At 41.7% G+C, this 288,358-nt stretch overlaps 3 protein-coding genes and 1 long non-coding RNA gene across 14 annotated transcripts in view; 1 reads left to right on the top strand and 3 right to left on the bottom strand.

Annotated features, from left to right (window-relative positions):
• PRKCH (protein kinase C eta) overlaps positions 1-77,276 on the bottom strand; it is a 157,227-nt gene extending 79,951 nt beyond the window's left edge. Inside the window, exons 1-7 of the mRNA XM_034769164.1 lie at positions 76,591-77,276; positions 45,139-45,202; positions 8,962-9,112; positions 7,887-7,921; positions 6,569-6,657; positions 3,279-3,408; positions 1,780-1,907 (exon numbers count right to left, since the gene is read on the bottom strand). Of these exons, the coding sequence (XP_034625055.1) occupies positions 1,780-1,907; positions 3,279-3,408; positions 6,569-6,657; positions 7,887-7,921; positions 8,962-9,112; positions 45,139-45,202; positions 76,591-76,953 (960 nt within the window). The 5' untranslated portion in view covers positions 76,954-77,276. The remainder of the gene's footprint in view (positions 1-1,779; positions 1,908-3,278; positions 3,409-6,568; positions 6,658-7,886; positions 7,922-8,961; positions 9,113-45,138; positions 45,203-76,590) is intronic.
• A 22,540-nt stretch (positions 77,277-99,816) lies between these two features.
• LOC117876070 lies at positions 99,817-134,236 on the bottom strand. Its single transcript, XR_004645418.1, has 3 exons — positions 134,085-134,236; positions 112,227-112,382; positions 99,817-99,872 (listed from the first exon to the last, which is right to left on the bottom strand). It is a non-coding gene; the product is annotated as an uncharacterized LOC117876070 (long non-coding RNA).
• A 29,548-nt stretch (positions 134,237-163,784) lies between these two features.
• On the bottom strand, positions 163,785-275,379 carry SLC38A6 (solute carrier family 38 member 6). 8 transcript variants are annotated; one of them, XR_004645391.1, is made up of 18 exons: positions 275,138-275,379; positions 272,611-272,741; positions 271,479-271,552; positions 267,177-267,229; positions 260,700-260,739; positions 240,942-241,020; positions 235,006-235,088; positions 234,477-234,535; positions 231,983-232,048; positions 231,668-231,721; positions 230,698-230,777; positions 229,620-229,720; positions 224,457-224,581; positions 223,415-223,559; positions 223,186-223,280; positions 221,627-221,832; positions 215,082-215,207; positions 208,626-209,302 (listed from the first exon to the last, which is right to left on the bottom strand). XR_004645391.1 is itself a non-coding variant. In XM_034767534.1 (16 exons), exons 1-16 carry the CDS (start codon positions 275,288-275,290, stop codon positions 221,752-221,754), a joined length of 1,419 nt encoding a protein of 472 aa, XP_034623425.1. In that variant the 5' UTR covers positions 275,291-275,379; the 3' UTR covers positions 216,354-221,751. The 8 variants fall into 8 exon arrangements, 4 of the variants coding, with proteins under 4 accessions (XP_034623425.1, XP_034623426.1, XP_034623427.1 ...); XR_004645392.1 differs by having other exon boundaries at positions 208,626-209,298; XR_004645393.1 differs by lacking the exons at positions 208,626-209,302; positions 215,082-215,207 and adding an exon at positions 163,785-165,387.
• A 47-nt stretch (positions 275,380-275,426) lies between these two features.
• Positions 275,427-285,758, top strand: TRMT5 (tRNA methyltransferase 5). Of its 4 annotated transcripts, none has more exons than XM_034769651.1 (5): positions 275,427-275,507; positions 278,082-278,734; positions 279,697-279,821; positions 284,283-284,937; positions 285,473-285,758. In XM_034769651.1, the coding sequence occupies exons 1-5, from the start codon at positions 275,503-275,505 to the stop codon at positions 285,553-285,555; spliced, it is 1,521 nt and encodes a 506-aa protein (XP_034625542.1). In that variant the 5' UTR covers positions 275,427-275,502; the 3' UTR covers positions 285,556-285,758. The 4 variants fall into 4 exon arrangements, with proteins under 4 accessions (XP_034625542.1, XP_034625541.1, XP_034625540.1 ...); XM_034769650.1 differs by having other exon boundaries at positions 275,433-275,474; XM_034769652.1 differs by lacking the exon at positions 275,427-275,507 and adding an exon at positions 276,286-276,799.
• The last annotated feature ends 2,600 nt before the right edge of the window (positions 285,759-288,358 follow it).

Raw genomic sequence — 288,358 nt, 5'->3', positions numbered from 1 at the left:
TTTCTTACCTTGGTTCTACATGAAGACAAAGTTGGTTTTATGCCTTATGCCATTATACATGCGTTAACTTCCTCTAGCTATATATTGAAATTTGTCATGTCTGATTATTTATTTTGTCACTTTTTATTTTTTTTAATTTATTATTTTACCTTTTTATGTATTTTTTGAGAAATATTAGTCATCATAAAATTGAAACAACCCATTATAAGTTGATATGTTACCAAGGCCCTACCAGATCGTCCAAAAAAATTACCATGGAGGTGAAACAGTTTAAGTAGAATATTACTGAAAAACTTTAAAGCTGATTTATTATCACAAAAGACAAGTCACATCAGGTTTGTCTTTCTTGCTCTTCTTGACGTAAACACATTTCTGATGCTATCATAAGTTGGGCTCTTTGCAAGATCACACACTGTTAGCATCACTAAGGCCAATGTACGCGTACTTGGCTCATGATGGATCAGAGGCGGTTTCTAAATCAGGGCTGACTTGTTTGAGTGCTCTCCTTCGGAAACTGAAGTCACTATGGAGATGAAAATCCTTAGAGCAACACAGGTCTGTGGGAAAACACTCTGCAGTTCTTTTTCATAAATCTTGTTTAATTTAACTGTAGTCACTTTTCCAAATATCTCGTTCTTAAAAAGATGAATTTCCTCTTCTATTAAATCTGTCAAGTAGCCTTTTGATAGTTCTTGAGCTTTTGTGATATTGGAATTGGCATAATTTATAGTTGGGTTCCAAATAAATGAAAACATGCTGTTGATTTTTGAAGCAGGTTCAGATCTTCTTGTATTTGTGTGGATAAGCGTGTCTACAGCAACATAAAAAATTTCAACCCTGAACTCAGTTTCTTGCTTTTCATGGTCGTACGAGGTGGTCCTTTCTTCACCATGGCGTGTTTTCCTCTTTCTGCTTCTTTTCTTCTTGAAATCTTGTTCAAGGCCCAGGTCCACTGCTACAAGTTTTGATTAGTCAAGAATCAGAGGCCAAGATTCTCCAAGGTGCTCCAGTCCCCTTAGGAGTGATTTCGTCAGCCTTGATTCTTCATCTAGTGTAAGCTCAGAGTCTTGAAGTAAACTCCGTAAAATGCCAATGGCTTGTTGAGTTTTAAACCAGAAAGTAGCCAGTAAAACAAATTTGAAAGACTTTAACCATTTAGACAAACATTCCACTTCGCTGCATAAGTCCATGGGCAAGTTAGGCATGTGTGTACTGTTTGCAGGACAGGGGCATTATACCCCTGGAAAGTTCTCACTATTATATGGCCTCTCAGCTGAAGGGACAGGATCTGCTTTCCATATACTCCAATAAATAATAATATCTAGTTCTTATATAGCACTTCCCATCCATAGATGTCAAAGCACTGTACGAAAAAGGTGAGCACCATGACGTCCATTTTATAGATGGCTAAATCGAGACAGAGGGAGGTGCAGAGACTTGCCCAAGATCAGCCAGAAAAGCAGTAGCAGAGCTGGGAATAGAACCCAGGTTTCCTGAGTCCCTGTGTAGTGCTCTATTCTCTAGGCAACACTGGATTTTGCCACATTTTACATTGATCTAACAGGAAGAAACACACATCGAAACCTCTGCAATATAAGCTTGGAAACTGAACATACATTTTCCAGATGAGGTGTTTGCTGAATGTCACAGAACGAAAGGCAATTGGTCCAGTGCACCCCGCAATGCCCTTCATTCTAACCAAAGCCCTAACCAACTTCTCTTGTGCTTGTACAAATGACACGGCTGCAAACTCTGATAAAGGAAAGAGAAAAGTCTCACCGAATTTGGAGAAATATTTCCTGGCTGCAGGCCCATGCATGCCAAGGTTTTGGCCAGTTCTGCTGCATTCACCCCACAGTTGGGTGCCACATTGGCTTGGCACCTAATATGTACATTCATTTTACACACTGAGGGAATGAAAAATAAAATCAAATGAACAATTGGAACAACGCTGAGAGAAAGGCACAGAATGTTACTGCTGAAAAATAACATGGACTAAAGGATTTCACTCCTGAAAATCTACATCATTGCCCTGATCCTGCGCTACTGAAGCCAAGGAGACTTTTGCCAAAGGGACTTGCAATGGAGGCAGGATTGGGGCTCCTATGAGAGAACAAGGCTATGAACAACAAGTGACAGTACACCAAACTACCCAGTATGATGCAACATGGTCAGAGATCCATTTGTGTACATGTATGAGCGTGGTGGGTATTAGGGGTATATGCAGTACTTTCAAGCTATGTCCACAGGTACAAATTAGCTCTAGAATGCCATGGAACTTAGTCTCTAAGGTGCCACAAGTACTCCTGTTCTTTTTATGGAACTTAGTGACACACTTCAACACCCAAAAAAGCTGGGTGAATAACTGATGTTTTAGTTTGCTGTGCAAACTGAAAATTTTAACAACATTAACAACGGACCAAAAAGTTGAAAAAAAAAATGTTTTGGGTTCAAAATATTTCATTTCGTTTTTGAACTTTTAAAAATGTTTTTTTTTAATAAATTGAGGCAAATTTCTAAATTAAGTCATTTCAAATTTAAAAAATCCAAGCGTTTTGCTTCAAAAATATTGAAGCTGAATTATTTTATTATTTTTATTTTTTTAAGGTTTATTTCAACCAAAACTATTCAGCTAATTTGAGATAAAACTGCAAAATGTTTTGGTCAATTTGAATCTGCATTTTTTTGGCCAAAAAAGGTCTAACATTTTTTGCCCAACTCTAGTTTACAACGATCTAGTTTCACATCCATATCATTCAGCAGAAAATTAAACTCACACAGACACAGAACGCTGGGGGAAATGAAGGCAAATGGAGATAGAGCATGTGTTACTTAAATGGCTTGACAATAACCGTCATCAAACAAAAACTAAATGCCAGAAAAGCTTTTGCAGTCAATTAATTGTGTGACAAAGAGCCATGTTAATCAACAAATATGGATGACTTTTCCCCGCTAATGTTTTTTGCGCTACCTTGTTAGTATTCACTGCTTAAGCAAAGGCTCTCAGGTAAATAGCAACAGCAATGCTGGAAGTAGTAATATCCATGAGCATTTTCAGCTATGTGAGTGAAAGAAAACTGAACAGAAATGCAAATTAGAATCCACTCTGCAGCCTGGAAAAACATCACTTTTGTATCCATGGACTAGAGAGGAATGTAATATTCTTCCAACAGCTTAAGCTAAAATATACAGGAAATTGTCCCCTCAGCTCTTTGATTTTCCACACATCCATAGACGTTTTCCTAAGAAAGCCTGAAGAAAGAATAAGGCTTGCTTACTTTTACACTGCAGTCCTTGTCGCATTATCCCCCACAGCAAAGAACCACAATGATCGCAGAAGGTTGGTACTTTGTAGTTGTGGATTCTGAACTTGTGAGGAATGTTGATTCCAAATCTTTGTTCAGAAACCTGAGAAGGAAACAAAAAGATAAACACAGGGTAGAAAAATCAGTACAGAGAGATAATTTTATTAATAAAAAGTACATTAATGTAAGAGCAGGGGGTTGGACTAGATGACCTCCTGAGGTCTCTTCCAACCCTAATCTTCTATGATTAGGAACAACTGCAGAATTATTTTAAAAAATCCCAGTTCTGAAAGTGTCATCTCTGCTCTCCACTGCAGTGTAATTTACCGAATGGTAATGCTGCATTTGACTGAGCTCTAATCAGCAATCCACCCGCTCTGGCAGATTTTTTGACATGCCTTGTAAGTAGAACAAAGTAGATTTTACAAAGGATTCATTAGCTAATTTCAAATTCTTACAATGAACTTGGAATGATTAAATCTAGATGGGACTTGTATTTGCCTCATCACAAACCTAACTATGAAACCATTTAAGTACTGAATACAAATTAGTGCTAACTATAGGAGTTTGTTACTAACTAATCAGCATTAAAATGTTTAATTTATGTGTCACATGCAAAAATACAATTCTTTAAAAATGGTGAATCGCTGTATCATTTTTAGTACATGGCATCGGTTTTCCCAGGCCTTCCAAAATTCCTCATTCTCTTTTTCCCCCCACTTCTTATCAATGTTTATTTCCATTTTGGATCCTGATTTATCTCCACTTCTCTCCCCCCCACACACACACATCTGGGGTTATCCCTCTTTCCCAGTGTGAACTATTTAGATCACAAATGCAGAATCAGAAAACTACTGGACAATGGACAACTATTGAACAAATGGACCCTATTTTATTTTGTGCCTCAACATTTCAGCCCTGGTAGATTGTAAGGTGAATCCATATCTTAAGTAATTAAAAATATAGGTGCTAATGGAACAACAGGTTTCAAGTCAATTATACTTCTTGAACTTTCTTTCTCTCTTTTTAAGAACTTAGGTCTTTTTTCGTTAAAGTGATTAATTGCCATCTTGAGAGAGTCGGTATTTGACTGACGTTTTAGGATTCGTGAAGAGACATTTTAAAGTTTAGCTCAACGGTTCTGGTAAGAAATAGTGAGCAATGGCATCTGTTCGCATGTTCTAGAAAGAACATTATTGGTTACAATACACCTTTTGTGGTGTAGATTTACTCCATGACTAGTAATATTCCTCATGGATCTTGGTCCTGGATGGATACTATAGAAACGCAGGACATAGGATGGGAAGTGATCATCTGGGTCAGAGTCCAGTCGCCTGCCGTCACAGGCAACCCTGTCATATAATCCCATTCATAAATTTATCAAGCTCCACCTTAAAATTAGTTAGGTTGTTTGTCTTTACTACTCCTATTCAGAGGATTGTTCCAGAGCCTCCCTCTTCTGATGGTTTGGAACCTTTTTCTAGTTTCCAGCCTAACTTTACCCCTGGACAGTTTATACCCATTTGTTCTTGTCCCAACATCGTCCTTTAGGTGAAACAGCTCTTCTCCCTCCCTGGTGTTTATGCCCTGATGTATTTATAAAGCGCAATCATATCCCTTCCCAGGCTTCATGTCGCTAGGTTAAACACACCAAGCTATTTTATTCTTCTCTTGAAAGAAAGATAGGGTCTATGAGGGGAGGGATAGCTCAGTGGTTTGAGCATTGGCCTGCTAAACCCAGGGTTGTGAGTTCAATCCTTGAGGGAGCCACTTGGATGATCTGGGGCAAAATAAGTACTTGGTCCTGCTAGTGAAGGCAGGGGGCTGGACTCGATGACCTTTCAAGGTCCCTTCCAGTTCTAGGAGATGGAATTATTATTAATTATTATTATTATATAATTCCCCTAGCAGCCCTTCTCTGAACTTCTTCTGGTTTTATCATGGACTGGGACATAGGCGGTCTGAACCAGTGGTGAGGGCCGGGGCATGGCCTAGTGGGTAGAGCTGAAGCTCGGCCTAGTGGTTGGAGCCAGGAACAGGAACCGGGAGTCAGAGCCAGGAGCCGAACAAGGGCACAGGGCTGGCAGACTGGAACTGGACAGGAACATGGCATGAACAGGTCTGGAGCGAGGCTGGAAACAAGCAGGTGATTGCAGCTGTGGGTGTAAATGTTCAGCAGCATGCGATCTGCTGCTGAGCTTAAATGCAGACCTGTAAGCTCCTTGCAGCCAATCGGGGGGCCAGCCAATCAGGGGATGCTGCCACAACCCAAGATGAGCCGGCTAGCACTAGGCTCAGCTGAGGGAAATTGGGCCTAGCTTGACAGTTTTGAATTAATCTTTCTTGGACATGGGTAACCAGAATTGTACCTAGTATTCCAGATGAAGTCTTACCAGCACTTTGTACAATGGCAGAAATACTTCCCAATTTCTAGGGGAAATACCTCACCTGATACATTCTAAATATTATCAGGCTCTAGGAATGAGCCATACAATTCACCAAACAGTCACATCCTTACCTAAAAGTGTGCCAAACAGAGCAAAAACTATGGAAGAAGGAAGAATTAATAATAATAAAAGATCAAGAGGTGATTTGATTATGGTGTACAAGTTCTTTCTTTGGGGGGAGAGGGGGAGAACAGCTATTAAGGGGCTCTTTAATCACGCAAAGAAAAGTGTAACGAGGAGTCCAAGCCAGAAAAATTCAAACTAGAAATAAGACAATTATTTAAAAGTGAGGGTGATTAATCATTGGAACAAACTGCCAAGGGGAGTGGTAGATTCTCCAGCTCTGAAAGTCTTCAGATCAAGACTGGATGCAAACAAAATAGGCTTTAGTCAAACACAAATTATTGGGCTCAACAGAAGATGAAATTCTATGGCTTCTGTTATGCAGTAGGTTATACCATATGATCTAAATGGTCACTTCTGGCCTTAAAAAAATCTATAAAAAGAAGAACAGGAGTACTTGTGGCACCTTAGAGACTAACAAATTTATTAGATGCATCCGAAGAAGTGGGCTGTAGTCCACGAAAGCTTATGCTCTAATAAATTTGTTAGTCTCTAAAGTGCCACAAGTACTCCTGTTCTTCTTTTTGCGGATACAGACTAACACGGCTGCTACTCTGAAAAAAATCTATGAATGTGTGAATGGAGATAAGAAGCCAAAGAAGAATAAATTCCATTATTTTGCAACCACTACCACCCATACAAACCTGAAGATTCATCAAGTCCTATAATCCAAGTAACCAACTGTGACTTTACCTTGGTGTCTGTCTTGTTAATATTGTTTTGGCACGTGCAGGCTGTAACAATTAGATGATGGCAACGCTTGTGTACAACACAGGTGCATACTAGGAAACAAAAGAAGCATATTGAACTTTATCAAAAAAACTAAAAATGTATCAAACAATAAACTGGGCTCTGCTACAGTCCATTTAAATCATCAGCAGATAATGGAACGATAGAAGAAATGTACATCCTAGCTGAGATTTTCAAAGCTGCCTAAAGGATTTGGAGATCCAGTTTCCATTAATTTTAACAGAAATTGGATTCCCAAATCCTCTAAGAAGCTTCGAAAATCTCAGCCTATATAAATATCAGGAGATACATTCAGAAACGTCAGTGCAATCCAAACATGACTAACAATGAACTAAATCAATATGATCAATGAAATCTTCCAATGAAGACTATTACATGGGATGCAAACAAAGGCCATAGAGGACATTGCTTTGATAAATTTAAGACCCCAGACACAGTCCAAGGCAGTGCCTCCAAGAAGGCCAAATGTAACTCACTGGTGAGAACCCCCAGCACCTTACACGAGCTGGCACTCGCAAGGGCCTAGCAGTATGTGAACCCTTTCTTTTTGTTGAGCGTAGGCAGAAGACATTTGGTTTATCTGCAGTTCAGGTCCATGGGAACACACTGGCGTCCCAGCACGACCCGTAAGAGCCAAGTTTCATTATTAGACTTACAAAAAGACCATTCCTGCAGAAAGCCAACTTAGTCATATTGCATAGCACTCTAGTGCAAAGGCACAGGGAAAGGGAGAGGCCAAGACAAACTGATGAGAATTCATTAAACAAGAAAAAAATACTGTAAAAATCAATTCAGCATATTACTTGGCATTAGGCAAAAATAGTAGGTCAAACCACAGAGTTTCCCGTTGAAATAATTTCTCTAATGTCAATTGGTTTTAACTGCATCGTTAAAGGAATTATTGCAGGGAAAAGCCATCCACCCAGGGCCTGCAGACTGCATGGCTAATGAAGGCTGGGCACTATGTTGAGATGACACAGGTCCCAAACTGACAGTGAGCTACAAGGGGCTCTACTGACTTCAGTGGGGCTCAATGAAGTGGCAGGAGTCCACCCCCATGGAGCACAGGATTGGGGCCATAGCGTGAGGATGCTCCTGCGTGCATATGTATGAGCGTGCTCTCATGCAGCCAGCCTGCTAGCTGCTAATTCACACCTTCTTTGTTGGCTCAAATGTGCAGACGGCATGGCCCTGCTGGAAGGAGATGCAGCTCAGTGATGGAATATTCTATAATATACGGTATATGGATATAACACTTTACCTTGGCACTGGTATCCCTGCTTCCCAAATACTCCCCTGTTCAAAACAAAACATGGAACGTGATTCACAATCACAAACCAAAACAGTTTGACAGTAGTTTCATGAGGGCAGAACTGAAATAGAGCCCAAGCATTCTAATTTCCAAAGCAAACAGCCAGTGGTGACAAGAAGACAGAGAGCTGGCTATGATTCAGTACATGCAACAAAGGGACAAGGAAGCCTACCCTGTGAGCCGAAGCCTATCAAAATACATCTTTCTTTCCACATTAATCTCTCACTGTATTTCCTTAGGTATTCTACATTACTCTAAACAAAACAATTATTAGATGGACCAGATTACATGAGTTCCATAATTACCTCCGAAGGCCCTATGTTCCACATGGAACAGAGAGACATAACAGAGTGGGAGATAATTACCTCTCCCTCTGCCCATGCTCCTCTCAACCATTTCAGTTTAATGGATTGTTACCCCCTACTCTTTCGACCCATTTTAGCTCCACATCTATTAACCTGCTCTTTATGCCTTGAATGGTTTTCGTCTCCTCATCCACCCAGCTCTCTCTCGCTCCTCCTTCAAACCCACTTCTGCAAACAGCCCTTCCTGCTTTCTTCTCACCATCAATAATTCCCACAGCATCAATTGAACTGCTGTACAGGGTCTTGTATAACCATTTGTCTTGTGTAACTCAGGCTGTAAGCTCTGCTCCTTAATAGACATTTGTAAAGCACCATGTAACTAATTCAGTATTGCTTGCTGGATGGGGGCATACCTGCTAGAAGGAGTGTAAAGGTATGGTTATGGGCTTGTCTACACGGTCACTTAGCACGTGGTAAGCTGGGGTGTAAATCTACACTGCACTAGCTTGCTGTGTACAAACTCACAGCATGGACCCTGCACTAAAAGTTCCGTAGTGCACTTTGACCTACTGCTGCAGTAGTGGGGTTCACTTGGAGACTTAGTGTGCATCAGACTAGTGCGCTGTACAGTCACAACCTACGATGACGTGCACTCTCCATGTGCACAAACCCTCAGGGGAAGGAAAGGCCCAGGTGGCTGTTTTTTAAGTTATTCTTACCAGATAAACTCCTTGCAATGGGAGCAGTATGTTGGTTGTCGCAAATACGTAGCCATAAATTTGTGCCCGTTGACTTGATGTACTCTTCTTCGCATAGCCCTCTGGCGTTTCCGAGTAAAATTTTTAAAAATTCTCTCTCTGTGGAGGGTTCCTATACAGAAAAAAATACAACATAAAAATTAAATTTATGTTTATCTAAAGAACGGGGAGAATAATTATTATTGTATATAATGCTTTTGATCTATATATCTCAGAGCACTTTACAAGGTTATCAATCAATATAACCCCAATTTAAAGACAGGGAAACTGCAGAGAGAGAAATTATTTGTGCCAGGTCACAGAACAAGACAATGGCAAAGAGAGGAATTGAACCCTCATCTCCAGAGTCCCAGTCCAGCATCCTATCCACTAGATCATAATTGTCACTTGCTCAATGAATGCTATTTATCTCACCTTTGGTACTCTCATGCTACATCTAAGCATCACTCTTTGGGGGATTTTTTCCTTTAAGTATTAAACAAAACATAAAGGCCTATATTTTTAGAAGCGATCGGTGGTTTTAGGGGACTCAACTTTCTGGTGCCCATCTGGCGGTCTCTTAAAGGAGCCTGGTTTATCAGAGGCTTGGCATTTAGCACTTTCTGAAAATAAGGCCCTTTTAAATTATCTCAGTTTGTGCACACAAACTGAATTACCCCAAATCATTAGTCAATTTAAAAAAAATTGGACTAATTTAGCCATATAAAAATATCTTCCTGCAAAGTTAAAGTTATGCAAAACATGAACTAAGTCATTTCTAAAGCACAGAACTACTGTCTATATCAATAAAGCCATTCACACATATTAACGGATATCTAACATAAAATCATAGTGATCTTGCATTTTCCTGTATACAGAGCATTTTTCAGCCAGAACGACCCCAGCACTGACCAGGTTTGACCTTGCTTAGCTTCTCAGATCAAAGGCAGTAAACATTTGCATCAGATAAAAGACATGAACATTGCAATGAACAGGCCAGTGTAGGTGTACTGCTGCCCTCTACTGGATGGAATCAGAGCTGATTAACTGTGTATCGCGTGACATGTACTGTAGAATGCTAATGGAGAGTCTCCTCTAGTGAAAGTGCTCAGGGCCCAGGCCTTGGGATAGGAGATTAAAGGTTCTATTCAAGTTGATGCCAGGAAGTTCTGTGTGCCATGGTGTTCAGCACAGTCACAACTCAGGAGACTGTAGAGTTGCAGACTCTTTCTCCGATTAGCTTATCATCGACGCCACTTCCCCAAATCATATCTGAAAGTGTTGCTACTAGTACCAGAGGTGATGCATGGGGATAGGGTATGCGGGGTCACGTGCCCTACTCTTCTCCCCCACACCCCCAATTTGCTGCTTGACTTATATTGAGCATGCTCAGTAACACCTGCTGAAGCCGCTGCCCTCACTCTGCCCCCCCCGCACTATTGGCAGGTATGGGTCATCTCTGTCTACTACTGTAATAACCACCACATTTACCTCCTAAGAATGGCCTGACAGAATGTACCCATGTCCACACACTACACGCTACTGTTATTATCTTTGAGGTATATCTCATAAGGTATCATTCAAAAAATCGTAATTTGCTGGGCAATATTGTGATAAAATGTGTGTGGCAATACTGTATGTGAAGTTATAAGATTTCCCCGTATGATGTTATTAACACATTTCAAACATGTGGCAAACTGGTCTGCCTGCACGTAAGCAGTAAACACAGTTATCAAGCAGGAAGGGAGACAAAGGAAGTTCAAACTGGTGGCAAAACCAGCAGGAAACATCCTTACATATAGATACTCTGTCTCCTGAATCTCAGCTAGAAATGTTTTCCAAGTGGGGGACTGACACTGTTAAAAGGAGGAATAAACACCCCAAGGCACCCTATCCCCCCCTGCCTTCCTCCGTCAATTCACTGCTTGAGAAGGGACAAAGGGAGCAGCCATTAAACAGAAAAGGGGTCCTGGCCTAAGAAGTTGGGCTAGTCAGACTATTGAAAGCATGTGGTGAGAAAACTTTGCTTTGAATTTAACACAGTTTGTTAAGTTAGGCCCTAGTTGTGTTTTCTCTTTATTTTTCTTGTAACCATTTCTGACTTTTATGCCTCATTACTTGGATTCACTTAAAATCTCTCTCTTTGTATTAATAAACTTGTTTTACTGTTTTATCTAATCCAGTGTGTCTAAACTGAAGTGTGTAAAGAATTATTTGAAATAATAAGTTGGCATATTATTATCTTAAAGAAATAACAGACTTAACACACTTGTATCATCCAGGAGAGGGTGGGCAGTACAGGACATATACTTCTGAGGGAAATCTAAGACTGGGAGTGAGTTGGGGTCACTCTGTACTATAAACAAGGCTGGTAAGAGCCAAAGCGTGGCTGACTGGCTGCAGCACACATACAGACACAGAGCTGGGAGTGACTTGCATGCTGAAGGCCATTGTGAGCAGTCCAGGCGGGAGGCTACAACAGCAAAGCAGTATGAAGGGCACTTCAGGTTAGAGGGCAGGGGCGAGACAGATCCCCGTTAGTCGGGATTGTATCCTGGGTATGTCACAAACAGGTTAAAACATTTTCCCTTTTTTCAACCAGCTCTGCCCATTAAACATTTTTTTTAAATAACAAAAAATGCTGCCAACTTGATCAAGACTTGAGAGGAAAGAGTTAAACGTCGCAAGCATATTTCATGGTCCTTTCTGCAGGAACCGAGATAAAGAAAGTCGTGCTATCAGTGCTGCAGTCAACCATTTCAAAGGGACCCCAACCATATGATACACTCCAGTCTCTTTGAATTCTTGCTGTATAGCTTAAGAAGGAAAACTATCAGTAAAGCTCAGATTTTTTTTCTGCTGGATACGTCAGTCTTTTATACACATGCTTCCTGTCACTTGCACAAACTGGAAATTTCACACCTGATGACATAACTAGGACACTGAAGACTGCTTGCGTTTCAAGATAGCTTGAATTTATTTTTAAGATGAAAACACACCATAAATTGGGATCTGCCCATTAGACAAAGCAGGGATGTGGTATGTATGATCCAAGAACTTAAAAGAAACTTGCTTTCTTTATAGCCAGTCTTCTAGCTAACGTAAAGGCTATTGCTCAGAAAGACATAAGGAAATCATCTCAAAACATGCTTAACTCCTATTGAAGTCAATGGGGCTCAACACAGGAATTGTCTCACTGAATGGGACCCATGGTCCGTCTAATCCAGTATCCTTTCCCCAACAGTGACCAATATCAGATGTTTCAGAGGAAGCCGTAAGTACCCTGCAGCAGGCAGAGGTAGGATAATCTGCCTCTGACATTAAGTCTCACTTTGATTTCTAACAACTGGTTTAAGACCTGAAGCACAAGGTTTACTATCCCTTCCAAATGTTTTATCATTATTAATCCGGATGACTCTGGATATTCTTGATCTCCATACAAGTCTCCAATCCCCTTCTGAATTCTCCTAAATCCTTGGCCTCAGTGACTTCTTGTGGTAATGAATTCCACAGTTTAATTATACATTGTGTGAAAAAATATATTTTTATAATTTTTTAGTTTGTCATTTTCTAATTTAGTTGACTATACCCTTGTTCTTGTATTAACCACATGCTTAAGCGCTTTCCTCAAGCGCAGCGCCCCTCCCCCCCCAAAAAAAAAAACAGCAAGGAAAGTATCCTGCATCAGAGTTTCAGGACTGATAATGCAACTCCTGGGCATTGAAAGTGAATTGAAGAGAAAAGACTAATGTTTTTAAGTGTCCCTGTTTATTCAATGTATAGTTAAATGGACTAAAGAATAATTTCAATGTACAGCTTGCTTTGCGTGAGTTGTTCCACTGGGAAATCCAGCAGATCCTGCCCTTCACATTTTGTCACTCATGTTTGCCAGAACTTAAGAGAATGTGTCTTTAATTTATCATGTGTATTTCCTAATTTCCTTTTGGCTCTCCTCAGGGATCTGCACAGAGAAAATGCTCCCCTGTGCCATCCCAATTTGTAAGCATCTGATGTGTATCGACACACAATCAAGTTCTTTGCAAAAAGAAACATAACTATTTAGAAGTCAAACTCATTAATCCCATTTACTGGGATTCAGCTGTGCATTCATGAGCTTTGCCTGGTTATTTTGGAGAGGCTGCACTTTGGAATCATCTATCTAAGTCAGGCAAGTTAAGCTCTTCTTTGTTTTCCTACAAAACATCATCCCACTTGCTGGTGCTAAAGTTTCAACACCTACTCACAGCATCGACTATATTTTCAAAGCATTTCATGGGCGTGATTAAATCCTGTATGGCATTTTGATGCTTTGAACAGCTCTTCAAACCGCACTAAGGGGCTTTTCTGTGGTTACCGGTTCATAACTGCTTTAGCTCAGAACCAGTACACTCATGAATCTATGAGCTATTCCTTTATGCCGTTTGGGCCCTTTGATCCTAGGAACAGGTAATTTGTAGACAAGGTCACCTCGCCAGGGCGACCCTACTCAGGTCTGGAGGTGCTCATTTCATTCCCCTCCTCCCATTTCCTAGGAAACCCACTCAACAAACAGTTCGTTCTGGTCTTAGCCCACTGTTTCAGAGAGTTCTCTGAAGCTCATAATAGTTCCTTAGCTTTGTATTAGTCATGTCATCTAGATAAATTACATACAATCCCACCATAACACAAACACTTGCATTTTTCATACAATGAGCTCCTCAGATACTTACTTCAACAAGGTTTGTCCAAGATATTGAGGAAATTGCCATATTTGTTACACTCAGCCGCTCTTAAATCTGGCCCAAATTTATTTAAAAAAAATGTTTGAATACACTAATTTTCCCTTCCAGTTCAAAGTACCTCCTTCCCCACAACCAACTTCCATCAAGATGGCAAAATCCCAGCAAATAGCCACTGTGTCTGCCGATGTATCCATCCTTCCAGAGACTGTACATGGAAGGAATAAGAGAGCATAAGAATCTTTCTTGGTTGACACAGGGGGCTGATGTAGTAGCCCCACTTGTCTATAATTACAAATAAAAAGTAATTTATAGTAATATCTAGAAAAACTCACACTGTATTCTGGCCAGTTTCCCATAGAATCTCTCCTCCCACACCCACCCACTTCCCCATTTAACGTTTTACAAAACAAAGCAAAAAAGTCACAATTTGAAAAACTCCAGATTACTTTAGGACTTATAAACTTTTAAAAAAACCCAACCTCTGGTAATGCAACTAGCAGTACGGTCCAAATTCTGCCATAATATACACGCAAGCAACTCCCCAATGAAGTCAAAGGGAGTGGCCAGTACTGTGCTGATGGCTAAATTCAGCCCTCTATAATAACAGGGTGCTTACTGTGCTTGATTATTTGTAAAACTAACTACAGAGATGAATACTAAGGATACTTCCCCTTTCCCTCTCTCCAGACATGCCCAGCACACATTCACCTCAGTGGAAATGATGCATGCTGAGGAGCAGAGAATAAATATACCACTAAGTCATTTGAGGATATTTGTATGTAACGGCATGCTATTCACCCTATCAGCAGTGTAATGATACTGGAGTACCTGCCATATTAGATTAAGTGATTCCAAAATTCTTTGCAATGGAGATTTTTCTTTCTTTCCACTGCATATATTTTTAGGTGAATAAGCTTTAAGGAGTCAAGAAAATTCCATAGCTTCAAAATAGAGATCATCTCCCCCCTCCCCCGAATAAAGCACATATTCAAATTGGTATTTTTATTCCAACAAAATCATTTATTCATACTGTTCAGAATGTTACTACGTATTGCTTCCTCCACCCAATGTTCTTTGCTATGGCTCAACTCCCCCTCTTAATAAAACAAGAAAACTTAATTAATTCTGTCTCTGCTGAAAAGGCAAATGAGTGAGTTGACTGATCAGCATTTGCAGAATTTATTTGCTTACTCAGAGTGTTTGCTTCAGTTCAATCCTTATCTTGATTTTATAACTGCACCAATAAAAGAAAAAACCACAGAGCCGTTGTTCTAAGTGTTATGCTGCAAAATCATTTGCCTCAAAGGAGATGTGGGATGAAATAGACAAAGATTGCCAGATCTCATTGACCAGAAATCAATCTCACTGTTACTGTACCTACTGATATTACCATGCTGTTTTACAAAGCCCTATGGTGACAACTTGATGCACGAAAATTCCTTCAGTGTTATATTGTTCTTCCCCTCACACTCACTCAGCTGAATTCTAAACTAAACAAAAAATAAGCGGATTTGATCAAGTGAATAGTCTTAAATAATAATGCCAATGGAATCAAGTTTAGTCCCAGGATAAGATTCTCCTCCTGCTAGATAAACACGGAGGCACTTATTGAAAATAAACAGAGGCAAAATCAAGGTGTTGAGTAGGAAAACACTGATGCTGTGACAAAACTTTCCTACAAAGACTTAATATCTTTTAAACCAAAAGAGTGCTGCAGATATTATCCTTCAGTTTGATGAACACAAAGGTCTGAAGACCCATTAGTTAAGACATTATAAACCCAATATAAGCAATGGAGAAGGCAGAATTCTACAACGACAGGAGGATGTGAAAGTATGATCTAAAATGTCACTTCCATTGCTGACTGATCTGATTCTATGATTATTACTGCTGGGGAGTGGAAGTTTCTCATTTCATGACTAGTGTAACGTTGCATTCTGGATTAGCCGAAAGGCTACTTCTACGTGCACTTAAGCCAACTCGAGAATGTTTCTATCTTTATGATTCAGGGTCTTCTTAAATACTCAACATTTATGAATAAACTGGTTTCAGATTGACAGAAGCTGAAAGTTTATTTTTTTAACAAACAATTATAAGGTTACACTTATGACACTAAGCTGGGGGAGAGGTAGATAAGCTGTGATAGGATACAGAGTGACCAAGACAAATTGGAGGATTGGGTCAAAAGAAATCTGACGAGGTTCAACAAGGACAAGTGCAGAGTCCTGCACTTAGGAAGGAAGAATCCCATGCAGCGCTACAGGCTGGGACCGATTGGCTAAGCAGCAGTGGGATTACAGTGGACGAGAAGCTGGATATGAGTCAGCAGTGTGCCCTTGTTGCCAAGAAGGCCAACAGCATATTGGGCTGAATTAGTAGAAGCATTGCCAGCAGATCGAGGGAAATGATTATTCCCTTCTATTCGGCACTGGAGTATTGCGTCCAGTTTTGGTCCCCCCCACTACAGAAGGGATGTGGACAAATTGGAGAGAGTCCAGCGGAGGGCAACAAAAATGATTAGGGGGCTGGGACACATGACTTATGAGGAGAGGCTGAGGGAACTGGACTTGTTTAGTCTGCTGAAGAGAAGAGTGAGGGGGGATTTGATAGCAGCCTTCAACTACCTGAAGGGGGGTGCCAAAGAGGATAGAGCTAGGCTGTTCTCAGTGGTGGCAGATGACAGAACAAGAAGCAATGGTCTCAAATTGCAGTGGGGGAGGTCTAGGTTGGATATTAGGAAACACTATTTCCCTAGGAAGGTGGTGAAGCACTGGAATGGGTTACCTAGGGAGGTGGTGGAATCTCCATCCTTAGAGGTTTTTAAGGCCCGGCTTGACAAAGCCCTGGCTGGGATGATTTAGTTGGTGTTGGTCCTGCTTTGATCAGGGGATTGGACTAGATGACCTCCTAGGTATCGTCCAACCCTGATATTCTATGATTCTAAGGTTTGGGGAGTCAAAAATTGAATTTGCTGACAGTTTTTTCCACTAGGAACACTATCACACTTTAGTTCACACTTTTGCTACGTCAGCACCAAAGGATTTTTATCTGATGATTAACAAATTCAAAAAAGAAGATCACCTTTTTCTTTTCATTTGAAGCTTTTTTATACCCAGATCTTAAACCCTGCTGAATTCACCCCATTGCTATTTTCCAATGTATATATTCAGTGCTGCCAAAATAAATTCATTCCAGTAATTACATTTGCTCGTAATCTTCAATTGCTACTTATGTTTAATCTTCTCTACTACCTACTTTTGGCATCTAGTAACAGGGAAGGACAGGAAATGGGTGATTTCCATGGGTGCTCCTACCTACAACAAAATTTAATGGCAATAGAGCAGATATTTTAAAGTATCTTATGTTTATGCCATAATTGTTCATTAAAGAAAGACTGATTCATCTGACTAGTGCAAGCAAGTCTCTCATAAGGGAAGAGCTAAAGGTTTCCAACCAATTAGGCTTCCATTTCTGCTTCAAAAACCACCTCTTGAACACTAACCTGTCTGCAGCCTACATTTGGCAGCGATCATGTTTTGTCAATCATGAAAATTATGGTATGTTTACCCCGTTTTCTATCTGACCTGTCCATTTCTTTCAACCTTCCACTTCCTAGAGATGTTCAGTGTTGAATGTTAAAAGATAGAAAGAAAAAGTTAGTTAGTTTCTCTTGACTAGATGGGAATGTGGTGTGACAGATATTGCAGCCCCAGGCAGTATCTTTGGGGATCACTGTATTAAATTTATGAATGGTTTATATATGATTGTGCTCTACTCCATGTGTTCTTTTCTACCACAGCTCCTCCAGGAACTAAAAAACATTGGTGTGTGTGTGTGTGTGGGGGGGGGGTGATTAAGGTGAGTCACCAAGACTAAACAACTCTAGAGAGATACCACCCCCTGGAGAGGTTTGCATAAACTGGTTCAAACTGAGTTCCCGGAAACTCACATGAAGAAACAGCTTGGTTTAAGAAGGCTGAGTTTGAACGGACACATGAGCCAGCAAATGAACATGAACTTTATGGCTTCCTTGAACCAATCTACAGAAGGGCTGGTAGGACTTCAGCCTATTAGGGCCTCATAGAACTAATGGGTGTTTCATGGTATGTTTAATGTGAATTTAAATTGTGTGTGTGTGTGTGGGGGGGGGGTGTTAAACATTTTTTCCTCTGTAACGCTTTTACCTTAAGAATAAATGTGCTTGCTTAGAACTGGGTGGTAACTTGTAACTCCTGGCAAGACACTGTTCATAGCCCTGGAACAGAAAGCAACGCGCAGATGCTGGCTATTAGACAGACTGGTTTGCTGGGGATATTGCAGTGTACAGAAGGGACCAGTGCAGCCTTAAAACCCCAGTCAGGTGGAGTGGGACAAGAGTGCCTTCCCTGAGACAGGTGACAGCTGGAGATCTAAGACCTGACTGGGTACTCCTCAAGAGAGCCACACAGGGAGAATACAGTGCACTTACCCTGAAACTGTGACATGTAGTACTTCATGATTTTCTAATAATTCATTATGATTGTTGAGCTACTGATGCTGTCATTTCTTTCCTGACTCTGATATGCTACTTTTTAATTTTTTTCTACATTTTTTATCACCCTTTAGTTTCTTTGTGAAGAAATATGCCTGGTTTAGTTCCCACAAGGGGCGCATTACAAAGCACTGACTTAACCATCTTAACTCAAGGAGAACCTTACATTTGATCCAGCCATTGTTCTCCCATTAAAGTCAGGGGAAGGACCAGATATAATGATATCAGTACACGTATTAGGACTTCAGCCAGCAAACCCACTTTAAAAAGAGAAGTGTGTCCTTTAAGGGTTTTTTCCCTCCCCTCCAGTGTTGTCTGGAGGAATGAGCACAAAGGATGAAATTCTGACTCCAGTGGAGAGAATGGGGGCTTTGCCATTGACTTCAATGGTGCCAGTATTTCACCCAAGGTTAGAAGTCACATCCGCAGCTCTAATCCTTGCTCTGTCACTGACTCGTGCAGCTTAGGGCAAATCATTGTTCCTTTCGGTCTCAGTTTACCCATCTACAAAATGAGGACTAAATGCATTCCCACCTACCTCACAAAGGAGTTTTGAGGATTAATTTGTTAATATTTGAACAGTGCTTTGAACACAGAAAGCATGATATAAACACTGTCAGCCTCTTAGTAAACCATTTGCAGCTCACTTGTGCATTGTAAAGGATTATTACCAGCCGTAGAAATTCACTAAATAAGGCAATCCATCTACGATCTGCGTATGAGCGAAAGACCAAGCAGAACTCTACACACAAGGCAAGGCATTCAGCCTCCTTGAATTTCCTCTTTCCGCTGTTAAAGAAAGCAGACAAGCTGCGCTTCATTTCTATTTATATATTTTTGCCACATGAGGGAAAGAAGTTAATTTATGAGTAATGCCATCTAAGCCTCACCCTCAGACAAGTGGTAGGATGCAGGCTGAACTACTGGTAGTACTTTAATATGACAACAGTCAAAAATGATAACAGGAACTACCTGATTAATTTAGCTGACTGTGTTGTCAGCACCAGGCTGTAACACCTACCTTCCCACTGGAAACTTGTTTTCAAAGGTCCAATCATTACTTTACCTTTTGGATTATTATTACTCTTCTCTCAACTGTATTCCTGAGACTCTAGGGCCTTGGATACTATAAGATGCATAGAACCTCCTGGAAAATGCGGAGTGCCTTCTATTCTACCTACCTACAGTATATGGCCTCCATCACCAGAACAGCTGAGTGCCTCCTACCATTGATGTATTTATCTCACAATGCCCTATTGAGGGACGGAAGGATTATAATTCCCATTTTAGAGATAGGAAATTGAGGCACAAAGGGAAGGTATTTGCCCAAGGTCACAGAAGTCCGTGACGAAGCTCGGAACTGCACTCCGCTCTTTTGAGTCTCACACTGAAGCCTTAACCTTAAGACCCTCCTCCCTCCGATTCAGCACCCTGCAGGAGGCGCACACAGTGCAGGATCAGAGAGGCTGGATGATTTAGACAGCACACTGGGGATTGCGAATTTGGAGATCTGGGCTCTATTTTCCTGCGGTGTGACCTTTGGCAAATTACTAAACTTTCTGTGCCTCAGTTTGGGGATAACGATAGCCACCTTTCCTGGGTAAAGAACTTTGAGTTGTACAGATAAAAAGCATTAGGTACTGTTATTAGTTCCTGAATCAAGAGACAGTAAACAGCTGATTTCTCCCCCCTTCCCCCCAAATTAAAATCCTTACCATCTCCTTGTGCTTAGGCAAGAGGACCCCCTACTGTAAAACATCATGTTAGTTCTTCTTGTCTATTCAACTAAAGAGAATTTTTGAGACATAATTTATTAGGGGATGAAACCATTTAAATAGATTTATTTATTAAAAACAGGTAAATAAAATTAACAAAGCTGCTTTGATGTGTCTGGTGATTTATTCATGTGCCAGAAGCCTTCCTGCTCCATAGATTTCAAAGCTTTCATATATTATATGACTGGAGATTATAAAGTGTTGGTGAAACGACAACTTTTATAGACAAAGGCTGGCTAGAACCTGCAAAGGCTGGCAGTAGTGGGGTGAAATTTGGGGGAATTTACATCCTGTGGAAATGGCAGGGAGATCCTGAACTTCCCCTGATGCCTCAGAGCCGGTGTCTTATTGTAGCAACCAGCAAATCACATTTGGTCAGTAGTTCTGTAACAGGGATTGCAATGTGCAGTGCTTATTTAGGCCTTGCCTACACAGGAAAGTTTTACTTAAGTCCGTTTTTAAACCAATATAATGAAACTGGTGCAAACCCCTGAATGGACACGCTTCTTTCAGTCTAAAAGTGGCTTATTTTGGTTTATTTGATCAGCTTAAGCTGAATCAAAAAAAGGCACCTTTATGCCAAAATAAGAGTGTCCACACAAGGTTTTGCACTGCTTGAACTAATTCTATCTAAATTCATACTTCATGCTAAACTGGTGCAGCTTTCCTGTGTACACAAGGACTTAACATCCATCTCAAAGATACAGTATGTGGAAAATACTCTTCAAGTTGACAGAGAGTAAATGCAGAAAAGAAAATATATTAGGAATGGTCAGAAAACCTAAAGAGAATCCTACTTTTTTTTAAAAAGGGCTAAATGTATTAATAAACCTAATGATCATTTGAATTTCAAGCAACTTTCATCCAAAAGGAGCCAATGTACTTTAGCGATTCTGTGACTAGTGATCATTTTACTTACCACTACAATGCAGCCACCTCTAGTGTGGTCCACAGCACACCTTCTTCACTAGCAGCACTACAGCTTTTAGGAAGGAAAGTAAATTATAACTGAAAGTATAATTGGAATTTAGAAGGGGAGAAATTAGGAGAGTTGGACTTTGGCCAAAATAGTTAACAACTTTCCACTTCCACAGTTATGAGTGCCTCAAATAGATCTTTCATCTGACAGACAGCTTCACAGTCCCTTCTAACACATTGCTGGCACATTAGTTTAGTATTAACTCAGGCCTGGTCTATACCTAAAACTTAGGTCAAACTAGCTACATCACTCAGGGGCGTGAAAAATTCACAGCCCGGAAAGACGTAGTTAAGCCAACCTACACCATGGTATAGACACTGCTAGTCTGATGGAAGAATTCTTCTGTCGACTTAGCTACCGCCTCTCGAAGGATTAACTACAGCAACAGAAAAAACCCTTCCATCATTGTAATAAGTGTCTATACTACGGCACCACAGGCACAGTTGCAGTACCATAGCTGTGCCGCTGTAGTGTCTGTACTGTAGACGTATCCTCAGAGGGATGACTAACATCAACACATTTATTACAACACCTGAATTATCCTGGTTTGCCAGTCACCCAATCCTTGAATGGGCCCAACTCTACTTAGCTGACAACATCATAGCCCCAAGTGGAATAGCTGCATACCTAACATTGATTATATATGTTTGTTCCTTCCTCTTCCGAGATTTCCACATGAGAGCTTGCTAAATATTTCTGTAATTGCAACTGCCCTAAAAGCAGGTCATTAACAAGTTTATTCCCTTACACAGACTCCTACATATAAAGGAGAGAACAACAACACAGACATGTGCATAAGATAAATATTTCTCCAGAAACTCATATACAAAACAACTGCTATGGTGAAGACTTTTGGTAAACAGCTGTCGTCTCTCACACTGGGAGGCTAACCTTCACTTTGGAAATATAACAATGAGATAACTTCTCTTCAAGTCTTTAGGCTAGCAGTAGCATTGGCTTCATAGGTAGCCCTAATCTGACTAGAAGTGTGAAAGAGCTTACACAATGGCATATACTTTGTCACTGTTTTGCTAATGTAGCTGGAGGCAACTTTTCACTTTCAAAAGGGCAGATTCCCAAGATGGCTGTATTCCAGGAAGGTTGATCAATGTTTGGAAAACATAGCTGCCACAGACAATCCCTGATGCAGCTAACAAATGACTATATCTGGTCAAAATTTTTCAACATGGAAATTTTCCCACTGAAAAATGGGGTTCTGTCAAATCTAAAATTTCAAAACAAAACAAGATTGTTTTTTTGAAAAGTGAAATAAAATGTTTGATTTGAATAAAAACAAAGAGTGTTTTGTTTCAGATTTTTTAAAAGAAATGCTAACAAAAATTTCAAATGAAAAATTTTTGTTCAAACTTTTTTATGGGAAAACGTAAATTGACATAATTACCTAGATTTTTAAGGCACTGGACTTTGCATATCATTCTGATACAAATTAGCACTATACAAAAATCAGCATAGGCCATATTAAACGGATTGAAAACTGGTTAACTGACAGATTAAAAAAAAGTATTTGTAACTGTAATTCCTCTAACAAACCTTAGTTGACTCATATTCCCAACCTCCCTTTTTTGGGTGAGGCTATCGAGAAGGTGCTGCTGTAGCACCTCCCTTTGTATATTCATGACCAGATGTCCTTACTCCAGGCATTACGGTTGTAGAGATGGGGACAATATGGAGATGAAGCTGCTACTAATGGTTGATAATTTCCTTCCAGAGATGAAGAGGGGCGAGTGCCCTTGCTTATTTTATCAACTCCACATGGCCTTTGATTCCACTGACGATGAGGCTTTGTTGATTTGTGGGAACTTGCAGGAGTGGATGCAGGCCTTCCATTGGGTGTGTTCCTCCCTCTCCAAGTGGTGTCAAAGAGCGGTAATACATACTTATTCTTCCTCTCCAAGGGCTCTCCCATTTCACCCCTCCTGTTGAATTCGTGTGTGTGCATTTGGTTTTTCTTCCCTAAATGTAGCACTTTACATTTGTCTTTGTTGAATTTCATTTTGTTGTCTATAGCCCAGTTATTCAATGTATCAAGATCCCTTTGAATTGTAGTTCTGTTCTCCAAAGTGTTTGCAACCTCCCCTAGCTTTGTCTCATCCACAACTTTGATCAGTATGCTCTCTATTCTGACATCCAGATCAATAATTAATATGTTCCCTGTGGAATCTTACTTGAAATCTCCTTCCATTCTGACGTCATTACATTAATAGTTACTCTCTGCGGTTGTTCAACCAATTATGTATCCACTTAATGGTAGTTCTATCACACCTGCATTTCTCCAGTTACTTATCAGAATGTCATGTGGGACTGTGTCAAAAACCTGCTAAAGTCCAGATATATTATGTCCACTGTATTCCCCCATCCACCAAACCAGTTACCTTGTCAAAGAAGGAAATCAAGCTACTTTGGCATGACTTGTTTTAATAAATCCATGCTGGCTGCTGGTGACCGCCCCTTCATCTTCCAGGTATCTGAAAGTTGAATGTTTTATACATTGCTCTAGTAGTTTCCTAGGTATCAAGGTCATGCTGACTGGTCTATAGTTGCCCAGCTCCTCCTTTTTCCCCTTTTTAAAGATGGGCACTATGTTAGCCCTTTTCCAGTGCAGAGGTGGTTTGAGGGCATAGAAATGTACAAGGCAGTATTTATGTGTGCTGGACATTTTCCTGTGCAGCTAAGCAGTATGGCAGAACAGGGTTTGATTGATGCACACTTAGATTTCAGAGGAATCCTCCAGAGAGATCTCTAGGAAACGTTCCTGGAGGCATTTATCAATCCTTTGCCAAAGGTTCCTTGGCAGAGTTGCTTTGTTCCTTCCCTCATTGAAGGAAACTTTCCCGCGCCGTTCTGCAACCACTTGTGCAGGGACCAAAGCAGCACACAGGCGAGCAGCATAGGAAGCACCCTGGCTTCCTTACTTCCTCTCAGGAGTGAGTTATCTGCTACAATGACTCCCGCCTGTTTCAGGAAAGTGGCTTTCCTCATCTGAAAATTCTGTAGCCACTGCTCATCATCCCAGACCCTGCATGATGATGCGATCCCACCATTCAGTGCTAGTTTCCAGAGCCCAAAAGTGATGGTCCACCATGTGCAGCTGTTCCGTGATTGCCAAAAATAATCTAATGTTCTATAATCTAATAATAGGCAATGTGAATCCTGTTGAGTTAGGAACTTCACGATTAACTTCACTGCCATCTGTGATGTGTTAATGACAGTTAGCAGAGCAGTGAAGAGCAGTGCGGGATCCATCCTTTCACACAGAGATGGTGGGGCAAACAGCAAACAATGGCGTTGAAAAATGCTGCAAATCGAAGTTGGAAGTACATGGAATGCTGAGACGGAAAACAATGTATCATGGGATGTTGAGACTGGACCCGTAATGCACTGGGATCCATTCGGCCTTCCCACAAGACCTAGCGGCAGATGGTGGCGAGCTGAACTGTGGGATAACTGCCCAAAGTGCACTGCTCTCACGGTCAATGATAGTGTCTCAAGTGCGGATGCACTCTGCCAACAGAGGGAGCGTAATGTGAACATGCAATATCGATTTTCTTATAGCACTTTTTGATTGTTGACGAAATTTTTGCCGACAAAAACTCTGTAGTGTAGACAACGCATCACTCTCTGTAATCCTTTTACTCCTCTGAACCACACCTAGGTCACAACCATGTTTAAACTGTGCTTAACTACATTACAGAAATTATTACCTAATGCACAAACGGACTTATTCCCAATTCTTGTTAGTGACAACCTCGGGACTAAAGAAGTGAATAGCTTTTTTGTGGTAAACTACTACATAAAGGGTGGATATTAATATCCCTAATAATTGGACAATACTCAGTGGAGAATCGATATAGAGTAGGTTTAGAAATATAATATTGTGCAGGGGGAAAAAAACTAGTCATCTTTAAATCTGTATTGCAACTGTAGAATGATTTATGATTTGCTCAGTACCATAGCCAATAAATTATAATATGCGATTTCCTGCAGTGTTATACCTTCTTATTTTATACCTAAAAGAAGAATTTCTGGATTTCCACTATCTCCAGTCTACCCAGCGGGCAATTACATAAGAACGGCCATACTGGGTCAGACCAGCGGCTCATCTAGCACAGTATCCAGTCTTCCGACAGTGGCCAATGCCAGGTGCTTCAGAAGGAATGAACAGAACAGGGCAATTTATCGAGTGATCTATCCTGTGTCATCTAGTACTAGTTTCTGTCAGTCAGAGGTTTAGGGACATCCAAAGCATAAAGTTGTGTCCCTGACCATCTTTGCGAATAGTCACTGATTAACCTATTCTCCGTGATTTTATCTAATTTGTTTTAGAACCTAGTTATACTTTTGGCTTTCACAACATCCCCTAGCAATGAGTTCTACAGGTTGACTGTGTGTTGTATGAAGAAGTATTTCTTTATGTTTGTTTTAAACTTGCTGCCTATTTCTTTCATTCAGTGATCCCTAGTTCTGCTGTTATGTGAAAGAGTCGAAGAAGTGGGCTGTAGTCCACGAAAGCTTATGCTCTAATAAATTTGTTAGTCTCTAAGGTGCCACAAGTACTCCTGTTCTTCTTTTAACATTTCCTTATTCACTTTCTCCACACCAGTCATGATTTTATAGACCTCTATCATATCCAGGCTTCATCATCTCTTTTCTAAACTGAATAGTCCCAGTCTATCTAATCACTATTTGTATGGGTGCTGTTTCATATCCGTAATCATTTTTGTTGCCCTTATCTGTACTTTTTCCAATTCTAATCATGGGAATATTGGGGGGGGGGCAGGGAGGTGCTGCACCCCCAAACTGCAAGCCTCGTGCAGGTGTGGAATTTGCCCCCCTCATGGTCCCATTGGCTTGAGTGGAGCTGCCCCCCGCCTCCAAATATAGAAGTCAAATTACACCTATAATTCTAATATATCCTTTTTGAGATAGAACAACCAGAACTGAATGCAGTATTTAACGTGTGATCGTACCATGGATTTATATACCATAGTGGCATGATGTTATTTTTTGTCTTAACACTTTTCTGATGGGTCCTAACACTGTTAGCTTTTTTGACTGCCACTGCACACTGAGTGGATGTTTTCAGAGAACTATGCATGAAGACTCTTTCTTAAGTGGCAACAGCTAATTGAGAGCCCATCATTTTGTACATAATGTTTTCCCATGTGCATTACTTAGCATTTATCAACAATGAATTTCATCTGCCATTTTGTTGCCCAGTCACCCAAGTTTTGAGAGATCCCTTTGTAACTCTTCACAGTCAACTTTGGACTTAACTATCTTGAGTAAGTATGTAAAGTCTGCAAACTTTGCTACCTCACTGTTTACCCCCTTTTCCAGATCATTTATGAATATGTTAAACAGCAGTGGTCCATGTTGAGCTCCTTGGGGGACCCTTTTATCTACCTCTCTCCACTGTGAAAACTGACTATTTATTCTTACCCTTTGTTTCCTGTCTTTGAACTAGTTACTTATCCATGAGAGGATCTTCCCTCTTATCCCATGATTGCCTATTTTGCTTCAGAGACGTTGGTGATGAACATTGTCAAAGGTTTTCTGAAAATCTAAATACACTACACATCCACTGTTCACCCTTGTCTGTATGTTTGTTGACCCCTCAAAGAATTCTAACAGATTGGTGAGGCAAAACTTCCCTTTATAAAAAAACAGGTTGACTCCTCTCCAGCATATTGTGTTCATCTATGTATCTGATAATTCTGTTCTTTACTACAGTTTCAAACAATTTGCCTTGTACTAGGAGTTATGCTTACTGGTCCATAATTGCCAGGATTGCTTCTGGACCCTTTTTTAAAAAATCGGCATTACATGAGCTATCCTCCAGTCATCTGATACAAAGGCCGATTTAAACGATAACTGTGGTATGATAATGTAACCTATCAGTTCTGCAATTTCATATTTGCGTTCCTTCAGAACACTTGGATGAATATCAGCTGGTCCTCGTGACTTATTACTTTTTAATTTATCAATTTGTTCTAAAACCTCTTCTACTGATATCTCAATCTGGGACATTTCCTGAGATTTGTCACCTAAATACAATGGCTCAAAGAAGCAGTCATTAATGATATCAAGAAATGTTCTCTCTGCATCCCATCCTGAGGTGACATGTTCCCAATCAATACGGGGATAGTTGAAGTCTCCCACTATTATTGGGTTTTCTATTTTTGTAGCCTCCCTATTTTCCCTAAGCCTTTTACAGTCACCAGCAGCATCCTGGTCAGGTGGTCAGTAATATATTCCTAGTGCTACACTCTTATTATTCAAGCACGGAATTTCTATCCATAGAGATTCTATGGTACTATTTGATTCATTTAAGATTTATACTAAATCTGACTCTATGCTTTCTTTCACATACCCCCACCAGTGTGACCTACTCTGTCATTCCTATATATTTTGTACTCTGGTATTGATAAAATATCATCATTCCACCAAGTTTCTGTGATGCCTATTATTTCAAGATCTTCATTTAATACCCAGCATTCAATTTCACCCATCTAGTACTTAGACTTCTTGCATTTGTATACAAGCACTTATGAAATCTGTGCTTGTCTGCCTTCATATGATGTACCTGAGATTGGGACTTTTTAGTTTGACCACCAGCTCCTCCCCAGAACTGCACTAGTCTGTCTAGATGTCTTGAGAGGACCACAACCTTTGCACCCAGCAGGCAATACGCCAGGCGATTCTTCCAGTCATCACAGACCCAACTATCTATATTTTAGACAACTGAAAACCCCCTTACGATTACCTGTTTCTTCCTAATAACAGGGGTCCCCCTCCCTGGCGAGGTAGCCTCAGTACCATGTACACCTCTACCCCAATATAACGCTGTCCTCGGGAACCAAAAAATCTTACCGTGTTATAGGTGAAACTGTGTTATATCGAACTTGCTTTGATCTGCCGGAGTGCGCAGCCCCACCCCCCCTGGAGCACTGCATTCGCGTTATATCCGAATTCGTGTTATATCGGGTCACGTTATATCAGGATAGAGGTGTAGTTTGATCTGTATGAAGTGCTACATGAAGAACTGAACACAAAAATTAGCATGTAACTTGTTACACCTGATGGTATTAATTAATGATTGCATCCTGGATTTGTGTTTAAGCTTCTCAGGCATTATGAAATATGTGAGGCAAGAAAGTTGCATGCTACCGTTTCCCATTCAAAAGAATTGCATGTTTATTTAACTAACAAAAGAAAGCCAATAGGAAAAAATATTTTAGTCACATGACTAAGACAACACTGATTTTATTACTTATTTGTAAATGAATAGCAAAGGTAGCATAGGATATAGAAAAGAGAACAGGCCTGGAAGACAAAATCCTGAGTTCTAATCCCAATTCTAACACTAATTCACTGTGGACCTTTAGTGAAACTGATTTGGACACAGCAAAATCTGAAGTGAACCTTGACAATAAACTTGAACCAAGCTCCTAATTTATTTATTTATTTTGAAGCTCAGAAAAGTCCAGTGTAGGTGGCACACCCCCCCACATTATATTTTTACAACAGTGTTGCACTTCTTGGTTCCAGCTAAAGCAAAAGTACTGAAATAGCATGAGAAAGTCTGCTCTGGAGTTATTTCTAGCCCAGTTAAAAACAATGAATATGAGAAATATCACAAGACAATCTGATTTTGTAAAATTTAGAGCTCCATTTCTACTCCACAGAGGTTTGGAAAAGGCTTCATACATCACTGAATACCTACCAGAGCCTCCTAACATTTTAAGGTTCACCTGTCACTAACACCAAGAGCAGAATGATATTCCTCTTCTATTTTCAATTTAAAAAATAGCTACAAATATATATAAATTGTCTTTTCCTTTGAAAGGAAATCATTGAGAGAGCAGTCACCACTTCTATTACAGAGCTCTGATTTGGTGCATGTTTCTTTCAATTTCTGCTTAAGACTTCCACCAATAGAGCCAGAAAGCATTTAGCTAGAAGAGGGTTCACCAAAAAGGTATAAGATTGATTCATGATCTGAAAAAACACCTTCTATTGAGAGACTAAAGGAGATCAAACTTTTTAGTTTATCAAAGAGAAGATTAAGACTCTAAACTTAAGAGGCAAACTTATTCACACAGATATACACACATCTGATACTAGACGTCTCTTGAATCTAGCTGACAAAGACATAACAAGGTCCAGTGGCTAGAAATTGGTCAGAAAACTAAAAAAAAAAAAGAAGAAGATGATGCAAATTTTTAACAGTAAGGGTAACAAACCATTGGAAGAGGTGTCCAAGGGATATCACAAATTTTCTATCACTTGGAGTCTATAAGTCAAGATTTAATGTCTTTCTAAACTTTATGCTCTATTTCAATCACAAGTTCTTGGGTTCAGTTCAGGAATCTCTATGTGAAATTCTACAGACTAACACGGTGCTACTCTGAAATCTACAGCCTGTATTAATCATAGTTTTTGAAGTCAGATGGGACTATTAGATCATCTAGTCTGACTCCTGTACATCACAGACCACTAAAATTTCATCTAACTATCCCTACACGGACCCTAATAACTTGTGTTTGACTGAAGCATATCTTCCTGGAAGGCATCCAGTCTTGAAGGGATCAAGAGATAGGAAATCCACCACTTCCCCTGGTAGTTTGTTCCACTGATTTATCACTCACTATTAAAAATGTGTGCCTCATTTCTAATATGAATTTGTCTGGCTTTAACTTCCAGCCATTGGTTCTTTTATGCCTTTCTCCACTTGATTAAACAGCTCTTTAGTACCCGATATTTTCTCCCCATGAAGATACTTACTGTAATCAAGCCACACCTCAGTCTTCTCTTTGATAAACTAAACAGATTGAGCTCTTTAAGTCTCCCAATTTAAGGCACTGGTTCTCAACCTATTCACTATTGTGGGCCACATATGCAGCTCTCTATGTGTTATGTGGGCTGCATCCACACACTATATATACTACCTGTATGGCCCCGAGGATGTCATATGGGCTGCAGCTGATTGGGCCGCAAACAGCCCACGGGTTGAGAACCATGCTCTAGGCATTTTCTCCAAACTTCAAATCATAGCGGTAGCTTTTCTTTGCACTCTCTCCAAATTTTCAACAATGTTCTAAAATGTGGACACCAGAACTGTACGCAGTATTGATCTCATCAATGCCATATACACAGATACAATCACCTTTCTACTCCTACTTAGTAAACTGCAAATACACCAAGAACTCTATTTTCTTTAGCCAGGCACTCAGATACCACAGAATATGTTCTGAGGACAAAGACCAGGATACACAACTTAACAGGCTTAAAACCGCCTTCAGAAAGCAAGGACACTCCACCAGAGAACTAGACTGCATCATGGAAAGGGACACCCAAATATCCCAAGAGAACTTGCTTCAATAGCTCAGTGGTTTGAGCATTGGCCTGCTAAATCCAGGGTTGAGAGTTCAATCCTTGAGGGCGTCATTTAGGGATCTGGGGCAAAAATCTGTTTGGGGATTAGTCCTGCTTTGAGCAGGGGGCTGGACTAGATGACCTCCTGAGGTCCCTTCCAATCCTGATATTCTGTGATTCTATGAATACAGAAATAAAGCCCCCTTCTGACTGCACATCCCTAGTTGTCACCTACCACTCCACACTGGAACTTATACAGGGTATCATCAAACAATTACAACTCATACGCGATGGGGAACCCATCCTGAAAGAAATCCCCCTTCTGGCCTTCAAACAATCCCACAACACTATTCAACACTATGTCTCCACCTCACTCCCGTTTATCCCCTTAAAGGCTGAGAAAATAACGTGCCTGCTTTAACCATCAATCTGAACTTTTCCAAGCAAGCTGGGGAACTCAGTATTTCCACACACATTATCAAAGGACAAGCAGCCTGAACGCAGACTAGCTGTTGCTAGTTTCTTTCCCCAGCTGAATACTGAGGGAAGGCACACTCTATTTTTGCATTCTTCTCTAAAAATCACTCTCCATACTAGATGAGCCTATTAGGTCTTAAGCACAAGCTGTCCAGCAAATACTCATCCTCTGTATCTTTGCTTTGCACTGCCAACAACAGAGTTTGCAAGCTATCAAGATCACAGAGTTTGACAGATTCAGACCCTTGTCCCTTTGGATATAGTTTGTCAATCCACTTTGTTGTGGTATAACACTAACTTTAAAGCAATGTTGTCTTCAAGGGGAACGAAGTTGAGTAAGCCACCAGCACCCGGACAAGACAACATGTTAAAATGAAGTGAAAAACTCTGTTCCTCATTATGGCCAGAAATTCCGAGATCTTGGAACAGATGGTGATCTTGTATATTATATATCTAATCTTCCAAAATCATACAACACAGCTAGCTAAGGATATAATTTATCCCTGATGTTATTTGCTAAATTTATATAAGATCCTCAAGGTTTGGGTATGCACATGTCTGGCAGATATCATCTGTGTCCCATGTTTATTTTTTTAAATATAACATGACTAGCGTTGAATTACATCCGAAGATCTTTCTGCGTGCTAGGATTATTCCAATAATTACTCAACTTAAGTGGATTATTTCCAGGAAGGAAGAAAGAATGTCCTGTGGTTAAGGCCAAGGACTGGATCTCAGGAGACCAGTATTTATTTTGTGTCAGACTCCCTGTGTAATATTGGGTCAATCACAATCTCTTGAGCTAAGCTCCCCATGTATAAAATAGGAAAGTTTTAGCTGGTCATATACTTTCCTGACAAAACGGTTTTTGATGGAAATTTGGAGATTTGGTGAAATGTCTGCTTTTCTGCAGAGAACTTCCATTTTCATCAAAAAACAAACTGTGCAAAACAAAACAGTTTGGCTTTTGGAATGAAGTGTTTTAATATTCAGATTTCTGACTAAATATTTTTCTTTTGTCAAAATTTCCCAGTTTTTTTAAAAAGAAAAAAAATCCTTCCCTGTCTCCACCCTTTATCTTCCTCTTCTGGGCAGGGGCTCTCTCTCACTAAGGGCTTGTCTCCACTTATCATGGATCGACGCTGTGGCGATCGATCCACAGGGGGTTGATTTAGCAGGTCTAGTGAAGACCCACTAAATCAAGCGCTGCTCTCTCTCCCATCGACTCTGGTACTCCACCAGAATGAGAGGCATAAGGTAAGTCAATGGGAAAGTTTCTCCCGTCGACCTAGCGTGGTGTAGACACTGCAGTAAGTTGACCTAAGGTACATCAACCCCAGCTACATATTCACGTAGCTGGAGTTGCGTAACTTAGGTCGACTTAGCCCCGTGGTGTAGACCTACCCTAAGTGTTGTACAGTGCTCAGCACAATGGTCCCTGCTGAGGCCGCTTGGTGCTCCTGTAATGCTAATGAATAATCACTGTGAAAATAATCACTGTGACGGGGACCACAGAGTGCACATCCCTCTGTCTCGTGGTATCATACAGCACCTCGGACACTCCTCAGGAAGCTTTCATGCTCCTCCGTGATAGAGATTTTCTCCAATTCGTTTCCTTTGGCACTATTGCCTTTTAAATTCCCTCTTCTGGCCTGATCCTCAGAGCCACTGAGCTCCCTTACTTCACATTATAGTCTTGATTGAATTTGAACAGCACAACCCCAATGGAGTTCAGTGGGTGTGGGATCAGGCCTTAATAGGTGTTGCAGGGGCTCAGTGCTTTCTGGGATCAGGCTCTTTATGTTCTGCATTTTCCTTAACCTGAATCCAAATCTTCCTGAAATCTGTGGGACCAGGATCTTCCCCAGTCTTAATTTTGGGACCTAGCCCATCCCTGTTACTTGGCCCCTGCTTTGGCGAATGAACAGTTTGGCCTTCAGAACCAGGCTTCCTATATATATATAGATATACCAGAAAGCTGGGGTATCTGCTGAGCTTGAAAGTCTTTCGAGCTGTGCAAGCGTCTTGTGCCTTGTCAAGGGAACAATAGAGGTGGGATTTCTACAGCTCTCAGCACTGCCCTTCTCTGCTCCCATGGAAGTCAATGGACCTTTGAGACATCAGTGGGAGCAGAGCTGAGTGCATTTGAAAATCCGGCCCTACAAATGCAGATGTTCTTGTACAGTGTAAAGTGACCATTCAGCAGGGCCTAATGAATTCCCTTGGTAACTACTTAGATCATTTATTTTTCCAGATCCATCCTCTCATGGTAATAAAACTTCTCCTTGCTGCTCTACATCATGTGTGGCCTCAGGCTAGTCACTTAATCCCTCCATGATTCTGTTCCCTACCTGTGAAATGAAGACAACAATACTTCTTTTCTCCCACTCTATGTCTTTTTGGATTATAAACTCTTTGGGACAGAGACGGTCTTTTAGTAAGTGCATGTACACTGCCTAACACATGCCTCTGGATGCTTTTGTCTGGGCAGTAACTTTTAAGTTAAACCGGCCCATTTAACCACCCATCAATTCATCAGCATATGTTATAAGCTATATCTGGTTGCCGGGAACTAGAAGTTTTCTGCTCCTATTTCCATTTGGTTTTTACTGACTTCTCAAAACAAATGACTCATCTGACTTCTTAAACCGCTTGAAAACCAGGTTATTACATTTACAGGGTGGGGTGGGGGAGAGGGAATCAAAAGATCAGCACTAGTCTCTCTCACTCATCATTCTTTTTTCTTATGGAAGAATCTAACAAGGCATCTGTGTTCCAAATTTTTTTCCTGGGGCGGGGGGGGGGAGGGGAGGGAGAGGGCAGTACCGCTTTATAGGAAGGATAGTGTCCTGACAGTGTTAGAACTCAGTTTGATTTTGACTGTATGGCATAAGACTAAATCATGCTTTAACCAGAATACAGAACCATGCTGCAGTCTTAGTCTTCGATTTTCTATGCTATGGAAACCTATCATGGTGCCTGATGCAACTACATTATGACAATATTTGACATGCTCGCAGTGAACTGGACCGTTGTTTAATTGTGTTCTCAAATCATGTCACGCCCTTGGGCTCTACTAAGATGGTATAAAAAACATTGTTTGGTCAGTTCAAACCAAATTCTGCCTGGGGCTGAGCCGCTCGGCTCCCATTGACTTTAATGGGACATACAGGCATTCAGTACTTCTGGGGCACTTCTTCTTGTAAGATCAGATTCCTCTACTGCAAGACCAAATCTGTTTTAACAGTGCCAGTGCTACTGTCTTGTGTGGACTTCCCAATAGAAGGTGGCATTTCATAATGTAAACAGGACCCCCTGTAAAGTTACACTATTACTTACTATATGTATTGCAATAGCACATTCCACTAAGCACTCTACACACATAACAAAAAGACAGTTCCTGTCCCAAACAGTTTACAGTCCAAATATAGGACGAGACACCTTGATGTTTAGCAGACAGAAGTTGCAACTAATGAGGGGTGACATTTTAAATGTTCAGAAGTTGGTTGAGATACACATCCAAAAGTTCAGGGCGATCAGTCTATTGGAGCCACGAGAACGGGCTGGAAATAATTTCAAGCCTAAAAAAAAAATTCCATGTGATTTCTGCGTGAAAGTTTAGGGAGTCAGGAGCTGATGCCAGGGAGGAGAAATCTTATCAATGCTTGTGCATGTCCATATTATTATTATTATTTGTAACATTGTAGAGCCAGGAGCCCCAGTCATGGGCCAGAATGCCATTGTGCTAGGCCCTGTACAAACAAAGAACAAAAAAAAGATTATCCCTGCCCCAAGGGGCTTACAATAAAAGGGTATGTCTACACTACGGAGACTACTTTGGCATATCTGTAGTGTAGCCAGTAATTATAGCCGGCATAACCCAATAGCGTAGACACAGCTTACTCCAACAGAAGGGATTTTTCTGTCAGTGTAGGAACCGCACCTCCCCAATGACGCAAGCTAGCCTTCTTCCATCCACATAGCTGCATCTACATTGGCAATTAGGTTAGCATTGCTGGTTTTTTCACACCTCTGACCAACATAGCAATGCTGATATAACTTTTCAGTTTGGACCAGACCAGTGTAAGGACAATAGACAACAAATAGATGGATACAGGAAGATGGGGGAGTTCACAAGGAAACAATGAGACAATAGCAGTCAACATAATAGGCAGTGGTCTCAACACTGTCTCTAGCTGTCAGGTGAATGTTTCGATGACTCAATAAAGCAGTGTAACTAAATATTTCCTGTCTTGAAACCTCTATGGGTGCCTATCGAGAGGAGGGGAAGGAGGGGGCAGGGGAAAAGACGACAATTTTTAAATTATTATTATAAAAGAAAAACACTTGAGAATAAAAAAAGTTTTTAAAGAAACTAAAAAGATACTACCTACTCAAAAAAGGATACGTTACTATCCAAAATACACCATCTGCCTAAGATTGAGAGTTACAAATTGCAGAGGTTTTTCTGGTTTAGAGGCAGGTTCTGGTCTCCTGGCTGCAGCAGCACCTATCTTCATTAAATATTCAGGAACGGGTGCCAAATCTGCACTATCAAATGTACTTGTCTACTGAATATTCTCTTTGTTCTATTTCTAGCCTATAGCTTGAATTTGTCTTTTTTCTTTCCTGGCTCTTCAAAACAAAGGACTGTCAATACAAGAAAGGATGGGGGAACCCAGAATGGAATTTTATGATAGAACTATAATTTTGAGTGGCAATTTAGAAAAAAATAGGCAAGTTCAAGAGAGTCCAAAGCACTAAAATGGAAAGGATTATTATATTCTGTTAGGTTTGCATTATTAAGTCAACTCAATAGAATGAATTCATAGTATTGGTTTCAAGTAACCTTGGTCAAAATGGAAAAGAATAAGAAGCAAGATAGTGAGATAACACAGCACCTGTCTCCTGGTATTCCCCCATCTGTCTGGATCCATCTGTTGTCTCTGGTTTTATATTTAGATTGCAAGCTCTTTGGTGCAGAGACTTTTTGTTCATTGTGCTACGTGCTGTACAAACGCAGGAGTTATGGTCCGTGACTAGGGCCTCTAGGCATTATGGTAATACAAATAAATAATAAATAATAATAATAAGTGTATATTTTGTAAGCATAATGCCACACCTTATGTGCAAAGTAGCCTGCCAGTGGACTGAGTTAGCCTTGTGTTACTGGAGTTCCAATGGAGATGAGTTTCATGCCATCTCTCAGCTACATACTCTGTGCTCATTCTGGCCCTACCTCAGCAAAGCACTTAAGCACATGCATAACTATAAGTCCATGAGCAGTCTCACTGATTTCTGGGAGTGTGATTGGATAACTTAGTATTGAGAGTCATTAATACATACTACATGTAGGTCTTTCTACTGTGTAAAAATTATTGGTTTCCCCTTTTACAACCAAAGTCAGTATTCAGTAGAATAAGGGATGAGAACAGGAAATGGATGGCAGGTCTTAATTTATAGTTCATCTCTATTCATTCTGAATCATGGCTGATTCACAGAATACCTGCAGAGGGCACTGGCAGAGCTGAAAAACCACTTATGTAAATTGCGTAAATTGCACAAACTCTTTGTATCACTCATCTTATCAGAAGAAGAGTGTCACATTTCACACAAACCCAGAAAGGAATCTGAGTGAAGCGCCATAAAAAGCACAATATCAAACAACTGCTGGGGACTATAAAGAGTGATGAGAGAGTATGGAACTATACCAGTAATGTCTCATGGATATACAACATATTTGTTTGTGGTAGCATGCAGGATGTGCCAGGTGCTTTACAGACACTGAAGAAGGGACAGTCCATTCCCTGGAGAGCTCACAGTATAAGTACAGACAGACCAAAAGCAGACAGAGGTGAGGAGAAGGGGGAAATAATTAGGGAATTTTATACAGTTAGATTTATTGTAGGCAGCACAGAGTGTTTCAGAGGGACTTAAAGCAGAAGTAGATTTTTAAAAGAGATTTAAAATCTAGTCAGGGTCAGAAATTTATGGATGATCTAAGAGTGATCACACAGTGCCTAGGGAGCTGTATCAAAAAAGACACACAGGTGATTGCCTTTAAATCAATATTCAGATGGGTCTTCTCCAGTCATAAGACACTGCTGAGAGGGAGCCATTTTCTCATGACAAGGTACCTGCTCCATCTAAGTCCTGTGTACAAAGTGTCCCTATGTCATGCTACTCAAGAAAAGGGCTCCACAAGGTATGCTTCATGTTCATGTATTGGAGACTGAATGGGCATTAATTGGCTTCTAGCAGAAGCCATCCACTATTAAGTAGCGGGGAGAAAACAACCAAAAAACGAAGTACTAAAAGGCCATTCAAAAAACAATGTAATAAAAAAATATGTTAAATGGAAGAGCACTGATGACCAATATTTTCAAAAGTAACTAGTGATCTTGGGTATTCGCCTTTAAAAGGAGCAGATTTTCAGAAAGTGCTGAGCACAACCCTTTGGAAAATCAAGGCTCTTTGAGATGTCTCAAGTTGGACGCTCAAAATCACTAGTCTCGCCTGAAAATCTTGACCTGTATCTACATGAAAAAATGAAAAAGGACTGTGAAATAGATAAATAAATAAAAAAAGGTGGGTGTTTGTTCCCACCACAATAGAGTATTAATTGCAGCAACAAACTGCAGTTAATTGCTTTGTGCAATGTTCGCAGCACTAGCAGGAACTCGGTCAGTAGCATGTGTGTGTCAAGCATGTGATGATCACAGTCTGAGGTAGAGAGGTTAATTATTTCTGTCTTGGTGGGTTCACACAGGAAATATAAGCTGAATAGGAGGGGAGTCTGTACAGAACAATAAGCAGAGAGAGCAAAACCATTTTTGTCAAGTCCTGTTTTGCAATGAGCACATTTACTCAATGCAGCTAGAAAACAGAGACACCAGGGCTAAATTATCCTCAGTCCCTTTTTCTCTCTTCCTATGGCACCATTTCCCCCTCCTAACAAAAATGATGTGTACTTTTAACCTGAGTAACAGGCATATTTCCATGTCTCAGAACAGCAAGCCAGCAGTGGAAGAAAGATGAGCCATCCTCATAGGAGTTTCCGTTTGAGGAAGTAAGGAGGTCTTCAGAGAAAAACAAGGATGCCATTCAGTTAAATGAATATTCAATAGCATCCACTTGGAGCTGACTGAAGAATATCCTTCCACCAAGTCCTCACTAAATAATATCAATGGGCTGTCCAGTGAAGGAAATAGGATCTGAGAAGAAAGTAGTAAACACTAGGGCTAAAAGAGGGTCATTAATATAGGGAGGGATTTATCCACACACCACTGTGAGGTAGGTGTCACAGGTTCAGGATAACTGAGCATGTATTCTCCCTCCATAGTCTCTCGAGGGCATCCACTTAAGGTTTCTAGCTCCCAGCCATCACCTCTCTTAGGCAGAGATCCATGTCTCTCTTCCTGCTGACTGGGGTTTTAGGGCTGTGCAGCTGCCTGCCCTACACCGTGATATCCCCAGCAAGCCAGTCTGACTAAAGGCCGGCCCCTGTGCCTTGCTTTCTCTCCAAGGGCTATGAACAGTGTATTGCCAGCAGTTACAAGTTATCACCCAGCTCTTTCTAAGCAAGCACCTTTATTCTTAAAGGGAAAGCATTACAGAGAATACTTGTAAAAAACAATAAATGTTCCTATACATATTAAAATAAACCTTACCACAGATCACCCATCAGTCTTATGGTGCCCTTTCCAACCCTTCTCCAAGGATCAGGGCCTTTGGAGAGAAAGTCCTGCCTGTTTGCTGGAAGAAGGCCCTTAGTCAGTTTAAATGCAGCCCTTTTAGCCAAAAGTCCTTTCTTTGTTGGGGTCTCTGGGAAATCCAGTTTGAACCAGTATATCAAGCCTCCCCCGGGGTGGTACCTCTCTGGAGGGGTTTACAACCTGAGCGATTCACCCTAATCACTCCCCGACTTCTTTTAGTTCCTGGTGGCACTGTGGTAACCCTCTTCCCCCAAGGTTGCATAAAGTCACTGGCCCATAGCGATATATGAACCACTCATGCACTTAATACAATATGGTCCCCAAAGATATTATATTGCATGCAGTTTCAATATCTCTCACAGTAGGGAAGTACTGTTGTCCCCATTTTGCAGGTGGGGAGCTGAGGTACAGACACTAAGAGACATGCTAAAGAGGTCACACAAGAAGTTTGTGGTGATGTAGGGAATTAAACCTGCATGTCTCAAGACCCAGGCTTGCACACTAGTCACTGGACCACTTTGCCTCTTGTGCTCCCCCTTCCCAAGGAAGCTAATACAATACAGTTTCCTTAGGGCAGAAATGATATCATCCAGAATTCCATGGTAGTTATCGTAAGCAATTGGCCAGCCAAATCCTGCACAGTTCACTGGTGCAGTAGAAACAACCACCAGCAAATCATAATTTACATCAGTGCTCTCAACCTGGGCAGGAAATAATGGGGGGTGGGAAAATGTGGACGACATTTTCCCACCCCCCATTATTTCCTGCCCAAGTTGAGAACATTGATGTAAATTATTATTTTATATATATGTATAAAATAAATAAAAAAGAGAGAGAACAAAAATAGTTTGAATCTTCCCTATTATTTGTTGGGTGATGTTATTTACTGATTTTTGAAGATCAAACATTTTTAAATGCTCTTTTAGAAATGAACCACTGTCCCCTCGAATTCCAGATTTTCTCTCTCTCTCACACACACACACACCCCATAATGTAGGCCTGAGACCTGATCAACCCCATATTAAACCAGCCTTGGGTGAAACTTGGAGTTCACCACTAAAATTGAAAAAAGGAATGTTCTGCTACTGATAAAGCACCCTCACCTCAAAAATGTCCCTAACGAGAACTATACCCACCAAGGTTGTAAAGACGCTGGGAAATTCGGGAGGATACACGAAGAGACTCAACAAATGGTAAAATAAGCTCTGACCTGTGCTTTATGCTGACCATGTGTACACATAAAGGTCACAATAAAGTTATATTTTGGGCATGAAAAATAAAATGTACAGAACTTGGGCAGGAAGGAGGACACATAGATGCCAGTGCGTAATTGGTTAACATTTTTGTTATTTAGAACTGTGGAATAATGTGATAGGTTTAGTAAATTGAAGGAGGGAGCTAGTTTTACCTACATAATGTAAATAAAAAACAATGCTCTTTGGGAACCATTTCCAGACTGCAGTTCAACATCAAACTGCTGGAACTCTGACCCCTCTGCACAACCGTGACATGCAGAGGCATCACTGAGAACCCCAGATGAATGAATCCTGACTGGCCATTGGGTGAAATCTGTCTGTATATTGGGAGTGGTGAGCATAAAAGATTTGCTTGGTATATGTATTCTGTGTGTGTTGCTAATAAATAGATGTTTAGAGCACAATTGGGTAAGGCTCTTTCACTGGGCAAAGGTTCCGCAGACCCATAGAGCCCTGAGCCCCAAGGAAAAGGGCGGATACTTAAACTGACCAGGTTTCTTCCTGAGCCCCGTGGTTAAGGATGGGTGCCTTACACCCTGAGCCCTCAGAAAGGAAAGGGTGGGGGGGCCTAAATTGATTGGGTCATGCCTTAAACCCTCGGTAGGGTGTAGGCGGGGTGCCCGAATACCAGGTCACGCCTTGAGCCCTTGGAAGGATATAGGAGGGGTGCTCGAAATCGAGCGGGTAACAACAACAACTCAGGCCTAGGGCACATTCAAATTTTACACTTAAACAAAAGGGCATGTCTTGACTAGGATTTAAAGATGTGATGTGATGTTATCACACCTTTAAATACTAATCTAGACAAGGCCGAAGAGTTGCTTCCCTTATGTTTCATTACTTAACTAAGCTCCACAAACAAAAGACCATGGAACTGCACAGATTCACCAGGTACTTCCATTCTCCCATGCTACATCCCACTCTACTGGCCTTCCTGCCCAGTCACTCTATCTGGCTACAGCTCTTGGCAGTACCTCATCATGGCTTCTCTGTCCTCCTCATTCACATCCCACGCCATCTGACTCCTCCTGCTAAGTCCCAAGGCTCCAGAGAGATCAAGCCTTGACAGTGAAAGTCCCAATCTGACATACTTGATAAGGTCTGTTGGCCTGGGCTCACTTCTGGTAAGCTATAAAATTTGCCAGAGAGAGAGAAACTAGCTCCATAGTGGAGCTGCTAGCTCCACTTCACTGCTAGCTCCACTTCACATGGCAACTTTGGACACAACTCTTTCCCTCTCCCTCACCCCTGTTACCTACAGAGTTGCATCCAAAGCTGGGTAAGCAGGCAGCCTCTTTATCTGGTGAACACCAGTGATTCATGGCTTCTGGGTCATGGACTTTAGCATTGGGACTCATGGTGCTCAGGCTCGCTACAGCCTAGAAATACGTCCCAGGGAACATTGGCAAAGTTGCTGGTCTCCCTGCTCCTCACTTAACTCCAACCTCAGCTAAAAGAAGGCCTTGCCTGTACTAGAGAATTTCACCAGTTTAACTAGAGTGATTCAAACCCTATTTTAGTTAAACTGGGGCAATGTTATGGTACAGACATGCTGGCACTGGTCAGTTTACCTTGTCTTATTTGCTACATGTAAACAGATGAAGTCGGAGTTAAGGTTGTTTGACTAACTAACTGGATGTGGGGTGAGAATTTTTATGCAATGCAGAAAACGAACACGTGTGTGTGTGTGTGTGTGTGTGCGCGCGCGCGCTCAGCGGCTGGCGGAGGTATCGCAAGCCGGTGGGCTACCTCACTGGGTCACTCACCAAAAAACACTCTCCAGCCATGGGATTGCAGTCCCTTTTTCTTAGTTCTTCAAACTAAAGCTATTTGACACAAGTTCAACATTGCAATAATGTCCTTTCCCTTGACCCGAAGTCTTCTAAAGAGGCCCCATCTATTCCCTACAAAGTTACTCTCTGTGGGCCATCTGGCTGGGTGTCAAGGCAAGCCGCCTCCTCCTTCCTAGCCTTCTCCCTGCAGGATTACTCTCTGCAGGCCCTCCTGCAGCTGGGAGGCAGCTGATACGTCATGGGCAGGGCTGGGTCCAACTCCTTTAAAGGGCCAGTCAGCCTCTGACAGGGATATGGAAATTTTTAAATCACTGATTGAAAGTTTTCTCTGTCACCTGTGACTTGATAGACTCCTAGCAGACAGGCATCTGCATCACAGCACTTAGCCATGGCACTCTCGTTAGCAGACTCAGAGGTGAAACGACTGACAGCGGAGTAACATATTCAAAAGCGATCAAGTGATTTAGAACCTAAGTCCCATATTTAAAAGTGACTCAGGATTCAAAATGCCTATGTGGCTTTGGAAAATGAGACTTAAATGCTTTTGAAAATTTTACCCCGGACACTTGGCGCAATGCTGGAGCTCTATAAACAATGAATAACTGGGCAGGAGGACAAAGCTATCTCCCTCACCCCTGGAGGCGGTCTCTTCAGGTGAAGGCTGGGACACACTGAAGGGATGGTACTGAGACACAAAGGAAAGCTTGCACTGCTACTTGTGCTGTAGCTCTTTGATGCGTGATCTTCCATCACTTGTCACAAGTGATGAATTCACTTATAAATAATTCATTGCAGGAGATGATACCTCATTAAAGTCAAATCCACTAAGAGAAGATTATCAACAGTGGGTCAGGTTCACAGCCTGGATCCTTGGCTTCCACAGGGAGAAGCCAGGCTGTGAGGCCCTCAAGGCCCACCCACAGTGAGGGTGCAAGCTGTGAGCAACTCCCACTCCTATCAGGGGCTGGAGCCGCCTGGCACAGCCCCAAAGTGGGAAGAGGCGGCTAGGTTTGAGGTGGGACCAGAGCACCCTGGTGATGTGCAGAATCAGCACATCCTCTGAGCAGCTTCTGTGTTTAAATTTCCCTTCCCTGGCAAAGAATGGTAGTGCTGCCACCTCATTCCTAATCCTGGGAGTGAATTCCCACTCTGGAACAGCTAGGAGCAGGGGGGAATCTGAATCAAGCACAATAAACATAATGAGATAACTTCATAGGTGACATAGACCAAGGTCTGGAATAACACATGGCTTAGGGCAGGTCTTCACTATGGCGGGGGGGAGGTCGATTTAAGATACGCAAATTCAGCTACGCGAATAGCGTAGCTGAATTCGACGTATTGGAGCCGACTTACCCCGCTGTGAGGACGGCGGCAAAATCGACCTCCGCGGCTCCCCGTCGACAGCGCTTACTCCTACCTCCCCTGGTGGAGTAAGCGCGTCGATTCGGGGATCAATTGTCGCGTCCCGACGAGACGCGATAATTCGATCCCCGAGAGATCGATTTCTACCCACTGATTCAGGCGGGTAGCGTAGACCTAGCCTTAGTGAACAGGGACACCAGAAAAAAGCTGAATGCAAATTATGCCACTGAGAAGTAGTATGTGGATTTTCAAACCAAAAGCAGGACCAAAACCAGCAGATCTTTGTGTGACTGCGAATGTACGAACAGTAGGAGAAAAGCAGAGTTTGAATAAAGAAACAGTATATAGCACCTGTGCCAGATACTGAAAGACTATTCTAGCAAAATTATGAGTCCCACTCCAGCTTCCATTGAAGTTAATGGGATTCCTTCCATTGACTTTAATGGGAACTGGATGGGACCCAGGGTCAGCAGCTATGCATCCTTTGGAGTCCTACAAAGTGCAGAGTCACAGAGCATCCAGAACAGTGGGACCATCTAAATAGAATAATAGAATATCATGGTTGGAAGGGGCCTCAGGAGGTCATCTAGTCCAACCCCCTGCTCAAAGCAGGACCAATCCCCAACTAAATCATCCCAGCCAGGGCTTTGTCAAGCCGGGCCTTAAAAACCTCCAAGGAAGGAGACTCCACTACCTCCCTAGGTAACGCATTCCAGTGCTTCACCACCCTCCTCGTAAAAAAGTTTTTCCTAATATCCAACCTAAACCTCCCCCACTGCAATACCAACATTAAGCTGAGCATTCCTCTCAAAACAGCTCCTAATCCTTTTCACTGGGAAGAGTCTTCCAGATACAGAACACACAAGGATCTTCCAGCATCTCCTCACCGCCTACACCCATGTCTGTCTTCCCTAAAGCTAACCATTCTCCCTGTTAGTTTAGGAAGGCCTAAGAGCTTCACATCCCAACCCAGGTGTCTGCTCTCCTGTGAATAGCTGCCCCTGCCTCTGGACTAGGATTGCCAACCCTCCGGGATTGACCTGGAGTCTCCAGAAATTAAAGATTTTAATTAAAGATTAGCTTATGTTAATCGAAGAAACCTCCAGGAATACGTCCAACTAAAATTGACAACCCTACTCTGGACAGGTGACTGTTTACAATCCTTTTGAGCACTGGGAAAACAAGTCTTGTAACGTGGTTGGCACCCGGAAGTAGAATCTTTCCAGCTAATAGCTCAGACATTGTCTGTCAAGGACCCCCAACATGTTTAGCGGGAGGTTATTTGGAGCTATTATGTTGCCTTCCAAACAGCCCTGCTGCTAAACTAAACCAATGTATGCACATAGTAAACATCCCAATAATCCAATATAGCCACACATTTACTATCCCATAACCAGCTCACATACAAAATTAATAAATTATTACAGATCAGCCCCATATCCTTCACATTTCCACCCTATTGAAGTCAATGCGACTTAAGCACACGTGTCTGCTGGAAAGAAGCTGTTTTGTCTTTTCCAAGCAGGCATTCCAGATTTCACGGCTTACTGTAGCAAAGCAGTCATCTGTGCTCACATAACAATTAAAGCATGCTCAGGTATGTATCAGAACAAACAACTGGAAAGTTGAAAACATTTCACAAAAGGGGTAGTCAGAGAAGGGAAAGAACAAATGAAGAATATTTTTTCAAGGCAACTTTTGCACTGAGAGGCTTATAGATGTCCGGTATTATGTGTCTTTCTTGACACATTGTGAAGTAGATGGGTGAAATTATGGAATGAAGATTACCAGGAAGAAATTTACATATTTGGCACACCCAGTCAAAGGTACTCACATAGAAATTTCAAGTGAATGAAACAATCAGTTTGACGGACAACCTGGGAGAAATGAACCAGATCAGGCACGAATCAGCTCACTTGGTCCAAGAGCACAATGATAAAGGCCCATGTTGTATACAAAATAAGCAGTCCAGAAGAGTTTCTTCAAAACTACCCTTGTTACTCATAAAATCTTCATGTAAATCTCACATACCGCTGCACACTGAAGAATACTATCATCCACAATATTTACAGTACGCTAGCGAACGGCAGCTTCAACTTAAGCAATGATGGATTTTAAAACATGTTTGAAAACAAGCCAAAATACTTCTCTTACCTTCAGTGAAGCTGCCTGTAAGAGTGATTACCACAAACACTTTTCCCTCTGGCTCCAGATCAACCTGAAAAAGATTGGGGGGCAGGGAGAGAAATTATGTTTCAGAATAAAGTCTTCTCTTCGCATGTTAAATTAATCCAATACTTAACGAACATTTAAAGTTGTGTAAGTTATGCTCCTTTAGACCTGATTTTCAGAAATATAGAGCACCCTCAACTCCAATTGCTCACCACCTCTGTGGGGGGAAAAAATCAAGTTCTTAATTCTTTAACAATCCAGTGTGTTGAACAGTCTCATTCTTGCATTAAAATATGTGGGTGAAATAATCAATAGAATCTATATTATTATAATTTGTCAGGCATGTGTAGTGGTAATAAGCCCCTAGGTTATCTGGACAGAATGGAACCTGTAAGGTATATCACCGTTAGTCTGGTGAATTAAAAATGTTTGTTCATTTAGTCCCCTATTATCTCATATTGTGCTTGTTTTAGAGTCACTGGAAAAACATCAGTGCTGTGTATAACATAAGCCCCGGTCTGTGCCTGATCCACAGAAGTTAGGAGTCTCTTACCCCAGCCAGCCAGGGCATGCTGTCCTTTAACTCAAGCTATAGATGGCCACATGAAATAGTTCTGGAGGTCCCAGGTTCAATCTCTGATGATGACCAAGTTGAAGCCCATTACCTTCCAGTTGAAGGAGCCAAGGAATTTTTATTTTGAAACATTTCTTGAAAGTTCACCTCATTTATTGCAGCCTTGCAAAGAATTACTGAAGTTCAAGTCAGCCTGCCACATGGTGTCTATAAAAGCATCTTGCTAATTTTATCCTTGCTAATTTAAAGACAAGCTTCACACCACATGTGTATTGATAATCTTTGCAGAAGAAAAATTCTGAAAATAGAGCTCCCAGGAGGAATGACTAAACACGATAAATTTCCATCTGTCTTTGTGCTGGTCTTAACTTGTTTTAGATGGGAAAAAAATGATTTAACAAGCCACTAAAGCCACCGTTAGATAACAAAGTTTAACACTTACGACAGACATGTTTTAAATACACCTTGCTGTGCAAAAGTAGGTGGGACTGATATACTGTCTAGTAGAACAATGTGTTTTCAGGGGTTGGGTCAATAAAATCCCACAGGATTTTAAAAGTACCCCCAAACTCACCACTTCTGCTCCAAGTAGGGTGACCAGTAGGGTGACCAGATGTCCCGATTTTATAGAGACAGTCCCGATATTTGGGGCTTTTTCTTATATAGCCTCCTACTACTCCCCACCCCCTGTCCTGAGTTTTTCACACTTGCTGTCTGGTCACCCTAGCTCCAAGTGCCAAATGTATATTTTCCAACTTTGCTTTCCTTCACTAACATAAACAAAATGTACACCAGCCAATAAAGAAATTCTGCACAAAATCTTCCCCCTGGAGTAAGGAAGGAAGGAAGACAGAAAGAGAACCAAGACGTGACACATCACTTGAGGCACGCTTGGAAAGTGCTCAGATACCATAGTGATGGTCATGCTGTAATAGCCTGAATAGAAGACTGAATCATAGAATATCAGGGTTGGAAGGGACCTCAGGAGGTCATCTAGTCCAACCCCCTGCTCAAAGCAGGACCAATTCCCAACTAAATCATCCCAGCCAGGGCTTTGTCAAGCCAGACCTTAAAAACCTCCAAGGAAGGAGATTCCAACACCTCCCTAGGTAACCCATTCCAGTGCTTCACCACCCTCCTAGTGAAAAAGTTTTTCCTAATATCCAACCTAGATCTCCACCACTGCAACTTGAGACCATTTCTCCTTGTTCTGTCAATAGTATGGTTGTTCTCAAACTGGGGTTTGAGGACCATTGGTGGGTGGTCTGGAGGACAATTGCTAGCGGTTCACAGAACTCTGGATGATCGTGTGGTGCTAGGTATTACTACTTATTTCCTGCTGCTGAACTGCAATAAAATGCAGTTTAAAAATAGGTTCAACTTGCATTTAACAGTTGCTGTAGGCACTATATAAGTACTGCATGATCATGAATGGTAGGAGAGGTGGTCCACACAATTGTAAATGGGAGGAGATGTGTTTGACAAGTCAGTCTCTCTACTGAGTTGTGTTGCTAATATTAATGAGTACTGAGTTGTGTTGCTAATATTAATGAGTACTGTCTGTTAGCACTATCCAAGAAATGGTGCAGCACCACTACTAGGGAGGCTAATTATAGCTGAACTAAGAAAAGCAAGGAGCAAATGATATTCTGGAAGGGACAGTAAAATGCACCATTCTCACACCTCTCTCATTCCACAGATCTTGGCACCAGTATAGAGAAATACTTTAAAAAAAATTTTAAATTCTCATTCAGAAGTACGAGCAGGTGAATACGAGACACCACAAAGGAGGAAAAGAGCAAAGTAAGGGTGAAAGAAAAGATGGGAGCTAGCATACAACGGTTATTTATACAGCCCAATAGCGGTTCATTGTGCTTTACAGACAAGAAGAATGACAGGTACATGCCTACATGGAATAAAAGACAAGGAAACTCATTGTTTCCTGACAATAGTTTAACCAGAGTTGCTTGGGAATTTTCTACTGAAAAGTTTTTTGGATGGAAAATGTGTCAATTATGCTGAATCCCACCCCACCCCACACCCTCAATTGGGAAAATCTAAGCTAAATGTGTCGTTTTGAGTCGACATTAATCGATGCATCTGCCTTAGCTGCCACTGTGTCTCATATGCCCCCATTCTCTCTTATGAGATCAGCGCCCTGGCCAGACTACACCTCCCATGATGTCACGTCCCCTGTGGACCTAAATTCCAATCTGACTGGGTTTCTATGCACTCCTTCAACTGTCCTAAATTGTTCTTTTAAAATAAATAAAACTGAGTTATGGGCCTTTGGGAACAGACAGGTCAAGCTTCTGTGGATAAATTATTCATTTTATCTTGAATATGAGCTAAGTAGGTCTTCAAATGTAAAATCAAAAATATAAAATCTGTCACTATGCATTGTTTTTCTGCTAATTTCATTAGGTGAAGATGCCTCAGGCTTTCACTTCCACATCCAAGAAGAGGAACATTCCCTGTTTCTCTTCTTGAAATTTAATAGTAGAACACAGGACAAATGCTACAGGCCTTAGTCTTTCCGCTGGAGTTCTGCCCAAGTACAGACTGCAGGATTTAGCCATATATATATATTTGATCAACCTTACATAGTTATCTTGATACAGAACAAAAGCACCAAACATGGAGCTTGGAACAGCTTCTGCATGGGCTTTTTGTGGTTTTGCACTCCACTTTAAATATGGTTTGTGCGTCCAAGGTACTACGCAGCTTTAGGAGATTGGCGCTATCACTCATTCTAAAGATACAGCAGGAGACTGTCTACCACATCGAAGAGCCCCAAACTTCTCCCCATTCTAAGGTTGAAGGATATTCAAATCCAGTAAAAGGATTTTGCAGCCATGGTCATAGAGTGTCCCGGTTTCTCCCCCTGCCTCCCTCCCCCGCCCCCCAAGAGCCCCGAACAGGGCTGTAATTGAGACTCTCTCATGGCACATCCTGGTGGGTTCTGGAAATATATAATGTTCATCCCCTTATATAGTTCTTAAATTATTTTTGCAGTAGCACCACAAGACCCCAATCCAGAGAGCCAGGCACTGTATACCAGAGATATGCTATAGTTCAACCCCACGCCATGGGGCTAGATGCAGGAATTGCTGGGTGAAATCTGTGGCCTGTATTATGCAGGAGGTCAGACTAGATGATCCTAATAGTCTCTGCTGGCCTTAAAATATAGGGACTTCAGGTTTCATTCAAGAAATTGTTACAGTGAAATGAAACGATTAAACACGTCAGATTGTCTATAATAGTTTGGATTTTTGACCCGCAATGCTGTCTTTTAAAGGTGACCTTTGACAAGAGTGTGAAAAATCCCATATAACATTCATCATTTGAACCAAATCAGAGGTACATGGAAAGAGGTGAAAACAAACTATAAACTTTAACCAGGGGAAATAATAGAGGAAAATGAAGTGTTAACATCCATCTCCAGCCCGATACTCCCAGGAGTCTGCATGAAACCTGACATGGACAGACAAGCTGCCCTGTCCTAGCAGTTCAAATCTCATTGGATACTCTTGCTTGAGTCCTAGAACTGAGCTCTCGAGGATGAGGCATTGTCGGGAGAAGACTAATGCCTATGGAATCTGCTTGCTGAGGCTCCAATCCAGAAAGGCACATAATTAATTTTAAATACATGAACAGCCACACTGAAGTCATCCCATTTAAGTCAATCGGTCTATTCACATGCTCAACTCTGTGCACAAGTAAGGCTTTCGCTACTGTCTCACATTGCTTTCTCATAAACAAACTACATAATTATAGCCTAGATGAACCTACTATAAGGTGGGTGCACAACTGGTTGGAAAACTGTATTCAGAGCATAGTTATCCATGGTTCACAGTCAAGCTGGAACTGCATATCGAGTGGGACACTATAAAAATCTGTCCTGGGTCTGGTTCTTTTCAGTATCTTCATAAATGATTTGGATAATGGCAAAGAGAGTACACTTATACATTTTGTGGACAATACCAAGCTAGGAGGTGTAGCAAGTGCTTTGGAGGATAGGATTAGAATTCAGAATGATCTTGACAAAGTGGAAAAATAGTATGAAATAAATAGGATGGAATTCAATAAGGACAAATGACAAGTACTACACTAAGGAAAGAATAATCAATTGCACAAATTCAAAATGAGAAAGGAAGGAGTACTGCAGAAAAAGATCTGGGGATTATAGTGGATCACAAACTAAATATGAGTCAACAATGAAATACTGCTGCAAAAAAAGTGAACATTATTCTGGGATATATTAGCAGGAGTGTTATAACCCAGACATGAGAACTAATTCTTCCACTATACACAGAACTTATAAGGCCTCCAGTTCTGGGCATCACATTTCAGGAAAGATGTGGACAAACATAAGAAAGTCCAGAAGACAGCAACAAAAATGATTAGAGGTCTAGAAAACATGACCTACTGAAGAAACTGTGTTTGTTTATTCTGAAGAAAAGAAGACCGAGGGGAGGCATGATAACAGTTTTCAAGTACACATTATTATTAAGAGGAGCACAGGATAGGAAATATTGGGTTTAAATTTCAGCAAGGGAGATTTAGGTTAGACATTAAGAAAAACTTCCTAACTGTAAGAGTAGATTAGCACTGAAACAAATTACCTAGGCAGGATGTGGAATCTCCGTCATCGGAGGACTTTAAGAACAGATTAAACAAACACCTGTCAGGGATGGTCTAAATAATACTGAGTCATGTCTCAGTGCAGGGGACTGGACTAGATGATATGTTGTGGTCCCTTCCAGTCCTACATTTCTATGATTCCATACGTAAATGCCTTCCTTGATGTAGGCCCTAGAGCTGAAATCTGGTAATTTTCAGTACATGGTAAAAGGCGTTCCCTAAAAACTGTACGAGTAAGTTTTACTACTTTAACTATATTCAGCATGGATGCAATTATACCAGTATAAAAGTACTTATAATGTTATCGCTTATTTCAGTTCGGGAAGCAAAGTAAACTATATCAGTATAAGACACCTTTATACTGGTATAACTGCACCCACCATAGGACTTATAGTGGTATAACTATATCAGTTAAAAAAAATCATACCCCTTACCAATGTAATTTTACCTATAGAACTATTCTAATGTAAACCAGGCTCTCATTTAATTCATCATCATCACAGCTTGATGCAAGGCATGTACACAATATGAACAAAAGGCAATGTAGAAACTGCACTTTGCCTCGCCTCCTGGAACCCATAAAGGGTTTCAATAAAATGGGGGAAGAGTTTAGGGAATATAAAATTATCACACCCTGGGAATGTAGTTAGAGAAACTTCCCTTTCTAGTGTTTCCAGTCCCTTGTCTTGAGTAAAAATGCTCACATACGAGAGACACAAATTTTAATTCATCTAAAAAAATCCCCACAACATAAGGAATGTGCATGGTAGCGATATTTTTGAAGATGATTTTGAATCACATGTCCCCTGGCCTATAAGAGGATAAGGAAGCATTGCTCAAGAAGGATTTTCAAGGGTGCTTTACATTTATGACACCATGCTGTGATGAAGGCAGGAAATCATTGCATTCAGATTCCTGTGAGCTCCCATACAAACAAGAGTGTTGGAGGCTACACCTAGAATATTTTACAGCCTGATATTACAGATATTATGAAGGCAAGGGTAAACTGAGAGGCACAAGCAGTTTACGTAACATATTCTGAGCAGTATACAACATTCTACTGGACTTCCCCCCCCTCCCACCCCCCATCACTTTATTTACCAGACCCAGGAATGTGCCTTTTTCATCCAACAGAAGTTCTGGTAGAATTTTGTCAGTCACTAAAGAACTATACACATACATTGTTTATGTGTATTTTTTTAGTATAAGACTTTTTCACGGTGTTCTATTATTAAGTAATAGGACTTAAGCACTTCAAAAGGGAGCAGCTAATATGGGACAGTCTCTCAAGCCACGGAAGGTGTCACCACATCCAGCAAATGCTTGGTTACAGAGCATATCAGGCCAGGACTATGTGCAGACAAGACTCCCATAACTTCAATACCAGTTGTAATGACTGGATCCTAAGTCTATAACTACAATACCCGCGCTGATATAAAGGCAAATGTCATCCATACACCAAGTTTGCTTCTCGTGTTCTCTTTCTTTTCATTGCAAAGTTAACTGTAGCTGCTTAAATTGTATTTTTATGGAAGAGGAGGAAACAGAAGTTACAGTTTTATCACTTTAGAAATTATTAAAAGTGAGAGCAGATCAGATTAATCAGATTCTTTTGGGAAGGTGGAGTTGATACAGATCTCTCTCCACAAGTGATTTCCAGGAAGCACAGAGAAGCACAACAATATAATCAGGGGGCTGGATGAAATGCATATGGAGAACCCTGTATAATTTTTCCAAGAGATGAGCAAGAGATATTTGGAGTGAGGAGCATTATTTAGGGTGAAACAAGAGGGTATAGGTAGGAGAAGTGAGAGAGAGCATTCAGACTGAATAGCAGAGAAATTTCACTGACAGCAAGATCATTGGGCTACAGAATAGTTTCCATAGAGAAGTGGTGGGACAATGCTTGGAACATTTAAAATTAGAGTGGAAAATGGACAACAGGGAATAATCCTGCATTGGCTCAACTACAAAAATAAAGAGTCTTAATTTTCTCATTCCATTTATACTGATTTCGTATGCTCATCTGTGTGCCTCACAACATTAAGTATACAATACAAACCAAACTCATGGCATGCAATATGACTGCCTGCGTGATAACATCATATTATTTACTCATGTGCATAACATAATACTTGCTCACATAATACTAAATAGTAAACCCACCTGGCCACATTGTAATCTTCAATCCACTCCTTCCGCAAATTGTTGTGGGCGGGGGAGAGGGAGATTTTTTTTTTTATTTTGCAGAGTGCCCAGGAAGTTAACAAACCTGGACTCTAACAGACTGGTAGGGCGGTGAATGCCCATCAGCCTATTATTAGTTGACTTACCGGACTTTTCCATCTCTAGTATCTATAATGGAGATTAAAAAGCCTATGCCACTTTACAAAAGGAGGAAGGGATAATGACAGGTGACCTGGCCAAATTACCCCTGTATGAAAATAGCTGCAGTACAGTACTTCGGCCCTAATTAAAAATGCACTAAAGCACCTGTTCTAACTTGGTAGAACTTAAAGTTGAACATGTGCTTGAATGCTTTGCTGAATCATAGCCTTGAAGGTACTGCGTGTGCTGCTGTTGAGAACCCTAAGGCCTGTCTTGTTTAACTATGGTGTCACCTCACTCCCATAATAGAATATACTGCTTTGATAGTAAAAGCACTATAAAAAACTAAATAGGGCTTTATACTCTATTCTGTAAGCAGAGCTACTCACACAAGGCCCAATCTTGAAAGGGTGCTAAGTGCCCTTAATTCCAAATGACTTCAGTGGGAGATAAAGATGTTCAGCACCCTACAGGATCAGGCCCCAAATTACTATTTTACACACTACCTCCAGGTGAAGTTGGAGACTGGCATCACACAGATCCATATTAAAATCTTTATACTGAAAATCAGACAGAAGTTATTAACGCCTCTCCTCCTAAGTCTGAGTTTAGAAGTCAATGAATACAAGGAAGCAGAGAGACCGAAACGAAGGATTCTTCAGTCATAGACCTTCATGTACATAATAGAAACTAGTCAAGTATGAATCATCAGAGGTAGAGGCTCGGAAAACAATCTCCAAGGAGGAAAACCTCTCAGGCAACACATCAACACCCACTAAACCTGAAGAGCAGGTACTGCCAGTCAGCTTCCAAGACAGAGCTTGGCATTCTTCCATGAATATTTCACCATGTCTGAGAAAAGAAGGAAGAGGAGAAAACCTAGAGGGAGGCCTTAATTTCCATTATCTCCCTGCCAGTTTCTGTCTAAATCTGAGAACAGTGTGAGTAAACCCAACCTCTAGAATACAAAGGAGAAATGTTCAATAGTCTTTACGCCATGAATACGAATTCCTGCAGAAATGAGATTCAATGAACAGGGACAACTCCCTACCCTAGCACAGTGTTTCCCAAATGGTGGGTCTTTCCCAGGAAGGTTTTAGGCGGGTTGCAGGCCTGGTGCGAAGAGGAGACCAAGGGAAGGGACAGGAGGAGGGCTGGAGTGCAAGTTCACCCAGTACTCACTCCGCAGCAGTTGCTCCTGTCTCACGGGGCTGGGCCCAGCTCCTCGCTCAGGGTGTTGCGACCTGGTGCACAGGGTCACAGCGCCATTCAGATTTGGCCTGGCTGTCCCTCCATCATGACACATCTAGATTACTCATTCTTTTTTCCATCATGCATTTCATGGATTGACACAGCTGCATGCACCATGAAGCATCTGAGATTGACTTCTCTGGACTGTCATATGGCAGGCATGGCATTTCTAATGTCAAAGTACTTCAGTAAGCCGAAACTGTTTATTTGCCAGAAAAAGGGTATGTAATTAGCAGTTATGCCAACAGGCCTACAAAAATGGATTAACTTGCTGCTTTCCCCTTCCACAAACGGTAGTGTAACCCGCTGATAAGGCCTTTCTTTTTCGGTTTTTATTTGTTTTGAGCTGGGTTGTTGTTTTTTATTAATTTCTGGGAGTTTATTTAAAAGTTTTAAAAACAAGGGGGGGGGGGGAATCAATAAAAAACAAAACTAAAAAGCACCAGGCAAGGGGGTGCGGCGCCTGCTACTTTATGGGGACGGGTAACTGACCATTTTGCAGGTGAAGAAGCCTTCTGCACCCTGCAGCAACTGGGCAGCCTTGGCTGCCAGGACACAGCTCCATGCCCGTCTCACTCTCCCACTGCAGAGAGGAAGCAAATGGGACCACGCTGAAGAGCCAAGGTCAGAAGAGGAGGGAAGACTACAGCCTGAGAGTACTGACACACACCCCCTCTTGGACAGAGACCCCTTTGGACTCTGCTGGCCATTCAGCACAGCCTTGTCTGCTTCCCCTGCAAAAAATTCTTGGGCCCCAAAAAAGCCAAAATGTGGGTGAAAAAAAATTGGTAAAACCCAAATATTGGCTTTAAAAAAAAATAGGGAGGGGATTTTTCATGGTAAAAAAATTATTAGATGCCGATAGCAAAGAACCTTAGCCATTGGTCAGTATGTGTTACGTTCTCCCTCTGTGCCCAGTCTACAGAGAATGTGTCTGTTCTAACCCCAGCTAAAAAGCCAGAACTCTTCAGCTCAGACTGTAGCTACTCGTGCTTTCAGCTCTGGAGGTCTCTGGTTCAGTCCCCAGAGTGATGACAAAACTGTGGCCCTCATAAAAGGACATCATGAAAACAGGTTTCAAAAAATGTTTACCTCATTCTGAGTTTAGTTACAGTCAAAGCTTGCCATGGATATAGAATATCTTAAAGTAACCACTTCACTGCCATCTGCATAGCATTGTAAAGTTAATGGAATTCCCCCCCCCCATTCATATTGGTGGGAATTTAGTCTTTTTAATAACACCTATAACCAGTTATTCCAGCCACTGTTCTAATATCTTATCTTCATTCTGATGTATGTTCCAGGATGGGTGCTTAAAGCATTATTTCTTTTTTAGTAATGTTACAAAATTACAGGCTATAGGCCAACTATGAATAGGATCATTAAAACAATCAAACATAGCTAACCCCAATCACTAACCTGAAGTCTTTAGTCAGTTTTACTCAAGAAAAAGCTTACTGACTTCAATGGGACCTTTGTCCAAGTAAGGTTTTATGATTTCTGGTAAAATCATTCCATTCACACGAAACACTTGTTGATAAACCTACTTGATGGGACACACAAACCAAAAAACTTTGAGGATGGTATTTTCAAAAGTATTGCCTTAATTCTACTCCCATTTAAATCAATGGGAGTTTCACCACTAACTTCAGTCGGAGTGGGTTAAGCCAATGCTGACTGCTTTTGCAAATCCACACCTCTAATGCACTGCAAACCCCAGAATAAAGAACCTTGTTTATAATTCCTTGTGACTGGTCTTTTACTTCTGTAGTAGAATGCCCTATTGTGGTTTAATAGAAGAATCTGGTTTAGGTACTCTGCAAATATAAACTACACAGGGAGTGTACATGAAAAAAAAATCAATATCTATTGTCCCTTTCTTTGGGGACTATTGTCCACTTATTCCTGAATTGATTAAATAAAAATAGAAAAACTAATCAAAACCCAAACTACAGTCTTACTGTAGAGCTATCGTGCACATATATTCTTATTACCATACCATCTAAGTACCTCAAAGTCTTTAACATATTTATCCTCACAACACCCATTTTAGGTAGGGAAATGCCATTTTACAAATGGGGAACTGAGGTAGAAAGACAGGCTAAGTGACTTGCCCAAGAGCACACAGGAGTTTGTTGCATAACAGGGACTTGCACCCAGGTCTCATGAGCCCTCAGCTAGTGCCCTAGCCCCTGAACCATCTTTTGTCACCAAGGATGAGATTGTTTTGGGGAGATCACCTTTCCATATCTGGAGCATGCTAGATGTGAATCACTGGGTGGAAAAAAAAAAAAAGGCCAAGAAGAAATGCAACAAGGGTCCAGACTTTCACAAGCGCTCAGCACCCACAAACAGGGCCAAATTTTCAAAGGAGTGCAGCATGTTGGGTGCAGGCTGCCCAAAAGCATCATACTGGGAGCTGCAGGAAGAGGAGCTTTGAAAATCTGGCCCTTATTTAGGTGCATAAAGGGAAGCAGAGCTCTTTTAAAAATCTGGTCCTGGATCACTTAGCTCTCTCAAGTTAATAGCGTTTTTCTGATTTCATGGTAAGGGCATGTCGGTGAGAAGTGTTAGATGGCCACGCACACTTGCTGCTGTCTTGTCATCAATAACCTTTTAAGCACTATGCAGGGTGGGAGTTTTACCACAGAATTCTGTGCGACTGCCTGGGCTCAGTCACGCTAGTGAGTGCGACTTCCTGCCCTATGTGGCTACTGCATTCAGGCAGCACAACATTATACCGCTGTGGGAAACATTTCTTATTCAACTGGGGAAAGAGCAATGTTCAGTGTTCAGCTGATAGAACATTTAGCTCTCCCTCACACTTTATATGTGACAGAAGACGGCAGACGAGCCTAACATACTATTGCCTCAAATTATCCCCTGCCATGGAAAATCCCACAGGAGGGGGCTCTGAGAGAAGAGGGCTGCACATAATGGGGACTTTAACCATCTTTGCACTTGTAACTGTGAAGACATCATCTGGTTGAAAGTTATTCTAACATTCTGTTGCCCCTTTTTTGACCCAGGTGATTAGTCAAAGTACAGGGTTTTAGGGATAGTCCAGCTGGAAGTAGAAATTGATGGAGTCTGACATTTTCTTTGATGCAATCTTGTGTATTTACAAGAATATGCTAAGTCTTGTGTCTCAATGCAGAAGGAACCAAGAATTTGCTCTTCAGCTTCTTCCAGGGTCACACTATGCTTACAGGCTTCTGCTCGCCCCTTCCTCTCACTCTGTTCTTGTCTGTTCTCAGTTTTTGTACGAGCACTCTTCCCACAAGCACTCACACATATATATACACATATGCCCCACCTAAAACAATACTCAGCCCAAAGTTCTTGGGCAGGTTCACATATCCCTTTTATCTTAACTATAAGCATAAGCCCCTATGTTAATTGAAGGGTGAGTTCACACCAGTCAATCTCAATGAGGTTTTAACTCAACCTATAACAAGGTTTCACCAAGCTCATAACAATACATCAGCCATCAATGGCTCCCAGGGGCCATTATAGCAACCAGGTGCAGAGAGAGCCCAATCATACTCCCAAACTTCTTACATTACACTACAGCTGGAGGGTGGCATATCATGTGCTATTGTGGCTCTAAATCATTGCAGGGGAAATCTTCAGTGGACAGAATGGCTGGGATAAGGCTTCTTTGCATTTCTGGTGAATCAGATCATGGGAATTTGGTGACTGTGCAGGGAAATGGAGCTAAATCTGCACACAACTTTTCACATTAGAACTCATTTTGTTATGAGAGAAGGCGCATCAAATGCCACTGTGCGTAATCCACCATTGGACATGTGGTTATCTCCTGCTCTTTTCAAATAGGGATCATGGGATCATTAAACCTTCCAAATGAGTGAAAATTGAGAAAGCCACAGGACCACGGAATTGAAGTTTTGCAAATACAGGGCTCCATTTTCAGACATTCATGCAGACTGTTACCACAAAGAAACCCCAAAACATCCCATAACTGTTGCCATGTGTATGTGATTACCCAGTTTGCATGTGCAATCACAGTAAATGTGCGTGCAAAACAACTGCACACGCCATTGAACACACACATGTCTGAAAGTAGGCCCAGAGTATTTGTTCTCATGACAGACCTTCCAGGGGCTTTGACAAAGGAAGACTCAATTTGATTTCTCCTGCAGACAGTGGTGTTTAGTCAAGAAACTCTGCTGGCTAATTGTTTAGTAAAGGAAGGGAGACTCAACTCTTAACAAGAGAAAGACATGAATATCCAATGGCTTGTGCAGCTGTTGAAACCTCAACCCTCTTCATTAAAAAGACATACACCTGCTTGCTCACTCTCTTCACCCTTCCCCCCGCCCCCCAAGAGGTTTGGAATGTATCTCAATTAACTCAGTATACGGTGGCAAAAAAACCAGGGAATTGCTACATTCGCTATTTCCAATAAAAAACTAAATAAATTAAAGAAATAATTAAAAGAAAATACAGACAACTGGCATGTGGGCAGACTTTCCAGAACAGAAACAATTGAAATACCACAAGAAAAAAAGTACGTTTGTGGTGTTTCTCAGTACTAAAACAGCACGACAAAGCCTGTGCCCGACTCTCTTGTGGAAGGAAGTGCATGGGTTTGTGGATGAATTTTGGGTTTAGGGCAACCCAGAATTCTCAGACACTGCTCATCCCAAATAAAGGCCTACTTTCCTCCAGGGTCCCCATTGGAGGTGTGACCCTTTGACTTTCTGTCTGGGAAGAAACAGAAAGCTTGTTCATTTGGCTCCAGAGGAAACTCCAGAAATAAATGGAGAAAGAGGGACACAACTGCTAGGAGGAGCAGCAGCAGTAACAGGGTTCTTGGCCTTGAGGCACTCTCCTTTGCTTGAACTGAGTTTTAATAGCACATCTGAGCAAGCCTAGGAGTCATTCACAACTTTAAAGCTTACATTGAGCAACAAGGACTGTATTAAGATCTAAGGGTCTTCTGTACAAGACATTGCTTCTATAGTGTTGGACATCTTGTAGCTGCTAGCCACACGGCCACCGCCATTGCTACCCATGGATTTATAGCAATGAAAGACTGGAGAAATAAGACCTTGATGTCTACATCTTTACCGCTGGTGAATGTAACTCATGTGATTATGGAGTCCTAGGATATTTGCAGATGTTTACATCTTGAATAAAACTAACATTTCTATTGTGATCCTACTTAATTTCCTTGGGTACTTAGTACGGCTTTGTTCTTGGATACAAAATTCTGGAAGACTATTATGGTAATGATTACAGGATTATGGTATAATCTTATATTTGTTGGGATTTCTTTTTATACAAATCTCTGTTAACTCTCAGAAATAGACTCTATGGCGGTTTCTAATCAGCCATTGCATTTAATTCACTTTGGTCTATTGCTGCCATTCCATTTTTGCCCAGTAGTTTTTCTTCTGTTGGGAAAATAAACATTCACTAAATACAGTAACAAACATGTAAGCCTACTGAATTCCCCAGATTTGGTCACCCAAATTGTTCATGCCACAGGGAGAAAGATGAAAGGTCTCCCTTTAAGCTAATGAGGTGATACTCCAATAATGTTTAAGAGACCTGACTGGCTTTTGCCAAGCCCAGCATCATCATCTTAATTATAGCAAAAATTAAGGTTACCATGGTATATCACAGTTTACTGAAAAAGTGAAATTATTTAGTGTTTCGTACCTACAGTGATGGGCACAGAAAAAAAACCCAAGACAGACATATCTCTAAGCACTTTTATCTTGCAGGAAGGAAACTAGGGGCTACATGACGTGGAAACTAAAATGCAACATTTTAAAACAGTGCAAAAAGTACTGCTGCTCTGTTTAAAAAAGTATCTGGTGGATTTAATTTCCCCAAATATTAGCAGAATATTTAAGGAAAGGGTACAGGCAGTTACTACATGAACTACCAGTACTATATTCCAAATTGTATTTCTTGGATGGCAACTATTCAGTTTGTATATGTGCAGAGACCATGAATTTCAGCTATGATTATCACTTGCCTAGGCTATGCTTCCAGACCCAGTGTGTTATAACAAAATCTACCTCCGATATTGTGCTTTTCAGCCACAGTTCTCAAAGTGCAGCACAAAGGATGCAAATCTCACTATCCCAATTTTACAGATAGGGAAACTGAAACAAAGAGATTTTCTTAAGGTCACCCAGGAGGCAGGCTGGTAGCAGACAGCGGAACATAACCTAGGTCTCTTGAGACCCAAGACAGTACCCTATCTGACAAGACATAATGCCTTACAATTGCAAGGGCTTGCAATATCAATGAATACAATACACTTTTTGATTCCATAGAATCCCCCAAAGCCTGTGAGGCAAAATTGCTCTTTCCTCCTGGAAGAAAAAGCAAACCTCTCTCTTCCTAATCATTACAAAATACTGCTCTAGTTGCATTATCTGAAAATCTGTCATTGTTGCAATCCTCTGGGAAGAGGGTCCGATTTTGTGTACAAATTAATAGTTCGCTTATTATAGTTTTGGCAAAAGCGTGGGTTTCACGTTTCACATGATGGAGGAGAGGCATATAGGCCTATGTAGTCAGAAACTGTCTACAACGTTGCATATGCAATTCAGACCTGCAGCTGCACCCATTTAAAAGCCTAACTACATTATTAAAACCTCCCCTCAGCTAGCTAGGTATCTAAAAGGGAGCAATCAATTGCTATCTTTATCAGATGTTGGATTAACGTCTAGCTGACAATACGGGCTATGACGACATGGAGAGGTCTAATCATTTGTGCTTATGTGATTCTTGGCAGGTCATGGATTAATTACATTCTTTCTCTACTGCCAATTTTCTGGATTTGACTATATTACGGGATAGTCTGTATTTTGACTCCTCGTCCTTATAAAGTTGCACTATGATATCTCCTTGATAGCCCTCAAGAACATATTGTTAAAGCTGTAGCAACTTTTGGCCATCTCGCCTTTTAGACAAGGTGTTTCCAAAGATGGAGTACCAAGGAGTGTACTCCCCCAGCATTCCTGGGGGTATTATGTTTGCTCCTAGTCTATAGATCTAATGCCTACAGATGTTGCCACTCATTTGGGTGTCCTAATCACATTAGGTGTGGCTCTAGGAGACACAGTTAAGACTTTATTCAGTAACCAGAATGTAGGATAGGATTCAATATTCAATTGACAACATCCATGAGCTCCATTGTGCCATGTTTGGAAATATGATATTTCTATTCTACTCAATTTCTGTCCTACTTTCTTTATTTTTAAAAAGTTAAATCAGTGAAGTAGTTGTAAGAGAGTGACACCTAAAAAAGATATTAAACTGATAAGAACAGATACTACACTTGACCAGAGCTCGGAGAGCCGGGATATGCTCCATATTTCTACAGCAAAGATTAGTTTTAAAACATTCCTGGAACTTCAAAACTTAAGTTGTACAATAAGAAACTACTGTCAAAGCCCTCAGGCAATTTTTAGTACCCTCAACTCTGGGATCATGGTTATGTAGTCAAGGAAAAACAACAAAAGAGATGATCTCATTGTGCCTTTGCAAACTTATAGTCACAGTTACCACTCTAGTGGCTGTGTTCAGAGGGGAAGGGGCTAAAGAGGGCCTCCAGACTTCTGCAGGTCTGCTAGTGTACGTGAGCCTGATGTTCAACCTCCATTTGCAAAATGAGATAAGTCTGGTGTTAGTAATGAAAGCCCCTAACCATAGGGCATATGTCTACACTGCAATTAAAAATCTGCTGCTGGCCCATGCCAACTGACTAGGGCTTGTGGGGTTCGGGCTAAGAGGCTGTTTAATTGCGATGTAGATGTTCAGACTCGGGCTGGAGCTCGGGCTCTGGGACACAGAAATGGGAGGGACCCCATAACTTTGCATGTATAATTGGGATGTTTTCCAATATGCATTGCTTTGCATTTCTCAACATTGAATTTCACCTGCCATTTTGTTGCCCTGTCACCTAGTTTTGTGAGATCCCTTTGTAAGTCCAAAGCAGACTGCGAAGAGTTAACATACACTGAGGCTACTGAAGGACATACGGTTATTATTGCTAATCACATTCCTATGTGAACCCAGGCATTGCCAAACTGTGGAGTGGCCTGCAAAGTTCCAAGTGCAGCAGCCAATGCTCTCCTCTTTAATATGAAACTTTTGTCTGGGAACACAAGTTGCAGCATGCAAAGCTCCACCTTGATCCCAGTGGAAGATGGGTAGCGTTCATTGCCACGCCTCCATACTTCAGAGGAGAACTGTCATATGCTCTGCTTAACACCACTGGTGCCTGCTGTATTGTCACAGCAGCCCACAGTCTGTCTTGGTGTCAATACTTTATTTGATAAAAACACACACTTTTAACCCATAGCCTCCTAAACATTAGCTAGTAGAATAAGTGTAAATTCCACCCTGGAAGGAACGCTTCCCCATCTGGATGTCACTGCCATCATGTCCTTTACACTGTAATTCTGTCTCTTTCCTGCGGAGTGGACACAGCTCTTTCAGAGGTGCAATCTCCTACTCTGGGGTTCTCATGCCATGATTTTTTAAAAACCTCTAAATGCCAATTTAGAGTTATAGCCATAGAGACTTCATTACTAGAGGAGAGAAGTCTCTAGAGGACATTTTCATAAATCTTCTTTTAAAGGAAGGTGTTTGAATAACTTCATTGCTTTAAGATGCACTGAGTGCTGTAACATACAGCTTATAAACAAGATTAGATCTAGCTCTGTAAGTGGCATGTCAGATCATCCTGTTAATGACACGGGAAAAATAAATGCAAATGATATGGCTCCTTTGGCATCTGACAGATGATATAGCCATATGAAAGTCCTTAAGAACAGAAATTAAACACAAAGTACCACACAACTCCTACTATGTATAACATTTACTGAGCTATAGATAAGATTATAGAAATCAAGGGCCAAACCCTCAGCTGCTGTAACGAGGAATAACTTCATTGACTCTGAGCTATGCTGAATGACCGCAGCTCAGAACCAGGTCCTCACTCTGACTTAACTGACACTTCATGATGTAAAGATTCCTCTTACAGTAGAATAGTGCTTGAAAGGTTTTGGGGATGATCGTCTACCATGAATATTTTCAGCCACCTAATTAACAATCTTTTTGCAATAAAAAAGGTCTGAACAACTAATAACTGACTGGAAAATTCATAGCAAGAGATGGAAAGATCTGGTCCATTTGCAAGTGTCAGAACACCTACACTCCATGACTGCGGTGCAGCAGCAAGCCACAACAGGGTCTATTGTAAAGAGTGCAGTTCCTGTGGAAACTGTTGCTACATATTGTAAAGAGACGACCTGCCTGAAATACGGAGTGATATGGTTGTTGGTTAAAACTCTGCAAGTGCTCGCTAATTTACTGGCTAAAAAAAAAAGAATGCGTTTTTTGTCCTGTCTGTGATAGTCTATAGTTAAGCATCAGCTTTGGTTATTCTTTTCAATAACTGAAAAGATAAAATAGGCTGAACTATTTTTGCAGACATTTTTTCTGAACACAGTAAAATTTTGTTTTTTACATGCTCTGGTTGATGCTGACAGCTGTCTAGATCATGTATTAATGAGCCACGTGGTTTATAGTGGGGAGGTACTTATTTTATTGGGGCAGATTTTAGGTCATCAAAAGAATCTTTTGAATCGTTCTCCCCATAGCCTGTATACAGAACCCTGCATCAAAGGTTCTGTATAAAAAGCCAAGTTCAGTACCAGTCTTTCCTCCCCTAACATTGCTGCTCAAGGCAGTAGCAGCTGCTTCAGAGCCTGTTATTTAAGTGAGATGAGACATTGCTTGAAAAACAAGGTGCACAACAAATCTATTATTGATGCAACTCATTTTGTAGTAAGAGAACTAAGGTTACTTTTTTAAAGTACCAAAGTATATACTCATCTCCTCTATTGCTTACACAAATACACCCCTACGTGACAAAGGGAAATGCCAGAGTTACAGCAAATGCCAGAAACCCATTATGATCACTCACAAAAAAACAGCTATAACACGGCCTCCTGTGAAATAGCTTAACTGAATTTGGGGAGGGAGGCACCAGAAAGACACAAATTGACTTTTTTTCTTGATGAATGGAAGAAAAAAATTAAGTGGGTGGCCTGATCTTAGGGACAGAATTATGACAAATTCAGAACTAAGACCTCGATACAGCAAAGCACTTAAGTACATGGATAGTCCAAGTGACTTCAGTGAGACTACTCATGTTTAAAGTTACACATATGCTTAAGAGCCTTTCTAGATCAGGGCCTAAATGGTCAAAATTGTAGTAAGTCCCCCCCCCAATAGTTCTGATGTTGAAAACACTTGTGCACTGTTGATATTTTGGGCCAGTAGAAATACTTTCACACTGTATATTTCTCCACTGGTCTGGTCTAACCCAGGAAAATGAGTGGTGTGGGAAAACAGGTTAAGGTTTTGAACACCTCTTAGCACTTACCTTAGAGACAAAGACAGTGATATTTAAAAATGTATTCATAGAGGTTATAGACTAGTTAACCCTGGGGGGAACCTCCGATGGACTGTGATCAGCTAACACATTAAACCTTGTACTATGCTACATGCAGGTTCATATCTGAGAACACGTTAATATTAGTTATGTTAGCTAACATGCCTTAAAGCACATTTTCCTAGTCTAGACCTAGGCCATTTTGTAAACTTTCAACCAAATGATAAGTGTAAACAACTTCTGAGGGTCCAATCCTGAGTTACACAAGGGATTGAAAAATGTTTTGGAAGCGTGAGCAATGTAGTCTGAACTTCCACACTGTGCCTGAAGTTGCTAGAAACACCATTAGAAGAGTGTTTGAAAAGCTCCTGTTCAAATAAGACAGACAGTGAATATGTTCTGGAGAGACAACATTCTGTCTATAGCACAGAGAGCATGTAAGGCATGAACTCTTGTTAGATTTCACACATCAGAACACTGTAAACAAGTTTCTTCTGCTAATCCAACAAGATAACGTGCTCTAAAGATAAAGACATAAATTAAATGGGCCCAGTCCTTCAAAAAGACACCAATGCTGCAGTATCTGCACTGGCTTCCTATAGGTCTCCAGGCAGGGCCGGCGCAACCCATTAGGCGACCTAGGCGGTCACCTAGGGTGCTACAGTTTGGGGGGCAGCAACCGTGGCGGTATTTCAGAGGCAGGACCTTCCGCCGCCTCTGTGGGGGGCGGCATTTTGGGGCGGGACCTTCTACCGCCTAGGGCAGCAGAAAAGCTGGCTCCAGGTAGAGTTTAAGGTGTTGGCCATGACCTCAAGGGCCCTAAATCTCCCCTCCACAAGCCTTGCTGACACCCTCCTTTCTTGATTACCGTGGACAACACCACTATCCTGCCTGTCACTCCTGCCTCTAAGCATCTTTGACTCAGAACTCTCACTAGGTCCTCACATCCAGGTTCCGTCCAAATCTTGCCAATTCTTTCTGCCTAAAATCTTTAAGATACTCCCTTTCCTATCCATCCACACTACTAAAACTCTCATCCAGGCTCTCACTGTCTTACATCTCAATTTCTGCAACCTCTTTCTCTGCCCTTGACATATGCAATCTTGCCCAGCTCACATCCATTCAGAAAGCTACTGCTACGATCATTTTTCTAGTCTGTCACTGTAGTCCCATCACTCCTCATTTTACATTCCTTCACTGGCTCCCCCATCTCTAGTCCAAACATAAGCTACTTGTCTTCACAGCTCATCCCCCGCTTCCTATCCTCTCTCATTCTGTATCAAAAGGTCAGCTCCCACCTCCAACTGGCCAATGATGTCAGCCTCCATCACTCATTTACCTCTCCTATGCTGCCCTTCATGGTTGGGAAGAGCTTCCGGAAACCATCTGCAAAGCAACCTCATTATCTTTCTTCACAACCCCTCCTTAAAACTCTCCTTTGATGTCACACCTACAAAAAACTTAACAGCAGTTATGCTGCTGGGGTGTGGCGAGACCACTGCCAATCACCAATATTATCTCATTGTTTCCTGCTACTCCCCCATACATCTCTGTATTCATCTGTTGTCTTTGGTCTTATACTTCAATTGTAAGCTCCTGGGGGAAGGTACATCTTTTTGTTCTGTGTTTGTGCAGTGCCCTGCACCATGGGATCCTGGTCCCTGACTAGGGCTGCTAGGACGGGTCGGCAACCTTTCAGAAGTGGTGTGACAAGTCTTCATTTATTCACTCTGATTTAAGGTTTCGCGTGCCCATAATACATTTTAATATTTTTAGAAGGTCTCTTTCTATAAGTCTACAATATATAACTAAACTATTGTTGTATGCAAAGTAAATAAGGTTTTTAAAATGTTTAAGAAACTTCATTTAAAATTAAATTAAAATGCAGAATCCCCCGGACCGTTGGCCAGGACCCGGGCAATGTGAGTGCCACTGAAAATCAGCTCGCGTGCCACCTTTGGCACGCGTGCCCTAGGTTGCCTACCCCTGTGCTATGATAATACAAATAATGTCATCATCATCCTTGGACCTGCCTATCAGAGAGATCACTTTTCTCACTATGACATACCGGGCAAAGATACAGACAGCTAATAAAGGAGAAAAATCAGCTGGCTGGGTGTTCTCTGGGATGGCCCTAGGACACTAGAACTTGCTTTCTCCTTGGGATGAAACAGCCTGACTTGATGATCTTCCAGGCATGCTCCAAGGTTTGGAGGAAAGATGAAGGCATGTTCCTGCGCAGGATGAGGGGAGAGAGAGTGCTTTTGGTTTATTTTGGTTTTACATTTATTGGCTGGCTGAAATAATTTTTTGTCTCCTGCCAATTATTTGATGCTGTGGGCTGAACTGATTTTATTTGTTATTATTTATTGCTGCTGGGAGTAATTATAAATGTAATTATCTCTAGGGTGCTCAGTGCTTCTGCACTGGGTTTTTCACTATTGTTAAAACTACATTATTAATAAAGTGATGAACGAGCACCTAGACGTGATTCCAGTCCTGCAAACTAATCTGCGCACACAGATCCAAAGCCTGGATAACGTCATCGGGACTCCACAGGGATGTGGGGTTCTGCCTGCCAGATCAGGCTTGCAGGATCAGGACCTTGGTAGGGTCTACATTCATGTTTTACATACAACAGCTTTCACAGCCACAAGAAACTGCTCCTTCTATCTGGACAACACAGCAAAGCAGAAGTAGCCCCATTGAGGTCAATGGCTTCACTTGGATGTAAAGCTGGTGTGAGTCAAATTAGAAGCAAGTGTCAGGATTTCTGTTCCGAAATCACATCCCACAGATGACATGCGTCCAGCTAAAAACAAAAACTTTTTACAGACTGACATTTCACAATGAAGGGCGAAAGGCGGCGGAAGACATTCATTAGGATGGCCTTAAAAATAGATGCCAGAAAGAAGGGAAATTGATGCCAGAAAGAATGCAGAGAGCCTGACTTCTCTCTCAGCAGTTTTACACCACTAACTGTGTTAGTGTTACTCCTTATTTACATGGGGGATTGGATCAGAATCAGGCTGGAAATTAGGTTTCCAATCATCAGAAGAGGGAGGTTCTGGAACAGCCTGAATAGTGGGGGCAAACAACCTAACTGGTGTTCAGATGCAGCTTGATCCATTCATGAATGGGATTATATGACGGGGTTACCTGTGACAGCAAGGGACTGGACTTGATGACCCAAAAGGTCCTTTCCAGTCCTGTGTATGAGAGAGACATTTCACATTCTTTCCTGAAGAATGAAAAATAAGAAACTACTTAAATGGACTGTGACTCAGTAAGGCCACCTGTTCTTATCGCTCATGGCAATGAATGCCCTTGATGCTTGGGAAGAATGTCCCATCAAAATTCATAGAGTCACTGCCTTCTCCTCTCCCCAGGGCCTCCTTAAATATCTACCTCTGCCATGATGCCTACAAACCACCACTGGCAGCCACTTGCAACTACTTTGTCCACTGAGACAACTAATTTGTCCAGATATACCCAGACCCTCTCTACTGTTCCACCATCCACCCATGTGTCTGCTTATCCACCTATTGCAAACTGTCATAGCCCTAGACCAGGGGTAGGCAATCCATGGTACGCGTGCCGTAGGCGGCACACAAGCTGATTTTCAGCAGCACTCACACTGTCCGGGTCGTGGCCACCGGTCCAGGGGGCTCTGCATTTTAATTTAATTTTAAATGAAGTTTCTTAAACATTTTAAAAACCTTATTTACTTTACATACAACAATAGTTTAGTTATATATTATAGACTTATAGAAAGAGACCTTCTAAAAACGTTAAAGTGTATTACTGGCACATGAAACCTTAAATTAGAGTGAATAAATGAAGACTCGGCATACCACTTCTGAAAGGTTGTCGACCCCTGCCCTAGACTGTAAACTCTCTGGGTCACAGAATGTCTTTATTTTATTCACAGGTACATCAGCTAGCACAAAGGAGTGCTGACTGAAGCCTTTATAGGTTCTATCACTATGTAAAAGAGCAGCAACGATCATTTTCTTTTTCGTGAAATTTCTATACTGGCAAAAGCCCTAGTGTGGCTGCAGTTATGCCAGCAAAAGCACTTTAATGTCAATATAAGCTACGTCTACACTAGGAGAGTTTGCTGGGATACCTCTATCACAAACCTTTTCTAGTGTAAACCTTGCCTTAAAAATAAACCAGGATGTTTTTATTTGATCTTTGAATTTTTGACTAGTCTAAAGACTCTGCAGCCTGGAGCATGGTAATTATTGTTGGTAACCCACCACTTCAGATGTCTCCTTGATATTAAAAACTAAGATTTCACGCTAGTCAGAGGCAGCCTCGTTTAAAGGCTTATGATTATGAGCCATAATTGTTTGCTCGTAGGTCCCGGAATTTCCAAATGGGCTGAGATTTTGTGGACAGAGAAGCGTGGTGTTTGGTATGGAACCATTTACAGGAATACTTAGTGACTGATTTTATTTGATATCTCTTCCGCTTGTCCTTTTCCATGGTTACACAAAAGCTCTGGGGATTTCTTGATTGTATTAGCGAAGCACAACAACTCACTCAAGCATAAAACATGTATACTGTGCAAGGAGGAAGACAACTGAATTTCATTCATTCAGCTTAGTAAGGAGATACACTATAAACTGGTAGGTTTTCCAACCGTTCAATAGTCCAAGCCCCTTGGTGGCCCATTATTCCTGTAGCTCAAAATAAGTCAAAACCAAATTGTTTCTCAGAAATCACTCAAAATCAAAAACCCGGATCACGCTGGCTAAAACACAGCCTTACAAAAAAGCCTTTGTGGTATAGGGTTAATATAAATGCAAATGCACAGAGGCCCCATCAGATTAGACTACAAGAGTCCTACAGAACTCAGTTTTGTATAGAAACCTCCCCAAGGTGCGTGGTTAGCTTTTTTCTACTGTTAACCTAACCTCAGCTCCCTTTCTCAACAAGCAGCCTCTTCTAAAACAGTGACCAGGGGCTCAGGCCTGCAAACATTCATCCCAGAAGTGACTTTACTGACATGACTGGTCCTATTGTGTGAGCGTGTTCTGACCCCAGTACCAGATTAATAAATCCCAAACCTATACCCTTACCCTCTAACCAGGGTCTCCAATTAGTTTCATCAACATTCTCTGTGATCTAATTTGGTAACCTGGTATATAGTAGCAGGAAAGCCACCCTTTCTTTCTGTTTAGCTTAGTCAGTCTTCATCTAAGGCTACATCTACACTACGGGGGGGATCGATTTAAGATACGCAAATTCAGCTACGTGAATAGCGTAGCTGAATTCGACGTATCGCAGCCGACTTACCCCACTGTAGGGACGGCGGCAAAATCGACCTCTGCGGCTTCCTGTCGACGGCACTTACTCCCACCTCCACTGGTGGAGTAAGAGCGTCGATTTGGGGATTGATTGTCGCGTCCCGACAGGACGCGATAAATCGATCCCCGAGAGGTCGATTTCTACCCGCCGATTCAGGCGGGTAGTGTAGACCTAGCCTTAGATGAAAGTTGTTGCCACAGGGAAGGAGTGGCTATTTGATCCAACTCTGCAAGAAGCAGGTCACCCTGCCATTAAAGATGGGTAACAGACTGACTTGGATGGGTAGGCAAATACCCAATCAACTTTTTAAAACTTCTTTCTGAACCCAACAGTCAGATTTTGCCCATCATTCAACCTCTCGTTCACATCTCTCTTCACGGATTTAGAAATTGTATTAAGCTAATGTTAAAATTATATAATACATAGATTAAGAAAAGAGTGTCTGTACATCTGGGTATAGTGCTTAAATTATCCAAAAGGACAAAGGTTGGTTTAAAAGTAATACAATCTATATAGTACATAATCAGCAATACCTCAAGTAAGATTAATAAATTTTATGATACCATTTAGATATTAGCATCCACTTCTGCGAAGTCCACAATGACAACTGATGTCAGGAATTAGGCTGTCAAAAGCTACAAAAATCAAACTCACAACAACAAACCACCTATGCTCAGTAGCCTGAATCAGAAAGGTGCTGAGCACCCTCAACTTCCTACTGGCTCACAGTTTTGGGTCTTAAAACAACCATCCTCTAGGGCACCCCTGTTCACTGTGTCACCTCTCTGCCTATCTCGATTGTAGAAGACTTGGGGAAGGGACTGTGTCCTCCTTTGGGTCTTACACACCACTTAGCAGTTGATGCTTAATAAATAAATAATTATTATTCTACTGACCACATTCAAAACAAGGGCAAAACTTTTGTGTCTGCTACAAGAAAATTATAACCCTAGAAAAGGCTGAAGGAGAAATTTAAAAGGGTTTTTTCAAGGGAACGCAAGAAGGGTGAGGCTAGTTTTCACCCCCACTGCAACTAAGTGAACTGCTAACAAGCTACTGTGCAAATATCCATCATGGGAGCAGAAGGAAATAAGATTGTTAAGACATGCCAGCAGTTCCAAGCCCATCAATCTAATGGTCCATCTGTTGTGTAATTTCCACTAGTGGTTTTAGAGATGTTTAAGCAGATGAATCCCTTGCCTTCATACTATTCAAGATCAAAGCTAACAAAAAATTTGAGGTAGTTTAACAAGGCTGGTGAGTAAAAGTGCTGAAAATTCTAGGAGCTAAATCTATAGACTGACAACCTTTGTAACAATAATTAAATCACTCCCTAATAACTATGACAATTCAACGCTGTTCCAACATGCTCTTACAATTACTATTTGTCCATGCTTAAAAGTTACCGTACATCAGCTGCTACACAAGTCCCATAGGAATGAATGCTAAGTTATTTGGTAGTGATATTTTGGTACTAAGCTATTTGGCTATTGTAAACATTTCTCCATTCAGTTAAAACTTCTTTACTTTACATTATTTATGGTAGCGGTTTTCAAAACTTTTTGAGCCAAACCTCGGCTCCCACTTTGAGTTACAATTTTTGGTTGCGCCCCCCCCAAACCAGACAAAAAGAGAGGAGTCAGAGAGTGGAGGTGGAAATCCCTCCCCAAGTCCCACCACACCGGGCTGAATCCAGAGCTGCCTGGCGTTGCCACTGGGCCCCCAAACGTTCTTACGCTCCCCACCAAGGGACACACCCGACAGTTTGAAAACCTCTGATTTATTGTGTCTCAGGTCATGACTACATTACCACCTATGTCTGCAAAACGTATGTTGCTCTGCGGTGTGAAAAAACACATCCCTGAGCGACATAAGTTTTGTCGGCATAAGTAGTAGCATGCACAGCACTATGTCGGCGGGAAAGCTTCTCCTGCCAAGATAGCTACCACCGCTTGCTGGTGGTGGTTTAATTAAGTCGACGGGAGCGCTCTCTCTGTTGGCATAAAGTGGCTACACGAGAGATCTCACAGCAGCACAGCTGCATCGGTACAGCTATGCCGGCGTAAGATCTCTCGTGTAGACACAGCCTCAGTGTCATCCGATTGTCAGCAGAGGCACAAGTAAACGAGGCACCGTAGTTGAGCTACAAGCAAAATCCTTAGCCAAATGTCTGCAAAGCTCAATAAATGCTTTAAAATAATTCTTGGAGCACCAGGGTTGTAATCACAATGCACATCAGAACATAACAGCATCCAGAGTATAACGATGAGCTTGATTCTCCATTGCCTTGCACCTGGTGTAGCTGTATGCACCTGTGTAAAGCAAATGTAAAGTGCTGCCATTCAGGTTTGGCAGTTTTACACCCACTCAGCACCCAAAGGTACATGATAGTGGAGATAGCAATGCCCACTTTATTCATACGCAAGGCATGTTGGCACTTAACAGGAGACATTAATCAGACCTAAAAAAGGTAAACAAAAAAGAGAAAGAGAGCAGAGCCTCACTACAAATCTTCCCTATTAACATGCTCTGACGAATTTGCAAGATGAATGTCACACCTGCTTAATAATGAATATGCAATTACAGAAATATTCAGGTTGTAATAATATTTGTTTAGCTGAAAGGCTTTGGCAAATCAACCCATCCGAAGAGTTGAGACATAGGTAATTCTAAGAAGATCCTCCGAATATGAATTTCAACATACACCCCAAACAGAGTATTCCATTCTGATACCCAGCACTGGGACAACTCGCATACATAAAGTTACTCATATCTGTAAGAGATTTGGGGCCTAAATTGCTATGGATTAAGCAAATCATCACATATAATCACATTAACTGACAAGGACCAGTAGTAGTAACCTACTACTTGCTAAAGATGCCTTTCTTTCCACATCTGGATGTTCAAGCATCCTAAATTGTCTAATTGCAGACTGCAAGATTTGCACTGTGCACTATGCTTTCCTATGGCTTTCAGGAAATACTAGCCATTGATTAGTTAGATGCATCAAGGGCTACAATAATATTTTAGGACACCAGACCAAAAAGACTGTTAGTTCTTAGGCCTTGTCTACCCACAAAAGTTGTACAGCTTTTATTATACTGGTGTAGTTAAAGCAGTACAACCCCCTTTTTTAGCGAGGATGGTTATACGGATATAAAAGTGTTTATACCAGTATACGTTATGTCCACACAGGAAGGGGAATAAGCTATACTGGTATAAAGAACTTTTCATACACAGAATCATAGAAAGGTAGGGTGGAAGAGATCCCAAGAGGTCATCTAGTCCATTCCCCCCATTTTGACGCAGGACAAAGTAAACTTGGACCATCCCTGACAGCTGTTTGTCTAACCTGCTCTGAAAAACCTCCAATGATGGGAATTCCACAACTTCCTTTGGTAACCTATTCCAGTACACACCTATCCTTATAGCAAGAGAGATTTTCCTAATATATAAGCTAAATTCCCCTTGCTGCAGATAGCCCATTATTTCTTGTCCTACCTCCAATGAATATGGAGAACAACTAATCACCGTCCTCTTTAAAACATATCTGAAGATATGTTATATAAGAATTCTTCTATCAGCCTAGCTACAACTGCAGTGGAGGTTAGGCTGACCTAACTATGTTGCACAGGGCACGAAATTTTTCACAGCCCTCAGCAATGTAGAAAGGTCAGACTACATATTAGTAGCATCAACCTAGCTACGGGCTTGTCTTCACTATGGGGAGATCGACGCTGCTGCAATCGGTTGCAGCAGGGGTTGATTTAGCAGGTCTAGTGAAGACCCTCTAAATCAGGCGTGGGCAAACTACAGCCTACAGGCCACATCCGGCCGGTCATACCTATTAATCTGGCCCTCAAGCTCTCACCGGGAGCGGGTTCGGGGGCTTTCTGCGCAGCTCCCAGGAGTAGCGGCATGTCCCCCCTCCAACTCCTACGCATGGGGCAGCCAACGGGCTCCACATGCTGCCCTCGCCCCAAGCGTCTCCCCCCGCAGCTCCTATTGGCCAGGAACCACAGCCAATAAGAGCTGCAGAGGCGGCACCTGTGGACAGGGCAGCGCGCAGAGCTGCCTGGCCGCCCCTCCGCACAGGAGCCAGAAAGGGAACATGCTGCTGCTTCCGGGAGCTACCTGAGGTAAGCACCACCCAAAGCCTGCACCCCTGAGCCTGGTCCCCATGCCCCAACCCCCTGCCCCAGCCCTCCAAACCCCTCATTCCCAGCCTGCAGCATCCTCCTGCACTCCAAACCCCTCATCCCTAGCCCCACCCCAGAGTCCACACCCCCAGCTGGAGCCCTCACCCCTCTTGCACCCCAACCCCCTGCCCCAGTCTGGAGCCCCCTCCCACACTCTGAACTTCTCATTTCTGGTTCCACCCCAGAGCCCGCACCCCCAGCCAGAGCCCTCACCACCTCCCGCTCCTCAACCCCCAATTTCGTGAGTATTCATGGCCGACCATACAATTTCTATACCTAGATGTGACCCTCAGGCCAAAAAGTTTGCCAACCCCAGCGCTAAATCAACAGCAGAGCACTCTCTGGTTGACCCTCTGAGGTGAGAGTAAGGTAAGTCGACCGGAGAGGGTCTCCCATCGACACAGCGCAGTGACGATACCGGGGTAAGTAAACCTAAGCTATGTTGACTCCAGCTACATGAATAATTATTCATGTAGCTGGAGTAACACAATTTAGGTTGACTTACCCCGGTAGTGAACACAAGCCCTATGTCACTCAGGAACGTGGCAAATTCGCATGCATGAGAGATGTAGTTAAAATTATCTATGCCCTGGTGTAGACACCATTAGGTCGATGGAAGAATTCTTCTGTCAACCTAGCTACCGCCTTTCGAGGGGGTGGATTAACTACAGTGATGGAAAAATCCCTTCCATCACTGTGGCCAGTGTCTACACTACAATGGTGTAGCTGCAGCACCACATACAGATTTTGCACAGATATCTATGGGTTTGTAGCCCATACATTGGAGGAGGACTCGAGCCCTTTCACCTAAAACAAGTGTTATTGAAATAGACAACAAAACTAATAACCAATTTTAACAGAAAGATTGACAAGATGGGTGGGAACCACAATGCTGTCACACCACATGAGGTTCCTTCCTGATCTTATCTTTTCATCAGTCCATTATGTATTTCAGCTACTCATTCTACAGGGCAGGAACCTCACGCTTGACTGGAGAGCACTAAGCACTGTTGGTGCTGACAATAAATAAGCAGGATGTGTAGCACCAATGTTGTATTTTTCTATAGACACATAATGGTCTCTCTGGTACTTCAATACATAATGTTATTTCTCAGCCACTATGCTGAACTGAGAAAGGAAAGCACTGGCAGCTTCTCTTGTGATAAGATCCCGACATCTATCTTTTCTCTCTAGTGACACTTCTCTCTTCCCCATGTATCATCAGTCTGATTTGACTGTGGTGTTTTTTTGACTACGCTCACTACACTGTCTGGTCTCAACAAGTTATTAACTGTAATTCCTCCTGGGAATATCCAAACTCTTCTGCAATCTGTCTACCTGGAATGGTGTGTATTTTCATTCAGCATTTCTTGTTAAACTGTAAATTATTGCTAGATGGATACACTTCCCTTCCCCATATTCTAGTTCTGGAAATGAAAGCAGGAAATCCTTTAACTGACACGGAGGTAATTATTATGCACCACATTTTAAGAAAGATGTGAAAAAATTGGAAAGATTCCATAGAAGAGCAGCAAAACTGATAAAAGCTTTAGAAATCCTGACCTCTGAGGACAAGTTGAAAGAACTGAGCATGTTCAGTTTAGAGAAGAGAAGACTGTGGGGGGAATAAGGGGACCAGATAAGAGTCTTCAAATATATTAATGGCTCTTATAAAAGACAGTAATTAATTGTTCTCCAAATCCACCAAGGGTAGGGCAAGAAGCGATCCGCTTCACCTGCAGTAAGGGAAATTTAAGTTGGACAATAGGAAAAACTTGGTAACTCTAAGCATAGTTAAGCACTGGATCAGGTTTGAGGGAGGTTTTTGAATCCCTGTCACTGAATCCCCTTCACTGAAGAACAAGAACAAGCTACACAAACACCTGTCAGGGATGATCTAGGTATACTTAATCTGGCCTCAGCACAGAGGGATCCACGACTAGATAACCTTCTCAGGTCCTTTGAAGCCCTGCATTTCTATTATTCTGTATATCATCCATCATTCCATCGTTAGGGTTGAAACATGAACTATAGCTCTGACAGGTTTCGGAGTGGTAGCCGTGTTAGTCTGTATCAGCAAAAAGAACGAGGAGGAAAAATGCAAGTTGCAGCTACTTGGAAAGCGGGGGAAGCTGCAAATACTGATGTTTGGCTTAGGCTGTTATGTATGTGATTTATGCATGACCATGCATTGCCAAGTTCAACCCTATAACTGCTTTAAATTCAGGTGTATGGGTATGTGCGTACATAGATTTGTAAGGAAATGTGTCCTTCCTCGTGTGCATGTTTGCAACTAACTAGAAGCATACACATATGTATGAGAGTTTGTAGGTGTACATGCATAACCCACCAGTGAGTGTGCATTACTCACATATTCACAGAGAATACGAGTTTTTACAGCCCCTTGCTGGGGACCATGGGCTCTTGAGCTCATGTTTTTAACCCTGGAGGTCCCCAGTTCAATCTCCAGTGAGTTGGCCGACATTGTGGCCATCACAGATGCATCTTGTCGCACTTGCATGCAGAATGCACGTACCGGTGAGAATTCAAGTACATGTGTGAGCACAGAAATGTGTGTGCATATATACAGGCGCGGGCATATACATGCCAGTAGATGTGAGAGCACACACTGCGTGGGCAGCCCACGTCCCCGCGGAAGGACAGCTACTCACCCAGCCTTCGAAGCTGTCAGCATTACCCGTGGTGTGTAAGAGGTCATGGAAGCGCAGGGTGCAGTTGGCCACAAAGTCATCGTAGCCGATGGGGGTGTCGTGGAAGACGGCCAGCTCCAGCTGCCGGCCATCGGTGACGGGGGCGGAGAACTCCTCGTTGTAGGTGGGCTTGTTGGTCTTCTGCTTGGTGCTGGTCTGCCCCACCCGCACCTGGTCCACGCTCACGGCCACGTAGGGGTCCAGCAGCTGGTAGCCCTTCTTGAAGAGCGAGTGTCTCAGCGACCAGCGGGTGGGCTGCAGCCCCACCGCCTCGCCGATCCGCAGCTTCATGTACCCGTTGAACTTCATGCCCCCCCCGGCCATGGCACGCCGGCTGGGCAGCGAAAGGGGGAAGCAGAAATTGACAGCCGGGGCGGAGATGCTGAGCTCAGCAGCGGCAGTTCCTACTCAGTGGGGCAGGCAGCCCGCGCCTCTCTGAGCCATCCTGCCGGAGCCCGGTCCCAAGCCCCCTCCGCCCCCAACGCCAGGCGCACCCCTCCCCTGCCCGCCGGGACGCCAATCCCTGGGGGGCTCCGTCTGCAGCAAGCCCGCTCGGGTTCGCCTCCCGCGCGGAGCAGTCACCAGCCAGCCGCCTGCCGCCGCCGCAGCAGCTGGGTCTCCGCCCCAGCCGAGGCGGGCCCCGGCCGGGCTGCCGAGTCCCCGCAGCTGGCGCTCCCGGCCCTCCGCCGCAGGAAGCCGCCGCCCCCCACCGCCAGTTCCGCACCCGCCCGCCGCAGCCTCCCCTCAGCCGGCGCGGAAACTCGGGCGCCGCCGCCGCCGCGCGCGCCTGGCCCCGGGAGAGCGCATCGCCGGCCCTGCCCGTGCGAGCCAGGCGGGCGAGCGGGCAGGAAGCACCTGGGGCATGTGTGACAGCGCGGGGAGGAGCCTAGAACCGGCCCGGCCGGGGCTTGGCCGGAGCGGGGCGGGGCGGGGAGGCGGCGGGGCGGGGGGCCTGAGCCGCTCCCCACCGGAGCTGCTGGAAAAGCCGCTTCCCTTCGCCCAGCCAGCCCGGGGCAGGAGGGTGGCGGGTCCCGGGGTGATTGTTCGTTATAATCACCGCTGCCTGCTGTGTAACCCGGGGGTGGCCCGGTCCTGCCCTGCTTTCCCGGGAAGAGGGCGGAGGTGGGAGCTCAGCCAAGGGCTGGGAGCTTAGCGTGGGGAGGGGCAGGCACCTTGCACGGGCAGGCCAGGCCAGGCAGCGCTGTTGTACAGGGAGCACGGACTTGCTCCCACCCGCACGTGGAATAGGAGCATTTCCCGATCCACAGACCAGAGCGTGATCAACCTGGAAAGGCTAGTCAGCTCTGCCCTCCCGGCGTCCGTCTACACGCCAGCTCTGCCCTCCCTGGGTACGTCTACATGCCAGCTCTGCCCTCCCTGGGTTACCTGGGTACATCTGTGCCACAGCTAAACGCCAGCTCTGCCCTCCCTGGGTACATCTGTGCCACAGCTAAACGCCAGCTCTGCCCTCCCAGGGTCCGTCTACACGCCAGCTCTGCCCTCCCTGGGTACATCTGTGCCACAGCTAAATGCCAGCTCTGCCCTCCCTGGGTACATCTACATGCCAGCTCTGCCCTTCCAGGGTACATCTGCGCCACAGCTAAACGCCAGCTCTGCCCTCCCTGGGTACATCTGTGCCACACCTAAACACCAGTTCTGCCCTCCCTGGGTACGTCCGCGCTGTAGCTAAACGCCGGCTCTGCCCTCCCTGGGTACGTCCGCGGCGTAGCTAAACGCCGGCTCTGCTCTCCCTGGGTACGTCTACACGCCAGCTCTGCCCTCCCTGGGTACGTCCGCGCCGCAGCTAAATGCCGGCTCTGCCCTCTCGGGGCACGTCAGTGGTTCTCAGACTTTTGTACTGGTGACCCCTTTCACACAGCAAGCCTCTGAGTGCGACCCCCCCCTAAATTAAAAAACACTTTAAAAATATTTAACACTATTATAAATGCTGGCGGTGAAGCGGGGTTGGGGGTGGAGGCTGACAGCTTGCGACCCCCTGAGGGGTCATGACCCCCAGTTTGAGAACCCCTGGGGTATGTCTATGCGGCAACTAACCCCCCCTCCGCTGTCCCGTGTCAGCTGACTCAGACTCCGGCTATGGGGTGGTACAATTGCAGTGTAGATGTTCAGGTTCATGTTGGAGCCCAGACTCTGAGACCCCATGAGGAGGGAGGGTCACAGAGCCCAGGCTCCAGCCCGAGCCCAAACATTTAAGCTGCAGTTTTAGAGCCCTGCAGTCTGAGTTTGAGTCAGCTGATATGGGCCAGTCACAGATGTTTTATTGCAGTGTAGCCAGATCCTAACAGCCCATACTGGGACACAGAAGGGAAACGGGAGCCATGTGCCAGTGGTGACTCACTTTCTTCGAATGCTGAACAAGGCGATTAGGTTATTCATATTAGAATAAAGAGAACAGTGTTCATTCCTGACCCTTCTCACTGCTAAATCTCTCCTGCGATCTCTAACAAAAAGTGCCCTAGCCTGAGCTTTGGTTTTGTGGGGTGTAGTGGAAAGTAAGATGGTTTAATTCCTTCATTAGTGATAAATGGCTGGGAGGGTTTCTTAATTTCCACATGGAAGTGTATGCACCTGTCGTGCTTTGTATCCTGAAGACTCCCATGAACCTTACGAATGACAAAACCATGCTATTTCTCCCGTTGCTATTCTGTAAAATAGTTTCACACTATCTCAGGAAACATCAAATAGCAGATTGCAGCAGGAAGGATTTCTAGTATATAATTATATGCAACAATCGACATTAATGCAAAAAGTCAGGAATTGCAAGAGTTAAATCATCCAGCAGCAACATTGCGTTAGCCTGTGCAAAGCTTTGCACATCTTGTGTTTTATTGCATACATTTTATAACAGAAATAGTAATATTAAAGCTACACATTTAACCCGAAAAACAGGAATAGAAAATGTACAAATGTTTTTGCTATTCAAGCCTTAAAGGTTGCATTGCCTGCTTTTTGTGATTAACGATGCAATGTACCATTAACATGGGCTTTGGCATTTAGGCCATGTCTATACTCTAAAGTTTTATGGCAAGACACCTGCCCACATACCAATATCAGTATGTCGTGGGAGTGAGTTCACATTTAGCTGTCTTTGCCCATGCTGTGTAGACATACGCTTAGTGACAGCTTGGGTATTGCCACCTTGCAGCACACTACCTTCTAGGTAATTTTTGCAGTGTAGTCTGGGATACCAGCGCTTCTCTTAGGGAATTGTGGGAGTTGGTGGCCAAGTTTCCACAATTCCCTCTGTTCCATAATCTTCTCTTCCTCATGACTGTTTTCAATCTCTCCACCATCTTGCCGTCAGACGCACGGATGCTGAACAGATCAGTGGAGGTCTCATCTGTTTTAGAGACAACCGCTACAGTTGCAGAGCTACAATAACCACCCCAGCAGCCAGGGCTACAGCTTTGAAAATGGGAAAACTGAGGCATGGATGATGTGGACAGTGAATAAAAATCACCAGATGCTGCAGGCATTCACTGACCAGCTGCACACAGTGGAGCAGCATTTCTGGGCCCGGGAATCAAGCAGCGAGAGGTGGAACCTGGTCATGATGCCAATCTGGGACGAACAGCAATGGCCGTAGAACTTTCAGATGTGGAAAGCTACATTCCTGGAGTAAAAACAACGAGGAGCCCTTGGGGCACCTTAGAGACTAACAAATTTATTTGGGCATAAGCTTTCGTGGGCTAGAACCCACTTCATCAGGTGCATGAAGTGAAAAATACAGGAGCAGGTATAAATACATGCTGAGCTCACCCCAGCTCTCCAGTGCAGAGACACCAGAACAAGAGCTGCTTTGACAGTGAAGAAACGATCACTCCCTGGAAGCTTGGAATCGTATTGCGATCAGCCACTAGGTAATCAGATTGGTGTTGGAAAATCTACGGTCGGGGCAGGCATCACACAAGTGTGCAAGACCATTAAGTGTGTTCAGCTGTACAGGATTGTCATTCTGGGCGATGTGCAGGAAATAAAAGATAAATTCAATGACATAGCTTCCCTAATTGCGGTGGGCCAATAGATTGGACGTATATACTTATTCTGGGCCCCCACACCTTGCTCATGGACTTTAAGGACAGAAGGGATCATTCTGATCATCTAGTCTGACCTGCGCATTGCAAGCCACAGAACCTCACCCACCCACTTCTGTAATAGATCCCTAACCTCTGGCTGAGTTATTGGAGTCCTCAAATCATGGTTTAAAGACTTCAAGTTGCAAAGAATCCCCCTTTACACTAGTTTAAATCTACAAGTGACCTGTGCCCCATGCTGCAGAAGAAGGCCAAAACCCCCCAGGGTCTCTGCCAGTCTGACCGGGGGGAAACAGTGGCGGATTATCCAATGGGCTGATGGGGCCTGTGCCCAGGGGCCCTGGCCAATTGGGGGGCCCTGGAAAAATGGGCACCTCGCCCCCAGCAGAAATCTGCCGTGGGGCAGCGGAAGCCCAGAGCCCTGGCAGAAGTGCCACGCAGGTGGGACGGAGACGCCCCAGCACCCAGAACCCCACTGCAGCACTGGGACTAGAGGAGCTCTCATTCCCTGCCGTAGCCTCAGCGCTGGGGAAGCTCTCACTCCCCACTGTGGCCCCAGGGCTGTGGCAGGGGGACAGAGCTTTTTTGTCTTGGGGTCACATTGGGGGGGAGGAGAAAGGAGCAAACGGGTTGCGGGTGCAGTGGGGGTGGAATGGGGTGGGACCATGTGTGGAACAAGGGCGGGGCCATGGGAGAAGGAGCAGAATATGGTTGGGCCATGGGCGGGGCCACTGGCAGAAGGGGTAGGGAGGGGCCCCCCACTTTCTCTGGCCCAGGGCCTCAGGAACCCTTAGTCCGCCTCTGGGGGGAAATTCCTTCCCACCCGCAAATATGGCAATCAGAGCAGTGGTTTTCAACCTTTTTTCATTTGTGGACCTTTAAAAAATTTCAAATGGAGGTGCAGATGCCTTTGGAAATTCAACCTGTGGTCCATGCACCCCTACCTTAGAAGTCTTAGACTGAAAACTGTCTGAACAGAATTCAACGATAAATGTTACACCTGCTCAGCATGGCATTTGGCGCAGCATGAGAAAGGGTGCTAAACTGTGGGCTTCTATGGTAATGACAACACTTCTTTGATTTTGACCTGTAGGTGAGGGGTATTCACATACTTTTGATTGATCAGAGAAATGGAATGCCTTTTCTGGGCTCTGAAACTTTATCTTCATAGTCACCTTTTGTGGACCCCTTAGACATAGTATGCTGACCCCCAGCAGTCTGCAGACCACAGGTTGAAAACCACTGAGTTAGACCCTGAACATGTGGACAAAACCCACCAGCCAGACACCTGGGAAAGAGTTCTCTGTAGTAACTCAGAGCCTTCCCCATCTAGTGTCCCATCTCCAGCTATTGGAGATATTTGCTGCTAGCAGTTACAGATCGGCTATCTACCATTGAAGGCAGTTTCATCATACCATCCCCTCCATAAACTTATCAAGCTTGGTCTTAAAGCCAGTTAGTTTTTTTGCCCCCACTGCTCCCCTTTCAGGGCTTTCCCAGAATTTCACTCCTCTGGTGGTGTGAAACCTGAGTACATAAGCAGACAGGGGTACTCTTTGATGATTATGCAATGATTAGTAAAAAGAAGAACAGGAGTACTTGTGGCACCTTAGAGACTAACAAATTTATTAGAGCATAATAAATAATAAATTTGTTAGTCTCTAAGGTGCCACAAGTACTCCTGTTCTTCTTTTTGCGGATACAGACTAACACGGCTGCTACTCTGAAACCTGCAATGATTAGTGGATCTCTGGGGACATTTCACTGACATTAACACTGCATGGTCAGGTAAGGTGCGTGAGGCTCGCATCTTTAGAAATACAGGACTTTTGGAAAAGCTGCAAGCAGGGACATTTTCCCTAGACTGGCATATTGCATGCTTGGTTCGTTTGTTTTTAAAAATAAAAATCATCTGCAGTAAAGTCAGTATTTAAATACTCCTCATAAAGTTCTGAAGTTCACAGCTCATTGTGGGGAATTGGATGGATTCCTACCTTCTCTGCTGCTATTGTTTGGCTGGAGTTTTCTAGTGACCTACTTTCTGATCTTTGCAATACAAGAAAGTTTGGTCCCTTGAAGGTCCCAATATAAGCACAGAGCAGGCCTGACCCTGCTTAGCTGTGCTAGATATGATGACAGCATCCAGTAGAATGGCAGATTAAGGTAACTAGGCCCTTGTTGATTCTGTCTTGGTCTCACTGAAGCCTCTGATGGATTCAAGAATCTTGGAGTTTATTTAATCTTGAGGTCAGATCCATAGTTGCCAGGACTTGGATTTGGTTGGTGGGAATCCTGGTCTGAGCCCCCAGTCAGCCTCAAAACTCTCCCCCTGCAGCCCTCTGGCTATATTTAATCTAAAGATTACTCCCATCACACTGAACTCCCCCATTTCAGCCACTGTACATAATTGTGCAAATGGAAAACCATCCGTAAATAAAGCAAATCTTTCTAAGTGTAAGAGGTTTTGCTCTCCCCCCCCGTCCTTCCATTTCCTCATTCTGCTCTTTCCTTTCCACCTTCCTACCATTTACTCTTTTTAACTTTTGTTTTCTTTGTCTCACTTTTTGTTTTTTTCCTCTTCCCATGGGTAGGTATCATAGGCTGAGGGAGGCTGTGCCTCCCCAAATAGCCAGGTGTAGCCCTGCCCACACTCTGTCCCCAGGGCCCATCCTGCCCATTCTCCTGTCCCTGTGTCGTGGCCCCAGCTAGGTTCTCTGAGCTGGGGAGGCTGCAGCCACACCGCCTGCCCTCCCAGCGCTCTGGGGCTGGGGAGTTTCTAGCCATGCCACCTGCCCTCCCAGGGGGGACAGCAGCCACGGTGGGGGGCTCTGAGCTCTGGCAGGGGTGGGGGCTAGCCTCCCCCAGCTGGGGGTTCACGCTTCCATCTCTTCATTTTCTCTGCCCATTTCTCTTCCCTATGACTGTTGCCTTTCTGTCCCTGTACTCTCAATCTGTTCCTTCCATAGCTTCCCTCAGTCTTCCCCTCCCTCACGTACTCTCCCCATCAGATGATCCTCACTTTACCCCAAACAATTTATTCTTACTCCCTCCAGTTGCTTCATCGCTCCACTTCTCACAACACCTGGCATGCTGGAGTGGCAGGTTCAAGATCTTTTCAGACACAGGGCTCCTCTTCACTCCCCACGAGAGAGCAGATGTAACAGGTTCAGTAGTTTAATAGTTGCCCCATTGTTTCTCTTATGGAATCAACAGATCTGCCAGCAGAGCTTGTATCAGACCCAGTCATTGTTTTTTTATTAGGGCTGTCGATTAGTCACAGTGAACTCATGCAATTAACTCAAAAAAATGAATCATAATTAAAAAAAGGAATCACGATTAATCACAGTTTTAATCGCACTGTTAAGCAATAATAGAATACCAATTGAAATGTATTAAATATTTGTGGATGCTTTTCTACATTTTCAAATATATTGATTTCAATTACCACACAAAATACAAAGTGTACACTGCTCACTTTATATTATTTTTTATTACAAATATTTGCGCTGTAAAAATGATAAAAGAAATAGTATTTTTCAGTTCACCTCATACACGTACTATAGTGCAATCTCTTTATTGTGAAGGTGCAACTTACAAATGTAGAATTTTTTTTCCGTTACATAACCACTCAAAAACAAAACAATGTAAAACTTTAGAGCCTACAAGTCCACTCAGTCCTACTTCTTGTTCAGCCAATCGCGCAGACAAACAAGTTTGTTGACATTTACAGGAGATAATGCTGCCTGCTTCTTATTAACAATGTCACCTGAAAGTGAGAACAGGCGTTCGCATGGCACTTTTGGAGCCGGCATTGCAAGAGATTTACTTGCCAGATATGCTAAACATTCATATGCCCCTTCGTGCTTCGGCCACCATTCCAGAGGACATGCTTCCATGCTGGTGACACTCATTTTAAAAAAATGTGTTAATTAAATTTGTGACTGAACTCCTTGGGGGAGAATTGTATGTCTCCTGCTCTGTGGTTTACCCGCATTCTGCCGTATATTTCATGTTCTAGCTGTCTCGGATGATGACCCAGCATATGGTGTTGGTTTTAAGAACACTTTCATTGCAGATTTGACAAAATGCAAAGAGGGTACCAATGTAAGATTTCTAAAGATAGCTACAGCACTCGACCCAAGGTTTAAGAATCCGAAGTGCCTTCCAAAATCTGAGAGGGACGAGGTGTGGAACATGCTTTCAAAAGTCTTAAAAGAGCAATACTCCCATGCAGAAACTACAGAACTCAAACCAGCAAAAAAGAAAATCAGCCTTCTGCTGGTGGCATCCGTTGCAGATGATGAAAATGAACATACATCGGCAGGGCTGTCCCCAAGGAGGTGCAAGGCCCAGGGTGACAGTGACATCACTTCTGGGACCAACCATGCCGGGGGCGGGTAAGGGAGGCGATGCCTCCCCAAACAGCCAGATGTGGCCCTGCCCACACTCCGCCCCTTCCCCCCCCCAGGGCCCTGCTTCGGCGGCAGCGCCGCCGGCCTTCCCAGCACTGGGGCCACGCCGCCTACCTTCCCGGGACTGGAGAGGCTGCAGCAGTGCCGCCGTGCGCGCTCCCTCCCGGCGCACATGCTCTCCCTCAAGTGGAAGGGATGGGACTGGGGGTAGCTTCCCGCAGCCAGCGGTTCACCCGCTGCCTATGCCATGCTGGCCAATCGTGCTGGCCCGCGGGGACCTCCAAAGTGTGGTGTCTGGAGCGGTCGCCCCAATTCACCGTCCCCTAGGGACTGCGCTGTGCATCGGTCTGCACTGCTTTGGATCATTATTGAGCAGAACCTGTCATCAGCATGGACGCATGTCCTCTGGAATGGTGGCCGAACCATGAAGGGACGTACGAAACTTTAGCGCATCTGGCATGTAAATATCTTCCGAATCCGGCTACAACAGTGCCATGCGAACGCCTGTTCTCACTTTCAGGTGACATTGTAAACAAGAGCAGGCAGCATTATCTCCCACATATGTAAACAAACTCGTTTGAGCAATTGGCTAAATAAGAAGTAGGACTGAGTGGATTTGTAGGCTCTAAAGTTTTACATTGTTTTATTTTTGAGTGCAGGTTTTTTTGTACATAAGTCTATATTTGTACGTTCAACTTTCATGATAAAGAGATTGCACTACAGTACTTGTATTAGGTGACTTGAAACACTTTCTCTTTGTTTCTTTTTTACAGTGCAAGTATTTGTAATAAAAAATAAATATAAAGCAAGCACTGTATACTTTGTATTCTGCGTTGTAATTGAAATCAATATATTTTAAAATGTAGAAAACATCCAAACATATTTAAATAAATGGTATTCTATTGTTTTGCAGCACAATTAATCACTAATCACTTGACAGCCCTATTTTTTATTCATGGAAATTGCAAGACCCTATGTGTGTCTGCAAGGGCTTTAAGTTCCTCGAACCATAGCTCTTGGCCATATAGTGGTGCAGCTTAAAGAGTCAGAACTCTGTAAATGCAGCCCATCCCTTAGAAAGTCCACTGGCCACGTCCTGGAAACACAGGAATTGCCAGATTGCCAAGGTCAACATAGTCCATGTTGTGTCTCCAACAGTAACCAGCAGCAAATGATTCGGAGGAAGGTTTCAGAACACTGCAATAGCAGATGTGAGATAATCTGCCCCCATGAAGGTCTCATCCTGCTCACTAATAGTTAAAGATTGATTTGTACCAAAGGTTTTTAATCCCTTCCAAAATTTTGTGTTAGCATTAGCTATGATCACTCTGGATATTCTTCTTATCCATATAAATGGCCAATCCTTTTCTGAATCTTGCTAAGTCCTTAGCCCCAGTGACCTTCTGTGGCAGAGAATTTCACAGGCTATTTACATATTGTGTAAAAAAAAATTCCCTTGATCTGTTTTGAATTTGCCATCATTTAATTTTGTTGACTGTTCCCTTATTCGTATGTTATGAGACGGAGAAAAGAATCTCCAGAGCTACCTTCTCTAGACCTTCTCATTATTTTAAATACTTTTATCACCTCCCTTCTTGTTAGTCATGAGCTGTCCATAATAGTCAGCATTGACCTTACACTCCATGGACTTTGTATGTTCCACGCTGACCATGAAGGACAACTTGCAACCATTACAAGGCTGCAGTTGGAGACATTGTAAATACTGTAGGCAAGAACTGAAAACTTAAAAGTGCCAAACCATGGAGCTGAAAAGTCCACAGAATGAGCCAGCAGACCTTCTATGGGCTGAGCAGCAACCACCAGATCTTATAAGCTCCACGATGGTAAGCATGAAGCTTCCAGTGTCCATAGGCCTTCAAGGGGTCAGGTTTCAGGTGCTATAGTGGTAAACAAAGGATTTTTAAGTTTCTTGAAAAGGAGTTAGTTTTGGCTTTTGGAATTTACAAGGTCCACCTGAAAGGTCTGATTTGCACCCAGTTTTCTTTAAAAAAGAGTTTTTTTCCCTATGGGGCTTAAAAATCTCTTCAAGCCACTCTAGCCGAGCAGCTAACCTCAGGAAGACTTATTTAGAAGTTTAGAATATCTGCCAAAACCTATGGGAGCATACAAAGGGTTATGTTTATGCAGAAAATCCATATTTTGCCTATTTTCCAACTTTACAAGATAATAACTGGTGCAGAAGACTGCCGAGGACTCGGGAATAAAATGAGTTCAGAGTGTCTAGACCAAACCATTTTTCCAATGATTAGATAAAATTTGAATTAAAAGAAAAAATGTCTGACAATATTAATTACAAAGCTGCTCTATAACACACTAGAGATCTGTCTTTCTACCTCTTCCTTGGTTTTCTAGTCCGAAGCAGAGGAGATCCTTTCCAGGAACCTCATTAGAAGTAATGGTCATGTTAAATCAGATCTGGTAAGACCATTGGTAGAAATGGGGAGAAGTTATAATAAACACTAAGGACCTAAGGTTGTCAGATTCTGGCCCAGATTCCTCAAGGTACTTATGCATGTGCCTAACTGAAGCACATGAGTAGTCCCTTTAAGTAACTTACCTTACATGGGTGAACAGTGAGGAAGAAAGGTGCAAAGAGCCCTCTTCCTCTCAACCTTCCACTCTTACATACACAGTATTGCCAAACCCAAACATTCAAAAATGGTGAGTCAAGCTTCCCCCAAAACCATGACATTGGCTTATGAGATGTAAATAAATAAATAAATAAATAAATACATGCGGGGTTCTTTTTAGTTACCTTCTGGTTTTTTAGCCTTTAGCGTTCATGTTTTCAAGCTCTTTTCCACAACCATGGGGGCCAGAAACTTTAGGTTTAAAAAAACCATCTAAACTGAGGTAATCACATGACTCTAGGATCTGTGGCTTTTAAGGAAAAAAAATACCAAATATGGTGATGATAAAATTGTGAGCTAGCAACACCAATACCCTCCACTGCCCATTTGCTGAGCAACAGAGATGTCCAGGTCTTGCTAGTCACCTTCCCATCTGAGAAGAAATCAGTGATGTGTTGTTTGGGTACACTATTAGCATAATTTGTTTTATTTATACACCAGTCCTGGAACAGAGATGGTCACACATGGCATGCAGGCAAGGCCATCACTCGGAACTCTCAGCCAAAGACCAGTGCCCAGTCCCCAGAGAGAATTTCTTCCTCCAAATTGACTCTGCTTAGAGATATTTATGGCAGAGAGACAGTCTCCTTGCTGCTCGCCAAGCTTCCTTGTCAGGTTTCCCTCCCGACTCTGAACTCTGGGATACAGATGTGGGGACCCACATGAAAGAACCCCTAAGCTTATTGCTACCAGCTTAGGTTAAAAACTTCCCCGAGGCACAAATCCTTTCCTTGTCCTTGGATGGTATCGCTGCCACCACCAAGTGATTTAGACAAAGATTTAGGAAAAGGACCCCTTGGAGTTCCTATTTCCCCCAAATATCCCCCCAAACCCCTTCACCTTCCTGGGGAGGTTTGAGAATAATATACCAATCAATTGCCTTTAATAAAAGCACAGACCAGACCCTTTATTTTTAGGACACTAAAATCAATCAGGTTCTTAAAAGAAGAACTTTATTATAAAGAAAAAAGTAAACGAAGCACCTCTGTAAAATCAGGATGGAAGGTAATTTTACAGGGTGATAAAAAGATTTAAAACGTAGAGGATTCCCCTCTAGGCTCAACTTCAAAGTTACAAAAACAGGAATAAACCTCCCTCTTAGCACAGGGAAAATTCACAAGCTAAAACAAAAGATAATCTAACACATTTCTTTGCCTTTACTTACAATTTCTGTAATTTTAGATGTATCATTTCAAGAGATGGTTTACCTGCTTGGTCTCTCTCTCTCTCTCTATCCAGAGGGAACAAACAAAGAGAGCACAAACATCCCCCTCCCCCAATTTGAAAGTATCTTCTTTTCCCACTGGTCCTTCTGGTCAGGTGCCAACTAGGTTAACTGAACTGCTTAACCCCTTACAGGTAAAATGATTCTGTACCTCTGGCCAGGAGGGGTTACTGCATAGATAAAGATTGTTACCGTTCCCTTTATATTTATGACATTTCCAAAAGAAATTTCAGGAAAAAACAACAACAATGCAGTATTTCTTCCAAGACTAAAAATTTGCTCAGATTTTGCTAAGAACTTGTAAGAGTGTGTGTAACCGCACCATCTGGTGACTACTGCCATAACACTTTGCCATGCACAACTCAGAGTGAGAGCAGAACTGCAGCTCTTGCATTCAGGGCAACACTTCTCCTCTCTACTTTTCTCCAACAGATGCTGAGATCTGTGGTCAAGGAACTGGACAAGGAGCCCTGAAGGAGAGTAGAGAGGAGCATGTTCCTATTGTGCATAGGAGTGTCCAGGAAGGCAGAACACTTCCTAGTGCTTCCATTTGACTTGTGCAGCTTTGCCCCATCCCCTTATGCTGGGCTGTACCTAATGGGAATGATCTAGCCCTAACTCAGGAATGCTCTCTCTTAAAACTGGCTTAGCTTTTGTTTCCTCAATGCAAATGACCATAGAAGGAAGCAAAGTAGTGAGAATACTCTTGCACTTTCTCTTTGAGTCACAGTAATCTTAAATATAATATTATGTATATTCCCCCTTATGTGTATTGTTAGTGCTATTTGGAAAACCTGTTTTTTTCATCTCTGAGAACAGAGCCAGACCATTTGGCTTTGCCTTGTTCTAACTTTATGGTTTAGTCAGCCCTCATTTCACACTGAAGCGATACAAAAATTAGAGCACGCTCATTCAGCGTCTAGAAAATAAAACAAACAAAACCTCTTTATCCTCCCAAAGTGTAAGCTGTTCCCTTTACCAGTAACCCATAATTCTCAAGTAATTTGGTATCATCTCCATTTGGCATGTTAAGGGCAGTATGCAACTAGCCCTATTTTTAAATTTATACAAAACACTGGTTACATTCACAAGTGAGACAGTAAGTGATTGGAATACCTTGGCTCTCACAGCTACTATTTCAGAAATGCTACTGACCTTTCTTGTAAATGGAACTGAAGTTGAATACATTACAACCAAACAGAAACAGCTGCACAGTTCAAGGTACCAGGAACTAACTCTATTTAGTTCCTCTATTAATTTTAATCTATTTATACCACTTCCTTCTCACAGCTCTTTCTCACAGCTCTTTCTATAATGGTGCTTCTTAAACCTCTGAATAAGGACAGCTGCTAAACCAACTATCCCTTGTGTGGAATAATTTGTTGCTAGAAAAAAAGACCAAATTCTTCTCTAATAATAATAATTACGGAACTGATCCAAAGTTCATTGAAGCCGATGACAATGCTTCCTTTGACTCTAGTGTTTCAGGTTCAGATCCTTGGTTGCATGTGAACCTGGAGACATTCTATTGAAGTTATGGTATTACTTGTGATTTACACCCCTACAAACTGAAAGCAAAATCTGGTCCAAAATCTATTTTTACTCATTTTAGATGTATAAGTATTTCCTGAGACTAAATTGGAAGCTCACCCAATCCATATTATTTTTAGCAAAACACCATGTAATTTTATAAAACGGTCACATTATAAACTGCAGAATACTGTTTATCAGAACACTAACTCCTACAAGCCAACCATTAATACAGCTAATGGCCTGTTTGATACAGTAAACTGCTCTTGTTTGTCTTGGTCCATTAACAAACAATGGTCATTAACTGCTAATAGCAAGTGAGTTATTAGATACAATTGCTTGTGCAGGAAACACTGGAGAACAAGCTGATTGCTCAGAAAGAAATAAGCCCTACTAAAGCAAAACAATGTTACTCCTTTATTTGTAATTTAGCCCAAACATGATTGACGCTGGAGAGCAGATTTTAGTTAGCAATTTAAGAAACACTTGCAAGTCAGTCCCTGCTCACTACACCAACCCTGTCAAACGAACCTCCACACTAAACCAGAGAAATTCCAGATGCTGGTCACTGGAGCTCTTTCTATTTTTTTCTGATGAGCAGTTGTTTAATCTAAATACAGACAGAACCATGGGATAAAAAATAGATATATAACCTACTGAGAGCCAAGAGGATGTGGGACCTGCTGCTTCATTCATGGTCTTACTTTTAATTTTTTGTATTTTATTTTTTTTTAAACCAGAGTCCAACATTCAAACATAAAAATGTCTTTCACTTTTCCCACAGTTGGGCTTGATGCATGAATTACTGAGTGAAATTCAGTGGCCCATGTTATTCAGCAAGGCAGATGAGCTAATCATAATGGTCTTTTCTGGCCTTAGAATCTCGGACTAAATCTAAGGCCCCAGTCCTGAAAATACACATGCATGTAAAGAGTCCCACTGGAACTTCCCATGCATTTTATGTTTGTGTTTGCAGCACTGGGGCCTATACAAGTATTTCTAGCCCAAGCATTTACAAATCATAAGTCAATCCCCAGAAATCATGGCATCGGTTAATAAATCATGAGATTTTAAAAAAAATATTTCATTTTGGGTTCTTTATTTGCCCTCTGGCATCTGAACCTTTGAGGTGAACTTGGTTCATGTTTTCCAGCTTTTCTCCTCAGCTATGAGAACTAGAGGCTTATTTTTTAAATGAACACAGAGTCTCGCAAAATAGCATGAATCCAGCAGCTGAGGCTTTAAGAAAGACATCAACTCTAATAAGATCCCTGATAAAACCAGGACAATTAGTAACACTTCTCCACGCAGAATTAAACCTCAATGGGTAGTCCTAGAGACAAGAACTCAAATTTAGCCCTACCTTTAAAGTTTGCTTTAAAAAAAAAATCAAAAGTACTATAAAGCCAACAGAAATATTTTATGATTATTTTCATTCCACTGGAAACAATTGTTTATAAAATAAAAACAGCCTCTATTTGCCAGTTAAGCAGTGAGAACCTGAAAGTGAAACTGACTATGAACAAACACTAAGCATAATTCACTGATTTTTAATATTTTGTGTTCATTTGTTTATATGTTCTTTTTTTTTTTTTAAGTTGGGGGAAATGCAAAAAGTGATCAGCCTGAACAGTGAAAAGTGAATTGGGTTTTTTAATTTCTGTGTTAGTCATCTAAGTTTTTATTAATAACATAGTAAATATTGTGTTTGTTTATCATTTTTAAACTGGTAGTGTCCCTTTAGTATTACAGCCTGCATATTAATTTTCATTTACTATGTGAGCTCAGTAGAAGATATGTGAAAATCAGTTGACAGACCACTTGAAAAACAAATCAGAAAACACTGAAATTAACATTCTGGGCCTGATTTTGATCACACACCACTTTCACACTCATTTAAATTGAGTTACTTGAGTACATTTTGCTGTTGAGAGGGCAGAATCTGGCCCTTTCCACCCCTCATTGAAGTCAGTGGAAAGGATTGTTATTGACTTCAATGGGAGTTGGATCAGGTCCTTAGTTACTCATGCTTCCTCTTTTCTAACTTTCCCCTCAGCTGATTGTGTCCACTCATGATGCCTTCATATTTTGGCTATGGTGTCTATTATACACAGTCAGTTACCAACAAACTGTTAGTCACATCCATGTCTTCCGCTGTTACGCCATTAACTTAAGCAGTCCCTTCTCCATATTACAGCTATAGTGTGTTTACTCTGGATGCTGACACTTGCAATTCATTAACAATAAATTAAGGAAAACAAAAATCCCAACCAATTCAGTTATTCCTAAATGGTTACAGGGTTTGTCGGAAATGTTTACTGGCTAGGTCCTCTTAAATAGGTGACCATTAATCACTTAGGTTCCAATTCTGCAAAGCATTCAAGCAGAGGCTTATGTCCCATTGATTTTGATGGGACTTCAGGAAAGTACTTAAGCATGTCTTATTAGAGAAGAACTTAGATGCTTTGCTGAATAGTGTCCTCAATGAACAAAGAGGTGCAAAACCCTATATCCTTGTTACACGTAGTTTATTTGAGCAGTTGTCAAAATAAGGATATATTCAAATAAAATAAAAGGTAGTCTATTCAAATATTGTAGCATTACTATGGAGAAAGTAATGGTTAATTTCGATTATTTTATCTGTAATGTAAGAAAACAAAGTAGCCTTGTTTTCATGTCACAAATCCACATGTTGTGGGGCTTAGCACTTGTCTAAATGAATACAAAGAAAAACTCACACACCACCAAGAAAGAAAAAAACATTCGTTATTCTGTAACTAGTTAATTATGGATAATTATAATCCCACCGCTTCCTTCTGCAAATGCTGTACACTCACAGCTCAGACCTGTACGGTGCTGAGCCCTTTGGCTCCATCCAGCAGTTCAGTAGCCCCGGAGCCTCATCCATTGAAGGATGTGTGCTTAAGTGCTCTGCTGGAGCAAGTCCAAAGTGTTCAGGATCAAGCCCGTAAGCTCTCAAAATGAACCCTGACATCGAATGTGCATGAACTACATCAGGATGATATAGATGTAAACATAACTTGGGTCTTTTGCTCTTTACACAACAGTCAACAACATGAAGAAACCATACCAGCACTGCGTTTATTAGACATGAAAGGCCTAGTTATATTTATACTGCTGCTCTAACTGGTGGCTTCCAAAACACAGAACATGGTGAGCACTACCAGAGGAGTCACAAACAATGTAAAGGGATACTGCAGTATTCCTATAAACTCTGATAACACAGCAAATTAAGGAGTAAAATAAAAGGATGTCGGGCACGATAACACACATCTGTATGATCAGAGTCCATGATCCAGACATGCTATTAATATGTTCTTTATTTTCTCTGGCCCTAGACTCTATCTCATAATCATATTACCATTCTTTAAAAAATCCAAACCCAACGTGTTTCACGCACTTATTCTGTTGAAATCTAATAGTAGTAGAAGTGTTTTGTAAATATAACTTGGAAAAGTGATAAAAAAGGATTTCCAAGTGTGGGAATACAGCCTCCTGTGCATCTCATTATCAAAAAAAATTGTATAATTGAATTACAATTGATATAACTTTTGTTATGTTTTCAGACTCTTCTCCCAGTGGTTGAATGACTGCCACTTTGCTGGAGTTTTCTGCCTATGCTGGAACCCATCAGAAGCGAAGTACAGCACCCTTTGGTAATAGTATAAAGAAATATATGTTAGCTAGTTGTCTCCTTTGACCAATTCTGAAATATATACTGTGAACTTCTTTTTTAAATAAAGAAGGTTGCAGAAACAAATACAGACATAAGTGACAATCCAAATTAAATTTTGTACCACTGACTGTGTTAAAGGTTTGCTACAGACATCTCTACTTCTACTGATTTCTGTGGAAGCAAGATCCAGTCTATTGTTACCAAATGTCTATTGTCTACACTTAAGATCTATTTTTGGTGTTATTTGGTGAAATTCAAGCCATGTTACATGAGTTTGGATACCATGATTGAGAACAACATAATTAAAAAATAGAGCTAATCGTGAAATGGAAAAAAGTTTTGTGGGAAATTTTCTTTTACAAGGTTCCAAATGAATCTATTTTCAATTTGTTTTTCAAAGTTTCAGCTACATTTTTATCCATTTTTAAAACATGTTTCCCAAAATCGGGTTCGAAATCATTAATGAACATTTTTTATATACCAAAAATCACAGTTTCTGGTAAACGAATATTGTCTTCTACTTAATTGTTTGAACATTTTTGGTTACCAAAACCTGTGATTCTGGTAAAGAAAAATGTTCTATAACGATTTAAACACAATTTCAATATATATATTCTATTTCAAATGATTAACATTTTGCAGAAATTTTCAAAGATGTCAGCAATTTTTGTGCAAAGTTCCATTTTTCTGACTTTCATCAGTCAGAAAAATATTTAGTGTGAATATTTTTGACCAAGTGGAATAAAAACACACACATATATATTCTCAAATGTATTCTTTTCCTTTCAATTGTCTTTGGGGAGTAAACTAGGCTCCCAATATCTATGCAACTGTTTGCTCTCCATGATCCAGATTGTCTCCTGGAAGTTCTACTACTTAGACTACTTTGATTTGTGCACTACCTAGAGCTGACTTCCGTGGGGTTCTGTATGGTCTCAAGGATCTGCCCACATGGATCCAATTGCAGGATCAGGACCTTCAAATTTGCAAGCACAAAACTGCCCCCAGAAAAAAGGAAATGGGGCCTATCTAGTCCCTCAAATACACCACAAGACATACAAGGTAGGTGAAGTAATATCTTTTATTGGATTTATTTGGGCATAAGCTTTCGTGAGTAAAAACCTCACTTCTTCGGATGCATAGAGTGAAAGTTACAGATGCAGGTACCTCTATGCATCCGAAGAAGTGAGGTTTTTACTCACGAAAGCTTATGCCCAAATAAATCTGTTAGTCTTTAAGGTGCCACCAGACTCCTTGTTGTTTTTGTAGATACAGACTAACACGGCTACCCCCTGATACTTGACATCTTTTATTGGAGCAACTTCTGCTGGTGGAAGGGAAACGCTTTTGAGTTACACAGAGCTCTTCTTCCGAGACTGCCCAAGATAAACGCAAAGTGGAACAGATTGTTAAGCATAAGGGGTTCAAACATGCTTTAGGAGACCACTTAAAGAGAATTGGGCAATTGAGGGTTAGCAGGCAGGAGGGTGTGTTGTAATGAATCATAAAACCAGTGTCTCTGTTAAGTCCATGTTTTTTAGTGTCCAGCAGGGTTATAAATTTAAGTTCCCAGGCTTGCTGGGAACTTGATTGTTGGTACAATAAAAGATATTGTCTCATCTACCTTGTCTCTCATATTTAGGGACCAACAGGACCACAATACTGCAAACTCCAAAGGGGATGTGGGTTATCATGGCTTGGCCCTCTCTCTTCACCCACACTGTCCAGCAGACTGAAGTCAGTACAGACAGAGAGAGAGAGAGCATAAGCTACACCAGCACCACCAACAGAAAGAGGTCTAGTAACTATCAGGGAGCACATACTCCCCTACCCCAAAATCCCTTACAGGTATTCTGCCTGGCTGTATGCTCCACAGACAGTTTCTGAGGAAAGGCAATAGCATTGAATCCCCAACCTCAGTCCTCCCAGCAGACTTGTGGACTGTAAAGCCCCAACAGAACTCTGATTTTTGAAAAATTACTGCAGCACGGAGTGCCCTTAAATTGTACCCCAAATTAACTGCACTAAACTGTGTTACCCTTCGCAGGGTGGAGTGCATGGCTGGGAAGAGGTCTCACATCTACCATTCATCTCCCTAATTTCTCATTAGCTTTAAAAACCCTACCAGCATGTGGAACTTTGGCACTTCCCTTGGAGATGCTGTGATTAAGCTGTCACAGTTAATCGAGACAAGGTGGGTGAGGTAATATCTTTTATTGGACCAACTCCTGTTGGTGAGAGAGACCCGCTTTCAAGCTACACCGAGCTCGAAAGCTTGTCTCTCACACAACTTTTAAAACTTTTAAAAGTTGGTCCAATAAAAGATATTACCTCACCCACCTTGTCTCTCTAATATCCAGGGACCAACATGGCTACAATAACACTGCAAACAGTAAATTGTTGCAGGACTTCTCTTAATCTTCCACTAGGGGGTACCATCACCCCATAATTTTTGAAAACAGGAAGTCTGCTGAATGCTGTTTTTAATGAAACATGAAATCCAGGTCCAGTGCAGCCAAAAAAAAAAGTAAAAAATCCAGTTTTACAGAAAAAAAAATGCTGTAATTTTATGAAGCATTTTAATTTGATTCTGTTTAGTTAGACTAGCCCCATGGACATGCACCAGGCAGTATAAACCTGTTCCTTCAACTAAGGGATCCAGCTTCTTCCTTATTTCATGGATATAACTTCAAATTGAATGAAGGCAGAGCTGGAGGCTGGGGTGTTACAGAAGAAGTGGTAGCCCTCAGAGGCTTGCATTTAAAAAAAATATTTTTATTAAAGTGATGACACACACACACACCTTTTAGAGCTATATTATTATTTGTATTATAGTAGCATCTAGGGGGCCCAAACAAGAGCTGGACTCCATTGTGCTAGGCGCTGTACAAACACACAGTGAGAGACAGCCCCTTCCCAAAAGAGCTCACAATCTAAACAGACAAGGCAAAGGGTGGGAGATTCAGAGGAAACAGAGGTACGGAGAAGAGAGGTGAGTCACCCAAGGTCAAACAGCACATCAGTGGCAGAGCCAGGAATAGGCTCCAGTTTTCCCAAGTCTCAAACCAGGGCCTGATCCACTGGATCCAGATGCCGCAACGGCTACATGTATTCAGCCTGCTTTTCAGACATGTTCATCATCCAAAGTACCAATGAAAGTCAACAGAAGCTGAAGCAGCATACATGGGAGAAATCATGAGTGGGTGCTCAGCTCCTCTTAAAATCAGGTCCCTACAGTCCAACTAAGTTAGACTGCAACAGCGGGTCACAAGAAGTGCCACAGATACACATAAGCCTACGCTTTCAGTGGGCTTAATAACAATGTGCCCATAGAAGTGGGAGGCACTGCAATTTGCATGCGCAAAGCACACTCCACATACAGCTCTGTATTTGCACATCACTGTTTAATGTATTCCTGGAAATTAGTGCTTGTGTGTGTGCACCTGCAGTATTCTGAGGGCATCTTGTAGAAGCTTGCCGAGCATTTGGGCTGGTAGATAAAGCTACCACAGCCATCTGCTTTTCCTACAGATTAAAGACGTTGTTCTGAAAACTGCCGAGTACACCCAACGCCTATTTCCTTCTGTGGGAATTGAGGGTGCGCAGCAACTCCTAGGACTGGGACAAAACCAAAACTATACCAAGTCTTTGGATTTCCCTTTCCCAAAAATTGAACTCTCTTTCAGAGTGGTGCAGAATCTAATTCCCTTTGTATCATACAGAAATATTTTATTTGCCTTCTAGCTCTGGTAACTAAGGGCAAAATTCTCCTCTCAGATCTGCCTGGCAGTTCTCACTTTGACACTTTGCTGTCTCCGTGCCATTCCTTGGACACTAGCGGGAGCTCTGCCTATGCTGAGCATGGAAGATGAGCACTATGGTGTGGATCTGACAGGACAATTTTTCTCTGAGCCAGAATATTTGGGAGGGGGGGGAATATTACCCCATAACAACTTTTTGTTTCTTAACAACAAACAGCCTTGCAACAAAAAGAGTGGCAGTTGAGAAGAACTTTTTAGAGCAATTCAAGGGCTGTAGCTGGGTAATGGGATGGAACTAAAGGAAAAAATAAGTTATACATTAGTCAGTGAGCTCTGCTAGATGGTGCACATCGACTCCCTACAGCACCACGGCAGTTAGTCAGGAAAGATCATCAGCTGCTCAGCCTAGGCCATGATTCAGCAAAACACTTAAGAACAAGCCCAGTAAGCCTATCTCTACTGAGCAAAACACTTAAGTCCCATTTAAATTCCATTGACCTCAGTGGGAGACTTGCTTGTGAAAAAATGGCTACAGTATCAGTCCTACAGTATAAAACACGAGAGCTGCCAAAATTGCCCACCTAGAGTTGGTTGAACATTCTTCATCAAACCATTTTTTGAAATGAAAAATTACTTTTTGACCAAAACAGAATTTTCATTAATTTTTTAAACAATTAAAAACTGGGAAACTGGGGGAGGGGTCCTTGTTTGTTTGATCCTTGCCTGTGCCAACTTTTGTCTCTGAAAAAGGGAAGGGACAAGGGGACGACGACATATTTTTTCCCCCAATAAAACCAGTTTTTAAAATTTTGTCTCTGAAAATCTTGCAAAGTTCTATGCAACAAATTTGAATAAAATGAACATATTTTGGTTTCTTTTGAATTTTTTTGTGTGGAAAATACTTACAATTTTTCAACACACACACACACACACACACACACACACACACACACACACACACAGAGTTGGATTTTAATTAGAAAACAAAAAACACAGAACCCAGAGTTCCCTTTGGACACCTTGCATATGCATTTGGCGTTTTTACCCTGCATTCGGTTAACTAATTTACAAAAATGAACAGCAGATGAATTATAGTCATCTCTTGATGGTATTGGCAGTGGCTGTGCACTTGAAGCAGTCAATGTATTTCACTGACAGAACACCATGTATTGCGTTCAGCTAGAATGCTTAGTTATATTGTGCCATTCCTTTTATTAGAGTGGTTTGCAATAGAATCTGTAGAGGTTCACAATAGGAACTGCCTACCAATTGACAAGGAACCCACGTTTTTTTCTATTTGCAGATATTTGTAGGACTATAACCAGAAACAAAGCCATGAGCAACTAGGCCAGTAAACAGTGAACTTTGCTGACTAGTGTTTGTTTTATAACATTTGGCACATCTTGATATGTACATAACAATAGTTCTTCAACCATAAATAATATTTTACAGAGGTCACACCATAGTTATTTAAGTTCAGGGGGTTTATTTCCCAGAGCACTAAGTAGCTGTGAATGAATTATGTTTAGTCTGATCTGCCACAGAAGGGTCATAAACGTATATGTTGTAGCAAAGCATGGAATATTACTCCTGTACATCAGGCAAATTGTAAATGTAAAAGAATAATGCTTGATAAGGGGGAAGTAGTTTTATTTTGTTATATAATATATGTTTCTAGGGAAGCACTATAAAAGTTTATGTTAACTTGTTTCCCAGAACAGAAGAAAAGATTCAGAGGCAGCCTTAACAGTCGCTCCCCAAGCCAACCCAGGAGTGAGGATGCGGAAGCAAGCAAAAGTAGCACCAATAAAGAGTGGATTGTGCTGCTTCTCTAAAGCTTTCTGACCTGACCCAGTGGCTCCTGTTGTCTTCTTGGAAGTGAGTGCAGGCTCCTGATCTTCGACAGGAAGACCTGTGAAATAATCAGCAGGTTAGAAAGCATTTAAAACAGAGGAGAGATGCTAACAGAACAGAAACGATAGGCCCCATATTTCAAACGTGGCTTCCCAATATTAGATGCCTGAATACATACCTAGATACCTAGGAAGAGATTTTCAAAGACACAAATGGCTCAACTCCCTTTGAAAGGAGTTGGAAGTTTAACTTGCATTCATGCCTTTGAGAGCGTCCCCCATAAATAATAACCTGATTTTCAAAGGTGCTGATCACCAGCCACTCCTACTGAAATCAGCTTTAGGTTTCCATATTTTGATATTTTGGCTGTAATATTTTAGCCTCAGATGAAAATTATTTAAAGTTGCAAACAATTTTTTTTTAAAAAGCAAATAAAATTTGAACAATATTTTCAGCCTCTTTTCAAAGATTGAAGAAAAAAACTTGTCTTTACAAATTCTTCTTTAAACATACACTGGGGCAACCAGAATTTTTAATTTTTAAAGCTACTTTAAGCATCTACTCCAGAATTCAGACATTCCACTTCAGCGCTGTTAAATTATGGCAGTAAATTAACATTAAATAGTAATTTGTAGCTTTTTTTAAAAAAGGACAAAAATATATCAATGTTTTAAGTAATACCATTTAAGTTTTTCATTAAACAATATAATACTCTATATTTTACAAATGAGTTAATTTATATACTGTGTAACGAGGATTAATTACAATTCTGTATAATGGGAAAGGCAAATATAGCAATAAACTACAACAGATCGCATGTCTAGAGATGTAATGGAAGACTAAATGTTATCAGTTTCATGGCCACACATTATACATGTGTGCCACCCTCCCCTCTGCTAGACGGGATAATTAGATCTTTTCCTGTACTGGTGGAGCGTCTTAAATTTACATAATGGACTGTCTTTTTAGTGGTGAAGCTCAGATATGGTATTTCTGAGTGCAGTAAATTTTATTTTGTTCTATTAAAATAAAATTTAGAAAACCTACCTTCCAATTGCTTGATAGGAAGAAAAGGCTTATTTATTATTTCTTTGTATTGCAGTAGCACCAAGGAGACCCAGTTATGCACCAGAACCCCAGTGTGCTAGCTTTCCTACAAACACAGAACGGAAAGATGGTCCCTTCCCCAAAGATTTTATAATCTGTGGCTAATTGTATGAAATACATTGTGAAGTTCTTAGGATCTAGACACAATGGTGACTGGGCAGTAAATTAGTATCTACATAAATATGCACTGTTGCAAAATAACAGTGTGATTTCAATAAACAGTCATATAAGACATCATTTTAAATTTGCAGTTTTAGAATGTGGGCATACTCTGGTCCCAGCTTTGCATTTCTCTTGCACACAAAACTTCCATTTAAATCCCTAGGATTTTTAAAGGGGCTTTTAAAATGAAAGTCAACAGGAGTTGGGTGCCTAACCCCCTAGCAAACCTTTGAAAATCCCCCCAGAGTTCAGGATGCACTAGGAATAGAAGCTCAGCCCCCCTTTGCTACCATTACTAAAATAACAGATTAGATATCATATTAAACTCAGAGTTTATAAATTTGGTTTTCATTTTTTCCTTCATCACTCACTGCTCGCTATAATCTACGGTGAAGACAACCTAGAATAAATGTGCGGATTATTCTTGATATTTTGGATTTAAGCAACCTGCTGTGATTAACCCAAAAATAAAACATTAGGAGATTAGCAGTACCTTGAATAATATTGTGTGTATATTTATGCCTTCCCCAAATTTGCAAAAAAGATCAGTAATATCAGATAACACTTTTAAATTACAGAGAGCTGATTATTATCATCATGTATGTTATAGTAGTGCCTAGACTAGAGGTTTCAACCAAGATCAGAACCTTATTTTACTAGACACTGCACAAGCATACAGAGATAATCCCTACTCTAAGGGCATGTCTACATGGAGACTTATTCACAATTAACTATTCCTGATTAACTCCACATGTAGGCTCTCTTATTTTGGAATAAGAGTGCTTTATTCCAAATTAGCTCCAAGAAATTAAGGTATTTTGGGAATAAAAAAGGGTAGATCCATTGGATTAAATTAATTTGGAATGAGGCACTCTCACTCCAGAATAACGGTGTTCACACATGGAGTTAATCAGGAATTCTTAATCCTCTTTAAATTCACATCCTACCTTAATCTGGATTAATTTACATGTGTAGACAAGTCCTAAATACACAAGACAGATGAAGGAAGTATTTATCATTATCTCCGCTTTCCAGATGGAGAACTGAGGTACAGAGAGATTTAGTGATTTGCCCAAGGTCACGCAGGGATGTGTGTGGTCATACCTGAGAAGTGTGGGTATTTGGTATATATTTGGAAACACAAGGTCAAAGTGCAAGTGCCTTTCACACCCACCTGCAAAAGGCTTGTATTGACTTGTCTTTTTGTGCTTATAAAATGTGTTTTGCATTATATTTTTGTAACAGTTGGCTCGTAAATCCTGACCTGTGAGGGTTAATGCTGAATACCTGCGCAGCTGGAGCCAGTGGTGGCCAATCACATTCCTGCTCTGACCATTTCCCGTTTTACAAAATGTAAATATTGGATGTCTTGTCTGAATCTTCAGACCCTAAACATGTGATCATTATTAATAACATATGTAATAAGATACCACACGCTGGCATAATAACTTGTAGTAAATGACACCAAAAATATTGAGAACCTTAGCATACAATTGAAACTCGTTAATGGTTCAGTGTGCAGTTTGGCATAAAACTAGCAGGCAAGAATTCCACACAATGGAACTGTGTAAGTGCTAACAGCAGGCTCCTGCAAGACAAAATAAACTTGTTTTATGGACATGAGGAATTGATTTTTAATGAGATTCTTCTTGGCCACAACACCCATCCTGGGAGGGTGATTTGGTTTTCCCCTTGTCTCTGCTGCAGAATTGTAGGTTGCAGAATAAAGACACATTTAAATTAGGCCTATGGATTTGCACTTTTATCATATTAAGTGAAAAGTAGGTGTTGTCCTAGAAATAAATATAAAATGGCTGTTAAAATGCCTGCAGAGAGAATCTCTTCTTCCATGCCATTACCTGCCGGCACATTCTGTGTGTCAGGAGGTCAGGCCACAAGGCAGAACACACACTCCTCAAGCTCTTTAGGAGATAAATGATCATGCAAACTTATGTGCTCAGGACAGAAGATTAGTAAAAAGGATAAATCTCCCTGCCAGGAGGAGTTGAGTAAAGGCATTTGAATTTATTTCTTCAGCTTTGAGTCTTGGTTTTCTGTTAAGAAAATACAACAGAACCTCAGAGTTACAAACACCAGAGTTATGAACTGACCAGTCAACCACACATTCCATTTGGAATCTGAAGTACGCAATCAGGCAACAGCAGAGACCCCCCCCAAAAAAAAGGGGGGGTGGGGATACAGTACAGTACTGTGTTAAACGTAAACTCTAAAAAATAAGCAGCATTTTTCTTCTGCGTAGTAAAATTTCAAAGCTGTATTCAGTCAATGTTCAGTGGTAAACTTTTGAAAGAACAGCCATAATGTTTTGTTCAGTGTTACGAACATTTCAGAGTTACGAACAACCTCCATTCCTGAGGTGTTCATAACTCTGAGGTTCTAGTGTAGCAAGAACAGGAAAGGTTAATGAACCCAGATTTTGACATCAAACGTCAGCTAAGTTTGAATTTGGCAATGAATGACAGTTCTTTTACTGATTATCCCATTTACCCACGCTCTCTCTTTTACTCTCATTCCCATCAACATTTTAGTTAAAAAAATAAATCCCTTATGTTTAAGTCTAGTTTTCCCATCCAGATGCAAACAAATTAAACATAAACTTGCACCCAGCCAGCATTTGAAAAGCAATGGTGGAAAGAAATAAGAACTAATATTGGAGTCCTTTATATTCATACCCAAAACATTAAAAAAAAAAAAAAAAGAACTATCACAGCAAATTATAAATGTCAACCATGCTTTCGCCTACAAAATCAAAGTCACTTCCTCTCTCTCTCTCTTCACCCCACCCTTGGCCAATACACAATGTTTCTTCCTCTTTGCTATTATGGTTTGTGTCTTTAGAGAGCAATCATTGGTTTTTAATTGCCTTCCATTGCCTACTTCATTTGTCAATAAATAGAAAGTGCAGGACTATCACCAAAGAGCTTACATCTGTTTCTCATACATCTTAGCCACCCATGGTGCCTTAAGCTATCCCCTACTGCTAACCAGGCTACCAGTTTATTGGAGAGGAGGGGGGTTTCCTGCCCTTTTAAAAAGATGAAAGTTCCTGAAAGCTTTTTTTTGGGGGGTGGGGGTGCATGTGATGGTTTAAGTTAACCAACTAAGCAGCTGTTAAGTGAAAGAAGGTCACTTCAAAATGAATTACTTTCGGCTTGGGCACCTCCCAGTGGTGGAGCTGGCATTAGCCCGGTGATTAGTATGTGATGACAACACCTTAAAGATAATTAGTTGACAATGAGTTGAGAACCTATTAACCCCTTTAACACCTCATGGTTTATGATTATAAGGAAACACTTTGAGACAATACAAAATAGATCTCGTTTTCTTGCCATGATTTTACATGATCAGTCTCAATGTTTCACTACTCAATTTGTGACCTTCTTCCAGAGAGAAAGACCAGGCTGTGTCCCAGGGGGTCGTTTCTTTATCTAGCTAGGGGAAGTGAATATGATGGATCAGTGGAAACACTGAACACCAATGACCTACCCATTTTCTCTGTTAATTCAACAATCTTTAAAAGATCTTGGGTCCAGTACAGCATCCCTTCCTCAAACACTCATCAGACCAGAAGTCAAAGGGACTACTCACATGAATAACAGCTGTCAGACAATACCCCGTATTTTCTGTAAGTGGCTGCTCAAATCCAAAAGTGCAGAGTTGACTTTGCAATCCTTATTTGCACCAGTCGATCTTGATTTCAATGAGGTTACTCCCCGAAATAAGGGCTACTTGTAAGAATAAGAGGCAGATGTTGTGCCAATACTTAAACAGGATGACCTGGGTAATTATAGGCCTGTCAGCCAGACGTCAATCCCTGGCAGGATAATGGAACAGCTGATATGGGACTCAATTAATTAAGAATGAAAAGAGGGTAATATAATAAATGCCAATCCACATAGGTTTGTGGAAAATAGATCCTGTCAAATTAATAGGATATATTTTTGATGAGATTACAAGTTTGGTTTATATCATATTGTCTCTATATAAATCCATGGTACACCCACATCTTGAATACTGCGTGCAGATGTGGTTGCCCCATCTCAAAAATATATTGGAATTGGAAAAGGTTCAGAAAAGGGTCAACAAAAATGATTGGAAGAGCTGCTGTATGAGGAGAGATTAATAAGACTGGGACTTTTCAGCTTGGAAAAGAGACAACTAAGGGAGGATATGATAGAGGTCTATAAAATCATGACTGGTGTGGAGAAAGTAAATAAGGAAGTGTTATTTACTCCTTCTCATAACAGAAGAACTAGGGGCCACCAAATGACATTAATAGGCAGCAGGTTTAAAACACACAAAAGGAAGTATTTTTTCCACACAATGCAGTCAACCTGTGGAACTCCTTGCCAGAGGATATTGTGAAGGCCAAGACTATAGCAGGTTTCAAAAAAGAACTAGATAAACTCATGGATGATACATCCATCAATGACTATTAGCCAGGATGGGCAGCGATGGTGTCCCTAGCTTCTGTTTGCCAGAAGCTGTGAATAGGCGACAGGGGATGGATCATTTGATGATTACCTCTTTTGTTCATTCCCTCTGGGGCACCTGGCATTGGTCACTGTCGGAAGACAGGTTTTTGGGCTAGATGGACCATTGGTCTGACCCAGTATGACTGTTTTTATGTTCTAAAGGAAATAGTGTTGATATAATATACTTGGCCCTACGCTATTTAACATTTGTATTATGATCTGGAAGAAAACATAAAATCATCACTGATAAAGATTGGAGATGACACAAAAACTGGGGGAATGATAAATAAGGAAGAGGACAGGTCACTGACTCAGAGCAATCTAAATCGGTTGGTAAACTGGGTGTAAGCAATCAATATGTGTTTTAATACAGCTAACTGCAAATGTATATATTTGGGAATAAAGAACGTTGACCATACTTACAGGATGGGGGGATTCTAATCCTGAAAAAGATTTGGGGGTCGTGGTGGATAATCAGCTGAACATGAGCTCCCAGTGTGACTAAGGGTACGTCTACACAGGGATAAAAGACATGGCTGCGGCTTGACTGGGTCAGCTGACTCAGGCTTGCAGGGCTCAGGTTGAGGAGCTAAAAACCGCTGTGTAGAGGTTCAGGCTCAGCTGAAGCCCAAGCTCTGGGACACTGGAAGGGTGGAGAGTCCCAGAGCTTGGGTTCGAGCCTTAGCCTGAACATCTACATAGCGATTTTTCAGACCCAGAGCCTGAACCCATGATTCCGAGTCAGCTGACCTGGAACAGCTGTGGGTTTTTTATCCCCGTGTAAACGTATCCACTGTGGCCAAAAGAGCTAACATAATAATGAGAAGCATAAGCAGGGGAATCTGGAGTAGGAGTAGAGAGGTTATTTAGTACTGCTGTATTTAGTACTGCTGCTAGACTACTGTGTCCAGTTTTGGCATTCACAATTCAAGAAGGATGTTGATAAAATAGGAAAATGTTCAGAAAAGAGCATGAGAATGAGCAAAGGATTAAAAATGTGCCTTATAGTGACAGCATCAAGGAGCTCGGTCTATTTAGCTTAAGAAAGAGAAGGTTAAGGGGTGACTTGATTAATGTCTGTAAGTATCTCCATGGGGAGCAAATAATGGTCTCTTCAATCTAGCAGAGAAAGATATAACAAGATCCAGTGGCTGGAAGTTAAGGCTAGACAAATTCAGACTGGAAATAAGGTGTAACACTTTTAACAGTGAGAGTAATTAACCATTGGAACAATTTACCAAGGGTCATAGTGGATTCTCCATCACTGACCATTTTAAAATCAAGATTGGATTTTTTTTCTGAAAAATATGCTCTAGGAATTATTTAGGGGAAGTTCTGTGGCCTGTATTATATAGGAGGGCAGACTAGATGATAACAATAGTCCCTTCTGGTCTTGAAATAAATTAATCTATGAATCTATGCTGATCTAAATACCTGCAAGAGTTGCCATATCAGGCCTCATCTGTTTGAGTGGTGCAAACAAGAAGTGTATCATTTACCCCTGCAAAAAGAGCAAAGATACAGTAAAAAACAGTCTGCAGTGATTTCCATTGAAATTGTCCTATGTAAATTCTTTCCTGCTATCATGTTAAATCATGACGGGGAAACTCAAATGGCTTATTATGGGGAATAGTTCAAGCAGTTTGACTACAATAAATTAAACCCAATCTGTGAATAAGATTGAACCAAGCCTTTCCTGAGATAAAACACACACACACACACACACACACACACACACACACACACACACACACACACACACACACACACACACACACACACACACATTTTTAAAATATATTTTCCCATTTCCACTTGCTTCTCCATTTCCTAGTTCCAGCTGAGGAAAGAAGTGGAAATCCCAAAATACTGGTGGACATTCTGATGCTTTTCTGCCAGGGCCAGAGACAGGAGGTAGAGAAACCTTATGAGAATCTGTTCTCTTGAGCTTTTCCAACACAAATCTGGAGACAGGCTCAATCTTATTCACTTTAAAGTCTATTACAAAACTTCCATTGACCTCAGCCAGAGTGGGAGCAGGCTCAAGGCTCAGAAAAGCATACAGATATTTAGACACTTATCCAAATTGAACCTGCAAAGCTTTTGAAGTTGGTTTATTACTAATAAGCTGACCAGGAACCTAAGATGTGCAGTATTTGCACTTCTGCCAAGCCTTCCATTTCAATCCCCTAAAATGCTTTATAAACATTAGTTATGTTTCGTAATCATAGCGCCCCCATGCAGGGGTACTGGAACAATTTGTGTAGTGAGGGTGCTGAGAGCCATTGAACCAAACTGTAAACCCTTTATATGATGGAAACCACTTCAACCTAGGGGGTGCAGCAGCACCTCCATCACGCTTAGTTCCAGCACCTATGTCCCCATGTGAAAAGAGTCTTACCATCCCCAGCTGACAGAGGTTAAGTGGCTTGCACACATTCACAAAGCAATTAGAGACCAGATCTCCTGACTCCCAGCCCTGTGCTTTATCACTGATTATATTAAATCATTGCAGCAAATGTGGTGAGTTTGGTTAGATTTTTTACATTTATAATGCAGGATTCAACAGTCTTTTAAAGTTCCAGAAAGTAAAAAGTAAAGTAATTACAGCCACTGAGTCATGATATTGATTGATAGCACTTCAACTTCTGAACAACACCTAGACTATCCAGAATAGTTATGTAATTGGGTATAATTTATCCTAATACAGTGTCATAAATTGATATAGTGTTTTACATGTCAGAATGTCCAAAAAAGGTCAGAATTTGTTATGGAGGATGGCCTCACCTTTCTCATGTCATAACCAGTAACTACGGTGACAATGAGAATACAGTTGATATTATTAGGAATACCTTTTCAATTTAAGAACAGTTAGGTAATAGAACTTGCTGCCTTAGGTAGGTAGGTTATTGAAATAGATAACTGATAGCTTGATCATCAAAGACAGTTCAGGATTAATTAAAATCAGTCTTGCCATGATACATTAAAGGTACCTTGCAGCCAAGTGAGTCACTAGTTTCAGCTTGTTGTTCTCTGTTCAGCATTTCCCGATCCCTCTCCCACCAGCCTTTCCTCACATGAGTAGCCCTTATATGAATAGTCCCACTAATGTCAACAGGATGACTTTCTGAGTAAGGATCTGAGGGATCTGGCCCATAATTATTGAATAGTAGAATAAAAAGGATAACTTTATGGGCTAAGTGTTCAAATGGTGTAATCTGGCATAGCTGCATTGGATTCAGTGGAGCGACATCAATTTACACCAGTGGAAGATCTGGCTCTTTGTCTACCATATCTTTTTTCTAGCCAGTTCTTTCCTCCTTCATCAAATTTTTAACTACCTCAGTATTCAGTGTTTGTTAACATCTGTGTGGTCCAATTTTCTATTACTGTCAGCAAATTATTTGTAGAGGTGCCAGGTTATTTTGTCCATAAACATTGTCCCCATCACACATTTCTAATTTTAACCCTATTTGTCTCCGGTTGATTTACATTTGGCCAAAAGCAAATTACCTATTGGAAGCATTTATTGAAAATTAATTAGGTGGCGAAAGTGCCTCCAGCAGAATTCTCTTAACAGTGCCTGTTTCTTGTTGCTCTCCAGCATTCACCATTTTCCAGTTAAAACACCTAGCAATTAAAAAAAAAAAAAAAAAAGATTTCCACAAAGTAAATGATATAATTAGTTCCAGAATGCAACCCAAGCTCTCTGAAATCGGATGCTTTCTTCTAGTCCTACATTGCCATACAACAGCAAGCAGTTTATAGTGCCAAGGGATTTTCTATGGAAGGAAGCATAGGCAGTTTGTCGTAGCTGAGTCACGGTATGGGGCTAAAAGAAGGTGCCATTGCTATATTAGCCTTAGCCAGGATGTTAACATGATTTACTGCAAATAGTTCCACAACATTAAAATGACTTTTTATTTTCTGTGTGTGCTGCTTCAAAGAAGAACTCTGTGGGCTCATAAAAATACAGAGAACAAATAGGGGCTTCTAAGACCAATTTATATGCCATGCCCACTGTGCACTGAGACACGTATAATCTGTAAAATGTCAGCTTCAAAGTTCCATAGAGATTGGTGTTAACCCTGACCTCTGACCTCGCCAACTCTAGCTGGGCCCTCGCGCTCTCTTAACCAGCTGTTTTAGATAAACGTTTTCCATTTTTAAAGAGACTGTCTCAGAGTTTTACATGAATAGTAGTAATATTATTAACTCTAGCTGGAAAAACCACCTTAACCGAGAGTCTTTACAGATGGGCCAATCAAAGTCTGACCCCATGTGGAGAGCAGTGGGTTAATAAATATGTCATTGTACTGAAAATATTTAAACAACACTGGGAGAAAAGAGCAAGGCATACGACAAAAGGAAAGCATATTAGTAGTGTTTCCTGTCAAAGTACACAGAGGAAGCACTTGATTTTGACCATTTTCCTCATAAAGAGACACAGTAGGCCAAGGCAAACAAAGCGAAGGAATCTGGTTTATCCTGTTGGATATAGGAAATGATCGACTTAAATGAAGTAAGGTTGAGGCACCAAAACCAGGATCTCCCTGACAAGCCTGCTAATTGAACATATCAGCAAAGGTTGATCAATATTTCAGTGTCCTATGACTGAGCACATGCGCTTCAGTTTTTACTTTATGTATCTCTACACAGCCAGGTGGGGGCATTAGCCACTCATGTTTGGTCAATGGGAAGCCCAGAAAGACCTTGTCCACAATCTGCCAAAGCAGAAAGCTACAAAGTCTCCATCATCCTCTTAGAAGGAACATGTTGACATTCAAGGGCAGACAGTATATTTTAGGCAACAAAGAAGCAGAGGATATGTCCATTCACAAAACATAAAAATAAGCTGGGATTTTAAGTAAAAGTCCACTGGTTTGTCATTCCTTGGGCCTACGCCAAAGACAATGGAAGTCTGTGGGAAAGCTTCTATTGATTTGACTGATCTTTAAATCAGACAAATTATGGGTCAGGACCAACTCTCAGTGAAGAAGTTGGAAACACTTCCCTCTTTAGGGCCATGTTCAAAATTGCCCTCCTTGGTTTTTAATTATTATCTTTTCATTTTAATACTTATAGAATAACGGAAAATCAAAATGGACTCCTTACAAGCTTCAACAAAAACAAAAATACAGCAGGTAGGCTTTTAAAAAAGAAACTTTGAGAATTCAAAAATATTCTCACTTTTTAGAGAATGAGGGAAATCTGAAATCAACCCCATTTAAAATATTGCCACCAAATTCTGTTAATAATATTTACTTTCAGGGACAGCAAAAAACAATCATCTAATTCCATACAGCCTACCCTCCTCTCTCTCCATAGCCCAAAGGTTGAGAAATCAAGTACACAGAAGTCAGAAAATGCAGAGGTAAGATTGCAAGCTCAACTTCAACTCTTTCCTCTTTTGCTCACGCCTGAATATATATCCTCTCATATCTTTATGTATTATTTTTCAGTTAGTATAATGCAAACTAGAATCTTTTACTCAACCTTACATACAGTACACAGTGTCTTCAGACTTGGCTTGATTATTAATTATTAAAATGAAATCTACAAAAAAGGCATATTTGAAGAAAATCAGTTCAGTGGTGTCCCAGTTTGAGGCAATCCCAATTTTAGCACAGTTATCATCGGTTTATTCACCTGCCTTTATCTTAAAGCTAAGAATGGGAAAACTTGTTTTACCTAATTTTGCAACCACTCTAATGTAGTAGGCTGGAAACTTAGAGTCGGACATTATTGAATTCATGTTTTCTAAAGAGAGACTGTGACAAAAGCAACAGAAGTTGTTGGAGGAGCAAATACAATTTAAAAATAAACGATAACTGGACCAGAGACAGAAACAAAGAGAGGCTATGAAAAACAGACAGCACATGAGAAAAAGAGTCTCATGAAAAATAAACACTGTTATATATACACATACACACCATGCAGAGGGCACTGACCTTAGCCGACCTTGCTTTTATGGCATCTTTAATACCTAAATTGTATTGCAAGCTCCTGAGAAAACTTGTTTGTCTTTTTGTTTTGAAATTTAATCTCCTTAAGTAGGGAGGGAAGGGAAATGAGTAGGCAGGCAACACGAGGTTTGCAAAGGTGAATTAGCTCTTTAGTCATATCTCAAAAATAGGGAGATGGGTTTGTAGTTCTGTGAATTTCATGAGGTCCACCCATCCCCACTTGAGATATTTGTGCCCTGCTCCTGTTCATGTCAACGGAAATGTAGGCAGTAACTAATGTGGGAGCAGAAAATACATGCACACTCTTATCTAAATAAGAAACAAGTTTCTTAATCCTTATTCACTCTAAAATCCAGTGGTGGTTCCCAAAGGATGGATAAACTGTGTAACAAAGTCTTTCAGAGATATTATACTTTCTTGATTTAAACTAGTGACCTTGCTAGGAACGAGAAATTGTCTATCTTCAAGGGTGATCAACATTGATAACAAATATTGTTTAAACTAGAACCATTAACCGATCACTTTCTGCTCCTAATTCAGGGTTTAATAGCTCTTCTGTGTGGAAATCCAGCAGGGGCACAAGGTGGAGCAGCAGTGGTCATTGTTTATTTTTTCAACACCCAGGGATTTAAAAGTCTAACCTTGCATTTGTTTTTGCCCAATCCCAAGCCCTCTGCTCACCTCGTTATGACCATCTCTCTTCCCCATCACGCAGCTCAGTTGTTAGTAGCACAAGAGGTTCTTTCCAGTTCCTGTCTTCTGAAAGCACCTCTCTATATATCTCCACCTTACTGATTTTCAAATTGCATGTGGAAAAGTCTCATTTCTCCATTACACCTTAAACAATATAGAGACAGGAAAAAAATTATGTGTTTATAGAGAAGAAGAATGGTCCAATGGTTAAGGCACCAACCTGGGACTTAGAAGACCTATGTTCAAGTCCCTGCTTCACCAGCAACTTCTTGTGTGATCTTGGCCCAATCACATAGTCTCTAGGTGCCTTATCCCCCAATGGGGATAATAGCACTGTTGTGAGAATAAGTATATTAGAAAGATTGAGGGGTTCACATCCTATGGTAAAGGGGTCCATATAATTACCTAAGATAGACAGATCTCTGAAATTTCATTCCTAGACATCATGATGATGCAGCAAAAAAACTAGCACAGATTTAACAATATTGGCTCATTCGTCTGATGCCCTAAAGGCTGTTGCCTTCACAATGCCTGTTCTAAAATTCTTGGCTCTGAGGTGATGGAACATGGGGCAGACTCTGCATGTTCCTCTGCCAAGATGTGGAAAATCATTATCCCTCCCCAAAGAGATGGAGCTATTGGCGCAGAAGGTCACTAGAACCAAGTGTTTGCTGTTGTGGTGACGGGGGTTCTAAAAAGACAGATGTGTGTGTGAAACAAGATCCTCTGCTCTATAAGATCCTAGTGTACTATAAGGAAGTCATAGGGGAACTCAGCCACAAGTGGGGACTGTTGGGGGTTGAATTGCAATAGATATGGGGGTTTTTAATAGGAAAGGGGGGGGGGAGACACTTCTGCCTGACGCTGACGAAAAGCATGCTTTGTCCAATCCACTGACCACCGCCTCATACTGACAGTATCACAGCTACAATACTGGAAGGTTGGTGGGTGTCACCAGAAGTTATTCAGCATTCAAAATGTCATCAACCTAGACATAGCAAGAGAACATATTAGCTGGCATAAGAGATTTTCAGAAATTCTTAGGTGTTATTTCATGAAGCATTTAGTGTTTTAACTAGAGCTGTTCAGGAATTTTCTGTTGAAATATTCTTTCATAAGAAAATGTAAATTTAGCAAAAAATTTTGATTCTCCATTGGGAAAATCAAAATGTTGAATTTCAGATCCATGTTAACCTCTGTATCTGAGCCACCACAGTGCCCCATGGGAGCTGTAGTTTGGGCACCTAACACCCTTATTCTCCCCTGTGGGCTGGGCTTTCTGGACATGCTACAGCTCCTATGATGCCACAGATTCTCTGCTGGAGGAGAGACATCCAAACTACAACTCTCATGAGGCATTGCAGTGACTCAGACAGATGCAGATTAAAGTTGACTTGACCTGAAATTAAACATATTGACATTTCTGAATAGAAATTTTTCAGACTTTTTTTCACATTTTTGATTTTTCAACTTTTCATCCCTCCTTATTTGAGACTCTAAATAAAATATTGAAATATCAGAATTTCCTGCATGAAGGAAATTCCATTTTTCAATCAGCTCTAATTTTAACTCTCATCTAATTTATCATGTTTTCTCTTAAAAATAACAAAAACTCTTGCTGCTTCTCAATCCAACCCTGATAGGGATATGGGTCTGGTTATTAGAATTTTCAGCTCACTTCCAGAAAATAAAACTGGACTGTGTCTATTTGAAGGCTGCCATCTTGGTCAATACGCCTTGGTTTGAACTGAATACCTCCAACCTGAAAGTAAACAGTGGGCTCCACAGTTAATATCTGTAGCAGACCCGTATCCTTGGTGGATTGGGAATAGAGGGGGAACACCCACCATATGCTGACCAGTTGGTTATAAGCAACAGAGGGTCCTGTGGCACCTTTGAGACTAACAGAAGTATTGGGAGCATAAGCTTTCGTGGGTAAGAACCTCACTTCTTGCATCTGAAGAAGTGAGGTTCTTACCCACGAAAGCTTATGCTCCCAATACTTCTGTTAGTCTCAAAGGTGCCACAGGACCCTCTGTTGCTTTTTACAGATTCAGACTAACACGGCTACCCCTCTGACAGTTGGTTATAGTCTTCTCTGGACAGAGGAAGCTTATTCTGAGCGTCTGTGGCCCAAAATAGGTCAAATTGAAGACAAGCTCCTACTTATTAATGGCCACCATCTTGGCCAACACACTGGAAGTTGAACTGGGGACTTCCAGAGCTGAAGGCATGAGTCTCTCTACAGCTGGAGCTAGAGAGTCATGGCTCCCACTTGGGCAGTAACAGACTCATATTTTTGGTGGAATGGATGCAGAGGGGGCAGGAGACACACTGACCAGCAGGTTATATATAGACTAACAATTTATATATCAATATAGCTCAAGAGGAAAGCATTATGGAAATGGTCACAGAGCAGAGGTACATGGATGCTTGTAGTGCCACATTAGTACAATCCTGCTTCAAAGGTATTGCAAGACATTACATTTCTGCCTCTCTTTTCTTTGCAGCAGTTATGAATGAATGGCTGCCTCCCACTTTCTCTCACCAAACATCTGATGTCACAATAATGACTGATGAAGACACTGTGGGTCCAATTCTCCTCTCTTTTACATTACTATAAATCAGGAGTCACTCCCAAGAGGTCAATGTAGTTACACTAGTTTGAATAAGAGGAGAACCAGGTCTTGTCTCATTGCTCATTAGAATTTTCTACCTAAAGTAAAATTCCCACAGAAGCTGTAAATTGGTTAGGAGAGTTTAATGCTTTTTTACCATGTGCCTGTAGCAACTCGCATGGTCATGGAAAGGAAGGCAATTGACTGAAAGTCACAAACTTAGGGCTGGTCCACACTAACCCCCCAGTTCAATCTAAGATACACAACTTCAGCTACGTGAATAACGTAGCTGAAGTCGAAGTACCTTAGTTCGAACTACAAGGTACTTACCGCGGGTCCACACGTGGCAGGCAGGCTCCCCTGTCGACTCCACGTACTCCTCTCGCGGAGCAGGAGTACCGGCGTCGACGGTGAGCACTTCCGAGATCGATTTATCGCATCTAGATAAGACGCGATAAATCGATCCCAGAAGATCAGTTGCTTACCGCCGAACCCGGAGGTAAGTATAGACGTACCCTTAGATTGTAAGCTCTTTGGGCAGGGAGGCATTACTATCTTTAACGACTATTTTTGTCTATGTTTCTACCCAGCCTAGCACAATGGGATCCTAATCCATGATTGGGCTCCTAGCTGCTACTGCAATATGAATCAATCAATAAAATAAAATAAAATAAAATAAAATACAAAATAACAGCAGCCTAGACTCTTCCTACTCAGGTACAATGCAAGTCCTGAATGTCTCCAAAATGTTACAGAATCACAGTCTCCAAACCAAAAATCAGGCAGTACAGGGCCATGGTCCTGGAAAACTAATTAGTGGGAGTGGAATTGGAAATTAATAGTCTATCACAACTGAGTTAGGATCAAGGCTATGTCTGTGAATGCCAAGGAAAAAGAATTACACACAAAATGAGTCTAAATGGAGAATCATTTAACTTTCCAGCCCTCAGAAACTACATATAATAATTCAGTTATTACAAAAAATGCAGGGCTGTTTCAGCTGGCTTTTCAATACCCAAAACACAGCAGTTGATTCATTCTCATATTTTAAGGCCAGAAGGAACTCCTATGATCATTTTATCTCATCTGCTGCACAACAGAAGCCGTAGAATTTCACTCAACGATTCCTAAATCCAACCCAACAACTTGTTGTTCAATGAGATCATGGGTAAAATTCCAGAAGCACCTAAATCTCATTCTCTAAAGTAACAAGTATTTAGGAGCTTAAGTCTCATTGCAAGTCAATGGGACTTTGGCTTATGACAATTTTATGAAAACTTTTGAAAATTTTACCCCATGTCTTTTAGAAAGACATCTAATCTTAAGGTAAGGAGACCCAGGGATGGAGAGTTTACCACATCACTAGACCATACCTTTTGCATTACTATCTTTAACGACTATTACATTCATTGTCCTAAGCTCCCAATTATACTTTTATTTATGAAAAATTCAGTTTGTAAAAGTCAGCATGTGATACTTGCGTCTATCTTTCAAAGCTTCATGCAGCAGCAAACTTCTCTTGTTGTCCTCCCCCCCCCCACCACACACACTCCATTGCATAAATAAATTGGGATTAACTAAAAAAATTAGGACTTGAGATCAGCTATTAACTTTATCCTAATTCTCACCTCTTTGCTGGGTTCTGAACTGGCTTCTTTAATGGATATTTTTAGATTTATTAGCTTTAATTCAGATCATTTGGGATCCCCCAAAGCATCCACAGTGCCAGCTGTGCACAAACAATTCACCCTAGTGCTGGCAAGCAATTAGAGAGTAAAGAAGAGGTCAGCAATTAAACAGTTTAAGCTGCTTTCAGATCCAGTGCACAGATCATATGGAGCTTTCAAAACAACAAAGCACTTAAACTAAGAATCAACATGTTGCAAACTGCAGAAAACTTAGCACATTTGGTCCGATAGTGCTTTCAATGGGTTCACAACCCTTGAGTTTCGGGTTGAGTTTCAAGGTTGCATGAACCCAAAAATTCATGCTCAGCCAAAATGGAAGAGTGTGTCCTATTTTGGGCCAAAACCACCTTTTGCAAATAGCCTTAACCCAGAAGTGTAACTCAGCACAGGTTCTTCAACCTCAGCAACTTGTCCTGTGCTTCAGATTGCTAACGACTAGGGACAGTTGTGGGCTAGACTCGTTACAGAAGTTTCATCCAGCTCTCCTGCAAATATTCAGTGGTGTTTAGCTCTAGAAAGCAAAGAAAGAGGCAAAATGGTTCCAGCATGGGTGCTGTCGCACCCCCTGGCTTGAAGTGGTTTCCATTATATACAGGGTTTACAGTTTGGTTCAGCAACCCCACTATAAAAATTGTCCCAGCACCGCTGGACGGGAGTTGACACTTTCTCCCCCCAGAAGAAGAGAAGTACTAATTTTGTGGCTTTGCTGCTGAAAGCTTCTGTTTTCATTTGCCATCTGTCTTCTTTTTCCCTGAGATTGGCTCATTTCTTTTTGTCCTGCAGAGGTCAGTCTTGCCCACCACACTTTGCAAAGCAGAAAGCCTTACTGATGTGCTGAGGGCATATTCCGTCGTCCTTATGCTCTTCACGTAACAGGGAAGCCAGTACTTGGGCTGTGTCCTTTCCCATGTGGAACTGTTCATCAATTTCTCTGCACAGGAGAGGTGTATAGTCCTCACGAGGAACAATGCTGCAAACAAGCCATCATAACCATGCTAAATTTTACCCTCAGAAATACAAACAATGGAGAATGTCTAATTTGTACCTATTTTGACCTTGCAGTCTGAGAGTAAAAGATTCCAGTTTGTTGTCAGCCATAGTTAAGGTATCTCAATCTTGACTATGGTAAGTCATGGATGTTGGTGATTCTTTAGGGCTAGTATCTGCAATACCCCAGATTTCTGTATGTAAAATAGGCACTAGCAAACAGGTACTGTACTTCTAATCCAATCTGCTCTTTTGCTAACAGCTGGACATGAATAACAATGGACTTGCACACAAATGTTGTCGGTGCAATTTAGAATATAGCCTTGTTTCTGAACTACCAATTTAACATAAGAGTATAGCACATATGCCACCAAACTATATAATTTTGAAACTTTGGCCTAGTTTATACTACAAAGAGAGGTCGACATTAAGTCGCCTTCCATCAACTTAGTTGTGCATGTGTCTACATGCAAATTTGTCTCCCACCGATATATGTGCCTGCTTACAGCAACGCACTAACCACCTCCCCAAACAGCGTTGGGCCATAGTCGACATATTGTGGTTGACACAGTGTGAGCAGAGACACTGCGTGACTTATGTCGACCCTCACAGTCCTCCAGCAACTGTCCCACAATGCCCAACAGCGACTGCTCTGTTCACAATGGTGAACTTCACTGCCAAGGGGTCTGAGAGACCATAAGCCACCACCCCCTTCTTTAAAACTACCTTGTATTTTTGAAATGCCTTTTCCTGACTGCCCAGTTTGGCAAGCACACCCAGCAGCTCTCCATTGTTGTGTGCAACTGCCCAACCGACCATTCCAGCTACATGCTCTAGACCAGTAATACTCAGACTGAGGTTCGTGAGCCACAAGTGGCTCTTTGATGTGTCTCCTGAAGCTCTTTGTAGCACATGGTATTAAAACACGGTATGGTTCAATTATTAACCAATCTATGTTAGTCACCATTCAGATGCTTTTACTAGGTTATTAACCAATTGTAGTTGATAAAATAAATAATACTTGGTCAGTCGTTTTGCTGTGAGAATAATATATAGTAAATGAAACAATTAATTCATAGATTCATAGATTCTAGGACTGGAAGGGACCTCGAGAGGTCATCAAGTCCAGGCCCCTGCCCTCATGGCAGGACCAAATACTGTCTAGACCATCCCTGATAGACATTTATCTAACCTACTCTTAAATATCTCCAGAGATGGAGATTCCACAACCTCCCTAGGCAATTTATTCCAGTGTTTAACCACCCTGACAGTTAGGAACTTTTTCCTAATGTCCAACCTCAACCTCCGTTGCTGCAGTTTAAGCCCATTGCTTTTTGTTCTATCCTTAGAGGCTAAGATGAACAAGTTTTCTCCCTCCTCCTTATGACACCCTTTTAGATACCTGAAAATTGCTATCATGTTCCCTCTCAATCTTCTCTTTTCCAAACTAAACAAACCCAATTCTTTCAGCCTTCCTTCATAGGTCATGTTCTCTATACCTTTAATCATTCTTGTTGCTCTTCTCTGGACCCTCTCCAATTTCTCCACATCTTTCTTGAAATGCGGTGCCCAGAACTGGACACAATACTCCAGTTGAGGCCTAATCAGTGCAGAGTAGAGCGGAAGAATGACTTCTCGTGTCTTGCTCACAACACACCTGTTAATGCACCCCAGAATCATGTTTGCTTTTTTTGCAACAGCATCACACGGTTGACTCATATTTAGCTTGTGGTCCATTATAACACCTGGATCCCTTTCTGCCGTACTCCTTCCTAGACAGTCTCTTCCCATTCTGTATGTGTGAAACTGATTGTTCCTTCATAAATGGAGCACTTTCCATTTGTCTTTATTAAACTTCATCCTGTTTACCTCAGACCATTTCTCCAATTTGTCCAGATCATACTAAATTATGACCCTATCCTCCAAAATAGTTGCAATCCCTCCCCATCTGCAAACTTAATAAGTGTAATTTCTATGCCAATATCTAAGTCCTTGATGAAGATATTGAACAGAGCTGGTCCCAAAACAGACCCCTGCTGAACCCCACTTGTTATATCTTTCCAGCAGGATTGGGAACCATTAATAACTACTCTCTGAGTCCGGTAATTCAGCCAGTTATGCATCCACCTTATAATAGCCCCATCTAAGTTGTATTTGCCTAGTTTATTGATAAGAATATCATGCGAGACCATATCAAATGCCTTACTAAAGTCTAGGTATACCACATCCACCGCTTCTCCCTTATCCACAAGACTCGTTATCCTATCAAAGAAAGCTATCAGATTAGTTTGACATGATTTGTTCTTTACAAATCCATGCTGGCTATTCCCTATCACCTTACCACCTTCCAAGTACTACTATGGCTCTTTTGGGTAATGTCGATCGCTAATTTGGCTCCTGAACTACTGAAGTCTGTGTCACTGCTCTAGACACACTCCTGCCTGGATTAGACAGGAGATATTGGATCTCCTGGGCCTGGGGAGATCAGACTGTCCAAGCACCGCTACAGAGCAGTCGTAGAAATATGGACGGCTACAAGCAGATTGCACAGGGGATGCAGGAGAAAGGGTAAAACAGGGACCAGCAGCAGTGCTGTGTGAAAGCAAAGGAACTGCAGCAGGCATAACACAAGGCCAAGGAAACCAACAGTCAATCTGGTGCTAACCCGCAGACCTGCCACTTTTGCAATGAGCCGTTTGCCATACCCTGCCAGCACCTGCAGACCACCATGCTCAGTGGAGCTTGAGACCCTTCCATGAACAGCGAGGAGGAAGAGGGACACACTTGGAGGTAACCAGCTGTGCTGCAAGACAGGATCTTTTTGAGATTCCACTGCAGCTAGCCAGTCCCTTCAGCTGAGCACGAATGAGTCCAATCCAAGGGAAGGCACCTCGGGTAAGTGTGTGAATGCATTTTTCCCTTAAAATGTTTAAATGTGAAGATGGCACCTGGCCGCACCCCAAGTTAGCAGGGCACAAATATCTACTTTTCATTGTTTGACACCTGCAAGAAGAGGTAGAGGTACAACCAAGAGGGGTAGAATTGTTATCTGCTTTTCATTCCCCTATGGGCTTAGGCAGGGAAGCCATGCAAAGCAGTTACTTTGTGTACACAGGGATGTCCCTGGTATCCTCCTGAGAGGCCTCAATGAAACTTTCTTGGAGGTACTCTGCAACCCTCTCCAGGAGATTCCTAGTGATGGCTGCCTTATTTCTTCCTCCGCGATAGAACACTTTCCCACAGGCTGGTGGCATATGGGCCTGGATGGCTTTGGGACGGCAGCAACAGCTGTGCTCTCTGTGCCTTTGTGACCCTCAGGAGTAAGAGATCAGCTAAAATCACCACTGCCTGTGGACAATACTGCAAGTACGCATGCCATTGCCCTGTGCTCGTACACATGGAAACAGGGGCCAATCTTTTAATGTTTCATGCAACTGAACATCATCATTCCCCACCTTGTCCCTGGTAGGCCATACTCACCATGGCTATGATTGGAGAGCAGTGCTGTGCAGAGGTGCTCCAAAGCTGAAGTGGCAATAAGCAAGTCTTATTTAAAACTCTCATGCGAATAAAGGAAGGGAGTTCTGAATCTTATCTTTTGCTTTCCATTGTGACTGCAAGTACAATGATACATCTGTCTGTTTGATCCGTAGCTGCTGCCGTTGTGGCCTGGAGAGGTGCCCCCTCCGCACCCGTGGAATGCCTGATCCTGATGAGGAAGAGAAAGAAGTGTACTGGGGAAGACATATCCACCTAGATGCTGCAAAGTCCCCACAGGAAAAGGGGAGGGAGATGCACCAGGAGAGAACGGGGCTTCTCAGACAGCAAACACAGATGCTGCAGACTGTTGTTGACCCACAGGCTCTCCTCCCTCTATAATCAATGGAGAACTGCATTTCAGCAGCTTCCTGTACCTCCCAATATTCCACGTGGCATTATTGGCTGCGTCTCTACTCCTACCACTCGGCATCAGGGCAAAGTAAGGAAAACCACAGCTTCACATTCAGTGATGTGTGAGAGCCGTGACTGGAGTATGTTTGGTAGAAATGGACAGAAATCAGTAGAATCATAGAACTGGAAGGGACCTCGAGAGGTCATCTAGTCCAGTCCCCTGCACACATGGCAGGACTAAGTATTATCTAGACCATTCTTGACAAGTGTTTGTCAACCTGCTCTTAATAATCTCCAATGATGGAGATTCCACAACTTCCCTAGGCAATTTATTCGAGTGCTTAACCACCCTCATAGTTAGGAAGTTTTTCCTAATGTCCAATCTAAACCTCCCTTGCTGCAATTTAAGCCCATTGCTTTTTGTCCTGTCCTCCGAGGTTAAGAAAAACAATTTTTCTTCCTCCTCCTTGTAACAGTTTTCAAGTATGTAAAAGGCTGTCATCACGTCTCCTCTCAGTCTTCTCTAGTCCAGACTAAACAAACCCAAATTTTTCAATCTTTCCTCATAGGTCATGTTTTCTAGACATTTAATCATTTTTGTTGCTCTTCTCTGGACTCTCTCCAGTTTGTCCACATCCCTTCCTGAAATGTGGTGCTCAGAAATGGACACAATACTCCAGTTGAAGCCTAATCAGCGAGGAGTAGAGCGGAAGAATTACTTCTCATGTCTTGCTTACAACATTCCTGCTAATATATCCCAGAAGGATGTTCACTTTTTTTGCAACAGCATTACACTTTTGCCTCATATTTAGCTTGTGGTCCACTATGACCCCCAAATCCCTTTCTGCAGTTCTCAAAATCAATTTAGCTTTCCCACTATCGTGGGCTGGATTCCCAGCTAGAAGTATTTAATGTGGCAGCTGCTTCCTGAGAAGTTTGGCCTCTTGAGTGCATTCTTTTGGGGTGGTAAGAAGGATTCTGAGGAACCCAGAGGTAGTTTGCTTTTACGCATTTTCTGGTAAGCCTGTTTTCCTCAGATCTCACATCTTCAACCTTTTCGGTTGGGTAAGTTTGATAGATTGGAGAAAATATTTTCTAAGTATACAATGAAACTGAAGGAAGGGGAGGCTCCAGAACAGAGTCCAGTCCTTAGCTTACACTTGCACCCAGGAAGATTAAAGAAGGTTCATTGGTTTCTTGAGAGCTGGACCTCACTGTTGGAGGGAGACCAGCAGCCAGTGAAGAAACTACTAATTGTGGCCAGCCAGTTGCCAGCAGGGATGGAATGGGCTGCCTTTCTTGGGAGGAAGATTAAGAACTCAGGCATGGGAAGGAAAGCAAGAGATCACCTGGGGAGATAATGAATTTGTCTGGGGGTAGATTTGGGCCTTAGTTAGACTACATCTGCCTTTGTACATTCATGTCCTTTGCTTCAAATTGTCATGTATTTCTTTGTGTTAGTACAAGTGTGTATTAGTGGTTGGTCCACAAATAGAATGTGAGGCCTACTACTCACCAGCTCAAGGAGATCCCCTTTAGTTCAAGTAGTAGAGACCTATGATTTTGTAGATGAAATACCCAGCTCCCCTGTCAAGCGGCATGCATATAAACTCTATCTAATAATTGTGCCTTTTGCTAGCAGGCATGAATTCCTTACACCTTCTCAATACGATCCAGATAACACCCTTGGATCCCCATGGGATTATATGGAGGGTGAATCTACGAGATTTGTTGCCCTTAATGTCATTATCCTTGTCTGGCAAACACATTGTCTCGCCTTGCTTTTTTCACCTTTCATGCTCTTACACTTGTAAATGCTCACTGCAAGTGACTAGTAAAATATATAAAACAGATGCACAGTTGCATCTTGGGATGAATAAATTCTGTGTGTGTGAGAGAGAACAAATGTGTGGGTAGGTCAGTGAACATGCTGGCTACACACTACAGCTGATTTTGAAACCTCTAGATCTTGGCCACAGTTTTTCCCTCTAAATATTGAAACTAGCAAGAATATCTCTGGAACTCATTCTTTGCCAAATATCATGTTTTAATTTAAATCGAGCCATTTTTTAAGCTAAGGAGGCCAAAATGTCTCCAAAACCATTTAACGACTATTTTTCCCCACTCAACTGTATAACTTAAAATGGCCAAACTGATGTTTTCTTTTTTACATCAACAAAAGGGAGGGGGGTGGGAAACAGCTCCACAGGCAGGCCCCTTGGACAAGTTTCCAAAGCCCCATGAAATGGACAGGCAGTGCCTTATGTGGACAGCCCAGCATTTGTATGTGCAAATTGGTTTACTGGGGAGCAATTACAAATGGAAATTCAGGATTTTGCCCAGGCCTTTTGAACAACTATGGGTTGGGCCTTGAAAACTTGACCCTGCATGTCAAGTTGCAGCAGGTTTTCACAGATAGACTCGGATTTTCTGAATTACGTACACAATCATGTATTGCAAGAGGCAGCTGCAGCATGGTCTTATGAGAAAATGATGCTCACAGCTCTGAATTCACACTTCTGAAAAATCTGGGCTTAAGCGTCCAATCCCTCAAAAGATAGTTTCTCATAATGGAAATGGGAATGGAACGAATGATGAATCTATAATTAACGGCAAAATGGCACAAGTGGAATAAGGATAGGGAGAACAATAGCAATGCTAATGGCCATTTGGCCAGCTCACTCTACTTCGGCCACCTACTTTGTTGATGGGGCACACTAAATTGTTTCTGTTCCAATCATGGCCTCTGCTACTCCTTAGCAGGACCAGTGAGAAAATTAAATTGATGGTCTTATGAGCAGGGCATTCAAGAAGTGTGGGTTCAGTTCCTAGCTCCACCATGGACTTCCTCTGTGACCTTGGGCAAGTTGCTCGGGCCCAGAGCCTCAGAGGCATTTAGAAATCAATGGGAGTTAGGCCTCTAAATACCTTTTAAGTTCTGGGCCTGGATGACTTGGTTCCCCATCTGTAAGATAGGGTTAACCGTGCCTAGCTTCACAGGTATATTGCGAGGATAAATTCATTAATGTTTTGAGGTGCCCTGATTCTACATTGTTGGGGGTGAGAAGCATATAAATAGTTGGAACTATAAACTATTACAGCAACAAATAGACAAGGCTTGGTCAGATGTGATTATTCCATGCCCTACCTACTGTATATTAGATGGCACCGTAGGTACTGGAACGAGGGGTGCTGCCATACCCCCTGGTTTCCATTATATACAGGGTTTACAGTTAGGTTCAATGGCTCTCAGCACCTCCACTTTCAAAATAGTTCCAGCACCCCTGAATGGCACATTCAGCGATTGGCTTACTTTATCAGTGAAATAAGTTAAATATTAAAGCACTGAACCTGGACAATCTAGAAGAATGAATTAGTGCACCGTTCAAAATAAAGATCTTTAAACTTTCCTTTATGTTTCTGTATAGAAGCCCAAGGAATCTGCTAAGTGAAACAGCTACAAACTGAGCCTCCAATACAGTAGGTTTACCAGTATTTTTCTTCTATGCTTGAACAATAAAGTAGTTGGTGGTCTCTAATGCTACTGCCTCTTAACATTCCTGGATTTTATTAGGATAACCCCATAAACCTGAAAGACCCAACCTAACAGGAGCAGCGGCTTTTGTTCAACAATCACAAGTTTCTTCTTGTACAGTGTTGGACTCAAGAGTGTGTGAAGTATGTCGGGGGGGGGCGCCCTCAGGGCACAATAAGCAAAAAGTTTAAATACTTGTTATGAGGGGAGGGAGAAAGGCAGGCCTGCGTCATAGTGCTAATGTATAAAACTACCTGATACACGAAAGGGTTTCATCCAGTCCCTGTTACGTGTGGCCAAATCCTCAGCTGGTGTAAATTGAGGAAGCTGCATTGATTTCAATGGAGCGATACTGATTTACACCAGCCAAGGCTGTGGCCCTGTATCACAAACCTTGAGTCACTGGAACACCTTTCCGACTACTGGGATGTTAAGATATTCCTAACACATTCATGCAGAGTGGAAAGATGCATTTCCTGGCTATGCTTAGTCTGTTCAGCAATTAATTGTTCCTTCTGTTTCTTAAATGCACAGAATATAACGGAAGGGTGCTCTTAATATCAAATGAAACTTCAGCTTGGCTTATTATAACAGCCTGACCTCAGGGGATAAAGGTTTAGTGGAGCCCATGTGAATTTACCCAGGTACGTGCCAATTTTATTAATAGACAGTGCAGCAAGTTATCATTATATAATGTGCTGAAAAAACTTCCCTCATCTCATCTTCACATACTACGGACACCAGCAGAGTTTCTATGGATTTGAATCTCTGCAGCTCACCTTGTGCTATCAGGGTTTTGACTTCTGATACGCTCTTGGAAACACCGGAAGAAAAAAAAATCTCAGCTCTAAAACTGCCATAGTAGTAAGCACTTAGTTACATGCAGAATCTTCACAGATGGTTGCAAGGCCAACTATCAACTTTCAGTCCTCAGTGTTGTATCAAGTGTCTAGCACGGGGTACCCCTCCCCACAGACCCTGCTGTTTCTCAGCCCCTGCTCCATGATACCCTAAACCAGTTCTCTCTAGGCGATACATGAATAAGGTCAATAAGAACAAATGACTCAAACATAACAAAACACTTGGACAGTATTGTGACTTTCATAGGAGGAATGGGCAAACCTCATGGGGCTAGAGTTGATTGGACTATTTTATGTACTAAATGTAGAACTCGCCAAAAACTGGGCTGTTCATAAACAAGTGCTACCATACTCCCTCTAATTCTACACATGCTCACATGAGTATTTACATTTTTAATATAATTTTTCTTCTTTCCCCTCTCTGCTTCTTTCACAAAGTCCCTCTGTATTCCTTATTTCACCCACCCACCCACGTTCCACCTTCACATGGCGCTTTTTTTCCCCCCACCTCATTGAATCTTTCTCCCTTCTTCTTGTTTCCCACAGACTGACCTAAACTGAATTTGAATCCAATCAGATCCAACTTGAACTTCTAGATTGGATACAAGATTAAGCAAAAAGCTCAGCAACAATACGTAAAATGCCTGCAGATAAAAATGTATTTCGCTAGCAATAGGACTCAAACCACTCATGGTAGGATTTTCAAATGTTTTCTGCATTGGCCCAACTCCAATCCCGATGGGAGCTTTTGGAAACCATACCTGTAGGATGTTAAAATCTCAAGAATTAAGGTTCAAAAATAATTCCTGGAAGATATTATGTTCCCCTGAAAGACATACTTTGTAGTAGTTTATTGAGGGTCTGATTTATGAGAATTACTAATAAAGTCACAATTCCTATAATCTATCGGTCTCTACTCAACTGAAAAGTAGAACTGGACTAGCAAGGGTGTTTCATATAGGACAGGGGTTCTCAAACTGGGGGTCGCAAGGTTATTATATGGAGGGGAGGGGGTCGCAAGCTGTCAGCCTCCACCCCAAACCCACTTTGCCTCCAGCATTTGTAATGGTGTTAAAAATATAAAAAAGTGTTTTTAATATACAAGGAGGGGTCACACTTAGAGGCTTGCTATGTGAAAGGGGTCACCAGTACAAAAGTTTGAGAACCACGGATATAGGACTATCATATTTTGATACACACATATGCATGCACAGGTAATTCTGTGTCCTCATTTTAATTATTTAACTTTAAGTAACTTTAAGGGGGAAAAAGCAGCATTTCCCTAGTGAGTTTTGGTAAGGATTATTGTATTTGAACTTAAATGTGTCATACTTTAATAGTTAGACTTGTCGATAATATATTGCTATTCATAGGATATAATAGTAATTAGTTTATTATTATTATTCCTTATTTGTATGAATGTAGTGCCTAGAGCCCCAACTGAGATCAGAGACCCAGTGTGTTAGGCGCTGTACATACACCGAGTTAAAAATAGACCCTGCCCCAAACTGCTTACAATCTAAATAGACAGGACAGAAAAAATTAGCATTATCTCCATTTCACATACGGGGAAGGGAGACAACACAAATGCAGTTCTCCACTACTTTACTCGAGTTTTATGTTGGCATAACTGTTGAAATCAGTGGCATTTCTAGACTAATTAGGTGTAGCCAGAGAGAAATGGCCAACGCACAAGTTCTAGCTGCTCCTAGATGGATACATAAATTACATCCTGCTTTTTGGAGGGGGCAGAAGAAAACCTCCCTAAGTAGGGTTTTCTCCTCTTTTCCCCCAGAAGCCTCCAGGCCCTTTTGCTGTTAGTTAATTCTGCATAGATGCCATGGAGAGATAGGCTTTGAACCCATGGTGAAATAAATGGCTCGACAGGAAAGCTATGGACTCCGGTTTTGCTGCATTCCTAATATTTTTTGCAGTTTATGGAAAACTCCTATAAACACTGCAACACAGCAAGCCCCAGCTGCTAATATGCTGTCTAGACTGCTGAAAATATTAGTTTACTCTTTGACTTCCATGGATCATAGCTTAAACTTTTGACCTTGCTGCTTTCCTGGGCCCACTCATAAGCCTTGTCGCTTTCCAAGTGTTTAATAGCCAAATTACTTGTCACCCAAGCAGCTGGAGATACGGGCAGACTTAAAAGCTCTTCTTTACGCAGCTGAGAGTGTGCTGTATAACAACATCTAACATAAAAGGTTAGAAAATGCTGTCAGCCTTCTATACAGCATGAAATATTCTGCACCCTCCCAAGTTGGGCGAAATTGATCCAGGTTACAGAACTGACAGCAGACAATTCCGTGTGGGTCTGCATAACCCCATAAGATATTTGCTGGGAGGTGGCTTCGGTTTTTGATGAAACCATACTAGCGCTGGGGCATTGCTAATGCATGCCTTTGATTTCTGTTTATGGCCCCCAAGTTGAGTGATCTATCTTATTGGCACCAACTTGACTATTTTTAAATGATGTAGCAGCTGGCTCAACACATAGTTCAAAGATTTATGCTTATGTCACAAAGGCTTCTGACTGGAAGAGAAATTCTGGATTAGTGTCTACAGCTCATAACATACACAGATACAATCTTCATAATTTGTTTTAGTCCCGCTCTAGCATAGATTTTAAGAGCTAAAAGGAGGCATTGACATAACTGCAGCGAGGCAAACCTCGAACAGCAGCAGCAACAATGATTTAGAACAGATTAGGCTCTACCAACAATGTCTGCAGTGGAAGGTATGATCCTGGAGTTCATTTATTTTGAGAGGGATAGGTGCTCTTCCTGGGCATACAGCCCAAGAATAACACTGCTCCTAGAGTCTGGGACAGACCCGTATTATAAAATGAAATAAATAAATACATGGAAAAAGAGTTAGTCAGACAGTTGCAGAAGCACTAGGAAGATGGACAGATGTGTGTATGTGGGGACACATGAATATGTAATTTTTTAGGTAATAAAGTAAAATAGTAACAAGCCCGGCCATCATGCTGGTTGTGGACATTCCAAGCCCCATGAAATCGGGGCCAGTTTATAAAAGATGTCATGGTACTTTCACGTCTCATGCAAAACCACAAGGAACTGTATCCACGCACTTCACCTGCCAGCACTTAAAATTAACAAAGACACTCTTAACATGAAGAAACTCAGAATCATGTTTGGCCTGGTTTGCCTCCCCATTTCAGCGAGTCTGAGCTAAACATTGCACTTAATTCTCATTTCAAGAGGACAGGACACAGAACTAAAACTGCTTTAGTGGCACTGATGAATGATCTCCTCCTGTCAATGGATAGAGGACAGACATCCATTCTCAACCTCCTGGACCTCTCTGTGGCATTTGATACCGTTGACCATGATACTGTTGTCTCACCTGAGAGAGGGGGCACAAGTCCAGGATAATGCACTAAAATGTTTTCAGTCCTTCCTGGAGGGATGCACCCAGAGAGTAGTAAGGGAAATTGCACCTCCACCTCTAGACCCTCACTTGTCGTGTTCTGCAAAGATCAGTTCTCTCTGATCCTTTCCAAAATCTACACGCAACCACTAGGTGAACTGGTCAGATGACACAGACTCAAGTGTCAGCAATATGCAGATGACACACAGCTCCACCTGTCCTTTACCACATACAACCACACCACTACCAACAAGATGGACCTGTGCTTGAATGAGATCAGCTCATGGATGAGAACAGCTGGCTGAAGCGGAACCCAAGCAAAACAGAGGTGATGCTGGTGGACAGAGGATGGTATTTTGAAGAGTTTGTAGCCACAATGCAGTCTTCATTGACTGAAAGTTCACATCCACAGTTAGTCAGTTCAGTCCGTAGTCTAGGCGCACTCTTGGATTTCTCGCTGACACTGAGCTCTCACATCAAAACGATTGTGAGTAATGCTTTTTAGCATCTCCAGTTGGCTAGCAGACATCCTGGCAGAAGAAGACCTGGCCTCCATTATTCCTGCCTTTATCATATCTTGGCTGGACTACAGAAATGTGATATACCTGGGCAGGAAATGGCAGCACTTCGGAAACACCCACTAGTACAAAGTGCTGCTGTGCATCTCCTCAGCAACACAGGCTACTATGAACACATCATACTTGTCTGCTCTCTTCACTGGCTTCTCATAGCATTTTGAATCAAGTTCAAGGTCTCAGTCCTTATTTTCAAAGCACTCCATGGCCGGGGACCATGAGACCTAAAAGATCTAAGATGAAAATTGTAGTTGATAACCGCGCTTCGCTGGCCATGGAACTCTCAACAATAAAGGTAAAGCTCACCTGAGCAGGAGATAGAACCTTCTCCAGGGGCTGGTCCCAGACTGTGGAATGAACTCCCCCAGGAACTAAGAACCATCACAAACTTTTGCACTTCAAGTGCAAGGGGCATTCCTTTAACTTTGCCTTTTCTAACATCAACAAATAACAACAGTTACATTTAATTAATAAATAAAAAACCCACCAAAACCAGACACTCCACTGCACACACCTTTCCCTTTGTGGGGGAGGATAAGAGACCAAACAACATGTGACAGATGTATAGTCATGTTACTTATTGCACTACTGGAAAGCGCTCAGATACTACGGTGATGAGTGCAGCTTTATATATATTATTTAAAATAAATAAATAAAATAGACTAGAAAGGTATTCAGACCTCTAACTCCCATTGATTTCAATTATTTCAATGGGAGTTATGTACCTAAATACCTTTGAGGATCCTGACTAGAGAAATTACATGATCTGACTAAGGTCACACAGGAAGTCTGTGGCAGAGATGGGAATTGATCGCAGGACTCTAGAGTCCCAAAGCAGTGCCTTAATTGCAAGACCCACCTTGTTTTAGTCCTAAAAGCAAAAGCATTTCTAATGGAATCTGCACCTCAAAGTTTTGGTCATACCACTGAACAACTTCAAACCCTTGGGCCCAATTTTCACCTTAGATATGGGCACAGAATGACATGGAGTTTATGATGCACCTGTATCTGAGGGCTGAATTTGACCTGTGACTTGTAAGCTGCTTAAAATATTCTGAACTATTTTCAACCTACCCCTAAATCCTACATCTTATCTTTTAAGGTGTGCACAGTGGATCTTGACTCTAGTTTCCCCCTAACTGTGCAGAACTTCTATGCCAAAGGGAGTTCCTTCCATTTCAATTGAGCCTTGTGGTGCGGAGCTGTGGGGATAACTATATCTTAAGCTGCTACACGCCTACAAAATGTTTAATGCATGTAAGGCATGAACATTCTCTGTGCATGGTTTGTTTCTTTGAGCACATTTGTGCTTATACAGCTCTAGAGCTAAGACAGCCTCTGAAATAACATTTAGTGATGTGACAAAGATTTAGGCATGAGTTGAATACACACAGACACACACACCGGCTCTCTCTATGATTTTCATGTGGAAATTTCTCACAAGTTCAAATGATTCCGTAATTTTTTTTTTAACTATTCAGGTCTAAACCAGACACTCTCAGGAGGCTCATTTGCTTGTTTGATAAACCAGAAAAGAACAGTGTGTTCATACAAGTATTTGAATACAGGAAATATGAGTCTAGTCAGTATCTTTCCAACTACGTATGGGGGGAGGAGTGAAATGCTACTTAATGTCTTTTAAAGTACTATTTAAATAGTTGCACAGAAGCACCATCCAATCACGTCTCCCGTATTTATAACATGCTGAGTATTTTGTTTTAAATCACATTTTATGAAGAAAACAAACAAAATGAGAAGAGAAAAACAACAATAACAAGATGTCATTTAGAAGATATATTACACAAATATTTTAATGGTCACTTCTCACCTGGCTATATAATGTAAAAGAAATTGAGCAATTATGGCGCACACATTAGGGTATGTCTCAAAGCTGGGCTTCTAAATTCCCTGAGGGCCGGTATGAATTCCACAGGGAGTGACGCTTTGTTGGTTAAGCATTCCAGAAGCAACTGAGGGGTGCAATCAGAAAACAAATCCCACCCCACAATAAACAAACTTGCAATGAGCTTTGAAGAAATGATAGACTGATGGTAAAGTGCAGGCCCCAGGAAATGTTTGAATGCTCTCAGATGCCGTGTTAAACTCATTGATGGGACTCGGGAACAATATTTTTTAAAATGGTAAAATTCAGGGCATTCTAGAATTAAATCGTGCACTTCTCAACAAAGCAAACGGAAAGCATGACACTACTGGCCACACAGCCATTAAATACCTTCCTTGCCCTTTTGTTTCTGAAAAGAAAAAAATATATATCTAAGCAGCATATTAATGGTATGACACATCAAGAGGATTTCTGAGCAAAGGCCCAGTACTGTTATATATGGGATGGAAAGTGTGGTCTATTACACAACACTAGGGTAAGATACATGAACAAAAGTGGGCACTAAACTTTTTGGGTGTCCAAGTTTTTGTTCACAAAAAACTAGCTTTGAGGGCTGGAGAAAATGACTTATAATGAGAGATTTAAGGAGTTCAATCTGTTTAGCTTCTCTAAAAGATTGAGAGGTGACTGTACCTTCATGGGAAGAAAACACCAGGTACTAAAAGGCTCTTTAATCTAGCAGAGAAAAGCATAATAAAAACCAGTGGGCTAGAAGGCAAAGCCAGGCACATTCAAATTAGAAATAGGGTACAATTTTTTTTAAAGTGAGGATGGTTAACCATTGGAACAAACTGCCAAGGGGGAGTGGTGGATTCCCCATGTCTTCAAATTGAGGCTGAATGCCTTTCTGGAAAACATGCTCTGGCCAAACACAAGTTATTGGGATCAATACGGGGTAACTGAGTGAAATGTTTATGTCCTGTGAATGATAGGAGGTCAGATTCGATGATTTAGTGGCCCCTTCTGGCCTTAAACTGTGTAAATCTCTGAGTTAATTATTTTGTCACTGTACCTCGAATGTGTAACAGCAACAATATTAATTTAACTTAAATATACAGATTTGCTAGCATCCAAAAAAAGACACAAATATAGTGAAAGAAAGGCCCTAACTCGCACTTAGGAGAGCATATGTTTAAGTCCCACTGGAGTCAATGGGAGTTAATTGCATGTGTTTAAGTGCTTTCCTGAATCAGTGATATGCCGTGGATCAGTATCAGATAGCTTTATCCAAAGTCCAATGAAGTCAATGGGAGCCTTTCACCGAAATCCAGTCCTGTCTCCTGGCAAAGTGGCACCAGTCCCTTCCACCTTTCTGTTTCACTTTTTTCATATCCTTCTTTATTTTGTAATTATTTCAAAACCTTTCCTCTACCTCCTCCCAAACTCAAGCTCAAAGTTCAGAAATGGGGGGAAATTACCCAGTACACTAGCATGTATTTTATGATAAGAGATGCTGGTCGTACGGCCTATTATTAAAGTTGCCTTGACATTACAAAACTCTGTTTTCAGTTGCTAATCACTTTGCAAACTGTTTGAGATGAAATTGTCCACGCTGGGTGTCTGCCTCAGGCTGAATTTCAAAAATATTTTTTAATTTCAGCCACAATGGGTCAGCTGTTTCTGAGAACAATGAAAAAATAGGATGCTTTGCCCATGTTAAAAAAAATTCTGGCGCCCTTTTCTCTGAACTGTTCTAGTACACCCTCATGCTTTGGAAATGAAATTTGGCTGCTGGTGGGGGGGAGGGGCTTTTTGCCAGGGGTGTGCATTTTGCTGTCCCTGTGGAAATCCATCCGAATTTGGTCAAGTTATAAGCCTTTGAAAAAAATCATAGTTTGGACATGGTCAGTTGAGACTTTCCCTGTAATGGCTGCTCCGGGCCAGGATGGAACCAGGCACTGGAACGGAGAGATGGGAGCCTCTCGCTTCTGTGCTCTCAGGGACTCCCCTGCTGGCACCCAGGCCGCCTAGAGGAGGAAGCTGCCTGAATTGAATGCAGAGGGGACAAAAGTCAGACCTGGGGAGCAGGGGAGGGGGAGGAGGGGGGGAAGAAATAGGAAAAAATAATATGCAATCATGTAATTAGACTGTCTTAGTTATAACACATATGCACAAGTGGGCCGAATTAAGGTTGCACAGGCAGCCTTAATTCTGGCATTTCCTAACGTTGGAGTGCTCAGCTTTGCAACCTTAATAATGTTCTTTCAACATAGTTATTTTGTGTGCAATATGTATATATACCTGCCCAACACAAACAGTGTCAAGTACTAAGACTGAAATCTCCAAAGTAATATCATTCTGCCATCCCTTCCCCCCGGACTTAGAGCTGTCTCCCTGGCAGACGTCATGCAGCACAAAGAAAGACCAGGAATAAACACAACACTAACCTAAAAGTTGTCTTTCACCTGGGGTATTTTCTCTCACTCCCTCTTTCTTCACTTCTTTCTTCCACCTTCTCTGACTGTTTCCAGTTCCTCTCTGCCGGAGGTTCATTCTTTCCTTTGTATTTACTCTCTGGTCTCTCTTCTCTTTTTCTGCATCTTTCCTCTTCTCAGAATTAGAAAAATAAAACACTCATTTCCTTTATTTTTCACGTGTATCTCCACTCCCGCTTGCCTCACTCTTTGCAGTCCCTTTCTAATTGCCCCTCAGCTCTATGACCTTTTTCCTGTCTTCTATTACTATTCCACCATGACCTTTCACCTTTGTCCTCCCCATTCTATTGTTCATTTGTTCCCTGCTGGTTTGGGGCCTGCTCTCTCATTTCCATTTCCTGGTTCTCCTGTGCTTCAGTCCCCTGTGCCCCGCCCTCCTCCCCACACTTTTCTCTCCCCCCCCTTTGCTGGTCTGTTATCAAGTCCCCACCCTTGTGCCCATCTCATCCCACCAACTGCCCTCCATGTTTCCCATCACTCTTCTCTTCCCCTCATCTTCCCTGCTACTTCACATGGATCCCATTCATCTTTTCTCTCTGCATCTCCTCTGCATATACCTACCTCTTGTTATGTCCCCTCCTCTCTCAGGAAAGAGTGAGCACAGACGAAGACTCATCTTTGTGCATGCCCTCTGCCTCCTCTGCTTCTATGCAGCATGAGATGAGTCCTGACACGGGCAGGAGAAAAGGAGCCAGTTGAGGAAACTCCATGAAACTAGAAGAGTCACCCCACCACTACCTGGCAGTAGCGGAATCCATGCCTCCATCAAGGCCTGTCACCTCCAGCCCCACGCCAACCCTCCTCTGAACAGGGCCTGACAACATGGGTGCACGAGGGTGGTACCCTTGTTCAACTGCACATGTTGCCTGGGAGTAAGACTGGCTATGGTACAGCCACACATCTGCTAATGGCAGCTCATAAAGAAAAAAGAAACCTACTTCAGCTTAAAGTTCACTTTTTTTTTCCCCCCTTCTGCTTCAAAAGAAAGGCAGGTTTCAGGCCGACTCTGGAGCACCCTCTGCTATAGTATGTGCCATTTACTTCAGTAAGGCTGATTAAGTCGTGCATTTACAAGTAGGCCTTCCATCAGAACTAATTCAAAGCAGATGTGCTGGGTTCCACAGCCAGGGAGGCATCCATCTGAGAGTTGCGAGGGTCTCTGTAAGAGCACTGTTTTTATTGCACTTTATAGCACACTGGGAGGAGGTTAATTGGTGTAAACATTTAATTTCAAATAAGGATCCCCTTTTAAAGCTGTATATATGCAGATACTTTTTATGGAGCCTTATATTACAAAGTCAAAGGAAGGGCTGAGGGGGAAAAATAACCACCCCAAAAGACTTCAGGATCAAAGAAATCCAACCTGTCAAATGCTAAGATATTTTTATGAGGAAACAGAACTCACATTTTCTCCAGAAGACGCAAAGAGAAGCAAAGAGTGGAAAAATATTTAACTAGATGCCATGTTATATTAGGTGGGGAGGTGGAAGGGGGAATGCCAATGCTAATATGTTGGTTTCAGAACCTTCTAGCTTGGCGTCTTCTGCCAGAAATATTGGCAAGAGAAGACTTTTCATGGGGAATATTTGATAAAAGTAATAGATTTGCACAGCTTAACAATAGCAGGAGGATTAAAAACTACTCCTTTGCTCCTTCCCATAGCTTTCAAACATATTTTGTTTTTTTGCTTGTGAGCCAGCATAACCACTCTTATTCCCTGAAATTATCATCAGCCCTGGCTTAATGTAGTTTATCTGAGTTATGTTATACGGATGGATTATGGCCAACTTCATACAGTAAAAACCCCACACATGGGGTCTGCAGCTTGCTCAAAAAAATCTTTATTTATTTTAGATTTAAATTTTATATTTATTAGTGGTGTTTGCATTTTGTTTTGTTAACAATATTTATCTTATTTTTCAGGCCAGCTTTTGGCTGCATTTGTTTCCAGGCAGGTTCTCTCTCGCTCACATGGGACAATCTCATTCATTACTTGTATTACAGTAGCACCTAGATCCTCAACCGAGATCAAGGTCCCATTGTGCTAACCACTATCCAAACAACATATTGTTGAAAGATCTTAAAATTTACAGAGCCAAGACAGACAATGGAAGGCCTATTACTCCTGTTTTATAAATGGTGAACTGAGGCATTAAGTGATTTGCCCAAGGTCACACATGAAGTCTGTGACAGAGCCAGGAATTAAACCCAGGTCTCCTATGTCCCAGTTCAGTGCCTTAACCACAGCACCGTAGCTCCTGACAAGCTAGCTTGAAAACAGCAAGTGAGACAGATATCAGGAAGATGTCAATTGCAGGAGGATTGATCAGCTGAATCTCTCTTCCTAGTGAAGACTGATCATTTGATAGTGGAGAAACATTATATAAAAGAAATCTTCCTCCTTTACTTCCTGCTTTCCCCACCATTTTAGACCCTAGGTTTTGCAGGCCCTTGTCAGACTTTCAAGGTCTCAGGCAGTTTTCTGTATCCCACACATTCCTGAGGTGGAGGGAAGTAGGATATTTACACTGGAGGATATTTTGAACGCTAGCACAACTGGAGATGTAGGCATGGCACGGAGTTTCCACGTCTGTAGGGGCGGAGTATCAAGATGTTGTGGCCACTAGGGGGAGCACTTGTCCTGGGCAGTAGGAAATAGTGGGAGGGTTTTATACTTTTTGATGGCCCTGCTGCTGAGTTTCTTTTCTCATGAACAAGGGCAGGCATATAGGATGACTCAAGTCCTAATCCTCATGCACTGGACCCAGGGCAGCGTACATTCAGTCACCACTAGGAGTATGTCTACATTGCCATTAAAAACCCGAAGTTGGCCCGTGCCAGCTGATGCAGCTTGTGGGGTTAAGCTAAGGCGCCGTTTAATTGCAATGTAGATGTTCGGGCTCAGGCTAGGACCTTGCAAAGTGGGAGGGTCCCAGAGCTCAGGCTGCAGTCCAACCAAAATGTCTACACTGAAATTAAATTGCCCAAGTCAGATGGCATGGGCCACTCATGGGTGTCTAACTGCAGTACAGACAGACCCTAAAAAGGTACAACAGTTTCAAGGGGTTAGAAAAATAAATTATCTACAGGATAAAATTCACCCTACTACAGAGGATCTGCACAAGATCCACATCAACCCTTTATACATCGCTTTAATAGTACACAAGGACTTGGGTGTACAAGGGGTGAATATTATCTTTATGCAATAAAAAGCTAACAATCAAAAGAGGCAGAGAACACTGAGCCAAATCATTCCCTGGTGTAACGCCAATGATTTTAAGAACAGTTACACCATGGATTAATTTGTTTCAATGTGTTTTTAATTCAGAATTGATGCCAAGCTATAACCATTCCCATGTGAAACAGGCAAACGTGTTTCTACCATACACCAATGCGGTCTAGTGAAATGCAGATTTGAGGCTCTCTCTCTTTTTTATTAAGTCTTGCAAACACATTGATTCCCAGGTGAATTATATAAGAATAAATTATAAGCAGGCAGTGTTGATAAAAAAAAAAATCTACAGGAGACATCCATTTTCAAATAAATCAGCACAGATCATCCCCTGCCATCCCAGCTTTTCTCTTTCAATTCCTTCCCCCTTTTAGTAATATCTGTTCCAGTTTCCTCACAAGCTGTTGGCCTCTCTGGCAGTTCTAGGCCACAAGCCAGTTTGCTGACCCACAGCTATTTGGGATGCACATTTGTAGAGTCCAGATAACCCCAGAGGGTTGAACCCCAAACAATAAGCAGTGGAATCAACCGATTTATACACAATGTTATTGTACTATAAAAGTATATCGAGTAAGGTCTTCTATGAATACTTGTAATGTTCTGAACTTGATATGTATACAGACTGTGATTATGAATGTATGTATTTGTGTGTATATACATATATATACACACACACAAACACACACACACACTTTCATAAGCCGAATTTTTTTTAGTAAAAAAGGGAAGCACCAGAGACAGGGGTCGGCTTGTGAACGGGTATAGAGAGGGAGAGCTGGGACACAGCCCCTCCCCGCAACAGTGGGAGCAAGGAGAGGCAGCACAGCTAGCAGAGACAGAAGAGAAGAGTCTCTCCATTTCTGGCCACGCTGCTCTCCCCCCAGCCTCCAAAGCAGCTGCAGCCGTGCCGCTCGGCCTCACCCCCCAGAGCACGCTGCAGCCACACCGCCCAGCCCAGCCCGCTGGAACACGCTGTGGCTGCACCACCCGGTCTGGCCCACCAGAGAAGGCTGCGGCCGTGCCGCCCGGTTTGCCAGAGCAGCTCCAGCCAGGCCAGAGACATCCTCCCCTGGCCCTCCCCAGATAAGGTGGGAAGGGATGGGATGGGGAGAGTGTGGGGGTCCCGGGCTACGGGTGGGATCATGTGGGGGGTGATCACAGGGGTTACTCCACTGACCCCCAGCTTCTCCCCCCCCAAAATTTTCCCCACCAGTTGCTGTCCCGGCCCATCAGGATAAGCAGCTGGCACGCCGGGACACTTTGTTTACTTAGGTTTACCTCAGTGCCTGCGGATGCTCGAGGTAAACAAACCATCTCGGACCACCAGCGGCTTATCCTGATGGCCTCAAAGCCAAAGTTTGCTGACCCCTGAATTATAGGGTTGGCTTATGAACAGGTTATAACAATTTTCCATTTTTATTTATCCATCTTGGGGGGGTCGGCTTATAAAAAAAACAGCTTATGATCGAGTATATACAGTATATATAAAAATTGTGCTCGTAATTTGTACAGCAATGTTCAGCTCCATCTCACAATGGAAGAGGCTGACTCCAAGCACTTCGTATTGTACAAACCAAGAAAAGACAAATGGCCATTAAAGTTACTGGGAAAACATTGAAACAACTTGAAACTGAAAAGAAAGAAGAACAGGAGTACTTGTGGCACCTTAGAGACTAACAAATTTATTAGAGCATAATAAATACTCTGAAACTTGAAAAGAAAGACCAGGTCTTGGAAAACAAAGAAACCACAACTGAGGAAAACTCTGTCCTATGTATAGTGTCTGAAGGGAAAAAAAATCAACTGCAAACCTTTAAAAATGGCAGAGGGTTGAACCAAAGAGGATCCAGAACATGAGGGACAACCTCGAAGGCTGGAGGCTGTCTGTGAATGCTACCTCTCCCCTACAGCTATGGGGCATGCTGGGAAACTGTTCACAGGTAATAGGTAATTTGTATTAAAAAAGGGAATTTACCTACTATAAAAGTGCAAAGCCTGGAGTTGCATCTTTATATTTATTTTCTGTGTAACTTGTATGTGTTTGCTAGTCCTTACTATTTTCTCTTTGAATCTGTGCTTTTTCTATTTAAAAAAACCTTTTATTTATTTTTAGCCCAGGCAGGTGTCTGGTGTGCAAACTGTAGAATGTGTGCCAAAGTGAGCTGGTGTCTGGGGGCAGGTTTCACGCCTTCAAGGGTGATGAACCAGAGGGGAACAGTCTGAGTGGATGGTAGTTAAGAACTCGGGGTAGATGGATTTGGGGAGACTTGGGACCAGAAGGGCTGTTAGGGTCACCCTGCAAGGAGTAACTAGACTGGTGGAAGTTGGGGTGAGACCTCTATGTTTGTGGGCTGATGACAGTGAGCCCTAAGGCAGCCAATGTTACAAGCCAGGCAGTGACAGAACCCCTTACGGGTCTGGGAAATCCCCCAAACCTCACAACATTGTTAAAATGGGGAGCAATTTTCAAAGGCACAAAGGGCAGTCAAGCACCCCACCCCCAGAAAGACAATTGGATTTGGACATTTTACTCCCATTTATGCCTTTTAAAAACCACCCGATACTGGAAAAATTCCATAAACACCATTTTATGTCCCTAGCTTCCATTTTAGAATAACGAGTCATTTCACCACTGAAAAATTGCAGGCTGTATATTAATTGGACGTTGCGGAGCACGATTACTACAAGTAGAATGAGTACAAGTATGGCCATGAAGTATCTCTGGCTGAACATGCCCAGTAGAAATTTAGAATGGTAAACAACTAAAGGTTACTAAGAGTCACATAGCAGAAGCTATGGGTTACTAAAGGTTGCGGAGTAGAAGCTAAAAGTGTCTGGAGGTTGTGAGGGGATCCCCGGGGTGCAGCCTGGGATTGTGGGACTGCTGTACCCTCTGAACTCTCTCCATCCCGGGCTGTCTCTCACCATGCTTTGTTAATGACCAGCAGCGAGCCTCTCCAGGTGCTGTGATCACTCAGCACAACAGCATGTGGAGCCCCCACACCCAGCTAGATTGCATGAATGCTTCCAGAGTCACTCATGCATCACACAGAGAAAGGCCCCAGAGTCAAATCCCACCAGCTCCCAGCACTGTACCTCAAGAATATACCACCTTGCACTACTCAAGATGAGCTGTGCAAATTTATTAATTGGTTCACCACTTCATCAATGGCAAGTGGCTATACACCAGCCTTTGCAAAACCTGAGCAGATTTGCCACACACTTCATACTAACTCACTGGTAAAGATAAACCGTTAAACAAATTTATTGACTACAAAAGCTAGATTTTCAGTGATATTAAGTGACAGGCAAAAAGTGAGTTAGTTACCAAAAGAAATAAAATATAAGCCCGCAGTCTAAATTCTCAACTCTATTAGACTGGCCAACAACTAGACTAAGCAGTTTTTCCTCACCCCATTGGATATTGCAGTTCATAATACACAGATTTCACTCTTGAAATCTGGGCCAGTCCCCTCAGTTGGAGTCTTCAGAGTGTCCTTGTTGCTTGCAGCGTAGGTGGGTGAAGGAGAAAGGCCCAGCGTGGGCCCCCTGTGTTCGGTTTTATACCCTCAGTCCATGTGCTTGGAAAACACAAGTCCAGGCATGTCTGGGTGCATTGCTGAGTCTCCAGGAAAGGTTGAGCAATTCCCTGGTGTGGCCTCATAGCTCCCTTGCTGGGCAATGGCTGTTGATGGGTTGATTGATACCCCGCCTGGGTGTTGGTTACTTTCCTTGCTGTTGCCCCTGGGGAGCTAATAGCTGGCTGATTCCCCAACTTACAGCATGTTTTAGTGACAACCATACAACACAATTCATATAACTACATATGCATTAGAGATATACATATATGGATAGAGAAATGACTTTCAGCAGATCATAACCTTTCCCCGATACATATAAAGCATGCCTTGTAAGGTAAGATCACAATCATATATAAATGAGGAACATGGGGGTTGCAGGGCGCTCCCCCAAAGTATAGAATGTCACAGAGGTTACAAACTGCTGGCATGCGCAGAGCCAAAATAGTAGCAATAAAGGTAACTTGAGGCTACAGGGTCAAATCCAGAGCATGCTCAGTAAAGGTGTGACGAAGTGGGGATTTTTCCTTGTTATGTTGTATGCGAGCCTATGTGAGTCTTACTGTTTTGCATGAATGCTGTGTGTGCCTCAGTTTCCCTGTGTATTACACCTATGTCTAGTTGGTGGGAATAAGGGTGTGTGACTTTTGCAGGGGCTGCTCCAGCTGCCTGCACGGATGCTATGGCCGACCCTTCCTGAGACCCAGGTGACTCTTGGCCCGGGAAGCGAGACAAAGGCCAGAGGAGGAGCAATGGACGAGGCAGGGGCCAGGCAGCTGGAAGCGAGTCATTCTCGGCTGGCTTGGGGTGAAGAAGGACGGCCAGAGCCCTGGCTCTGGGATCCCCTTCCCACAAGATGGGCTTGGCTGAAAGTCACTGATTTCTGTGCTAATAAGTTCTGTTCTATGCTGTGTTCCTGTCGATTAATAAACCTTCCATTTTACACTGGCCGAGAGTCATGTCTGACTGCGGAGTTGGGGTGCAGGGCCCTCTGGCTTCCCCAGGAGCCCTGCCCGGGCAGACTCGCTGTGGGAAGCGCACAGTGTGGAAGGGGATGCTGAATGCTCTGAGGTCAGACCCAGGAAGGTCGAAGCTGTGTAAGCTTCTTGCCCTGGAGACAGTATGCTCAGAGAGAAGAGGCATGCTACCCTAGAATCCTGCCTGGCTGGCTTCATATGGAGTAGTTCCAGAGCATCGCCCCAGTGTCTCTCTGACAAAAGGTCTCACTGCCGATAGAATAGTATATAAGACAGGCAAATGAGCTAGTTGAGAGAGAGAGGAGAAGGCTGACCGAGAAGAGCTGCTAGAAGGAGTGAGTGACTATCGTGAGGCGTTCTGAGGCGAGAGTGTCAGTTTAGAGTCCAGGAGAACACTGATGGAGAGCAGCTGCACCAAATGATCGATCCTGGAGCCGCTGCCAGTCAATAGCGATCTCCAGCCACTAAAAGTCCGGTGGTGCAGTGGGGCTCAGGCAGGCTGTCTGTCAGCCCTGGCCCCACGCTGCTTCCAGAAGCAGCTGGCTGCTGGCACATCTCTGTGGCCCCTGGAGTTGGGATAGGGAGGTGGCACCATGCGCTGCCCTGGCTCCCAGCACCGTCCCCGCAGCTCCCATTGGAGCAGCCTGTTCCCAGCCAATGGGAGCTGCGGGGGCAGTACATGCAGGCGCAGGCAACGCACGGAGACCTGCTGCTCCTCCCTCCCCCACCCCCAAGGGCCGCAGAGACGTGCCAGCAGCCAGCCGCTTCCAGGATCGGTGTGGGGCCAGGGCAGGCAGGCAGCCTGCCTGAGCCCCGCTACGCTGCCGACCAGGAGCCGCCTGTGGTAAGTGCCTCCCGGCCAGAGCCTGCACCTCGCACCCCCTCCCATACCCCAACACTCTGCCCCAGCCTGGAGCCCCCTCCTGCACCCAAATTCCCTCCCAGAGCTTGCACCCCTCACTTCTGCACCCCAGCCCCCTGCCCCAGGCTCAGCCAATGCACCCTCCACAGTTGAGAATGTTGCATTTATTTGTGACAATCCCTGAAGGATTTTGGATCTATAAACCACAAATGACACTAATAAGTAAAACTCATGAAATGTCCTGTGGATTCTAGGAGATTAGGTGCAGTGTGTCCACATGACCCCTGCACCCAAACTCCCTCACAGAGCTTGCACCCCAACCCCAGGCTCAGCCCAGAGCCCCCTCCCACACTCTGAACCCCTCAGCCCCAGCCCTGAGCCTGCACCCCAACCCTCTGCCCGGTGAAAGTGAGTGAGGGTGGGGGAGAGTGACATCTTTTCTGATGTCCCGCAAGTACATGCAGTGTAAATCTTCTCCTAAAGAACCGTAATAGTGGCTATTTACTGAGATCTGAAAGGTCTACACAAATTGAAGTGGACAAAGTGACAAACCATGGAAAATTCTCCTTCTCTTTTACTACTACACTGGCATGGAAATTTATGTTAGCTTGGCACTGAAATTTTTTTAAACATCTTTGATATTAGATTGTCACACAGACGGCATAGGAGGAGCCTGAGTTAATACAAATGGAGGCTGTGACAGGTCTGAAAGTGTGAGAAGTGTTAAGAGGTGACCATGGGCCGGATGTGCCTCCCAGAACTGCTCCTGTCCCGCTGCTCAGGTGGCGCAGAGAAGCTGGAATCTGGCCAAAGCTGGCCCACTGAGAATTCCTCTGGCAGAGGTGGGAGACCACACTTTGAGCTGGCATCTAACTGCTAGACTCCCCACTAACAAGGCAGAGTGTTGAGTGGGAGGGCCAATACTGCCAATTCTCAGCTGGCACATGGCCCTGTGAGGACCAAAGCCAGCTGGCATAAATTAGAGCAGCCCCAAGGCTGTTTTACTTAAACCAGTGCCAGGGCTGGCACACATCCACCCACAGAATGAAGGAGCCACAACCAGCTCTTTGAGAACCTCACTCTCTCCGTAGCAGGTCTTGAGAGAATCTGATCCTTAAAGTTTAACTTGCTTTTTTCAGGCAGCTACAGCCTTTTTATTTGCTTCCCTTTCCTTAACCCTGAACCCACAGTACTTACTCCTGAATTCAAAGGGAGTTCTGCCTGCCTAGAGATAGCAGGATTATTGGGCATTGTGTCATGGTCTCATGAGGGTAGGTCGCCAGGTTTGAGAATACGATTTAGTACATGGCAGGATATTGATTTTAAATAATTTGAGCCTTATAATGCATCTTACTTAAATTATGCAAATAATCAGAGATTCCTCCTTGCCACAGCCAAATGTTTTACTCCTCTTTTCAAAATGCATGACTGAATTTGATGCTCATAAAAGCAGGAGACTAAATGCAAATCCTTCCCTTGGACAGTCATGTGGCTCCTAGCATTTGGCTTTAAGATATAGACTAGTGACAAGCAAACACTGTGCAAATTACCCCATTCCGCTCTGCCAATGCATCTCTCTCATTCCTGATTTACAGCATTAGCAGCTCTCAAAAGTAATATTTTCATTTTATTACATATCATGTAAATGCTGCAGAACTACTAATAAAGAAAGTGCTAGATTCTCAGCTGGTGTAAATCATGGAGCTATGCCAATTGACACCAGCTGAGGTTTGGACTCAGTGTATTTTTCTGCAATCTTGTTTCCAGCAATGTCAGAGATATTCGCAAAATGTTAACATCGGCCAGTTTTGAGAGGCAGCAAAACTGAAAATGGAATATAGCCACCGTCACAGTGAACATTTTGGTTTTTCCATTAGCCAATATTCTCAGGTTATCAGAAAGGAATTCATTGTGGTTCTTTGTATTCCGTGCTAGCAAAACAAGAGATTAAATGACCTTAGTGTAAGTCATCAGGATGGAAGGTACAATGCTTGACTGCAGCAGTTTGTTAGTGCCTACCAAATTCAGGGCTGATTAGGTTTATATTTTGCAGTTCCTGACAACGGTTCTGAAGCCCAGGAAAGTCATTCTCTTCAGTGCAATAGCCACACACACACACACCTACCTGACTATCAAACTTAAAACATCTTTGTCAGTCTGCAGCTGCCCTTACTTACCTACAGATTTATGAGACACCCTCCTCGTTCCCAGTGGAGGTCCAGAAATCATTCTGTGCTTTGTGTTGACATACATTTTTCCATATCAGATCAAGAAGTCTGATCCCTGTTAGACTGCAATGTAGCTGTGGAGCAGAAGGGGGAAAGCTCTGTCTGAAATGGAGGAAATGATGATGTAATCTTGAACAGTTAAGGACTGAAAGGATTAAAAGATTTGGAGTAGGATTTGGTAAGTCTCTCGTGTCGCATTCAGAGGAGGTATACAGGCTTCATCACCAACTGGACAGAAATTTTCCTATTGACTGGATCAAGGTTGCTGATGGAGCTGTGCTTCCCACTTGCACCACCATACTTAACACTCTGTCATCATTTCCAGCAGAAACCCTTTTCTTCAAGGGGTTAGAACACCACAGTGAATATTTGTGGCAGGGTGAAACTTGCCTCTAAGATCTGGGCCCAGTCCTGAGAGAGGTGCGGGAAGGGTTGGGAGAATGAGCCTTGGATGCTTTTCATTTCATAGTAACTTTATCATTACTTCATTTTATAAAATGAAAACATTCTAGATGTTATGAATAACCCTGGACCATGGTTTTGGATTGATTTTTGGCCACTCTACCACTAGGAACTGGGACAGACTCATGCAAAGAAGATCTAAGAAGGGAGTTGCTGCCAAAGTTGCAGAAGTTCAGGTTCATATTGGACAGTCCCATGCCACAGATGATGTTGCATGGGTCACACTCTGCTTCTGCCCTTATAGTAGTATCTTACAGAATTTAATGGGGTGAAACCAATGGCATTCCAGTGAAATTACTCTGAATACCTATACCACCCTCACACCAGTGTCGCCTTTCTATACATGAGCAGTTAGCCAATATTCAGGGTCTTGTGAGTTAGTCAGGTACATAAATTTCTGTTTCCTTAAACACAAGGAATCAAACAGCAGGGGATAGGGTGACCAGATGATGGGAAGAATATATTGGGACGTCCGAGAAAAAAAAAAAAGTTCTGCAGGTGGATATCGGGACAAAATGCATCCCGAGACAAAATGCGTCCCGACCAAAGATCGGGATGTCTGGTCACCCTAGCAGGGGATGATTTCTTTGCTCGAAGTCCTAAGCCTCTTTCCAGCAAACACTTTACCCAAAAGCGCACTCTCACTCTGCTTTTCTCAGGGTCATGCTACAAGTGCAACTCTGGCTGGGTCTGGGCTTTCTTGTCCCCTTCTCTGTTGGCTTTGGTGGTTCTGCTGCTTCTCTTACTTTTATACCACACACACACACCCTTCAACCACCTGGCTCAGCCACTCCCCAGGTTTGCGCACGGTCTAGTCCTTGGGAAGTGGTTTTCCATTGGTTCAGCTATCACTAAACAATGAGGCATTTAATTGTTCCCTCATTTGGTCTGAATGGAAGGCAGCTGTCATTCTCAATAGCTCCAATAAGGTGCTGTGATTGCTCACCCCTCACCACCAATGTCTCAGCTCTGCCCAGTGTCTCGATGGAGGAAAAAATGGTGAGGTGCTTTATGGAGAATGCATCTTTGTCACAACCCTGCCAACCTGAACTTCCATAGCTATAGTCTCAGTTTCTAGGGGCAGCCACGCTGAACTCCTGTCCCCCTGATATCACCTGAGATGGATTGTACATTTTCTGGGGGCAGGGACTATCTTTTTATTCTGTGTTTGCAGAGCACCTAGTACAATGAGATATTAGTGCATGACTGTGGCTTCTAGGTTCTACAGTAATACAAATAAACAACAATAGAATTTAACAGAGAATGAGATCTTCAAGAGTCTCTAAAATAACTGTTTTTAAATCTACCCTATAGAGTTCTAGAGCAGGGAATAAATTCTCTATCAAATTCTAGAGAATGGTTTAATATAGACCTATACCCCGATATAACGCTGCCTCGGGAGCCAAAAAAAAAAAAATCTTACCGCGTTATAGGTGAAACCGCATTATATCGAACTTGCTTTGATCCGCCAGAGTGCACAGCCCTGCCCCCCCGGAGCAATGCTTTACCGTGTTATATCCGAATTCGTGTTATATCCGGCCGCGTTATATCAGGGTAGAGATGTAGACTATAAAAGTTATCATTTTCTGTTACAGTCTATATGGGATTCTTCCATAAGGTTGTCCCCAGCTAGCCTTTAAACTGGCAGCACTGTATCTTGTCACCCCTTGGGTTTACCCTACTGAGATGCTGCCTAACGGATTGCTGGTTCAGGCTGGAGCAATGGGGCAATTCAATTGTGTGTGAATATCAAAGAAATGCTAAATGGTCACACTGTGTGTGTCAGAATCAATCAAAAGGAGATGTGGATTGTATTTCCCCCCCCCACCACCACCACCACCTATCGGTATTCTGTTTTCTGCTATCACATTACATTATGTATACCTGATACTTAATTAACCCTAGATCAAAGGTGTATTTACTTGATGCTTAAACTTCATGAAAACTAAGGAAGGATTGTTTGGATTGCTGTAACGAAAGGCATTATGTATATATCTGTAATTGAATAGCCTATGGAACAGGTTGGGAGTCTTGGAACTGTAAATGAAGCAGCGTAATACCTTCAAAGCACGGATCATTGTGTTCGACACTAGGAAATCCACAGATTCAATCTGCGTTTAGTCAACAGAGGATAGCCCATGCTGTGATGGAGACCCTTGTCAGATTGCTTTCTCTGGAAGACAGCTATACCAATGGATCCAGGGAGTGATTCTGTATCTCTGGACTGACAGGGTGGAATATGGAGCGATTGGACAGAGATCCCTAGAGCTATTCTAAGTAACCCGAGAGATTTATGAAAAACTAGCCGATTATTATATCTCTGCTATCATACTGGACTTACAAACTTGGACTCACCTGTTCATGTATTTTACCTGCTTTAACTTTTCAACAACTCTCATTTCTTTTTCTTAGCTAATAAACATTTAGTTAGTTTGCTAGAGAAATTGGCAGGCAGCATTGTCTTCGGTGCGAGATCCAGAGTATTCATTGATCTGGGGTAAGGGACTGATTAACCTAATGTGAGGTGATTTTTTGATTTAATAACCTTTCATCACAAAGTCTAGTTTGTCTGGGTGGTAAAGAGGGGCTGGAGAGCATAAGGGGTATGCAGCTCCAGGGTAAGATTAATATAGAAATCCAGGAGCTCACACTTGTTACTGGCTTGGGGAAATCTAATGCTAGAATATACCACCAGTTTGGGGTGTCTGCCCTGTTTTCTAGCAGTCTGACCTGAGACTGGCACACTCAATTGTAAACCATACCAGACAGCATGACACCTACATCTCCAGATGCCCTGTATCACGTAGATATGCGATGAAAGGGGATTTAAGGCTTCTCTAACCTATGATGCTTTAAGCCTCAGTTCCCAGCTGTCTTTAAGGGCAACGTGTCATAGTCAGGCTGTTTTCATCGATTCTGAAACCAGAAGGGATCATTGTGATCATCTAGTCTCACCTCCTTGTAGAACAGGCCATAGAACTTCCCCCAAAATAATTCCTAGAGAAGATCTTTTAGGAAACCATTCAATCTTGATTTGAAAATTGTCAGGGATAGGGAATCCACCACAACCCTTGGTAAATTGGGCAGGTGCTTAATTACATAGGCGCCGACTCCGTGGTTGCTCCAGGGCCGGAGCACCCACGGGGAAAAATTGGTGGGTGCACTGCACCCACTGGCAGCTCCCCGGCCCTCCGCCCCAGTTCACCTCCGCTCCGTCTCCTCCCCTGAGCACACCGCAGCTCCACTTGAAACAGCTGATTCGCGGTGGCAAGCGCTGGGAGGGGGGGAGAGTGGAAGGGGAAGGAGAGGGAAGGCGGCGCACTCTGGGAAGAGGCGGGGAAGTTGGGGTGGGGACTTTGGGGAAGGGATTGGAATAGGGGTGGGGCAGTAAGGGGTGGAGGCGGGGCGGGGCGAGCACCCACCGGCTCCTGGAAAAGTTGGCGCCTATGCTTAATTACCCTCACTGTTAAATATTTATACCTTATTCCCCATCTGAATTTGTCTAGCTTCAACTTCCAGCCATTGGACCATGTTATATCTTTCTCAGTTAGGATGAAGAGACCATTATTAAATATTTGATCCTGATATAGCTATAGAGCAGGGCTCGGCAACCTACGGCATGCGAGCTGATTCTGAGTGGCACCGCTCCCTGCCGCGGTCCTGGCCCCAGCCCCAGCCCCACTCAGCCCCCCCCCACCGCTCTCCCCTGCGGGGGCAAGAGGCAGAAGCTTGGTTCTGCGGCAGCCAAGCTTTCCCCCCTTCCCCGCTTCTTCCCCCAGCGTGGTGCTTTCCTGCCCCTCCTCCTCTCTGTCCCTGGCCAATCAGCTGATGGCCCTAGCGAGGGGGAGGGGGAGGGGGAAGAGCAGCAGTGTGCTCCCTGCTCCGTAGAGGACACAGAGAGAGGTAGGGACAGAGCCTGTGGGAAGGTGGTGGAACAGGGCATATCCCTTCCAGCCCCCTGCCCTGAGCTGCTCAGGGCAGGGAACACCCCCATGAGCCGAGCTCCCCACCCTTCTGCCTTGTACCCCCCACCCCTCTGCCCTGAACCCCCCACCCCAACATACACCCAGCCTTCTGCCCTGCACCCCCACAGCCCCATCCCTCTGCCCTGAACCCCCCACACCCCAACACACCCCCAGCCTTCTGTCCTGAACACCCCCCCACACACAGCCCTCAGCCCTGAACCCCCCCAAACCCCACACACCCAGCCTTCTGCCCTGAACCCCCCACCCCTCTGCCCTGAACCCCCCCACCCCAGCACACACCCAGCCCTCTGCCCTGAACCCCCCACAGCCCCATCCCTCTGCCCTGAATCCTCCCCACACTCAGCCCTCTGCCCTACACCCCCTAGCCCTCTGCCCTGAACCCCCCACACCCAGCCTTCTGCCCTGAACCCCCTCCCTCTCCCCCAGCCCTCTGCCCTGACCCCTGAAACATCCCCCCCCCCAGGTCTGGGGTCCTGGCCACAGTCCCTGATCAGTCCTCTGCCGGGCTAGGTGAACAGAACCCCAGGCTGGCAGCGAGCTGAGCAGGCTGGTGGTGTAAGATCAGCATTTTAATTAATTTTAAATGACGCTTCTTAAACATTTTGAAAACCTTGTTTACTTTACATACAATAGTTTAGTTATATAATATAGACTTATAGAAAGAGACCTTCTAAAAATGTTAAAATGTATGACTGGCACACGAAACCTTAAATTAGAATGAATAAATGAAGACTCGGCACACCACTTCTGAAAGGTTGCCGACCCCTGCTATACAGTATAGGCGGTAATCAAGTCACTCCTTAATCGTCTCTTAATTTATTTAGCTTAACAAAGCTCTTTGAGTATCATCATACAGCATGTCTTCTAATCCTTGAATCATTCTTGTGGCTCTTCTCTGAACCTTTGCCAATATGTCAACATTCTTCTTGAATTGTGAGCACCAGAACTGGACACAGGATTCCACCAGTGGTCACACTGGTGCCAAATATAGAGGTAAAATAACCGGTCTGTTCCTACTCTTGATTCCCCTGTTTATGCATCCCAGGATCACGTTAACTCTGTTGGCCACAGCGTCACATTTGGAGCCTATGTTCAGCTAATTATCCACTATGTCCCCAAATCTTTTTCAGAGTCACTGCTTCCCGGGATAGACTGCCCTGACCTGTAACTATAGCCTTCATTCTTTGTTCCTAGAAGTGTTTAAGCCAGTCACCTGAGACAGTTCAACTCCCCGCTCTGCCTGATAAGAAGGGATTTAAATATGGGTTTTCCACCTCTCAAGTGAATGCCTGGATCACTGGACTATAGAGTTATTCTCACTTGCTTTCTAGCACAATGCATATTTATACACAGGGGAATAGCTTCAAAAGGAGAGATCAAGACACACCACATCAGAATATCCCATAGTCCCATGACCTATATTATTTCAGCATGCAAAATTCTGGACCTAGTGAAAACTCAGATGGAGGTGAAAATGGAATTAACAGAATATAAGAATATTCCAAAAGCCATCGTTTGGTTCTAGAAATGGGCAAAGGTCTACAGGGATACTAATTAGTTTCTGAATTTGTTCATCCAGCCCTAAATCAGCATTAATCTGAAACTCCATCCTTAAAAATGAAAATGGCAGTGACTTTTACTACAACCTTAAATGACCACAGAAACATTTATGAACTCGGAAGCAATTAAATCCCCAGTGAGATGCTATTTTAAACAGGACACACAGCATGTCCTAAGAAAGGACAAAACAAGCTGTAGCCAGACACACATGGGACACCAAATTATCAAAGTTGCTCTTAGGTAAGAAAGTAAATGGTCACATTAGGGGAACATATACACTTAACAGAAAAAAACAAAATAAAATCTAAACGGATCTGCAGAAATCTCATGCTGTCCCTTGTGTTTGTGACTGATCTTCCCACCTGATACTATTTTTTTCAAACCTGATGCCATGTATCTAATCATGTTTTAAAACCATTTTCTTCCCCACTACACTTCTCTGCTCCCTCTTTTGTACCCAGACATGGAAGTGAGTGATTGGGTATTGCTGTAAATAGCAGCCCTGGAGCACCCACAGAAAAAAAATTAGCGGGTGCTTAGCACCCACTGGCAGCTGGTGCCCCCCTTCCCCCAGCACCTATCACCTGCCAGCGGCCCCGCCGATCAACTCCTCCCTCACCCTCCCAGCGCCTCCTGCCTGCCATGATCAGCTGTTCTGCGGCATGCAGGAGGCGCTGGGAGGGGAAGAAGAGAAGCGGGGATGGGGCGTGCTCGGGTGAGGGGGCGCAATGGGGTAGGGGCTAGCGTAAGGGGTGGACTGGGGACAGGGCCTAGGGCGGAGCAGGGGTTGAGCACCCCCAGCGCAAGGAGGATGCTGGTCCCTGTGCATATACAGACACAATGAACTAGGCTGATTGTAAGAGAAACTCTCTCTCCCACCCACACTGTAAACCTAAGCTTAAGTTCGGGCTCAAGCTGCAGGCTCTGAGTAGGGATCGTGAAGTGACTCTAGTTATGAAAACAGTCCCAGAGCAGGCTGCAGGATCAGGATCAGCCGCAAATTCTAGGCTCCTATTCAGAAGAGCTGCTCCATACCTCCCCTGTGAGCCCCTGGAGGAACACCTTGCTGCTGAGCCTGCAACAAACCCAGTGGAAACAGAAGCCACCCCACAACCTAGTCAGTTTCTGACTCCAAATTACAGTTTATTATTACAGTAATGAGAGAGATTTCTGCTCTAAGAAGCAATGCAAAAGTTATGAGAAGCCCCTGCTCTCAGCGTGTATCTGCTAACGGTGGATTGTATCACAGCACCTCGGTGTCTTCCCTCCCCCTTACCACGTGGAGTTCAAAATGGCAACTGGGAATTTTAAACATTTAGAAAACAGCCTTAAAGATTTCTTTTTTCTCTGTAAAGTCACAGATGTTTGCTAGGGTCAGGCATGTTTTCCTTTCACTAATAAAGGCTTCACGTTTGTCACTCTGTAATCACTCAATGGTCTATAGAGCCACCTGGAAACACAGAACTCAGTATGTGCATTTGGGAAACAATCTTCTATTTCCAAATCTAGTCCATTTCATTTAGAGGTAGTCCATGGAGTCTACAGGTCACAAAATTGTTTCTCCCAAGTATAATTGGAGTGTCATTTTTTGTCCAGAACTGTGCAGGGTTTAGGGAGGAGGAAAGTTGTTGAGTTCCGTGTTTTTCCACGCAGCTATAACCGGGGAGCTAATATATGTGCCAATGAACCATCCTATTAATTCCCTCATGGATTCTGACCCAATCCTGGTTGCTGATAGCTGCAAACTCTTCCTGAAGCAGGAACTCCAGATACCTAGTCACACTGCAGGGAAGGACATATTTTCCAGGCCCTCCTCAATAGCTGGCTCAAGTCCCACTAACCCTACATTGCAGTGTAGACATTCCCTTACCGTGAAGTCCCAGCCACTACACTACTTGTACATTAGCTCTGTTACAGTTTAACTCATATTCTTTATCAAGACTGGTTTCTCTCCACTTGCCAGAAGTTGTTAATATTGCAAAAAAAAAAAAACCAAATGCAGTGTCCTGGTAATCATGGGGAGAATTTTCAGAAGTGGTTTAAAATATGTAACATGCCAAACTGTGTTCTGCTATGTGGATGAAACTTGTATTAAGGTCAATAGGACTTACCCTCCACCTCGTGATTCAGAGCAGAACTTGGACCATGCAAGATTACAACGTTTGTTGTCCAGTATTTCCTCCTGTGTTCTCATAAATCTAATGATCAAACCCAAAATTTAAAAAAAAAAAAGTATTTGATGGGCCTGAGTATACACACAGCTATAGTATTCTCATGTCAAAATTACCTTAACCATATGCACACATGAGCAAAAATATTGGGCTAAATCAAGAAATTCTCCATTGAAGACAATGAGAGTTTGCCTATCTAGGGACCTCTGACTACGTACCAAACCTTATGTGAAATAATATGGAAGGATAATTTTATAAGCTATCCTAGTATACATAGGAACAGGAAAAAAAAATACAGAAACAGGAGCAGAAATAACATTTCTTGCCAATGGCTGAAAACCTATGCAGATAAAATCTTTACCCTCTCCACTTATTTGTATATTCTCTCTCCATCACATTTACAAGAGGTTATAAAATTAGTGCTGTCTGGAGAAACTTCAACAGAACCATGTTCTATCAGAATATGCAATTCCATAGAAACTGAAACACTTCACTAAATCAGGTAAATTTCACCCAAATTTTGTTTCGGAAGAAAATGGGGGGGAAAAGTTTGACAGTTTCAACGTACCCCATTTCAATATTTTCAGAACAAAATGTTTTGATTTTTTTTGAAGCAACTTTGTTTTGTATTTTACACACACACACACACACACACACACACACACACACACACACATACAAAATTTAAAAAAGTCAACAAAAATATTTCAATTTTGTTGAAACAAAACGTTGTGATTGACCTGAAATAGTTTTCCTTTCTTCAGAATTTTCCAGAATTTTGAAATGTTCAGGTTTAATTCAGAAAGAAGCCAAATTTCAAAATCTCACATCCTTTGTGAAATGGAACTTTCATCTTGTGTACAACATTACAATAAGCCATCCAGAGCACATTTAGATGCTCAGGCTGACCTTATAAGCATTTTGCAAATGTTTTGTATTCACTATGGATAACGAGAACAAAGGAGAAAAAAATCTTGTATAAATACCTTTTCTGTACAATTATATAATGTACCATCAGATGTCATAAATAGCAATTAACCATTAGGTTGAAAATATTTGATTGTAACCTACTACAATTTTGCTACATTTTCAACATACAGCCATTTGTATTGTACTACTGCAGCATAAATTAGCACTAGAACTAAGCACAGTTTTGGTCTGTATCTTTCCTTGAGTGAACTCTGTTGAACATGAGGAATGTCTGTGTTTTCCCCTTCATTCCAGATGCACAAGATTATATCTGTAGGTTCTGTTCAGTTGAATGTATTTTCATTGCCGACTTTCACATAACTGCTTTAAAAACCTCTTTTCCCTTTGTTTTTCCAAGGACCTGCCCAAAAATGTTTGCGTCCAACCACCATCAAACAAAACTCCAGCAGAGAAGCATAGCATAATCATATGCAAAGGTTCCAAGGGCAATAGCAACTTCGGGGATTTCTGCTTTCAAAGTTAGTCGCAGTTTCTCTTGAGCATTGTTTGCTTTGCCTCTAGAAGATAAGGCTTCAAAGATCATTGGAATGGCAAAGGAGGTCAGAAGACCAGGTCTGTAGTAGCCAAGAAATATTAAAACTAGAGTGGGATGTATATTGAAAAACATCAGACAAAAGTATTTTACCTCCCCCACCGCCACACTTCCCCAATGCAATGAGCCAAAATGCTCTGGACTCTGGGCAGGGTTGTTTTAGAAATCTGAATCCCAGGCTGAAGTTTTGTGGCTTGAACCTGTTTCTAACCTTTTAAATTTTTTATTTATTTATTTTTGCAAGAGGAAAAAAGACATCTTATGGTAGACCACAATTAAAAAAACACAATGGAGCTCTGCATGGGCAGAGAGATTCACCCGTGTAGCATTGATTGAGAAGATGGTCCTGTGACTAATGATTCTAGACCAGTGGTTCTCAAACTTTTGTATTGATGACCCCTTTCACACAGCAAGCCTCTGAGTGTGACCCCTCCCCCTTATAAATTAAAAACATTTTTTTATATTTAACAGTATTATAAATGCTGGAGGTGAAGCAGGGCTTGGGGTGGAGGCTGACAGCTCATGACCCCCAATGTAATAACTTTGTGACTCCCTAAGGGGTCCCAACCCCCAGTTTGAGAACCCCTGTTCTAGACTCTGACTTAAGAGACAGGTTCTGTTCCTGCCGCTGGCACTGACTTGCTGTGACACCTTAAGCAAATCACTTCTCTGTTTCCCCTCCCTCCATCTGCCTTGTCTGTTTAGGTTGAAACAAGCTCTCTAGGGTTTTCTGTTACTATGTGTTTTGTACAGTGCCTTGCACAGTTGGAGCTAATGCTGTGCAAATAACTGATTTTTTTAGTTTGCTGGCCAACCAACCAACCAACAACAAAATAAAATTCTCCTCCTCCCCTTTACATGTCTACACTCATTTCACATTGACCTGAAATGAAAAAAATTCAAATATTTGATTAACTGAAAAATTTTAAAATTCATTTTGGGTCAAATGAAGTATTTGAACAACAAAAGGTGTTTTGAATTGAAAAATGAAAACTTTATTTTCAAAAACGTCAAAATAAAATTTCATTTTTTTTTATTTTATTTTAGGATTTTTTATGAGAACAAATTGGTGAATCTGACACACATTCGCAAAATGTTTCAGTTGACCCAAATCTGCATTTTTCAGCATAAAAAGTTTCCTCCAAATTTTTTTTTGATCAGATCTAGTTGTGGCCTTTCAGCATTTACAAACAAATAAAAAGGATCAGGATCTAATTAATCAATTGTAAGGCTTTACAGATCCAACAGGTAGTTTATAGCATGATTTTGTAACAAAATTCTAAACCAAAAAATCCCCATTAACACTAGAAAGGGAAACTATATTATACCCTTGCTAGCAACAGCTACATTTAAACATCATCACGGATGGTACAGTTTTGATTCTAGTGCAGGGTGGACCATGCCCAAAGAAGGAAGATTCAGTTCTAAATTCACCCACTTCCTTCACATTTGTAATTTCTCTTCTATCCCTTTGGAACCTTTTCAATTATTATTTTTTTCCAAAAAGTTGAACTATTTGTATCTACTTTAAGCTTTCCATCTAGCACCCACCATTATTTATGGTTAATATTTAATCAATATGATATTGATGGCCAAAAGAAAGAAAAAAATGGATGGGATTGTAGCAAAGCACCGACTCACTGGCGCAGTGCCTCCTGCTGCTCGTCCATGAATTAGCTCGATTCCAGCCTCGGAACGCCTCCTGCTGGCCGGTATCTTCCTACCAGTACCTGCTTCCTGTGAATCCCCACCACTTGTAACACTTCAAGCCCTGCGTCCCTCCTGGACCCCAGTGTCCCTTACTTTGGGGTGTTACCCCACAGCAGTGCCCCCAGGGGTCTGGGTCTCCCCTCCCAGGGGAACCCCAACCCCCTATACCCACCTCACCTCAGTGACTACTGCAAGTCATCATCTAGACCCTTCTCTCAGGTGCAAACAGCAGTCTTTAATGGCCACTCATCACTGGCAAGGGGGTTGGACCTGCTGCCTTTCTAGCCCCAGATGCCTCCCTGCAGCCCTAGTACCTCCCCTGGCCTTTAGCAAGGCCTCAGCCGGGGAACTCCCCAGGCCAGAGCTCCTCAGCTCTGCCTGTCCTTCCCCAGCCCTGCTCTGCCCCAGGTACCCTGCTTGCTCTCCCAGGCAGCCTGGTCCTCTCTGCTCCTCAGTTGGAGCAAGAGTCTCTTCTCCCACTCTCTCAGCCTGCCCTTTTATCAGGACCAGCCGTGCCCTAATTGGGTGCAACCATACCTGTGGCTGACTCCCCAACCAGCCTCCCTTGGCTGCTTTTAACCCCTTTCTGACTGGAGCGGGGTGACCACACCTGGAACTGGTATGAAATTTCTGAACATGGGCATTTCCTATTCCCATGGATAAGTTGGGAGACAACTGTCTACTCAAAACCACACGACTCTCATGGTTTTGAATAGTAAATGAGGCTTAATATTAATTTTTAAAATCTTTTCATTTTCATAGATCCATAGATTTTAAGGCCGGAAGGGACCATTTAGTCTGACCTCCTGCATAACAGGCTAAAGAACCTCATCCAATAATTTCTGTGTCAAAACCTGTCTCTCAAACTTTTTTTAAAGCAGCATTGTCTAGTGGATAATGCATTGGACTGGGACTCTGGAAACCTGGGTTCTATTCCTGGCTCTGCCACTGATGCTGGTGTGTCTCGGGAAAGTCACTTCCTCTCTCACCCGTTGCCTGACTTGTCTATTTAAACTGAAAACTTTAGGGCAGGGAGTGTCCCTCGCTGTGTGTTTCCACAGAGCCTACATCAGCTGGGCTCTGATCTTAGTTAAAGCATCTAAGCATTACTTTAATACAAATAATTAATAATTCTAATAAAATTAAAATTCTCCCGAAGAATACATCCAATGTACTGCTTGGCATAAACCATTGGGTAGTATTATAATATCCTTGGTAAGCTTCACACTTCAATATTACCTAAGATACACTGTTCATAGCTTATACTTCGTGAGAGATCACACAGCTCTGGGAGAGCCCTACACCTCGTCCTCCGCGCACGGCGATAGGTGAGGCATAGATAAAGGCCCAACACGTCTCTAGGCAGAACAATGGTCTTTCATTATTTTAAGGAAAAGTTCATCACAGTCAGTCTGCTGCCAGAACACAGTCATTGCTGGGAGTAAAGACTGGGAAGCGGAAAGTAGCAGGAGATCTTTAGGGTAATTACACTGAATTTGCCCAAAGGTGCAATGCAGGTGGTCCAAGGCCTCAGGCAATAACCTAAATGGTTGGCAGCATTCAGTTGAAACCACTGTAGCTGAGCCCCCTGCCACGGAAGCTGAAATCATCCAGATTCCATGTACTAATCTGTTTTTAACAATTTAGGGTAGTTTCACTAAAGGGTTTGAAGCAGGAGAAAGAAGGTTGATCCAATAGAAGAGCTTAACCCTGTTCGCCTTAGTGGCTTTTACACATCACCTTAAGACTAACCCCAGGCTGAAGAACCTGCTCACAGATCAGAAGTGCATTCAGCCAGTAAACCCAACAGGCATTAAAGAAACAAAAACACACATTCTTTCCAGAAGGCTGGTGGGGCAGCTAGCTGCTGTCACACCCTCTGAGACAGCTGCCTTGAATGGGTTTAAGCTATTTTTGTTTTTTATTGATTTAGTGAAAAACACTCTGCTTCAATTTTTTAATCTCACGGCAGACAAGCCAGAGAAACAAAGATGTGACCACATGGGGTTTTACAAACAATTACTTTTCAAATTCTATATTTTAGACCAAATCCTCGGCAAATGGGAATGGACATAGCTGCATTGACTTTCAGGGAGCTACAAGGATTTGCACCAGTGAGAATCAGATGTTTTGCTTATCAGGAAATTGTCCTGCAACAAGAAACAAAAGCCATATAACCAGCCTGTACTTAAACATACAGAAAGGTGCTAAGAAATAATGTTGCTAATTTACAATACACGCTCCACTGAGTTCTAAAACCAGCTACACGTCAGATAATACTAGTGTCTTAACGTACGTATTTTAAAATGTAATATGTGGCTTTAGCCCCAACAAGCAATTGGGACAATTTTTAACATACAGGTGCTGGGTCAGGTCAATCAAGGCCCTCTATGGGCTGGGACCAAGCTATCCTAGAAAGTGCCTCTTGAGAGGGTCTTCATCTCTGGAACTATCTGCCAGAGGAGAGTCCTGTAAACTCAGGCTTAACAAAAGACCTGACTCAGCTCCTATTAAAATTAATAGATTCTAAAACCTGTATAGCTTCTTCCCTCTGCTATAACTAAATGGTGAGGGGGTTGTTTAATGGGCTGGTCTTTCACAGTATCAATTTTGGTCTAGTACAGTCCAACCTACATTGTTGTTGGACCAGGAGAACACCTCCTGATACCCAACCAGAAAGTCTTAGATTGTTCTGCTGCCCCTCCTTTAAATGTACAGCACCGGAACAAGGTGAGTAGAAGCTTTGGGACCTCACTTCCACCCTTATACTTGCTTTTATATCATCATTTACTAGGTCCCCTGGTTCACATTTTGCAGCTGTGGTTCCCTTGTTTACTGTTTGCCAGAAACATTCAACAAACAAGCAGGAATCCATCCCTTTTTCAGATCCACAAGCACTTTAGCCACTAAAATTCCTGCCAAGAACCTGCATCTCGAGCACTTCTCATCTTTCCTATACTGGAAAATAGCAATAATATGTAGCTGTTTTCATGTATTCAGGGGCAGAATCCAAAATAAGTTGTTCACTGCAAACCAGTTGCCTACAAGTTATTTTTTTTAAACGTGAGCCAATTTTTTCAAGGGAATTTTCACAGACTGAATTTATAGGACACTTTTCCTGGCATTCATTACACAGTTATTAGGCATAATTAAATCCAAACCAATTATTACCTCATCCACCATCTCAGCTATCCAGACTTCCTGCTAAAATTCCAGAGGTCCAATTTTCAAACCCAATTTTCCTCATTTTTGGATGGGTGCAAATTCCCCGTCACTGTCTCCATTTGAGACTAATTAGCTGGTTCAAATTTTGGCTCCCCTATTCCTTCGCATTTTTAGCCTGTCTGGTCTAATAATAGTTAGGTTTGAGCCAGTGCCCACTATTCCTATGCATTTCACAGATCCTATAATACACTCAGTAGCCAAACTCCCATGATCCTTGTTTATATTCCCAGACATAAATAAAAACCGTGGGGCTGATCCTTGTACCTCCAAGCTTTGCCCCTTCAAAGTTTCGTGTCCCCCTATTTCCCAAACTGGATTGTGCGGGAGGGATTTCACTAGATACTTGTGATACTCTGTCCTGGCCCACCTTATAACAATCCTTTTTATAGCCAATTTCTTTCACATCACCAGCATGTAACTGAACTGCCTCTCTTAATTTTTCATTATTGCCAGTCTGCCTTATTTTACAAGCCAAATTTAATTCTTTCTCTAATTATGCAAAAATACAATGAGCCGGATTAGACTCCATCATGCATATTAGACCCACATGTACTTACAGGGTTCATAGCAATCAGCTTCCATCCCTCTTCTCTGGGCAGCTATCAGCCTGTATCTGTAACCTGTCATCTTTGCAAAATAATGGAAAGAATGGTACAATTCTATTGGGGGGGGGGTGTTAAAAAAAGGGAAAACAGAACCTATCCAAATAGTTTAGAGGCCCTTGCACTCAAATTATAGACCTACTGGTGGCCTTGTGTCAGTCTGTTATTGATGGAGTCCAACAAAAGCCAAAAGTCATTAATAGGAGTCATTTTGGATCTCAGGGTGGCATTTGAAAGAGTTTGGCATGATAAGGTCTTAATGAAACTCACTAAGATAGGAATGTGTGGTAGAACATACCTTTGGATAAGAGATTTTTCCAATGGTATAAGAAGATAACAGTATGACTAAATGGCACTTTTTTGAAGTCAAGGCCACACACAGGGCTGGAGTTCCTCGGGGCCCAGTTGTAAGTCATCTTCTTTTCATGCTGTTCTCCTCTAGACTATCAGGCCACCTTGTATCAAGGGGTGTGAAATAGATGTACTAGAGAGTGACCTGAATGAAGACTTGGAAATTATAAGTAGATGGGCAAATGTACATAAATTCCAGCCAAACACAGCAAAAATGAAGTCCACCTACTTTACCACAGATTATAGGAGGTTCAATGACAGTCCAAAATTGATATTGCAGAAAGTGTTGCCATTGAGAGGAACCTGGTATATATCTTGCAGTGACCTTGGACACTGAACTAAGGTTTGGATCACAAGTCAGACAGATGGCAGCTAAAGAAGAGATTGTCGGGTCCAGTTGGGGTTCAGGTGTTAGGACACTGAATACCACTCAATAGTTTGTCCAATACTTAATATGCCTAATTTTTCTGGTCACATACTGCTCCTAGTAATCCTGCTAAGATCAACATTGTGCAGCTATCTGCAGTTCACACAATAACTGGAGCTGTGGGATCCATTCCAACAATTTATGAACAAGAGTCTGATGTTCAAACTGAACTGTATAAACAAACAGCTATTTCAGTAGGGATATCATCTTTGTTCCCTATCTGAATGTCATCACTGATCAGGTCTGTTCAGAAACTGAAAAAAACAAAAACAAATCAAAGCTAAAATCATCATCCTGTTTTGAAAGATATGTAAAGGCTACTGAAGAAATGGAAGGACTTGATGACTTTAGGAGAATAGAAATGTGTGAAGAAGTTTGAATGCCCAGTAATTCTTCCACCTGAACCCATCTGCTTTTAATAAATCTTCTCGCGCTCTTCTTTTTGGAACTTTGCTTGAAGGAACACGAATATGGCCACACTAAGCAAAAATATAGAAAAGACCATCCAGCAGAATCATAGACAAGCCAAACAGATTCATGTTTCATCAGACAAGCCCTTCAAGAATAGTTGTTGTGGTGTCTTCGTCTAGTGGCCTATTGGAGAGAGTACAAGAAAGAGTGATAATTCAGAAAATATCAAGTCGAGCTATCTTGCTGAACTGAAAGTTATTCTCAAGGCACTACAAGAAATATAGCAGAAATAGATGTGGATGTTGTGGTGTTTCTTGACTCATAGACAGTGATTCTCTGTTCCTTTTCAAGAAACCAGAACGCTATCAGCAATGCAATTCAGGAGGCGGCTTGGAGGATCCCAAAATGAGGCAATAAATTGACTTTTCAATGGATTCCATACCACATTGGACTATATGGGAGTGAGGTAGCTGATCTGGCCAAAACTGGAAGATTGGAAATTCAGGTTGGAATTTCAGTTGAGGATATTGATGCCCTAGCAAAGAAAATAATAGCTGAAATAAATGGTCAAAAGAGATCCTCTAATTGATATCAAAGCATCTTGGAAAATAACATCCATTATCATGAGATTGCAGATGGGACACACTGCAGGAATGAATATCAATAGATATGGGACCCAAGGTATATCCTCTCTGCAAGTAGTGTCGGGAGCAGACTTTAAGACCTGCCCATGTTTTTCAATGTAAAACCATAAGGAAAGTGAAGCTTTTTAGTTTGGACCTGTTGGATTAAGCTCTTACAAAGGACCCTGTTCTTTTGCCAAATTTGTTCTCTAACTTCAGGGTCTGATATGATTATCGCAGGAGAAAACAACAACAAACTACCAAGAAAAGTGGTGGATTTTCCATCCATGGGAGTCTTCAAATCAAGACTTGATGCCTTTCTGGAAGAAATGCTTTAGCCAAACACAAGTTATTGGGTTCAGTACAGGGGTAACTGGGTGAAATTTAATGGCCTGTGTTATACAGGAGGTCAGACTAGACAATCTAATGGTCCCGTCTGGCCTAAAACTCTATGAAAATATGAATCTCCTCTGCATTTTGGGTGGGGCCTGGGTTACCCATGGAGTCCTCATCTTGAAAGCCTTTTCCATCTCTTATCCCTGCAGGCCACAGTCAAACTTCAGTACATCACAATCTGTGCACTTTGATATTTTAATTTCTGTACCTGGCAAGGAATATGGGACCCCATAAAAACACTGCAGGTGGTGGGAGCCAGTACTCTACTGACTTCTGTAGTGGCTTGCCATATACCACTTCATTATAGCCCCTTCAAAACCAGCCTCAACAGAGAGAGAAATATTTGTCCTGACTGTTGCTCCTGAGAGTCAGCCTGGCTCCAGGTTGAAAGGATTTCATGTAAGAAGCCTGCAGAGCTTTTATGGTCATTTGAAATAAGTTGAAAAAGAGAAAAAGTAGAATATAAAGTAATAACGGTGTGAAATAGTGTATCAAAGGAGCCTGGATATTTCCTAGTTTCAGAGTAACAGCCGTGTTACATCATGTGCCAGCAATGCCCCTCTGCCATGTACATTGGCCAAACCGGACAGTCTCTACGCAAAAGAATTAATGGACACAAATCTGACATCAGGAATCAAAATACTCAAAAACCAGTGGGAGAACACTTTAACCTGTCTGGTCATTCAGTGACAGACCTGCGGGTGGCTATATTACAACAGAAAAACTTCAAAAACAGACTCCAAAGAGAGACTGCAGAGCTAGAATTGATATGCAAACTAGACACAATCAACTCCGGTTTGAATAAGGACTGGGAATGGCTGAGCCATTACAAACGTTGACTCTATCTCCCCTTGTAAGTACTCTCACACTTCTTATCACACTGTCTGTACTCGGCTAGCTTGATTATCACTTCAAAAGTTTTTTTTTTCTCTTAATTAATTGGCCTCTCAGAGTTGGTAAGACAACTCCCACCTGTTTATGCTCTCTGTATGTGTGTGTATATATATCTCCTCATTATATGTTCCATTCTATATGCATCCGAAGAAGTGGGCTGTAGTCCACGAAAGCTTATGCTCTAATAAATTTGTTAGTCTCTAAGGTGCCACAAGTACTCCTGTTCTTCTTTTTGTGGATATTTCCTGTAACTCTGAATCGGAGCTAATGAGCCTCTCTTAGGCTGTCTTCCAATGCACACCACCATGTATCAGCTGCCTAGTCCTGCCTCTCCCTGGCTTCATGTTACAGACTCTCCGAGACAGAGAGCTCCCTGTGTTAGCCTCCAACAGCCATTGATCAGGACATCCAGGAAAAAGAGCACAGACACAGGGATGGATTTAAGAGGCAGGCTGCACTTTATTAACTCAATACCGTGGAAGGGCACTCTGCTCTGTCTCCCTTCTACCAGACATATAAATGGGTCCAGGGCAGGGTTACAGGCTCCCACTATATAATCTATAATTCCCTCTCCCCCACGAGGGTGACCAAAAAAGGGACCTCAGTCTGCAAAGGCTTCAATTCACCCCTTTTCTCAGAGGCCCAAGCTCCATCAGCAAAATTCCAGATCTCTTCACTTCTGGGAACTGGCCCTTTCGGCCTTTGATCTGCACTGGATGTTAGTGACAAAAAAAATCCTGGCAAGGGCTTAAATTAGTAAATGGGGAGGAGCAAGGAGCCAATTAGCTCTCCTCTCCCTCTGGCTGGCTAATGGGAAGCAGACAGCACACAGAGTAGTACGTCTCCCTCCTATCAAATTTCCCACCCATTGAGTTGGGTGGAGGGCATTTTGAAATGACTCACAGGCAGACAGGGAGATTCTTTACATTTAAAGTGCAACACACAGAACAAAATATCCTTTATATTTACATAGCAACAATTGCCACAAGGACTGGGAGCTCAGAGGGAATGAATGGAGGCCTGGAAATTGAGGCAGGGATCCCAGTTCTGAGGAATATCTGAATGAAATTCCACACTCATTCATTGTGTCATTAGACTTCCTTCACTTTCACACTTTAACCACAAAAAATTCTCCAACATCAGAGGTGTATGAAACTGGTGAAAAACTTTCCACGGATTTTCACACCATTTTTTGTTTTGGTCATTTTCATTGTGGATGACTCTGTGCCCCTTAAATATTGGGTTTCTGGGTTACACAAAATACAGTTATTTTTGCATCAGAGACATGTGAAATGTTGAGAATGCAAAATTTCACATTTAAAAGCCCCCTTTTGATCTGTAGGCAACCCCTCTAACTTGAAAATTGGCTCATTTTCACTGGAGAGTGGTATACTTTTGTGCAATAAAGCTGAGAAATCAAATGTTGCAATAAAATGGATTATATTTTTGCATTCGTTTTTTAAAAAAAGCCACCCAACCCTGGCTTAACGTTTAATTGCAAATATTTTTACCACCCAAATTCTTGCCATTTCTGATAACAATGCAAATAACCACCCCTCTACAACATAACATTTCCTGTAGGCAGAACATTTTCCCCTGGAAATGTGAATCAGGGAATGTGCCTTTAATATCATAAATGTCATTTTAATCTGCTTGCAATGATCCATTGTGAACTTCTATGACCTGAACCCACACATCACTGACAGCCTCTTGGTTTGGTTAGAGCAAAATTCTTCAAAATGACAGCAGCTCACTAAAGAAATCCCTACTCCCCCTTTTCCTCTATTCGCTAACGTTATTTTCTCATTGGTGGCTTCTCCTCCCTTCTGCCTGATTTTCTTTACACTGTTTCACTTCATAAACCTGGTCCAGCCCAGTGCCAATGGTTAGAAGTGACCCAGCAGGAAATGTCTAGCTCTTCTCTAATCCAAAAAACGGAGCAGGCCTGTAGATGCTGTTTGGAAAAGGGAAAATGAATCCATGCCAAGGTTCCCGGAAGGCGGCTCATGGTCAGGCCATCTCAGACTTTCCATTCCATCTGCAAATGAGACATGACAGTACAGGTTAGGATGGAGCAGCAGTTTCCAAAATTAAAAGCTTTGTTCCAGGTAGTTTTTCCTCACAGATTCTTGTGTGTGACTCAAGGTATGGTTTTCATAATAAACACAATCCAAGTACAGTATACATGAGCACACGGAAACATTTTGAAACTGGTTCAAAGTTTAGATGGCAGATAGTTTCTTACCCGTGGCATAATAATCAATTATGAGCCCATATTTGCCCACCTAATGATTGGTATTTCTGATCTACAGTCTCTACTGAGAAGTGGAATAAGTTACACAGATTCACTGTGATCACTGCAATATAACAATGTTACCTGCACTTGCCCTGACCATCTTGACCAAATCACCAAACTTCACTGCCTCAGTTTTTACACCTGCGAAGTGGGGATAATATTTTTCCACTTCTCAGGACATAAGTTACTGTCCGTGAAAGCACTTTGGAGAAGTGCCTGGTATTATTACTGTGATAAAAGGATCTGTGAGGGCAACCGTTGGACAGGAGAAGCTGGAAAGTAAGCCAGGAAAATGGGGAAGAAAGGAAGCATGGCTTCCTGACGGCATGGTTTCCATTAGGGATGGAATGAAGAATATAAAACTGTAGCATCCTGTGCCATGGGATTTTTATCAGCATGATTCTGTTACAGTAGGTTGTACTGGTATAACGGCTTAGAGGATAGAGCACAGGCCTCAAACTCAGGACACCTGTGTTCTATTCCCAGCTCTGCCATTGACCTGCTGGGTGACCTTGGGAAAATCACTTCCCCTTCTCCGTGCCTCAGTTTCCTCATGTGTAAAATAGGGATAATGTCAATGATAGCAACTTCCCTTTGAAAAAATGCTTTGAGATCTACTGAGAAAATACAAGAGTTAGGTATTATTAGTACTCCTGACTGACTCCGGTGTAACTGAGGGGAGAATCAGGCCTCTATATTTTCACCTAATACCAGTTTTCTCCAAATTCCAGAAGAAATACTCTGCTACTTGCCAATAACCCTATCCCAACACACACTAATGTAATATGCACCATTACACCCTCTGGTTACAGAAGAAATTAAAACATCATTAGCAATACAGCTGAGAAAGCAATGGAAAATCCAACTGGTGAGGAAGCTTTTTTATTCTTGATGTCTATGAAATTCTCCAAGTTTGGCAGGCTCGTGAGCCCAGTAAAGTTAATGGAGAAGGAAAATCCATCAAGTACAATTGCTAGTTTGGGGCTCACAAAACCCGAATAAATCAAAAGAGGAAGCAGCAAAGCATCTATAACTAGGAGGTTTGTTTTGTGAATGTTTTATTATTTAATTACAGTTCCTCTTGCTTCCAGTTTTGGTTACCAGGACTTTAGTATGTTATATACAGAAGAAAGCATGATCACTTAAACCACATGAGCTATTTTGGAGGCATTCTATATTCCCCTTCTACTTCTATGTTAGGGTACTTTCCCCTTCACAATCCTTTTACACATTTCCCTAACATTTAGGGTGACCAGATGTCCCGATTTTATAGGGACAGTCCCGATATTTGAGGCTTTTTCTTATATAGAAGCTATTACCCCCCACCCCGATTTTTCACACTTGCTGTCTGGTCACCCTACTTACATTATCTATCTATGGGTTTTATATTGATGCGCATCTCTGTATTATCTGTGCGCTTTCCAAGTAAACTTGCTAGATATCATTAATGATTGCTTCTTGGAGCAGCTAGTCCTGGAACCCACAAAGGGAAAGGCAATTCTTGATTTAATCTTAAGTAGTGCACAGGATCTGATCCAAGAGGTGAATATAGTTGAACTGCTAGGTAATAGTGACCATAATGAAATTAAATTTAACATTCTTGTAGGGAAGAAAATACTAAAGAAACCATCACAGTAGCATTTAACTTCAAAAAGAGAAACTACACAAGAATGAAGAAGCTAGTTAAATGGAAATTAAAAGGAAAAAATCACAAAAAAGTGAAATGCCTGCAAGCTGCATGGAAACTTTTTAGAGGCTCAAACTCAATATATACCCCAAAATTAAAAAAAAATACCAGCAAGAGAACAACAACAACAACAAAATGCCACGATGACTAAACAACACAGTAAAAGAGGCAGTTAGAGACAAAAAAGACATCTTTTAAAAATTGGAAGTCAAATCCTACTGAGAAAAACAGAAAGGGGCATAAACTCCGACAAGTCAAGTGTAAAAGTATAATTAGGCAGGCCAAAAAAGAATGTGAAGAGCAGCTAGCAAAGGACGCAAAAACTAACATTAAAATATTTGTAAGCACATCAGAAGCAGGAAGCCTGCCAGTCAATGGGAACACTAAATGATCGAGGTGCTAAAAGAGCAGTCAAGGAAGGCAAGGCCATTGCAGAGAAGCTAAATGAATTCTTTGCAGGCAAGGCCATTGCAAAGAAGCTAATTGAATTCTTTGCATCCGCCTTCACTGCAGAGGATGTGAGGGAGATTCCCAAATCTGAGTCATTCTTCTTAGGTGACAAATTTGAGGAAATGCCCCAGACAGAGTGAGGTGTCAATAGAGGTGGCATTGGAACAAACTGATAAACAGTAATAAATCACTAGGATCAGATGGTATTCAACCAAGTGTTCTGAAGGAACACTCATGAAATTGCAGAACTACAAACTGATATTTAACTTATCATTTAAATCAGCCTTTGTACCAGATGACTGGCAGACAGCTAATATGATGCTGATTTTTTAATAATAGGTTCCAGAGATGATCCTGGCAATTACAGGCTAGGAAGCCTAACTTCAGTACCAGGCAAGTTGATTGAAATTATAATAAAAAACAGAATTCTCAGACACATAGATGAACACGATATATTGGAGGAAAGAGTCAACACAGCTTTTGTAAAGGGAAATCATGTCTCACCAATCTATCAGAATTCTTTGTCAACAAGCATGTGGACAAGAGTGATCCAGTGGATATAGTGTACCTGGACTCTCAGAAAGCCTTTGACAAGGTCCCTCACCAAAGTCTCTTACGTAAAATAAGCTTATCATGGAATAAGAGGGAAGATCGGCTTATGGAGCAATAACTGGTTAAAAGATAAAAACAATGAGGAGTCCTAGTGGCACCTTATAGACTAACAAATTTATTTGGGCATAAGGTGCCATAAGGACTTCTCGTTGTTTTTGCTGATACAGACTAACATGGCTACCACTCTGAAACCTGGTTAAAAGATAGGAAATAAAGGGTAGGAATAAACAATCAGTTTTCACAGTGGAGAGAGGTAAATAGTGGAGTCCACCAAGGATCTGCACTGGGACCAGTGCTGTTCAACATATCCTTGAATGATCTGGAAAAAGGAGTGAACAGTGCAGTGGCAAAATTTGCAGATGATAAAAAATTACTCAAGATAGTTAAATCCAAAGCTGATGGCCAAGAGTTAGAAAAGAATCTCGCAAAGCCAGATGACTGGGCAACAAAATGCCAGATGAAATTCAATGTTGATAAATGCAAAGTAATACCCATTGGAAAATATAATTCCACACAAAATGGTGGGGTCTAAATTAGCTGCTACCATTCTTGAAATCGTTGTGGACAGTTCTCTGAAAACAATTGCTCAATGTGCACCAGTGGTCAAAAAAGCTACCAATGGTAGGAATCTTTAGGAGAGGGATAGAAAATATGCCACTATACAAATCCATGATACACCCAGACCTCGAACACTGTGCAGTGCTGGTCGCCTCATCTCAAAAAAAAGATATTAGAATTGGAAAAAGTACAGCGGGGCAACAAAAATTACTATATGGAACAGCTTCCATATGAGGAGAGATTAAAAAGACTGGGACTGTTCAACTTGGAAAAGAGGACTAAAGGGGTTTAGAGAGCATGGCCCCTTTAAATCTTTTTCCGGGGGTGGGGGGGTGGAGTGATGATTGTTCGAGAAGGAGGAAGTGCTGTTGGGGGCATGGGGAGCAGAGAGAGAGGGGAGAGTGACAGGGTGTCTCTCCAGACAGAAGGGCTGCAGCAGTGCCTCACAGAGTGAAGCAGCCAAGGACCTGCCTGAAGCCTGGGAGGGACAGAGCGGCTGATCGGGGACACCCCAGGACGGAAGCCAAGAAGAGCACTGGGTCAGGGAGGAATTGCCCGAGAAGGAAAAAGCGGAGCTGAACCCAGTATCACAGATGCCCAGAGCTGCGTGGGGCCGTGAGTATCGGGGCTTGTGACTTTGCTTGGGGATAAGGGGGCTTGGGGATAAGGAGGGAGGCTGTTAACTAGCTAAGTGGGGAGGTTGTCGCTCTGTGTGGCTTTGCAGAGAGCGGTAGAAGAGGGCACCGGAGAGGTTTGTTGGGGAAAGTTTACTGGCATCAAAAACAACCAGGAGCACCCAAGACTCACCACTGGACTGGAACTTTGCCCAGGACTCCTGAGCTCTGTGTGCAAACACATTGCTTGGTGTCTGCCCTTCTAGACTGTGCTACCACTGGGCCTGTGGGGCCTTGAGTTGAATGCAACTACCACTCCCCCTATCTTTACCCCTGCTGTTTTTCTCCTTTCATCCCTCTGTAAATTGTGTTCACTCTGGGGGGTTTGGAGCAGGTACCCCTGGGATGGAAGGGATTTTCCCTGATGCATTCCAGCACACACCTTCTCTTGGCTAGAGCTGCCTACAGAGCAGACTCCATCTTGGCCACGAGGACGTTAAAGTTACAGGGGCATATGCTAGAGCAGTGGTTCTCAAACTTTTGTACTGGTGACCCCTTTCACATAGCAAACCTCTGAGTGCGACCCCCCTTATAAATTAAAACCACTTTTTTATATATTTAACACTATTATAAATGCTGGAGGCAAAGCGGGGTTTGGGGTGGAGGCTGACAGCTCGTGACTCCCCATGTAATAACCTTGCGACCCCCTGAAGATCCCGATCCTCAGTTTGAGAACCCCTGTGCTAGAGGTCTATAAAATAATGACTGATGTGAAGAAAGTGAGTAAGTGTTATCTACCCCTTCACATAACACAAGAACCAGGGGTCATCCAATGAAATTAATAGGCAGCAGGTTTAAAAACAAAAGGAAGTACTACTTCTGTAACAGAGTGCGCTCACGTCTCATGAACGCCTCCTGTCAGCTGGATGAGAACCTGCACTCTTTCCTTTCTCTGCTCCCGGTGCCCCTTGTTGGCTGTTGCCTTTATCAGGCGGGTCTTCAGTGCTCAGCCCTCCGGCTAGGGCACACACACTGAATATGTGAATGAACAAACAAACCCCTTCTGAGGTAACAAAAGTCCAACAGGGCCTATCACTGTGCCCTAGTTGGCATCTGCAGCCCCTTTTGGGCTAGTTTTAAGTCCATCCCTGCCCTGGTATGGAGCAGTAGCCCCAGGGCTTTCTCCCTTGAAACTTTTTGTCTTTATCAGTTCTTATTGCCCCAGCTCTCTAGCCAGATTACTCCTTCAATTTCGGTCCCCTTCCTGGGGTAACAAAGATCAACAAATGGTTGGCCCTCTGCAGGGTATTCAGCCCCATCCTAGAGCCCTTTAAATTCCAGCCCTGTACTTATGCTTCTACACAAAACTTGTCCCCTTCTCAGAGCTTTGGCCACTCTGCCAGTGGCCGGTGGGGGGACCCAGACCCACACACTATTCTGGGTTCCAACACAGGGACCCTACAAATGGCAGCTCTGTGCTGCTTCCTTTAACTTTGTTGCTGCTGCGATTCCCTAGACCAGTGGTTCTCAAACTAGGGCCACTGCTTGTTCAGGGAAAGCCCCCGGCAGGCCAGGCCAGTTTGTTTACCTGCCACGTCTGCAGGTTTGGCCGATCGCGGCTCCCACTGGCCGCAGTTCGCCGCTCCAGGCCAATGGGGGCTGCAGAAAGCGGCATGGGCCAAGGGACGTGCTGGCTGCCCCTCCTGCAGTCCCCATTCGCCTGGAGCGGCGAGCCGCAGCCAGTGGGAACCGCGATCGGCCAAACCTGTGGACGCGGCAGGTAAACAAACCGGCCCGGCCCGCCAGGGACTTTCCCTGAACAAGCGGCAGCCCTAGTTTGAGAACCACTGCCCTAGGCCATGTCCCACATAGCCACTTCCGCTTCACCCTTACCTCAGGGTTCTCTGTCTGTTCCCTGCTTGAGCAGAGTCTCTCCCAGGCCTCTTTACCAGTGGAGTTTTGCAGCCTTCCAGGCCTTCTTCCCCATTCTGGTCCCAGCCAGCAACGGATCAGCTCAGGCCCCGCATGTCTCCTTTTAACTGAGCTTCCTTCACTCTGATGGGCCGCTTCTCTGCAGCCCTTCTAGGCAGGCCTGGAGAACCCACCTTCACTGCTCCTTTTCTGGGAAAGGGTGTGGCAAGACAAGGCCTTCAGCAGGGGGTCTCAAAAGGTCTAGTACACCTCGTCACAACTTCACACAACACAAAGTCAACCTGTGGATCTCCACTGCCAGAGGATGTTGTGAAGGCCAAAAGTATAACTCGGTTAAAAAAAATAAAAAAAAAAGTTTTAAAAAAGTTAAGTTTATGGAGCTATCAGCCAAGATGATCAAGGATGTAATCCCATGCTCTGGGGGTTCCTAAATCTGATAGCCAGAAGCTGGGACTAGATAACAGGGGATGGACCACTCAATAATTGTCCTGTTCTGTTCATTCCCTGTGAAGCATCTGCCACCAGCCACCATTGGAAGAGAGGAAACTGAGGTAGATGGACCATTGGTCTGACCCAGGATGTTATGTTCTTATGGTTTTTGTAAAATCAATAGCAATAATGAAATCCTAGTGCCACAAGTCCAGTCTTGAGATAACGCAGCCCTCATCAATATCACCACTCCACCTTTACACACTTGGCAGAAGATAATCGGATCAAGTTGAAAATAAACATGTGCAACACAGCCACATATAGATCTGGATCCAAACTTGAAGGGGGTTGTGGGTTCAAATCTAAGTTCTTGATTCAACATATTCTATATAAGGGCAGCCATGGATTTCACATAGGGATCCAAAGTTAGAGTGGGATTTCTGATCTGAAGGCAAAGTTCAGGGATGCTCAGACCCAGGTAGTTGATTGTGAGCCTTCAGGAAAATCTTCGCTGATGTGTTCCAAAGCACAATGCTCCTCCAGCAAGTTTAGCTTTACTGCACTAATGTCAGTGATGGTCTAGTTCAAGACTAACCTTTCACCTCTGTGCATTAGGATGAAGCCTCGCTGTGGCTGAAAGTGATGGATAGTCTCATTCCTCGTCCACTGAGACACTTGTCCATATTCATCATTTTACCACCGCTTTGACTTGATTAGCATCTCCACTCAAGAGCAGACCAGCTTGGAATAGCAGAGTGTGTAACAGGCAGATAAAGGATGGCCAGCACTGGACTACCAATGGTTTTGGAGATGGATTAATGTGCACTGGCAAGACCGTGGAGGACAGAAGCACTTAGCAAACCCACCTGAGACTGGCTCCTCCTTGTGCTGTGATAAATATACACGCATAGTAAGAGCTTACAATCTAAATAGATAAAACAGACAAAGGGCCAGATGGGAAACAGAAGCAAAGAGAAGTAAAGTCACTTACCAAAGGTCACACTGCATGTCACTGCAAGAACTCATTGGACCACCTTGCCTCACCTGCAACAGTTAGAGGTCTAGACCGGGGTCCCCAATGCGGGTGCCACGGCGCCCGCCGGGGCGTCTAAGTGCGCCCGCACACTGGGTGATGGACGAGCATCCACTGAAATGCCGCCGAGAAGCAGTGTCATCCAGAGGCGTCGCCGCCAAAATGCCGTCGATTTTTGGCGGCATTTCGGCGCCGCCGCCTCTGGATGACGCTGCTTCTCGGCGGCATTTCGGTGGCGACACCTACTGACACCCGCCAGATGAAAAAGGTTGGGGACCACTGGTCTAGACTGATGTCACTGCTTGAGTTGCATAAGGATGCCTGCGTATAATAGGAGCCATACCACGCCGTCATTTTTTAAACACAACTCCCTGAAGTCATTTGTTTGATTCTAGTTAGATCTGTATGTTTCCTTTGAAATTTTCTCACAAGGAGCGCAAAACAATTCTTTGACCAAATCTCTTGGGAATTTACAAGTCTCCTGTGGGGATGTGTCTCTTTCTGTTGAAACAGGACAAGGAAAATTCACGAGGCAGATCACCCCTTCCTCTGAAATCTGCTATCTACCAATACAAGAGTCAAACTCATAGCAATGGCCATTTCTCACCTTTTACTAGGGGACTTACAGATCCCAGGTTGTGCCATCAAATTTTTTTTTTTTTAAATAAAAGCAAGTCTGTCCGTCAGAATGAATTTAAAGGAGTAAAAAGCTTCTGAAAATGTCTGTCCCTTACCACATCCACCATTGTTGTATCCTTGCTCTGCTACTACTGGTTCTTATCAGCCATCACACCTTAAAGTACAAAAGGTGTGTCTAATATTAGCCAGGAAATGTCTTGGTAAAGACCTGGACTTTTTCAGCTAATCGGCATTAATAACTTTGTATGTCTGAAGACAGTCCATAGGAAATGCAGGCTGACTCATCTACCCAGTAATTAGACGAACTCCTTGAGAAAGTGCAGGTGGCTGTACCACACGGCGCATTAGCCAAGGTGTAGAATACGCTTCTGACCAGAGGGCAGATAATAGCAGCAATAATTTCCTCTGGTGATAGAATATAAAAGAGCAGTATTTCTGACAGACTTGGCATCTGGCTGGGACTGGAAACTCAAGCAGCATTTCTGGACTCACTTAAAGGAGCTCTGTAATACACGGAAATCATTGATTTATTTTACACCCTCGCAAATTACTGAAAATAATCACAATCAAAATTCCACAAGAAACAGCAGGTATTTGGTATTTATGGTATACATCGGCCCAGGATCTGCGTCCTGTGTTCTTTTTTGGCAAAGGCTAGCTGTATATCATTTTTATGTATCTGAAGGATTGTTGTAATGCAATGTGAACCTATGAACGGCATAAAGTTACATATTCTCCATTGATTTTCCATTGTATCCATTATCTTTAATGCTGGAACGAAGGTTAGTGCTAGTGGCCGGAAGCTTCTTCACCTCCGCACTGAATGGTAGTTTAGGAAATCTATACCCTGGTGGCATATAAAATCAGCTGTTAGTTGTCAGTAGGAGACAGATTTTCCCAAAGTGCCAGCTTAATGGGGGAAGTGGGTGATGCACCCATCTACAGAGCATATTTTTGTGCAGGAAAGAGAGACAGAGAAGCCAAAGGAGTAAGACTTCTTTCCCTTGTAAGAGGATGGAGAAGAGATGGGATAGGAAGTAAAGGAAAAGAGACGAGATGGAGTTGGAAGGAAGAGACGGCTTAAAGAATGAGTGGAGGAAGAGAAAGGATATAAGGGATGGAAAGGGGGAAGGCAATGAAGAGGAATGGAAGTGGAGAAGAGTGCAGGGAGGGCACACAGAGAAGGAAGAGGCCAGACTTGTGCTCTTCCACCTATATTGGTTTCTAACGCAGTTGACCAACCAGCCAGGATGGGCCCAAACATATTAGAACTAGATTTTATAACAATTCTCTACTTAGTTTTTCAAATCACATGTTAAAGCCATCGCCCAAAAGTTTCAAGTATTAAAATAGAACAAATGTTTAAGTTCACTGGGTTTCAGCACTACCCAAGTTCCAATGTTGCTCACAACTAGTTCTGTACATTTCAGACACTGGCCCTAAAATGTTGAAAGGAGTACTTTACAATGCCTTCAAACTCCTGAACTCTTACAAGAAATTACTTGTAACTTCCCCCATATTAAATCTGTGTCCTAGGAGTAAGTGAAGAAATTTTGATTAGGACAAGTGTTTTTTTTTTTTAACCCTAAGAAAGAGCCAGAGCATTTACTCATGCAAATGGTTCTATTGGAGCCAATGGAATTAAGTAGCCACTCACTCGTGTGAGTAAGAGGTTCACAGTCTGTTTAAAAAGAAAAAAATCTCCACTTTAACTGCAAAAACTGACTGTAATCTTAACTAGAGAGTCACCAATGTCTGTCTCCATAATGTATTTTTAAGTACAAAATTCTTTTGAAGGACAGGTGACCCATTCATCTTCTTCTGACCTTTACTGCTTTCAATACTGATGTTGACATCTGCAACTAATTCACGATCTACGAGTCTGAGCTGTGACCAATGCAAAAAATATTTACAAAACTCTGACCAGCTTTATTAACACACTGTGCTGACCTCATTCAGCGCTTGTGTATATGTGCATTTATTCCAAAATAGCAATTCCAGAATAATTCTTTCTGAATAATTCCTTGTGTGAACACCCTTCTGTGTTCCTTATTGTGGAATTTGCCTTATTCTAGTTTAGTGTAATCCATTTAAATTAAACTGGAACAATGCATTCATATTCCAGAATAAGAGTGTCCACACACAGAGTTATTCAAGAATTGCTATTGAACTTTAAATTCACATCCTACTTTAATCTGAATTAATTTTCAATCATAGCTAAACCCCAGAGTCTCTACTGTAACTGAGCATGCATGTAGAAAAAAGATAAAACATGGATTTTTCTTCAGTTGATTGACTAGGTGAAGAATAGAAACTTCAGCAGGTATTGAGTAAGACTTGGGGCTATTAAGCTGTGCAACAAGTGCAAGAAAATCTACCATCCTAATTCCATAGTGTCACAATTATTTTGTTATTTTAGCATATGCTGAAAACATAAGTGCTCCACCCCAAACTGCTCTCTCTCACTCTGTGCGCACTTCACAGCGGGAATTCTTTTCTCATTTAAACAGCCAATTAAAACCTACTCTGGCATTTAGCACATGACATCAAGTTGCAGTACTTAGCTGCCTTCCACAGTGTGAATTTAATTTGACAAAAGGGCAACTAATAAAGATCTTGGAAGGCTGGTTAAAGTTAATTAAAGCTTTTCCTTACTCTGGTTTAAAGGTACACTTCCCCCTGGTGTGAGACCTTGCTGCTATTTTTTTAAAGCTACTTTATATCCTCCAACCAGAAAATTGTGTGTCACATCCTGGCAGGCTACATTTGAAGTCTCATGGTCAATGTCATGTCAGGCTTTGACTCTTTACCCAGGAGTGGCTGGAAAGAGAAGCTTTTCGCCCAAAGCACATAAGGAAGAATACAAGGGAACTGGTTTCATGCAGCCAGACTTCCCTTCTCCTGGGGGAGTAGAATTCTGAAAGGAGGACTTCGCTTCTGTCACACTGAACTACATTCGTCCTATTTCTTTAATCTGTAATTCCAGATGGGTTTTTATAAGCAGAAGAGGAAGTTCCTCCAAGTTCATTGGCTTAATGAAGCCTGTATGGCTGACTCATGTCATAAGTATTTAATCGTACTGATGAAAGTCATTTTAAACACTTCAGCCACACACAGTGCTGTTCCCTGCACAGTCATATCACTACCCCAGTCAAATATTCACCTCTCCACCACTGCATCTTCAAGCGTCTTGCTTCTTTTTTATAAATGCATTCTAAAAGAAAGTGCAAATAATAACGTGTTACCATGTAGCAAATAACGGTCACCCTTGGAAATACCCTTCAAGTCTTCTACATGAATACCACAAATGAATTTTTTTTTAAATCCACTTTTCTGTTTGTACAATTGTTTTAGAGCTCATTCAAGGGTTAAATATTTCCTATTTCATGTATAAATTGGTTAAAATATATATGACCACAAGTGAATGTACATTAGAAATTACATTCTTTAAGCTTTCTCCAGTGGTGTATAGACAAAAGTACACTGATGTACCTTAAAACCATTGCCTCTTTATATGTGTGGTTGAGATATCATAGCTATGAAATAGTCCTCCTGCCATCGTGAGATGTATTCTCCCACTGCTAGGGAGAGGATTGCCGTGTGTGATTTCTAGTGCATTAGCCTGATCCAGAGCCCACTGAAATCTATCAATAAGAAGCACTCCATAGACTTCACTGGGACTTGGATTAAGGCTGGTGAGTTTCAATAACAACAGGTTTAAAACTAATCCTAACGGCCAAACACTGCCCCTTCCTCTGCATCTTTGGAGAGTGGCTACAGAGGCCACTGACCAAGGGTTGCACTGTAAAAAGGAGAACAGGAGTACTTGTGGTACCTTAGAGACTAACAAATTAGTTAAATTTGTTAGTCTCTAAGGTGCCACAAGTACTCCTGTTCTTCTTTTTGCGGATACAGACTAACACGGCTGCTACTCTGAAAACTGTAAAAAGGGGGGAGGGCAGCATTAGGGGACCCCACCAAAGGGGACTGCACCCTCATCATCACTGCTCTGCTTGCCCACAGGGAGGCTGGGGTCAGGGTAAGCCTGGTGGATTACAGAGCCACCATCGCCCATTATTCCCTGGGGGCAGGGAAGCATGCTAGCTGTGGGAGCTACTGAAGAGCCAAAGTTGCAGTGGTGGCTAACGTGTGGTCTGCTTTTCTAATGCAAGGAGAAATCCTCAGTCACAGTGCACAGCCTGGCCCTTTGGGTTATGCGCCAAGTCCAGGAATTGACCCTGCTTTTTGGAGAGAGGGAGAGGGAAAGGGAGAGAGAGGGAGAGGGAGTGAGTGAGTGTGTACCTAGATCCCCTACGTATGTTCCTGTGTAGGCAGGAATCCAGAATTGAGAGGCCTGAGCTGAGCCATATGTAAAGTGGGTATAATATCCGCCAGCTGAGGGTGTTCTGATGCCTACTTCATTAAGATTTGTAAAATGATTGGAGATCCTGGGCTGAAAAGGTGCTGCATATATACCTATATATGCCAGGCATCCGGATACCATGGCAATAAGCATGTAATTGCTGCTTACTTAGGTAGGGGCCCAATGTATCTGCAGTAATTTCTGCAGGAAAAAGAAACAAATGCTAATTCCTGGGAATACAGTCACAGGCAGATTTGCTTTGGAGTTTGAACGTCACTGATTGGCAGTTCCAATCATTTGTATGTCAGCCAGTGAAAGGACACAACAATGAAGTTAATGGGCAGAATTGGTAGAACTACATCTATGGGCATGATCGCTATTAGAGATGGGGCCTTGCACGTTGCTAGTGATGAGTCATCCAGCTAGAGCTGTGTGGGGCTAGCTGTAGTTTGATGGGCTGGGAGGTTTTATTTGTGATCCAGGTGAATTTTAAAGTTTTTTTTCTTTTTACACTTGGTTATATTTCAGGCCTTGTGCAGCTGGGCAGTTACTCTTTAGAAGGGCATTTACTCTCTCCTTCATTGTTGTAAGAAGCCAGAGTTCCTCAGTTTAAGAGAGTGGTGCATTGAGGACTGTATTGGAATTGCAAGCTGTCACTTTAAATGTGGGGGGTTTCCTGGTCATGCTTGCAGGCTAGGAGGCTCTGTAGTGAAACCTGTGATGTAGCAGCAGTCAGGCTGCAACCTGCCAGCCTATAGTAAAACGGGGTCAGTTGTGCCTCTTCGTTTTATGAAGCAGCCTGCATTGTGTCTCTGGTTTTGGTTATGGTGTATTAGTGTTCTGGATTCTAAGAATTAGTGGTGTTAGGTTGCCACCTTCCAGCAAGAGTATTTAATGTTTTTATTTAACTTCTCTGTGTATGCTGTGAACATAACTTAAAGAATTGGGTGCTGCTTTATCAGTACTTCATCATAATAAAGAAGGGTTTATTTCCTTAAACATTTCCCCTCTGCCCAACTTTAAGTCATATGGCATTAGGGTCTACAAACCCCATATCCCCAAGTCACTGAAGCAGGGAGAGTCTAGTCTAGTCCTGAACAAGGGGTCCCATCAGGAAATCTTTACTCATGCGAGTAGTTTTACTCAGATGAATAAGCCTATTTGTTTCAGATTTGCAGAATTAGGCCCTTTAATTGATGGAATGTTACCACCTTGATGTATCTGAATAGAGAGTGCTTGACTAAGATGTTGTCATGACTTTTCAGGAGAGAGCATTAAATAGGACAACATTAGAGCAATGGAGAGATCTCAATTTTCTTGTTTATGAGTTCAGGCTGTGGAGCTAACGGACACCGAAAGAGAGAGCTTAACACCTATAAATCTTACAGCATAAACTAACTTGATTCATGGCTCAAATGAAACGTCCAAGTTCTTGACAGTCAGGAGAGCAAATTTTTAAAATATGGTTAGCTGCTATCGCTGGAAACTTTAACTCACTGGCTTCGCACTCAGAAGGTTTAAGCTGCAAGTGGCAGGAGAAGATTTATGTGTTCTTGTGAACAAAATAAGTAAGGGTAGGAAAACTTGACCCAACAGTTTTGAGACATGCCTGCCATAAATAACCAATTGATCTGGATGACTAACAAAGCCATTAGCAGGCGTGGAGTGCCTGCTGCGATTTCAGGCACCACATAAAATGCTGGAGGTGCCAGCGAAATGGATGTGGCTGGCAATCGACTAGCATGATCATCTCCCCGAAGAAATGCTCAGGAGGGATAAAGGAAAATGCAGACTCTTTCATCTCAGTCATCTCATACTGCAGCCAGAGTTGAGGATTATGTGGAACCGTTCTGTCATGGACAAAACCAAAATAAAACGACTACCTTGCTCCCGGGCAGTAAATCAATTGGAGGAGTGAAAGTATTTCAAATTAAATAGAAGACCCTTTCTTGGCACTTGCAGACAATAAGCCCTGTGTGCTGTAAATCACCAGAGCTATGCAACCGATAGCAGTAGTCTTAATCCAGTGGGGCTCTCTCTCTGTTTTGTTTTGTTTTCTGGTTTCTGAAGAAGAATGGCAGTTGTTGTTATTGTGTGTGTGGGGGGGGAGAGAGGCAGACATCTCTGATCACTGGCTGTCAGGTAAAGGGAATGAAGCTGAAGGTTATATTTCATTATCAGATTATGGGCCAACCCCCGTCTCAAAAAAAAGATTGTAATGAAGGTAATTTGAGCCACTTCATTGTCACGGATGCATCCCTGAAGCAGTCTCCAAACTCGCATGCATTTATCTTGGGTTAAACTTGGTTACCCTACTTATTCTTTTTTGGTGGACTTTCCCATCTTTATGGAGAAGGACACAGCTGCAGGAGTGAGAATCCATTGAAACTGCCTACTGAGCCTGGGAAGTAGGTTTATTTCTGGAGAAAGATAGTCACTGTCTTAAGAAAAACAACTCCAATCACAGTAAACTGTGGGCCAGACACCCCATTGCCCTGCACCTTGTGTGTTAATTTATATCAGGTTTCTAAAACAGAGCCTGGTGAGCACCAATAGAAGGCTCACAAACTTCTTAAAGGGATACCACCCTCGTCCTACACAGAGCAAGAATACACATTATGTATGTGACTATGTCCAAGTTTCATTGTGTTAGTCCATAGGATGTCCTGCTGTTACAGCAACTTCCTTTGGGCAGCCTAAAATATCCCAGTTTCTCCTTTTATCAATCCAATTCTTTTCTTAATAGCCACAAAATATGTTTCTGAGAATACCACCACCTTGACTAGCATTTGCTCTGTTTACAGGAACACACAACCCAGTGGAGTGAGTGTTCAGGGTGATGAGCAGTGTTTGGCGTGAAGACACTATCAAAACCAGGCGTGAACATTGCTGACTCTTGAGTGTTTCTTGATAAATTAATTCAGAATGCTAAAGGCCTGTGTAACAGGGCGCGATGAGTGGGGCACATATGCACATCCCAGTGTTTCAGCCCATGGACTCTTTATAATTGGGAGTTGTAATAGCAGGGCACATCACTAGGCGCAAGCATATGACCTACAGGAAACCAGATACATGACTTCCTGCCACTGAGGCAGCCACAGAGAAAAGAGACCCAGGGTCAGTGATGCCCCAATATGAGTCTTTCCACAGTAGCCAGGAAGAAAAGAGAAGTGTGTGTCCTGGGAAAGCCATGGTGGTTAATATCTGGTACTTTGAATTGATTGGTTCTTCTTTTGGAACCTCATTTGAAAATCAAGCAAGCCCTGAGACAAGGCTCCTGGACTAGAGGTTCTTGGGAGCTTTATTTGATAGTCCTTGTCTAGTGAATTTATCCACTGAATTACAGCCCAATTCTAATTTACACCAAGACTCCTTTATACCAGTCTAGCAGCATCAAGGAACCTTGATCTAAATGAGAATCAGACCCTATGATACTGGAAAAAATTCTCCACCCTGAAAAAATAGGCACAAGTCACTGCTGACCCGGAACCAGCAACACCAGCACATTTACTTTAATTTAAGAAATGCACCTTTGTCTTTTGTATAAGTATTTTGTTACCCTAAAAAAAAAAAACAAAAAAAAAACAAACAAAAAACACAAAAGTACCCCGGCTTTTTACTTTGAAAAAGGTCATTTTAATACTCACTGACATTCCATACATTTTTATAAATACCCACTGGCATATAGAGACACAGCATGTTGAAATGCATTTAAAATAAATACCGAGGTTATCACGTATTACATAGTCAACATTAAAATAACCAGCTATATTTAACCCCACACAGAAAGCCAGATCCAACCTTCAGAATAAATTATTTATTTTAAAGGTCATTTGGAACGGGTTTGTGTGGGTGAAAAAGCCTCCACTGTCCACAGTCCCAAAGCCTGAACAGAGCCCAGGTATAGGTTTAAAATGTATAACTAAATGTATTTTAAATTAAACAACTGAAACTATTTTACAGACCTGTCAAAATTTGAATTCAGATTTCTGGGTTGCTCCTACAGCAGCTGATGGAAACACCATCACCCAGTGCACTGAGGTAGCTGCCTGGGCACCATCCGCTCTTGATAGTAGTTAGGCATTTCAGCTCACCTTTAATCATTGCATACATAACAAGCAGAAGAGCGGAAAGGTCAAGGAGTAAGCGTTCAGATTTGGATTACATTTAGGATGGGAATCAGAGTTGAGGTTTGAGTCCAAACCAAGGCTAGGGTTTAGATTGAAATTCAATCCTGAAATCACTAGAGTTTCTCCTCAGACACTGGGGATCCAAATAGTCAAAATCTTGCGAGATTAGTAGTTCTAGGATTGCTACCCCCTGTATCATGGCAATCTTGCAACATCTGCGATGCCCCCAGCCCTTTAACAACTGGGAGGGTTTTCTGTGCATTGCAGGATGCCCTTCCTGCCTCTGCTCAATGTGTGGAGTTGCACCATGTGTCAAAAGGATGCTTGTGAAATCACTAGAAGCAATGGCACAGCTCTAACTTCACTGTGGGATTTCAGGATGTCCTTTAGCCAAGGGGAGGAATGGATGGAAACTCTAAAATGAACAGTGCAGCAAAGAAAACTGCTCAGTGTAACTTTACAGGATGTGAAGGACTTCAAGCAAGAAGCATAATCAGAGGGCATCAGGAAACTACTTTTAATTAGCCCTGCTTTGTGTTATTACTGCTGATGAAAAATAAAAAAAATTCATTCTGTCAACAGCTCTATCTATAGCATAATCCTTACATGAACTAATCTGTCAAACACGACTCCTCTAGCAAAACATGTTATAATCCTGATACTCAGCTGTGTGAATCAATCATCCATTTCCCAACACATTGGTCAACATCCCTGGAACCTAATATATTTTTATTACACCAGGAAAGCCAGCGGCGGAGCACCAAGTTCTGAAACGTTTGTCTGTTAACTGTGCAGTTTCATAGGAACTGTTCCTTGCTCCCAAGGTTACATTCAACAGGCCTGACCTGGAATAAAGCAATCAATCAAATCTCAACCTTCCTAATAGGGAGAGTATATGCAGCATGTGTTGATATTTATGGAATTAGGTAAGCAAAAGGGATCCCCAGCATGAAGCTGGATTTTGAAGTGGACAGTCTGAGAAGCTGTGATTGGACGAATACAGAAAAGCAATATTATGTCTTTTAAAGTAAAGGAAAACAGTCTGATATAAATTAACAGACTTATGCACCAGAGATACTGGAGGAAACACACACATGCATGGTCATACAAGACTGCACCCTCACAAGCAGAAATTGCCTTTAAAAATACCAGATACTACTTATCTGTCAATATCCTATCATCAGCATGTTTGATTTAGGAAGACTGCAGCAAGAGTTAAATTCCTACCCTTCAAAAAGCCAGCTCTGATGGCTAGCATCTACATAGTGTACATCTATAGCCCCCATTTCTGAGCACCTCACAATCTTTAATATACTAATCCTGAGAGGGAGGGAAGAGCTATTATCCCTATTTTACAGATGAGGAACAAAGTGCACGGAGATTAGGTGATCTGCACAGGGTTACACAGGACACTTGTGGCAGGACAAGGAACTGAACATAGGTCTCCTGAACTCCAGGGAAGCACCCTAACCACTCCACCATCCTGCCCTTCTATTGCATCATTCCAGACACACATCTGAGAGAAAGAAGAACCTGAAAGAAGTATGTGCAGAGGTTGTTTGAAAACGGAGTTTTAAAAAATATTAATAAAGGGCCACAATATAATTTATCATAAGACATGAAGCCACATTTACAATAGGCTACTAAAACTGCACCATTAATTGCAGGTGCATATGTTTTGGTACATGCACCTGCATTTGGGCTCCCTGACTGGGCAGTCATTCATGCAAATCTGGGGGTAGATGTGCAGTTTATGCATTTTGCTTGTGCAGAGTTCTGACTGTTCAAATGGTACCTTTGCCAATATTGCAGGCACAGTTAAGGAGACGCCCTCACAATTTAAATCCAACATCTAGGTTTTCCCTACGAGTCCTTAGGTTAGCAAATTAACATCATACAAAAGTAGAAAACAAAACAGTAGCTAACCAACTGAACATGAGCTCCCACTGCCTGGAAGTAGCTGAAAGGGCTAATGCAATCATTGGAGGTATGAATAATGAGACCATAACTGGATAGTGTGTCCAGTGCTGGTGCCCACACTTCAAAAGGGTTGCTCAAAAATTGGAAAGGGTTCAGAAAAGAGTTACAAGAATGATTTGAGGTCTGGGAAACAGGAAGTGTAGCTAAAGGCTTAAGAAGCTCATTCTATGTAGTTTATCCTAGTGTAACCCTTCTGCCCATCTAAGTTGGCAGCAACAAGGGCCGGGTTCTGTATCTAGGGGTTCCGTTTCAATAACGCAATGCAAAACCGGCTCGAGCCCCCACCCAGTGACCTGGGACAATTACATACCACCCCCTGGGTGCCTCTAAGAGGCAATACTTCCCCTCTCGCAAGCACGGAGTCTGAGTGTAACAGAAAATGTTTAATAACATGAGGTAAACGACATCAGCATTAAATTGGAAAAACACCACAAACAGGCTTCATGAGCAAAAAACTCACCCCAGCAAATTGGGCTGTGTCCTTTCCCTTTGGTTCTTGAAACCAGCAACCCAAGGATCACCAAAGTCCCAAAAGTCCAACAACCCCCCAAAGTCTCTTGGGTCCAGCAACCCAAGGATCACCAAAGTCCCCAAAGTCCAACAACCCCCCAAAGTCTCTGGCCCTGGTCAGTGCAGCCCCAGAGTTCAAGTGGGGGGGGGAGGTGGGGAGGCACGCAGGGTGTTAAGGGGCACCTTACGTGATCCGAGGCCAACCGGCTGCCTCTCCGTGGGGTTCCGCCGCAGCCTTCTCCACGAGCCGCTCCACTCCACCAGCTGTCCCGTGAGCCGCTCCCGCCGTCCACGAACTGCTCTGGCAGCTGCTCCGCTCTGCTCACCAACCTGTGAGCCGCTCAGCTCTGCTCCACTTCAGCCGTTCCTTGGGCCGCTCCCACAAGGCTCCGCTCTGCTCTGCTCACTGCTTCTCCAGCCGCTCCGCCCTGCTCACCAACCTGTGAGTCGCTCAGCTCCGCTCCAACCGTCCCTGTGAGGCTCCACTCTGCTAGCTACTCCGCCAGCCGCTTAGCAATATAGCTTCAGGCTCCCCCACTAGTTAACACAGCCTCAGTGATCTCAGCTCTTTTGTGATTTCAGCTCATAGTAGGGGAGCCCTAATGCTAGTGCACCATTGGCCCAAAGTGAATTCAGCTCAGCAGTCTGTAACTAGACATCTAATGGAATCAAAGTTAGCTCTAATATTCAACAGTGGAGAGAGGAGGTAGTGCAATTGGTGTTTCAACCCCTCAGAGAGGGGACCATACCATCAGGTACAAATACCTGTCCCTATCCTCTCTCTATTCACTGGGTTTTGTAACCCATGCCCCTTGTCAAGCAAGTGCTACTTAGGTAATGGTGAAGGACTCTCTCAGTCCTTCTGTCATACAACAGGTTCACTGGCCTTGATTCACAGAATCAGGGTAACAAAACTTTGTTCTTCCTGCCCCAACAACAGAGAAACTGGGGATCCCACACCAGCCAAAGTAACCACTTTGAGTTGCTGTTGTTTCCTGCCAGGCGAGTGGGTGTGCCTATGCAAACAAGATCAACCCCTGGAGGTTTTTCCACACTCGCCATAATTCACCACCAGATGTCAGGGTAGAGCTCATCCTGACTCTGCTTACACTAGAAAAGGTTAAGAGATGACTTGATTGCAGTCTACAATATCTACGGGGGGAGCAGGTTTCTGATTACCAACAGCTTTTTATCTAGCACAAAAAGGCATAATGAGATCCAATGATTGGAAGCTGAAACTAGACAAATTCAGACAAAAAAAATAAGGGGCAACTAAATTTTTGTAAACAGTGAGGTAATTAACCATTGAAACAACTTGCTTAGCATGGTGGTGGATTCTCTGTCACTTTAAGTCTTTAAATCCAGACTGCATGTCTTTGTGAAAGTCATGCTATAGCTAAAACAGAAGCTCTGGGCTTCATATAGGAATCGCTGCTTGAAGTTCTATGGTCTGTATTATGCAGGAGGTCAGACTAGATCAAGGGTCTCAAACTCAAATGACCACAAGGGCCACATGAGGACTAGTGCATTGGCCCGAGGGCCGCATCACTGACACCCCCCCTCACTGGCCCCAGCTCCACCCCACTCCACCCCTTCCATGAGGTCCTGCCCCTGCCCTATCTTTTCTCCCCCTCCCCCGAGCATGCTCCTCCCCCCTCCCTCCTGGAAAGTGCTAAGCATTATACAGAGAATACAGATCACTGCTGCTCCTACAACAAGTCATTTCCAAGCAGTTTTAATAAAATATATACACTCAGTAATGCACCTCACTCAAAGGACAAAACATACACTTAGATTTACTTCTGTTAAAGCCCCCACACTGCACTGGACTGCACCACCACTCCACCACTGCTCTGTCTCTTCCAGAGGTGGCAGGTTTGTAGAAATTTTGGTGGTACCCAGAACCTGCCCCCCCAAACTCTGCCCCCACCTGCCTAAGGCTCTGGGAGGGAGTTTGGGTGGAGGTGGGGGTCTGGGGTGCAGGCTCTGGGCTGGGGCAGGAGGTGGGGGTGCAGACTCTGGGATGGAGTTTGGGTGCTGGGTGAAGGCTCCGGGCTAGGGCAGGGGTGCTCTGGGATGGAGTTTGGAGTTAGGAGCGGGTGCAGAGGTGAGGCCAGGGGACACTGGGGGGAGGTGTGTGGGGGAGGCAGGCGGGGCCGGGGAAGAGAGGCGCCCCCAAACATTGGGGAGCAGTGAGCAGGGAGCTTAGGTGCCACATAAAATAACTCGGGGGGGGGGAGGGGAGTTTGGCTGTGACCGAAAGTAACTGGGGGGGTGGGGAGGACGCGGGGAGCTTGACGGGCCACAGGGAAGAGCTCGGTGGGCCGCATGTTTGAGACCCCTGGACTAGATGATGATAGAGCTTTTTGGCTTACAATCTGAAGATGGGTTGAAGTACATTCAAGGTAACAAATGCGTATTCAATTACAGGCCAGTTAAAAATGCAAGATGCCATCTAAACCCAGTCAAGAACAAGAGGTGCAAACAGATCTAACTCTCACAGAAAGAGAACAATTACAATGGGCAGTGACTAAACTTTGTTTTTGAAAACGATGTCACCTGGCATAAAGAAAACAAGGTCGATAAATAAGGAATTCTATGTGTAATAGTTGCCCCAAGGCCAAGTAAACTTATCTCATTGCTTTGTTTCATGGTGCAAGCTAATAAGTATCTAAAAGTTGTTTAGGAGTATTGCAATATAAAGCCCCAGAATTATGTGTTCATGGCAACTCAAAATAACTCCGAACAGGACTTCTAGCTACCTTCTTGTAGTCTAGCAAGAGCACTAATGGCAGCTAGAGTAAAGGATGCCCAAGGGATTCCGTTATCCTCCCTTGATTTCAGTCACTCCTAACTTTCTAAAAAGTCTTGCCTCAAGAGCGGAACTGTGTCAATCCTGATCTCTGTGTGAAGGTGACCATTTCTGAAAAGGCTGGGTAAAAACACAGTTTTGAAGACGAGAGGAAAAAAAAAGTACTTTCCCCACTCTAAAAAGATTTCTTCTGACCTTTTTATTGCTACTGCCAAAGTGGCTGGGGTAGGAAAGCTGGAACTTGGTAGGGAGACAGACCTTGCTGAGACGTACACCTTTGAGAATTTTGGTGAAAGTTGGCTGAGTTATGAAGCTGGATTTTGCACACACTTTTTGATGACATCGGAGTTTTTGCCATCAATTTCCAAGCATTCAGAAGGAAGGCAGGCTGACTGAGCTTGCATTCATGATAATTCTATGTGGTAGGAAATGGGCGGTGGTATGTCACAACATGCACCTCTTCTAAATGCACATAGAACTCCTTAGTTGCCTCATTGAGCAAGGCATGCGATGGATAAGGAAGAGCTCTACAGGAAAATTAGGGCCTAATGCAAAACCTAGTGAAGTCCGTGGAGATTCTGAATGCATACCTTGCTTGAGACATAAAAACAGCCAGGCTGGGTCAGATCAATTGCCCATCTAGCCCTGCATCCTGCCTTATGACCATGGCCAGTGCCAGATGTTTCAGCAGCAATGAAAAGAACAGGCCAATTTATAGTGATCCATTCCCTGTCATCTAGTCCCAGATTCTGGCAGTTGAAGGTTTAAGGATACCCAGAGCATGGGGTTGCTGCCCTGACCATCTTGGCTAATAACCATTGATGGACCTATCCTCCATGAATTTGGACATGGCATTAAGGGCTCAAAATTATGGAATTTCTTTTCTTTTAAAATACCTAGAAAATTTCATTAAACAAAAAGACAGACACTATGCTGATAACATTTAAGTTGCCCATTAAGGAATTCAGACATAAAGAAAAGGTGTCAAAATCGCATGTGCGACCAGATTTATGTTTTTGACATGAAACCTGGTGAAATTTGAGAGTTAAACTGAGCTCTGCATGGGGTTTCTAGATTTAGTTGATCTTATAATTCAATGCGAGACTCCAGGAGGCACCCACTTGTGTTGAAACCGAAAAAAGATTCTACTGAGAAGCAAAGCAGCGTTCTCCTGGGCCGTGGTATCCAGAGTGGAATTTTCAGTCATACTGGTGCATGGCCCACATTGCAGACTCAGGAATGGTTTTTGTATTTTGTCACTTTAATGTTTCTGGCATCAAAATCCTTGCCAGGGATGAAAAGCTGCCAACAAGGTTCGCTAACACACAAAGAAAACAAGGCATACATCACTAGAGAGTCAAATAATTCTGGAGTGGTGAACAAAATCCAATTTGAAGAATGGAAATCCATTCCCAGTATTTGAAGCCAGCCGCTGCTGAGAGATTGCTGTCATATGTGCTGAGAAACCAGCCTTTGAAAAGTCATCTGCTGTTCATCTTAGATAAATCCAAAAATAACTGCCCCTAGTCCCCAAGCCTCATACGTCAGCATCTTTCCTCAGTCAGAAGAAATGTACATGCACTACCAGAGTGAAAACGGAGGAAGGAAAGAGGCTTTACATTTACTCTATGCATAAGCTGATTCTCTTGTTTATTAAAGGACCCATTGTCTTTTCCCAGATTGTATGCATCACACATGCATGCAGAACAAGCTGAGAACATCTACCACTTTTATTCCAGCTTGGGCAATAATGGAAAGTTTATATGCAAGTGAAATTGAGATATAATTAACAGTATTGTCAACTCCTTGAATTTAAAAATCATTAATAAGGACTCCAAAAATAATGAAATTGGCTTTAAAATACTGAGATTTTACAAAATAACGTCTTTGGAGTTTTTTGTTTGCCTTTTTGCTTTTGACGCTTTAATGTTTGTTCACATTTTAAAGCATTTCTCTATAACCATGAGGATCTAGAAACTTACTGTTGATTTTTAATGAAAGCTGAGATTTTGGTGTGTTCACATGAACTCAGCTCTTAGGGCTTTAAGAATAAAACCCACCAAATATTGCCAGACTCGTAATAAAATTGCCAGAGCTGGCAACACTGTAGTTGCTGTGCAATATAGAACTGTAGAGCCAGATTTCAATTTTGGTTGTACAGAGCTCTTTTTATTTAAATTTATTTATTTATATATATAAAATCCCACTACAGTACTACTGTAATAAATATTCGTCTTACTCAAGTAACAGCAGGGAAAGTGGAAGATCTACTAGATATAAAAGGAGTGTTGAATCCTCCTAAATATTTTATTTTACCAGTCTGATATAACTAAGAACTGATGTAAAACTGCAATTTCTATAGTTCACTTTCTGAAAAGTCCAATAATTTATGCATTTTTATCCAGTTTGTGAGATTTTTTTTTTTTCAGTGCTGGACTAGCATGATGCCCGTGTGGAATGGTTAATAATGCATTAGTGTATTAGATTATTAAAAACTCTCGCAATAAGAGAAATCAGATGCAAGTTGCACTTCTAGCAGTGAATGTTCATATCTACCTGGGACAGACATCTTTTGCTGGAACCACTACTATGTTTTATCGCCTACACTACAATATGTGAGTTGCCAAGTGGTAGTAGCAATGGTGGAAGGCCAGTGGTTATAACGGGAATAATGCCTCTGCCCTCTCTATATTAGGCATCCTACCTTTGCTAGCACTCGTGGAAAAGCACAGGTGGTGCAGTGGAGGGGGATTTCTCGAAAAAACACTGTTAGACAAGGCTCTAGAGTGATGTCTAATGCTAAGAGTCTAAGGAAAGTAGTGAGGAAAGGGAAGAGAATTGAAGGGAAAGTGGCAGGGGAAATGATGCAATTACATCATGCTGTACTTTAAAAAAAAATGTTGCCTATATATTTTAAGGCCACCTGAAACACAAATCTAGCAGGTGCCTACATAGAATAATAAAAACAACAAGGAGTCCGGTGGCACCTTAAAGACTAACAGATTTATTTGGGCATAAGCTTTCGTGGGTAAAAAACCTCACTTTTTCAGATGCATGGAGTCAGCTGAAAAAGTGGGTTTTTTACCCACGAAAGCTTATGTCCAAATAAATCTGTTAGACTTTAAGGTGCCACTGGACTCCTTGTTTTTGTGGATACAGACTAACATGGCTACCCCGATACATAGAATAATGTAATTTCAAGGAAGTTAACACAAACCTTCAGAATAGTTACAGTAATTGGGCCTATAGCTATTGGAAGGCAAACCAAACAGATGAATGAGCATGTTAACTCGGTTTTTTGATCTCATGAGAACACCGTAGGACAAATGCACAGGTAACTAATTAGTTTAGGATTACATAAGCCCTATACACTTACCAGGAAAGGGCAGAGGGGATAATTTACGATACAGTTACAAAGCTTGCACATGGGTCTGTCTCCATGGTGCACTGTAAAGTGGAGATGCTGATTAGTCCAAGTCAAAGCTGGACTCTGAAAAGCCCCCCCTCCTGTTCCCCAGGGGCATCGTTTTTGCACTAGAATCTTAGGCAAGGAGTTGAACTCCTCTCCCTGCCCCGTTCATCCATTAACAAATGAGATTCTTTGGAAACGCGTTTTCTCAGCCCATGTTATTGAGAGCACCAAAGAGGAGGCTAAGAAACCCAAATACCATGTCACGACTGGGCCTCTGTTTGTTTGGGCATCAAGAGATGCCAGATGCTTCAGAGGGAGTTTATTGGGTGTTCCATCCCATCCCCGCTTCTAGCTGCGAGAGGTTTAGGAACACTCCTGACTGCTAGAAACTGGGACTTGCAGGCTGAATGCATTACAACCATAAGGGGCTCCTTGCTTTCCTCTCTTCTTCCCCATAAGGTTCCCTTCCCTCATATCAGGAACTCTATGTCTCCTTAATGTCCCCCTCTCTTCATACCATTGTGCCCCATTCACAGACCCCAGTGGTTGGGTGTGGCTCCCCCTTCCCCTCACAAGAAATCAGCCATTACTGTCAGAAACACGGGAAATTACACTTTTAGGAGCTTTTTTATCTTCCTTTTAGGAAGGAAAGCACAGCAAAAGCAATCCTCTCCTGATGGCATCCTGAAACATTACGTATGTGGGAATTCAATGTAAATTGGCCTGCAAATTTTACAGGTAGGATAGAATGAAAATACATCCCCTACTTCAAGTCCAGGCCAGTTCAATTACATCACAGTACTCAGGCTGCAGGTGAGGATATCCTATCTCCTAGAACTGGAAGGGACCTTGAAAGATCATCAAGTCCAGCCCCCTGCCTTCACTAGCAGGACCAAGTACTGATTTTGTCCCAGATCCCTAAGTGGCCCCCTCAAGAATTGAACTCACAACCTTGGGTTTAGCAGGCCGATGCTCAAACCACTGCGCTATTCCCCCCCCCAATAATAATGAAGATATTTTATCTCCTAGAGCTGGAAGAGTCCACCCCCCTGCCTTCACTAGCAGGACCAAGTACTCATTTTGCCCCAGCTCCCTAAGTGGCCCCCTCAAGGACTGAACTCACAACCCTGGGTAAGGTGGGCGACTGGGAAATAGCAATCCAATGTAATAGTGCTTCTTGCTGGTGGGTTTGAATGCGTGTGAATTTCATGCTTGTGAAAGGTGTTTGATTTACAGCACTAGAGAGAGCGCTACCCACGGAAGAGGCACAGCACCTGTGGTGGCCATGTGAGATCCTCAGTGCTGCCCATCCTGGTGAATTAACTGAGATCCGGACAAACTACCCCTAAGGATGAAAGTATAATTTAGTTTCCATACTCATTCAGACTTTGGTCTCTATCCTGAGGATGCCAACCAGGAAGACAGTTACGGTTTTGGCGAAAGTGATTTGGACGCTACAAACTGATCTGAAATCAAACTCATTTCATTAGGGGTGTTGAGCAGCTCTCATGAGTTGTTTTTGGCTACTACCAACCTATGCTGGATTTGAACTATCAAATGACAGGTAAAAATCTTTGTACCCCTTAACTAATCCCCTGAGCCATCTAGTAGCCTCTGAGAGCAGAAGAGTGGCTTTAGGAAGTATACACCTGCCTTCACTAGTTCAAGGACAAGCACTGCCAATTGCAGCCAAAGAAAGAGAACATTGTTAGAAGTAATAAGAGATAATGGCACCCTCTTTGGACTATAAGAAGAGCAAATCCATGCTTGGGTGCTGGGATTGGGGATGGGAGCCACATTCCACTTTTTCCAAACCGTCAACATGTTGGCCAGGCACTGAGAGTGAATGGTCAACCATGTTATTTGGGTGGCTTTGCTTTCTGATAGAAGAATGATTTTTGGAAAAGCAACACACACAAACTTTTGGCTTTCTGGGGGGGGTTTATCTTCCAATCATTTATCTAACGAACGCTGTAGGCAAGGAGAAACAGAATCGTCAGGAGAGAGATATCTGGTAGAGACAATGTTTTTGGAAAATTCCTCATAATGAATCCTTTGTGTTTAAAATACGCATACGTACTGAGAGTGAAGTTATGCACATTTCAATGGAAATTTCATACAGTGTCAGAATTCTATTATATGATCACAGGTTATTGCACTACATTTGTAATTTCAGTGTATATGTTCTTTGCTTTGATTAGCCTTAAGGGCCCGAGAACAGAACTCTCATAATGAAATGAAAGTGTCAAATCTTACTGCAATATTTGGCATTTGCTTTGGTGGGTGAATTCCCTCCTCCCCCCGGACACACTGATCGCTCTGGGTCAGATTTGGGTAGGAGCTATCGAATCTTCCCCACAGGGCTCTGCTAAGGTACCTCAATCCATCTTCTCTCTCAGGACCGGACTGCCAGTCACATTGTATTGTATCAGCTTTCAATTGGGCTGAAGTGTCCTTTAGTAGGGGTGCCATTTTTGTCATGGTAATTTGTGGGACAAGTCATATGGCAGTCATACTGAACGACAAAAATCTTGCAAATATTTTGGAGGGTGAGGGGGGAGTGGAGGAGGAAATCCCTGACCCATTTCTGTACCCAAAATATCCTTTTGTTTTGCCACCTTTACTACCAGCAAGATCCACAGTCCCAAGTAAGCATACACTATGTAGTCCTAGTAGACAACGCATATAAATCAGAGGGCAGCTTTTAAGTGTATAAATATAATCTCAAAGCCAAGTGGCAGCCTGGGAGGAGACGGGAGCGAAATCCGAGATCAGCAGGTTGGGGGGAGCTCTGCAGAGGCGGTGTTCTCTGGAGGGAGTGCCCATACAAATCACAACTGGAAAAGACCTATTAGATCATCTTCTCTAAGCCTTGCCCATAGAGGAACATTGCCTGCAGCACATTCCCAAGTGTTCTATCCTGCTCTGTTTGAAATGAATCATGACGGGCTTCCAACTATTTCCCTGGGGGAGGTTATTTTACAGCCTCGTAGGCATTATTGTTAAAAAACTTTCCCTGAGCTCGGTCCTCAATTTTCCTTCTCTTATTGAGATGCCACTACTTCTTGAACCACCGGGAATAATCGCTCCCCTGAACATTCATGCCGTTCACATCCTCATGGATGGTTATCACAGCCCTGTTGCCCTCACAGAGCCAAGCTATAAATATTTATTTTAAGCTTTCCTCATCAGTTAATCCCTCCAGACGCCCAACCATCTCTCTCGTAACCCCCTTTGGCTGACAAGAGGAGCTATGCTGAGGGGCTACAGACACTATCCCACATGCATTCTTCTTGCTGGAGTCTATGGCCTCCACCCTGCAAGGGAAATGAGAATGGGAGATCCCAACAGAAACCCCCAAAAGAAAGAAGCAGATTATAGCTCTGTTTTTCAATACTTCTCCCCCCACTCCACTACCAGCCCCCTGCACACAGCACTTCCATTCATCTTGCAAGAATTTAAAATGACTTGGCAGGACAGGAAGTATCTACAAATAAACCAGAGTTCACATTCTGTTGAACAAACTCCAACAGATTGTAATGAACAAATGTCCTCTTACCTGGAATATGATTTTCATGTAAGTGACAAGTCAGAAAGTCAGTTGATCTCTTCCTTTGCATCACAATGGGGATAACAGAGATGCCATCAGCACTAGTTTTTTCCTACCCTGCTGTGCTCTAAAACTGTATTCTAGGAATCTTAAAGAGCAGGGGAGTAAAAAAAGAAATGCAAGTTCAGCAAACAGAACTCCATAATCTTTATTCAACCTTTTTCACAGGGGATAGGAGCAGAGGGGAGCTGTTTTAGTTTATATTAAGCTTTCAGAAGTATTTACTCAGCAGTTCCAGATACAGACACAGCACTCCAGATTTGCTTTACATTTTTCCAATAACCCTGATTTACTGCATTTCTGATTTTAAAAAACCACCATGGAGCTTTTACATTAGTTAAAAATCATCAGCTGATGTAGGGAGTCTCAAAACTTTTAGCTGGAACAAAAAAACTACTGGCCTGAATGAAAACAGTTTGTTCTCTCCCTTCCGTAGCATTTAATATTTAACCAAGTGCTAAAGAAACTTTGAAAACAGGCTAGGATTTAGTTTATAAAAGGCCTATCCTACTGCCAGCATACAGACTGAAAAAATACCTTCTAATATGTGACCTAATACCGCTTCTTCATTGTGCCTGCTACCCTAGACATCCCTGCTTCCTGTTGAATTGCACGTGCTCTTACTCCCAGTGGATCTTCCCAAGTCCCAGCTCACATAATCTTCTTGTGTCCTTGTCACAAACTAGATGTTTTTCCAGAACCATGCACAAGCAATGGCTCTCTCCCTCAGGTTAAAGCAAACACAGTTGGAGCAGCTGAGGTTTTGGTCTAATGAACTGGAAAAGGTTGGGAACTACTGGGGTAGGGCAACAAACACAGTGACTCTTACATGCTGCTCATAAAGTATTGGCCATTAAAACATGCCTTAGACAACAACTAAGTAAGTGGTTGCAGTTAAATGACCTGACAATTTGTGATATACAAGGCATTTCCTATTAGGAAACATAAGGGAATAGTGCTGCAACTGAGGTAACTGCATCTAGCTTACCAAAGGATTGCCAGTTTTATCTAAGGGCCATCACTGGAGACAGCCCTGTTTTATGTCCTGATCCAAGTCCCACTGATGTCAGTGGACATTGATTGGGTGGCCTTTCTACAGCTCATGGCCTCCATTGGTTCACTGAAAGTGGTATGAGGCTGTCAGAGTTACAGTCATTCCTCCTGATTGGAAAGGAGATCATCAGAATGCAAATATCAGTGGAAGAGCTGGTCAAAAATTTCTGATGGAACCGTTTTCTATTGAAAAATGCTGATTTGATTAAAATCAAAATATTTTGTGGGAACATCAATTTCATTACAATTTTTTAGCAAAACATTATCCAAGCACTTGTTTTGACTTTATCATTTGGACTTTGAGGTTATATTATAAAGTAATCAAATGCAAGTCAAAATGAAACACTTCAGCATCACTGAAACGAATCACTTCCATGAGGTTGTTTCTATATTTGTGAAACAATTATTTTCAGAATTTTTGTTTCATGTGAATTTTGACTTTTCATTTTCTGATTCACAAGGAAAGGAAATTTCAAAATGTCAGAATTCCCCATGGAATGGAAATTCCAAGTTTTGTCCAATCAATACCCCAGAAAAAAATTTTGTGGCAAGATTCTTCAGTGTGCTTGGGCTGCTCCATTTTGGCAAAAAGTGTAACTGGGTTAAAAAAAAAAATTAGAGAAGTTCGTGGAGGACGGGTCCATCAATAGTTATTAGCCATGATGGTTAGGGACGCAACCCCATGCTCTGCGTGTCCCTAAACCTCCAACTGCCAGAAGCTGGAACTGGACGATGGGATGGATCATTTGAAATTTCCCTGTTCTGTTCATTGCCCCTGAAGTATCTGGCATTGGCCACGGTCAGAAGATAGGATAGTGGGCTAGATGGACCATTCGTCTGAGCCAGTATGGAGATTTTTAAAGCTGCTCTAAAACCAGCATTACAGGCCTCCTGCCTGGGGAAATCCTTGGTTTGCACAGAGGCAACATAGCAGCTCTTATGCCAGATTATTCCCCAAATCCCTAGGGCAGGGGGCATGATTGGGGCATTCCTCTGTTCTGGCAATTTTAAGCTGCAGGAATGGCCGCCTGAAGCCACAGGGCTGCTCTATTTTATACCAGCTGCCTGAGATTGTTCTAGTTTATGCCAGGGACCAGCCTGACATATAGCCGGCCATAGGCGTGAAGCCATCTTTAAACCCCTCTCATCCCAAGCTGCGGCTGAGCACAACTTGGCTGCAGTTCAGGATCTGGGCCTTGACTAGTATTTCTAAACAAGTGACAATTGCCAAACTTTAAAATAAACCTGCGAAAATCCTACTAATTGTATCCCACAAGCTGACGTTGTCAGGTGCTAAAAGTTTGGGAGCTTGACAAATGATCTTAGTACTTTCAGTGCTAGCTTGTGATATAGAGCACCCCGTGTGATAGAGGCTAGCAGGTGGTGGCAAAAGGACAAAGGCTTGGTTACAAAGATTTAAAAATTTGCAATACACAGCTATGTGATTTAGGCGCTTATGTCCCACTTACTTTCAGAGAGACAAACTTCTAAGTGCCTAAGGCCCAGATCTTCAAAGGTATTTAGGTACCTAACTCGCACTGAAATCAATGGGAGCTAGATGCTTAAATACCTTTGAGGAGCTGAGTTTAAGTCACTTTTGAAAACAGGATTTAGGAAACCAACAATCTGGGGCACTTCTGAAAATTTTACCTACAAGCTTTTTAGCCAGATTTTTTCATGTTCCATTGTTGCCATTACTGCTAATCTCTGGTTTATTTTGACAACGTAGTCATTTAACCAATCATTTGGAACCCTGCAAATCCAAATTAAATTTTGTTCTAGCCAATACTCATATCTAAACCATTTGTACAAATCATGCAGCTACAGTAACTGCACAAGTTCTGTGCATCCCGTAAAATGTTGCACACACTCAATCCCAGATGTCTGCAATGGCAGCTGAGGGCACTCAGCACCTGGTAGGATTGGGCCCCTCCAAGTGCAAGGATCAAGAAAAGGGAAAACTTTTAATTCACTAAATTAACTAGGTCTGCCATTTTGTTAAAATTAATAGGCTTGATTCTGAATTATAGACATTCCTAGTTGTGCAAAATTAGCATATCCCCACTATGAAATAGAAAAAGATTTTAAAAGCCCAAGAGCTCTTTTAATAGCATGCTGAAGGGATTGTAGGAAGGGCAAGGAAGACAAAGTTAAATACTTTCTAACCCTTTTCAAAATTGGCTCTCATGCCCTGCCCTGCATTAAAGATCCCTAAACAAACCTTTTCAAAGGCTTGATCCAACTCCCCCTGAAATCAAGGGAGAGACAACTAGGGGCTTTGATGGGAGTCGAAGCAGTGCTCAAATGCATTCTTCAGCATGGAAAAAGAAACCCTCTCAAAGGCCCCATTCAGCAGAGCACTTAAACACATGCTTAAGTGCCTTCTTGAATAGGAATGCTTTTAAGCATGTACTTATGGGCTTTGCTGTTAGTCAGGGTCAAAATATTGATTTATACTGAACTCCTTTATTGCTAACAAAGCACCAGAGTTTATGCTAAAGACAACAATTTAAGAACTGTATTTCTCACCATTAGTCAGGGTACATTTCAAACATTTCTGCTAAGGGGGAAAAAAAAGCGTCAAAACTAAAACTTTCCCCCCCATACCACCATGCTGGGAAATGTCTGACATAATTACACTCAAAAGAAAAGGATCCGTTTAGATGAAGATTGGCAAAATCTCTGCCTTTAGTGAGGGGATTTATTTGACTGAAAATTGAATACTGATTTCCAGAATATTCAAGGTTGTAAAAATCCAGCCTTTGGGACATGTATTTCTGTGGGACATCTCATTCTTTTTTGATCGCTATCCATCAAAAGGAGTGGTTAAGCTCAGAGACATGACACAAGTGTCTTCTACCAACATTGGGCATCCAAGTATAGGCACTCTGCCATACTAACCTCCTTTAAGAGGACCAGACAAATATGCTGGGGGTGCAGATGGTTTAAAAAGCAATAACTTGTACACAGCAGTGGAAAATATGTCAGGAAGTTCAAGAGAAAATAGTGCCATTGTAATGACTGTCTCAGAGTTAAACAGCACAGTGTTGTTATGAAGAGCATCGACATTGCCATATCGGAGGAGACCAGTCACATATCTAGCCTCTGACAGGGGACAAGAGGTATGACCGCCCTTGCAACCTTATCATAGCTAGCATAACAGCAAATGCAATTTTTATTCAGAGCCATCTCAAACCCTTTGGCACTCGCTATGCGATTTGCCACAATAATATTCTGCAGCTCTAAGTTCCATGATAATTACTCAGTTCAGTTACTCTCTTCTCAGTGATTGCCAACATCAGGTTAACCACTTTTGTGCCACACAATTTATGGACATACAATTATTTATTCAATGTAGCAGTCCTTAGCTGTACACTCTACCCTTCATTATTATTTGTATCTAGGTCTCCAGAAAAGACTTACACAATGATTCCCAACTAGTAAAGCACTAAACAGTATCAAGAAAATGGGATAGGTGCTAAGGGCACTTTGAAGTCTGGGCAGAGGTCTGAATGGAGGGAGCTGAGAGTCAGGAACTCCTGAGTTTTAACACTTGCTTTGGCAGATCCCATCTATTGCCCGAACAAATCACCTTGAAAATCTGGTTGTAAAACAGTCAGGTCAGCAACACTGGGTCTGGTTTCCAAAGCTGTAGCATACCCACGGTTCCCAGCTCCTCCAAAATGCAGGCCCTAATTATAGGGGAAACCAGCTTCTCTTTCTCTCTCATAGAATATCAGAGTTGGAAGGGACCTCAGGAGATCATCTAGTCCAACCCCCTGCTCAAAGCAGAACCAATCCCCAATTGACTCAGATCAGGCTCTCAAAAACTGAATCACCCCAAACATATGAAAATTTTGGTCTCAGTTTCTCCATCTGTAAAATGGGGATACTTGTCTGCTTCACGAAGCTCTAGGGGGACTAATTAGTTAATTGATCAGCCATCTATCTGGGTGTTTAATCAATGTGCTCTAGAGAGGACTATTTCTGGCCAATTTTGCCAAGGTCTGATTCTGCTCTTATTAAAATCCATGTCAACACACCCACTGATTGCAATGAAGTAGGATCAGACTCACTAGCGGAAGGGCTGTGAGTGGGGAAGAATCCTCTCCTTGCTACATTCTTCCCATTAGCATTAATGAGAGTTCTGTGCATTCCTGTCACAAAGCCAAGCACCAAACACTCAGACCAGAGTTATGAGAAAAGCCCCACAGCTCACCATGGAATGACTCGCCTTTGGGTCCTGTTACCACACAATGATTGACAATTAAACATTTACACACAAGAGGAAAGCTGGTGTGTGTGGGCAGTTTCCGGGAATTAGCCTAAGCACATTCAGAACGTGCATGCTAATATTAAATGCATCATTTTCAGCAGGGCCTCAGCCTGCTTTGCCTTTTGTGCCCATGTTTTGTACACTCGAGGATACAATTATTAGTAGTTGCATGGCAAATTTTCTGATCTACACCAAACACGAACAAAACTTGCAGTTACAAATACAGGTACAAATAAAGGATGCAGCTGTGAATTCTGTGGGAGTTGAAAAGAGATGCTAGTGAAAACTGTAGTCATAATTTGCACCAGTGGAAGGGAGGTGAAGCTTTTAAAAATGTTGGTCAGTAGGACTGGGTGAGCTTTTATGTATGTGGAAAACAAAAGGATATATTTTAAGAGAACAACAGGCATGAATTCAGCCGCTTTCCCCTTTTAAAGGGATGGAGGTTGAACATCTATATCCCCAGCTACAAGACTAAAAACACATAACCCTCTCCCCAGGGCCATAATTGGAAGCAGCCATAAAACACACAACTACCTAAATCCTGCCTAGAGAGAGATCCACAACCACATGTTCCACAAACCCAGCTGGAAAAATCCTATGTTAACCATCCAGAGACCCACTTGTGAAATAAAGAGCGCTACATTAAGAGGCGAGAATAGGCCCTCGAGTTTTTCATGCTCTGTTATTCCAGCCCTTTGGTGGTTTAATGTCTTAATAACCAGTGTCACAATCTCTTCTCCATACTTGAGTAAAAATGCCATTAACATCAACAGGAGCTATATGGTAGTATAGAGAGCAGGTCCTACTCTATTCGAGTTGATGGAGCTATAATACCATGCTTCCTCTCACTGCATTCCTACAAAGCCAGCAATCTTTAGCAACCACCCAGCTTCCCCGACTTGTTAACTCTTCTGGCTAGGGCTGTGATTTGCTACATGACATGTGGTGCTATAATTTCCACCCTGGTCTCCAGAAAAGTAGTTCTACAAACCAGCCTGAATAGCCATCACTCAAGATTCCCATTCATTTGATAAATCTAGTGCCTTGGATTACATCATTCCAGAAAACTGAAACGCAAGTCAGATGGTTAAGGCATTAATGACATCGCTGTAAAGACTCAACAATGCAAACCTTCCCAAAACGAACCATCTTGACCTTTGCCGTACTGACAATCAGTGTGACATCATGTGCAAAGGAACTTTAAATTTAAACCAGGTGCAGAGAGTTGCCTGGCGTCTTACGACTGCTGTGCAAACCACTAACATGCAAGGAGCTATGCTGAAATAGTAAAATGGAGGCAAGAAAAATGCCAAGCATGGACAGGGCCCACTTACTAATAAAAACAGGTATGAGCAGCTGCTGAGGTGAAGACATAAAATCTGCCATGCTCTGCCCAGCAAAGGTACAGGAGCTTGATCTTATGCTGTCCAAAACCAACTCTGGCTCGGAGCAAAGGAAAGTTTAATATATGCATAGCAAATCACGGATATTAACACTCAGACATGTGAGCAGGTTTTTATTTACACAGATGCTATAATTATTCTAGAAACAAGACAGTGAGGATTTTCCAGTCATAAATCCTGATGTTCAAGACTCTGTAGCTTGGACTTTTCAAACTGTATCAGGTCAAAACTTGGCGCACAAGTTATCAGGCTGAATTATGATTTATACGGCACCATGGGTAAGCAAGGTGTTTTACAGACTAATAGAAAGACATGATACCTGTCCCAAGCAGCTTGCGTTCTACGTAGTGTCTCAAACTCCCTCCCACATCCTTTTTTAAAGTCAGTCAGTCGGGTTACTCTCAGTCTTTACCCTACCACTACAGCTTGCTGCAGACTTTAAACCCCGTTCTGAGAGAGTGCACCATATGGAGCACTTACCCTCAGGCCTTGGCTACACTTGCAAGTTACAGCGCTGTAAAGCCTCCCCCAGCGCTGTAACTCACTCCCCGTCCACACTGGCAGGGCACTTACAGTGCTATATCTCCCTGGGTACACTGCTGCAGGTACTCCACATCTCCGAGAGGAATAACAGCTGCAGCGGAGTGGCTGCAACTCACGGGTGTGAGTGTAAACGCTTGCAGTGCTGTACTAATCACCTTGTCAAGTGGCCAATCCTCTCCATTGTTGTGACCGGCTGCAGGAATGCGGAAGTGCCGGTTTCAAAGCTCGTACCACAGAGAAAAGCAAACAGTTTGCAGCTTGCTTTGAGTGAGTAAATGAATGAGCAGGGGGCTGGGAGTTCGGAACTTGCAAAATAGAGAGCTGACATGCTCCAAAAAGCACTCTCTCTCCCCCAACCCTCCCTGTCACAATCCACTCCCACCCCGCCCCGTTTTGAAAAGCACGTTGCAGCCACATGAATGCTGGGATAGCTGCCCATAATACACCGCTCCCAACACAGCTGCAAATGTTGCAAGTGTGGCCACACCACTGCGCTGGCAGCTGTCAGTGTGGACAGACTGCAGCGCTTTTCCCTACTCAGCTGTACAATGACAGGTTTACCTCACAGCGCTGTACAGCGGCAAGTGTAGCCAAGGCCACAGTTTCATCCTGCTTGTATTTGTGCTGTTTTGCTCCCCCTAGTGGACGATCTGTGCATAGCACAAGTAGCAAGTTTCCTATGGATTAAACTACTGCCTTTGAGGCAGTCAGTTGCAATTCACACTGGGCAACTTTATGCAACTTGAAAATGTCAGAGAGCATAATTCAAGGAGAAAAACAAATGTTTTCCTCGTCTTTATTGTCCTGGAGGTAAATAGATCCTCCAAGACCAGTTAATAGCCCATTGAACAGTCTCATGCTCATTGTCAACCACATTTTATTCGTGAGTGGCCGATTAGACCATTTAAGGAGACCTCTTGTTCACTGCCAGAGTAAGCACCAGAACCAACTATAAAGAGAGTGTTTATGGGGTGGAGGAAAACGGTAATTTTTAGAGGTTGGATGGAGCAAGGATGTGGAGAATCTTATCTAGACTTGCCATTATACAGGAACTGGGAGAGAGAAGACACTTTAAAATGCAAGTTACACCACTACCATACTTAAAAAGCATGGCAGAGTCATCTAATCATTCTATAATACTAACAGCCCGAGTTGACACTATTGGAAGTTAACTGAGATAATACAAAGCTTAGTTTAATAAAACAGGCAAATTATGCACAAATCATTCTGAAACAGAGTAGACAGTCAAATGAGTTAGGCAAATATTATTCTTTATTGTCTGTTTCTTTGGAACAAGCCCATGACTGTTGCACAGGAAGTTTGAGGGGATGAGGAATCAAAATCAGGAAATAGGTTGTATAAACACACAAATTTGACATTATACAAAGATAGGGTAATTTTTAAATGCCTTTTAATGTCAAATTAAGTATAAATATTCCCATGATAGACTGATCACTATTAAAACAGAAAGATATACACACACAATTTAGAGATGGGATTCCCTTACACCCTCTGTGGTCAAACCAACCAAGGTGAAGAAGAGACCAAGAACATACCAACATGTCATCTGAAGGTTCAAGTGGTATATCTACATCTGAACAGCCCAAATCACAAGTACAGCTACGTCCTGAAGAAAATGTCTTCATAACCTAAAGGCAATTCCTGATGTTTATCAGTCAAACTTTCCCCATTTATTGAAGTTACAAAAGATGGCTACTGGTGCACTTCTTGTAAAAAAAAAAAAAGCTTACAAAGAAGGAAAGTTTCCGACTGCTACAATTGGTAAAACTGGAGGAGCGTGGTTTGCCAGACCAATCAGCAAAGCCAATTCTGACAAACTACATGAAAGGGATGCAAAGCACCAAGCCTCTAGACCAGGGGTGGGCAAACTACGGCCCGCAGGCTGGATCTGGCCTGCGAGACGTTTTAAGCCGGCCCGCGAGCTCCCTGGTTGACCTGGTAACATGGCTGACCCTTTCGGGTCAAAAGAATATTTTGTGTAGTGAGTAGAGTTTTTAAATAACTTCACACTGTACTGGACCTATGTGCTGATCGGGAGCAAGAGAACTAGAATGCCATAAAGGAGGCTGTGTGATTTCTTTTTTTCAGCTTCTTGATAACCAGTGTGGGGAATCAGAAGCACAGTTTGTGACTGGTTAGTGAGTTTCACTTCAGTGGTAAGCATCAGTTTAGAGAGTGTCTTCTCTCCCTTTTGCAGCCTGTCCTGATTTTGGCATTTTAAGTGAGGGCCGACCTAGGCCCCTCCCCGGGTCACAGCTTGTGTTCCAGAGAAATTTGCAGCTCCATCAAATGCACAAGCAGCCATCTGTTCAGGTACAATTTACAAGCATTTAACTCTTCTACAGATGTGAGTTGTCACAAATGCAGCAAATGTGTTTTCTATAACCTGAACATCTAGAAATGCATCTACTGGCCTATCACTGACATCAAGGTAACATTTGCAAGACTACTTGATGCCCATTTACATCGGTGCATTCATCAGTCATATAAGCAAAATTTTTGAATGTGGTGAATGTTCTTCACTTTTTCAACTGCTGAGTGTTTAACTGTTATACTACATGCTTCTAACCAGTCAGTTTTGTTTCTTGCAGAAAGATAGTGAGCATTTGCCAATCAGCAGTTCCTGAGACTTTATCCTTTCCCTCGGGGGTCCCAGCATAAAACTCCCTCCTGCTGCAGGCAAATACTTTAACCTGAGCTACACAGAAAAAATCATTACCAAGGAGCAGGTCGACTAGGAGATGTTCTATTACCCCCACAGTCAAAACACTTTCCAAATCTTCCCAAACCACATGGATTTTAGCTAGTGGTACAAGGAAACTGCTTTCACCCACCCTCACAGTCGCTGCCATTTGGCCAGGTAGCACACTGGCCTTTGGGACCACACTCTGTGTAACCAGAGAGATCTGGGCCCCTGTATCCCTCTGCCCCAAGTACTCCCTGCCATTAATTTGGACAGCCTTAACATGCTCCATATCCGGTTCTGCAGAGGCTAACCTCACAAAACCAATATGATAGGTTTCAATTGCTTGGGGGTTTTCTGTGTTGAGGAAATGAGCTATTAGTTGCCTGCTTCCTCCTAGCACAGGGCATTTATTCCTCAGGTGATCAGTAGAATTACACTGATAGCACCTTTTGGTCTCTTCTGCTTTCACAGGAGATTTGGGATGAGGGTTAGAGGAATGTTTTTGGGTAAGAGAATGTTTAGGTTCCCAACCCCCTTCTCTCTTCCCAGGGACAAAATGGGATCCTCCCTTCCCACCAGTTTTAAACCCCTCTTTCTGTGGCCTGTCCTCAATAGATGCCTGCATTTGTTCGAAGGCATCAGCTAAAAAAAAAATCTCATCCACAGACTTTACATCTTTGTCTTACATCGGCCTTACATATGCTTAGGAAATGCTCTTGAACAACAAGAGCCAACATTCCCTCAAAACTTGCCACCTCTTTACCCCTCACCCATTTTCCCAACAAATATTTCATTTTGTTTCCATATTCCCCATTACTCACACCAATAACCCTCTTAAGAGTCCTAAATTTAACTCTATGTATTTTCAGGGGTAATCTGAAAACTTCACAAAACAATACCTTTAAATTTACAATAGTCTAAAGCATCTTCAATAGGCATTCCATTGAATACATTTTGAGCTTTACCAGTTAATGTCGCAGTCAGGGTAGGAACTCTCTTATCATCAGGGATTTCATGTACTACGCACAGCCTTTCAAAGATAGTCAGATATTCAGCAATATTGTCCTCTTCACTGTATGCAGGACATAAGTGTTCCCATTTGTGGATTTTTGGAGTGATGGGAGTCGTTGGGGGCGGCAGGGGGGTGTTCTGGTTCTGCTTCTCTAGCAGGTAGAGTTGGTGTTTTCGCTCTCACTTTCTTCTCTCTTTCTTCCCTGGCCCTTCTGTGTGCAGCCTCCTCTCTGGCTGACTCTTTATCTCCAGTTCTTTCAGTTGCAATAATCTCTGGTGCTCCCTCTCCTTTTCTGCAACCTGCAGCCTAAAAAGCTCCAACGTCGCAATCGCTGCACTGCTTTCACTCATTTTCCTGCTTTTCTGTTCCTACTTCCCTTTCCCGAAATAAGCAAACAGAAAATAACAAAACTGTGACCTCCTCCTGACTGTTCTTAGCCACTGTACTTAAGACTCACTTAAAACCACAAATATCAGTGCTTAAAGTATCAGAGGGGTAGCCGTGTTAGTCTGGATCTGTAAAAAGCAACAAAGAGTCCTGTGGCATCTTGTAGACTAACAAATGTATTGGAGCATAACCTTTAGGGGGGGGGAATACCCACTTTGTCAGACGCATGTAATGGAAATTTCCAGAGGCAGGTATAAATATGCAGGCAAGAATCAGTCTAGAGATAACGGGGTTAGTTCAATCAGGGAGGATGAGGCCCTCTTCTAGCAGTTGAGGTGTGAACACCAAGGGAGGAGAAACTGCTTTTGTAGTTGGCTAGCCATTCACAGTTTTTGTTTAATCCTGAGCTGATGGTGTCAAATTTGCAAATGACCTGAAGCTCAGCAGTTTCTCTTTGAAGTCTGGCGAGGACTGGCCTGCCTCCCAAGGTCTGTAAAAGCAAGGGATCGTTGTCCAGGATGGGTTGTAGATCACTGATGTGTTGGAGAGGTTTAAGCTGAGGACTGTAGGTGATGGCCAGTGGAGTTCTGTTGGTTTCTTTCTTGGGCTTGTCTTGCAGCAGGAGGCTTCTGGGTACACGTCAGTCTCTGTTGATTTGTTTCCTTATTTCCTCGTGCAGATATTGTAGTTTTGAGAATGCTTGATGAAGATCTTGTAGGTGTTCGTCTCTGTCTGAAGGGTTGGAGCAAATGCAGTTATACCTCAGAGCTTGGCTGTAGACAATGGATTGTGTGATGTATCCAGGATGGAAGCTGGAGGCATGAAGGTAGGCATAGCGGTTGGTGGGTTTTCGGTATAGGGTGGTGTTAATGTGACTGTCGCTTATTTGTACCGTGGTGTCTAGGAAGTGGACCTCCCATGTAGATTGGTCCAGGCTGAGGTTGATGGTGGGGTGGAAGCTGTTAAAATTGTGGTGGAATTCTTCCAGAGTCTCCTTCCCATGGGTCCAGATGATGAAGATGTCATCAATGTAGCGTAGGTAGAGAAGGGGCGTGAGTGGACAAGAGCTGAGGAAGCATTGTTGGAGAGGTTTAAGCTGAGGTCAGCTTAAAGCTCTCCAATGCATCATCAGTAATCTACAACCCATCCTGGACAATGATCCCTCGTTTTCACAGACCTTGGGAGGCAGGCCAGTCCTCGCCCACAGACGACTTGCCAACCTTAAGCATATTCTCACCAGCAACCACACACTGCACCATAGTAACTCTAACTCAGGAACCAATCCATGCAACCTCGATGGCAACTCTGCCCACATATCTACACCAGCGACACCATCGCAGGACCTAACCAGACCAGTTACAACATTACCGGTTCATTCACCTGCACGTCCACCAATGTTATATACGCCAGCATGTGCCAGCAATGCCCCTCTGCTATGTACATCGGCCAAACTGGACAGTCCCTATGTAAAAGGATAAATGGACACAAGTCAGATATCAGGAATGACAATATACAAAAACCTGTAGGAGAACACTTCAACCTCCCTGGACACACAATAGTAGATTTAAAGGTAACCATCCTACAGCAAAAAAAACTTCAGGACCAGACTTCAGAGAGAAACTGCTGAGCTTCAGTTCATTTGCAAATTTGACACCATCAGCTCAGGATTAAACAAAGACTGTGAATGGCTAGCCAACTACAGATGCAGTTTCTCCTCCCTTGGTGTTCACACCTTAACTGCTAGAAGAGGGCCTCATCCTCCCTAACTGAACTAACCTCATTATCTCGACTGATTCTTGCCTGCATATTTATACCTGCCTCTGGAAATTTCTATTACATGTGTTTGACGAAGAGGGTATTCACCCACGAAAGCTTATGCTCCAATACATTTGTTAGTCTACAAGGTGCCACAGGACTCTTTAGTGCTTAAAGTGTGAACTCCACTTGGAGTAACAAGCTGCACATACACCCTGATTGCTGCGCCACTGTGACGTTCACCTCTGGCGTTATCCGGACCGGTGATCTGCTAGGTTACTCCAATTCTTGATTCTGGGAGCTAGCCTTACCCTGCTCTGCTGTGAGAGCCCCCACTCCCGGGCTGTTCACACACAGCCTCTGGTATGTAAGCTGCTCCTTGGATTGTGCAACCGAATGACACTAGCCAATATCTCCGGTCCCAGACACAACCCTAGGAACCTCCATCTTGCAGTGTCCAGTTATGCCCGCTGGATGCTGCAAGCTTATATAAGTTTGTCAATTTAACAAAGAAATTGATATGTACCAGGCTTGTTATCCCAAGGGAAGTCTCTGACATGCTTTAAACCAAACGCACTGCTTCAGGTAGAATAAACAAACAAATTTATTAACTATGATAGATAGATTTTAAGTAATTATAAGTCAAAGCACAACAAGTCAGATTTGGTCAAATGAAATAAAAGCAAAATGCATTCTAAGCTGATCTTAACACTTTCAGTGCCCTTACAAACTTAAATGCTTCTCACCACAGGCTGGCTGCTTGCTCTTCAGCCAGGCTCTCCCCTTTGATCAGTGCTTCAGTCACTTGGTGTGGTGTCTGTAGATGTAGGTGGAAGAGAGAGCGCGAGCGCATGGCAAACATCTCTCCCTTTTATCATGTCCTTTCTTCCCTCTTGGCTTTGCCCCCCACCTTCAGAATCAGGTGAGCATTACCTCATCACAGTCCCAAAATGACCAAAGGAAGGGGGGGTGACTCACTCGAGAGTTCAACAGATCCTTTGTTGTTGCCTAAGCCAGTGTCCTTTGTTCCTGTGAGGCTAGGCCGGGTTTGTCCCATACATGCCCTGATAAGGTGTGAACTTCCCTCTGCTTCTGGAGAGTTTTTGCCTAGGCTTGCTTTAAGCCATGAGGACATATTTTCAGCCTCATAACTATATACATGAAATTGCAACCTATAACATTCCTATAACATTACCATAACAACAATGCTCAGTACATCATGAGCCTTCTGAAGACACCCGACATGACAAACTTTGCATTAGATACCACACAATCATATTATAAGGATGAACATGGGGGTGCTGGGTGTTCCTCCGAGGTATAAAATGTCACACAGATACATACAGAAACTTCCATACATCAGGTTCGTAGCAATATTGGCAAGTTTGCTGGCTTGAAAGTCCCTCTGGAACACATCCACAGCTTGGATGGGTCATTCAGTCCTTTGTTCAGAACTTCAGTTTGTAGAAAAGTTTCTCCAGATGTAAGAGGCAGGAATGAAGACAAAATGGAGATAATGCAGCTGCCCTTCACTTTCCTTTTGCCATGTGGCTTATACTTCCTGGGTCCCAAACACAAACTTTACAGCACATGGCATGGAAAAGCGTTAGAGTTCTGTCCATAGGCATGGCCCTGCATGTATTGCTGAGTCATAAGGTGTAGTACCTGGCCTTTCAATGGGTTCATTGTACAGCTGATGACCCTTGATGGGACATCGAACAGGCTAGGCCATGCTGATCCAATCTGCCTGGGAGTGTCACACAGAAACACAGCACAAGTTTGGAAATACAGATATACCAGACATTTCATAACACAAAGGCGATACAAACATATAAATAAAATCATCAGATGTGGCAAATTATAATCTGTTCACAGATACCTCACATGGCATATCTGGTCAGATTCCTTGCAATTTTACAATATTGCAACAATATCATAAAGTGTCCCCCATATTTTATACAGCGTCACACAAGCTTTGCTTAGAGAAAAGTGTAAACCTAATCTCTCCTATACATACTTAATTTCAGTACCCGTAAAGATAATGGAGCAAATAATTAAGCAATCAATTTGCAAAAACTTAAAAGATAATAAAAGTGATAAATAACAGTCAACATGGATTTGTCAAGAACAAATAGTGTCAAACCAATCTAATAGCTTTCTTTGACAGGGTAGCAAGCCTTGTGGATATAGAGGAAGTGGTAGATGTGGTATATCTTGACTTCAGTAAGGCTTTTGATATGGTCTTGCATGACCGTCTCATAAAGAAACTAGGGAAATACAACCTAAGTGGAGCTACTATAAGGTGGGTGCATAACTGGTTGGAAAACTGTTCCTACTCCTAGAGAGTAGTTATCAGTGGTTCACAGTCAAACTGGAAGGGCATTTTGAGTAGAGTCCTACAGGGACTGGTCCTGGGTCCAGTTCTGTTCAATATCTTCCTCAGTGATTTAGATAATGGCATCAAGAGTACACTTACAAAGCTGGGAGGGGTTGCAAGTGCTTTGGAGGATAGGATTACAATTCAAAATGATCTGGAGAAATGGTCTGAAGTAAATAGGATGACATTCAGTAAGGACAAATGCAAAGTACTCCATTTAGGAAGGCTCGACCAATTGCTCACATACAAAATGGGAAATGATTGCCTAGGAAGGAGTACTGCGGGAAGGGATCTGGGGGTTATAGTGGATCACAAGCTAAATATGAGTCAAAATAAGCAAATATCGTTCTGGGATGTATTAGTAGGAATTTTGTAAGCAAGACCCAAGAAGTAATTCTTCCGCTCTACTCCACTGATACAGCCTCAACTGAAGTAGTGTGTCCAGGTCTGGGCACCACATTTCAGGAAAGTTGTGGACAAATTGGAGAAAGTGCAGAGGAGAGCAACAACAATGATTAAAGTCTAGAAAATATGACCTATGAAGAAAGATTGAAAGAATTGGATTTGTTTAGTGTGGAGAAGACTGGGGGAGGGCGAGGGGACAGGGGACATGATAACAGTTTTCAAGTACATAAAAGGTTGTTCCAAGGAGGAGGGAGAAAAATTGTTCTTGTTAATCTCCAAGGCTTGGACAAGAAGCAATGGGATTAAATTGCAGCAAGGGAAATTTAGGCTGAACATTATGAAAAACTTCCTGTCAGGGCAGTTAAGCACTGGAATAAATTGCCTAGGGAGGTTGTGGTATTTTCCATCATTGGAGGTTTTACGAGCAGGTTAGACAATCACCTGTCAAGGATGGTCTAGTCCTGCGTTGAGTGCAGGGGACTGTACTATAAGACCTCTCAATGTCCCTTCCAGTCCTACGATTCTATGATCTACTCAACCAACACTAATATGAGCTGCAGAATCTTCAAAAGACATTTTTAAATGCCATAAATGTAATGTCTTTGTTACACTCTTTTTTTTCAGCAAGAGTCTGAAAAGACTGAATGTCTTGAAAAAAAAAAATAGAAGATGCTCTGGGACTGAAGTTCAAGTTAGTCCATCCTGGGAAATACTCACTGGCTTTCTCACGAGTGATCCTTGGCTGATGTCTTAAAATTACTGCAACCATTATGACTGGCTTTGGAAAGTGTCTACCAAGATGGGATGGATCTAAGCAGTGAGACTGGTGGACTACTTTTGCTACTATGTTTAGAGAAGACAATTGCTATTCTTCTCTTTTAAGTCTACTGTTTTTTAGGTTATTAAACAATGCCCTCCAGGCATCTGCTACAATGGTGGTAGATCTTTGTTCAGCAATAGAAACGTCAATCAGAGAGCTATCCATTGAAAATGCATTGGAAGGAGCAAGGACTGAGGTACAGAAGTTGACGAATGAAGGCACTTATGTTGAATCCTTAAGTGAAGAGGACAAGAAGTGTTTACTAAGCCAGCTGAAAAAGTGCATAGACTTGATTCTTACAAATCTACAACAGCGACTTCTGGATTCTACTAAACCTGTATGTAGCTTTTACAGATGTCTGTCGTATAAAACACTGACAGCTGAGTGGAGTGAGGCATTATCAGTAATGGGCCTGCCATGTAATTAGGACAGAATAGAGAATTTGAACACAAAGTGGAATGTCATATGAAGAATGAATGAAGATTTGACTTCAACGTCTCTTTTTATCATTACTACTAGTGGCTCGACCCAATCTTTGTGTTAGGTTTCCTGGGATGAAAGAAGTAGGAATTCATCTCTTGCTACTCCCAGTACTACAGCTACAGTTGAGCATTCTTTTTCATCATTGAATAGAAGTTTGTGTTCTGAAAGAAGTCGCCTTCTGCCTGATCATGTGAATGAACTAATGAGCATATCAACTGAAGGACTGGAAGTACCAGACTCATGAGATGCGACCAATGATGAACATGTTGCATTCAAGAAACTCATTAACAGAGTTGTGCAAACTTACAAGAAACCAAGAAAGATGTAGATGTACAGTAACTCCTCACTTAACGTTGTAGTTACGTTCCTGAAAAATGCGACTTTAAGCGAAACAATGTTAAGCGAATCCAATTTCCCCATAAGAATTAATGTAAATGGGGGGGGGAGGGGGGAGTTAGGTTCCAGGGAAATTTTTTCCACCAGACAAAAAAACTATATATTATATAGACATACATACAGTATACATTTTAAACAAACAATTTAATACTGTTCACAGCTATGATGATTGTGAAGCTTGGTTGAGGTGGTGAAGTTAGAGGGTGGAAGAAGGAGGGATATTTCCCAGGGAATGCCTTGCTGCTAAATGATGAACTAGCACTCACTGAACCCTCAAGGGTTAACACGTTGTTAATGTAGCCTCACACACAAGGCAGCACAAACATGAGGGGGGGAGACAGCATAGCAGACAGAGACAGACACACACCTTGTGTGTGGGAGAGAGAGATAGATGCACACTGCCCCTTTAAGTAAGCTGACTCACTTTTAAGTGCATTGTCTTTTTAAGTGGATCAGGAAGTTGAGACAGCAGCTGCTGCCCCAAGCTCTCTGTCTCTCTCCGTCTGTGTCCCCTCCCTCCTCTATATGGAGAAGGGATAAGTGGGGTGCAGGAGCAGGGGGGTGGGGGACACCTTGACATTAGCCCCTCCCTTCCCCCCCTGCACAGCAAGAAGGAGTCTCTGGGAGCAGCTCCAAGGCAGAGGGCAGGAGCAGCACATGGCAGTGGGGGGAGGGACAGCTGAACTGCCTTGATAGCCTACGGGGCGGCTGTAAGACAGAGAACTTAGGGGAGCGGGGAGCCAATGGGGGGCTGTCGGTCCACCCTGGTTACAAGCCCCCACCAGCTAGCTGCAACGGGCTGCTCTTCCTGCAAGCAGTGGACAAAGCAGGCGGCTGCCAAAGACCTTAGAAGGGACCATTGCACAACTTTAAACGAGCATGTTCCCTAATTGATCAGCAACATAACGAAACGTTAACAGGGACAACTTTAAGTGAGTTACTGTAGTGCTTCACAGAAGGCTTGAATAGCCAGCTTTAACTGTGAGACTATTTTAAATCTAAAAATGGTCATTAAACATTTTTCAGTTTTTACTAAGGTGCCATACAGCCCACCTTTGCCTTCACAGTCTCATCCATTAGCTCTCGCCCCCCTGTAAATTTGAACACCTCCCCTCATTTCAATTCCTGGGGAAAATACTGATCTAGGGCTTAGACAACCTAATATTTGAAATTTTCAGCCGTCGGTGGTTTTGCTTGAATAAAAACCGAAAACAAATGAAAAAAAATACATTCTTATTAAGCCTTTCAGTCAGGGGGAAAAAAAAGGGGGGGGGGGAAGGGGCTACAGTTAAAGCTCATTCAGTTTTAAATTGAACTGCAGGACTATAATTTCAGTTTAGGTATTGAATTAAAATCAAAGCCTAATAAAAAAAAATAATTGTACATGATCTGTTTTACTCAGAATAGTTTAACACTCTGTCCAGTTCGCTTGCTGATCTGATTTTGAATCTTTAATTAGATATTACATAAGTATTTCTCCTTCAAAGGTAAAAAGATTAAAATAAATTTAATCTGTGGCAATTTGGCAACCAACTCCTTTTTCTTTTAAAAGGGTCATATTGGTATAGATATGTATATTTAATATCTATATAAACACCTATATGACCCACACAAAGATATCCTGGAACACAATCTCAATACACCTGGACTTTTGAGAGAAGGTGTCATAACTATAAAGGGAAGGGTAACAGCTGTCCTGTGTGCAGTACTATAAAATCCCTCCTGGCCAGAGACTCCAAAATCCTTTTCCCTGTAAAGGGTTAAGAAGCTCAGGTAACCTGGCTGGCATCTGACCTAAAGGACCAATAAGGGGACAAGATACTTTCAAATCTGGGGGAGGGGGGAAGGCTTTTGTTTGTGTTCTTTGTTTGGGAGTGTGTTCGTTCTCGGGACTGAGAGGGACCAGACATCAATCCAGGTTCTCCACATCTTTCTAAACAAGTCTCTCCTATTTCAAACTTGTAAGTAAATAGCCAGGCAAGGCGTGTTAGTTTTCCTTTGTTTTTCTCAACTTGTAAATGTACCTTTTACAAGAGTGTTTATCTTTGTTTGCTGTACTTTGAACCTAAGACTAGAGGGGAGTCCTCTGAGCTCTTTAAGTTTGATTACCCTGTAAGGTTAATTTCCATACTGATTTTACAGAGATGATTTTTACCTTTTTCTTTAATTAAAAGCCTTCTTTTTAAGAACCTGATTGATTTTTCCTTGTTTTAAGATCCAAGGGGTTTGGATCTGTATTCACCAGGAGTTGGTGAGGGGAAGGAGGGGGAAAGGTTAATTTCTCCTTGTTTTAGATCCAAGGGGATTGGATCTGTGTTCACCAGGAGTTGGTGGGAGGAAGGAGGGGGGATGGTTAATTTCTCCTTGTTTTAAGATCCAAGGGGTTTGGATCTGTATTCACCAGGGAATTGGTGAAAGGTTTTCTCAGGGCTTCCCAGGGTGGGAATCTAGAATTGGGAAATGGTGGCAGCGGAACCAGAGCTAAGCTGGTAGTTAAGCTTAGAAGTTTTCATGCAGGCCCCTACATTTGTACCCTAAAGTTCAAAGTGGGGATCCAGCCTTGACAGAAGGTTTTCAAACTCTGGACGCGAAATTGGACCAAAATTTTGTGGCTGCAGCCTAATGGCAAAATCCTGGCCATGCTGAAGTCAATGGCAAACCTCATGCTGACTTCAATGGGACTAGGATTCCATCCCTCTCTCTTTTCTTAAAGTGAAAGGGGGAGAGAAAGCAAGATGAGGGGGAAAGTAAGGAGGGGGTGTCAGAAAAACAGCCAGGAGCGTGGATGGTTCAAATTTGGGTTCAACTAAACCTCACTCCCCCTTCCTCTTGTTTGTTATTGGGATGGCAGGAAGGGGTGAGCAGGGTTATTTGAAATGAAACAGTTCTGGTTTAGTTTAGCTAGGTACAGATATGGCTCTCATCATTGTAGTATCTGAGCACCTTTTTATATAAAGTATACTACCCACATGCAGCATTCTTACTTTATACTTATGACACAGCTTGAAACAGTAACTACATTGATTTAAGTATACTGGCACAAACCTTTCATTTAGAATCACTGTGTGATGCTGGTAGATCAGGTGCCAACTCATGCCAAGGCCCCCAAGCTTCACTGAACACTGACAAATGCATAGCTGGAAACTAGTCTGGCTCACCTGCGTGTTAGCACTGTTAAAAGACATGTTCAGTTTATAAACATGTGTTTTGAATTTATGAAATGCTTGTGAGTTGCTGCATGCATTAATCCCACTTACAATATCTGTATACCATGTTAAAAGGTGATATTTAAGTGTTTGCTTTATAACTATAAAAGTGTTTGCTATGAAACTGTAAACATCCCTAGTCAGGAGAGAAGCATTACCAAGTGTGAAATACTAGTTTAACACAAGCTATCATCTCCTGCCCAAAAAAGAAAAACTATGGACATCGGACAAATCGTTGTGGAACATCAGTGACCAAAATACTTTGTTGATTGCTTCCCCCACAACCATGAAGAGGGGATGTGCACAAACCCTCGTCCCATTAAAGTTTGAACTCTGGGGGAAGGTAATAAAGATCCCTGACCAGAAGGAACTATATCACTATGTTGCTGGGAATTTGGAGAGGACAATATTTCTAAGCATAAGCCAGGGTTCCCCCTGCTGAGTTAGCTCTAACGGACATATAGAGCTTTCATGTTACAGCAGCTAAGTACAACTCATTTGTGTGCATATATTTACTTGCTTTAACCTTGTAAATAATTAGTTTCCTTTTCTTAGTTCATAAATCTTTAGTTAGTTTATTACGGGATTGGCTACAAGCGTGGTCTCTGGTGTGATCTGCGGTGCAACTGACCTGGGGTGAGTGACTGATCCTTTGGGACTAGGAGTAACCTGACTATTGTTGTGATTTTTGGTGTAAGAGACCATCTGTCACAAAGGCAGGCTTGCCTGGGTGGCAAGATAGACCAGAGTGCCTAAGAGGACGGTCTGTTATAGTGCTTGAGGAGTTCACACTCGATAGCTGTGGAAATCTAATTATAGAACCAATTTGGGGTTTGTGTCCTGGTTTGTAACAGTCTGCCCTAAGGTCAGCACGCATGTTTATGAGCCACTCTAGATAGTTTAGTACACTGAAACCCTTTTCAACAGTGTTTACACCAGTTTAGTTTAATCTGATATTTTACTGAATTAAACTGAACTAGTAACTGAGTTACATTGGTGAAAAAAATCCAAGATCTTTTTCTCTTTTTATATATCGCAGATTCTAGGGCTATTAACAGCATTCCTTAATACTCAATAAAATAAATTAAATGCAATTATTTCCACAATCATACATTGTTGCATAGTTTATTTGCACATACACAGAAATTCATACCTCTGAGAAAGAAAAAAAATATCTGAATTCACATTTGGCAAAACTGTCTTCATAACGAGGGCCCTGATTCTGAGCCAGTTTTATACCGAGTGTTAGTGTCTCCAGTAAAATAGGTGCTTCACAGTGTTTTTAAAAATGAACTTTGGGAACTAAATGTATACACTATTTTTACCCACATAAAATGACATTTTCACAGAGCACGAGAAATGTATGAATAGGATTGTAAGCTTATTTTCTCTCTCATGAAAACATTGGAAACATCAGCTGTTTAAGCATGTATCTCAAAGTGGGTATTATCAGAACAGTGACAAAAACGACAGCGATAGCATTGCACCAGTACATAATTATTTTGTTATAATTAGTAGGATGTAATTACTACTGTTCTTGAGTGTGAAATACGATGCATTCAAATTGATCAGACATTTATTAAATTATTTCAGAATTCTGACCAGGCATGACTCCAAGTGCTGCATGGAAGGAATCCTCCAAAAAATGGGACAATTCCCACCACACTTCTTATCAGAAATAAACACTATACATTCCATCCCATATCCTCTGCACAATGCATCTTTAAATAGTTGGGCTGTTAAACTAAAAGCATTTTCTGCTCAGTGACAGTCCAATTGAAAATAATGGGAATGTTATACAAAAATATACATCAGAACATGACTATTCAGTTCATCTAAGGCCATGTCTACACTTACTACACTTACACTTGACACTGCTGCAATTGATGCAGCAGGGGTTGATTTAGTGGGTCTTTCACTAGACTCGCTGAATCTACCACATAGCGCTCTCCAGTCGACTCTGGTACTCCACCGGAACAAGAAGATTAAGGTACTACCGTCGACGCAGCACAGTGTAGAAACCACAATAAGTCGATCTAAGCTACACTGACTCCAGCTACATTATTCACGTAGCTAGCATAGCGTAACTTAGGTTGACTTACCACAGTAATGTAAACAAGGCCTTAGACCTACCATGTAGTGAAACAAAAGGCACAAGAGACTCAACTGTGTTAAACGTACAGGAATATATACAGCAGAGAATTTTAATTAGATTACATTCCTAGTGCTGTGACAACGAAGCACTATTTAAATATTAAGAGGCAAACTGCTTACCAGATAGCACTGACTAAAATATAGAAAAATGTCAGCATTTCGCAAAAACTAAAAACATGTTACAATGAGTACAAGCAAGCTCCTTTATTCATAACTTCATTTTCCTTAACTCTGCTTCCAACATTTACAGTAACGAGAGACTAGAACAGAAATACCGTCTTCACCTAGCTAAACACAGATAGCTCTGTAATTTGATCATTCAAAACGTGTGGGCAAGGTCAATGGGAGAGATTCTGATTTATTTAGCCTAAAAATGTTCCCAAATCATTTATATCTCTCCCAATTCACCTGCATCTCTCTTACAATGATCAGCATTTTCATTTAGGATACACACACTCTCACCCAACTACAGAAAAAAATACATAGATTATGAGCGCAGGGATGGGAGGGGGGGAATCATTGGTTCAAACCCTCTGGGGTTGCACTGGTGTAACATTACCATGCAAACACCTAAGAGACATATTGAACTAGCTAGCACTAAATGGGGCTCGCTCGGCTAAGTGAAGCTAGCTGAAAGAGCTACTTTATTTTAAAAAAATGTTCAAAGAAAAATTTTCCCTAGTTTTTGAAAAGTGCATTTTTCTTAATTGGGTTTTTGAATTTTCAACACAAATTTGAAAAATATCAATGAAAAACAGAAATGATCATACAAAAAAAAATCTGTTTAAAAATTTGTTTTCATAAAAAAATTCAATGAAAAGTTTTCATCCAGCTCTCTTGTAAGTCGCATTGGTGCAAGCCCTATTTTGCACTGATGCAATGCAGCTACACTGCGAATTTGTACTGGTATCACTATGTTACTGTAACTACATTAGTGCTAACGACCCGGTAAACACATGGTCCACTTTTCCCTCTATTTCCATTTAATATATTTATAAAGAAGTAAATAAGTTTTAAAGATAATGTTGACATGAGGACAATGGTATAAAATACCGATATAATTAATGAGGGGAGAGAAATGGTAGCTTTTATCCAGCGACTCTCCCACAGTATAGGCAAGCATACGAGCAAGGACAATAGAAGTGTAGGTATTCTGGAAACTCAGCTTATTTCTCCAGATTTTAGGTTCTGCCAAACTTAATTTCCTATAGATATATTTCTTTTAAAAAGCAACATTTGTAACTCTTCTCCTTGTGAAGATAACCCTGATACTATAAATTAATGCACTGCTGTCTTGTCTGCACTACTCTGCACCTAGACTAAAATAATACAGCTCCAACAGAGGTGTGAATTGCTTCCATTCCCCTTAATGGAGTAGTAACTTCACAAACTAGTATTAGCCATTTAAAAGCTTAGCTCTTTGGCAATACCCAGCGATATTAAAAGTGTCATGTTTACCTATATTACAGTGTAAAGTTTGTATTTTAAATGGGAAATATAGCATTGGTATGTTCATATGCTTTCAGAAATTTCCTTAATTGCAGTCTTCAAAATTATGCACATAAACCCGATTGTAAATCCAGTCCTTTCAGAAGAGCAGGGTATTAGATTTAATGCTGGGCACCCCATTCATTTTTTTTCTAGGGAGGTATAAGAAAACTGCAGATCTTGCCAGGTTTTTATAAGCTTTCCGGTTCACCCAATTAAGTTTTTAATGTTAACTTACTGTGCAGTTTAAAATACTTTTTTAGATTACCATAATTATGTCTTGCAGATATTACCAGATATTAAGATATGAGAGCAGGGCAAAGTAATATGTGAAATAAAGAATCCCCACAGAAATTCCCCTAAATTTTGATTAATATTCTTGTAGATTATTAGTGTCCTTGCAAAAAAGCTACAAGTAAACATCGAGACTGAATCATCACTCATTCAAATGAATAGAAAGATGCTCATTGCTTCAAATAGTCTTTGGATCAGGCCACATATGAAAAAAAAGTAGTTGATTCACAATTGTCCCCACTGTCACATTTACCCAAGATGGCTCTGTAACAGCTATCCAAGATTTAAGTTTAGGTTACCCAAGATTTAGGTTTTCACACTACTCATTGAAATATCTAAGCAGCTGAACATTTAGGAGAAGGGGGAAATTAAGACATACCATGGGAAGAAAAGATAGTGATATTTGTTTATCGGGAGTAAAATGTGGGAATAATTGCAAGAGGGATCAAAGGCAGGATAGAGAGCCTCCTTCATGTTTGTTTGTTCTAGGCTTCCACAGTAATCCACACTGCCAATCCCTTGATCAAAGGAGGCAGGAAACTTCTTATGTTCAGAGGTATCCAAACTTTCCCCAACAGTTTTGTTCAGCTCAAGGCTACACTGTAAACTGTCATGAGGTATATTATGTTCATTCACGAAGACAAGAGAAATATGCTACAGAAACTCCTAAGGTCAGATCCTGGGCCCTGATCAGGTCATTTTGCTCCATCAAAGCAGCACATTGGTCAGTCTCTATAGTAGACTCAAAAGTTAGCTGAGATTTCTCTTTGGCATGGAGGAATCCTGGGTTCGCAGAATAGACTGTACCCATTCTTGTGGTTGGAAGTTGAAGCAGTCCTGTTTGGCCCTCTGTTGGCCCAGGACTAGAGCTGGTGATCAGAGCTATCTTTGCATCTGACTTCCCTCAACTGCACAACTGAAAATTGTGTCAGCTGAGTTTACTTTAAATTAAAGTTACAAAATTCAGCTGAATTGCATAAATGTTACTTTAGAGCGTTTCACTTCTGTATCTTATTCTACATTTCAGATGTAAAAGTAAGTAGTAAATCAGATTAAAAGAAATATCACATCTGGAAATAATGAAGTTTCCAAGCCTCTAAATCGTGCTGCTCCAGTCTGAGGTCTAATTACTTAACTTTATGTAGGTCTCATTTCTGTGGAGTCTTAACTTCCTTAGAAGATAAAAATCTATAGATTAGAGCGTTTTCGTTTTAAAGGATATTCTCTACAACTAACACATTTTTAAAAATTGACCATCATTCCTATCACTGTTTCAGCTCCTCTAGTGTGAGCAATGTTGGCTCTGGGCTGCCAATACCATTTTCAGCATTGTGTGGATTAGACCTCAGAGGAAGTCCAACTGGTGCTGAAAATGGCATTCAGATTTCATTTTAAGCATAAATAGTGCATAAGGGGATACGCAAGAGTTTAGCAATGTGGGGTGAAACTCTGGTCCTATATGGCAAAAGTCCCATTAACTTCAATAGGATTTCACTCTTGGAGTCTGATTCTTCTCTAACTAACACCAGTGTAAAATTTAGACACACTCTAGTTCAACCATAAATTATTGGGCGAGAAGCCAGAATCACTGAATGAAGTTTTATGGCCTGTCTTATGCAAATCAGGCTAGATGATCATAATGGTTCCTTCTTGCTGTAATACTTATGAGAGTATCTCCAGTGGAAGCTAACCGAGTTACACCTGTGAGAGACAGGGGGCTTAAAAAAATTAAAAAAATCAGGCCTCTAAATGCTTTGAATACATTTGTAATGGAAATGCTGGAAGATCTTAAGTGCAAAATAAAAATTATTGCTAGCACTTCCAAAATACACATCAAATATCCTAGAAGGGCACAGAGTTTATTTGACACACTCATTCCAAGAAGGCCTAAATACACTGAAGTATAAACTATACATAATTTAAAGTGCAATTTCAAATAGAAGAACATGCTGATGGGAGGGGAAATCTTCCTATTGGGTAGGGTGACAGTGTGGAGACCAATCAGTTTCAAGATTTCAACGCGAGGGTGGTAAAATTTTGCAAGCTATTTTAATGAAAGTGATGCAAATCCTTTTATAATTGCTGTTGTGAGACTTCCAGTATTATGAATGACACAAGTTTTTGTAAAATCTGCCCATCTCATGGGAAAACAGCTGAATCCAAGCCAGAACACAGGAAATAAGCCCCTTTCAGCTCTTGGTGCCAGGGCCGGTTCAGATGCAGATGCAAACCTCTGACTCTAAGATCTGAAAGCCTTAAACAAAATATTTTTGCATTGTAAGCACACTATATAATGTCCTCTAATAAAGTGACCTCTTCACCTGGGTAACGTTAAGTCATTTTAAGACTAATATATTTGTAGAATGGAAGAGTTTAATTGTGCAAGAAGTAAACCAGTCAAAGAAACAGACATGAGCGTAAACAAACAAAATGTTACTTGTTTCATACACAGCTCCTGAAGGGTTTCTTCGTGAAGATGTCCAGCATTCAGTTGAGAATTTGCAATATGTTGCTGGAAGTCTTTGCTCGCATTGTCTTTCTCAAGTCCAGCTCAAGAAGCAATGGAAGGGATTTTATTGATTAATCCAATTGAAAATGATTAAGGCTAAACTTAAGAGACCAACAAGTATGCCAAAAATAAACAATGCACAAGCCTGTGAAGACAGAAGAACAAACAGTGAATGTTGAACAGCAGAATTCAATTTATACTTCTGAGAATTGCTATTAAGACCCTGACTATGAAAAAGAAATTCTACCTCTAATGCATTGACAGGCCTTAACAGCACATTTTTAAATCATCTGCTATGTTTAAAATAACCAAGTATTTAAACACAGCTGCTCTTTCCAACACAAAATTAAATATATTCAGAAAGATATTCATCTATATGAACACTAAGCTAAGCCTGCTTTGGGAATGGATTTCACAAAGAATTCCCTTTCAAAACTGATTTAGTGTGTCCACACTATCCACCTGGGAACTGTGTAGATGAACTTTGCATATTGGCATTAATTCCTTTCCAGGAATTTCATTAATTTGACCCTATGCACACGGGCTCAAAGCAAGTTAAGAAACAGAATTTAAACTCTACTTAAAAGACTGTTCTAGTTAAACACATTCCGAACACTGCTAGAGCAGCCAGGGTGGACAGAGAGAGACGCTCTGGAAACCATGTTTAGAAACAGCGTTCTATTTTCAACAGCATTAAAACTGTTATAACAGTAAGCAGATTACTGATTTATAGACAGCTTTGCTGATGTTATCATGCTGAATCTACGCAAGCTACTCACAAGGCCCAGATACTCAAGACTTTAAACTGTATGTGGGTGTCAATACTAGCCATTCCACTAAGATTTCCCATAATTGCTAGTCCTAGTGCAACCCTATGGAGGAGAGGGCGAGGGGACATAAAAATGGTGGAAACAGTGTAGATAGTCTGCTGGCATTTTAATCACTGTGTCCTAACTTTTCTCAGTTGATATGGTGGTTAAAATGACAATAACCATGGTCACAGGCAGTAGCATGTTGTTTGCATTAGAACTCCCTCATTGGCTACCACTGGTAGTGCTGTAGCTGTTTTATCAACCATGGGAAATGTTAGGGGAAAAGGGGGCTTGTGCCAAGGAAGGTTTATTAGGGAACAGCATATAAACAGTGTTCCACACAAACACGGTTTGGCTGGACAACATGGACACGGCCAAACTATATCAGAGCCATGTTTAAAAACAGATGGATCTGATCTAAAGCTCCAGATCTGGACTTTGGGTAAATTTGGATTCAGATCAATATTACACTGCTTAGGCTCATGAAAGAAGTGGACTACATTAGTTGCAATAAGACCGGAGAACGAAACAGAACTTAGCAGAAGACAAACTCCACTACTGTTGCAGACTTCAGGCTGCTAAAAATGGGTGTAGTGCAAAAGGCAAAGCATATTCTGTAGTGTAATAAAATGTATCTAACATTAGAATCCTTGCATACAATAAAAACACATGGAAAAATAGCATACCCCAAGCTTCTGTCGTGATATAAAGTCCTCCCTGCTAAGTTTAAGATAAAACAGTCCAGGATACACAAAGAGCAAACATGTAGATGTGGTGGAACCTTTACGAGATAGTAAGAAAAATTTTAGTTGTAGTAAGACTGGTACAGATATATTGTGTGATCTTTTTAGAATAGAACCCCATAATCCCCAAAAGAACAACAACAAAAACCCCAAACAAGAACAAAAAACTTACCAACTAATCCAAATACATTTCTAATGTCGGGCACATACAATGCAAGCAAAACAATGATTGCATTGAGTGCTAAAGTGACAAGGATATGGCAAATCCATGAAGTAGGAAGATGAGATAAAAATATCATCATTACAGCCTTCCTTGCCTATATAATGAAAAGGGGGAAAAAATTCAAGCAGGCACAAAACTTTATTCTAAAAGCCTTATTGTTATTTCCATTTTGATGAAGTACACCTCAGGTTTTACTTTGAAAAGACCTTTTTAGAGGAAAACATTTATTGACGTAGTTCAACAAAAGCCAAAAAAAGGTGTTCACGTATAAATGTCATAGAAGATATGACACATACTTTACAGCCTTTAAAGAACAAAACATATTTAATTATTGCAAAATTGTGTGCACACACAAATCATTAATATATGTAACTAGCTCCTTATGAAGAGCATATGGATTGTAGTAGTTGGATATACTTTGATGTGAATATTTGCTAATGGTTACATTCAGCCAGAGAGGCCTACCATTATCCTGAAAACTAAATGAAATTCTGAACATAAATCCCCTACAAACTGACAGAATTGTCCCCTACATTTTAGAACCACATGATAAATACTGCTCTAAAACTTAAGTAAATGCTACACTATGTGAAGACAAAGCTACATTAAACTTTCATTAAATCACTAGCAGCAGAGTATTATTTGCTGACTTCAATTTTCCTCTCCATACAGTCTTTGGAAAACAGAATTTAAGAAAAATCAAACCAAATAAATTTTAGAAATACCGGTACTTTAGTCTCTAAATTAAAAACAACGCTGTGGGTTAGTTTAAATCTAAGCTCAGTCTCAAAAAGTATAAATTAGCTTAGTGGTTAGTTGTTATTTTGGAGTTTTCATGGAACATATGCAAGTATGAGGTCTTTGATCAATCACTTGACAAATTAGTAAGATACACAAAGCTAGATGTGACTAATATTGCAGTCTGCAAAGAATTAGTATTACCATACTATGGAATTGCTATGCCAGCATCAAAACTTTTAGGAGTACTTACAGGGAAATGGATGAGAGGCACTGTCAAAATCACAGCAAATAACATGCCTAGTTTTACAGTCATGATGACAATATCATGCGGTAGGTACCTGCTGTAACCTTGCAGTAATTCTGAATCCACTTTGTCTGAAAACCAAGAAATTGAATGTCATAAATCAAAGGGAATTCAGAAACAGAACAACTATACATCACCTACATATTAATTCTCAAAGTTTCCATTTGGAGCAACTACAAGGCTGTTTTGTGCCCATGGCAGAATGGAGGCTGTGTGTACAAATTTCTTCCTGCCCGTAATGAAGCCAACAATAAACATATAGATGTTTGATACACAATCTAGAGACACTTCCATTGTCAGAGTCATGAAACCAAGCTATGTACAAGTGAGAAAACAAACAGAGAAGAAAAGGCTACAAAAGAGGGATTCTCGGGCTTTGCAGATGTAGACTATTAGCTGGCCAATCCACAGGCAAGGCAACATTGTGCTAGTGTCAGGGATATGGGTGGTTGGACTCAGGCCTGCAAAATGCAGTATAGACACTGGAGCCCAACGTAGGATTACAAAGAGTATAGATGCTCCAGTGCTTCATTAACAAATCCAAGATCTGCTAACTCGAGTTTTAGTAACCCTGCACTTACACTGCAGACACACCCTGAGTGGCTTAAAGAAAAGAGATGATGAGGAGACAGATGATAAATTATCCTGTAAAACAGCACAGCTCAAGGCCCATCGTGTAGATAACTGAACTTGATGAGCTGCAACCAAGGTATCTGTGGTAGCCTTCAAATAAGATATCCAAAATAGTGATGAGTGGGGCTTGAAGAGGGTCCACTTTGTAGATTAAGACCAAAGGAAAAATATTCTGACCAAATAAGCCTTTATCAGAATCTTTTCTGGTTTATGCCAGAATAGTAATAATCCATGGGGAATACATGAGGATTTACCCTCTCAGGCTCCAAGCAGCAAGCTGAAGCCTGGTATAATTCATTTGAAAGATTTTTATCCTGCTATGGCATATCCTAGAGAATAGGTTTGCTAACTGACACCTCCAGTTTGAAGAATGAGGGTCTCGGTAGTTAGAAGTAATCAGAACAATTTTTGCTAGGTTTTTAGTCTTCCTGATCATTTGTCTGAACAGACGAAAAAAGGGTGGAATTCAATAAGCCAAGACACTGTGCCATATAGCTGGTTCTTTGTATCTGGAACAGAAAACTAGGAGACACTTTTTTGCTCAGAAGTAAACTCTTTCTGCTGGACCAATTGACCTTACATATTCAGCTTTCCATACACATGTGGTATAAAGTGATTTGGAAGGTAAAATTTCACCATTTGGGAAAGTAGCTGCAGCGCCTCTAATTTCCAAGAGGAATTCTTATTTATTCCTCCTAATGTATATATGCTACTGTTGTCTAATAGTTACGTTCTTTCAGAATTTTTGCAGACTAGTTATTATGGGGAAGGGATGATTGGCTAAAGTCATACATCTATTAATGACACTTGAGATTGAGATTTGTTTGTTTGACGTGTAAGTGATTGGATGTTGTGGCAAAAGGCTGGTGCTTGAGAGCTGCCAAGTAAAACCATGGGAAGTACAAGAATTTAATAGAAAACAGGGTTGAAGCAACATAAAAGACCAGGTGAGAGAACATTCAGTGAGAATTTTAATTCCCTCAGCAGTAATGAGGCTTCTTCTCTAATCTCCACCACCATTTTCAAACTATTTGGAGAGTGAGATTAGTTTTGCAAAAGTCACATCTGGGATGGCAACTATTATGTTCAAATCTCTTATAGCACTAGCACAACTCTTATTTTTGGTACAAAAAGTGGGAAATAATGATTACTTAGAAAACAAACCAATAACTGCAACTTTCACTTTTGTTTCCATGACTTTTGCCCTTTCATCCTGACAGATTTCATGACTTTTCTTGGAACATGTCATGATTTAAAAAAAAATAAACAAAGAAAAATCACACCCCTACAAATGATCCGCTACTCTAACTCCTAGCAGATTTATGCTACCGTGGGCTTCTGCTCCCAACAAAGCCTCTTGGTCACATTGACTTACAGATCCACAGCAAAGAGTCAACATCCTTCCAAACTGGATGTAGAAGAAACATCTGTTCTCAAAGGAGAAGTTTTTTTGCTTTTCAGTTGGCTTTTACTTTTCTAGGAATGGCGTTTATGACAAGGGGATGGAGAGGTGGGGCAGGGGTGGGGGAGTTTCACTCATGCAATTTAATTAGCCTTCTTGGCTAAAGATAGTGGAAGACAGGACGGGTAGCTTGCAAGCAGGAAAGAACCCTGTATGTATCCTCTGCAAAAAAACAACAACAAACAACAACCACCTATTTAATTAACGTACATTATACCATCAGGCCTGAAAGAAAAAGAAAAAAAGAGACACAATCATTTCATTCAAAGTAAAGGTTAAGGGCTGTAGTCAAGGCAGAGCAAGGCTCCAATTAGGTCGACTGCATAAGGGACCAGGAACATGGTCTCCAAGACATGACTTCAGTGCTCTTTCTTCCTTTCCCCTTTTGCTGGGGGCTTATCTGGAAACATGTGGGAAGAGCCAGCATGTGGTGGAACTATCCCAAGTTGCATTGACCAATCTGACAGGGTGTTAGGCAGCAAGGTGAATTAGGCTGCACTGTAAGGTGTCACCGGACTCAAATGATAAAGACTAACAGATTTATTTGGGCATAAGCTTGCGTGAGTAAAAAACCTCATTACTTCAAATGCATGGCGTGAAAGTTACAGACGCAGGCATTATATAATGACACATGACACATTATATAATGCCTGCATCTGTAACTTTCACTCCATGCATTTGAAGAAGTGGGTTTTTTACCCACGAAAGCTTATGCCCAAATAAATCTGTTAGTCTTTAAGGTGCCACCGGACTCCCTGTTGTTTTTGTGGATACAGACTAGCACGGCTACCCCCTGAACTTTTTATCATTTGAGGGGAAGCCCACATAATTTATTTGCTCTGTCATTGTCAGATCCAGCTGGCTAGAAAGCAAGCAAGCAAGTAAAGGGAATAGACAAAGGGGAACCAAGGGGGAAAAATACCCTAATTTGCAGGAAGACAGTAAAAGTCAGGTTAGAAAGTTGGCAGGAGCAGTCCTACATCAATAGCAAAGGCACTGAGGTAGGGACTGCTAGTCTCCACTATGTAATTGATAATAGGAATTTGCTGTGCCTACAACAGAAATACATTAATGTCTGAAGAGGCAGCATGCTTTTTTGCAAGAACTCAAAGCAATTTCCCCTGCAGATCAGTAATTATTTGGTAAGGGTCAACAGGACTGGTGCTGTGCCAGATTGTCCCGAGCCCACAGACATTCTAAACAGATAACACAAAATACCCAGAGAGACAAGGGTTCTCTTAAGAGCATTTCCCCCCCTACTGTTTGTCAGTCAAAGTAAATAAAACTCTCAGCCAGAGATTAACACATGTTAACTTCATGAGAGGAGTGAATTTTGAGAAGCAATTTGAAAGAAGAATCCTCATGCAGGTCAGTAATGCATTTCAGTGACCATGTTTGTATAATGCTACCATACTGCAGAGGGCAGTTGATCCAGATTGCTGGATGGAAACTTGAGAGAATACAACTTTGGCATGCATGATCTATGAACAAAACGTATAATCATGTGAAAATAGAGCTGGATACATGTAGAGCTGAACCACTTTATTTTGGAAAGATATAACACTGCGACATTATATGACAGGGCACTGCAAACACTGTCACACAGTTGATATATCACACTGATGCAGAGTAACTTCTATCTATATTTTACAGGAAGACTGAACTGCTATATTAAATGGACACTCACCTACTTCTGACAATGCTATGATAGACCTTTAAAAAAAGAAAGCCATTGTGTAGTTAAGAGTTCTGAAATCTGTTTAAGTATTTGGGAGAAGCAAGCCTACCAGAAAGACTATTGAGTCACCTATATTTAAGCCCCAGCTACAAAAATATGGCACTAGAAAGTGTTCAAAAACTGCATTGTCAATTGCATAGTTACTACACTGCTGCTGCAACATACTGCCATGCAAAATCTACAGAAAAGCAGAACTGAGGGAGTCTGCTGAACAGGTAGGATGATTTTTATATGTACAAGTTTATAATTGGAAATCCTCATTTTCTGTTGAAGTACAAAAATTCACCAACAAAACATAACTACCACCCTCCACATCCCCACCCTTAAAATGGCAAGGGTCCTTTAAAGAGACCTTCAACAAAATGCACACCTTGGTCCCCATGTCCACAGTAATTCATACCCTATGTATCATTGTGTGTTTATGCTTACTCTGCTTTGCCTTTCTGTTGCAGATAGCAGCAGTGTCTTTAAGACGTCACTTTGTGTGGAAGAATGTATGATACAAATAATTAGCGAGGCGGTTTAGTAAAGCTTTCTTGGAGGGTTTGTTTAAACTTTTGTTTTTGTTTCATTAATCACACAGATTTCTATTCAAATAAATCCATACAAGAAACCTACAGCTTATCATGGGCTCTGTGACGTGTCCATACTGCTCTTGGCGGTGCTTTGGAGGGGTGCAAAGATGACCGTAACCCACCTTTACCCCTCCGCGCTCCTAGGGTCAGCCTGCTACCGATCCAGTCCTTGGTGTAAGGCAGAGCAGGCTCAATGCTGCATGTTGTGCTACAGGTGCACTGGGTTGACCAAATGGTAATTAGCATGTCAAGCTTCTTGAATGTAGGCATGATCTTAGAAGATATTTCACTAATCCCAATTAAGTAAGTGAACTGTTTACTTGTATAGTGTTTAAGGCCCCAATCCGGCAAAGAATTACATACATGCTTAACTGACACACTGAATAACCATACTGAAGTTAATTTTTACAAAGCTAGGCACATCTGTAAGCCTTTGCAGGACTGGTGCTTAAGTGGCTTAACTATTTCATATGTGCAACTCAGGCCTTATTTTAAATACCCCAAATATTTTATTCCCCTCTATGCATTCTATAGTAAGCTTTATATATGTGCAAACAGAATGAATTATTTAGCACACAAATCAAATGAAAAAAATCCTTGGGAGCAGGCAGAATCAGTACATGCACTATGCAATACATGATAAGCCAGAACTTTCTTCACTATTATCTTGACCTTTAAAGAACTGTTAAGAACATACTTACCATAAAAAGTAAGGTACCCAAACAAGGCAGACACAAAATAGAGTAGGAAACTCAGACCAATTCCTGTGTTGGTTACATTCTGCATTCTGCTTTTCGATGGACTAAAATGCAAAATAGTCCAAAATAATTATTATGGTTTGAGGTGTTGAACACATAGCAGTTTATCTTTAGAATGATCTTGAAATTTACAGGGATGAACCCCTGTGGTTTAACATTACCAATACTTTGCTGGTCCCTGTATTTGCAGATTTCAAATCACTTTACACAAGACAAGTATCATTATCCCCATTTTACAGACATGGAAACTGAGGCACACAGAGGTGAACTTTCCCTCCCCACAGTTCTGACTTGCCCAAGATGACACATCAAGTCAATGGCAGAGCCAGGAATAGAAAGAACTTAGTCCAGTATCCTATCAACTGAGCCACACAGGGTGACTATCATATCAGTGCAGATCTGGCCAAATACAGGCTCTCTGGCTGCTATAAAAATCAGCTAGTAAAGGTCTGTGGATTTTGTTTTTTTTCCAGTAGACAATCAAAACGTATTTGCTAATTTCTCTGCTACAAATATAATCAGAGGCTATGTCTACACTACAAGCTAGGCATGTGATTCCCCTGCTTGTGTACACCTATTTGCAGTAGCTTGATGGAGAGCTTGCGCGAGTATAAATAGTAGTTTAGCTGCGGAAACATGGACAGCAGAGGCAGGGGTGAGCTGGGCTGAAAACAATGGGTACATATTTGGCATGGCATAGCTCAGCTGTGCCTCTGCTGACAGTTCCCATGCCATCATGGCTATATTACAATTCATACTCGCTAGCTCTTATTAAGCAAACACGATTATGTGCATATGAGCAGGGGAATCACACCTCTAGCTTGTAATGTAGACATAGCCTAAGAAGCAAATGCCAGTGCTGCCTCAGATGAAAATTTTGCCTACCTAATATATAAAGGATAAACCCTTGTCATTGTTCAACAGCACTAAGTTAAATACGGAACAGATTTTCTGACAACTTTGACTGAATAAGAAAAACACTATCGTTATATTTTAACATTACTTGCTTTCCATATGTTACCTTTGAAGCTCACAGTAAATGGGCAATACTGAGGTATGGCAGAGAAACGAGAAGGCCATGGTTGGGATGGCATAAGCGCTCTAAAAAGGAGGGGAGGGGAGAAAACAAAGAAAACATAATTTCTCACTATAAACAGCTGTAAATTAATTTGAGTGTACCTAAGATTCTACTTCATGGCCTCAATCCAATACCTGAAATCAATGGGAGTGTTTTTGGACTAATGCTTCTGGATAATCTCCATACTACAGAACGGGGGTTTCCCAATTTTTTCATGAAACTGGGCCATTTCAGCTAAGAACTCCAGTATATCAACCAATGGTCATATTTAAGGTTAATCTTCCACTGACTGTGGAGTGTATGGGCTGCAAGACTCTTTTTGGATATATAAGGCCCAAAAGTGCCAAATCCTACTCACCTTACTTATGTAGGTACTTCCACGTTAGTTCCTGAGCCTACTCCCATAAGTAAGATGAGCAGGATTTGCCACATAGGGTCAGTAAACACTACAATTGGTCATTTATATAGTATGAAACTTACTAAATTATAAGTACAGCTGTCTAGAACATGCAACATTATTGTGTCAAATTATTGACTCCTTTAACCTGCCCTGAACTTTTAGTTAAAAAAATTCAGTATTCATGTCTCTTAAAAATTGGTTACAGCATTCAAAAACCTGAAAGACCTAAAAATAAATGCTTTTGCAAATGAAGTCTGAAGGCTGTTCTATACTCAAAAGTTTTATCAGTAAAACTGCCAGGGGGGTGATTTTTCTTCTGCACAACTTAGAGCTAGAAACTTTTTTTAAATGAAAGCTGAGACACTGGAGCACAACTGAGGGGCATATTTGGGTACCCCCAACCTACAGCTATTCCTTTAGAAAACATTGGTTTATGCCCTAAGCCAGGAGAGTTCACATCCATTAAAAAACCTCTGCACACCCCACCTGTTAATAAGATACACAGCACATTACCTCCTTAGAAAAATGAAAGAGCTTTGCTTTACAATCCTCAGTAGAATTTGAAATCTGTGCAAGATACATACACAAAATAAGGGAAATGACATTAAATGACTGACTACAAACCACAGACATTAGATCACATTGCTTCTAGCTAATAAAATCATGCTAATTAAAGAATGCCAATATTATATGAATGAAAAGGAACTAAGGATTTATCAACTATTTTTTTAATTATAAAATATTACTAATCCGAGGGTTTTGATGTAGAGAAAGAATTACTTATATTACTAAAAAGTTAGAAAAACTTCAAAATAGCATGTATGTTACCTGTAAGATCTCTATAGGGCTGTTTAATGTCAGTGGACAAGGGATGGACCATTTTTTTATTACAACCTGTAAAGACAGAGTTTATTTAATATTCTCAAGACTGCCTAAAAGCTGGGGTATTATATAAATAACTAGAACATGTGGATATTGATAAACACAGTAATACAGGGCACTGCGTCAATTGTAAACAACCTGCTTGTCTATTGGAGAGCTGGGCAAGGAAGATAAAAAGGATTTGATAGAAAATGCTGCCAACATCATTCCCAGCCAGTTAATTAAATATTAAAGGCTGCCTTAAAGGAGGCATGGCTGGAGTATAGGTCTAACATTGCAATAGCAGAAACATGGTTGCAATTAGAAGGCAAAGTGGGAAAAGAAAACCCCCAAAACCAAAACCCTAACATTTCCCAGAAAGCTATAGGGAGTTTTACCTACACTGATGGTTTTAACAGTTTCATGTGGTGAGAATGAAAATTAGAAGGAAATTAAGGAAAAAAATATGACTTTCCCTCTCATGAGTTGATTTATAATTATAGTTGCACTCTTCCTGTCACTGTATTTATGGCTCTGTCCACATTTCCCATTCTAGTTATCTATATTTAGAGGTTAGAAATTCTTTGTATCACTTGCTCGAGGCTTTAAACATGAAATAATAAGGGGTCAAATTCATAACAGGGGTAAAATGGAAGAGATCTGTCCTTTTATCTCTAAAAATCTACCAACTATCTGTACAAACATGTTAGAGAGACAAGATTGATCTTTTATTGGACCAACTTCTGCTACTGAGAGAGAGAAGCTTTCGAACTTATATGAACTCTTCTTGAGGTACATGTGCAAACCTGTGGCATTCTCAAGAAAGCAATGACTAGAAGCGCCCCCACTCTTATGCAGTATCCCCAGCAAAAGTGTGGCCAGAGGGAACAGTGGGTATATGGCATGCTATTCATGCAACCTTGCAACACAGGCACAAGAAAACCCTCAGCAGCAATAACACAGGTCTTAAATTATGCAGCTTAGAAGCGTTTGTCAAGTACAAACTAAGACAGAAACGTGCAATTTTTATAGCTTCATAAGAAACGTAGTACCCTCCGCATCTCTGAAATACATAGCATTTCCTAGCCCCACACACAAGGTCTGGGCCTGGAACCAAAATGCTTTCTACCTCTGCAGTATCCATGGTTGAATCTTGCTTATAGTTTATGTTCATCTTTTATGGTTCTATGCATACATTTCTTCTTTTTTTTTCTGATCTTTTCATTCATCGTAATGACTTATTTCTGAAAACGGCACCCATTTCCTTTTAAATGTAAAAGGACTACAGGGTGCATTTTAAAACTCATTGCACGTACCTCAGCCCAAGACCTAACCAATAATTCTTGAGGGTGGTAGCTTTTTTAAAATGTATTTTAGAAGGCAGGTCAAACACTGAACTAATAATGGAAACTCATTTTCAGCCTTGTTAACTATGGAGAGGCTATTGTTGCTCCATAATATCAAGCTGCAGAAGATTACCTCCCAACCTCCCCATAAGAGCATTTCAGTTCTTGACAGATCCCCTAAGGAGCTGTTTTGGACAGCTTTGAAGTTTGGTTTTATCACATGGTTCAGTTCCTAATGGGTTGCCTTGCTCTCCTGGATGGCACGTTCTTCGGACTCATTTTCCACAATGTTTATCCTTTTATACAATAAGTCTGCCGTGCAAGTCAATGCAAGCCAGAGTAAAGCAGGGGGCATTTTGCCATGCTTCTAAATAGGACTCTTTACATACCTTCTTGATCCTACTAAATATTACATTTGTGCATTAGCAACTGTATATTCTCTCCAGTAAAAAGCAATGCAATTCTAAGGCACAATTCTCTTCCTAGTGCTGCATAACAGATCTCAGCTCCAATATTTGGTTCTGTTTCCTTTACAGAGCCCACAATAGGGGAATATCAGGGTCAAAAATCCCCCAAATGGCTCGGAGGAAAGAAGTTTTCCTTTCAGTTGCAAAGAAGGTGTTTGATGTATTAATATAAATTGCCTAAGTTCTACTTCTCTTGGATTCTTTTCAAGCAGTTTCACTTTGAACTGTCTCACTTCATTCTACATGTAAATTTAATTTACTTGTAATATGACATTTTCTTCCTGTGCTAGTTACAGTAATAGTTAGAAGCTAAGAAAACAGAATTCCATTCCACAAGTAGGAAAATGAAGTGTACATGCCAGTTTTCACTGCCGTGTCAGCAAAACAAAAATATTGTTACATTTACCAGACCAAAATATAATTATTTTAAATCTTTTCACATGCTTTAAAGTTCATACATATTTTCATACCTCTTCAGAAAAACAAACTTATCCTGTCCAAAAAAGTGTATGCCGGGACACAGAGAAAACTCTTAATTTTACAGAGAACTTTAAAAAAAGAAGGAAAAAAAAAGGAAAGACTTATAAAAGCATTTAAACAATAAGAAAAATGTTAGCTAGATAAGCTGTGCACTGATTTTTAACTTACCACAAGAGCAAAGTACACCATAAAGAAAAATGATAAACTACTTGTATAGCCAAGAAAGCCTGTAAAATAACAGTAAAAATAAAAGGCAATTTATAAGAAAATTGATCCTAATGTACAGCTAAAGCTTTACATTGTAGGCATGTTTTCTATTACAGTGCTTGGTATCTGGGGCTTAAGACTCAGAATAACAACATTCCAACTGCCTGTCACAGATCATTTATGTAGTTTTGTAGGGCAGAATTAGAACTGGCTTACCACTAATGGCATGCTGTAAGTAAATGCAGCTCTTTAATGTTCTGCTGTAAAGATTTTATTTTAGTATAGCAGACAAAATACTATTGCAACCCAAGTAATAGGTTAACTAGGCAGGCCTGGAAGGCAGAACATGCTACAATAACTTAAATAGTCCCTACCATCACCAACCCCCTGCCAGCTAAAATAAATAAATAACCCATTAAGGTTTTTAAGTCCTCAGTTGTAATTGCTACTAAAATAGAATAATACTATCTTCTTTCCTTAAATTACTTACCAATTTTCGGAAGAAGTGCAAGGGGAAAAACAATGCAGACTGAAGTAATCAGTAACAGCACTCTGCCATCAAGATACCATGACCTATTGGAAAAGTTAATTATAAATTGCACAAAGTGCAAAGGCCCTAAAATATACATATACTACTTTACTAAACACTTATCTTGGACAAATAATCCTTAGGAGAAAAATATGCTTTTTTAATTCAGCATCACTAGATCATCATGCTCACTATAAGGATTTGTATTTTTAAGTTTATATATATATGGTTGTATTGAAATTGAGTTCTCCAACGGTCAGAATACAGGAATGACCAACACTCTAGACAGTTTTCTGGTAGGCAAATGTTTGCAGTGAGATTGGTGGAAGAGGCCTGATTTACATAGCTGTGATTACGTCTTAATAATCATGCAGTATGCAAAACCCTGAGCTCAGACAAAGTAGTTGATCACAGCACTGGGATTTCCAGGACCATGGTTAAATCTCAACATCTGTACAGTATGACAGCTGCAATCTGATTGACTAGTGCTCTCAGAACCACACATCCATATGACCAAAACAAAAGTGACCATCTTAGCTTCCCACTCTTTTCCCTATCCTGTTTCTCCCACATGACCTTGGCTCATCCTCCAGCTCCAAGATGCCAAACACGGACAGCTAAGCTACACACAAGCATACTTAATTTTTAAAAAAATTAATTATACTGATTTTTTAAAGACCCTACTTCTCCCTTCTGCCCAAGTTTCAGTGAAAAACAGGCTGAAGGGTTGCAGGCAGCAGAGAGAAAACATCTATATCCATCATATTCAGTCTTCAAATAATGTTTATGAGAAATGTATGTTTTCTGAGGAGAAGAGAGACAGAGGAAGGAAAGAAGGGAGAATGAGATATTTATTTTTTAAAAATATTTATTGTGGGAAAAGTGGCCAATATTTCCTAGGGGCACAGATATAAGAAAAGTAAAGGAGAAAAAGGGGGTGAAAGAGCATCTTCTTTGTCATTTACATATATTGCATCAAAGAGGTACACAATGCTTTACAGAAATCAAAATTCATCCAAAAAGTTAGAGTCCCTTCTCCAAAGAACCTGAAGTACAGAGGCACAAATTGTTATTAAAAACAGTAACAGAGGGTGCTCCCTGCTAACCTGGTAATAACCACCATATCCTTGACTGATAAATACCTTGCACATCAGCCTTCGGGTTTATTACCTATAAACACCTTGGCCTTAGAGTTTGTGTAGTCCAGGATATGGTTAGCACTTCATACACAGGCAGCACCCTCAAGACATCATTTAAGAAAAGAAGCAGATGACCTGAGTTTCATAGAAAAAGTAAAAAGAACAGGAGTACTTGTGGCACCTTAGAGACTAACAAATTTATTAGAGCATAAGCTTTCGTGGACTACAGCCCACTTCTTTGGATGCATATGAAGAAGTGCATCCGAAGAAGTGGGCTGTAGTCCACGAAAGCTTATGCTCTAATAAATTTGTTAGTCTCTAAGGTGCCACAAGTACTCCTGTTCTTTTTNACTCTAATATAATGTTTCTACAAAAGTTTTCAATACATAGCAAAATGGTCACTTGACTTGGAAGTATGACCTCCAGTTGGCAATAATGCTGTCAGCTTGTGGACTCTGGGCTTTTTGTCTCACTATACATAACACTTTTTTAAAAAACAGGACTGGTAGTTGTCCACATAAGTGACAGTCTATATTTTTCATAGATAGTACTTTTTCTATGACAGGTTTCAGAGTAGAAGCCGTGTTAGTCTGTATCCGCAAAAAGAACAGGAGTACTTGTGGCACCTTAGAGACTAACAAATTTATTAGAGCATAAGCTTTCGTGGACTACAGCCCACTTCTTCGGATGCACTTCTTCATATGCATCCGAAGAAGTGGGCTGTAGTCCACGAAAGCTTATGCTCTAATAAATTTGTTAGTCTCTAAGGTGCCACAAGTACTCCTGTTCTTTTTGCGGATACAGACTAACACGGCTTCTACTCTGAAACCTGTCATAGAAAAAGTACTATCTATGAAAAATATAGACTGTCACTTATGTGGACAACTACCAGTCCTGTTTTTTAAAAAAGTGTTATGTATAGTGAGACAAAAAGCCCAGAGTCCACAAGCTGACAGCATTATTGCCAACTGGAGGTCATACTTCCAAGTCAAGTGACCATTTTGCTATGTATTGAAAACTTTTGTAGAAACATTATATTAGAGTTTTTTTTTAAAAAAATGTATTGTTGCCTTGATGTGCTACAGCTTCAGTTACTTTCTAATGAAACGTTGCTATTTGCAGCCCTTAGGAGCAGTGTCAGTTAATACCACCCAGCCTAGGCAACAGCAGAGCTCCAGCAGTAATAGTGGCAGCCATCTTGGATAAATATAGAGACAGTTTTCTCACTGTTTACAATTTGTCCCTCATGTTTGCTTTAAAATGTTGCATTTACTCAGTACTTTATTGAGGTTATTCCCTGAAAGTGTGCCCCCAATATATTTACATGTCATTTTAATTCACAGTTGGTCATAATTTGTTTCCCACAGGGTGGCTGATGAACTTTAAAATTAATAGAGGGGGTAAGTAAATGGACCATACATGCGGCATTAAGTGAGGGGTAAGCTGAAGTACCTCAGCTGCAGTATACAGCGGCATCTCTGTTTTAAGTTACATGACTATCTAGACCAACAGCTAAACAATCAATAGATTACAGTACCAATAACCATTGAGGAGTTAGGAGGACAAAACTTTTTTGGTTAGCATGTACTAATCAATACTATTATGTTTGGAAAATGCATTCTTAAAAAAAAGAACATAAAATACAACTACAACATATGAAATACAAGTCAGAAAAAAGAAAGTATTACAAAAATATTTTTAAAGTGTTTTAGTGTGAAATATGGAAGTTATGTTTTATTAAAAATATAAGAGTGAAACATCAGTGATCAAACAACCCCCCCAAGTTTTTCCATAAAGTATTAAAGTATAAAAACATTTTCTCTCAAAATGAAAGTTTTTAGATTTCCTATAAAACTGGTTTGAGCTGTAACTTTACTCCTCTATGATAAAAATGTTCCAAGTATGAAATATGGAGTATAAGTTTTTAGCTGTACTGCAAATGTTTTGGCAAGCAGATGTTCTTTTTTTCCATATTTTAAACTAAAAACAGACATTTATAAATTGATTTAATTTCATTCCCAAATAGAACAGGACAAGACCATCATATGTTCTAAATTAGGCTCTTACTCTCAGTCCATATCAGTTATACAACACACAGGCAAGACAACTTAATTGCATCAATCATATCCTCCTGACAGGGTCATTAAATGTTAACAGAGAGCTCACAAATTACAACATTTTGACGCAGTCTGTGTTTTAAACTACGTTCATGTCATCGTCAAAAAATATATGGAGTTCTTGTTATTCAGACTGATTGAAACATTTCCATTTACAATTAACAAGTGTGTATACGGTACTTTTTTAAAAAATATACAAAATAGGCATTAAGGCACATTGCAAACTATGGTCCTAAGCCTGGAAACACTTATACATTTTTTTAATTTTATCTACAGAAAAATGTACATGCATACACATACTCTAAATACATTGCATATGTGCATATTTAGATCCTATACATGCATATAAAACTCATTTTTCACAGATAGTGATGTTTCAAGTGTGTGAATTTGCTAAACTAACTGAAGTTTAAGATAAACCATGCACCAAAATGAAAGCACATCAGATGCCATATTGACCTAACAGAAACAAAACTGTCATGTAACCACATCTGGAAACAAATTTCCTACTATAATTAGTTAAATCAGCCACCCAATATTTATGTCCCTTGCATATTTAAGACTACCTTTAGGTTTGATATTTGATTACGTATTTTGGGTGCTTAATTATTTCCTACAATTTTACAAATTAACTACCAAAGAGGTATACATTAAGGTTGCAACAAATGGACAAAAGGAAATAAAAATATTAAAGGTTCTGCTCCATCATGACAATTCAGGCTGCCGTGTGAAGCTTTAAGGAAAAAAAGAAGTTATAGATGAGGCAAACAGGCTTTGGACATGCAGAAAAAACAAGGAAAAAAGTCATAGTTCAGTGTATGCACTTTGATTATGGCTTAATCAGTAATTTCAAAATACGTTTTATATATGGAACAGATTATGGGAGTTTGATCATACCCACAGTGGAAAGATTCCCATTGACTTCAAATGGAAATGGATCAGATCAAAGGAACTCTCAGTATGTTTCAGGTAAGATACATATTCTGGTAGTGTTCTCATTTTGAACATATGAATTATTTATGCGACAACCAGCAAAGTTTGGTGGCGTCTGTATCAGGCAGAAATTTTGGCACATTAAGAAATACAACTCTTTCTTCTAGACTGTAAGGTCTTCAGACAGGGACTGTGTCACTATATATGCTTGTAAAGTGCCTAGCAGAATGGGACCACATTCCTGATTGGGGCCTCTAGATTCTACTGTTATATGAATGCCAATAATTGTGAAAAGATAATTAAAAGTTACTACAATCCTTATTACAATTTTTTGTTGGAAAGAGTCAACTCTCAATGAACACAACCATTATTTAAAAGTAAAGTAAAATCAATAGTAAATGTCTGGTTATATTGGACTGCAAAAATAAAGAATTTTTTCCATAACACTTACTCAATCAATTCAATATGCTTAACGTCACAGTGCTCAGAGAGGGCTTAAAATATCAGGTTGAAGGTGGAAGATGACATTAGTTACAATGTTAAAGACAACAATTACATCTTTTTTTTCAAGCTTATGGTAATATTTTCCAAATTAAAAGCAAACACAAAACATGACCATTTTATACAGCGCTTTAATAGGTTAATGACCTCTATTATTCAAAAAAAAAGAATTCAGACTATCACAGACTGCTCTTTCCCTAAGTGACAACAGTTTTTAATTATAACCATAAAAAAGTATCAAATTGAAAAAATTAAATTAAGCAAAAATCACATTTTTTAAAGTAAGCACTACAACATTTATGTACTGTGTCTGTATCACTCGCATACACAATGTCTCTCGGTCCGAGTTGGTATACTGAGCTTAAGCCCAGAGAAAAATGTTATAACTGAGTGAAAAAATCTCCTAAAATAAGAGTTTCAAAACAGCCATAACACAACCTAAAACATATTGTCATGAATGGTGACAGCACTGTAACAACCAAAATAAGATATTCTAATGCTGAAGCTGGAACGTTTTTCTTAGCTAGCAGAGCCAGTTTTCTTGTGATGGATCTGATTCAGATCTAAAGTACGTTGCGCCTGCTATATACAACTATATAGCTGTACTTCCAAAGCATAATTTCTTTAATGGAAGCCAAGTTGGGGAATTATAAACCATGTTTGAAAACTTGGCATGTTTCTCAAGACAAGTCCAATTATTGAAGCAAGACAACAAATATTTAAATTTGAATGCCTGCTGGGTTTTGTATTGCGGTTTAACAATATGCAAAGTGATAACATGACAGAAGTTTCAACGTTTTGGTTTTTTCTGCCTTCTCTTTTCAAGCTCAGTTCTCACAAGATTCTTGCTTCCTGCTGTAGAAAAAGAGATTTTTTTTTGGATGGAGTTTTGACTTCAAAGGCTGCAAAATCAAGCTCAGAAATTACAGGCCTAATTTCCTACTTGGGAATAACTTCACTAAAATCTATGGAGTTAAAGTAATGTGAAATTTATGAGGGAAGAGAATCAGGCTCTATTTTTGTATGTGATGAAGAACTCAAACATGCCAACAGCATTCTGTGTTCCAGGAACTCCTGTAAATCACTAATTTTTTAGCGTGTGAAATCAAAGGGAAATGTTGGTATCCATACTTTGCAACAGAGCTGGACTCCTTCTACAGGACTTGCTTTCTTCCATTATATAATGTTTGAAACATTTTTCTCTTACCCGCTGTCATTTCCACTTATGAATCCTGCAATTGCACCAGGCAGCTCAGATTTAACAATTAAAAGATAAGATGACATAGCTGTGAATAGAAGTGGAACAGATTTAGTACTGGAATACTAGCATCTCTAGTAATTACAATTAGCATGGCTTGCCCAGAGTGGTTGGAATGTAACATCCCAGCTAGTTATTAGACTCAGTGGCACCACAGACAAAATTAATGCTTTTTTTCATATACTTCCATTAGAAATATCTACAAATCCACATGCATTACACCCGTTAACTAAAGCAGCAAAGAGATTACTACCACATGAGATCTTGAAATAAGGAACATTTTATAGGATACTAAAGAAAAATAGTATGAAACAAAATGGAGAAAAACCCATACAAGTTGGAAAAAAAAAAAAAAAAAAAAAAGGAATTTCTTGCTAAGCTTTCTTCCTTAAACTTGATCTACAACCAGTAGCCTGGCTGCAGCATGTTCTCTTCACCCTTCTTTTATAAATAAAAAAATATCTGTGGGGTACTAAATTATGTGAACAAATCATGACAATTATTTATATTTAGAAAATATTTAAAATTATGTCCTTTGATTTTTTTTTTTTAGATCAGTCAGTACACTAATATCTAATACACATTGCAACAATTTAGGCAAATACAGGATTGATATATTTTTACAATACAAAATTATTAATATTTCTGGTAAGTAATTATAACAAATATGTAGCCAACTAGGACTTCAAAGGTTATCCCTGTCCTGCATACCATGGCCACTAGGAATATCATGGGAATAACAGAGACAGAACTCTGTTCCTCCTGCTTAAAAAGCACAGAACACTTTAGAGTCAAAGAAGAATCTCTATTAAATTGTCAGCAGCATAGGAACTATGATACACAATTAAGCATTTACGATTCTGTTTAGATGAGAGCAATGATATAGACAACATATACAGTTAATCATTACGCTCTGTAAAAAGGCCTTGGGGGTAAACAACAACTCTTACAACTTTCTTTGCTATTACTCATTAATATATTACCTCATCTACAACCCATTAGCCTCTAGAAGAGGCTACTTCTCATGTTACTGAGTCTTCTCTGTCTGTAAAGGTTTACATATAGTTCCAAGATCAACCGAAAATTACTCAGTGATTTGTTCAGTTTTACAGTAGCTTATAAGACACACCTAAAACTACCGTGAAGGTACCCTTCCACTCTTCAGAACTGAATGATTTTAGGAAATTGCTGAAAAAGCTTTAAATATTTTTAAAATCTGAAAAACATTTTTTGGATTTAATAAGATTAAAGATTATTCCACTATACTCAATTATTTTGTGGTTTTTAATCAACTTAAGTTGAAACCAAATACAGCGCATTTCTGAAAGCTGATTTTAAGATTAGACACAATAAAAAAATAAAATAGACTGTTCCAATCTTTAAAAGTTAGTAATCACAGAAGCTGCAGCACTGAAACAGTTAATGGTAAATTCTGAAGAGAAGGAATGTGGTCTCTATAAAGAAAGTGAAATGTATTAATACAAAGTGACATGTACCTACAGCAAGGTTAAATTAAAAACAGTTGCTAGGTCACTAAATAAGGAAATATTCACTTCTTTGTATTAAAAAGCTCAGATTTTTCCAATCTAGAACTGTTTTTCCCTGTTGACACAGTTGTTGATAAGGCCTGGTGAGAAATTTTATTTGGTGTCACCTATTTGATTCTTTTGTTACCGAAATTCGACGGTATATGCTATATAAGAATATGTATAATTGAATATAATTTTTAAAATATCAGTATTACCCTAGGAAGAAGACAAAGAACTGAATTTTCTGATGTTGACCTACAGATACATGCATACAAAAAGGCAGATTTTTAAAACCCTTGAAGTTAAGAAATGGTAACTTACAATTCATCATTAACTGTCCATCAATCTCTCTCTTACTTGTATTATACAATTCATTCTACGTACGCAGGCCTGAAGTTTCAGACACTTATCTCCTTCAGAAAGATTTTTTAAAATTATAATTTCTATTGCAACTTCAGCTGTAGAAAGCTTCAGATTAATATCAAATTTAGATTTTCTGCTAATACACGATGTCACTCTTCCCATGCATTTCTATTAGCCTCTGGCTAACCATTTAATTGCTTATCCTTTGTTGTGTGCTTACTGTTTGTTTTTCAAATTGGAGTCCTATTTCATTAAATTCCACTCCCAAGAAGGGAGCTAATTGTGCAACAAGAAACTTGCACGTGCTAAACATTTGGATGTATCTTATTTTCTGTATGTATACAGAATCTAATATACTAATAAATAATCTAACAAGCTACTCCAGTTTTCTTGTCCAATATATGTTCTCTTTGCCTTCTTTCTTTTCTCTAGGATATGAAGAAAATCAATGCTGAATGTACTAAGTATATTTATACCATGAAGCTTACATAAGATATGAATCTCTCTTTTGGCAACTCATGAATAAACAGCACTGCACAGGATACCATGCTCTGTTCATTGTTGAAGAGGATAACTCCAGCTTTTTTCATATCAACAAATACAGTTACATATTTCACAAGAAGAACAGCACTTTGATGAGGCTGAGAAAACCCCAAAGATTTAAATAAATAAATCAAATATTTTTATTTAAATTAAATACAGGTGATTTTTTTTTTTAAATGAACACACTTTAAATTTGAAATTGAAAACCTAAGTTAAGGCCTAAATTTATTATAATCTATTAAAATCAGGTAAATTAAATACCAAAAATAATATTACACAGTACATGTATTCTGCCAAGCTTTAAAGAAAGTCAAACCACTGAACTGCTGGAAATCACTGACTAGGCACCTGGAACCCGAGTTTATTGAAGTGCTAAACCAGCTTTTGACAGCAGTAGCGTCTTCATTTCAATTTATTCAACTAGTTCGGTTCAATGACTAGTTCATTCAAAGTTATGAAATCAACTGGGAACTGAAAAAAGCAGGAAAGCTTGTTTTCCTGTTCCAACCTATGAATAATAATTAGGTATAAGAGGTTGAGATCTATTAGTTCTAAAATCTTGAATAATAGAATAACCAGAAACAATCAATTTGATTCACTAACTACAGATGATACTTCATTAAATCAGTTTTAAATGCAAAACATGTTTTGATAAGAAAAATGTGTGTGTCCACCATTTTTAAGGGAGTCATATATAATAAAAAATAAAATGCTGGTTTTGTACATTTAATTGAATTCAAACAGTGCTTGACACAAATCACAAATAAAATATAAATATAGTAAATAAGAAATGCATCATTTACCATAACAAAAATGTAAAAATTAAGAATTTGAATAAATATAAATTAAGCTATATAATTGCTTAAATAAATATGTATAGTGTATTCTGATCGGCAAAAATGCACACCAAATTTAGTGTAGAGGCTCTATTTAGTTGCAAATCAACATATTTAATGGTTACCAACCTTTCAAAATCAACCTTTCTTTAGGAAAATAAAAAGTACAAGTGCAAAACATAATTAAAACTGATGATTAAAGTCAGCAAGAAGGAAAACTTGATTTAAATCAGGATTAAAATTAGTGATTTAAAATCGGTTTGATTTAACACACCCTGCTTTAATATATTAAACAATATGGGGGAAAAAAGAAACTAATCATGGATCCTTTGAGAAAAAAAACTACAAAAGAGTTAAAGAAATCAGTTTGTTGAAACTAAAAAGAGGGAAAGCTTTCCACTGACAAGAGATGTAGCAATTAAAAAAAAAAAAAAAAAAGTCTAACATCCATTATTTTCCAGTAAGAAGAAAAAATAACTACAATGTCCACTAGTTTTGTCCAGTGTCTACTAATAAAAGTAGGAGAAAAGGAGAGAATCAAAACAGGTATCTCTGGCTACAAAGGAATGATTTTTATGCGATTTCAAAAATGGCAGATGCAGCCATAAAATCTTCAAGTTATACTGTAAAACTTAAATGCTACTTACACTAGAGAGGACTTAGTGTATAAGTTCATCTCTCATCAGGGGAACAGATGAGCTGGTCATGAAGCTGAGCTGTTCTACAGCAATTACAAAAGACTACATCATAATCTTTGATAGTAAGGAATTAACATTTTGTGTCATTTGGTTGAGTATTAAAACAGACACTTAAGGGCTCTAAAGAATTATCTATTACATACAAAAAGTTACATTAAAAGAACATTAAGGTTGCAAAGCCAAGCACTCCAAAAATTAGGAAGTGCTAGAAGTAAGGCTGCCTGTGCAATCTGAGTTCAGCCCTCTTACGCATATATACGTATTATGACAGCCTTGGCCAGTATCATGTAGGAAGTGTGTGGCAGAGCCAAGGAGAGAATTCAACTCTTCTGAGTCCCAGTCTAGTGTCTTAAATATAAAAGAATGTCTGTTCCCTTCTTGCTTACCCTCTGCTTCATTCGCTGTCCATCTTGTGCACTGAATGATGCAGGGGTCCTATAGAATAAATGGTACATGATGATGTAACTAGAGACTGTAACATAATGCAGATGCACAAAGAGGCTGAACTACACTTGCAGAGGCAACCTTAATTTGAGCATTTCCTAATGTTTGATTTAGCAACTTTAACGATCTTTTAATTTAACTTTTTGTACATCATTACTACTAGGAACTGGCCGATCAAGAAGAATTAACCAGAGTTGAACTTTATAACTCCTCCTCGACTTATGGAAATTTTGTAATTCAACATTCCATCAGGGAGAAAAATAATAATTCTCCCCTCCTGTAAGTTATCAGCCAATAGATTCACCACTGTCCTAAAAGCAACAAGTGACAACACTTATCAATATACAGAACTTATTAGCACATTGTGAAATGCTGATGTTGGCTGGCTAGTTTGCAGGATAGGATTTATAATGTTAAGCTACTTTGCACCAAAAGTTCTTCATTATGTAGTTGGGGGCATCACAACTCACTAGAAACACATGTAATAAATGCATTAGTCATCATTTCTGTACTGTGCATTTATACTTTTTGGCCGTCACCAGATGAACCCAGATTTGAAAAACCATTATCTGGGGGAGAGAGAGAAAAATTGAGAAAAGTCCAATAAATGCACCACCAATCCTCTCAGGTAGCCCAATCTTAAGCCACCTAAATGGCTTTGCTTTTTGGTTCCCATAATACTAACTTCAGTTTCTCCTCATCATCCTACCCACAAACAGGGGATTTGCTGCCAAAGTCTAAAGTAGTGACTTAAAATCATAGAATATTAGGGTTAGAAAGGACCTCAGGAGGTCATCTAGTCCAACCCCCTGCTCAAAGCAGGACCAATCCCCAACTAAATCATCCCAGCCAGGGCTTTGTCAAGCCTGACCTTAAAAATCTCTAAGGAAGGATATTCCACCACCTCCCTAGGTAACCCTATTCCAGTGCTTCACCACCCTCCTAGTGAAAACGTTTTTCCTAATATCCAACCTGAACCTCCTCCACTGCAACTTGAGACCATTAGTCCTTGTTCCGTCATCTGGTACCACTGAGAACAGTCTAGATCAGTGGTTCCCAAACTTGTTCCTCCGCTGTTCCTCCGCTTGCGCAGGGAAAGCCCCTGGCGGGCCAGGCTGGTTTGTTTACCTGCCATGATCGGCTGAACCTGTGGACATGGCAGGTAAACAAACTGGCCTGGCCCGCCAGGAGCTTTCCCTGCACAAGCGGCAGAACAAGTTTGGGAACCACTGGTCTAGATCCATCCTCTTTGGAACCTCCTTTTAGGTAGTTGAAAGCAGCTATCAAATCCCCTCCCCCCGTTCTTCTCTTCTGCAGACTAAATAATCCCAGTCCCTCATAAGTCATGTGCTCCAGCCCCCTAATCATTTTTGTTGCCTTCCGCTGGACTCTTTCCAATTTTTCCACATCTTTCTTGTAGTGTGGGGCCTCACCAATGCCGAATAGAGGGGAATGATCACGTCCCTCAATCTGCTGGCAATGCTCCTACTTATTCACCCCAAAATGCCGTTAGCATTCTTGGCAACATGGGCACACTGTTGACTCATATCCAGCTTCTCATCCACTGTAACCCCTAGGTCCTTTTCTGCAGAACTGCTGCCTAGCCACTCGGTCCCTAGTCTGTAGCAGTGCATGGAATTCTTCCATCCTAAGTACAGGACTCTGCACTTGTCCTCATCACATTTCTTTTGGCCCAATCCTCTAATTTGTCTAGGTCCCTCTGTATCCTATCCCTACCCTCCAGCATATCTACCACTCCTGCCAGTTTAATGTCATCTGCAAACTTGCAAAGGGTGCATTCCATTCCATCCTCCAGAGCATTAATGAAGATATTGAACAAAACCAGCCCCAGGACCAACCCTTGGGACTTTCCGCTTGATACCGGCTAACAACTAGACATGGAGCCATTGACCACTACCTATTGAACCTGATGATCTAGCCAGCTTTCTATCCACCTTAATCCAGTCCATACTTCTTTAAATTGCTGGCAAGAACATTATGGGAGACCGTATCAAAAACTTTGCTAAAGTCAAGGAATAACATGTCCACTACTTTCCCTTCATCCACAGTTATCTGGTCATAGAATGCAATTAGGTTAGTGAGGCATGACTTGCCCTTGGTGAATCCATGCTGACTGTTCCTGATTACTTTCCTCTCCTCTAAGTGCTTCAAAATTGATTCCTTGAGGACCTGCTCCATTATTTTTCCAGGGACTGAGGTGAGGCTGACTGGCTTGTAGTTCTCCGGATCCTCCTCCTTCCCTTTTTAAAAGATGAGCACTACATTAGCCTTTTTCCAGTCACCCAGGACCTCCCTCGATCGCCATGAGTTTTCAAAGATAATGGCCAATAGCTCCGCAATCACATCCCCCAACTCCTTTAGCACCCTCGGATGCAGTGCATCAGGCCCCACGGACTTGTGCACGTCCGGCTTTTCTAAATAGTCCTGAACCACTTCTTTCTCCACAGAGAGCTGGTCATCTCCTCCCCAAACTGTGCTGCCCAGTACAGTAGTCTGGGAGCTGACCTTGTTCGCGAAGACAGAGGCAAAAAAAGCATTGAGTACGTTAGCTTTTTCCAAATCCTCTGTCACTAGGTTGCCTCCCCCATTCAGTAAGGGACCCACACTTTCCTTGACCAGCTTCTTGTTTCTAACAAACCTGAAGAAACCCTTCTTGTTACTCTTAACTTGGGAGGATGCATATTCATATCCAAAGGGAACTGTTGGGCAGTTCACATGATTGTTCCTTCCTTATACACCCTTTAAAAAAATCCCATGGTTGGAAAGAATGAACCTTATTCCCTCTGGCTACTTGATCTCAATCTACTAGTTCAGTTCATTACAATACCTTGCATACTAATACTAATAAAAATAGTAATACCTTGCATCTTTATAACGCCTCATGCAAAAAATCCCAAAACATTTTATCAACTTTATACACAGGAGGGGAGTGAGGTGAGGAAGAGAAACAGACTTTGTAAAAACCCCTCTGTTGAGGCACTGATCTCTTCGTCAGAAGAGACGAGAGAACTGTGAAGTGGGAGATGGGGGACAGTAAGACAGCAGAGCAGTCTTGTCTTGTGGAATTGGTGAATAACAGATCAGTAAGGTGTTTCCTCACCGATTTCAGGCAGCACAGAAGACGGAAAGAAAAGTAACAATTGTATTCCCTTGCTAGAAAGAATCTGACCAATAAAGTCCTGTTCATAGAATATCAGGGTTCAAAGGGACCTCAGGAGGTCATCTAGTCCAACCCCTTACTCAAAGCAGGACCAATTCCCAACTAAATCATCCCAGACAGGGCAAGCCTGACCTTAAAAACCTCTAAGGAAGGAGATTCCACCATCTCCCTAGGTAACCCATTCCAGTGCTTCACCACCCTCCTAGTGAAAAAGTTTTTCCTAATATCCAACCTAAACCTCCTCAACTGCAACTTGAGACCATTACTCCTTGTTCTGTCATCAGGTACCACTGAGAACAGTCTAGATCCATCCTCTTTGGAACCCCCTTTCAGATAGTTGAAAGCAGCTATCAAATCCCCCCTCATTCTTTCTTCTGCAGACTAAACAATCCCAGTTCCCTCAACCTCTCCTCATAAGTCATGTGCTCCAGCCCCCTAATCATTTTTGTTGCCCTCTGCTGCACTCTGTCCAATTTTTCCACATCCTTCTTGTAGTGCGAGACCCAAAACTGGACACAGTACTCCAGATGAGGCCTCACCAATGTCAAATAGAGGGGAACGATCACGTCCCTTGATCTGCTGGCAAAATGCCGTTAGCCTTCTTGGAAACAAGGGCACACTGTTGACTCATATCCAGCTTCTCGTCCACTGTAACCCCTACGTCCTTTTCTGCAGAACTGCTTCCTAGCCATTCGGTCCCTAGTCTGTAACAGTGCATGGGATTCTTCCGTCCTAAGTGCAGGACTCTGCACTTGTCCTTGTTGAACCTCATCAGGTTTCTTTTGGCCCAATCCTCTAATTTGTCTAGGTCCCTCTGTATCCTGGTCCGTACCCTCCAGCGTATCTACCACTCCTCCCAGTTTAGTGTCATCTGTAAACTTGCTGAGAGTGCAGTCCACGTCATCCTCCAGATCATTAATGAACACTGAGAAGAGAGGTTAAAAACTAAAATAAGGGTGGGGGGAAACCTAGTTAAAAGTTACACTAGGCCAAAAACCACCAAAAAAAACAAAAAAGTTCAGCTGGACTGCTCAGCTGAAACTGGATCTTTCATAGAAACTAATGTGACAACAGTGTGACGGGTTGGATCACAGAAACCCCCTTGGGAGCTGCCACCCGATGTGCAAAGACTACCCCTGCTTCTGTTTTCCCTGCCAGCTCAGGACTCCAGCACCCTGTCTTGCTGAGCCAGCCACTCCTGTCTGGCTCCAACACAGACCCAGGGTCCGAATCTCCTGTCCCAAAGCTGCAGGTTTACCTGAAAACAGCTCGCAGTAGCGTGCTTGTCTTTAGCATTCCGATGCCCAACTCCCAATGGGGTCTAAACCCAGATAAATCCGTTTTACCCTGTATAAAGCTTATGCAGGGCAAACTCATAAATTGTTCGCCCTCTATAACACTGATAGAGAGATATGCACAGTTGTTTGCTCCCCCAGGTATTAATACATACTCTGAGTGAATTACTAAATAGAAAGTGATTTTATTAAATACAGACAGTAGGATTTAAGTGGTTCAAAGTAGTAACAGACAGAACAAAGTAAGTCACCAAGCAAAATAAAATAAAATGCGCAAATCTATGCCTAATCAAACTGAATACAGATAATCTCACCCTCAGAGATGCTTCAGTAAGTTTTTTCTCAGACTGGACACCTTCCAGGCCTGGGCACAATTCTTTCCCCTGGTACAGCTCTTGTTGCAGCTCAGGTGGTAGCTAGGGGATTCTTCATGATGGCTCCTCCCTCTCTCTGTTCTCTTCCCCCCTTTATATATCTTTTGCATAAGGCGGGAACCCTTTGTCCCTCTGGGTTTCCACCTCCCCTCACTGGAAAAGCACCAGGTTAAAGATGGATTCCAGTTCAGGTGACATGATCACATGTCACTGCAAGACTTCATTACTCACTTGCCAGCACACACATATACAGGAAGACTCACAGGTAAATACAGCCATCTGCAGACAATGGGAGTCATCAAGATTCCAAACCATCATTAATGGTCCACACTTTACACAATTACAATAGGCCCTCAGAGTTACATTTTATATTTCTAGTTTTAGATACAAGAGTGGTACATTTATACAAATCAGATGATCATACTCAGTAGATTATAAGCTTTGTAATGATACCTTACAAGAGACCTTTTGCATGAAGCATAGCCCAGTTACGTTACATTCACTTATTACCGTATTTTCTCTAAAACTATCCCAGTTACATTATATTGACTTATTATCAAGTTTTTATAAAACCATATAAACTGCACAACGTCACAAACAGATCATTTGAACTTTTACATTTCCCTCTATAGGTAAAATGACCTTCTTACCAAGTCTGTTCTGACCCAATGGATGTAAGAGAAAGTGTCCATCTAAATAATGTGATGTCAGGAGATGGGAGTTGTGAATGTAAGTGGAACTGGAGAGTGGAATGCTGAATTTTTAGTAGGCTAATTCTGTTTCATGGGGATTTGGAGTGGGGCTGAGGGGGAGGAACATTACAGTATCTCCATGGGCGGCACATCCAATAGGTTGGGGAAAGCTGTGCCGCCCCAAACAGTCCTGTGTGTCCCCACCTACGCTCCACCCCAAAGCCACCTCCTGCTTGCCCTTCCCCCTTGGTCCCAGCCCAGGTGGCAGGCTGCGCCTCTTCAGTGCTGCTGGGGCTTGGGTGACTGGGACTTGGGGTGGCTGGGCCGCCCTGCGCTTGGGGGCGCGCCACCCGCCCTGCGCTCGGGGGCTGGGGAGGGAAGCGGGGCCGGCTGGGGGCTAGTCTCCTCCAGCTGGAAGTTCACCCGCCGCCCATGACTATCTTCATCTAGCCATCTGAAAATCAAAATAATACTATAACCAAACTGCGAAGAGAAGAGGAGCAGAAAAAATGAAGTGTGAATGCTACCAAAAATCCATGAGCTACTTTGCCCCTCATACTGCATGACTCTTCTGTTTATGTCAGTTTCTAAGACAAACCGGGGGCCGTGACCCCTCAGGGGGTTGCAAGGTTATTACATGGGGGTCATGACCTGTCAGCCTCCACCCCAAACCCCGCTTTGCCTCCAACATTTATAATAGTGTTTAATGTAAAAAAATTGTGTTTTTAATTTATGGAGGGGGGCACACTCAGGGACTTGCTGTGTGAAAGGGGTCATCAAGACAAAAATTTTAGAACCACTCTAAAATGCATTAAGTATGTATAAAAATATTACACAATCAAAATAAAGTCTTGAAGGCTGTCCCACTCAATACTTATGAAAAGAATATATTTCCTTTAGCAGAAATCTACAAAATCACTGGAGATGCATGAATTTGGTTTAAAACAGTACTAAAAACCACAAATCTGCTATAAATTATACCAATAGAACTTCCCGTGTGGACTCTCTTATTCTGGCATGAGAGCATTTTTCCGGTTTAGCTTATGTCACTTTGGAAGTGATTTAAATAAAGCTGAAAACAACCACTCTGATTCTGGAATAAGAGTATCCACATGTCAGAGTTATACTGGTGTAACTATGTAGTTAAACCAACAATTAAACCAGTGTAAGAGGAAAAATGTCTCATTAGACAAGCTCTAAATGTATTCAATCTGCAGACAGATTTAAGAAATATTTTTTCTTAAAAGTCTTAATATTTTTTACTGTGTCTAAAATTTCCTAATTACATTCACTACATTATGAAAATACAGCATAATTGTTCTTACTGGCCATCATTTGTTAATTTAGTATGGCAATTGACAAACCTGCCCTTATTTAAAGAAGCTCTACACCGGAAATCCTCAGTTTAAAACAATAAGGCTAATTAGCTTTCAGGTCAATCACAAATTGCAGCATGCATTCCAGTTTGTTTGAAAATAGGATTAGATTTTCTGTATTTGGGGGAAGTTCAATCCAGTCTTTAGCAAAGAGACGCACTATGTCTGCCCTTCCACTTTATGGGGGTGTTAATTTATTCCAAATAGGTTGGTAGAATATGTACTCTGATGGGAGAGACAAGGATGCAATCCATGATTTTCTCACTATATTGGCCAGATTTAAATTCCTCTGGATTAGCACTTTTTAATCAAGACAAAATTCTATTTACAATACATTTTGTAATTAAATAACTAATGAACTCTGAGCAGAATAAAAGATAACTTGCAAAACAGAAAAATATGACTATCTTGATCACAGGAAACAACTGAAGTTTGAGTATTTTAATTCCATGGTGTAAAATATGCCCCTTGAGCTTTGGTACAAGTGAGATAATGCTGTAGTTTTATATACAAGTTACGTAAATTGCACTGTGTACAAATTCATCACAGGAGCTATAAGTATGTTTAACCAACCTTATACAAGTTATAAATTATTTCTTCCCTAATTTAGGCTCCCCCTCAATTCTCCCACTGTCTTAACTGTAATAAATGTAAATCCAAGTAAAATCTAAAAAAAAGTCCCTCTCTTCAGCATAACCAGCCTCAGACTGCTAATTAGCAGCACTTAAAAAATACAAACAAAAACCCAACACCACAACTTCATGTTAGTGCTGTGCTCTGACTGGCCAGCAGATGGCATTGAGAGAGCATTGCTGGAAAAGCACATTACCCACACCCACACCTCTACAAAACCCCCAAATGTCTCTTATGCAGACCCTTTCCTAGATTTAGCCTTTTTTATACTTAAGAAAACAGTCTGCCAAATATTGACTATTTTAATTGCAAAAAATCCCTAAACAAAAAATAAAGCAGAATTTTAATATTTAGTAATGTATTCAACATAATTTATTGAAATTTGCTACAGTTAGTCGAAGGTCTTCATGTGTTCTCCAGTTTGTTGATCATATTAACAGACTGTAAAATGTAACTCACAAGAGAATTAAATGTCTGCGGTATCTGTAGAACGTCTATTTAAAATGTATAGTATGCAAGCAAACAGCATAGCTCAAGATAGAGCTAGGCTTGCAGGATGCAAAACCAACACCATAGGCTGTAGTCCACGAAAGCTTATGCTCTAATAAATTTGTTAGTCTCTAAGGTGCCACAAGTACTCCTGTTCTTTTTACTATAACTAGAGTTTCCTTTCCTGGTACTCTTTGGTGTTTATCAATTTGTCTTTGCTTTTAGTTTAGAATCTGACTGGAAACAGTTTTTGATGTTTTCAAAGAGGAAATAATTTTGCACCTTTTGAGAGCCAGTTGAATGCAGGTAAATAATTTAACTTGTAGAAGGCACAATTGGAAACCATTATAAACAAACTAATCTTCTTCAGCACTAGAATTGGCTAAACCCTTCTACAATGAAATTTTGCTTTCACATACGTTTGATTTGGGAAACTCAATTCCACGGAGCTGCAAATATTGATCATTTGGGTACAATAAACAAAAGCAGGCAGGTAACCCAAATTGATCTTTAACAAAAGAATTCCACTGTGCATCTCAGACTATTGTTGTTGCAAAAAATCCCTGTGGAGATCATCTATGTTCAACTGCAGTATTTAATTCCAGCTGCTACTGCATATAGTAGTATTAAATTCATGTTCTCAAAATTTCCAATTTGTTTCTATCTATCAAAACTTCCAGGTTCCATGTGATCAGTCATACTTCCCTACCGCAATGATCTTCAGCTAGTGCCAGTCTTTAGCCTGGAGAAATATGCTGTAAAACTCCGCCCACACAATTCCTGCTTTAGACCTCAATGCTGAAGATTTGTTAGTGTTGGCAACAGATTGCGAAATGCTCTTGTGCAATACTTTATTATGTGTGTCTCCATTTCCCACAAATCTTGCTAAAATACTTCACTCTCCAACTTCATTCATTATATATGCTGTCATATCCCTACTGACACACACACTTTATTGCAGGAGAGGACAATTAATCGGAGGGTATTTTTTAAATGGGAAATCTTTGAGAGCTTTTCCTTGGGGAAGAATTCCTTCCCATTGTCCTACCCTCTTTCATGGAGTAGCCGCCCACAAACCTGGCAGATCCTTCAGGATCTAGGGAACCCACAGGATGCAGAACCCTGGGGCTGGTCTACTGCACCCTGCTCACTGCTATACAGCACACAACTCCATTGGAGCTTCAATAGCAGGGGCTCCCTCTAGATTCGGTTACTTCTGGAGAGGATTATGTAACAGAACTGATAAACATTGATGGGGTTTTTTAAATTAAAAAATTGATGTTTTAAAATGTCAAATCTGATTTTTTAATTTAAAGTATATTTTTCTTTTATAAATTAATCCCAGTTAAAATTAAAATTACAACCTTACTGTACTCTATTAAAATCATTTAAATTAAATAAAAAAAACATTCAAACAGTTATCTTTGCTGCTGAAGTTTCGAAGAAAGTCATACCACTGACTCTCTTTGAAAAAATCACTGAATAAGCACTGGAACCAGAGTTTGGTGAAGGGCTAAATCAGCTTTTGACAGCAGTAGCCTCTTCTGCAGGTGCAGAGATAATTTCTTCAGTTCAGTTTGTCCCACATCCCACTAGTTCAGTTCAACAACTAAGGCCTGGCCCACACTAATCCCCCACTTCAAACTAAGGTACGCAAATTCAGCTACGTTAATAATGTAGCTAAATTCAAAGTACCTTAGTTCGAACTTACCGCAGGTCCAGACACGGCAGGAAGGCTCCCCCGTCGATGCCACGTACTCCTCTCGCTGAGCTGGAGTACCGGCGTCGATGGCGAGCACTTCCGGGATTGATCCGGGATCGATTTATTGCGTCTAGACAAGACGTGATAAATCGATCCCAGAAGATCGATTGCTTACATCCGGGTCCGGCCGTAAGCATAGACCTACCCTAATTCATTCAGTTTGAGAAACCTGTTGGGAGCTGAAAAAGCAGGAAAGTTTATTTTCTTCTTCCAATCTAAGAATAAAAAAGAGGTGTGATAGGAGGCGATCTAACAATTCTAAAATCTTGAAGGTTATGGTTACTAGAAACAATCAGTTGACTTCATTAACTACAGATAATACTTTTTATTTAATAAATCATTTTTATATCTAAAATATGTTTTGATTAACTTTTTTCCTTATGTGGCCAGCACATTTAATGTAATTTTATTTAACTAACAAACATTTTTAAAATGATGAGTTTGTAGATTTTTAATTGAATTTCAATTTCCATCCAAATGTAGCTTGACACAAATCATAAGTAAAAAAAATATTAATAATCTAAAAAATATGAAATGCATCTCAACATAATAAAAAAAGTAAAAATCAAGAATTGGAATAAATGTGTGTTATATAATTGCTTAAATAAAGTGTATTAGTATGGTATATCCTCCTGGTTAGCAAAAAAATACCAAAATATACTATAGCACGGCTAGTCACCTCCCGAGTGTCCCCTCATGGCCAGGAGTAGCTCGTGGCACCCTGCTTCAGTATCCCCTCTTGGGTAACTGAAGGACTCCATACAGTCTTATCCTCTAATCCATCAACATGGTTTATTACCAGAACATAGTTCAAAACAGTCCATAATAAAATCCCAACACATATTCCATTTACCACCCCAGTGCAAACACACATTTAAATCCCAACACATCTTTGTCCCTCGATGCCACATATACCACACACTGGCACCTTTGGCCATGGCCTCTTTGCCAGTCCTCTTCTGTCCTCTGCCAGGACAGCCACCCCAGCCCCTCCAACTGGAGTGCAACCCTGCTCTTCCCAGTGGAATCACCCACATTGGGAAATCATTCTTGCCAGAGGAGCATCCCTCAACTCCCTCTGGCCCTCTAACTATTCCCCAAGGTTCAGCCTTTCAGTGCTGAGACATCAGTCTTGGCTCCAGCTTGGAAACAGCAGGCACCTGCTGCCTTCAGCCCTGGCTCTCTGGCTTGAGGAGAAACCCCTCTTGCTGCTCTCCTTGCCTTCAGCCTTCTCCCAGGAACCACAGTCAATCTCCTAGCTCTGGCACCTCTCATCTGCCCCTCTCCCAACTGACTCACGTCTGTGTTCTAAGGCAATCCTCACTGGCTCTCTTTCTTCTCTAGGGCTCAGATAACCTCTGTTAAGCCCAATTGAAGTGAGTGGAGGCAGCACAGGTACCAGCCCTGCTCCTCTTAATAGGCCAGTGTTACTCCGTGACACATACTAACCAATGAGAATGAACCATTCTTTTTCAAAATAACTAAAAAGTATAAATGCAGGACAAGATTAAAATCAATTATGTAAATCAAGATTTCCTGCTTGCTTTAAATCAAAATCAGTGCTTTAAATCAATCCACCCTGTTATGTAAATAAGTGAATACCACCTGGTGCTGTGGTAACTGAGTATCTTCCCTAGGACAAAATGATTTTTTCCCTCTCCCCTCTACACATGCAGACTGAGAACTGATGGAGAGCCCTTCAGCTGGGATGCGTGTAGATGGAATAGGCCACAGCCCTCCTCCCCACTTTCAGCATGGCAGGCCTGGGATGTACACCTAGAGGATCATTCCATGCATGGATCTCAGGAGGAGGTGGGAAGTGAGACAGTAAAAGACATGGATGGGATAACATGATGATCTGGCATCATGCAACTTCCTATCTATGGCTTAATTCTGCAACCCCTTCTCATACTAAGTAACATTTATGTGAATAATCCCATTGAAGTCAGTGGGACACTTTGAGTGAGTAACTATTACTAGTATGAGTAAAGGCCTGCAGAACTGGGCCATTGCAAGTCACAAAATGCTGACTAAGGGAATCAGGGAGGATACCAGATTAGCCTGAATCCTCCCACTCAACCTATCAGTGTTAGCTCATTAATGAATATCTATAATATAGCAACACATTCATGTTGCTATAAAGACAGCTTTTTAAGTATTTCCATTGTTTTTATTACTCTATTTTTGAAGCTTATATTACTCAAGTAAAAATGTGCTGGAAAATAAAAATCTTTAGGCTGTAGTTTTGGTGGTGTTTTATTTTTTTTAAATAAGTGCAATTTAAATGTGGCTATTTCAAAATGAACAGAGTAAAAATATTAATAGTTTAAGAAGCTTTTTAAAGCTTGCAAAACTAAAAATAACTGACAAATTTTAATCGCTACTCTGTACAGGTCCTCAGCTAGCTTTTGGCACTTAAATCGACTATTTAATTGGCTCGACTTGGGTAAACAACAGGCACCATCAAGACTTGTTAATGTGGAAAAAAGAAAAATAGTTTAAATTTTGATTTAATCTTCACAACAATAGTATCAGAATTGAATAATCGTGTTTAAAAACTTTAGAGTGACAAATCTCAAGCACTATCCCTAACTTTGAATTCCCTGCCTTCCGATTGCTTATGTCTCGTCTCAACTTTAACTTTTAAAATGACTATTAAGGAGATTTTTTTTAAGGTTGATTGATCCAAATTTGAGTTACTATTCCTTTTCTTATAGCTGTTTGTAAAAACCATGCAAGTTTTTCTTTGGTCAATGCTTCTTTGCACAGTAGTAAAGTCAGCATCCCCATATAAACAAACAAACCCAGTGGGTGTGTGCAATAAAGTTATTAAAAATAAGAAGTTTGCTTTCAACTCTGCAAGATGTTTTTTGATTTGGATTTTTTAAACAAAATATAACCATGAGAAAAAGGTTTTTTTAAAGATTATGGAAAAATAAATAACAAAAAACAAACCCAGAACACTGAAGGCATCCTTTTAAACATGGTTAAAAAAAAAAAAAAAGTTAAATAAAATCTCCACTCCAACTGAGTGTAAATCACTTCCATATATTCTGGTTACTTTTAGAAATAATGATACCACATTAAAAATAATGCCTAACCTACATTCTGAAAGTGCCAATAATCTTCTTTGTAATGAGATTCCATCTGATACAATATTCCCAGCTCTGATGATGGAAGAGGTAAATGGAGACCATTTTATTTCTAGTCGTATTCTGAAATTTAAGGCACTGATACAGCTTGAAAGACTATTGAAGGGTCATGGCTTTGCTGGATGCAAAGAAACAAGGGTGGGGGGACACACCAAAGAAAGGGCTGAACATAAAGAACTCCATACTGATAAGTCTAGAGGCATCCCTCCAGGACAAACTAACCCAAAGGCCTGACCCCTCTCACTGAGAAATCCATGGAAGGGGACCAAAAAGGCAAGAAAACTTCCTGTACCTACATTGTCTCTCAAGGGTCAAGAAGATGGAGTTTTGATGGGGAGAGGCCTCCTAATCCTGGGAATCTGTTAGATACTAGGAGAGCCAACTGTAAGGATGGCTCCTGACACCAAACAGCTTCACTAGCTCCCACATTTCCTTTGGCAGCACACTTCCAAAGAACCATGCTGCCATTGGCTGAGTCCCTTTGAGACAGTAGAAATAGCAGTTGCTGGGGATGGAGGAGTCACTGAGAGTGAAAACAAAGCTCCCAGCTGTTTTAACATGTACATCTAGAGGCTGAGCAGGGGGACGTGGACGACAGACAAATCCCTACTTCTCTCATCCCCAAAACAACCCTCCTTTTGTGCAGGGCATCCACAGGAAACCAGGAGATGGAGGCAGTGCCATGGAAGCTGCACTCCCCATCCCCCCCCCCTCCAGTTAGACAAGGCAGCATGCCTCTTTATGCAAAGGGGGGGTGCTTTTGGTCTACACTGATTCAGTTAGGGAAAAATCACCTATCCCTATCTGTGAAATGGGTTAATCTTTGCAAAGAACTTAAATATCTGAGGGCAGAAAATACTTGTGCCACTCTCCTATACAAAAGAGCTTTGCACTTAAATCCTGAGAACCAAAAGACAGAGGATTTTGAAAGTGACAGACATTTTTAAATAAATACTTGAAAGAATGTTTTCCAGTTGTGAAAGCTGCTCCTTGAATTAACCTGTTAAACAGAAATGCAATTCTTGGCAGAACAGGTCAAGATCTCTGGCAGAGGAGTCCATTGCAGACAATGGAATAAGTAGTTTGATAATATCTAACATACAACAGCTTGGGCCTCTAGCATGACTAAACTGAGTTTTATTAAAAGTGACACACAGAGAAGGTTATGAACTGTTATGGGGATGAAATAAGACTCAAATTTCCTTTGACCGCACAGCCTTGTATTAGATCCCAGAGTCACCTGAACCTTCACTATGTATTCCCTCTTTGTCTTATAGCATTTATTTAGTGGTCCAGTCAAATGGGAAAGGAAATTTAAAAATCTGTTCATAGCTTCATAACATCCTCTAAAACCTGCATGAATAAATAATCTTTAGACCTTGGAATTAATGTGTTCGCTCCTGTCTGGAATTAATTCCAGGATTTTTATAGCCATTTAAATTAAGTAGTTTCCATTACTAGCAATTTTAGTAAAGGTAGGCCAATCATAAAAGCAGTCATTTGGTCTACTTCTAGGTCCATTTTGCAATAAGTCCAGGTACTCTCCTAATCACTGCTTGTTCTTTATAGACAGACACTGGAACACTGTTTCTCTTAGTCATTATAAATGACTGTCTGCGTCCTCTTTCCTAATCTTTTCATTTTGTTTTCAGCACATTTCCTGCTTTCACCCAGGAGAAAGAATCCAGTTGAAACCTGAGCATTCCACAGTAGTCAGTCAGTCTCTTCTAACTCTACCTTTTAAACCTACCTTCTTTTGGACTCTATCTACTCTGAATATTTCTGTGAGTACTCTTACTTTATTCATATGCTGGTTGCTAATTGGGATTTACATGTTTATAACTATGTAATTGATTATTTTTATTTCAAGACAGTTATTTTATTAGGAAATGTACTAAGAAGGGCAACAAAGAACTATATAGCTAGACTACACAGCAGATGACAAAACTGATTAGTGTGAAAAATAGACCACATTATGAAGAAGAATGTATACTCAACACAAAATCTTGAATTACCCAAAAACGGAGGAAAACTACCATTAAGTTAGCGTACACAACATTCTATGATTCAGTAAATAGAAGTCATTAAAACAATTAAATTCAAAGGCCAACCTTTTATGCTTGCATTCATCATGTCATGCATAGGAATTGCAGGGTACAGAGCATGTGATGTGACAAAGTGTACCTACTGTAGCACTTGGGCATAACAAGAGCTCATAAATCTTGCCCTTAAATTTCCTCTTTTTGTCAGCCTCTCTAACAGGTATAATTTTACCTAAATATAGCCTTTTATGTTTTTAAATACCCCCAAGCACACATACCCCACTATGAAATTTCTTACCTCCAATATTCTGAATAATTATCGTACTTCCCACAATAACCTATAAAACAATTGATTTCTTTAGAAAGGGTAAGGAAAACTAAAAACAAAACTTCAGTCTATAACAGTCAAATTGTATATTCATTATCTTAAAGCAAATGTAGAACTGATAATTAGTACTGAAAGGAAGGGTGTCTTCTGTTTAATGACTAGTTTATAAAATATGGAAACAAATGCAATAGAACAGCAAAAAAACATCACCAGAATACTGTATTTTCATTTTGAGATGACAGAACAAAAGTAGTTATAAATGAAGTCTGCTCTGTAGACCGCTCATTTTTGTATCATTCAGAGGGCATATGAGTGTATTCTAATAATTTTCTTAGAACTTCACTGCATCTGTCATTTGGCTCTGAAGAGACAATCAGATAGTACATGCAAATCTCTTCTGTGTGTCAGCCTCATCAGAGACTATGAATATTTTATTCTGAACCTTAAACCTCATTTTCTCTTTAGAATATTACAAATTTACTCTTAGATCAGGGATTTTTTTAAATTTAAATGTCTGATTGTTTGTAGGACCAGTGCTGGGAACGAAGTTTACCAGTCCAGAAAGCACTGAACTGATCCAAAGTGTATCTAGCCTTTATAGCCACGAAAGAAGCCCTTAAAATTTGTAGCCAATGGGGCTAGCCTGTCAGCTTGCTATGTTATATAATCTGTTTGATAATATTATTTTGGTTTATATTGCAGTAGATATTATTTCATTATATTTGGCTGTAATGCAAGGAACCTACAGGTCTGTATCCTGTATGATTAGCTAGAGCAAGCTAGCATAAGTGTTTGTAACCTTTGGCATAGACAAATTGCCTGCCAGTTACCCTTCTGACTTTGGGGAACTGAATGGAGAACTGAAGGTGTTTACCAAAATTCTGGGACATATCTGTAACCACAAGGTATACCGCAAGAACATGGAAGTAACAGTTCAGGCCAAAGGTAATGGTTTTGAGAATGAGATAATCGATATTAATATGTAAGAATATACTAGTCTGTAGAGTAAGTGCACCCTGAGATTTATCTGGGTGAGGAAATAAGACTTGGGCATGGGAAGTTGGGCACTGATAGGAATATTCAGGATAGTGCCAGGACCCTATAAGAGGGCAAACCCCCATGTTGAGGAATCCTTCTCTTAGCTTAACAGAAAAGAACTTAAAGAAAGATAACTATCAGCTTAGCTTCTGCAATATAACTTAGCTACTCAACTCTCTAACCTGATCTCTACTATTTTGGGATTGAGGAACCTGGACCAACAAACTCATTGGACATGCCAGAGACGAGGGCGGTTCTCTGTGTCGCACTACCAGGGCGGTCCTCTGTGTCGCACTACCAGATCCCCGACGAATGGTGAGTACGACAGTTTAAATAGCTTTTGTAAAAGGGATGTTACCACCAGGAACTATAGAACTGTACTCTTTTTTTGTGGATCTGTGATTTGTAGCTTTGATTTCTCTCGTTTATTTTAATAAAGATCTTAACATTTTGACTTTGTCCACAGTGTGAATGTCCTTGCTGCACACCTCAAGAGTCTGGACAAAGTACTGAACTCTCTACATTCTCTAATTCTGTAGCCTGATTTTGGGATAAGGATCTAAGTATCTTCTGGTCAGATCATTGGCAAGCCTATAATAAATCAGCCCTATAAAATCAGGTTAACAAATTATGTTTGTGATTACTATCTTGCTGTCTTTCTAGTTCAATTCCAACATATAACCATGGACCAGGGTAGTGGGTACTTATTTTGTGGGCACAAAGATAGTAAGAAAATAATCAGTGCTTGAATATTAAGGTGTTGGGCGCAACGGAAAAAGCGAAGAAAGAGGAATAAAGAGAAGAAAAAGAGGTGGCTGAAAACCTGGATCAACTTCTACATACCATTTCAAAGTTCGGATTCCAATCTTTCAGGTAGTTTATAGAATTAAATTTCGGCTGTAATGTGTTACAAAATAGTAGTTATTAAAATCATGCCTAACTAGTATCATGCCTAACTAGTGGTGTTCCCCAAGGGTCAGTCCTCGGACCAATCCTATTCAACTTATTCATAAATGATCTGGAGAAAGGGGTAAACAGTGAGGTGGCAAAGTTTGCAGATGATACTAAACTGCTAAAGATAGTTAAGTCCAAAGCAGACTGTGAAGAACTTCAAAAAGATCTCACAAAACTAAGTCATTGGGCAACAAAATGGCAAATGAAATTTAATGTGGATAAATGTAAAGTAATGCACATTGGAAAAAATAACCCCAACTATACATACAATATGATGGGGGCTAATTTAGCTACAACGAGTCATCGTGGATAGTTCTCTGAAAATGTCCACGCAGTGTGCAGAGGCGGTCAAAAAAGCAAACAGGATGTTAGGAATCATTAAAAAGGGGATAGAGAATAAGACTGAGAATATATTATTGCCTTTATATAAATCAATGGTACACCCTCATCTCAAATACTGCGTACAGATGTGGTCTCCTCATCTCAAAAAAGATATACTGGCACTAGAAAAGGTTCATAAAAGGGCAACTAAAATGATTAAGGGTTTGGAACGGGTCCCATATGAGGAGAGATTAAAGAGGCTAGGACTCTTCAGCTTGGAAAAGAGGAGACTAAGGGGGGATATGATAGAGGTATATAAAATCATGAGTGATGTGGAGAAAGTGGATAAGGAAAAGTTATTTACGTATTCCCATAATACAAGAACTAGGGGTCATCAAATGAAATTAACAGGCAGCAGGTTTAAAACAAATAAAAGGAAGTTCTTCTTCACGCAGCGCACAGTCAACTTGTGGAACTCCTTACCTGAGAAGGTTGTGAAGGCTAGGACTATAACAGAGTTTAAAAGAGAACTGGATAAATTCATGGTTGTTAAGTCCATTAATGGCTATTAGCCAGAACGGGTAAGGAATGGTGTCCCTAGCCTCTGTCTGTCAGAGGATGGAGATGGATGGCAGGAGACAGATCACTTGATCATTGCCTGTTAGGTTCACTCCCTCTGGGGCACCTGGCATTGGACACTGTCAGTAGACAGGATACTGGGCTAGATGGACCTTTGGTCTGACCCGGTACGGCCTTTCTTATGTTCTTATGTTATGTTCTTATGCCAGAATTGAAGCTGAGAAAAAAGCAAGATAAGTATGACATGTTTCTAAGAAGTATGAGACCTTGTCATTTGCCAAGGCTGGAAAGAAATGTCTACCACTACCAGAGAGCTAAAATTACCAGCTTTTCAACAGTAGAAACCACGCATTTTTGGTTCTGACTGCTTGTGGTTAACACATTTAGAATGGATATGATAAAAACGGATTTAATATTTTTTTAAATATCAAGATTTATTACCGGTTGAGGTAACTTGATCTAATCTTAACTTTGGTCAATAAATCTGAGATAAGGATCTGGCCAGTGAAGCAGAAAAAAAAGACTTCTGCATTGTGCTTTTTTTGTCTTCAGGAAGTTGTTTAAAAAGGCAACCTTTTATTAACTCTGTTTTGGCAGTTCACACACAACCTGAAGTACTCCTGAAGTACTCCACAAGTGCTCCTTGTTCTTTTTGCTGATACAGACTAACACGGCTACCACTCTGAAACCTGAAACACAGATCATAATAATAATGGAGAATGGGTAATGTTTAATATATTTCCCTCTCAAAAAGGAGATCCACTCCAGTGTTTTTCCTGCTGTGACAGGGTATTGACCCCACACAAGGCAGAGTGGGTTAAAGTAGGTCAATTAACCTTATATGCTGCACCTAGAGGAGAGCCAGAGCTCAATAAAGCCTAATGGAAGAAGTATCTCAGCTGGGAAGGAGCAGGTTGGGCCTGTCTAAAGGGATGAAGCTGAGAACAGAAGGGGGCTGCTGCAGAGGAAGTAGTTGGCAGTCACTCCCTGAGGGAAGGGAGGTTTCTTTAAGGCTACAGCGTCTTGACAAGTCAAAGGGAGGAAGAAGTCTACAGTCACTCCCCGGGAGGAGGGTATTTGGACTGGGGAGATCGGGGGACTAAAAAGGGCCCAGGGAAACAGCGACAGGGTCTGGGAGCAAGAAGACCGTAGCTGGGAGATACATGGTCCCTGGGCTGGAACCTGGTGGACCCAAGTTTCCCTGTCAGCAGCTGGGAAAGTTACACAAGACCTGGCCTTGAACTGGAAGACTGCCTGGAACAGCATGTGGACATTAGATTCAGTGGGACGCTGATATCCTGGAAGGGGAGGACTACAGTGACCTGGCTGGAGGGCTGAGTCACAAAGAGGGAGTACCGTGAAACTAGGAGAGTGAGGGGGAGATGTGGTAGGAGCAATTGTCAGACAGGAAGCCTCAGACCTGAAAGGAGCTAATAAAGAGGTGTCCCAACAGTGAGTGAACTCCGTTACACCTGCACATGCTACATCTAATACTGGACAAATCTGGTTAAGAAAAATGCATGCAGCAGACCATCTATTAATCAACATGGAAGCCACATCAACTTATTCTTAACCCCAAAAAGCCTTTATAAGGACTTCTGAGAATAAGAATTGTTCATCTGAAGTGATCACTAAATTTATAACATTCCTTAAACTTTGTCTGATTTACTTACAGTATTCACCTTCCACATAGTATCTAAGGTACATCTTCACAGCAAACACCCACCCACCACAGAGTCTCTCAAAGCCTGGGTCAACTTACTTGAGCTCATGCTGAGGAGCTAAAAACAGCAGTATAGATAGGGCCCTACCAAATTCATGGCCGTGAAAAACATGTCACAGAACGTGAAATAAGCCCTTTCCTGTAAAATCTGATCTCCCCCTTGCTATTGGGAACACCCCAGCCAGGGGGCTCCTAGGTGCAAGTCCCGGCTGGGCTTGTCTTTCTCCTGCACAGCTGCTCTCGTTCTCAGGGGGAGATCAGACCCACCTCCGAGTGCCTCCCCTGCTGCAGGAAGCTCCAGCCCCGGAGGTTCCTGCAGCTGGAGGAGGCTTGTGCAGGTGTGTCATCCGATATCCCCCTGCTGCTCTCCTAGCTACAAGTCCCTACTGGGCTGGGGAGAACAGGACTTGTCCTTCCCTTGCATGGCAGTTGTGTGGGGGGGTGGACAGTGGAGGAAAGAGATCAGATCCACCTCCCCCTGCTGCAGGAAGCTCCCTCCCAGCACTGGAAGTTCCTGCAGCTGGAGGCTTGTGGGGGTGAGTCTGATATCCTCCTGCTTCTGGAAGCACCCCAGCTAGAGGACTCCTAGCTGTAAGTCCCTGCTGGGCCAGGGAGGAACAAGACTTGTCCTTCCCTTCTTGCATTGGGGGGGGGGGGGGGCTCAGACCCACTTCTGGGTACCTTTTGGGTTGAGACCCCCAAGGTTACACCACCATATTTCAGATGTAAAAAGCTGAAAACGTGAAATTGACCAATTTTAAAATCCCCTGGCCGTGAAATTGATCAAAATGGACCATAAATTTGGTAGGGCCCTAAGTATAGATGTTTGGGCTCAGGCTCTGAAACCCAATGAGGGTCTTGGAACCTGGGCTCTAGCCCAAGCCTGAACATCTATACTACTATTTTTAGCCCTGCATAGCAGGTCCTGCAAGCTTGAGTCAGCTGACCTGGGCTCTGAGACTCACTACTGCAAAGGGGTTTGCCGTGTAGACATCCCCTAAGCTCTCTAAGAGTTGAAGCACCATAGTGACTCATTCAGAGACATCTGTAAACAGATTATGTGGTAATATTGTGCAGAATTTGAATGTCATAAAAACATTAGAAATGGAGTTTTGGGATGACTAGGTGGTAGCAAAAACTAACGCACTGTAGTAAATACTACCTGTATCAAACTAATCTATGACTGGAAAGTAACAACAACATTTTCCTTCAAGATGTCTTTGTGTTTAAACAGAATATGCCACCATAAATTAAAGCTACCTATTTTAGAGCTGACTAAACTTTTGGCCTGGACAGTCTAGAACTGGGGTAGGCAACCTATGGCACGCGTGCCGAAGGCGGCACGCAAGCTGATTTTCAGTGGCACTCACACTGCCCGGGTCCTGGCCACCGGTCCGGGGGGTTCTGCATTTTAATTTAATTTTAAATGAAGTTTCTTAAGCATTTTAAAAACCTTATTTATTTTACATACAACAATAGTTTAGTTCTATATTATAGACTTATAGAAAGAGATCTTCTAAAAACATTAAAATGTATGACTGGCATGCGAAACCTTAAATTAGAGTGAATATATGAAGACTCGGCACACCACTTCTGAAAGGTTGCCAACCCCTGGTCTAGAAATTGAAGGTGCCACAAGGACTCCTCGTTGTTTTGGGGGAATAGTAGGAATTTATTTACAAAAATCATGGGGTTTGTACAATGTTAGGGTTTTGCTAATTATACTACATAGCTATTTCTTAAACAGGAATGATGTAATTATAGTCAACAAAATATTTATCAGAACTAAAGTACAGAATAAAAGAGACATGGGTACTGTAAACAGAAGTTACCTTCCCAGGTGATCCAAATGCAAAGAGACCAAGATCTTCATAAGAAGTGACAGCTGTTAAAAGAAAACACAAAGTATTTCCAACTTCATATTCACTTTAGTTATGAATAGTTGGGTGTGTATTTTTTTACAATGACAAAACTAAAGCAGTATTTTATGATTCTCATTTATAATATAGCTTTAGGATGTAAACACTTTCTTCAACATACATTGCTACATATACATAACGATTTAGAGAAATTTATATTACAGTAGTTTTACGTTAAACATGATTACAAATATATGGATACCACATCACCTTCTTTTTAAGAATTCTTGTAGATTATACCATGGATTAAACCATTCTGAACAATATTTATTAAACAAATTATTTTATTTCATTTTCATAAAGAATAAAAGGGGCAGCTTTGTATTACAGTGGACAAATCTTTCAAGAAATGTAAGCCTCAGCGCCCAGTTCTGCAAGGTTTTGAGCACCCACAACGCCCACTAATTTCAGGGAGAGCTGAAGGTGCACTGTACTTTGCAGGGTTAGCCCCCAAGAACAATCACTACAGATCCTTACATACAGGTGCACTGAGGCCCACCTTCAAAAGTAATCCCCTGACCTAAGCAATCATGTTAAAAGTAATCCAAGTTTCCAATATATATGCTGGTAACTTAAAAAGGGATCATTCTGAATGGAAGAATTAATCTCAAAATGTTGGTTGGTCCACAATTTGTTACTAGAAAATTAAGGAGTTTCAAAAAGATGTAAATTATTCTCAAAAATGCCACCCCCTTTCTTCTAGTCTATATTAATGCAGGACATGGCTGAAATTCAAACAGCAGTAAAAAGAACAGGAGTACTTGTGGCACGTTAGAGACTAACAAATTTATTAGAGCATAAGCTTTCGTGGACTACAGCCCACTTCTTCGGATGCACCGAAGAAGTGGGCTGTAGTCCACGAAAGCTTATGCTCTAATAAATTTGTTAGTCTCTAAGGTGCCACAAGTACTCCTGTTCTTTTTTTTTTCCAGTCTGTTATAACCCTATATGTCTACAATAGTCAATATCTGTATAGCATAGGCAGACTAAAAAAAGGGTTATAACAGACTGGAGAAAAAAAAGAACAGGAGTACTTGTGGCACCTTAGAGACTAACAAATTTATTAGAGCATAAGCTTTCGTGGACTACAGCCCACTTCTTCGGATGCACCGAAGAAGTGGGCTGTAGTCCACGAAAGCTTATGCTCTAATAAATTTGTTAGTCTCTAAGGTGCCACAAGTACTCCTGTTCTTTTTGCGGATACAGACTAACACGGCTGCTACTCTGAAAACTGCAGTAAGTATTTTAGAGGGCAAATCAGTCTTAAAGACATGTTTTTATTTTTATAACTCTTATACTCTTTCCTCTCACTTAGCCCCCTGGCAATGTGCTTTACCATCTCTTCCCATGTCACAACTTATTTTGGCCCCAGCCCTGCAAGTTGACCTGCCAGGACAGACCCCCGAGCTGAGTCCCGCTGAAGTCAATGGAATGTCACATGGGAGAAAGCATCAGCCTGCATCAATCAAGTTGCAGGATTGGGGCCTGTGGTGGGGCAGCTGCCCCACCCCAGTAAACAGGGGTTAAAAGCAGCCCTGGAGAGGGCTGCAACGGGAAAAGCTGGGCTGATTAAGGAAGCAGCCGCAGCTGTGGCCAGTTTAATCAGGGCCCAGCTGGCCCTTATAAGAGGGCTGTGGGCCAGCAGGACAGACAGTCTCTCTCTAGCTGTAGAGAGAGATGGGCCTGACTGCTTGGGAGCTCAACAGGGTACCTGAGTGGAGGAGGGCTGGGGAAAGGCTAGAGGAGCTGGGGAGCTCCAGTCTGGAAACCCCCAGGCTGCAGACCTTGTTAAAGGCCGAGATGATACTGGGGTTGCAGCAGGGCAGCCCAACGGTAGGCAGAGGCAGCAGGTTCAAACCCTCCTGGCCAATGAGTGGTAATTACACTGCAGTCTGCCCCAGTGAACGGGGGCTAGATGGTGACTGGCAGTAGCCAAAGACTGAGGTGAGGTGGGGATAGGGGGTTCCCTGGGGAGGGGAGACCCTGAGAGACTGTGAGGTACTGCAGGGGCAGAACCCAGAGAGAAGGGGCACCGGGGTCCGGGAGGAACACCAGCCTGCAGAGGGCACTCCAAGGCTGCAAAAAGAGCTAATTCCCAGGATGACAGCAGGTGGCGTCACGCTGGTGAGTCGTCACCCGCCACAGGGCCTCAGACTAAACTCAAGACAGACAAATAACTGTCTCTGTAAAGTTGTACACAGTAATAATTACTATAGCATAGATAAAACAACAGAGAACGTAATCATCTTGTAGGCCTTTTGCAAGCTCAGTGTTTCACATTCCTCTCTAGTACCATCATCAATATGTTGTGCAAAAACAAAATGGGCCAGAGTCTGCTCTGTTATGCCAGTGTAAACCTAGCTTCAAGTATCCTGTGGGGGGGGGGGGGGGGGATGGAGAGGCTCCTTCCTTAGCCAGCTGAAGACAAAATGGAGGGGTCTCCCATGGGTTTAAATAGACTCTCTCTTGTGGGTGGAGAGCCCCTCCTCCCTCCTATGCAAAGTCCAGCTTCAAGATGGAGTTCTGGAGTCACCTGGGTGAGTCACATGTCCTTGCATGACTCAGTCTTTACAGACCGAAGCCATTGTCCACATGGTATCTTGAACGTCTCCAGGAAGACTTCTTATGTGGATTGGAGCATTCCAAGATGCATTGTTCCCCAAGTGTTTCCTGATCAGGTACTTAAACTGGTGAATTCCTTCCTAAAGAAGCTGACCAAATGCCTCACAAAGCTTACTTAGAAACCAAGCAAGCATACAGCCCATATTCTTAATCTCAAGTAGAAAATGATATATATCTACAAATAGGATGAATAGATATAGTAGACCATAACCTTTACGGAGATATATTACACAAAACATATTCCAGTTATGTCATACATACATTTATAAGCACCCCCCATAAAGCCTTATGGGGTACACTGTCACCCTAATCTTGTACCCTAACTGGCTGGAGAGAAAAAGGTAGCCACAAACTAGTCCAAAAGCGCCAAGCAGCTATTGCCATCTTTCATGGGGGGGAGGGATAGCTCAGTGGTTTGAGCATTGGCCTGCTAAACCCAGGGTTGTGAGTTCAATCCTTGAGGGGGCCACTTGGGGATCTGGGGCAAAATCAGTACTTGGTCCTGCTAGTGAAGGCAGGGGGCTGGACTCGATGACCTTTCAAGGTCCCTTCCAGTTCTAGGAGATGGGATATCTCCATTAATTTATTTATTTATTCATTAAAGTATCCCTAACCGCTACTGATTTTTTTTTTTTTTAAATGTGCGTAAAGGAGATCACTCAACTGACAAAGACAGGAACAGCAGTCTCCGAGCAGAATCAGGAAACAGTCAGCTGAGTGACCAAAGTTAGCTATGGGAAACAAAAGCAATAAGGAAAGAAAAGAAAGCTTTCTCCTACCATGAAAACCATTCTTAAAGTGAGGAAGACAGATAGGGCAGTAATGACAAGATGGATGATGGAGACAGAGGCCAGGTTATACCAGAAAACCTCCATGTAGTAGAATTTAAGGAACTGGCATCTTAAGGTTTCAGTAACAATTTTTAAAAAAGCATGAGTTAAATCATTAGGTGGCAGCTGATTAGCTATTATAGAGAGTTAAGATTCCAAAGCAAATATTCATGAACTATGATAAGTTAATACTAAGGGTCTAGAATCAGAAGACACACCAGAATCAAGCAGTATCAGATGATTTCTAAGACAGAAGAGGTATACAAAGAGCAAGGGGATGGATAACAGTCAAATAAAATTACCAAGCCTGATAAGGTATCCATTAAAGTGAACAAGTATCCACAATGATGCTAATTTAGGGCTTGCTGCTGCTCTTCAAAGCAAGCAGCAGCAGCAGGATCTTGGAGTATATATACTCCAAGATCCTGCTTTATATAAATAAAATGCTTGAATCCAGAAGGTGTTAAAACACCTTACTAAGCTACATCAAATATTTCCCTTTTTTCATGCATCTTTGCAGAATTTCTAGGAGCTCAAAAATCATACCTACTGCAAAAAAAATTTCAGTCAAAGTTTCAAAATCACACTTATGGATGAGTTTTATAACAAAATAATGACAAATCTTAATTTTCAAAAGATTACAGCAACAGTGAGATATACAGTATCATATTTATATACCATTAATTCAAATAATTTTACAGGGTCACATCTTTGTAGATGAGACAAACTATAGACTATTGCTCTATATATTCTCTTCACTTACCAGTCTGAATGCACATACTAAGCAGCAGAAATACAGAGTAAGAAGCAAGGCTGGCAACAATCAGCAGCAAGATGCTAAAATATAAAATATTTAAGTTTAAGGCATTTCTTAAAGTAAAATACATGTTCTCTTTTTAAAACTGGTTTATTATTGCACAAGAAAGAAGTTATAATGAGACAGGACTTCCTCATTTTATGGCTCACATCTGCTGACCAAAGTTCATATGGTCACTGACTTATCTGCTGTTTGCTATGTTCCACTACACTTTACATTTTTATGTGCTAGATTATAAGTCATCACAGATTTATGTAGGACAAAAGCACTGCACGTGAACCATTTCATAACCATAACTGGGAACATAACCACCAGGAACTGCAACTCTGCCGCATGTGTGTCTGTATATATATTAAAGTGAACTTAGTCCTTACAGAAGGAGTCAGACTGACAATGGTAGTTAGTCCTCTGTTCATTCACAGAATAGGTACTACATGAAGAGTAGAAATACAAGCTTCCCCATACTGCTCAGCAGGAGTGCATCATTCCTATCCTGGACAGCAGGATTCTGTTCTAAATTCTAAAACTAAATGGGATAATGATTTTGTGATATAAACATCTATCCATAGGAACTGGGTTGAGTACCAAATTGCCACCAATTAATGAGACTTCAGGTCACTACCTCCACAGGCCAGATATGAATGAATAACCTAGAAGTGAAAGGGTCCATAGCCTTAATGCCAAAAATACAAGCCACCCAGTCCTTGTACAATGTAATATTTTTACATACAAAAATCTCAGCTCAGATCTTGCTCCCCACTTTAAAAAAAAAAAAAGTTATGTACAGTACTTCAAGAACTGTCTATCAGGGATGGTCTAGACAGTACTTGGTCCTGCCATGCGGGCAGGGGACTGGACTCGATGACCTCTCGAGGTCCCTTCCAGTACTAGAATCTATGAACATGTAAAGGTAATTTTAGAATGGATATGTACGTGAAACTGAAAACTTACCAAAAAGAATAGGAGTACTTGTGGCACCTTAGATGCTCTAATAAATTTGTTAGTCTCTAAGGTGCCACAAGTACTCCTGTTCTTTTTGCGGATACAGACTAACACGGCTGCTACTCTAAAAACTTACCTAAATCCAATGATCCCTGTGTTGGCCATGGCATAAGATAAACCAAGTATTCCACTTCCCATGATTGCATTCATTAAATTAAATACTGAGAAACCAAAGGAAACACCTGAAGATGCATGATTCAGAGCGCTCTGTAAATAGGATAAACAAATATAATTAGTATGAGGGTTTTGTGTTTTTGTTTGTTTGTTTTGGAGAAACCAAAGAAATTTCAGCCACATAACTTCTCCCTCTCTCCATCAGCAGACCCTTATAAAACTCTAGAACCCAGACTTAAAAAATAAATAGTACAGCATAGTAATGATCCCCAAAGACAGTAGTTTTCTACTGCAAACTAGAGTGGTTTATATTAGAATGTGGTTAGCTTTGTTTGTTAAAGAAGACTTTGATAGCCAATGAAGCGGGGGGGGGAGGAGGAGAAAGGTAAGGAAACGGCAGCACTTGGGAGAGTTGAATGCTTCCAAGCCTTAGTTAAATACATGATCAAACATCTCAGAAAAACTGTTCTCCTCACTTTAAAGACCTGTACTATGCGGTGTGCCTGCATCAATGCTCATTTCATCCTGCTCCACTCTATAGGGCAAATCTCCCTGCTATCAACCCCACTTTGTATCCTTGTCATCTTTCTGCCACCTTCTAGGTATTATTTTATTAGTTCACACTGTCCTTTGAGCATGAGAGTCTTTTTTTCATGTGCTAAACACCTTCTCCTCTCCTTAAAATATCTCCTCAAAATACACTTTCTTCATAGAATCACAGAATCATAGAACTGGAAGGGACCTCGAGAGGTCATCTAGTCCAGTCCCCTGCACTCAAGGCAGGACTAAGTATTATCTAGACCAACCCTGACAGGTGTTTGTCCAACCTGCTCTTAAAAATCCCCAATGATGGAGATTCCACAACCTCCCTAGGGAATTTATTCCAGTTCTTAACCACTCTGACAGTTAGGAAGTTTTTCCTAATGTCCAACCTAAACCACCCTTAATGCTATTTAAGCCCATTGCTTCTTGTCCTATCCTCAGAGCTTAAGAACAATTTTTCTCCCTCCTCTTTTATGTACTTGAAAACTTATGTCCCCTCTCAGTCTTCTCTTCTTCAGACTAAACAAACCCAATTTTTTCAATCTTCCCTCACAGGTCATGTTTTCTAGACCTTTAATCTTTTTTGTTGCTCTTCTGTGGACCGTCTCCAATTTGTCCACATCTTTCCTGAAATGTGGCACCCAGAACTGGACACAGTACTCCAGTTGAGGCCTAATCAGCACGGACTATAGTGGAAGAATTACTTCTCGTGCCTTGCTTACAATACTCTTGCTAATATCTCCCAGAATGATGCTTTTTTTTTTTTGCAACCGTGTTATCCTGTTGACTCATATTTAGCTTGTGATCCACTATGACGCCCACATCCCTTTCCGCAGTACTCCTTCCTAGGCAGTCATTTCCCATTTTGTATGTGTGCAACTGATTGTTCCTTCCTAAGTGGAGTACTTTGCATTTGTCCTTATTGAATTTCATCCTATTTACTTCAGACCATTTCTCCAGTTTGTCCAGATCATTTTGAATTTTAATCCTATCCTCGAAAGCACTTGCAACCTCTCCCAGCTTGGTATCGTCCGCAAACTTTATAAACGTACTCTCTATGCCACTATCTAAATCATTGATGAAGTCTTCATGAAGTCTTTCAAAAACAAATGCTCCAAAATTCTTACTCAATGGCTACATTATGTATCATTTGTCTGAACTAGCCTATCAGCTTCTTGGGGTGGAGACTGTCCTCATTTGCTTCTAGGGCACCAAGCACACTAATGCTAATAAAATACAAGCAGCACCAAAAAATGCCAAGACAGTTCAGGTGAGTCTCAGCTTACGCGGTGGTTCCGTTCCGTGGTTAGCGCGTAAAGCGAAAACCGCGTATAGTCAAAATTACATTGAGTTGAATGGCGGGTGGAATCGCCCGCACTACAAGTACAATATTAAAATTATTGTTTCTCTTTTTTTATTGTTGTTTTTGCCAACCGCGTAAAGCTGAAATCGCGCATGTTAAGATGCGACAGACTTGTGATTCCCACCCCAACCTCCCCACATTCTCATCAGGGCTGCATGTCCCTGCTGGTTTAAATTCAGCCCAGACCAGTAAAACCCAACCCCAATAGTCATTACCATCTAATAGTTGTCTAAGACGAGTTTGGTGATCTCAGTCAAGTGAACAATTGTTTCCCTTCACAAACAACCCACACCATCACCACGGGCCCTAATCTACTTTCTCGGGTGGCAGGATCAAGCAAAAAAGCCAAGGCTTGAATTGCTCATGGAGAATGAGCTATCCTCCCATCCCCAGTCGCCCCCCAAAGCACAAGTGGGGAAGCCTGCCTAGGCGGGATAAAAAGTCTCCCCCTCCTCGCCTCACACCTTCGTGACAGACAGCTCCCTCCTCCCCGGCTCCAGCTCAGACCCAACTCTGCTCCCTCAGCTCCTGCCACAGACCCCCCCGGGACCCCTCACGCCCAGCCCCCGGTCCCCTCACACACATTGCCCAGCGGCGCTGGGGGCAGCAACGGGGCGGACTCCTGCTCCTCTTCCTGCTCGCGGGCAGATAGGTACCAGCCCGGCTCGCAGTTGATGCAGCCGGGACCCGGGAGTTGCATGGTGCCCTGTGCGCCGAGCCCAGCGAGCCGCCCCATCCCGAGCCCACTCTCGAGGGGCGGGAGTTGGGCGGTGCCTCAGGCCGGACTGGAGCCTCCCCCTAGAGACGGCTGGGGGGGGAGGGGAGGCGGCGCCGCCTGATGCCGTCACTCTCCCCTCCCCCACGCCCGTTCGCCGGTCTCCGCCCGATGACGTCTTAATGCGCCTGAGGAGAGCGCACAGGTAGGCGCGCGCGCTGCAGGAGCCCGACATGAGGTGAGGCGCGGGCAAGGCTCGCAGCCCGGCCGGGGAGTCGGTTAGTGAGGAGGATACGGGGCCCCTGTGGGGGAAGGGCCGGGCCCTGGGTATCTGAGGGGAAGGGGCTGACCCCGCGCCGTGTAACCGGCGAGCCGCGACAGGGGACGGGCCCCGGCCCACCTGTCCCACTGGCTGAGGAGCGAGCCGGACCAGGGGGTTACTCGTTCTGGCCGATGCCCGGCTGCGGCCCGGGCTGCAGAGAGAGGCCGAGGTGGAAGTTCCTGGTCTTTCTAGAGCAGCTGCCCCGCCGATGCCGTTCGCCGCCTGGAGCGTGACCGCACTGAAGCTCTCGTTTGCTTTTCGTTGGGCAGGGGGTTTGTTCGCGCCCCTCTCCGCCCAGCCCCTGGAAGGGCACCAGGACGGGGCGGTTCTTCTCTTTGTGGCCTTAGCTCCCAGGTCCGGTTCAGACGCACAGGAACAAGGCTGCAGCCAACACAGAAGGGAACGTTTAGTGGTTTAAAAAAGTTTCCATCTGAAGCAAGTTCAGGGATCCATTTGTTGGTGTTTTGGCCCACGTTGATCTGATCTTGCTCCTCTAAAACAAAACTGGACCCACTGGTCTGGAAGGGTGCTGCTCAAACAAATTCAAAAAGGGGAGGCTAATGTAGTCAGTCTTTCTTCAAGGTTCAGGGCTATAGGTAGGTTTGACCTAACTGCCCGTACAGACAGAGGTAGGGCACTGGAAAAATTGTTCTGTTGACCTGATAATCCATCCCTCCAAGAGGCAGTAAACTACATTGAAAGAAAACCACCTTCCATTGATGTAGGAAGTGTCAGCACTACAGTAGCTGTCATAGACATGTCCTAAAACGTAATCAGGGAATGAATGCTGCAGATTGGGTCTTTGCAGCAAGACCAGCCTACTTCTGACCCAGTTCAAGTGCAACCTCAAGATAGACTGTTCTATCTGACATCAATTGTGTTGGAGGGAGACTAGCAACAGAAAATTCTTCAGTTACTTTGAACCTAGCAAAATAAAGGCCTCAGTATACCATCCGAAGAACTTTGAACTGAATCCATTTTCATAGTGGCAATAAGTGCAGATTATGGAGCTAAGGAATTACTGATGGTCTTCATTCTATACCAAGGAACAAACACAACATTCATCAACACTTGCAGCTTTTAGATTAATTTCAAGGCAAGCCTTTTAGGAGTGAATTACTTGTTGTATGAAGGGGACTAAAGAAAGCATGAGTGATTTTATTCAGGACTCCATTAGAGAGGAAACAGTCTTTCCAGAAAAACTGAAAGTAAGTCTTCCCAAAATAATGTTGCCAAATAGAGTTCCAAGTGGAAACAGCATCCAGACACTCTGAAATTCTGAACTCATCCAATGAGGAGTGGTAGCCACATTAACTGAGTAACTAGAGGGTATAAGGCACCCTCAATATGCTTTCCAGGAGCATTACTTAAGTCAGGTTTCCTACAAAGGGGCAGTCTAGTGGAATGGGACAAGGTGAGGAGTGAAACAAAAACTTATGACCCCACGTCTGTTTCCGTTTCTGTGGTTGTGGGTGACAGTTGGAAAGACCTCTACTTCCACCACCATATGGTAATCCTTTGTACAGCTGGCCTTGCTAGCAATTGATGTATCTAGCCCCAGAGGCGAAGGCACCAAAGCCCACTGGACTAGGCTTATATATTTTGCACAATACTCAACTTAAGCTGTGAGAGCACATACACTCACCAATGCGTGTCCAGTCTGAACACTGAGGAGCCTTTGGTGAGTGAAAAGGGAGGCAAAAAAAAAAAAAAAAGATGCACAGGAAAAGGATAGAAACAAAGGAAAAGTGGTAGCAACTGCATGAGGGCAGAGCAGGAAATGAGGGTGCACAAGGAGTGGATGGCTTTTTACCACCACCAAAAAATCAACTGCATGACTTAAGAGCAATACAAATAAGACTTACATCCAAACAACTGACTGCTATCATGGGAAAACTTATACAATGAGACACAGCACTCAGATACTATACTACAGTGATGAGTACACTAAGAAAACCTAGATAGAACTAGTGTCAGGGGATAGCTCTACCTCTTCCTCTTGTAAAACCAATAATAGCCTCATTTTGTATATATTGAATGGGGAGGTAGAGCAGGCAGAAAGCAGCAGCCCTTAGGGGGAACACTAAAAGATAAAGACAGATTCCTGTTCCAGTTCAGTTTACCCTCCCACAAATGAGCTAAGTCCCTGCAGCGTGGTTCCACCCACCAGCAACTGCAGTCTGGCTACCAGTGCTCACTGATCAGCTTTATCAGAGACAGCAAACAGATCTAAACATATTTGTCTTAATGGGAGCATCATCAGGCCCATCAATTGCAAGTACACTTCACTTTTGTGTATGGGTATGAGGTGATTGTCCACCATTACATAAAATTGGTTGAGAATTCTCTATTTATGAACTATACAAAACTGTTGTGCATTACTTGATACAAACTTTATTTTGTGAGAATTGCAAATCCATGTGACTTGCAGTATTTTTTTTAAATGGAATGATTACATAATGTCTATAAAAGGAATAATTTCCCTTCTAGGATTTTATGGAGATTATATGGATACTCTGCTAGGCTACTGAAAACTAAACTTTTTAGAACAGCTGCATCAAATACATCATTTCCAGAAGTTTGGTTACTGCTGGTACAGTATTTTGAGAGAGTACCTGGATTTTTTTGGGTAGTTCAGAGAAACAGTTTCTTTACAATGCCTGAAATTCTAGAAAATAAAGCAGATCTTGAACTGTATTCACCTCATCCTGAAGTACGTGGAATGACAACACTTGACAGAGCAGCTTTCAAAAGGACAATTGTTGTTCCAGTTCTAAAAGTGAGAAAGGAAGTAATAAACAAATTGTTAAAATCCCTCAAACATATAACACTGCATCGCCCAGGTCTGAAGCGAGTGATTGATGATCCAAAAGATGAAGACAGACTTGTTTTGTTGGATCCTTATAAAATATCAGCAGAATATTCACTGGAAGAATCTGAACAAGAAATATTAAAGCAGTTTAATATTGACCCTCAGGTGTCCAAGTATAACTTGGAACTGACTTACGACAATTTCAAGACTGAGGAAATCTTACGAGCGGTGCTTCCTGTAGGTCAAGATGTCACCTCTGGATTTACTAGGATTGGCCATATAGCTCACTTGAATCTTAGAGATCATCAGCTACCCTACAAACATCTGATTGGTACGTACAACCTTCACACTCAAATAACTTTGGGAGAAGCGTATAATTGGATAAGTCATTTTAACAAGTGCCTGAGCTAGAGATGATTATTTTGCACAGGGAAACCTTTTGGGAACCCTCATTGTTTTAAAATTTTCTTACCTTAAACAGCCTTTTATTAAAAGTGAATGCTTGGGTTAAAGGGCACTGGATCAGGCCTTCTTAATGTATAGTGAACTTGAAGTTAGTAGTAGTCATTTGACCTCACTGGGTCAGGCCCTTTGCATGTAGCAAATTTCAGGTTAGGCCCATTAAGCTCAACTCCTTTATGGCAGGGGAGACCAAGATCAAAACTGTAACATTTTATTTATATAGCAGCTATAGCTTACTACTCTAGTCTGCCCTTTGAACTTATGTTACTAGCTGATCTGGGTACCAGGAGAATCACGTTGATATGGGAGTTGAATCGGCCCTGTAGATAATGATGATTTATTATGTGTATTACAGTAGTGCTGAAATGCCCCAGAACACTACAGGTGAAGTGACTTGCCTAAGGTCACGTGGCAGGTCAGTAGCAGAACTAGGTCTCCTGAGTTCCAGACCAGTGACCTACCCACTAGAGCAGCAGCTCCTAAACTTTATTGGTTCACATACCATCACTTAAATGGTGCAGTGATTGGATGGATCATCAAGCTTACATAGATTGGGAATCTCCGCAGTAGACAGTACTCTCTCCCTGAAGCACAAGAGCCTTCACTGGGAATCTAACCCTCTTTTTTCAGTGTAAAATATTTGCACTAGGAGTTCCCTGTGACAGTGGCACTAGTGGAAATAATTTATAGCACACTATATGTGAAATCATTCAAGTCATTCTATAGGTAGTTGTATTTTAAAAAAGCAAACTCAATTGCTGTCATATATTTTACAGGATTTAAAGATTTAGCAACACTTATTGGCTGAATATTTTTATCCCTTTCTTGCAGGTCAGGTTATAATTGACAAGAATCCAGGAATCACCTGTTCAGTAAATAAAATCAATATTATTGACAACACTTATCGAAATTTTCAAATGGAAGTGCTAGCGGGAGAGGCCAATATGATAACAAAGGTACAGTTTTTCCTATTTTCTCCTGGCACAGCTAGTCAGACACACAGAATGCAGTTGAAGTGGAAGAGTAGATGTGATGGAAAGATACCATAAAACTTAAATGTTGTCCCAATCCCACCCCCGGCCCAGTATCTCAGTACTTAGCAGTCCTGTATGTGATCTGTGTGCCCCGGTCTACCTCTGCCTGGTGGGGGCTTCAGACGCTTGGCGGCATGGGTCCCTGCAGCCCCAGCCACAGCTTCCTTCCTGCCGCTGAGCACGTTCCCCAGCCTGTCTGTCCCCGCCGGAAACAGCTCCCGCGGCGCCGGGTTCCGAGCTGCGCGGGGCATCGAGGCCATAGGAAGGGTGGGTCCCCCAGCGGCCGTGGGGTCCCCGCCCGCGTGGGAAGCCTGAGGCCCGCCCCCGTATCTCGTCCGAGCATTGTAGCCAGGGCGGCTGGGCTGTGCTGCGGATCGTGCTAGGGCTGGGCGGACCCTGGCTTATGCCTCCCTATTTCCCCGGACTTGTCCGGCTCTTTGGAAATTCCCCCCGGATGGGGATTTGAGCACCAAAAAGACGGACATGTCCGGGGAAATCCAGATGTAGACTAACCCTACTGTTAATATAATATCAATTGAAATTTATTAAATGTTTTTCTGCATTTTCAAATATATTGATTTAAATTACAACACAAAATACAAAGTGTAGACTGCTCACTTTATATGTATTACAAATATTTGCATTGTAAATGATAAAGTATTTTTCAGTTAATCTCAAATAAGTACTGTAGTACAATCTCTATCGTGAAAATGCAACTTACAAATGTAGAGATTTTTTTTGTTATGTAACTGCACTCAAAAACAATGGAAAAGTTTAGAGCCTACAGGTTCACTCAGTCCGACTTCTTGTTCAGCCAGTCGCTAAGACAAACAAGTTTTTACATTTACAGGAGATAATGCTGCCTGCTTTTTGTTTGTCACCTGAAAGTGAGAACAGCCATTCGCATGGCACTTTTGTAGCCAGCGTTGCAAGGTATTTACGTGCCAGATATGCTAAACATCCGTATACCCCTTCATGCTTCGGCTACCATTCTAGAGGACATGCTTCCATATTAATATAAAAAAACCCTTAATCAAATTTGTGACTGAACTCCTTGGGGGAGAATTGTATGTCTCCAGCTCTGTTTTACTTGCATTCTGCCATATATTTCATGTTGTTGTAGTCTCGGATGATGACTCAGCACACGTTCATTTAAAGAACACTTTCGTAGCAGTGTGAGATTTCTCAAGATAGCTACTGCACTTGACCCAAGATTTAAGAATCAGAAGTGCCTTCCAAAATCTGAGAGGAATGAGGTGTGGAGCATGCTTTCAGAAGTCTTAAAAGAGCAACACTCCAATGCGGAAACTACATAACCTGAACCACCAAAAAGGAAAATCAACCTTCTGTTGGTGGCATCTGACTCAGATTATGAAAATGAACATGCATTGGTCCACACTGGTTTGGATTGTGATCTAGCAGAACCTGTCATCAGCATGGACGCATGTCCTCTGGAATGCTTGATGAATCATGAAGGGACATATGAATCTTTAGCGCATCTGGCATGTAAATACCACGTGACGCCGGCTGCAACAGTGCCATGTGAATGCCTGTTCTCACTTTCTGCTGACATTGTGAAGAAGAAGCAGGCAGCATTATCTCCTGCAAATGTAAACAAACTTATTTGTCTGAGCAATTGGCTGAATAAGAAATAGGACCAACTAGACTTGTAGGCTCTAAAGTTTTACATTGTTTTATTTTTGAATGCAGTTATTGATGCACATAATTCTACATTTGTAAGTTCAACTTTCACAATAAAGAGATTGCACTACAGTACTTGTATGGGGTGAATTGAAAAATACTACCTTGTTTTTTACAGTACAAATATTTAATAAAAAATATAAAGTGAGCACTCTACAGTTTGTACTGTGGTGTAATTGAAATCAATATTTGAAAATGTAGAAACATCCAAAAATATTTTAAATAAATAAATGTTGCTTAATCGTGATTTTTTTTAATCACTTGACAGCCCTAAAAGTTACTAATTTAGAACTTAGGTTCCCTTCCCCTTCCAAAAACCCCAAAGTATTTTTACAGTGTTAAATACATTTGGTGGAAGAAAATAAGGTAAGTGCTTTGGATTCACTTTGCGTAGTGTAGTGCCTGGAGCAAAGGCTAGGCCTTACATTCTGTTCCTGTGTCTACCACTGACTGACTGTGACCTAGGCAAGAGATTGTGCCTCAGTTTCCCCCTTTTGTAACACTTTGGTAGATGTTTTATGACCCTTGGGTGAAAAGCACTAATTGTCAATACATAGAAAGTACTATTAATTTAACTGGGCTGTTAAGGCTTAGACGGGAGTTAAGGCAACAATTACTAATTTGGCAATTCATTTTTAAAAAATTTTTGGTTAAATTTAATTAGGTTTCCGCTGAAACATAATTAGTTTGTGCCTGTAGAGCTGGCAGAACACACAAATAGAAAAGATTTTAATCAGATCAACAGTCTGATTTCATTCAAGATTGCAAGGTGGCATTAGCTCATAATTAAGCATATTTGAGCTATGTTTCTCTACTACTGGAGTTCTTGCACTGTGGGTATGAGTGTGTAAAATAGTTTTGTATTATGTCTATTGGCAATGCAAATGGTAGTGAGTCTTTGATTATTCATCATAGATTACATGTCAAGCTAGCACAAAAAATATTTCAGATCGGAGAGGGGAAGGTGTGAGCCTTCCTGGAGGTACCCAGTGTTGTAAGGCACCTTTTTACCACCTGCCCATATTGTGAGGAATGCTTGTCTGTGCCTGCCTGGGGGTCAGCTCCCCAACTCCACCTGCAACACAAGCACTCCCCTCTAGGCCTCGCAGGCCCCACTGTTACTCTGAAGGTTAGCAATAGGCAAACCCCAATCCTCTAGTCCTCAGAGTGTCTCCCTGGACTTTCCAGCCCCTGGTCCACTGCTGTACACTTGCAATATTGACAGTCACTGCTTCCAAAGGAACAGTACACCCCAGCTTACCATTTCAGATCACCACTCTGTTTAGCACACAGCACTTAGATATGTTGATTGTTAAATAAACTTAGACTTGATTGCTCTAAGCATAGTAATAGCAATAGATAGTATTGGAAACAAACGATTACATATAAAGTAACATATCCCAGAGCCTAGACTTAATTAACAAGATACTCTCAGATCTTGTAGAATATTGCTCACCCAGAATTCTTTCATGAGAGAAGTATGCTGTCAGTTTGCCGCCTAGATGAAGGATTCATTGTGTTCCCCCCCTCCACTATACCAGCCCAATACTTTGTCTTTATTCATAAACACGACCTTCTCCCCACCTCAGCTGTTTTTCATTGTGTAGGTTTCCTTTCTTGTAGATTTTGCAATTTCTCACTTTGCAACTGGCTTAGTATGCAAATAGGCATACTGCATGGGGCATACAATACCCAAATGGCCAGAGAGGGAGATAGGTGTCTGTTACCGCCTACCTAAAATGAACATTTTTGAGGTTTGTCATTTCCTGGGATCTGCCTTCACTTCAAGACCATAGGAAAATAATTTTCAGTAGAGATACATAACTCAAATATTATCCATTCAGACATTTAACAATGATTACGGTGACCAGAGGACTACTGGCTCGAGGTAGAAATCTCTCATATCAGCCTTTGGTAAATTATTATACATATATCCAACCTTGAAGGTGCCTATAAAACCCTGTGTACCCTTTGTGCCCTCTGCCAGTTGGCACCAAGGGGTCCTTGTGTCACAGAAGGTAAAGGGGGTTTTATATCACCACCTCACTTCAGTAATCATTAGTACACTCCAAGAACTTTAGGTATCTCAAACTTCCTGTTTGATGGGGGTCGGTAACCAGGACTATGCCACCTGTGAAGGCCAAGTGCAATACAGTTTCAGAGTTTGTAGAACTGGCTACCAAGTAGCTGAATTTGATCCACCCCTGCCATACTCGCATTTTCATCCTGTTAGTTACTGTGGATTCTAGAATGAGGAGGATTTGAGGTTCTTCCGAAACCAGCTACTAATAAAGCAATTATCAGCCAGCCACAAAGTCCTTGAAGGGACTAATTTTTTAAAATGGTCATTTTAAGTTGTTGCTTTTTTCCCCACCTTGTGCTTTACATATGACAGCTACCTGGATTGACTGACTGAAATATTCCTTATTTGGCCAGAGGACCATTTAATGGTCCTTTTATAGAAAGAGCTGGGCTGGGAAAGCCAGTTGGCATTGAAGATGTTTTCTGATTAATAGAATGCTTATTAAATAAGATCAAGATTCTCTTGTCCTATCAGTGGCATGAACATCAATGTTCCCATTACATTTTAGTAAAATGTTTAATAAATTGATTGTTTAAACATACATATATGTCTGGAATCTAAATACAGGTGGTTTAAACAAATGTCTTGGACTTTTTCAGACTAGAGAAAACAACATCACCTATGAATTTGACTTTTCTAAAGTCTATTGGAATTCCCGTCTAAGCACAGAACATGGCCGTATCATTGAACTTTTAAAGCCAGGTGATGTTCTATTTGATGTCTTTGCCGGAGTTGGGCCTTTTGCCATTCCAGCTGCAAAGAAAAAGTGCAGCGTATTTGCAAATGATCTCAACCCTGAATCCTACAAATGGCTTCTACACAACTGTAAATTAAATAAAGTGGACAAAAACATAAAAAATTTCAATATGGATGGTCGGGATTTTCTTCTGGGGCCAGTTAAAGAAGAGCTAACCAAGGAACTGTCACTTCTGACAAAAGAAAGGAAAAACACTCTGCACATAGTCATGAATTTGCCAGCTTTGGCTATCGAATTTCTAGATGTTTTCAAACATTTATTAGACGGAAAACCATGCAGCACTGACCTCCTTCCCACAGTGCACTGTTACAGCTTCTCAAAACATGATAGTCCAGCCAAAGACGTTCAAGAATGGGCTGAAGTTTTTCTGGGAACTTCTTTAGAGGGACGCTGTTCTACTCATCTGGTGAGAAGTGTTGCACCAAATAAGGAAATGATGTGCATCAGTTTCCAGATCCCAGCTGAAGTGCTGTTCAAGAAGCAGTGTACTCATGAAGGTAAATTAAAGTCCAATGCTGGAAACTTTAGGGTTTTTCAGTTGTATACTTTGTCTCAAATTATACTTGAGAAAAAAAGACTGCATTTGATGGATTTAAAACTAGAATTCTCTCAGCTATGGGGCTGATTCGAGTCTCATTTAGTGGTGTAATTCCAATTTGTTAGTCCTAATTTAGATTCCCTCCTGCACTAAGTAACACAGGCAGACCCTTGTGAAGTCAGTTGTAGAATCAGAGCCTCTAAATTGGCAGGATCAGGTTCTATAAATTTTAATTGGAAAACTTGATGTTCATGTAGAAACTCCTATTGAGTTCAGTAGGGTCAGGCTTTAGTCCCAGTAAGGTTAATGGCGTTGACTCATCACATGCTTACCTTCCACCCTCCCTGACACCCTCCTCCTCTGACAACTTTGACACTGGACTCTTTGTCCTGTTCATTGAAGTGCCACAAGTCCTGTGTATGTTTTAGTGGCGAGACTGTTTTGTGTAGAAATGTATTAAATGTTAATGTACTACTTTCTGAACTTTGTTCCAGAGAGTCCTGTGGAACCAGCTTCTAAACGTTTGCGCCCAAATGAAGACTCTCCTGAAGAAAAATTGACTAGTTTAAAAGACTAGTTAATACTGTTTTGGTTATTTTGTGCAAGAGAGCTAGGTGGGAAATCTACCCTCAAGTCACTGAAAGCAGAATGGATTTACCCCCATACACCAAGAAAATAGTCATAATGCATAATTTTTTTTTTTAAATTCCAGGATCAGTAACTAGACAGGATCATTTCTTTTATTGCAGAGACTATTAAACTTTTTATTTTCTCATGTTATGCGTTAGTTCTGTCATATGTATGTTGTCCGGGGGAGGGGAGGGGGGATGGCCAGGGGGTGTGTGATAGCACAAAGATTGTGAATGTTTCCAGATGTAGCTTTATTTTGGGCATTTGCAGTTTATGGCAAGACATTTTTATTGTAGATGTTTTAGATTGGACAACATGGCCCACTCTATTTTTGTAGAACTTTTATAAGGAGAATTGTAGTTATGTTAGGGAAGGCCATCTGTATTTAGAATCATAGAATATTATGGTTGGAAGAGACCTCAGGAGGTCATCTAGTCCAATCCCCTGCTCAAAGCAGGACCAACACCAACTAAATCATCCCAGCCAGGGCTTTGTCAAGCTGGGCCTTAAAAACCTCTAAGGATGGAGATTCCACCACCTCCCAAGGTAACCCATTCCAGTGTTTCACCACCCTCTTAGTGAAATAGTGTTTCCGAATATCCAACTTAGACCTCCCCCACTGCAACTTGAGACCATTGCTCCTTGTTCTGTCATCTGTCAGCACTGAGAACAGCCTAGCTCCATCCTCTTTGGAACCCCCCCCTCATTCTTCTCTTCTGCAGACTAAATAACCCCAGTTCCCTCAGCCTCTCCTCATAAGTCATGTGCCTCAGCCCCCTAATCATTTTTGTTGCCTTCCACTGGACTCTCTCCAATTTGTCCTCAACCCTTCTGTAGGGGGGGACCAAAACTGGACGCAATACTCCAGGTGTGGCCTCACGATTGTTGAATAGAGGGGAATAATCACTTCCCTCGATCTGCTGGCAGTGCTACTAATACAGTCCAATATGTCATTAGTCTTCTTGGCAACAAAGGCACACTGCTGACTCATATCCAGCTTCTTGTCCACTGTAATCCCCAGGTCCTTTTCTGCAGAACTGCTGCTTAGCCAGCAGTTTGTGCAAGCAGAACTGGCCTCTTTCACGTGCAGACAGGTTTGGTGCGTACATGTACTGGATTTGCATGAATGGAGAGTGCATGAACACACAAACAGCTTTTGTGTAAGCAAGACAGCTTTTTGAAAATTTGACCTAAGGTACAAGTAAACACACATACCTGTGCCACTGTAAGGATAAATGGTATCACCACCAAACTGATTTAGCTCGGTTTTAGAGAACTCTGTACTTACTAAAGCTTGAAAGACGCTGCTGCCTACTAAGTGGCCATTAGTACCCAATACAAGTGATTTAGTTTTGCTTCAGTGCAAGCTTGTGGCTAGGGCACTGAACTGGGATTCGTAAATCCCAAGGCCAGAAGGGACCATTGTGATAATTTAGTCTGACCTCCTGTGTAACAGGCCATAGAACACCTCCAAAATAATTCCTTTTGAAACTAGAGCATATCCTTACAAAAAACTCAAATTTTTCAATCAAGTTTTAAAAATTGCCAGTGATGGAGAATCCACCACAACCCTTAGTGAATTGTTCCAGTGGTTAATTATTCTCTCTGTTAAAGGTATGCCTTATTTCCAGTTTGGATTTGTCTAGCTTCAAATTCCAGCCACTGTACCCCAGAGAGTTAAGTTCACTTGCTAGGTGATCTTGGGCAAGTCATTTAATCCCTCTTATTTACATTGTATACTTCAAGTGACCCAGTACACTTTAGGATCTTTAGCACTTATTTGAGTATTTTTCTTACCTTTCCAGTTCATGTTTAAGTTGTTGTCTCATTTTGTTCACAATAAATATTTGCATATAAATGAAGTACTTGAATTTAGGCACATCCAAGGCTAGATTTTCTGAATACTGAGTACAAAACTGCACCTGCAATTATGGCTTCTGCACCCATATTTAGAAATGGGACATAAAAATAGCCAGTTAAGTATCTCATCATTTGCACATGTTCTTAGCATGACTGCATTCACATTTATGACCAGACAGCTAAAGCGTTACAACTCAACAAGTGGAAGGAATTACGTGGGAAACCAAAGCAAGTGCTTCTCTAATGTCATCCTGTGTGAATTCAAACAAGTACCCGTTCACATCACTGCTTGTACACAGTACAGCCAATCTAGAATACGGTGCAAAAGTACGGAACTTGCCCAGCTGCCTTTCTGCCACCACTGCAGAAGCTCCTGTTTAATGTTAACTGTTCTACACCCAGTTCTCTCTTGCTTCATGTGCCTCCCTTAGACACTACCTGGAGCAAGGCTGTCACTTTCTTGTGATACCAACCCCCCTTTCCTCTCCCTCGAAAAAGCTGACCAGCTCGTTTTTAAACAGATTTTTAAGATAAAGCTGAAAACTTTACTTCATCTCTACCTATACTAGAAGCTCTGGTTCTATTCCCCAGTCAAAACTGCTTTCATCTCCTATGCTCCCCTTCAAACACTGGTCCATGTCACTTCTCCCCAACCAGGCTAACAGTCTCAAACCTAGCTAACCTTTGCTGCTTGTTAAGCTTGCTGTCTAGCTTCTGCCATCTGTTGGCAGAGGCTGATATTCCTCACTCTGTGGATTTGTTCTCATCCCCCGTCTCCAATTTAATCTGTTACTTTAAACTCTATAATGCATATAGACAGCCAGGGCTTTGAAGGGCATTAGCCTTTCCTCCTCCCCCAAAATAGGGATTGCATTCATAGAGGAAAGTTT

The sequence above is a fragment of the Trachemys scripta genome, chromosome 4 (assembly GCF_013100865.1).
Source record: "Trachemys scripta elegans isolate TJP31775 chromosome 4, CAS_Tse_1.0, whole genome shotgun sequence".
Classification (NCBI taxonomy): Eukaryota; Metazoa; Chordata; order Testudines; family Emydidae; genus Trachemys; species Trachemys scripta.
Note: the sequence above shows the minus strand (reverse complement) of the source record. Positions and strands in the feature narration are given on the sequence as shown.

What these genes read in the sequence shown, in the direction of transcription:
- SLC38A6 (XM_034767534.1), bottom strand. Translation starts at nt 275,290, where the DNA reads ATGGGGCGGCTCGCTGGGCTCGGCGCACAGGGCACCATGCAACTCCCG. An exon ending in TAGTATGTGCATTCAGACTG is followed by an intron (nt 267,230 to 271,478) that starts GTAAGTGAAGAG and finishes TTCTTTTAACAG; the next exon opens with CTGTCACTTCTTATGAAGAT. An exon ending in TCTTTCATTTTTCTAAGGAG is followed by an intron (nt 230,778 to 231,667) that starts GTAATGTGCTGT and finishes CCTCCTTTTTAG; the next exon opens with AGCGCTTATGCCATCCCAAC.
- TRMT5 (XM_034769649.1), top strand. Translation starts at nt 275,452, where the DNA reads ATGCGCCTGAGGAGAGCGCACAG. An exon ending in CGCCTGAGGAGAGCGCACAG is followed by an intron (nt 275,475 to 278,081) that starts GTAGGCGCGCGC and finishes TTTCCCTTCTAG; the next exon opens with GATTTTATGGAGATTATATG. An exon ending in AGGCCAATATGATAACAAAG is followed by an intron (nt 279,822 to 284,282) that starts GTACAGTTTTTC and finishes GGACTTTTTCAG; the next exon opens with ACTAGAGAAAACAACATCAC.